This window comes from Pogoniulus pusillus, chromosome Z, assembly GCF_015220805.1.
Source record: "Pogoniulus pusillus isolate bPogPus1 chromosome Z, bPogPus1.pri, whole genome shotgun sequence".
NCBI lineage: Eukaryota > Metazoa > Chordata > Aves > Piciformes > Lybiidae > Pogoniulus > Pogoniulus pusillus.
In genome coordinates, this window is record NC_087309.1 from 86,745,156 (window position 1) to 87,033,513 (window position 288,358).

At 42.3% G+C, this 288,358-nt stretch overlaps 1 protein-coding gene across 5 annotated transcripts; it reads right to left on the bottom strand.

The window, feature by feature from the left end:
* Positions 1-97,887: 97,887 nt before the first annotated feature.
* On the bottom strand, positions 97,888-199,830 carry ZNF462 (zinc finger protein 462). Of its 5 annotated transcripts, none has more exons than XM_064176533.1 (13): positions 199,590-199,830; positions 155,671-155,922; positions 149,663-154,731; positions 148,620-148,784; positions 146,812-147,086; positions 143,456-143,574; positions 138,418-138,609; positions 123,579-123,843; positions 119,362-119,498; positions 110,615-110,838; positions 108,139-108,271; positions 102,006-102,120; positions 97,888-100,749 (listed from the first exon to the last, which is right to left on the bottom strand). In XM_064176533.1, the coding sequence occupies exons 2-13, from the start codon at positions 155,888-155,890 to the stop codon at positions 100,548-100,550; spliced, it is 7,116 nt and encodes a 2,371-aa protein (XP_064032603.1). In that variant the 5' UTR covers positions 155,891-155,922; positions 199,590-199,830; the 3' UTR covers positions 97,888-100,547. The 5 variants fall into 5 exon arrangements, with proteins under 5 accessions (XP_064032603.1, XP_064032601.1, XP_064032600.1 ...); XM_064176531.1 differs by having other exon boundaries at positions 146,812-146,915; positions 149,663-155,154; XM_064176530.1 differs by having other exon boundaries at positions 146,812-147,083; positions 149,663-155,154.
* Between the last annotated feature and the right edge of the window lie 88,528 nt (positions 199,831-288,358).

Genomic DNA, 288,358 nt, shown 5'->3' on the forward strand with positions numbered 1-288,358 from the left:
CTGTGGCTGCACGTTTATTCGTACGTGCGTACGTATTTATAGGAGTCCGGGGCCACTGAGGGTTTCAGCCTTCTGCAGGGTGGCTGTGAGTGGTGTTGGATCATTGAGGCTGTGCCTCTGTCTGTCGTTCTGCAGTGTTTGGGAGCTGCTGCTGTTCAGTGCCTCGCTGCTGCTTGTATAATTATTGTGGGGTGGATGTGCTGCTGAGTGAACCAGCTTTGTGCCTTATCCCCCTGAAGAGCACAGATTGCTCTGTTGACTCTGTATGTGCAGCGGGTGCACTTCTTCCCAGTTGCTCTCCTCACAGTGTAAAGATGGTGGGCCCATTCAAGTGTGGGCACAGTTTGTTGGCAATATTGAGTAATACATACAGTGACCCAGACTGACACATCGGGATAGGTTACCTGTCACCACAGCAAACATGGAGCACGGTGAAATACTTTCCTCTGACAAGTCAATGATGTGTTACTAAACCCAGAACTTGAATGTTCTTGAATGTTCAAGACCCAATGTCTTCAAAACCAGAATCATTCAGGCTGGAAAAGACCTTCATGATCATCTAGGCCCAACATTAACTCAGCACTGCCAAGTCGCCACTAAATGCGTGTCTTTCAGTACCACATCTGCACATCTTTGAAATTCCTTCAGGGATGATGAATCCACCACTTCTCCAAACAGCCTGGTCTAGGGCCTGACAGCCACTTCAGGGAAAAAATTGTGCCTCCTGTCTTACATAAAACTCCCCTGGCACAATTTGAGCTGATTTCATCTTATCCTGTTTCTTCTTACTTGGAAGAAGAAACCAACATCCTAAACATTTTCCCCTAAACTTCATAAAATCACTTCAGCCTCTTTTAATACAGCAAAGTGGTAATACTGCAATCTCTATATATTACCGCCGTTTGCCAGTCTGTACCTCTCTGAGGAGCAGCCCTTGATAACTCCCAAGCTGTGGCAACACTCACTGAAGGCAGAGCTCCCTCTCCCTTAGAGGGAGCTCACAGCTCTCCAATATAGTGAGGTAGGTGAGAGAGGAGCATGCCAAAACTTCATGGCTCCTCAGTGACAGTCGGCCCAAGCCAGCGGCAGAGGAAGATCGCAGAGGGGAATGCTAGGCCCTCACAAGTCCTCAGTGACCACGGGCTCAAGTCAGGGCCAAGTGAAGGAGGGAGGCAGTATCATGGCAAGCCATAAAGTGTGTATACTGCAGCTACTTAGACTATTTCTCTGCCATAGTCACCCCAAGCTTTTAAACTAACATTTATAAGCTATCTGTCTGCTTTTCCCCAAATTTGTATCTTTTCTGAATTACCATTTCCGTTTGACTTCAGTCTCATGAATACAAACAGAGAGCTCAGAAGTTACTTTTCATCACAGAAACGGGAGTATTGGATGGAACAAGGTAGTGCCTCAGTTCCACCCCTGCTGGTTTCAATAGTTAGTGTTAGCCTTTGATGAGTTGTTAACCTTTGTTTTCCCTGGTGCTCTTTAGGCAGTGAAGAGGGAGTGCTATAAATAGCATTTAAAGCTGAGCCACCTCTACCAGTAAAAGAGACTGCTGTCATCATGACGTCTTCCATCAGTAGGTGTGAAATCTCCCAGTGTATTTTCCTTGTAACCAAGGCTATCTTTCTGCAAAAGAGAACACTGAAGTTAGGCTAACAATACTGTGGCATAATTAAACCCCAGATTTCTTAGTATTTTGTAATGCATTGAGACGTTCTACTCTGCCACACTGTCAACATAGTGTTTGTAACAACAACAACAAAAAAAAAAAACCGCACAACCTTTTAACTCATTATTACAGCAAGCTTGTTTCACAATGATTTGGTACCAACAGCTCAGTGAAACAGGAGTCAGCAGGGTACATAGCAATAGAAAGGGAAAATGGGAGACGCCTCACCCTGCAGGACCATATAAATGTTGCTCACACAGTTCGTGGTGCTGCTGCTGCTGCTTCTATCATCATTTACCTCAGACTCTGACACAGCTGCTATACCGCCAAAGCCATTTAGGGCTTTCACAGCCCTACTGTTGCTAGCAGGAATTCAGCATTCTTGGCAACACAAAATGACTTGCTTGCATTGTGCAGGGAGTCTTTAAAGAAAAAAAAAAATGTGATGGTAAGGTAAAAGATAGCATAAAATATTGCTTGCTCTTTTTTGCATGAGTTGTTTCAATTTAAACTGTGCTGCTTGTTCACTTTCACTGTTGTCCAATACTCAATCGAATTCTGTGCTTTGCAGATAAAATGAAAGGGATTATTATTTCAGACTTTTTTGTTTAGCAGTCCAGGCTATTTAAATGCTGAGCTTTATATCCAGATGAAAGTACCTTATGCTAAGTAGTTGTGTCACTGCACAGTTTCACTACTCTTTTCTGCTCACAATATTAAATGCAAATTATTAATTCTCATTTTTGTGGTTGCTGGTTATAGTATGAAACCATTCATACTAGTTTGTGGTGGGGCAAGGGTTCATTTATGTAGAGGCTGTTTATCTCTGCTGTCACAGCTTGTAAAGGCCTCAGCATAAATGAAAATCAACTGAAAAGCTGTCAACTGCTAAAAATGAAGTTTCCCTCAACCATTTATTTGCACTTTAAACAAGCAGAATGAAAACAAGAAAAAAAAGAAAAAGTGATTTTTTTTTTTTGTCCCACTGAGTGTTAAAGGAACTTAGGATGACTCACTGTATAGGGCCTAAATTAAATAAATAAGTTATTGTTATCTCTTCTGACTCAGCTCTTTCAACTCCATTAGAAAAGTTATGGTAAAGCTGAACTCCAGATTGTGCTTCAGCCCACTTCCGATCAGTTACATAACTGAGGGTATTTTTTTTTTTTACCTGCAGTAGTCTTGTCCTTTAGTATCAGTTCTTCTCCTTGACATCCAGTGCATGGTTTTATTTTTTTCATTTTGTGTCTGAAGTATTTTGGGTAATTGTCCTGTGTTCAGACTGGAGTACCACACTCCATTTACAGCAGTCTGGATGATGACTCAGTGAGTGCACAGATGTCTTCTGTGCATATAGAAAAGCTTACATCAATTGGGCTAGGTGATCTTCAGAGGTCCCTTCCAACTTTTACCATTCTATGATCTGGAAGAGAAGTGTAATGAAGCACAAAAGTTAGGCAGAGGTTTGAATGTAAATGTGTACAGTCATTCCTATTTGGTCTTTCATGACTGCTGGGTTTGAATGTGCAAGTAACTTGATCTCCCTGGTGCAGTTACTCCCAAGGTCATGCCACTGTGTCTTTGTCTGGCTCAGCTCCTTTCATTTGTCTGTCACAGAGTTCCAGAATCACAAAATGGCGTTCAAAGGGGTTCAAAGGGACTTAAGGACACTGACTATTCCAGCCTGATGCCCAAACAGGATCACCTAGATCAGGTTGTACAGTGACATGGAGGCAGGGAGTTCATGCGGCTGAGTCAAGAGTATAAAAATAGAATTATTTTATTTCCCTGAAACCTTGCCCTCAAACTATACACAAAACTAGTTTAGTTTTTTTGACAAGTTCTAATTCAATCAGGAATTCTTCAAAGGATGTTATGGACACATTTAAAGATTTAAGGAGTCAGGAAATGGAAAAGGCCCAGCTACAAACGTAGCTTTACCCCACTGTCAATCAGGTTGAGCAGAGAATCTTAGGGAACAGCAGGCTTTACTCACAGAGGTGCGGCAGGTATTCAGTGATGATCTCTTGCTGGTTTTCTCTGCAGCTCAGCTGTCTTCTGATGCTGCAAGCAATAGCCAATAGTCTGGATCCACATGGCAGAAGTCTAAGGTGCCAAACTCAGAAGTGTCTCGAGACTTGACTTCCACAAGACAGAGATTCATGGAAGCAATGCTGCCTCAGCAGCAGGAGGGGAGAGCCACACTGCTAGGGTCTCCCCAGTTTGGAATACCAGTGGTCCGAGAGTAGCTGGGTCCCAGTGCTGCCAGCAGCTCTTTCAAATGGACCCCAAGACTTGCCAAGCTTGCGAGTTTTGCACAGAATGGTGCAAAAGTGAGGAGGACTATCCAAAAGCAGGGACAGTGCAAAAACCGAGAGCTGCGCAAAAAGGTAGGAGACATCCAAAAGAAGGGACAGTCCAAAGCGGGAACTCAGTCATGGCAGGACCTCTGTCAAGCCAGGGATCTGTCCTGTCAGGAGCTCTGTCAAAGTGGGAACTCTTTCAAGGCAGGAATTCTTTCAAGGCGAGAACCTCACACCTTTCCCCCTTGGTCTATTTATGCTTTTCTGGACAAACTGTCCACTTGCCATTTTATCCTGGGCATGAAAACCCAGCCAACCACCAGCCCAATTCCAGTGCAGGCTTCCACAAGGGTCAGTACACATGGCAAAGGTGCCTTTTGCTGTTGCCCCTTCAAACCTGCAGGGGGGGAAGCAGTTTTCTCATCTTCTTCTCATCCCCATTCAAACACACAGTGGAGAAAGAAGGTATTTGGAGTGCTCCAGAGCACACAGGAATGCATCCAGGTCAGGTTTGAAAGTCTCTAAGAGAAAGGAACTCCGCAGTCCCTCTGGGCAGGTTACCCCAGTGCTGTCACCCTCAAGGTAAAGAAGTTTCTATTCAGTGAAAAGTCCTGTGTTCTAGTTTGTACTCATTATTCCTTGTCCTGTCACTGGGCACCTCATAAAATAACCCAGCCCATCCTCATGAGCTCCACCATTAAGGTATTTATAAGCACTGATAAGGTTCTCAGTATTCTCAATGCTAAAAAGACAAGAGTCAGTCAGTCTCTCCTCATAAGAGAGATGCTCCAGTCCCCTAATGATCTTGGTAGCCCTCCAGTGGACTTTCTCCAGTGGCTCCTTTTCTCTCTTGAGCTGTGGAGCCCAGAGTACAATACTCCAGACAAGGCCTCAAGAGGGCAGACTAAAGGATGATCTCGGGAGGGATAATCTCTGTCAACCTCCTGGTCACACTTTCCTTAATGCACTCATGTTGCGAAATAAAGAGGGAGTAAGGTGGGGAATTAATAAAAAATGTTAATTCTTTATTAATCCAAACTCTGCCACCCATGTAACTATATACAAAATTATGAAAATTATACAGATTCTGTGTCTGATTTGGTATATATATACATCTGTATTTTAAACAGGTGTGAAACAGTTTAAGAAACAGTATTTGGAAACGATGAATCCACAAGCAGTGAATATTCTTCACAGGCATTTCCCAGAGACTCTAGGAAACATTCCAGCTTTACTCACAAGGAGGCGTTGGTGGCTGTGATAATTCCTTTAATGGTTTCCTGTTCTCAGAAATGCCTTCCAGAACTTCTGCTTATAGTCCACATACACAATGCAAAAACCAAATGAGAGAGAGCAAGAGAGCACTTTGCAGAGAGCTTTGCAGTGAGGGAGTGCACATTTTTTGGCTCACTCCTTTTTTAATATCTCCTGACTAATTGCTGTCATAATGTCACCAAAAAGTGAGAAACTCAGCTTGTAGCATTCTGGGCTTGCCCCAGCATGCGCTCCTTGCTTGTGGCTTGGGGAAGGGTCCATTTGTCCACCACCTACTTCCCTAGGAGGGTAAGGTGCCTTCCCCTGCCCACTTCCCACAAATTTTTCTTTCCTCATTCTGACTCCTCAAGGGGGAGGGAGAAAAGAAGGTTTTGGGCACACCATCTTGGGGATGCACAAGATACCAATGACATTCTCAGCCATGAGGACATGTTGCTGGCTTATGGTTAACACTGCCCACCAGGACTTCCAAAGCTGCTTTCCAGCAGGTCAGCTCCTAACCTCTTTACTGGTACATTAAGTGAATCCGGTACACTTGCTCTTGTTGAACTTCCTCTCTGCCCAACTCCCCAGCCTATCCAGGTCTCACTGAATGATAGCACAGCCTGACAGGGTGTCAGCCACTATTCCCATATCATCAGCAAACTCACTGAAGGTACACTGTTCCTTCATCCAGGTGATTGATGAATATATTGAACAAGATTGAACACAATAATGATCCTTGGGGAACACCACTAGCTACAGGCCTCCATCTAGACCCTGCATCATTGATCACAACCCTCTGTTCTCTGTCATTCAGCCAGATCTCAGTCCACCTCAGTCCACTCATCTAATCCACACTTCCCAAGCTTACCTATAAAGATGTTACTGGAAACATTGTCAGAGGTCTTGCTGAAGTTGAAGTCAACAACTCTCTACTGCTCTCCCCTCATCTACCCAGCAGGGGACACCATCATAGAAGGCTGTCAGATTGGCCAAGCATAATTTCCTTTTTGTGAATCCATGCTGACTATTCCTGATAATATTCTTTTCCTCTACATGCTTGAAGATGACCTCCAGAATGATCTATTCCATCACATTTTCAGAGGGATGGAGGTGAGCCTGCCTGGTCTGCAGCTTCATGGATCCCCCTTCCTCTTTTTGAAAGCTGGAGTAACACTGGCTTTTTTTCAGTCCCTGGACATCTCTCTAGTTCTCTGTGATCTTTCAAAAATGATAGAGTGGCTTAGCAATAACATCGGCCAACTCCCTCAGTACTCATGGGTGCATCCTATCAAGGCCCATAGATCTGTGGGTGTCCAGTTTGTCTGGATGATGTCTAACCCAGTCCTCCTTGATTTACAGAGTGTCTTCCTTTCTCCAGGCTTTCTCTTTTTACCTCCAGGGACTGGGATTCCTGAAAGCTTGTCTTGACAGTAAAGACTGAAGCAAAGAATGAATTCAGTAACTCTGCCTTCTCTTAGTTCTCTGTCACCAGGTCATCCACCTCATTTGGCAGCAGGCCCACATTTTTCCTGGTCTTCTATTTTCTGCTAATGTACTTGAAGAAGCCTTTCCTGTTATCCTCTTATATCTGTTGCCAGATTTAATTCCAAGCTTTCCTTGTTGCATCCCTATATACTCTGGCAATGTTCCTATATTTCTCCCATGGGAGAAGTCCCTTTTTCCATTTGACTTTTTCCAGAAGCTCCTTGCTCATCCATGCAGGCCTTTTGCTACCAGTTTCCCACAGTCATTTTCATTTATTGTGCAAGGCAACACTGAAACAGCTTCATACTGTGTCATGATAGTAAAGCACGGCTGCTCAGGTTAATCAAGTTGCTAGATCATAAAGTATTAGGTAGTGACCATGGGAGACATGGTAACTTAGAGTACTTTCCAACACTTTGCTTTTTGTCCTGACTGCCAGATGAAAGAGAACAATATACTATGCTCTGAACATTTTTTCATGGTGTTCATAACTTGTGCAGACCATCTGCTGTGGAGTGCTGCAGAGGATACATTGCTTTCCTAGGTTGTGCATAACCTGACAGCTGGAGAATGTGAGCCCTCTGGATTCATCAAGAATTGTCTTGTATCTGTAGCTACTCTGTTCACATAAAGTCACATGTAAAACAATACTAACTCCTAGGTCACGGAAAGCACAGAAATGTGCTTTGCAAGGACTTGGGTAGTTTCTCATCCAAACTTGTACTTGGAGTGAAGTCAAGATTGAATCCAGACAAAGCCCATGGTCAGAGCTTTGTCCAGTGAACCTTTGAAAACCTCCAAAGAATCAGATCCCACAGACTCTCTGGTTCCTGCCACACTGCTTTATTATTCTCTCTTTTATTTTTCCCTTCTAACCATAATGAACCTTTGTAGTCTCACCTGATGCCACTGTCTCTTGCTCTCTTGCTAGGCAACACTGGGAAAAGCCTGTATTCATCCCCTTGATCCCACCAGGGTGTGATGTAATGTGCCACAAACCCTTCTCTTCTCCATGCTGAACCAGCCTTAATGCTATAGACCCTCCTTTTAGGGCAAGTACTTCAGTCCCACAGTCCCAGTGGCATCTTCTAAGTTCCTCTGATTTTTTTATTCATCTCCTGTTTGGGACCCCAAAGAAGTTGTAATGCCTGGATAAGGCCTGATGAATGCTGTGCAAAGTAGATTACCCCTGCCTGCCTTCTCTCTGGATACAAAGTATGAGAAAATCCTTGAAGGCAAACCAAGTCCTGCTTGGTCACGGGAGGAAGCAGGGAGCCAGCCCACAGGGCTGGCCAGCAGTGCTGGGATGTAGGTGCAGTCTGCAGGACTTTGTCCTGCAACTTCCAGGGAAAGCATAAGGTGTTATCCAACCAACTCTCTTGTTGTATGGCCTGGATACTCCTGCCATGGCCACAGTGACCTGATGGGGCCCAAGGAAGACATGATCAAGGCCTCAGTGACTGCTGTGAAACATGCTGAGCAGAAGAGATAGGGAGATAGAGTGGTCAGTGACGCTGTGGTGACACTGCTTATACAAGTCTCATGAAGACAGTTCTTGCCAAGACTCTATAGTTTCTGGGGCCAGAGTGCTGAGCAAAGATTTGATGCCGATGTTCTGACTGGGGAGTTGTTGACTGCAGCGCTCCATGTCTGACCTCAGACACATCTGTCTCTTCCAGGATCAGGCAGTGCACATGACAGCAGTGGTCATCTAGGAGGCAGCATCTGGCCCTGGGGATTTTGGAGAATTTTCTTCCTGAGAGATCTGGGCATTCCTTCCACCCCTCCCCAGGACAGCACATAACTGTGGCCTTTCTTCCCTTTCAAGCATGACAGCCACTGCAGCTGCAGCAGTAAGAGGCAGCAGCTCATCATCCCCAGCCCTCCTCAGTCCACCATAGCAAGTGGAGAACATGGCAATGCAGCCAAACCACTGCTGTCCAGTATGTCTGGACAGCTGGGAGGAGGCCAACTGCATGATGTCATGCCTCCACGAGTTCTCCGTATGTGTAGTGTGGAGTAGACTGAGAGCAACCCTGAGTGTCCTTCTGCAAGAGGAGGGTCATCTCCACTGTGCACTCAGTGTGCTTGGGCAAGGACTTCAGGGAGCATGTTGTCACACCACCTATGGCATCATCTGTCTTTGGCTGCCAAGCAGGCAAACTTTCTGAACCATGATCACCATCACCCTGCATCCTCCCTGCCAGTAGCTCTGGGGCTAGTGCCTAGGCCTCCTGTGGGGAGCCTCTATTCTGACATCTGGGCATCCCTGTTCTGAGGTGACTGAGGTCTGCTCTGCCTGTAGTGCTCTGTTTGCAGGCAGGACTGGTGATGATCTTGGAGGGTTGTTGCTTGCAGTCAGCACCCACACAGGAGGCCATCTTATGCACTGTGTGTCTATGGCCTAAATGAAGAAATTCTATTCCGGGTGCCTTGTGGGTACACTGTCATGGACTGGGGTCGTGAGCTGGCCTAACGCTGGATGGGCCTGAGGGATACCTGTGGTGTGGAGCGACAGGAGAGCAGCCTTACAGGTGCCCCCAGCCATGCTGCCCCCTGAAAGGGTACTCCTGACCCAAATCCATCCCCTTCCAGCAGCCATTGACAGATTGTTGCAATTTAAGCTGTCCCAGAGCCCACAGCCCAACAGGCCCAACAGAACAGAATGTAGGTTGCCTCCCCTCTCCCCTGCTCCCCATATGGAAAAAAAAAAATAGGCAGGAGAAGAGTAAAGAGAGTAAACCAAGAGCAGAACCTGATAACAGGAGCAGCAGCAAGGTGCTGCAGAAAGGAAGGCAGGAGCAAGAGAAAGAGCAGAACCTGATAACAGGAGCAGCAGCAAGGTGCTGCAGAAGGGAAGGCAGGAGCAAGAGAAAGAGCAGAACCTGATAACAGGAGCAGCAGCAAGGTGCTGCAGAAGGGAAGACAGGAGCAAGAGAAAGAGCAGAACCTGATAACAGGAGCAGCAGCAAGGTGCTGCAGAAGGGAAGGCAGGAGCAAGAGAAAGAGCAGAACCTGGACTGCCCCTTAAATAGGGTAGTATCCAGGAAGTGGAATAAACTTTGCCTTGGGGACAGGGTGGAGCGGCCCCCACCAAGAGGGACCAGGTTTCCCTCCCCCAGTCTCGGATGGGCTTAACCCAGCACACACATCTGAGGCAGGAGAGCTTCCCAGCATGTCATTGTCTGCCATTTGTGGGTGTCGTGGCAGACTCCCTGCATCCCCATTCCCACCCACAGGGAGCAAGAGGAGCTGAAAGAAAACCTAGAAGAGGGTTTGCTTCGGCCTTCCACTCCCTTCATCTCATCAGCTGCCATTCTTGGGGGTCCTGACAATCCCTGCTCTGCCTTTATTCCCACCCACTGGGAGCAAGAAGGGCCTCAGGAGAACTCAGAGGAGGCTGTGTCCAGGCCTTCCACTCCCACATAGGGCAACCAACACCCCCTAGCAAGCCCAAAGGAGGAGGCTGACATCCATGGGCCCACTTCACCTGTGAACGAGTGATCACCCCTCCAGCAACTGTAGGAGAGTTCTTCCAGAGCTGGCTAAACCAGAGTACCATACCAGTAGCTGGGGTGCCTGCCAGCCCCCGGGGGTCTGGGAGACTGTAATCATTACTACATCTGAAATGATCAAGTCCTACAATAAGTGGATGAAATCTGCAGAAATATTCTTGGCATTTGTACAACATAGTTGTGTTTCTATCTCCACCCACGTTGATCTCTCATGTGGACTGTAATGGCTACCAAGAGGACTCAGTCTATACATTCCTCAGGGACAGAGGTGAGTATGACTGTCCTGATGTTCCTCACATCACCCTCCTTTTTAAAGATAGCATGGATTATTTGGTGCTTTTTAGTCTTTGGTAACTCCCCCAAGCTCCACAACCTTTTCAAGGTGATAGTGACTTTGCAGTGACATCAGACATCTCACTTAACACCCTCAGAAAAATCCCATCAGAGTTGATGTATGAGTATGTAACAAGGTTCCTTGGGAGACCCACCCATGAGTTGGACATCGTTTGGTGCTGCAGTTCTTTGTTCTTTGATCACTGTCTCTGGACTAGAATACCTGAGAACAGTGATGATGAAGACTCAAGAAGGTCAGTACCTCATCTTTGTCCTCATTTGCTATTACTGTATCACTCAATGCACTTAAGAAGCACATACTTTCCTTGTTTGTTTACTACATGCAGAGCACCAGAAGCCTATCTTGTTGCTTTTTATATCCCTTGCTCTCCTTTGCATCGCTTTGGTTTTCCTGATTGCAGTTCTGCACACCTAAGATGTGTTTCTATGTCCTCTTTTCCATCCTAACTCCCACCAGCCTGTGCACCCTTTTTGCATTGGTCTGCCAAGATTTGCCTTCCTCCTGATAAATCTGTTGTGTTTTAACTTTGAGCATCAACATGGCTTTTCATTTGGACAAGGCTGTTTTTAAAGGCCTGCTAGTCCTTTTGTTCTCTGCCCTTCAGCTGGCTCCCACTTACCATTTCCATGAATAAGCCACAGTTTTCACTCTTGAGATCTAGGGCTATGTACCACCCTAACTGCCTCTAGGGTCGTTACAGTCATGGCTCCTATTTGCTGTCACAACCCTGACCGGTTCTTTCCTCTTCTTGCTGAGTGCATCCAAAACAGCATCACTCCTGACTGGTGCATTGATCCTCTGTGACACTCTCCAGAAATCTCCCCTATAGCCTTTCTCTCGTATCACATTCAGGGAGGTTATGATGCCCATTTATAAGGAAGGCTGTAGGGAGGATACAGGAAACTTATCAACTTGTCGGTCTGATCTTGATTTCAGAGAAGATCATGGAGCAGTTCATCATGAGGGCCATCATATGGCATATCAAAGACAACCAGAGAATCAGGCCTTGTCAGCATGGGTTTATGAAAGGAGGGTCCTGCTTACTGAATCTGATCTAATTCTGTGACAAAGTCACATGTTTAATGGATGTGGGAAAACTCATGGATGTTGTGTATTTGGACTTTAGTAAGGTCTTTGACACAGTTCCCCACAGCATCCTCTTGGACAAACTATCTGACTGTGATCTGGACAGGCACACTCTTTGCCAGGTGAAAAACTGTCTCAATGTCTGGACCCAAAGAGTGGTGGTGAATGGAGTTCATCCAGCTGATGGCTGGTCACAAGTGGTGCTCCCCAGGGCTCAGTATTTGGGCCAGTTCTATTTAACATCTCTATTGATGACCTTGACAAAGGTAACAAATGTACTGTCAGTAAGTTTGCAAACACCACCAAGCTGGGTGGGAGTCTCAGACTGCTGGAGGCATGGAAGGCTCTCAGAGGAATCCTGACAGGCTGAATCAATGGGCTGATGCCAACAGTATGTCTTTCAGGAAAGCCAAATGCCAGGTCCTGTACTTGGGTCACAAAAACCTCATGCAGCACTACAGCTTGGGAAAGAGTGGCTTGAAAAGTTGCTTGGCTGAGAGGGATCTGGGAGTGATGATTGACAGACTACTGAATGTGAGCCTATGGTGTGCTCAGGCAACCAAGAGGGCCAACAGCATCCTGGCCTATATCAGGAATAGTGTGGCCAGCAGGACCAGAAAAGTGATGATGTTCCTGCACTTGGCACTGGCAAGATCACACCTTGAGTACTCTGTTCAATTTTGGCCCACTCACTGCAGGACTGTGCTGGATAATGTCCAGAAAAGGGCAACGAGGCTGGTGATCTTGAACACAAGTCCTGTGATATGTGGCTGAGGGAGCTGGGGTTGTTTATCCTAGACAAGAGGAGACTGAGGGGGGACCTCATTGCTCTCTATAGCTATGTGAAAGAAGGTTGTAGTGAGGTGGTGGATAGCCTCTTCTTTAAGGTAACATGTGATAGGATGCAAAGAAATTGCCTGCTATCCTTCTTCCTCGTCTCAGAATCACATGTTTTTCTATGCGAACAGTGCCTGTAACCTTTAAGATTATCACTAAGTCTCTGTATGGTGTTTCCACAATAATTAAAGAAAATTTCCAGTAAGATGGGTCCGAATAACAGTCCCCAAAGAATTTTTCAAAGCTTTTCTCAAATAACTTAATTCCGAAGCAATCATCTGCTGCTGTCATTACAGATCCCTCTGTACCTTCTCTTCCTATAATCAGTCTCTTGTCTGCTCTTCCACAATGGTACTAATCTTCATTTTTTGCCAATATGACTATTTCCAAGATTACATCAAGTCGAATCAATACTGTTTCTTCCAATATTTTTTGATGGCTTTTGGCATGCAAGGCTATTTTTATATGACTTTCATGGAAGATGGTACAGCCTAGACTGTGCTAGGAAGTACAGGTTTTGGAATACTTCACATTACTTATGTTGAATGATACTGTTTTATCTAGACAATCCATAACATACAGGTGGATACATGCAAACAGACACACATGTCTCTGCTCTGTGCTTCTACCTTCCCTTGTACATTGCCTTGTCGTATTTTAACAAGGCATTCACAGATGCTGAAACATGAACTGCCAGAGCAATTGTTTGAATGCTGATGGGGCAGCAAACTCACTGGGAACATGTCTTGCTACATTAGGTGACTGAGAAGCGTGCTGGGTGCTGTCTTTTAGTAGGGATCTTTGCAGATTCTTGGCTGGCAGTAGTACATATTCCAGTTGAGCACTACTTACCAACCAAATTTCAAGGTTCAGCAAGCAATTCAACTAGGACAGAAGGAATAATTACAGTGTTGTGAAAGGCTGAATTGTAAAACAGATGAACAGATTGTTCCCTCCACCTGCTGATCCTGGGAAGAAAATAATTCAGCTTCTGCAGAACAGGAAAATATCTTAGCTTGAAAGGATCTTCCCTCCCTCCCAAAGCCACACATTTCAATTCAGTGTAAGAGATTGCATTGCATGCTTCAGTGTCAAATCTTCAGTTTGTGTGTCATGCAGTTCTGATATCCAGCTTATCACCAAGATCCCTGTGCTCGTGGTAGCCAGTGCTATTACCAGCTGCCTGCAAATTGCCTTGTCCAAGTGTGCTGTTACCAAACAAAACTGCAGCATCCGTCAAGTCCATTGATGTACTTTTCTGTTCAACTAACTGGCTGTTCCACATTTAGGTCTGGATCACTGCTGAACTCTTCAGCTAAAGCATTTTCCAGTGCTAACTAAAGCTGGGGCATGCCACCGTTACTTTGTATGCCCTTTTCCATTACAGTTTTCCTAACTGTGTGCTCTATAGTGAGGGATTACTGTACATTTGAGGATACCAGGTTTGGCTCAGATTTCATATGGCTACCAGCAAAATGAAATATAGATGAAAGGTGGGGACTGATTTTCTTTGGATTTAATAGCATGCTTTTCCACCTCTACTCCTGTGGTGGGTTGGGAACTTCCCTCTCCCATAACTGAATTTTACCAGACCAGCTCAGACAGCTTGAAAGTAAGATAAAGCTATATTTACAGCAAAGCAAAATTTACAAGCATACATACACAGAATATTTACAAGTATTTACAGCTATATACAAATTGGAAAAAATACAGGAATCCAAACTCCCTCCCAGGCAAAGAAACTGCCAGAAGAGGCTCAAAGGTACCCTTTCTCTCTCCCTCTTCCTCCTCAGATGGACAAACAAAACAACCAGCAAAGCTTATGTTGTTATCTGTTAGTCAAGGGTGGTGAAGAGACACTAGACCAGAACTAAGGAGAAGCAAAAGGAAGCAGTGTCTCAGAACAAACAGGGACAAATTATTCACATTTTGGCTTTTTATCCCTTTCAGCAAACCAATGAATGATACACACTTCATCATTATTTTCTTTTTACTACCAATTTATCTCATTAAAATATCCCAGTTAGCCTCAAACCAGCAGAATCCACGCCTCTATAGCATTCATTGTGTTGCATAAAATTATTTGCCTGATCTAAACCAATATTTACAACAATGAATAGTAAAGTCCATGTTTTCAGTTTACACTTCATTCCAGCTACCTCGGATGTAGGTGATTCAAAGGCTCAGAAAACAGAAACAGTTTGTCTCTTCACAGATGAGATGAACACAGGAACTCGCAAGTGAGTTAGGGTTCGTGCTCGTGTGCCATAGATTCCTCACAGATTCTTCTCTTGGATGCCATGTGGTACCTGAAACAGAAACTCGTAAGAGCTCATATTATACAAGCTGAATTTTACACTCTCTCAGGTAAAGTTAGATTTCTCTGTGAAATGCACTGGATTTCACCATTCTCCTGCATTACGCAGCATGTATGACCAGGACCTTCAGCAGAAACCACCCCTCAAACAGGCTTGCCTTTGCCTGAAGGAGAAAATACCCAAGCAGTTTTTCCTAACAGATTCTTTTCATATATAACAGGAACTTTATCGTTGTCTACTGTTTGTAACAAATCTGATTGTGCAGGTCCTGCTGAGTTTACCCCAGCAGACTGGTTTTCCTTTTACCACTGTGTTCCTAGACTTCCAGCTACAATTTTAGGAGGCAGCTTAGAGCAGTGGGTGAGGCACTCAAAGATGAATAAAGAGAACTGCCTGCTAATTCTGGCCAGAGTAACCAATTAGCTAATGATTTTGATTTTAGCCATGTGTGGTTCTGTTCTGTCTGTGCCAAGGACTCAATATATCTGCAAGGTGCAGTAACTTTTGAATTATCTTCACAGTATTTTTTTTTATTAAAAACAAGAAGAAATTAAATTACCAGGAGTAACAACAAGAAATTAGAGTCATCTACTAATTGTTGGAAGATGGGCTCAGTGAAGGGGAAAATCAAATTAGATAGGTCTTACTGGGTTCACCTTCAGTACTTTCCTGATTAAATGGTGTTTTCTGAGATCAAGAAGAGGATCAAACAAGCAGCGAATCCATTTCAGTACTCATGCAGTGTTTACTTCTGTGTCTGTTTACAAATATTGATGGTAGCAGTACAATTTTTTCTGCTAGAATTGTCTCATACAAATAAGATTATTAGCAGCAAGAAAAGCCTGAAATAGGTTAATTTTTCTGAGGTGAGAAGGATTCTAAATCTTAAAAGCTGAGTATAAACTTATTTAAGTTGAACAGAAAGGGGAAACATTAAATCAGGCAAAGCAAGCAGATGTTAACCAATGCAACAGAGAAGTTATGCTGTCCAAGTTAATCTCCACTGAGGAGAGACATTAAGGGAGTTATTAGCAGTTGTGTTGCATGGCTGCTGGAGAAGAGACTGAAAAGATTCATCTTCCATAGATGTTCACACTTGTAAAGAGCGGCCATGGAGACGTGATAGGGACAAAGAAAGTGAATTGTTGGTGGAGCCACACTAAGAAGGAGAAGTGGGAAATAGCTGATAATCCTCAGGAGTGTGATGCTTCTTAAACAAGACAGGCCTTTCATGTTACCAGCTGAGGCACCTGAGACAGACAGTTTATGTGAATTATGCACTTTTGCATATATACACCATCCAGTGCACTCAAGATGCAGCAAATCACTTAAATTTCCTGAGAATACAGGACAGAGTGTGTGTCCTGTGCATGGAAGCCAAATAGTTTTTAGCCATAGCTCACCAGCACAGCAGCCATACATAACAGCTGTACCTGATTAACATGGCTCAGGCAATGCTGTGGTCTCATCAAAGATTCCAGCAGTGTGGAGGACACTCTTAATTTCCATCTGGCAAATGAGAGAAAACAAAGGAGCATCAAAAAGAGCTGGAAAGCTCCACTACTAGGATTTCGATAGAGATGAGCTGGCTTAGCCAGAAGATTCATGTCTGTGTTCCCCACAGGAATCAATTACAAAAAAAATCAGTTAGTCACCTCTACAGTAAGGATGTCATTTAAATATTGTAAGTGATTATTTAGTAATTTTACTATGTAAATATTGACTGTATTTGATTTGGGAAAATAGCTAAGTCATGACTCAACATTTATTCCTCAAGTATCAGATGGCTGCTTCAGGAAGAACATTCCCAAATCTTACTGCTCACTTACTACACTATCTCATTTTTCTTTCCCAAATGACTCTGAAGTGGGAGTGCCCCAGAAGACTTACTGTTTTGTATCTATTACATGTAAGCTTGTCAGCATCAAAATCCAAGCCTACAGAGCAGAAATCTGGAGTTAATTTAAGTAGACTGAAAAATCTCACTCTTTGGCACCTTCAAAGCATATTCCTTCAGGAATCTTTTATCCCTGGGGTCTCATTTGTCGGTCCTCTCTGATTTACAGCTAAGATTAAAATTTTGAACTATCTGTCCTTGTAGTTTCATTACAGTGTCTTCTTAAGTATCTCAACTTTGAAGAGTAAGTCTCTTGTATAAAAGCTAGACTCAACTGCTAAGTTTAGAGCCCAAAAAGAAAAGTTTCTGCTTTGGCAAGAGTGCTGCTAGAAAAGTTGTTCAAAAGGCATGAATCTGGTGTCCATTTTCCACTTTCTCAAAGTGGTTATTCCTTCCTTGCATGGCATCAACATGTCCATTTTCTGGTTTACATTTTCTTCAATTAATCTCTCTTCCATTCCTTGGAGAGCTGCCCAGTACCAAGAAGGATTTTTTTCCTAATTCAGTGGTTATTCTGTCAGGAGACAGTGACTCTGGGCACAGGCCAGCCTCAGATTTCCATGTGGCAGTACCATTTGTACGTGTCAGACTAATTGCATTCTTTTTACCCATCCAGCAGATGGCATCGAAGCTCTAGAAAAGTTTCTTTAGTCATACTGTTGGGTCCTGCACAGATTTATTTTTTTTTCCTGACGCTGCTGGTTGCAAAGATGATGTTGCCAACGTGATTATTTAAGTGGAGGTAAGTTTAGTTTGCTATTAAATTAGAAAACTTAAGTTGGTAGTGCATGTATGATTTGTTGGGGAGGATTTGGTTGGTTGGTTTTGGTTGGGTGGGTGTTTTTTTTTTTTTTTTTTTTTTTTGTTTGGTTTTGGTTTTTTTTTTTTTTTTTTTTTTTTTTTAAAGTTTCTCTATTTTTTTTCCCTGGAGCCTAACAATCTGAAATTTTTAATTCTGTCCTTTAATGTGCTTAGAGTAATCAGAAGAAGAATTTCTCTTAATCAGCTTTCAAGTGAAGCTTTTCCTTATTTCACAGTTTCAGTTTGATTTCTCAAGTTTATTGTTCAGGTAATGTGCTTGCTCCAAATATATGCAACATTCTGGCTATTGTGAATACCAAAATAGGCAACATCACAAATGTTGGTCGTATTTTTTGAAATAACTTTACTTCTAAATCATATTACTTCCTCATGTTTGATTTCACACTGGTGGATGAGTTGTATAGTATTCAGTAATTTAAGAATAATTAGTTCAAAAATACTGGTTATATGGATTACTTAAAAAACTTATAACAAAAGCCTGTGATGACTGTACAAGGTCAGTAAGTTCAGTTGCACAGACATAGATTTACCTAGTTGACTGCGATTTATATACTGTGTTAGGAGAAAAGAATTAAAAATTATCACTTCCATTCTTACAAGAAGTAAGATGTAATCTTTCAGTTGCAGGGTGGCAAAAGACAGATGAATATTTGTATCTAATCTCAGTCTCTTGTGCCAGTTTCTTTCCTAGGAGACACTTCTAATGGGTGCTAAGACAACCAGGAGTACAAAGTTGGTGGAGTTTGCCCTGTCATTCTTCTTTTTAGCAAAATAATGTTCGCACTGACAACCACAGGAATATTAAAGTACATACAATGTGGTCAAAATAATTCAGTTAATGGAAGTAGTGTTTGGTAGAAGACTTTTTTCTGAAACCTGAAATACGCAATTCAAATACTTAGCAAAGACATATGGAGTACACAAATATCATGTACTGGTGAAACCATCGATAGGTAACTATGGATCATCTTTACATTTCAGTTCTGAGGACTGAAAGGTACAGTATCTTCACCTTCAATTTGAGTAAATTTTAATTGCATTCAACTTAATTTGAGTCATCCGTGCTATTTAAACAAGTCCGTCCTTGGTACTTTCATATCATTTTATGTCATCTTGTTGTTAACAACTAACGTTTAAGTACATAATCAAAGTTATGAAATGAAGTCTGTTTTCTCCATAAAGCTACCTTTTCTGATGACAGAACTGAACTTGGTTTTCTTAACTAGATTGATGAAGCTGTACCTAGACATCAGATATGTAATTTTTGCCTGTTCTCTGTTTACTCATTATAAATTTGTTCACCGATGTTGATAAATCATCAGCATCTGGATCAGCAACCTTTTATATACCTCAACGGCCTGCCTTCTGATCAATGTATCATTAAGCAGTTCTTGAATTATGGCTTAGCTTTTGGACAGAGGTTACATAGCATATTCTTTAAATGTCTTCCTACATAATTGTTTTCCACGTTGTTTAGAATTACTTCTAACATTAACTCTAATTCTGTTTATTTTTAACTATTTTCTGTACCTATTCTGACTCTCTATGCTTAATTCTGTTTCAGTGGCATTATCTAAACTGCTTATTTTTTTCCCAGATATGTAGTATGGCAGATTTTATCACATTCTTAATAAAGAAATAATATGTCAGGTGTTGATAATATTCCTTTGGTGTAGATCCACATGATTACATAGTTGGATAACTTTCCCAAGAACGTGAATAATACTCATTCTTAAAATGTGTTTTTAAAATATTGTGAATTTTTCAGTTAATCATTTAAAAGATGTATTCACTGATACTGAACCATGGAGATACATAAAACTAATGACTGCAAACCATAATATGAAATGCCTCTTGCTTAATATTTAATGAGTGCTAAACCCCACCAGTTTAGGAGATCATGTGACAGATGCAGTACTTTGCTACTAGAAGACGAAGTTTATTTTCAGAGCAGCATGCAGGTCTGAAGAAGGAACAACAACCAATGGGACACTTATCAGAATCAGGGTTTGGTTGAGGCTGCTGAACCAGGTGTGCCTGCTTGCATTCACTGTGAGCAGCCCAGACCAGGGCCACTGATCAGTCCAAAACATTCTTAGAGCTCCAAGTGTCTGAGCCTCTGTGACAGGGCAGCTTCTTCCCACCATCACTCCCACAGTCTGCTTGCTTGCTTTGGATGGCAGGCCCTCTGGCTTTTACTGTCTGAGAATGAGCAGAGATTCATCTGAGCCCATAGTTGCTGCTGTAATACAAACAACAAAGCGTTTTCTGTTTTCCCATCTGAATTCCCAGTCAAATGAAAGTCATAAAGCTCACATTTTTACAAAATGGAGGACAGTAATACCCCAATTGCCAGTTCTGCTGCAGGAGAACATGTTGAGCTTGTAAGAAAATTTTAGCTGTGGGCTCTTTCTTTGCCATCATCAAAGTCGATTAAATGGTAGGGAGGGTCAAACAGAGGTGAGGCTTGCTTGCAGCCAAGTTGTACTGATGTCCCCAGCTTCTTTCTTAGTCGTGGAGGCAGAGCAATCTGGCTAGGACTAAGCTTAGAGGGCAAGATGCAGTCGGCATTCATTGTCTCCTTCACTGTCAGCTGTACAAAGTAAATGACATTTAAAAGGCCTTGCCTGTTCCTTCAACTGCTGGCTTTAGTTCAGAGTCCTTTGATTTCTGTGTTAATTGTCAGTGGAAACAATCTTTTCCTCCTGCACATTTTGAAGTCTTGTGTGTTCACCTGCAGCCATAAATCTGGATTAAGTCTATTTTATATAAGGATGATCAGCTCTTCAGTCAGCTGACTAATTTTTATCTCTCTACTTCAGCTTACTAGACAAATAGCACACAGACTCACACCAAGTCCTTCACATATGTCCAAGACAGGCTCTGTTCACATGCCTTTTGCAAGGAAACGATTCCTTTGTTGGAAGAGGCTTCATCTGATTATGAGCAGTTCACTCAAGTGGCACATGCCAGCAGCTATCCATCCTTCCGTCTACTCTGATACCTGCTGTGAAATCAACACAGTGATGTGCAAGAAATCTGCATTTCTGTGCTGAGGACACAGTTCAATTGCTTCACACCCTAGCTAGGAGTGGTGTACTTCTGGACCTACTCTTTAATAATAATGGCAGCTTTGCCTACAGTGACTGAAAGATTGTGAAGTGTAAATTCCTAAGGGGCTTGAGGAAGACAAGTAGCTGAATAAAGATGCTAAACTCAAGAAAGGTAGATGTTAGCTTCCTCAGGAAAGTGTTAGGAGATATCCTACAGGAGACTGCCTTGGAGGGGAAAGCATCTCAGGAGTAATGAGAGATTTTCAGTGACAGCCTTCTCAAAGCCTAAGAGTGGTTTACACTCTTCATAAGAAAAAAGAACAACCATAACAAAAATCCCAGCCTGGTTAGAAAACAAGCTACTGAGTGAGCTGAAATGCAGAGGCAAAAATATGAGGTGGAAAAAGTGAGAATCCCACTAAGAAATACAGAAATATTGCTACTGTCTGCATAAATGTAGTTAGGAATGCAAAAACTTTGGTGAAGGTCAAACTAGCAAAAGATGTCAAACAGAGACAAAATGTTAATGCTGTGTTACCAAGCAGAGTACAAGGAAGCTGTAGATGTGCTGCTGAGGGAGACTAAAAGGTTCATTTAAAATGGCCATAAAAAGGACAGAAGTACTCTGTGCCTTTTTGCTTCAGTTTTCACGGGTCAGAACAACCTCCTGTGCTAGTTTGAGCATCTCTAGAATGATGTAACTACCAATAGTGGAAGAAAGTTGACTTTGAAACCATCTCTACAAATTAGATACTTATTGATACCTTTCCCAGTTTCAGGGTAAAATCTGAAGGGGGAGTGGAGGGGGAATTGCAACAAGAACAATGAGATGTATGACCTAGAAAAGTGGTAGAGTTTACTTTGATGAAAGTATTCAAGACTTGGTTTGACAGAGCCTGGGTAACTTAATCTGAAGCACTGCTTTCCACAGATGGTTGGAGTTTTCTTTCAGCCTGGACCTCTGTGTCATTTTTATGATCCCCTCAGGCTTCTGGAGCAGGATTACAATGAATTGGAAAAAGTGATCTGATTACAAAACTGTCCTCCGTCTCCAGCAGCCACCTTAATAAACACACCTACATTACTTATCCCTTCAGCTTAGCCTTTATTTGACTCCCTGTTCTGTGCCCCTCCAATAAAGATTAGTAGATGCTGTAGAGGGTGAAGCTTTTCTCTCCCCCTCCAAACGTTAATGATAAAATGTTGTTGTTTCTGTTATTTGCAGCTACTCACCGTGTTATGCCTTAGAGAACAAGATGTGACAACTTTTTCATAGTTCCCACTTGAATAGTTTCTACTTTGTCACTCTGTTGTTTTGGTCTCTTCATTTTGGCAAGCTTCTGTGCTGCCACATGGAAAAAGCAAGGTGAGCATTTATACCTCTGCTCCAGGAAATTCCATCCTCAAAACTCTCCCTCAGACATTTTGGTGTGTCTCCTGACTTTCAGGTCTTAGAGAGGAGCATCTGAATTTTTACTCTGAATGAAAACAATATCCAGCTAGTGTCCATGTTTTTGGAGTAGTGAGTAATGTTTGTTTCTCTAAGGTCTACTGGAGCTGATTAGGGTTTCACCTGACAGCACTAGTGTGCTTATCTTTCACATATGAAAAGGATGTGCTGTCACTAACCTGCAGATATTTACCCAACTGCTGTGTTTTTGATTCCTAATGAGCTGAGTCAATATTACTGTGATTCCAGGCTTTGCCTTCATCTTTTGGACATGTCAGAACCTCTGTGGCATAAGTTTCACAGGCAAGCCTCCAGGACCTGCACTGAAACTCAGCATGCTAATTCCTTCCTGAGGCTACAAGCCCAGAAGCTATCTGAGCTTACCACATGGCTCCCCCAGGACTCACATGAGTTAACACGAAATCTAATTTCTTGGGGGGGGGGGGGGGGGGGAGGGAGGGGAAAGGCCAATAAAAAAAGGGCAAACTGAACACATTGGCCTGGCATTGTGCCTTTGGCGCAAAGCAACTTTAAGATTTGCATTAGGAGCTCCTATAGAGTCCATACTTCCTCCTCTCCTCTTTTCCTCCTGAAAGTAGTTTTCCTCTCCTCCCAGGAGCTGTTTTTCTGCCTCTAGTCTTTCCTCACTTTTTGACATAACTGAAGAGAAAATCCTTCCTGGTTGAATCCTCCTTGTACGAGCCTCCGAGATCAGACCCACCAGATATCCAAATTCCGTCACCAACTCATCCACAATTCACTTGTGAACCTACCAAGTTTCAGACCAGAACAGTTTCCCTTGAGCCATTGCCAATTATTTTGGACTTGTGTAAGGTGTTTAGCATTGTCCTGCATGACATTCTGTCACTAAACTGGAAAAACATGGACTTGAGGGACAGATCACTCACAGGATAAGATATTGTCTGGATGGTTACACTCAGAGAGGTGTGGTCAACAGCTCAATATCCGAATGGAAAGTAGTGACGAGTGGTGTACAGGGACCAGTGCTTTTTAACATTTGCATCAGTGGTATAGACAGTGGAACTGGGTGCACTTACAGCAGATTTGTGGGTGACACCAAGCCGTGCAGTCCCACTGACACTGTGTTGGGAAGAGATGCCATTCAGAAGGACCTGACCCATGCCATCCTCATGAAGTTCAAAAAGGCCAAGTGCAAGGTCGTGTACCTGGGTTGGAGGAATTACAAATACATATATAGTCTTGGAGGAGAATGGCTTTAGAGAAGGACTTCAGTTCATGAAAAATTCAACATGAGCCAGCAAAGGTCCAAAGCTGGCTAGGAGGCCAACTGTATGCTGGGCTGCATCCAAAGAAATGTGACCAGCAGGTCAAGGGAAGTGATTCTCCTTCTCTACTCTCTTTTCGTGAGTCTCCCACCTAGAACGCTACATCCAGCTCTGAGGACCCCAGCACAAGAAGAACATCAAACTTGGAAGAGGTCTGGAGGAGGGACAAAAAAATGACCAGAGGGATGGATCACCTCTCCTGTGAGGTCAGGCTGAGAGAGTTTGGGCTGTTCAGCCTAGAGAACAGAAGGCTCCAGAGAGACCTTACAGTGTCCTTCTAGGACCTGAAGGGGGCCTACAGGAAAGCTTAACAGGGACTTTTTAAAAGGACTTGTAGTGATTGGATGAGTGGTAATGGCTTTAAGCTGTAAGAGGGTAGAATTAAACTGGCTATTATGAGGAGATTCTTTACAGAGAGGGTGGTGAGATACTGGAACAGGTTGCCCAGGGAAGTTGTCAAAGTCATGTTCTATTGCCTGGAAGTGTTCAAGGCCAGGTTGGATAGGGCCTTGAGGAACCTAGCCAAGTGGAAGGAGCCCTTACCCACGACAGTGGTTTAGAACTAGATGATCTTTAAGGTTACTTTCAATCCAAACCATTCTATGGTTCTGTGATTCTGTGATTTTGCTTCTCTATGATTGGACTGAAACATTGTGAGCAATTAATTTGCAGGCTGGACCAGCACATCCGAGCACATGTGGAAAGGAGGTTGATGGTTCAGTTTCTTGTTCAGGAAAAGGAGTCACCACATCTCTATAGTACAGTTTGTTATGTTAAACTTTCATCGAGTGTTCGAGTATGATCAGCAATGGCACTGATGTGACGATCACAGTTTGAAGAGTGGATCTGATCTATTAAATAGATCATGTGCATGCAAACAAGTCACTTCTACATCCCCTGATAGTACAGTCAAGCAATAATTCATGAAACTGAGGTACTCTTTATAAGAAAACTGAATCACTGAAGGACTTCTATCTTCAGTATGATAAAGAATTAGGTGCTACTCTTCATTTACACTCGTCTCATGTCTGCAATATGTGGCTACTGGCCATGCATGTAGTGGCATGTTCTTTACCCTGAAACATTCCCAGTTTAGACACATTTTTCAGATTTTTCATGTTTACTCTGTGAAGATCATAGAATCGTAGAATCAACCAGGTTGGAAGAGACCTCCAACATCATCCAGTCCAACCTGTCACCCAGCCCTAGACAATCAACTAGACAACGTCACCAAGTGCCTCATCCAGTCTTTTCCTGAACACCTCTAGGGACGGTGACTCCACCACCTACCTGGGCAGCCCATTCCAATGGCAAATCACTCTCTCTGTGAAGAACTTCCTCCTAACATCCAGCCTAGACCTCCCCTGGCACAACTTGAGACTGTGTCCCCTTGCTCTATTGGTGGTTGTCTAGCAGAAGAGACCAAGCCCCACCTGGCTAAAACCTCCCTTCAGATAGTTGCAGAGAGCAATGAGGTCAGTCCTGAGCCTCCTCTTCTCCAGGCTAAACACTCCCAGCTCCCTCAGCCTCTCCTCATAGGGCTTGTGTTCCAGGCCCTTCACCAGCTTCATTGCCCTTCTCTGGACACATTCAGTATCTCAGCATCTCTCTTGAATTGAGGGGCCCAGAACTGGACACAGTACTCAAGGTGTGGCCTGACCAGTGTTGAGTGCAGGGGATGAATAACCTCCCTTGTCCTACTGGCCACACTGTTCCAGGATGCCATTGGCTCTCTTGGCCACCTGGGCACACTGCTGACTCATTTTCAGCCTACTATCTACCAGTACCCCAAAATCTCTTTCTTCCTGGCTGCTCTCCAGCCACTCTGTCCCTAGCCTGTAGCACTGCTTGGGATTGTTGTGGTCAAAGTGCAGAACCCTGCACTTGGCCTTGTTAAATCTCATCCCGTTGGCCTCTGCCCACCCATCCAGCCTGTCCAGGTCCCTCTGCAGGGCTCTCCTACCCTCCAACAGATTGACACCTACTCCTAGCTTGGTGTAATCTGCAAACTTACTGATGATGGACTCAATCTCCTCATCTAGATCATCAATAAGGATATTGAACAGGTCTTTACCTCCTTACCAGTGAGGTAAGCCCAAACAGCTATGTTTCTGTATCATTACAGACTTTTGTTGATTCAGAAATGATTTTACCAGAATTGCTAGAACTGTTTCTGGATTTGTTTTTTTTTGGTTTTTTTTTTTTTTTTCCTCAGGGATCCCTTCATGGTGTTATCGTTATGAAAAGTCTGAAATGTCTGTCCTTTGGGCTGGCAACATTTTCGGGCAAGCGACACACCATTACAAGTGTGTAATGATTAAGCAAGTTTGGATGAAAACGGCACAGAGTTTTGAAGGTCATATAGGCTGTTTTCACATAACCTTAATCCTAACAAGACCTTGTTATAGTAGGTCTGCTATACTTACAGGTACTTCTGTGTACATGCACTAATAAATTTTTAATAATTATAATTATTCAGATGCAGGTTGAAACATCCTTAGATTAAATGTAATCACTAGTTAAACCTGCATGGGAATAAGAAACTCATGTTTTGCATCTTCAGGAGTTGATTACATGCACATCCATCTGTGCCTGAGAAATATGATTCTTTCTTGCAATCTTAGCTGATAAATATCATGTCATTTCACCTCAGCTGCAGAATCCCTGGATGATCCTGTTATTTTTCTTTCACTGTTACTCTCACTAGCAACAGGAGTCCTTCAAGAGTCCCTTTCTGGGAGGTGGTATGCCAGGCACTTGGTCACAGCACATCCATGCATGTCCTCATTTCTGTTTCACCAGGGACCAGCACTGTGAATCTGAGCATTGCACTTCATTTTTGGTCTCCTGGCTTCTTCTCTCTTTTTTTTTTTTTTTTTTTTTTTTTTTTTTTTTTTTTTTTTTTTGTTTCTCTTGTCTATTCAGCCTGTAATCTTTTCAAAGGCTGGGACTGTCTCTGACTGTCTAGACACACAGTACCTATTACAATGGGACATTTATTTCTGACGGGGTCTCCATCTGCTTACTATATTGCAGATGATTACTGCTAACTTTAAAAGAGCTACCTTTCAGCATCAGAGTTCAGTTGCAGTTTATTACAAAGTTAAATAATGCCTTGTATTAATAAGCAGAGAAATAATTTATTTCAAAATCACAGAAGCCTGTAGGTTAAAGGTAAATTATGTGGCTTTCATGCTTGGCTAATGATGCATGCTCCTGCCTTTTTTTTTTTTTTTCCTGTTATCTGCTAATGCCAACTGAAATGTCTGGCAAATTTATTCATTTTTCTGTGTGGTATCTTAGCACTCTGTTGTTGTTTTTTCCATCTCTGCGTTCTCTGTCTCAAAACAGCTCAATAATTTACCCCTGGTACATAGATGTTATTGCATCCATTTTACAAACAGAAACAGCAGCATGAAGTGATCCATAGACATGTAGAAAATCTATTACTCTTCTAGGAAGGGAAATCCAGAGGCCCTGCTTTATACTTTAATCATGGGTCTAGCCTTTTTACAGTAGAGAATTTTACTGCAAAGCCTCAAGGAAGTCTCTCAAGATCTCTGATGTCTCATTGACATATGAAAAACATGAAGCATGACTCCCAATGATTTTTTTTTTTTTGACTTGCAAAACCATTGCTGCCCCAAAACATTTCTCAGAACTGTGTCCTTCTTTCTGATTTTTCACATCCTTTGCTTCTGCCTATGCAGGCAGCAAAAATATTTTCAAATATATTTTTTAAATATCCCTTCCTCCTCTTCCAATGTGGAAACCTAACAGAGCAAAAGAGAGATACAGGACAGTGAGAATGATTGGCACAGGGTAGATCAACAGCAAGAGATAGCCCTCTGTCTCTTCATAGGATAACAGCTGCAATACTGTCACAGGCTCTGAGAAGACAGAAATAATGTGTCTGCAGTCAATTGTTCAGCATTGGCAAGCGGCCCTGGAGATTCAGTGTTAGCAGCTATTGATACTAAGAGCAGCCCTCTCATCCTGCTTTTGTAAGAGAACCCTTTGGATTACCCAGGATGCTCTGCAATCTTGCTTTTTGACACATGTCCAGCTCTCTAGTCATCACAACCAAGAAGAAAAAAAAAATCAGCAAAAGACTGCTGTGCAGAGGAGCATTGAAAGAGCCAACATCCAATTTGCCAGCACAACAATTCTCCATTGACCTGGTTCCTAGATATGAATATCCCTTTCAGGGAGAGATTCCCAAACAAGGGAAATCCAGAAGCTGGCTTTTAAGAGTGAAATCCCCTGGGAATTCAGCATACAGCTTTGCCTGGCAATGTTCCCACCCAAGAACCAACCAAAAGCAACTGGCTCTAATCCTTCTCCTTGTGTATTTTGGCAGCTTTTTTCCATTAAAAAAAAAAAAAAAAAAAAAAAAAGTCTTGCTTCCATGCTTCCATGCTGGAAGAAGTCCACTGACATTTAAAGTCCTCCTGACACTTTGTGGGCTGTTTTTTTTCCAATCACACAGGAAGAAGCAGTTTATTTCTGTCTATTGTGCTCTTATGTTGCTCTTGGAAGCCATCTTTAATACAATTCAGTACTCTGCTTTTCTGATAAAACGGTTCTAAGTAGTGGTATCAAACAACAAAGACCCAAACAGTCTTACTTCTGGTCTTCCCTATTGTGCTGCTTTGAAGCCAGCTAGAATGTTTTGGTGAGAAGAAGTAGATTACAGGCTGTTAAAAGAAAACAATGGTGATGTCTACTTCACTCGTAGGCTTGCTGAGATGTATAAGAACAAGAACACAAACATAGATAACACAGTCGCTGCCTGGGCTTTGGGCTGAACCTCTCTGTAACCTAACCTTCTGTCTTTGTGATTAATCCACCTGCTTCCTAACCCCACTGGCTGACCCTCCAAACTTTCCTTGAATATAAGCCAAGATCTGGAGTAAGGTAGAGGAGTGGGAGGAAGGTGCAGGGGTGGTTGAGAGCCCCTCCTGGGGACTCAGGTTTCTGGGAGGGGAGTTGTGTTTCTGCATTACCTTTTACCTTGTATATTTCTGTATATAACTGTATATACTGTAAATATCTGCTTGTATATTGTGCCAGCTGTAAATAAATAGCTTCATTCAATTTCCAGAGCTGCTGAGTCTAGTCTGGGTGATTTACAAAGTTGGGGGGAGGGGAGGGGCAGGTAACACCCAAACCATCACACCTGTTCAGCACATCACACCTATTCTCTGCTGAACCATGAATTTTGTGAAATTCAAAAATAAAAGTGAGATCAAAACTAGGCCTTTCTTTTTGTTTTGTCCTTTGTGTGACCATTCAGCAGCCTTTCTAAGATGCACTTTTTTAGAAAGCAGCAGCATTTGGGAATTCAAGGCTAAGCATATGCTTTAGATGTCACAAGTGCTACTGCTTTTCAAGGTAAGATGAGGCCTGAGCTAAAGCTGTGAGGAAGATATAGCAAGATGATGGCAAAAGCCACATATGGCACTTCTGCCCTTCAGGCATGCTGCCTGCAAAAAGGTGTATCAGAAAATCTGCTGCACAATCTTTATAAAACTCTACTGCTGTGTATAGATCAGCTCTAAGTGATGTGTTATCTCTATCAGGCATTTCATCATGCATACTGTTAGTTCCTACTACGTGTAGAGAACTTGTGTGCACTAAAACACTTTGACCTTTATATGGAAAAAAAAACCAAGAGATTGCAGTTGTTGAAATTGTTTCTATTAAAGATGTTATGAATTGACATTTAAAATATGTATTGTTCTCATAATCAAGCCTTGCATTTAATCAGATATCACACCTTGATTCATGTTTTAAGGAAGTTGCATCTTGCCAGTATGAAATAATCTTGTTTGTCCCAAAAGTGTTTTAAAACTAAACCCAACAAATACATCTAGAAGGAAAGTATAGGCTGGATGTTAGGAGGAAGTTCTTCACAGAGAGAGTGATTTCCCATTGGAATGGGCTGCCCAGGGAGGTGGTGGAGCCACTGTCCCTGGAGGTGCTCAAGAAAAGCCTGGATGAGGCACTTAGTGCCATGGTCTAGTTGACTGGATAGGGCTGGGTGATAAGTTGGACTGGATGATCTTCAAGGTCTCTTCCAACGTGATTGATTCTATGATTAAAATGCTGAGATGATCAGCTTAAAAGGGCAGATCCTCAGAGCTTCTGATGACCTGGAATTAGTGGAAAAAAATGTTTACACCTACAGTATGCCCAGTGAGTATGGTATTTGAAAACTCCGGAATGTAACAAATTAGAACTAGAAAACACTGAAGACAAGAGTGTGTCCTACCAGATACACTAAAAAAGCATCGACAGAGCAAGCTTTGGTGGTCCTTTTAAGTGGAAACTCACAATGTAGGAAGTCAGAGATCTTGTCTAGCAGATTTTAGTACTCAGACAAGAAAGACAAAGCTTGGTAGATAAAATCTGGTCATTTCTTCCAGCATCTCTGAATAGTTTTTTTTATTATTTTTTGTGTTGGTGTGTTCTCACTGATGGAGCTGGTAGTTTGGTAGATAGGGTAAACCCACATTCTGACTTTCAGTGTGCTGCTGTGTTATTGCCCTTGTTTCTTTTGTTGTTGATGAGAGGTAATTGGGCAGATGAGATGAAAAGATGTGTGACTTCCGTTATTTCTATCAAGTAACAGAGGTAAGTTTACACAAGGATATTTTTTTCAGTATTTTGCTATGAGAATCAATGAGGAAAAGCTCAGAGCAGTCTATGGGCTGGCAAAAATCCTATGACTTGGAAGATGCTCTCCTCCTTATCAACCTGATCCACTTCTGCCCAAAAAGGGGATGGCACAAGGCTGCCTTGGGGTACACCTGGCTATAAAAGACCTCCTGGGATGCCTGGGACCAACCTCATGTTGCCGAGGCCACCATGTTCAGCATCCAATTCCTCTCAGCTGCTGAAAGCCCTGCTCTTGTCCACACGGAACAGGGAAATTGAGAAAACTGCTTTTCTACTTGTAACTCTGTATCCTTCTCTGCAATACTGACTACAGTTTCACTGAGGAAATGCATATTCAAACTCTTTCACTTGAATCCTATTATTGCATAGGAAGTAAGGTGTGTGTTTTGTCTCCCCTAACTTAAGCTACTACACGAGGATAAAGGCAAGAGAATACAATGAACTGCCTGTAAAGGTGCCACATACCTTGACTGACAGCAGCGTTTCACACCTCTAGCAGAGGTCTCCCTTAGCATGGCCTAAGAGCGCCACACAATAATTTTGCTGTTTCGCTTTTCTGGTCAGTAGAAGCAAATGTGTGTGTTGAAGGTTGCAAGAGGTGAGGAATGTTCTGGAGTGTGCTTACATCGCAAAACACAGTGTAATGTAAAGACTAACCTCAGTAACACCTCACTCTGCTCGAGGTAACCGTTAGAACTCTGCTTGAGGTAACCATTAGAGAAGCGTGAGCAAAGCCCACAAAGACTGAGCAAATACAAGTTTGCAGTCAGGAATAGGATGCAACACAGCACCCCTCTGCAGATAATCCCTGTCCTGGATGACAGAACTGGTGTGGAATACAAGTGAGACAACACTGCTGTTGAAGGATAGTCTGAGGTGGGTGGTGCCTTTCAGGGAGCAGTGTGCTATCAATACACCCAATGAAGAACTGCTCCAGAAGAAAACAAGGGGTCCTGTGTCCTACCACCTCAAATTCTAGGCATCATCCTTCATTTGCACTGTACTTCTAGGTTTTCTTTATGGTTCCCTCTTCCTCAGTAATGTCTTGCTTCCTCTAAGTTTAAATCAGTTCTTTGTGTTTTCTTTAGCCATTTCACTTGCCAAAATGCAGCTGAGAGGTGTTTGGATCCAAATGAAGCAGCAAAGAAATGGAGCTCTGAGCAAATGTGTGACATTTTGACCTGGAATTCCTTATTTCTTCTGATCTGCTGTATTAAACCTTGCTGGAAACTGATTCAAGTGTCCTAGAGGTGTAAGGCTTAAATTCTTAGAAAGCCCAGAGATCATTGCTGAAAGAGCAGTGACTCTTGTCATGCTGGTGAAGTTTAGTTGTAGTTCAGCTTCTGTCCTTAGGGCTGGAATCTTTTGTTATAAGGTAGCACTCAAAAAAGCACAGGTTGTTCTTTCATTCTCCTATTAGAAATAACTAAACAAGTAAATAAGTAAAATAATAAGGTTGTGCAAGGCAAGATAGAGCACTACTATTTATATTCCAACAGATGTCTAGGTAAGCAGATGGCAAATCAATAGTGTCATCTTAGATGTGGTTCAGTCTAGATATTACAGTATGCTGTGCAGTTTGGAGACAGCAGAATTCCCAATTTAAAAATATATGTATGTGTGTATATGTATATATATATATATGTATGTATGTATACTTCTAGCCAGTGGTACTAGTTTTTCCAAAGACCAGACTATTTTAATGGTAATTATTACCCCAAACCTGTTGACTTCTCTGTCCACTATGTATTGTTTTCTATTAAAAAAAAAACAAAACTATTTAAAATAAAACAATACTGGGAAAATAGCATACCCTGGGATCTTATCCTGCTGGCTTTCATACTCTGCAGCAATCAGAAATGTACTGAAATGCTGGTTTTGCTATAGAGCAAGTGTGAGTCAAATCGTGACTGACCTCAACCAAACTCCAGTTTGCAACTTACTGTTGTAAGTTGCATCTGTCTAGCAAAATGTAGTTGCAGATTAAGATGAAATGCACCCAAATACGTTAGGTGGTATTAGTTGCTAAACACATGTCAGAGACATTGGAATTCTGTTTCGCAATGTTTGTCAAATTAACACATTGAGCAGAACTATTCACAGGCATCAGAGAGAATAGTATATTTAGTGCAAAACATAGTGAATATTCAGCTGCTTTTTGCAAGTACAAAACCACTATGGAGGAAGTCAGTGGGCTCTTCAGGACATCAGTATGCTTTGCTTAATGTGCAGTAACTGGATAATGAAATCCAGGACCTGCAGATTCTTCTTTAGTCCTTTGCACTGTTCTTGCTTGACACTCATCTCTCACTCAGAAACTGTCCAGATTCTGATTGCTGCTATCTCTCTATCCTTGCTGGGCTGGGTTTGGGGTGTTGCTTACTTTCAGTCTCTTGCCACCAGAAATTTTCTGCTTTTGTGGAACGGGCAGCAGAAGGTGGCATGTGTCTTTGCCACTGTTGACGACCCAGCATGTTTACTGGCAGGTACCTGACCAAGCGCAGAACAGCAGAGGTGTAGACTTAAGCTCTGGTCTTCTCTTGTCATAATACGACAGTAGAGAAATCATGGTTATGAAGAAATTCACTTTCAGTTGTGAAGAAATTCCCTGATACACGGAGACATTAGTCAACACAATGCCTGATTCGCCTGGCAGAGGTCTTAAACCAGGGAAACAAGACCAATTTCTGCCTACTCAGTAGTGTAATAGCTCAGAGCTACCAGTTCCTAAAGGGTTACAATTTGCCATGTTCGATGTTGATGGCCTTTTTGAATGCTTTTACCTGCAGTGAAAGCAAGGTAATACAAAGTACCCTATGTCAGAAGTGAGCAATTTTATTTGCTCTGAAATGCGGTGGAAAGAGCACAAATACTGACATCTAGTGCAGAGTAGCAGATACAAGATATCCGTTGTATGACTAATGCTGACAATCTCATGAGCCTGCATTTAAAGAATAAATCACACACTGAAAAAAATCTCCATTATTTTAGAATCTCTGATGGATTTGGTTTGGCACCCACATAGTTGATGTAGGTTAGGAACTTTCCCCCTCACTACTGAAGTTTACCAGACCAGCTCAGAAGGTTTGGAAGTAAGGTGAAACTATATTTACAGCATGGCAAAGTTTACAAGCATATATACACAATGTATTTAAAAGTATTTACAATTATATACAAATTAGAAATGATGCAGAAGTCCAAACTCCCTCTCAGACAAAGGAAACTACCCAGAAGGGCTCAAAACTACCCCCTCGCTTTCTCTGTCTCTGTCTCCCAGACAGACAAAGCGAACAAGCAGCAAAGCTTAGGTTGCTTTCTGTTAGCCAAGATGAATGGAAAGATACTAGAGTGGAGTGAAGAGAAAGTGATGGATCCAGCGACACAGACCAGAATGAGTGAGGTTGTTTATATCTGGGCTTTTTATCCTTCTCAGCAAACCAATGAATGATAGAGACGTCATCATTATTGTCTTTTCACAACCAATGATGCAATTTCTCTCATTAAAATATTCCAATTAGCCTCAAACCAGAACAGTAGTAAAGTTGAATTATCATAGAGAAATATGTCTACTAGTTTAAAAAGCTGCCATTCTTGAAGGTCTGGATGTGAGAGTATTGCTTAGCATCCAGCCAAGCCCCATGCTATAATATATATTATTCCCTCATGTTTTTCTTTCTGGAAGACAAAGAGGAATTTAGCATTCCTTTTCTCTAGAAAGAGAGCTATAAGGAGTAGAACTATAGAAATCATGCCATGCACAGTCCTTTTTCTCTTAGAAAGAGCTTCTCTCTTCCCCTGTCTCACACACTCAGAGAAACTGTGCTTTACACCCTGGCACCTGTGATGTCTCGGAGCCAAATCAGGAGCTGCCAGGCTTCAGAGAGGCTTGAAAAGATGCCATGTGATGAAAGAGTGGATGTTCATGAGTCAGCATGGAATCACCAGACTACCCCTTTGCTTGTCATAGAATCATAGAGTGGTTTGGGTTGGAAGCAGGCTTAAAGATCTTGTAGTTCTAACTTCTCAGCCATTGTGGGAGTTGTGATAGAGCCACACTCAGTGTGGAAATGCCTGGATGAGTCTTATTCAGCTGGCATATATTTTGCAGGAATTCTACTCTTAGGTTGCTCAGTTATAGAACAGAAGCAGTCAGAACACCCAATATTGCTCCTTGGTGGGAGATGGAAGCTTCAGCCTCAGCATTGTTTACCTCAGACTACTCTTACAGCCATTACAGCTTTGTTGCATAAAAGCTTCTGATTAAATCTACACCAAGGAAAGCTATGTAAGAAAAACCACTGCACTTGTTTTATCTTACTTCCCATGTAAATCATACTTCAGTTTGCCTATTCAGCTAGCAATCAATTAGACTGCCCCACCAGTGAGGTGAGTCAGAGGCCTTCTCTAAGCCATTCCCAGCTTCATAGACACCAGTGGCTGAAACAAATGTCCTGAGATACACTTAAGCTTCTGCCTCCCAGTGCAGTGGTGTCCTGTACTTATTTTTGGTGAGTCACATAGGATATACCATGCTCACAAACAATTCATTCTAGCCCCTTGCCCAGAAATTCCTCATGATTTAGCCATGCTGTTTTTGCAGTGGATTTTTAAATTTCAGTGGTTGTAAAAAGAAAGCAGCTGAGTATAACAACTCTAGGCAAAGCTCTCTTTGTGGAGTTCCAGAAAGCTTTTTAAAGTGAGACTAACTTGATCTCTCTGCTGTCTTAATATCAGTTTTGTACTCTTTTAGATCTGCCTTCTGATGGGATTGCAACCTTGGCAGCTGTTGGTGAACTTCTCAATAGCTCCCCTTCCAGTTCAGTTGAGGTGTTTAAAAACCTGCATATCTGGCTTCTTTCTGCAGATCAACACAAGGTAAGAAACTCTTAGTGGGCAGGACAGGGCTCTGCACTGGAGTCTTACTGCATGTGTTAGTGTGGCTACAGAGTTGCTGCTCAAGACTTTGTGCCAATTGCCACACCAGGATCTGGTAAGAGACAGCTCCTGTACAGAGACCTTCACAACCCACATCAGCGTGGCTTTCCTAAGGAGGAAGTGGCTTGCAAAACCTGTGCAGAGAAGCACTGCCACTGTCAGAATGTCCCTCTGAATCCTCTGACTGTCATTTTTGCTCCAGTGCTGCTCCAAGGACAAGCCTTGTGTTTATTTTTCTATTTTTTACTCCTGTGAAAATTCCTGGAAGTTTTCTAAAAGGTTAGTAAAGTGTTACCTTGCAGAACTGCCAGCATATTAGGTAAAGAAAATCTTACAAGATCAAATAGCTCTTAGAGCTTCCTGCTAGCAGCTGCTTCTGAGGGCAGCTTGTAAAACTCAGTGCTGATCTGTGCTTTTATGGCCCCTGGTTTTGCTTTGGTCCTAGTCCAACAACAGAATCGTGAACTATACCAAATGCAGACCTACCCTGAGCAATCCAGGCTTATCATCTGAACAGTATGCTAATCAGAAAGCATATAAAGGGGCAAGAAATGATTAATGAGTTTTTGAGCAACAGTTTCCCCTGCCCATTTTTCTCTGTTGTGTTTGTTTGTGGTTGTTATTGTTTCATTTTACTCTTTGAAATTAGATTAGTAAGTCCCCTTAGGATATCAGAATGTGAAAACAGTGATCAGCTCTAACACTCACACATCATAACACATTTTATATCCTTATTGAGAATCAAACACTTATCTATGTGCTTAGTTTTGAGAAAGACTGATTATTCCTTGGCATAACTTCTCTGTTTTACAAGTACTCAGGCACAGCATCTTGTCAGCCAGACCCTGGCACTCCTGAAGGTTGGGGAGGGGAGAGAAAAATGAATTTATAATTCCAGTGCTGCAGGCAGCTAAGCAGAGGCAGCTTGGAAGAGAAGGAGCAAATGAGCAAGAGTCAGAATAGTGGCAAGAGCTAGTATGTTTTTTGACTTGGTTTGAAGTTGAGTGGTGCTGTCAATACTCCAGAGGGAAGGATGGCATCCAGAGGGACCTGGACAAGCTGGAGAGGTGGGGCCAGGTGAACCTTATGAGATTCAAGAAATGCAAGTGCAGAGTTCTGCACCTGGGCTGGAACAATCCTCACTATCAATACGACTGGAGGACAAGGAGACACAAAGCAGCCCTGTGAAAAAGGACTTGGTGGTGCTGATGGGCATGACCAGAGAGTGTAAGCTCACAGCCCAGAAGACAAATCACATCCTGGGCTGCATCAAAAAGATGCATTGCCAGCAAATTCAGAGAGGTGATTCTGCCACTTTGCTTCGCTGAGAACTCATCTGGGGTACTGCGTCCAACTCTGGTGCCCTCAATACCGGAAGGACATGGACCTGGTGTTTTGGGTCCGGAGAAGGGCCACAACAATGATCAAGGAATTGGAGCACTTCTGCTACAAAGACAGCCTGGAGAAGAGGAGGCTCTGGGAGACCTAATAGCAGTCTGCCCGTACCACAAGGGTACCTGTGAGAAGGCTAAAGAGAAACAGTTTACAAAGGCCTGCAGTGATAGGACAAGGGGCAACAGCTTCAAACTAGAGAAGAACAGTTTTAGATTGGATGTTAGGAACAGGTTCTTTACTATGAGGATGGCAAAACACTGGAACAGGTTGCCCAGGGCGGTAGTTGGGACCTTATCCCTGAAGAGACTCTACAGGGCTCTGGGCAACCTGATCTAGTTGAGGATGTCCCTGCTGACTGCAGAGGAGTTTGGACTAGTTAACCTTCATATGTCCCTTCCAACCCCAACCATTCTATGATCCTATGACTCTATGATTCTATGAAAATAAAGTAAGCTCACGATTCTAACACTCTACTCCCAGGCAGTGTAATTCAGCTTTGCTTCTTAGTGCAGTTTATTGACCACATCTTCTTCCATATGCCTGCATTTAACAATGATTGGTCATTTATTTTAATGCCTTCTCATTCCATTCACAAGCAAGACAAATACTTACTGGCAGAAATTCTGGGTTTCTCTTGATCCTCCCACTTTGTCATTGGAATTACTGGTGCAGATAAGAAGGAGTAATGCTCATAGCACTACTCCCACTGGGGAGTTCAATAAAAAGATTCACTTCGTATTTGAGGCAGTTCTCATAACTAATTCCGTTTTGCTGTATTTAGGCATTTCCTCATTTTGGTTTTACTTGCTGTGGTGTTAAGAGCTCATATTAATTTTTTTTTCTTTAAATAAAACAGAAACTATAAAGTAATGCTGTTCCCAGTTTGATGGGAACGTTGCTAAGTCTGAGAGACTTTCTCCTTTGGAATGTTTACTTTTTAGCCCTCAAAGAGGAAACGTGTCTGTCATTCTGGCCTCCAGAACAGCCAGTCTGACACCCAGAAATATACCAGAGGAAAATGTCCTTTCTACTGCTTTTTCCTCTCAGCTAGGGGAACTCATTACTGCTGGCCTTTAACTGAAGGAAATATTACTTCCTCCAGCCTGATGAGCAAATAGAAGAGTCAGAGCATTGACTTCTTCCTCTCTGCTTCCTGCAAAAAACATTGTCTTCCTTCTGAGGCCTTCAGGTCCTGTACACTTGCTCCTCTGAATAAGCCTTTGTAACACATTAAACTCTGTGAGCGGTGTTGAAATGGTGTCTCTGTTCACATTTGTCCTGCTTCTACCTACCTTTTCAGCTCTGTCCTCCTTCAGGTTTGTCTCATTTCGTTTTCCTGCACCAGGCACCCATGAAACCGAAGCAGAGAAGAACTCTCTTGTGCAGATAGGCATGGGCAGGGAGCAGCAGGTCATAACCAAGGGGAAAAAAACGGTTAGATAACACAGCAGCCTTATGGGGCTTTCCTCTTGCAAGCACTGCGTTTTTTTCAGCTGGAGTGTAGTAGGTTGTAGATTTCTTACTAAATATATTCATGGTAGTGTAAGCAATCCACAAATTCGTACCATTTTACTGCATTTCAGTGCATCTCTTGGGCATTATCCCTTTATCAGAGAAGAGCTGGCTCTCCGTATGCCTTTTTCTTTAATACTCAAAACCCAGAAATCTTGGGAGTGCTTGAAGAAATACAGCAACACTATCCGAGCGCTGGCACCGCGCCGCGCAGACCACACAGGAAGAGGAGGTCAGGGTGGGGTGAGCGCCGAATTCCTTCGCAGTGCTAGATGAGGAAGTGTATTGGCAGAGCTCGCCCCCTCGCCCTGCTCCTGGGCCCCCGAGTCCCGTGTCTATGGATTTCAAGGTGGCTCTTCCCAGCCCCCTTCGCAAACAAAGGGCTCCTCAGCCTTTCAAGTGGACGGTAATCGTCACCGAGCCATGAGGCAGGCACATAGGCGCTAGAAGCAGCTGCAGAGGTCTGGACCAGCACTCTTGTCTGGCAAGATCTGCTGGTTGGTTGTAGGTGGCCTGCCGTGAAGCTCCGTGTGTGAGGATATGAGTCAACAAATATCATGCAGTAAGACGATGAGCTACAACTGCTGGCCGTGGCAGGAGGGTACTGCGGTGGACCCCGACTAAGATCATGCCAAGCTGTTTGCTTTTGTCCTCCCATCTTTGGTGCTCTTGCAGTAGAAATTGTCAGGGAATTTTGTCGGTGTTTACCTGTTTTAAAGTATCAGAGTGATTTCTTTATAGTAGAATAGCTCTGATTTTCATCTCTAAAACAAAGGTCAAGATTAGATCTGGCCTTGCAAAGTTCTTCAAGGATTTTTGTTCATCTTTTACAACTACTGGACACTTTTTCACCTTTCTTTCCCCACCCCCGCCCCAGCTTTTAAGTATGTTGAAGTGTGTCTTCTTTGCATGTGTTGCTGTCTGACACTGGTCAAACCGAGACAGAAAACAAAGCCTTTGGCTTTATAAACCCCATAGAGCAGGAGTCTGGTAAAATTCAATTTACTTTACTGAGTTACCTTATTTATTTTTAAGAGGGTCTTTTGCTGGTGGGTGACATTTGACAGGTTGTACCATCTGCTTTAAACTGTATTAAATGGTCCTTGTCTGTTTTTAGACTAAAGGCTGCATTTTAGATTCTTAAGGCTGAAAAGAAGGTAGTGTGTTTTGGTTTGTGGTTGCTCAAACCTTTATTTAAATAGTAATAATCTAGAGGTGAAAATGATCAGACAGGACTTGGACACGACTACAAAGTACAAATCTGCTGCTTTCTGTAGGTTGTATTTTCACCGTCCTGCTACATCCAACATATCTCCCAGGAACTTTCTTCCTAAACAATGAGCAAAACAGGCGCTTTCTTGTGGCCAAAATTAATGAGATGGGAAGTTGTTAAGGCATTCAGATATAAGTTATTAAAGGTGTAGTACTGCAAAGAAACAATTTGACTTTTTTACTATAAGGCAGCTAATATTCTTGTCTTAGTGCAGAGAGTGGTAGAAAATAATTTGGGTTTGGATCTTATCCTAGATATTTGGCAAAGGGGCTGGGCTGTGGTAGCAGTCTTGCAATGTTTACCCAGCAGAAAATGGTTGTCATACCGGGGCAACTTGGCAGTTAGTGTGACACAAAATAGGCAGTGGCCAGTATGACTAATGAAACAATTAAACTTTCGTTATACAGACATGAGATAAATTGTTTTGTTCTGGGGGGGTGGGGAGGGAGGGGGTGGAAGGGGGGGGATTGTATGAACGCACAGACGAAAGGACAGTATCATGAAGTCGTGTCCCATTTAAGTGCTGTGTGAGTGAAACAGTCTAATATTAATCTGCTGAAACAATATTTTGCAATTAAAGTACAGCTCCACTGCTTATTGCTCCTGCTTCTGCCCCCCCCCCCCCCCCCCCCCCCCCTTTTTTTTTCAGTGTAACGAGGGAAATTAATTACTCTTAATCACCCAGCCCTAGGACTGGCTAAGTGTGCTGCTTCCTACCACACTTTCTTTTGTCTCTGGAGATCAGGGATTTTTATTTCAGAATGTACCTTATCAGTCCTGGTGCTGTGGAGCCCTGAGGTTACTTGTGGTTTCAGACTTGTGGTTACTGTTATACGAGTACTGCGAGTGGGTTTTTTGTTTGTTTTCATCTTTGTGCTTAAATTTGCTGGCCCACTGCAAGCAGTTGATACTTGCATCTTATCTATTGCTTATATGCTGCATCAAGATAATTTAGCTGCATTAGAGAAAGATGGGTCACATTAACACAAACTGTCAAAATAGGAGATTTAAAGTGGGTTTGAGAAAGAAGCCTCAACCCAACAACAAAATGGGTAGCAAGTGCTTACACAGTAAGTGTGTGGGGTTTATCCTGTGTTCTGGCTTTTGTTTTTCCCCCACAGACAAAGGTGAGCTATCACATTTTCCCCCATATCTGACTGTATGCTATAAGAACATAACTTTCCTGCCACTTAAACCCATAAAAGCTGGCAAATGATGAGTGCAACAAGACCACAGGAACAAGAGCACATGGATGAAGTCAACATTTCATTGCAGTAGGCTGCAGAACTGAAGCAGCCTCCTTTGCACCCCGGGGGAAGCACTCTCTTTGCTGAGGAGTATGGGCAATGGGTTTTGCAAACTGGCAGTGTGCTTTCTGAGGCTTATTTTCTGCTCAGGATGTGGACTTTCTAGTGGGGCCCTGTGAATGCTGGAAGCTTGTCCAGACTGAGACAAATGGTGTACAATCTTAGTGCACTGAAACATATGTGTCCAGACGTGTTTGAAAGATCATTCAATGTATATGACAGCTAGAAGAAAGTCTATTTATGCTAGTGTGTTTTGTAGTTCCTGAAGTATCTGCGAGTCATTTGAGTATCACTAGATACAGGAATTGTGCAAGTTTGGGAGAGATTTCAGCAAGCACTATAAAACTCCCAAAACACAGAAGGTGTACACTAGGGTCGTTTTGTTTTCCAAGCTACTTGTGGGCTCCTTGGAGACTATGGGCTGGCCTCAGGTCACAGATGCTAGATAAATCAGTATACTTCAGGCTGGGATACTAGAGATCAAGGGGTTCACCCTGTGCCAGCTCTCTTAGCTGTTCATAGTAGACTGACCATTCTATACCAGCTCCCAGTTTCTTCACTAGCTAGGCTGAGTTGGATGGGTATGTAATTTTTAACCTTGTATTAAAATAAAAAAAATCAGAGTTGCAATCTTTTGCCTGCTTTGCATGACATTCAGAAACAGAAATGCAATCGCTTATGCACTGATAACACGTTCAGTACAACTAGGTAGGCAGCTGCAAAGGCAGCTATCAACCTGCTTGATCTCATCCCTGCTGCACTTCAAAACCAGCTCTTTTGAAGAACACTGAATTTCAGATGGGTTTGCATGCAAACTGTGGAGATGGCTTTCTACCACTTGATGGTCCCAGGAAGGAAGGAAGCAACAGCTGATCAAGGTCTTTGTGAAGTAGAAGCTGAGAGGAGATAGCAGTGGCAGTGTTGCTGTGGAGAAAACGAGGGGAAAAAAGTGTCTGTAATGTGCATTCAGTGTTTTCATATGCAACACACCCAAAGCAATTCCCTTCTCCACTGGATGGCAGCAGTACCGTATCCCATTTCGGAAAACATTCCCAGTCCACAGCACAATAGTGGAAATAATGAGAAGCCTACAAAGTAACAGACTGGGAAAGGTTATCTGTTGAGACGAGGAGGTGTTCAAGATGAACATGACAGAAAGTTTCAAATGCTTAAGAAGTAAAGGGGAAGAAAGAGAATAAATCTTCACGACTGGAGGGGTGATGGGTTCAAGCTGTGACAATGAAGCTTGGATCCGACCTGAAAGGACACATTCCTTCACAATGAGGCAATAGGAGACGTGGTGGGGCCTCTTTTGGGGATGTCTTTAGGAGCAGGTTAAGCAAACCTCTGCCGGGAATAATCTAGATACAGCTGAGCCCATCTTGGGGCCCAGAAAGCAGACTTGGTGACCTCCTGCTGTCTGTCATGAAAGATTTGTGTGCCATTTAGTATAGGCGATGGCAAGAAGTGCAACACCTGGGGCATTCTAGATAGGATCAGTCACTAGGCTTAATTTGAAGGTCGATGTCGAATATTGCCTTTCCTCCCCCACTAATCCTTTCTGTTGGGTGGTGGTTGATTGTGGAGCACGCTACTGTTTTCGCACTCATAGAACAGCTTTTTGTCAATTTTCTAAGTACGGTTCACCATCCTTGAATTCATCCTTGAATTCTTGGTTCACTACTGCCACAGCGAGGTGTGGCAGCATAGCCAAGGGTACGGCCATCATCCTGACCGGGACAGAAGAGAGACTTCAATGTGCAGTGATGTCCTTATTCCAAATAAATACACTTGTACAAAAGCAGCGCTTGGGCGAGGCATTGCTGGTAATATGTCCTTCCTTCCAAGGATGCAGATGAACACTATGTCCCGGGAACAAGCAGCTGGAGAACTAGTTTCTGTGCACATAATTAAGGATGTAGTGGCAGCAGTTACATTGGGTTAGAAGTTGCTATCATAAAATGCAAGAGTCTTCTGAGCACTGAAAGGATTCACCAAGCTGAACATGTTCAGGCTCCAAACTGTGTCATTATGACAGTATTTTATGCTGACTTACTGGTATCGTGGCAGTGGTGGCAGCTGCATTAATGCCTGTGGCTATTATCACTCACTAGCACAAACATTTTTACCACTGTTATCTCAAAAACAATGTTTGAAATACTCGAGGTTTTACCAGAGAAGCTGTTCTCTCATTGCAGATCTCTGCTGCAAAAAGCATGGCAGGTTTCCACGGTTCGATATGCTGTGCCTATCAAATGGAGATAATACTGCTGACTTTCTCAGTAAGTCTTTAATGCTTGAGAAGCCTCTTGCAAGATTCATTTCTGCAAGCTCTGCAAGGAGGCACTCAGGCAATGGCAGTGACGCTTATACCAATGTGGCTGATACCTTATGAAAAGGCAGACCTTACAGAAAAGCTGTCATAGCACTTCAGTGCCTAAGTGCAGAAAGTCCTTGATGTTCTTCATCTACTCAGATCTGCAGTGTGGAGACCATGTTTCTCTTTTTTATTGTGAAAAGCCATTTCAGAAACTGCTTGCCCAGGCCAAAAATAACAGTGAATGCCTGAGTGCCTTTCACCAGTGAAGGGAATCATATGGAGCAGCCAAGTGTGACACCCTGGTAGCATCACCTCTTTGATAAACCCTCAGAGGTTATGAGCTGCTGCAGTTCTACTTGTAAAATCTTTGAGGCCCTAGATGAAGCTTTGTTATACTTCCCAAAGAAGTATGCAACCACAGCCCCGCCTTCCTCCGCAGCTCCAGCTGGGCTGAGAGTTGTCACTGAGGTGTTACAACTCACCCTCTGAACAGATCGTGGGCATGTTTCCTTAGAGGATGTGCAGGCAATACAGGTTTTATCTCCTTGGCTGGCCTTTTGCAAACCAGGGCTTAAGTTCCCTAAAACACTAGACCATCTTCTCCACTTTTACCAGCACACAGCAGGAGTACCTTACTTGCTACAGCTAATTCATTACAAATCACAGTCCCTCCTAGAAGTGACATAGATCATGCTTTACCTTTTCCAGTGAAAAGTCTTTACAACAAGACAAAAGAAAAGAAAAAAAAAAAGTGGAAGGTTCTGTTTACTTTGCTTGTTTGTTTGTTTTCTGGAAAGCAATTTAAGCAAAACAACACTATGTTTAAAAGCCCTATTTTTTTTTTTTTTTTTTTTTTGCTGATGGTTTTGGTTATCAAAATGTAAATTTTCAAGTGAAAACCTATTTCATTTTCTGTTTAAAGTAAAATTTTTTTGTCCTCATTCATACCTGTGCAAAACGTGGAGGACTTATTTTCCTGGACTATTACAGAACAACATTTAGCTCTTTTTCAAAAGTCTACAAAGGAAAAAAATGCCTATCTCCATCCGCCACATCTTTCTGGGACTGCTATAATTGCAATATCATCAGGCATTCTTCACTTGCCTGCTTACTGCATTTAGAATGTAATGAATAGCAGTCTCATTTCCCTGTGGCAATGGTGAAGTATCATTCCATTACAAAATAATTAATTTGTTATTGATTAATAATAAGCTGAGTCTAGGTCTGTGCAGCACAAATCCTGGGAGGAGCCAGAGGGGAGTGGACAGGGGCACCTACAACGGGAATAAAATGTGAGTGGTAGAGGCATGTGAAAATCAAAGTTGTGCTACTTCTGTCTGTGTTTTAGAAGAAAAAAAAACAACCCATGCTTCTTTACTTATGGAAGTTTCTTCTCGCTCTTTGAGAGGAACAACAGCACATACTGGCGATTAGGGTTGTACTGAGACAGTGTGACATACACACAACAGCTGCATCCAGTGTTTGATGGTAAGGATGAAGTCCTTACGGAGCAGACATGCACAAGGCAAGGAGTCTTGTTCAGAAATCAGCAAGTCAGTTTCAGAGTGAATCTGATTTTCACCTGTAAACCTTCCTCATCTCATTCTGGCATAGAGCTAAAGAGATCCTCAATGCTAGTGAAAGTTATATTAGCCTTGAATAAGAACCCACACATTTGAGCCTACTGTGGTAGGCTGTTCTTAGCTGGCCACCAGGTGCCCGCAAAAGTGCTCTATCACTCTAGCCCCTCAAATGGACAGAAGGAGAATAAGGTGACAAAAAGCTTGTGGGTTGAGATAAGGACAGGGAGATAACTTACTAGTTACCATCATGAGAAAAACAGACTCAGATGGGAGAAATTAATTTAATTTGTTGCCAATTAAACAGAGTAGGATAGTGAAAAATAAGAGCAAATCTAAAAACACCTTCCCTCCTTCCTTCCCATCTTCCAAAACTTTGGCACATAAGGCAAATATGTCTACTCATATTGCCTCAGATTTTTGTTATACTTATCCTGAAGTTCTTGGCAAGCATAGCCAAGAACCTTCCTACTAACACGCTTTGTCAGATGTTTCTTGGTAGGTGGTAGGGCCTCCAAATTTAACCCATAGATAATAGTTCATTTGAAAAAAAAACACAGAGTGAGAAAAAAAGCAGAATTCTAGACTTATTAATTGCAGAAGGAAAAGGACTGAAAATAAAAAAAAAATTATAGTGAAAAGAAACAAGTAGGGCTACTAATTAAGCTAGACATATTAGCTGATGAACTAAGCCAAAATATTCCATGGCCAGCTCTGTCATACCATTTTGCTTCTTATATTCCCTACATTGCCTACAAATTGCTACTAAAAGTAGTAAACTGTTAAAAAAATATGAACACAGAGGCCATAAAAGAAAGAAAAAAGTCTGAGAGTTTAAATGTCTTCATTAAGAATTATGGTCTAATTAATTCAAGATATTTCCTCAAATCACGACAATTGCACCTTTTCCTCTTAAAAACAGTAATGCCTGCAACTCACAGACTGATCAGATAGCCTAGGAAAAGACAGATGGTGTTCTCTGTCATTGCAGTTAATAATATGCTGTCAAGCCTAAAACCAGTAAACAGCTCCAGTCTCAAGGCCAGCAGGATTTCTTCTAAACCGCTGGATGCAAAACAAAGTGTGTCAGGACAAGTGCCCTGCTTTCTTTCACTGGGCTGCTTCCCAGCTGCTGCCTGTTGGGGTGCTGCAACTCACATGTAGTGAAGATGTGACCCTTTTACCATTTTATTCTTATTGAGCTTTCTTTAGAATATAAATGCAAGGAAGTTTATCATTCCAGATTGGGAAAATTGCCTGGTTTTGCCTCCACGACTCAGAAAACCTTTAAGTCTCAGATTAACGACACGGTTCAAGGCAACACAGTGGGGTGGTTGAGGTGGTCATGGCCCGTGTGGACATGCAGACAGTCAGCAGCCCAAGGCCTACACTGATATGCAAATGTGACATTTTGGTGGGGTCAAGAGCAAAGCCATTCATCACAGTGCAAACAGTGGACTTGTGGTGGTTCATCAGTGTGATCTCAAAGTGCACAACGCAGGCAACTCACGCCACGGGGTTTCACTTCAACTGACAGTGAAGCTTTGTTGTTTTGGCCGTAAGAAATACAGAAGAGTGACAAGAGAGAGGGAGAAAGTGAAGTGAAGAGAGGAAAGGGGAAGAGGGCCTATCGCTGCCAATGGTGCTCTGGTCCTATGGTCCACTCCTGCTGGTCTCTTGTTCTTCTTCTTGTGGCACCCTTCTTTCTACTTATTGTTGGAAGACATCTCTTCTGTTGTAATGAAGTGCAGAGATGAAGTTGAGAGCTCAAGCAGAAGCTCTTGATGTTCTTGGTGCTTTGAAATTCTTGCTTGAAGTCCTTGAAGCTCTTGAGCTTCTCGAGTTCTTGGCTCTTTTGAGCTCTTGCTGTTCTTGAGCTTTTGAAGCTCTCACTTGTTGCTAGGGAGACATCTTTTTATAGTCAACTTCAGATCAGCTGATGACCAAACCTCCCTCTCTCTGCCCCTTGTCCTGCCCACAATGTAGGGTTTCCAGGTGGAGGAGTGACTGAGGTCTGGGCTGAAGGAGACTAGCCCAAGGTGTGGCCTGCCCTGCAGGTGGGTAGCTTGAGGCCAGGAGGCGTGTTTTGGTATTATAATGAGCAAAGGTCACTTGAGTCCATGTTTTCCTTAGCAACACCAAAACACAGACTCTTATCATGGCAGCTGCATTCTTTGGTTCCAAGATGAAGGTTTTAAACAGTGGAACTGTCCATCATAAGTGGCAGGTTCAGACCATTGGTGCCAGGCTGATTTCTTCCCACAAAGTCTTGCATCTGTACCAGGTTCCCTAATGTGGGAACAGCAGCTTAATCAGTAACTCATTGTGGAGTAGGCCACTGTGGACTCGTGCTAAGAGTTTTAGTCAAAGTCTTTGAAGTTAAGGGTGTCCCAATTCCTGATGACAATAACGAGACAGGTAATGCTCTTCGGACCATTCCTTACACCAATGAACTTCAGTATTGAATGGGAAGGAAAAAGCTTACTTGAGGCTTATCCTTTCCACTGAGAGGCACAACCAATACACATGATCTTAAGCCTCAATGGAGACGTGGTCTTTGCATGTTCATCTCTTTATAGGCTGCGCATAATCCAGACCTGTGTTTGAATAGAGTGAAGATTTAAGAGAAGAAAAATAAATGTTGTATTCTTTTTATTTGTCTTCTGGAAATCACAGATGCATCCTTTAAACTTTACACATACTACCTGTATAAATTTACACTTCTCCAGCCATTTCCTCTGTCCAGACATGAAGACCTGTGCTATGATGAAACTGTAAAACCACTACTTGACTGTAAGGTAACACAAAGTAGGTTAACAGGAGAGAGGGAAAGGATGGGAAAAGGGAAAGAGGAAGGGAAAGGAAAGGAAGGGAGAAAATGTGAGTGTAAGAGAGGACTGTGTATAGCCTCGGAGAGGTTGTATATATTCATTGGCACTTGCCCAGGAACCTTAAATTATATCTTGAGGATCACCATTTGCCAGTGAAGGTTCAGCTGCACCTTCTCATATCAGAACAGCTTCTCTATGGTGTAAGTGGTTAACAACAGAGAGGTAATTGTGCCTCCTGCCAACCCTACTATTCAGACACCAAGGTGAATTACAAAAACATTCACCCTGAAGTGAGCTCTCTATCTGTGCCCAGCTTCATTACCAAACTTCACTGGTAGAGGGAGATGAAAATTGGAGATTAATTTGTAAAATATTCATAAGTTGTTGACTGACTTGCTCAAAGTGATGTTTTCATGAATCAGTCCAATGATTAGGACAGGAATACCTGAGGTGGAGGCTGACAGATGGCTGCTGAACCACTCCTACCATCTCCTTCCAGATGCCAGTAGACTTCAGAGGTGAGAACTAGGAAATGTAGAATGACTAACCACTATTGTTGAAAATCCATGAGCTGTCATCCAAGCAGCACAGGTTTTAAACCTGAATCGAACAGTTGCTTGGTTCTCAAAAAGAAAGTTCCTGATCCAATTGCAAGGGCACCAGGAATGCAAGGAAAAAGCAAAGAAGCAAAGGGGTAGGGGATAAAACCCAAGCGAACCAGGGATCCCTAATGCTTGAATTGTAATTTCAATATCCAGGTTGTCTTGGGTTTGGATAGAATAATGTTAGTTTTCTTCACAAGAAGTTGGGAGGAACCACACCCAGGATAGCCAGCTGAACCAGGCAAGGACTGGCACAGACAGGGCAGTGAGGTTTTGGTGCAGCAGTTTGTTTTGGCACGCAGCAAGCTTAGGCAGTGTCAGCTGAGCCGTTCACATTTTATATCATGTTCTGTTACTTCATCAGTAATGCTGTTATTCCTGTTGTTACTTTGCTCTTTGTATTGTTCTGTTAAATTCTCCTTACCTCAAGCCAATGGGTTTTGCATTTTGCTACCATTTTCCCCTTCACAGCATGACAGGGAATGGGTGGAGGCAGCTGTGTGAGCAGCTGCATGAGCTGTGGCAGCTGGGCCTGAAACCGTGACAGTCCTTTTTGGCAACCAATGTCGGGGCTCAAATGGTTGAGATAACAAAAAACACTGACCAAAACCTGTTAAAACAAACTTTTTATCCACACTTTTTATATTAAATAGTTCTTGCTCACAATGTGGGTCCATCTGTTTGCATGGCAAGATTATATAAATCCTTGCGTCCTCTGTGTATTCCCTGTGGTGATGTTCTTCATCTCAGGGAAATGCATCAGGTCTGTGACATAGTTGATATTGTTGATGTGTGATATGATTAAAGAACTGGTTGTGGGTGTTAAGATGGTATTTGGATGTGGCACTTTTATTTGTTGAAAGTCTTGCCCCGTTTATGGCTGGGAGAGGGAAGGCACTTTCTCAGCTTTTGAGAATGTTGAGTCTCCTTGGGATGTCCAACTGAGGATGCTCTTGTTGCTGTGTAGCCTGAATGTTTCCCAGGTCTTGTTCAAGGTTACATGATTTTTTTTCCCAAGAATGTCATGCAGAAATCTGCCCCAAGGCTGGATAGTTATGAGTGGTAGGTTGCATGAGAGAGTATGGGCAAGTGCTTAGGACAGTGGTCATCTCCAGTGTTATGGGATTTTGTCCCTAAAGAAAAGCAGAATTGTGATTGACTGGTAAAATATTTGGAAAAAGTATGCTGTCAACCTGGTAATTCCTGTGAGATGGAAATCTCTTCGAAGTGCTGGAGTCTTGTCCATGCATACCAAGTCCTGTTCAACACTCTCCAGTGCCATCAAGGGGGAGAAAAGGTCTCTGGGCCTACGGACAGACCAGCAGGTGCTGTAGCTACTCAGACCCCAGCAGCAGGTGCTGCAGATGCACGAGAGAACCAGCCTGTGACGGTGGCAGTCACATCTGCACAGAAGAAATACAAAGGAAAATCTGTTCACCTCACAAGGGATGATAATGAACCAGGGCCAAGAAGTGCAGGAAGAGCCAGAGGCAACCATTGATGCCTATCCCTGACTGAGCTAAAAGACTTTTGGCCACCATCCAGAGGAGCACATTATCACTAGGCCGCTCCAATGCTGGCATAATGGGGTCAGTAGTTTGGATTTAGAGGGCAGAGAATCCAAGTGGCTGAAGTCCCTCTCTAGGGCATTGGCAAGGTAGTTGCAAAACACCACAAGCCCTCAGCCTCTGGAGGCATGAAGGAAAGTTACCCCTTCAAGGAAGATGTTATACATCACCTAGGCAAGTGGACCAACATGGACAGAGGTATCCTAGGACTTGAGTGACTTAGCTGTGCGAGGTGATTTATGCCAGTCAGAATGATAAGTAGTCACCCTCAGATCCAGGTGAAGTCCAATGCACACCACCCTTGTTGCAGGAATTCCACCATCATATGCCACCCCAGTGGCAGCAGTGTTTTGGAAGGAGCCAGACACAAATGGTGTGTGACTTGGCTGGCCAGCTTGGGGAGTATGAGGGGAGTCTCTCTTCCTCTGTCTGGCCTTGCATTTCAGCTGCTGGGGAACTGTTCCAGGAGTTCTGCCAATTCAAAGAGGACACATCCTCTTCCCCACCTGAATGAAGCCATAGCTATTAGAAGTAGGCAGTTCCCTGCCCAAGAGAGAATCTGAGAGGTACACAGCACAGGGCATCCGGTGGCATTATTGATGTGACCATAGAGAGGGCCTGGGAAAGTGGGATGGAAAACCCACTTCAATCCCAGCTGCACAAGTACATGAGCTGTGAGGGGAAACAATCACAAAAGGAGATTTCTCCAGGAAAAATGACACTCCAGTTTCCACTGGGAAGTTTCCCAAACAGAACAGAAGGGCCGAACTTACTTCTGATCCTCTTGAAATAACCTCCAAATAGTTTTGTCAAGCAGTGAGCAATTCTGATCAGGATTTGAGAGGCTCTGCCTCCAGCCAGGTGGAAGAAAGGGAGTCAGATTCACTGGGCTGTGTGGATCCAGGCTTGGCATTTCAGACTCACAGGAGGATAAAGCTCTAGGAGATACTGGTGCAGTGCACCCTAATGACATCAAGCTATAGAGAGCCTGAATCCTGCATTTGTGGGGTCACAGTGGGATCTCAACAGCTAAGTGTACTGAAAGCTGAAGTGAGTCCAACTGGGAAGGAGCTGACTAAACACTGACTAGCCCAGAGGCCACTCACGTGCTTGGCACAGACTGCCTCAGAAGAGGATATTTTCAAGGACCCGAAAGGCTACAGGTGGGCTTTGGTATAGCTGCTCTGGGGATGGAGGGAATAAACAGTTGTCCATCTTGCCCTGTCTCTCCGAGGATACTTCCACGGTGAGGTTGCTGAGGGTTAAAGAACAGCAGGTGCCAACCTCAACCACAGTAGTGCACCAGTGGCAATATCGCACCAACCAAAACTCCATGATTCCCATCCATAAACTGATTCATTGGCTGGGGAGCCAAGGGCTGACCAGGAAAACCTTCTCACCCTTCAGCAGCCCCATGTGGCCAGTGACAAAGTCCAGTGAGAACGGAGACTGACAGTAGACAACCATAGACTGAATGAAGTTATACCAGTGATTGGTCCTGCCATGCCAGATGTGATGGAACTTCAATACCAGCTGGAGTCAAAGGCAGCCAAGTGGTACACCACAACTGACATCACTAAATCATTCTTCTCTATTCCTATAGCAACAGAGTGCAGGGCACAGTTTGTTTTCAAGTGGTGGGGTGTCCAGTACTTGGGCTGACTGCCCCAGGCAGTGGAAACACAGCCCCACCATCTGCCATGAACCAATGCAGAGTGTAATGGAGCAGCATGGAACTCAGTACAATCTGCAATATCTTGATGACATTATTGTGTGGGACAACAGAGAAAACAAAGTTTTTGAATAAGTAAGGAATCTAGTTCAAATCCTTCTGAGGGATGGTTTGCCACCCAGCAAAGTAAAGTCCTGGGAGATCCTGTTTCTAGGAATAAAGTGCTAAGATGGGTGTAGTCTGATCCCAATGAATGTAACAAACAAGATTGAAGCTATGTCTTCTCTCATGTTTAAAAAGGAACCTTGAGCACTGTGGATTTCTGGAGGATCCATAACCCAGACTAGAGCCTGATTGTGAGCCTTCAGTCCCAAGAGACCCGTAAGAACAGCAACAAACCTTTGAACAAATTAAACAGGAGACTGTGGATGCTGTAGCCCTTGGGCCAGTCTGGGCAGGACAAGATGTTAAAAATGTAATCTGCACCACAGCTGGAAAGAACAGTCCTACCTAGAGCCTCTGGCAGAAAGCACCCAGGGAGACCTGAGAGTGATCTCTAAAATTTTTGAGTCAGAGATATAAAGGGTCCAAGGTCAGCTGCACTACAACTGTAAAAGAGATTTTGGCAGCATATCAAGGAGTTTGAGTACTTGGTACTGAAACACAGCTGCTTCTGGCACCCTGACTACTCATGCTGGTCTGAATATTCAGTGTTTTCTCTACACACTGTGCAACTAATGCAACATGGAGTAAGTGGGTTCCACCGATAACACAATAGGCTCAAACTGGGAACCCTCACTGCCCAGGAAAGTTGGAAGTGATTGCAAACTGGCCAAAAGACAAAGATTTTCATTTGTAACCAGAGGATGGGAAAGTCTGATCTGTACTGTAAGGTGATTTAATTTTATGGGAGAGCAGCAAGCGAATTAAATGATGTGATGTTAATTGTTAAATAACTCTGCTGGTCATGGTGGGTTGGTGGATAAAGCTGAGACACAGTGAGGACAGCATGGGGTGCTAAGGGATACTGGATGGTGGGTTGGGGGTCAAATATGAAAGCCAGCACTGTACTTTTGGCACTTCTTGATTTCAGAGAGAGGCAAGGAAAAACACTTCAGGAAGGTGTCTCACATATCACAATTCCTCCTACCGTTTCTCTTGGGGTGGGACATAATCCTGTCCTGCACTAAGATTATCTACACAGATTGAAGAGGAAAGGATGAGCTTTTAAACTAACCACAGGAAAAAAAAGTGGTGGCGTTCAGTAAGTGCTTTCTAATTTTGGTCCTTTAGGAAAATGCACCCAAAGGATGCAAACAGTAGCTTTTCAAATGCTGTGAGTTTCAGCTTGACTTTGGTCTCGCTGAAGTCAGCAGAATTTTACTTCTGATTAACAATGGGAACCAAATGAAGTCAGAACTGAGCAAATCCTGCCTTTACAGAGTAATATTTTTTCCTCCCTTCAGAACCAAGAAGAGGCATGTTTCAGATAACCAGCAAGAAAGCCTGTATTTAATGTAAGCCAAACGAGGGAAAGTGTTAGAAACCTCATAGAAACCCTGGGATGTAGCACTGAAGCAGGAGGCTGTGCTGAGTGAGAGATGAAAAGATATATAGCGAGAAGGCAGTGCTCACACCGAGTCTGACAAAGAGAGATGGAAGGAGAGAAAGGGAGAGCAAGAAAGCTCGGAGAACAAAAGGACAGACTGTGCTCTTACTGGCACTGAAACAAATCTTGCTGAAGTCTGTGATAACTGTGTGTATCTCTCTGGGAGCAAATCTGGGGAGGATGGGAACATTTGCCTTTTCTTTGTTTTATCACAAGGGAATGTATTTCCATACCAATTAGGTGTAATAGATGGGCCATGCAAATGTGGGTGCAGCAAATAACTTCTCTGTACCAAAAGGGGAAAAAAAAAAAAAAAAGAGAGAGAGAAGAAAAGGATAAAACAACTGAGAAGTGTCAGTGAGAATTAATTGTACATATATTTTTTTAATAGTGGCACTTTCTGAACTAATAACAGATGTCTCTTACTATAAGGCATCCACAGCTATATTAATTTAGGTGATTACTTCGATAGTGTTCGATAGTAACACTAAGCAGAAATTAAAAGAAAACAAAAATCCAGAAAAGAAAATGCATCACTTGCCTCTTTCTTCTATATTTGTAGTAGTGAATAGACCTCTAGTGGTAACAGTAAAAATACCCTATTAAGTAAGTTATAGGTTAAGAAAATATGCTATAGATAAAAAAACACCTGAGCGAGGAGCTGGTACCTTGAGTAAAATCGAACAACATATTTTTGCTTGTGAGTGGCAGCATCATCATTCACAGTGCATGCTATCAATTGCCAAGTGGCCTGTGCTGGTTTTGCACAGCAAATAATGTTGTCATTTGTAAAATACAGCTGAATGTTTGCTCCTAATAGCAATAACTCTTTTTGTGTGTCTTATAATGTGTTTGTCGGTTTGATGCTTTTCTGCAGTGCAGTTGCATAAATATTAGCTTTTGTTCCTGAAGCTGAAACTCATACCTCTGAAATATGGAAGAGTCTGAAACAGTGCAGGAGATCTGTAAAGATCAAATCCATACAGCAGTGGGACAGCATTGAAGAACTGCCTAGCTGAAAGATTTTGCATACTTTGCAAATCCAAATGAAGAGTGGAAAAGTTAAGATAGAAATCTACACAGAGACTTTCACCTCCAGCTACATCTTCTTGACTATCATTGCAGTGACACATGAGTTTCTCATTAGGATCAGGGCTGGCCCAAGAGTTCTTCTCATTTATGGCACTGTGAAGTTTTTGTGCCCATTCAGAAAAAAAGGAACTAAAAAAAAAAAAAGGAATTCTAAATGCCATTCATTTTCAGTAAGTCATTAGGTTACTAAGAGGGTAAGTTAGAAAATTACATCGAAGCACCTGAAATCTTATGTTCAAACATCCAGTTGTCAGAAGACCTCATTTTGCAGCTAAGGTATCAAAAGAGCACCGTTGTACATCAAGGGCATGTATGCCCTGAGCAAGGGAGGCAAAGTGAAAAGCAAATACAAAGGGAAGATGGAGAAAGGTCACCTAGCAAAAATGTAAATAGGACTACGTGCGTATACACATATTCTAAATAAAGTATGTGTTTCTACTGCTTTGACTCTGTGCCAGGGGATACTGTCAATCACTAATAGGAATCACAGACATCTGTTTCTCTTTAAAAGGTGAGGGGAAAAAAAAAGAAAGAAAGAAAGAAAAATTAGGATCAAATTACAAACTGCCTCAGACATAGTCCTGAAGAGAAGCCCTCTGACATGTAGTAGGCTGGTGTCTTCAAAACTGACTTCAGCTGGTGTGCCCTCCTGCTTGCTAATGTTACCAGAGCAGGGTAGAGCAGAGGGAACTCAGGTTCTTAGGTCTTTGCAGACAACAGCTCAAGAGTGTTTTGGACAATGGAGGAGGCCTGATCACTGTTTCTTCAGCTTCTCCTCAAAGTCCTTGGTTAAGATCCAGCCACTTTCTTCTGTTTGACTACAAAATCTCTGTATGCCAGTGGGTTTATCGCTCATATTGGCCTCAAAAAAACAAAACAAAACAAAACAAAACAAAACAAAAACAAAAACAAAAACCCAGAATGCCACCCAAAATAGGGGTTATTTGAGCTACCAAAGCAGCAAAAAGCAGCCACCGATTAACAGAAGAATAGACCCAGATTGTCTCCATCAGATTAGTAACTGAGATGCTGTGAGCAGTCCTACTGCAGCAGGAACAACTCTTGAGGAAGGTATAATGATCTCCGCTCTGCATAACACTGCTGTGCTTCAACAGCGGGATTTGAGTGCCTCATGCCTTTCATTTTCCTTTCCTTTTCATTGGGATGCGGTAGTGGCAATGATCCTTCTTTTTTTTTTTTTCATGTGGGGAACTGCTGTACCAAAAGACCAAACAGCCTCCTGTGAAACATCCACAAGTGGAATAAAGAGCTGATTTAAAGTGTTGAGCCTTCCCCTATGCACCAGCACCATTGTCCTCCCCAACAAGCGCTCCAGCAGGAGACAGAGAAGCATCAGCCACCTGCCGGTGGGATTATGCAGGCACCCACAGCTCCTCAAGCGAGTGAATGGCTGCTTGGCAAAATATTTGCGTGCTTGAATTGCAGACGCAGTCCTGCACAGTATTCTTCACGGAAGAGTTGGTGGTGCTTCTGTCCGTGCCCCCAGAAAATGCATTGGTGTCTTTTGGTATGCGAAGCAAGGCTGGAATGAGACCAGTAGCTGGCTCAATGAGTGCTATTAGTTCAGTTCATCTGGCTGAGGACACAGAGACAGTCTATCCTTCGATTTTAAAGAGGTCAGGGTGTCTGTTTAGCTGAAAGAGCTACGTCTGTCTTAGTTTTACTTCTCACAGGAGAATAAATCCAGGCAGTGTAACCTTACTATTAAAAAAATCCTTCTATATTTTTTTTATCCTCTTCTTCTTCCTCCTCCTTTCCGACCTCCCCAGCCCACCTCCGTCTTACCTGCTGAAAGTTATTACCACACTTATCATCCTTGCTGGTGTCTTCTCCCAGGCAATATTTTGGTAGTAGAGCTAGCAGTACTCTAGTGCACACCCCAGCTCAGCCCCAGCTGCAGCATGTGTAATGATAGGCTGCTATTCTTTCTGGCATGCCTTTCCCATTTGGGGCCTCTTTCCACTATTCCCACTGCACAAAGGAGTGGGACTAGAGCATGGCTGCATGTTAGTGACTTCTGAGGGATAGCAAAGTCTCTCAGCAAGCATGGGACTGCCTATGTGCCAAGCCACGGAGTGTCTTCCTCCTCATTGATGAGGACCTGAGTCAGGAAGGAGTGGTCTGCCCTGACACAGTTGCTGGAGTTGGCAGTGTGGGCACATTGCAAGAGCCCAGGTCCAGGTAGTGATTAATCAGTTACCATCTACGAATATTTTCAAGGCCTTTCTGGAATGTATTAGGTGACATGAAACTGCTGTCATAGTTGTCATCATCCAAACTTGGCGAAGACATTGGAAGGGAGGGAGGGCTTAACTGAACTGCCCCCCTGGGCCCCAGAAAAGGCTCTTTGTCAGAGGAGGTGAGAAGCGCAGTCTGTGCAGATCTGAGGAAGGTCACACTCTTGTCGCTCCCACTTTGCAGGGGTGGGGTGGGGGATGGTTTTCAGTAGTTTGAAGGATGTAGTAGACATTGAATGATCTTTTCTTCCTATCACCAAGCTGTGATTAGTCAATGTTCTCTAGCTGGGTGGAGCTCATTTCTCTTACCCCATTACTGAAAATGCAACAGACTACAGCACAGAGCAGCTTAATATGTAACTTGAAAGGAGAGAATTTTCCTTTCTTTTTTCCTTTCTCTTTTCTTTTCTTTTCTTTTCTTTTCTTTTCTTTTCTTTTCTTTTCTTTTCTTTTCTTTTCTTTTCTTTTCTTTTCTTTTCTTTTCTTTTCTTTTCTTTTCTTTTCTTTTCTTTTCTTTTCTTTTCTTCCCTTCCCTTCCCTTCCCTTCCCTTCCCTTCCCTTCCCTTCCCTTCCCTTCCCTTCCCTTCCCTTCCCTTCCCTTCCCTTCCCTTCCCTTCCCTTCCCTTCCCTTCCCTTCCCTTCCCTTCCCTTCCCTTCCCTTCCCTTCCCTTCCCTTCCCTTCCCTTCCCTTCCCTTCCCTTCCCTTCCCTTCCCTTCCCTTCCCTTCCCTTCCCTTCCCTTCCCTTCCCTTCCCTTCCCTTCCCTTCCCTTCCCTTCCCTTCCCTTCCCTTCCCTTCCCTTCCCTTCCCTTCCCTTCCCTTCCCTTCCCTTCCCTTCCCTTCCCTTCCCTTCCCTTCCCTTCCCTTCCCTTCCCTTCCCTTCCCTTCCCTTCCCTTCCCTTCCCTTCCCTTCCCTTCCCTTCCCTTCCCTTCCCTTCCCTTCCCTTCCCTTCCCTTCCCTTCCCTTCCCTTCCCTTCCCTTCCCTTCCCTTCCCTTCCCTTCCCTTCCCTTCCCTTCCCTTCCCTTCCCTTCCCTTCCCTTCCCTTCCCTTCCCTTCCCTTCCCTTCCCTTCCCTTCCCTTCCCTTCCCTTCCCTTCCCTTCCCTTCCCTTCCCTTCCCTTCTTTTAATAAGAGAGGGAGACCAAATAAATTTTAGCCTACTTTTAGATCCACTGTTGCCTAAACATCACATTTTGATTTCTCATGTCAAAATGATGTGTTGCCAAAAGTAATTTTGCCTATTTGCTTTCAAAACTCAAGCCTCAACTGAAACAAAACATTTTCATTCAAGCCCAAAGATCTGCTTATCTCTAAATGATTTTTTCCCTCTACTGCTTGTTTTGTAAGGGATCAGTCAAACAAAAGACAGTTCTAAAAATGGTCCCATGGCAAGTAAAACTAAAATAAGTGCAAAGACATATTTTTTATCAAAGTTCAAGTCTTACTGAACTCATACAGATAAGCCAGTTTCAGCATCTCTTGTTCTCACCATATCTTTAACCATGTAACTTATTAGCATATGCTAAAATAGACACAGAAGAGCTGCAAATTCAACGGAGCCAAAGTGATACAGGAGAACAAGCCCCATTGAATGTCAAAGGGAACTCAGGACATGACAGTTTTCTTCAGTGTTTTTAAAGTTCCATTTAAACCTTCTGAAATCTACACCTTAATGTGGCCCTCTACACTTCAGAATGTAGTTGCAACAAAAAGATAAATCCTTTTTACTCCATGCTACCTGCAATATAATTGTTATGTATGTGCATAGTACATGTCAAACATAATTGCTGGGCTGGTAGTGTCAGACAGATCACCATATATATCTCCCATGCCCAGATCAGGCTTTTGAGACCTGTTCAAGTTTCCAGCTTCTTCAGAGATGTTATAGAAAAATAGGCAAAGAGGTTACCAACCTCCTCACAGGAAACACCCTTTTGGTGTTTGCTAAAAAAAAAAAAAAAAGAAAGAATGAGGTTACTAAACCATCTAGTATTAACAAGCTGTTGAAGTCCATGTTTGCATTGTAATAATAATTAAAATATCACCAATGGGAATCTGGCACTGTGTGAACAATTCCTTCTATGACAATTAATGCAGTAGTAAGGTTTGCTCCTAGAAACAGTTAACGTGTAATTGGATGAGGTGATCCAGAAAGCATATGATTTATTTATAAGGAGGTGAAGGGGGATGAAGCAGCCACTTTCAGCATGGTACAAATTAGAGCACAAGAATAGACTGCATTATTGCACTCCAATTAATTGAACAGTTTAACGCCTATTTTTAATTTAGTTTTTGTCACAGGGAGAATATCTCCTAATCATATGATTTCATAACCTCATTTTCACCTCCACAACTCCTTGTGCGGCCAGATGATGCCTCCCTCAAATAGACAACACAGAAACCTTTCATTTGTTGCACACAACATTGGCACCAATACCTGCCTTTTTCTTTGGCTTCATTTGTGTGGGTCTTCTTCTCCTACCACTGAAATAATTAAGAGCAGTATAGAGGTCATCACATGGAGTCATCACAGAGGTCATCACTCATAGGAGTAAGGTTTGGCAGCACACAAGACACCTACAGCTATTGAGAATAACTTAAAACATGACCTCGGGACAACCACCTGCTGAATTACCCACCTAAGCCTTCCTCCTATCTGCCCAGTCAAAAGTTGTCCTCAAAAAGCTGAAAGGAAAAATAGCCTTGGGATTAACCTGATTTTCTGGGAGGCACCGCAGTTCATCTGCTTTGCTGTGCTTCCTGACCGAGCCTGGATTCACTGATTATCTTCTGCCCTGCCTGTTGACTGTAAATTAGGATGGCCATGTTATACTATTAGAAATCCAAAGTTAGGTCAGCATCAGTTTCATCCAGGTCCACTATGTGATTTTCTTATTTTTAAAATAGAAGCCAGAAAGTGTTTCTCTCTCCCCAGCAGTTTCTAAGACTTAAAAAGTTTGCAAGAAATCTCATAAAGCACACAAACTCTACTATAACAGTGCCTTTAAAGACACAAGCAAGAAGGTAGGTACGGGCCCCAAGATGACTGTCCTGGTTTAAGACAGCCCATTCTAACCAGACTCACTCCTGTGATTGAGAGTGGGTGAAGCAGATAAAATGCACTGTGGGTAGAGATAAGGAGAGTTTAATGGCTAATACAATGTCCAGCACCATCAGGACAAGTAAAAAGCCAAGCCAGCAAAATCAATTAGCAAGCCAGCAAGTGGGAAAGGGCAGCAGCCAGCAATGAAGAAACGACCAGCACTACAAATTAGATACTGGAAGCAGCCCCCAAGCCCCCTGAATCCCTTTGCCGCAGCCAGCATGTTCATTAGAAAGATGGCATGACATCAGCATGTATTGAATACTCATCAACAGATTCAACTGGCTGAACCCGTGACAGTGACTTAGAAGATTTGCTTGATAACTCCATGCATCCTGAATAGATGAGGCAGTGAAAACACCTGTCATCTCAGTGCTGGGAACAGACTGACAATATGGGCAGACAGTACTAAAACATGTCTCCAGTGTGAAAAGTGCTGGTCTAGTAAATAACCTCTAAGACTTCCTCCCACCTATAGCTGAATCTCATTAACTTAAGAACAGTCTTCACTTTTGTGCTTGGTGGTTACCCAAAATAGGACAAGAACATCAATACTGTAAGAGTACTCCTACTTTTGCAAGGGAACCACAAATTCCACAGTAAACTATAGTCTTAAAAATTAAAGGTAACATTCACTGAGAAGAACAAGATCGACTCACAACATGTGCAGTAAGTTCATGTTTTTGATGGGCAGAAAAGAAATGGATTAAAAGAAATTCCCTTCTCCTTGACATCCTTCTCTCCATCAAAAAAATTAATGAGTGCCTTGAGAAGTTGGATCCACACCACTGCTGTGAATCAGATCAGCTGAAACCTCGTAGCCTCCATCCTGGTCAGTAGGGACTGTTTTGCATCAACAGTACACAGACTATTGAACAAGGCAAGCTAGACTGACACTGTGCAAGTTTTGGCTGCTTGTTGTCTCCTGGTAACTAACTGGGTAATGAAAGAGCAATCAGAGGGTAAACTGTGTGTGTTTTGCCATTGGACACACCAGCTACTGCTTACTGAATCTAAAGCAGGTTTTCTGTTGAAAGTATCCCATACTGTCTTAGTCCCTAGTAGCACCTGAAGAAAATTTTGAATTACAGAAGTTAAGATAGAGCCTGCTTGCCCCTCACATATTTGTAACTGCATCTGCCTGCTGCACTGGGCACAGTGAAAAGAGGTCATGAAGAGTTACCTGTGCTGACACCAATGTCATTGCAGTTTCAGTGCAGTTTTCCAGTCTGGATCATCAATCTTGCCTATATGTTTTCAAAGCATGACAGTTTACAAGTCAAAGAGACAAATTCCAGCATACATCAAAAGCAGGACTCTTGAAACACATCTGGATGTGTCGAAGATACACTTGATTGAGTCAGCATCCCTTTGGAAATCAGGTCTTAATTACCATTGCATAAAGAAAAATCCATCTTTTTCTATAATGATGTATATACTTCAGAGCTGACTCAAAAATGCATTTGCAGGCTGGCAGGGTAAACCAGATCATCTGCACCTTGTTGGCTTCTGTTAAAGGAGGTAGATAAAACATAGGCATTATTGCTTAAAAAAAGTTCTGGAGTTAAGTCTAGTTCAAGTCCTCTAAGAAAGTGCAGGTTTCTTATAAAACAAAGCATCAGCTGAAAGAATCAGTAATAAATAGTTGTCTTAGGCCATATCTTTGGCTGGCAGAACATGCAGGCACATCCATTATTGCCTTTTCTCTTTTTATATGAGCCCTTCCACCTCTGGCTGTTACAGTAAGAATAGATTTGAGAATCAACGGAATACGTAGTAGTAGTGTCGAATTTAAAGCCCTGCATTATGAATTTGGAATACTCAAGGTAATGGATAGTCTGGGGCAGTCTTTGTATTTACTGATGGGTATTATAGGAAGTTTTGAATCACTGTCAAGTAGTAAAATAAAATGAAGGAATGAGACTTGTAAAATTTTGTTCCTTTTCAGTGCCGAGTGAGTCACTGTACTCTGGCAGTTTGTGAAAGCCACATTCCTGGTTGTATTACTTGGTGTGGAAGAGATTCCTAACGTCTTTAGTGAGTTTGGTGAGACCTGCATGAAACCTCAGCTGTAAACCAGGTCTGCATCTAAACTCTGCCTCCTTTCTTTACACGAATCTTTATGATGCATGTCTGAAATCAGCATTTCATCTTTGAAATCTTTGGGTGCTCCCTTTTAGTGAGCAGTTATTCAGTGAAACAGAGACTACCTTGGCATAATAAAAAGTCAGTCTGTAACAATATTCAGATACAGCCTGTGTTTGACATTTTGCTATTCAATATTGGTATTGATTTGACGAATATAGAAGGACGGTGGGCTTCAAAAAATAGACTAAGGGTTCAAATTGATCTTCACAAAATAGAAAATGATCCTGGGGGGAAAAAAAAAAAATTAAAGTAATTTAGCTGCCTTTAAAAAACAAAAAAACAAAACAAAAAAAAAAAAAACCCCACCCAACAAACTAAAAATCAGGCAGAAACAACCAACTGTACAAATACAGGATAAAAATATCTGGGGGTTGTAGCTGATCACAAACTAAATGTAAGCCAAGAGTGAAAAGGACAATATATTCCTGGATGCGGGAATACAGTTGTTATATCAGTCTTCTGAAGTCGTCCCTCCATGTCTTCACAATGGTAAGGCTTTTCTTGTATTTACTCATTTAGGCGTTTTTTTGGGTATCAAAATTAAAGGGAAATGTGGATCCGTTGCAGTAAATGGAGAGGAGGGCACAGTGTGACTGAAAGGCTGAAATTCACGACTTGCAAAGACAGACTTCGAGACTTGTTGGTTGTTTAGCTCGGAGGAAAGCAAAGAGAGGTATGTGAGCAGTCGTCAGCTATGTCCCAGGTTGCTCTAAGGAAGAATGGAGTTACTTCTTTTGCATTTGCATTGCAGATGAGACCAAAATTACACTGTGAATTGCAGGAAAACATCTTTAGCTCCAGCTTCAGTAAACAAATATTCAAATAGCAGGAAAAGCTGAGCCCCGGAGCATACCTTCACCTGTGGAGCGATCAAAGAAGAGATTAGACAAACATCCATCTTGGATAGTTTGAGCAAGTTTTAAGCAGCCTTGAGGCACTGCGATGACTCCGTGCTTCTCCCAGACCTTTATTCTACGGTTTCCTTTTTTTTTTTTTTTTTTTTTTTTACAAATTGACTTTTTAAATAAATTGCCTTCATTAGAAGATTATTTTGCTCTCCACTGCATGAATGAGTCACTGATGCTCAGATTCACTTCCTTTGTTTTTCTCAGGCTCATTTGTGGTTTTTCTTTTACAGACAACCTGAGAGAGGGCTTGATTAACTGTCTAATCACTATGAGTATGTCACTTATTTGGAGGCTGACAAAGCTGAATGTGGTGACCGCAGAGCATGAGACACAATATGAAAGGTGGAGGTATTCTGAAGATAGATACCAGAATCCGCCACATGGTGACATTATTTCAACTTGGTGAGTTGTTTGATGACAGGGCAAGCCACACAAAACTGAGAGTGAGGGTGGAGACCTGCTGTGAGAGATCTAAGATGACTATTCTGACCCCTTCTGCTTGAAGAAGCTGAGCATGCTCAGCTGTGTGTTATGCAGGTCATCTGGTATGAAGCATCTCCTTAAGCTGTGGCTGGACATATGCTTGAGCCTCAGCTATCCTAATGTTTTCTTCCCAGCAATATTTACTCATGAAATCTTGAAAATATTAGAGCACTTGCATTTGAAACATCACACTCCTTTTGACTTTTTGGTGCTGGAGGTCTACACAGAGTCAGAAAGTTAGAACTTTCTCTTATATTTGTAAGATTTTTTTCTAACTAATGTGCCTTTATTTCCCTCCCTAAATATCCTCACATAATTCAGCTCCTACTTCCAGTTCTTTTGAGTCTAAGAACTGGGAGTGCCCAACTCGGAAATTACAGGCTTGCTTGCCAAATGCAAGGAAATCAGTGTGAAATCAACAGTCTGAAACCCTGTGGACGGTGTTTCTTCCATGGAACATTTCCTTTGCGCTGGGTGTTTGGATGCAAGATCACACACACTAATTTAGATAAGAAGGAACTTTGCAACAAGGCCATGTGATAAGAGGATCCAGAAACCAGTGCTGAGGGGATGAGAACAGAGTCAGAAGAAAGGGTCAGGAGGAATTTCCTGTTGAACACACATACACAGAATAAAAAGAAAATAGCAGCCAGAAACCTACAAAACATACAGCTTACCCCAAAGCTGGTTATCACGTTCTTACAATTCCTTAAGTGACAGAAGGGAGGGATACATTGTATGGAAGGACAACAAACCATCACCCTATTCAAAGCTGTTGCTCCTAACAGAGAGACCTCAATCCACATCACTAGTCATGGTGTTAAAAACTTGATCCGATTTATGGCAATTGTCGGATAGGAAAACTTCTATTCCATCCATCAGTCTGTGTGGATAAGGGGCCACATCCTTAGCTGCTGCCTGAAAGCAGCAAAGCTTGTGATTGCCTGTACAGATATGCTCGCCCAACACAAAGCTTAGCTGCCTGCCAGCAAAGTTTCCTTACTCTAATTTTGGACTAGAGTTAGGAGAAACATTCCCAACAGTGTTGCTGTGGCACTTGGATCAAAACGAGTGTTATCAGGGGAAGGGTGAGGGGGGATCAAATAGCTTTTTTTTCCTGGAGTGTCTTCTTTCTCCTTATCTTCTTGTCTCACAGCTCAAAAAGTTCTAGCTAGAATGTGTTTTGGGTTTGATTTTTTTAAAGAAAAAGATAAGCAGAGGGGGTGAAAAAAAAATCTAAAACATTAGTCCAAAAAGCACAGCAAACTTTCTGCTTTGGGATTTTCTTCAGAAGACAGTTTTTAGGAAACCACATTTTTCAGTTCAGAAAAGCATCAAACAACCTCTTCTTTCCCATTTCTCATGGTCAATTGTTGTCACATTTAAAGCAACTTGATAAATATAGCAGCTTTCAAGAACTACCCTAAAAGTGTTATTTCATCTTAAGAATTTCAAAGCTTTGAAGTTCTTCTTATACCATGTTTGATGCTATCACTATTACTTCATTTCTTTGGCAATAGTCCCTAGCAACCTCAATCATTTTGGCAGATGTTATGCAAACATACAGGTCCACTAACACTGTTCTTCATGTCAGCCGCTGAGCTCTCCTTTTATTGCTGGGGCTTATTTGCATAGCTGGTTAGTGTTACCAGCTACCTGCCTTTCAGATACCCTTGCCTCAGCCAGATCTCTCCCAGAGCTTATCTAAGTATAAACAAGCCAAGACTTGGTTGAATCTATCTTCAAACTGTCATACTCCCTGTGACAGCTTTTTTCTTGCCTTTGGGCTACCTCTTTTCAAAATCGTATGCACCAATGCAGATAGATCAGAAAGGCTCAATGCTTCCTAAGTGCTAGCTGGGCAGAATGTCATTTATATTCCACTCACTTTTTAAAACCCTTCTCAGGGCTTTGCTTGCTTTTCAACTGCTGCCAAACATTGTCCAGATGGTCTTAATGTCACATCACTGTAGGTCTTTTCTAGTCTGTGCTCTGTTTTGTCCTTCCTTCTAGGCTAATGTCTCTAAGACTATTTTTGGCCCCTTACTTCATTTCCTCTCCCTTCCTTACATCAAGCTGGGTGAGTCACACTCATCCGTCCAGGAAACCTCATCTATTACCTCAATTGTTTTGGACTGAAAGGAGCAGAAGAGCACTAATTTCCAGAGGACATAGTTTGCTCTACAGTAAAGTGGTTCACCAAGGGTTTAGATACTTAAAAACAGCTCCACATACACACAAAGCTTCCCTCGGGTGTGTAATAGAACCGGCTGCAACTCCAGGAATGTGCTTTGGAAATGGAGCATCTTGCCAGGATCTTGCAGTTATCACATGCTGCTATATTTTTTAACAGTACCAGGAGATCCAATTCTCACTTACACACATATGAAAAAAGCATCCTTGTGTGCAAACAGAAGACAGTATACAAATGTCCAAGTGCAAACATTCAGCTGAGATTGTCCCACATGCAGAGCAGGCAAAGAGAGATGCACAGTCTTTGGATCATAAATTCAGACATGTGGAGACTGTTCTCTAACGTTTCCCTTATCAACATGATCACTAGAAATATTCTTTTCCCTCTTTCTTCTTATCTTCTCTCCTGTACTATAAGGAACTATCAATTTGAAATGTAACTTCGTTATAAGGATCCCTTTTCCATTCTCTTGGCTCTATTCCCATTCTTAGGGAGGGAAACTTTTATGTTTTCTCCTATGTCTTTCCAAATTCTGAGATACCATTTTTCCAAGCCTATTTCTGAGATACCAGTTTTTCCCCAAGCCCATTTCTTTCATCATTGCCCTTAGTTTTGATGCTGTTCAGCTTTAAACCCAATTCCTATCTGAATGCCACATTGCTACAGAAGAGGTAGCTCATTCTCTAAAATGCTGCCTACCATAGGTATCAGCAATCATGAAATCAAATAATTTATTTAAGCCTCAGGGAACAGCAACAGGAGTGGGTAGAATAGACTTGTGAGTTTTGGAAACAGGGCTGTGAACAATAGCACACTAAAGTTGTACATCCACTTGCAACTCTCAGTTTAACTCATGAAGAGAGTGGAAAAGATTTCTGATCTCTTGCGCCTCCCTGTTGAGGAAGCACAGGGTCAGATAAATCTCTCACCCATTTGCTATCAGGTTCTGGGTAACCAGTGCCACCATCTATCCCCAGTCACTGGTAACTGCAATGTCAAATACAGTGACTGGTACTTATAATCTGAACTTGTTCCAACTCCATAAAACCATGTATTCAGGCAAAATGTCAGAAGGATAACATATCCTTTAATTCAATACAGTTAATACAGTGTGAAAAAGCACTCAGCACCTCAAGACATGGATGCCCTGCTGAATTTTGGTGGCTGGATGGGATGAACCAGTGTATCTCAGTGCAAGTCTAATGCTCTGCAGCTTTAATCACGTGAAGATGGGGCCCATTTGGGTAACTGTCTGAACCTGTCTTGCTGTTAGCTGGTCTCTTACACTGGTCCGGTTGTATAAGAGCTGCTAGCTCTGCCAAATCATACAGTTCAGTACAATTCAGAGATGGTCAAATCAGTGCCAACCAGCCTCAGTCTGGCATCAGAGTAACCCCACCAGTGGCATACCCAAGCTAGCATAAATAACGTGATGAAAACACCTTGTGAGTAGAAGAGTTAATGGACAATGCCTCTAGAGTCCCCACATTGTGTTCAATTGCCATCAAACTTTGTCGAACAGAAATTTTCACATTGCTTGCCTACCACTTCAGATAAAATCTCCTCTAATTCCAGAGAAATTACTTTGGAGCCACGTATTACTGTGCTAGACAGCTCTCAAGGTGAGAATGTGGTGTTTATGTCCTTGGCAGGTTCCAGAATTATAAAACCAGCTCAAAAGTGCTATGGATCTTTCAGTGGCAAAACAACCTTTGTGTATTCACTGGTTTAAAACATGCAGTGAGACCTGCTGTAGCCACCAAGTTAACAAGATGACAATATGCTGGAAGATCACAAACCCCTTATATAGGTTGAGGAAAGAAATGTTTTTTCCTTTTCATAAAAAAACAAAACAACCCCCACAACACCAAAAAACCTACTCCAGAGAAACCCCAGGCTGACCTAATTTTTCTGAAAGCACCCAATTCCCATAAATCAAAGGCACCTGCAATCATTCCACACCTCTGTGAAATCAGGAGAGCACCTTGTGATTTCCTTATTTCCAAAAGTAATATAATACAGCAAATGTAAACGAAAATTCTCTAGCAGCCTGCCTAGTAATCTGAGAGCCATCTCATACATCCTAGTGCAATGACATCAATCAGCTGAAGAGATCAAATACCACCCGAGTTAAAAACAATGCAATCCAGAGAAAAACTATTTCAGAGTCAGTAGATTGAGAAGTGGAAGGTTTGGCGTTCCAAGAAGTGGAAGGTTTGGTGTTCCTTTTGGGGTTTGTTTGTTTGTTTTGTATTGGTTTGCTTTTGGGGTCTTGGTTGTACACACATACACACACACACAGAGGCACACACACACTGTGACCTTAGGCATATTTTCTATGTGAAGAAGATGAGAGCAAAGCTCTCAAGGATCTCTCAGCACCCTGCCTGCCTATCAAGATGAAGATCTGGAACCTAACACTTTGAACCACAGAGATAGTCATAGGAGCTATCTGAACTATATTTAAATATCTGTACTTTACAACATTTAATTTTTTTTTAATCAAGAATTTATACTATAATAATAAAATCTCACACATGTTTCTCACCAATCTGTATGTGGTGTGGGGGATTCTGGTGATACAGACTTAGGGCTGCAGAATTTAAAATCTTCAGGCACTAAAACTGGCCTTGGATTTATTACTCACTTAGATTGGAACAAAGCTTTAATTTCTTGAAAGCAGAGACAACGATTCCAGTAACTTTGATAAAATCTTTAAACTCTAGAATAGTAGTGTGTTGTATTGCTTGGTAGCTGGAGCCTGGGTCAGAATCCTGGATGCAGTCATTCTCGATTTTTGAGCCAAGGTTGCAGAGCATTCCTCCTGCAGGAAGCACTAATTATCACTGCAGGTGATAACACAAGAAAGGCACAAATAGATGGGGAAGACTGAAGAAACAACAGTAGATTGGTCAGTGTAGACCAGGTAGTGATCTCAGCACAACAGAAACCCAAGCACTCTGGTTTTATAGGACTGAGCAGCAAAATAAAATGTTTTAAGGAGGGATTTGGAGGACAAAAGGGGGCAGGTTTACAGGCAGTTATTGTGGTTCACTGTGCAAACACTCAGTCTCCCTCTGTCACCTCCCATCCCAGTGTGATAGGAAGGAGATTTGGAGAAAAGAATTGTAAAGCCTTGTAGGTTGAGATGAGGAGAATTTAATAGCACAACACAAAGAGAGAAGAGGCAACAGTATCAACAATAATACATATGCATACATGTATGCTGCTCCCCAACAGAGAAGGGCTGGTAGGAGATGTGATAGTGGGAGGCTGCCTGGGGTGTAGCGACCACGAGTTAGTGGAGTTTTCAATATACAGGGAGGTAGGGAGGCACTTCAACAAAACCTACACCTTGGACTTTAGGAGGGCAAACTTCAATTTGCTCAAGGAACTTATTTCCAATGTCCCCTGGGCAGCAGTCCTTGAGAACAAAGGGGTCCAAGATGGTTGGACTTACTTTAAACAGGAGCTCTTGAAGGCACAGGAACTGGCAGTTCCCACGTGCCGAAAGATGAGCCGCAGGGGGAGGCGACCAGCCTGGATGAGCAAAGAGCTCCTGAAGGAAGTGGGGGAGAAAAAGAGGGTGTATCGCCTCTGGAAGGAGGGGAAGGCTTCTCCTGATGTGTTTAAGGAGGTAGCCAGACTATGTAGGAGAAAAATTAGAGAGGCTAAGGCTCAGCTAGAGCTTAGGCTGCCACTTCCGTGAAAGTTAACAAAAAACACTTTTATAAATTTATCAATGCTAAAAGGAAGGGCAAGAAGAGCCTCCACTCCTTACTGGACCAGGAGGGGAACACTATAACTGATGATGAAGCAAAGGCAGAGGTCCTGAATGCCTTCTTCACCTCAGTTTTCAACAGTAAGGAGAGAGGAGGAGGAGGCAAATGGCCTCTTAAACTGGGGGATGGGGTCGGGGAGCAGTGTGTTCCCCTGGAAATTCATGAGGAATTAGTTCAGGACCTGCTGAGCCACCTGGACACCCACAAGTCCATGGGACCAGATGGGATCCATCCCAGGGTGCTGAGAGAGCTGGCAGCTGAGCTGGCCAAGCCACTCTCCATCATTTTCCAGCAGTCCTGGCTCACTGGAGAGGTCCCAGGAGACTGGAAAATGGCCAACGTGGTCCCCATCCACAAAAAGGGTCGGATGGAGGAACCTGGGAACTACAGACCTGTCAGCCTGACCTCAGTGCCAGGGAAACTGATGGAGCAGCTTCTCTTGGGGCCAATAACTGCGCACCTGAGGGATGGCAAAGAGCTCAGGTCCAGCCAGCATGGGTTTAGGAAGGGCAGATCCTGCCTTTCTAACCTGATCTCCTTCTATGATCAGGTGACCCGCTTGGTGGATGTGGGGAGGCCTGTGGATGTGGTCTATCTGGACTTCAGCAAGGCCTTTGACACTGTCCCCCACAGCAAACTGCTGGCTAAGCTGTCAGCCCGCGGCTTGGATGGCAACACTCTGTGCTGGGTTAGGAACTGGCTGGAGGGCCGGACCCAGAGAGTGGTGGTGAATGGTGCCACATCCAGCTGGCGGCCAGTCACTAGTGGTGTCCCTCAGGGATCTGTGCTTGGCCCCATCCTCTTTAACATCTTCATAGATGATCTGGATGAGGGCATCGAGTCAGTCATCAGCAAGTTTGCAGATGACACTAAGCTGGGGGCAGATGTGACTGAGCTGGAGGGCAGAAGGGCTCTGCAGCGGGACCTTGACCGCCTGTACAGATGGGCAGAGTCCAATGGGATGGCATTCAATAGCTCCAAGTGCAGGGTGCTGCACTTTGGCCACAACAACCCCATGCAGAGATACAGGCTGGGGTCGGAGTGGCTGGAGAGCAGCCAGACAGAGAGGGATCTGGGGGTACTGATTGATACCCGCCTGAACATGAGCCAGCAGTGTGCCCAGGTGGCCAAGAGAGCCAGTGGCATCCTGGCCTGCATCAGGAGTGGTGTGGTCAGCAGGAGCAGGGAGGTCATTCTGCCCCTGTACTCTGCACTGGTCAGACCACACCTCGAGTACTGCGTTCAGTTCTGGGCCCCCCAGTTTAGGAAGGACACTGAGATGCTTGAGCGTGTCCAGAGAAGGGCGACGAGGCTGGTGAGAGGCCTTGAGCACAGCCCTACGAGGAGAGGCTTAGGGAGCTGGGGTTGTTTAGCCTGGAGAAGAGGAGGCTCAGGGGTGACCTTATTGCTGTCTACAACTACCTGAGGGGTGGTTGTGGCCAGGAGGAGGTTGCTCTCTTCTCTCAGGTGGCCAGCTCCAGAACGAGAGGACACAGCCTCAGGCTGCGCCAGGGGAAATTTCGGCTCGAGGTGAGGAGAAAGTTCTTCACTGAGAGAGTCATTAGGCACTGGAATGGGCTGCCTGGGGAGGTGGTGGAGTCGTCGTCCCTGGGGCAGTTCAAGGCAAGGTTGGATGTGGCACTTGGTGCCATGGTCTAGCCTTGGGCACTGTGGTAAAGGGTTGGACTTGATGATCTGTGAGGTCTCTTCCAACCTTGGTGATACTGTGATACTGTGATATATATATATATATATATATATATATATATATATATATATATATATATCAATCAGTGTTACACAACACAGACTATCTGTCCACCACCCAGAACCTGCCACATGTCCACTTGTCCATCCGGACTGTATGTGCTCCCTCAGGCTGTCTTTCCCCTTATATACGCTGAGCACAACATCAATAAGGTATTGAATATCCCTTTGGCTGGTTCAGTGCAGCTATCATGTCTGTGGTCTCTTCCAGCTTCTTATAAAAACTTGCCCTATCCCAGCTGAACTCAGGACAGCAGTGTGATAGCTGAGGAATGTATGGGAGAAGGCATCAAGTCTCTCAAGCTGGAGTGTGAACTCAGTGGGATGTTCAGCAGAATCGGTCTTGTCTCCGATGCTGGGGAGAAGGAACAGCTAATGAAAAGATTCTGAGACAGTTAAACAGCTAAACAGTCACTGCAGCAATGAGTAAGGACAGAAACAAGTAAAACAAAGGAGTGTTTGTTAAGGTCAGAGAACTCTTTTGGTAAAGTTGACATGCAAAAGTTTATTTGTATGGGAGCATAAAAAAGGCTGAGGTCTTATGCAGACTGGATTGGCAAAATCAGAGCATAGTCTGAATACATACCTGGTGAGAATCCCCCCCCCCCCCCCCCCCCCCCCCCCCCCCCCCCGATATTATTAATGTTTTTCTCCTCCTCCTCTTGTTGTTGATATTACTATTATTGTTATCGTTGTTACTGTTATTTTAATTGTTATTGATGTTACCATGATTTATTCAGTTCTAATGGTTACATTTTTGCTCCATCTGTCAGGCAGCTGCTGCAGAGCAGAGATCTTCTGTGTATGTGCAGCTACTTTGGTGACCCACGTAATTATAGATGTACTTCATAGATTTTTAATTCCCTAAGCACCATGGAGATGACATCCCTGAGACAGCAGGATTTGATCTTTAACTGTGGATCATCACAAAATTGTTTCCTGAGCAGCTGTTGCCACCCTGTAAAGATTAATGTGAGTGGAACAGAAAGCAGAATCTTCTTTTCAGACCCTTCAGTTCTTCTGCTTACCAGGGAAGATGAACAAATCCCACGTGATCTCAGCTCTTGAGGTATAGCATAGCCTGGCAGGTGAGAAATAACTGATGTGTCATTGCACGTTGAGGTGTAGTTGATGATGGGGAAGTCACCAGCAAACTAGGCATGCAACTTCACAGTGCACTTCTCCAGGCACTTCTGAGCACAGAGGCATACTTCATCTGGAAAAGGCCAAGCCTCGGTCAGGAACATCTCTTTGTCAAGAAGTATGTGTTTCTTGTTTTCACATCAGCTAGAAGCAGAACACAGTGCAGTTGCTACCATTGTCCTACAATGCATTGAATCCTTTATGTCAAGTAGCACTTAACTTCAGGAGGCACTGCTCAGGCACACCTGAGTCCTTACTACTCATTCCACTTCACCTACAGATGCTCAACACTATTATATGAGGTCCCTTATCTTAGTAGAAACTTCAGTGACTTTCGAAATGATGTAAGCAGTGAGTGCCTGAAAGACTCCCCAGTTTTTGCACTCCAGATACTAGAAGCAACCACTCAGACCTTTACAAACCTATGACCTGCAAATTCACTTCATTGCAATCACCACCAGAAGCATTAAAAACTTAGTCCTAGCTAGCTATTTAAAGAGCAATACCTGAGCACCTTCCAAATCACTGGAAAGACTTAAATCTGACTTCTTTTTTTTTTTTTTTTGCCACTGGAATGAAATGATGAATTTCAAAGTACCTGACCATGCAAATCTGCATACCTAACAGAGCTGCAAAGGATAGCACATGTTCTCTGAGCATAAAGAAACCTAGATTCAATATGCAGGTGTTGATTTATAGCATTGTAAGAGCCAATGCCTTGCAAGAACTTCATGAATGCTTTTTTTCATACATTCCAGTCCATCAGGAAATTTCTTATTCAGAGAGTGTGCAAAAATGTGTGTGTGTGTGTGTGTGTGTGTGTGCATGTGTGAGGCTAGCAAAGTCTTTTTTTTTTTTTAATAGGTTATCTTCTTTGTGTGGGAATAGTTTTATCCAGGTTGCTTATGGACAGTATGCCACCTATTCAAACACTGTGTCTTGCCCTACCCCCTAGTTCCATACTGTAGTGTCCCCATCTTTCCACATTCACAACCTCTGCTAGACCTGTGCTTTCTGGGCCATCACTTTTCTCATTCTTCCCTGCCCAATGTATCTTCTTAAAGTTGCATCTAGCACAACCTGCACGCCACATCTCTGTCATGCAACACTTGTCCTGACAACGTCTCAGATGTGGAAGAAAAATTTTGTGCCAAGACTGCCCACATCAAAGGTAAGCAGTTCCACTGTCACTGCTGTAGACTGTGAAAGATAATTCAGAAAGTCTACTGCCATTGCATTATATTTTCTCAAAACCCTTTTCTCAGTACTCAGGGTTTTTACTGTATTTTTTAGGTCTTCCTGGAGATGATTTGACAGAATTCATGCTTTCCTTTTTCAGCACCAGCACAAAATGTTAGAGAAGGGAAGAGATGTGAGTGAGAAGTGAGGAAGGAGTTGCTGTCACATCACAGTTAAGATCTCAATGTCTACCTATCTCAGAGTCCAGGACTCTTACTGCGACTATGTGGCAAAACTGACATTTACTTCTCTTTTTGCCAGTGGCCCAGTGAGGACTTGGTCCAACAGAGGTTCAAAAAGTTAAAACAATCAATTGTTTTAATTGTTTTAATTTATTAAAGTGACAGATGCAACAGGTTCTGGATTGTCAGTGACAAAGGCACTAACTGCAAGATGGTCTCAGGTTAATCCTGGGTAATGTCCAAAAAAGTTGGAGATTCAAACCTTTGCACTGGCCCTATTATGTAACAGAGAAGCAGCAGAAGTTCAGCCCTGTGTTGAGGGTGCAGCTCTCACCAAGATAGATGTCCCTGTCTTGGGTGGAGCAAAAGGAGCACAGTTCTTGTCTGTCTTTCTCTCCCTGTTGGCCATGCTGCACCTTTGCTACTGGCCCATGCTGGAGCTCTGTTGGTGCTGGTACCAGTGTCCCTGCACACCCACTGGTGAAGTGCCCCTGCACACATAGAGATATTCCTATCATGGGTTTTATACCCTAGCTCAGGCTGCTTTCCCTGACTTCTAGGTGATGTTTAGCATGGTCTGGGAGGAGAGTTGAGTGACAGTCATCTATGCTTAGCATATACTTTTGTTCATTAACATACTGGGCAGTAGCAACTTTAATATTAAAATTACAGATAATTAGCCAAATGTCTTTATTCAGGCATCCTGGCCCTCAAAATGTGTTTTGAAGTTGCATGTTTGTTATTTCAGCCTAGGTCATGTATGTTTGGCATGTACCCAGTTTTGCTCAGTGTTAAATTTAGTGTTAAAATTGCAGTTAATCAGGCAAAGGTATTCATTTAGACACCCTGGCCATCAAAATCTGTTTTGAAGTCGTGTGTATGTTATTTCAGCCTTGGTCCATCAGTTTTACCCAAAGCAGTGCTGTTTTGTCTTCATAAGACTCCCTCCTTCAACTGTTTGTTAGGCCAGTTTGGCAGATCTTCATTTGCCACACACACCTGCAGATGGTAAACAATCTCAGTCCCAACATGTACTAAATCAACTGACCCTCCTGTCCCACAGTTATCCCATAGATGCTGACAAAACTTTTGATTTTCTGTTGTCTCCTTCGCTGCAAGGAATGGGCCACAAGTGTGCTGTTCAGCAAGACAGGTGTCATTGTAAAGAGCTTGCAGATGACACCAAGCTGGGGGCAGATGTGGCTGGGTTGGAGAGCAGAAGGGCTCTGCAGCAGGACCTTGACCGCCTGGACAGATGGGCAGAGTCCAATGGGATGGGGTTCAATAGATCCAAGTGCAGGGTGCTGCACTTTGGCCACAACAACCCCATGCAGAGATACAGGCTGGGGTCGGAGTGGCTGGAGAGCAGCCAGACAGAGAGGGATCTGGGGGTGCTGATTGATACCTGCCTGAACATGAGCCAGCAGTGTGCCCAGGTGGCCAAGAGAGCCAGTGGCATCCTGGCCTGCATCAGGAATGGTGTGGTCAGCAGGAGCAGGGAGGTCATTCTGCCCCTGTACTCTGCACTGGTTAGACCACACCTTGAGTACTGTGTTCAGTTCTGGGCCTCCCAGTTTAGGAGGGACATTGAGATGCTTGAGGGTGTCCAGAGAAGGGCGATGAGGCTGGTGAGAGACCTCGAGCACAATCCCTATGAGGAGAGGCTGAGGGAGCTGGGATTGTTTAGCCTGGAGAAGAGGAGGCTCAGGGGTGACCTTATTGCTGTCTACAACTACCTGAGGGGTGGTTGTGGCCAGGAGGAGGTTGCTCTCTTCTCTCAGGTGGCCAGCTCCAGAACGAGAGGACACAGCCTCAGGCTGCGCCAGGGGAAATTTAGGCTGGAGGTGAGGAGAAAGTTCTTCACTGAGAGAGTCATTGGACACTGGAATGGGCTGCCCGGGGAGGTGGTGGAGTCGCTGTCCCTGGAGCTGTTCAAGGCAAGGTTGGATGTGGCACTTGGTGCCATGGTCTAGCCTTGAGCTCTGTGGTAAAGGGTTGGACTTGATGATCTGTGAGGTCTCTTCCAACCTTGATGATACTGTGTGTGATACTGTGTGATACTGTGATATTACAATTCTGGGCATCATGTGAACCTCAGCCTTTCCTGAACTAAGGAAATGTCTGTGTAATAAGAAAGAATATTGAAGAAGAACCAAACCTACTGACAGCTGAAAACTCTTGCTTGTTGCCCTTAGTTATATCTCCATCGAGACACAAAAGCAGGCAAAGATTCCACTTTTCAGGCAGAAACTGGTGGCAGGTGACAACAGGGGAAAGAGATGACTACTGTGAGATACTTACACAGAATCATAGAATCAACCAGGTTGGAAGAGACCTCCAAGATCATTCTGTCCAACCTAGCACCCAGCCCTAGCCAGTCAACTAGACCATGTCACTAAGTGCCTCATCCAGGCTTTTCTTGAACACCTCCAGGGATGACAACTCCACCACCTCCCCAGGCAGCCCATTCCAATGCCAATCACTCTCTCTGGGAAGAACTTCCTCCTAACATCCAGCCTATACCTACCCCGGCACAACTTGAGACTGTGTCCCCTTGTTCTGTTGCTGGTTGTCTGGGAGAAGAGAACAATCCCCACCTGTCTACAGCCTCCCTTTCAGGTAGTTGTAGACAGCAATGAGGTCACCCCTGAGCCTCCTCTTCTCTAAGCTAAACAACCTCAGCTCCCTCAGCCTCTCCTCATAGGGTTTGTGTTCCAGGCCCCTCACCAGCTTTGTTGCCCTTCTCTGGACATGTTTCAGCACCTCAACACCTCTCTTGAATTGAGGAGCCCAGAACTGGACACAGTACTCAAGGTGTGGCCTGACCAGTGATGAGTACAGGGCAAGGATAACCTCCCTCATCCTAGTGGCCACACTGTTCCTGATACAGGCCAGGATGCCATTGGCTCTCTTGGCCACCTGGGCACATTGCTGGCTCATCTTCAGCCTACTACCCACCAGTACCCCCAGGTCCCTTTCCTCCTGGCTGCTCTCCAGCCACTCTGTCCCCAGCCTATAGCACTGCTTGGGGTTGTTGTGGCCAAAGTGCAGAACTGGTCATTGTTAAATCTCATCCCATTGGCCTCTGCCCACCCATCCAGCCTGTCAAGGTCCCTCTGCAGGGCTCTCCTACCCTTCAACAGCTCCACACCTGCTCCTAGCTTGGTGTCATCTGCAAACATGTCTTAAGGCATGCTCCAGCTTCCTGATGCACTGGTATCCCTCAGAATGATACTGCGGAGCGCATGCACTTCAGAACCCACTGCTTGTGTGGCTCCTTGGTATCCCTCCCAAGCTTCAGAAGGTGAGAAACCAAGCCTAGTGAGATCATGGAAAAACACGTGGGAGACATTGCCTAACACACTCTGCCTTTCCTCAGCCTGTGCTGTTTCTGTAATCCTGACCTCATCCCTTTCTGTAGCCTGGATCCAGAGATGGTAACAGAAGCTTATCATCTCAGTTGACTGCCACTTTTCTGAGCTTAAGATGAGCTGGAGGTATGAACATTGACTCCCTGCCTCTTCTGCTGCTGTGGCTGAAACGCCATCAACCTTCAAAGCCCCTTTCTCCCCGTGCCTCTGCCACAAGTCCACAAGGATGAGATAACACAGCTTTAATCCTTCCTGTTCGCTTTGCTCCAATTAGACGCTCCTGCCCTCTGCACTACCTTTAATAGAAACTGGAGAACATGAATTCCTACCGCAGGGTATCAGTTTCACTTTAATTATGTCTCCAGCTGTTGGAGGGTATCAGATGTCCTCTGTGTTGAGACTGGCAGATTTCTGGGACTTGGTGAAACAGGAATGTACAAAACTAAATGGGACTGTTTGGTTTTCAGGTAACTGAGAGTACCACTGTTGAGCAGAGACTGCTGGAGGATCTGCTTTGATTAGACTACCTGCTTCCTTGGCAGGGATGCTTGCTACTTGCCCTGGTTTTGCTGGGACAGAGTCCTAGGCCAGCCATGGTCTGCAGGCAGTCAGCAGTTCGGAGCCAGCCAGGACAGCTGAACTGACATGGCTGACAGGTGGATCCCATACCATAAACAATCATGTTCATTATAAAGGGAGAACTTTGCTGAGGATGAGAGAACCTTCTGCCTGAGCTCCCCCTGACCTTGATCCTCCTCTCCTTCTTCTTGCTTTCCCTTGTCTTCCTCCTCCGGCACTCAGGGGATGCTTTCTTGTTTAGTGTGACCACAGTACATTTCTTGGGCAGAGTGTAACTTTGTATATGTTGTATCAGCATTGCTCTTAGTTTGGCTTTTTCATTTAAAGTTGTTTTTCTTCCAGATTACAGGGCTTCTCTTTTTCTCCTAGTTACCCTTTTCTCCTTGTCAGGCAGAATTGAGTGATAGAGCAACTGCTGCAGTTTAGCCCCAGACACAGCTTAAACATTTATTTGGGATCTGCCTTAAGTATTTCGCCTGAAAGAATTGCAGGCCTTTAGTTTCAGACTATCAAACAGTTGAAGTTCTGCCACATTCATTACTTTACAGGCATTCATTATGTTTGTGATGTGATATGATGGCCACTGAGCACAGTTCTCTGGCATTGTTTTTCTGGAGTTGCTTTTGCAGCTGTGGGTGCCTTTGGAGTGTGGGTTGGTGTGGTTGATCACCTCTGAGTCTGGTGTAAGATGCTGCTCTGCTAGAATCCTTGCTGTTAGGTTATGAAATCATAAATGCTTTTGTGATTATGCTGATTTCTGATTTCTGTGGAATGACAGTGGGAAAAGAGAGATTGGTATTACAGACAGGACACTTCTGTCACCTTGCACATAATTGTCAGGGCTTTTGAACATGGATGTGACATACCTGCTACGGCCCCTGCAATAGACCCTGATGCTGTCTCAGCTCCTGTAACAAGAACTGCAGCTGTCTTACTCCCCAGAAGGAACACTGCTGAAGAGTGATGTGGTTCACCTAAAGACTCAACCAGTGCCACTGTCAGTTGCCTCTGTAGAGAAAAGTAGAAAGAGCAGATCCTGCAGGAACACCAGAGAGGTGAGTACTCAATCTCTGCCTGTGAGCTGTGGTATTTACATACAACTCTCATGAAGGTGAGCATCTTTTTGCTTGGCTCCTCCTGCGTTGGGATAATGGAGCTGATAATTTGGGGTGATGGTTCAGGCTTGGAGGGTAAAGAAGCCAGTTGGCTGGGACCCATGGCTGGACAAGTGCACGTTGACAGGAATCTTGCAAAAAAGAAGACACATCTCTTTCTGGAGGTGACTCCTGCTGAACACGAGGAACGGGAATCCCTTTAGTGACATTTAATGTGTGGGAAAGTGGACAAACACTGAGAGATATGTCAAGAATATGAGGAAATATCTGCGTGGGAGCAGATTTTTGCTAACTAGGAAGACCTACAGATACTGCTAGATCCAGATGAAGTCAGAGTTACTGGGATGAGGCAATTAGTGCCATGGTTTAGTTCATTAGAAGATTTAGGTGAAAGGGTGGACTTGATGATCTTAGACGTCTTTTCCAACCTGGTTAATTCTGTGATTCTATGACTTATATGGTGCAAGTGGGCACTAAGCATGTCACAATGAGGGACTAATGGTGGGTGACACAAGTTCTCAACTGAATCAAAATGCAGGTGCTCTCTCTTCCTGCCCATAGAGTATCATCTCCACTGCTGAAAAGAATTAACTCCTTGGTAAGGTGTACAAAATATTGTGCCAGCTCAAGAATAGGTTCCACTTCACACCTATACTGGAATGAGTCTTGGTTATCAGGAGGAACTGTTCTCCTGTAAGGTCTGCTTAAGAAATGCTACACACCACAAGGTACCCTGTGGGTTTTCCTACATAACCACGGTGAAGACATAATAAAATGGGGTAGAAAACCTCCAGATACATGTGCATGAGTTGCAAGGTGAAACAATCACAAAGTGCTGCTAGCCATTACCTCAGATGACGTAAGTAGGTTTGTGATCTGTATTTAGGAGATGAGAGTGACAACAGTGGAGATATAGTCCATGTGAGACACTCAAACCTGTATGTTGACCATGGGTGCTTTGTTTGGAATTAGAAGGGCCCAGATTCCATCCTGTCGGAGGAGATGGTGTGATAGATTATGCAAAATTAATAATCTGTATTAATTTTGATTGTTAATAGCTATGAAAACAGTTTATTAATATTAAACTCACCAGAAAACTTATTCGCAGGTTCAAAAATGCACAAATTGGAAATTTACATATGCAGGGCACAGGCAAAACTAGATCATTTATCTCTTAAAGTGGTAAGCACAAATATTATACTGAAAGAGGCTTTTAAGTATTTACTCAGAAAGTATAAATCAGACAGTACCCAAAGCATGTGGAACTCTGTCTTGTTGGTTGCTGAGACTCGATTTTTCCTAGACTTCCGGGGAAATGAGGCAGACAACCTCTGACCTTGTCTTCTGGCTTCTCTGGATGATCTGTGTATCTCCAGAACTTCTAGTCTTAGCAGGAGACTTTCAGGTGCAGGCAGGATGTCTTGCTGTGTGCAGTCTCAGCAGGATGTCACTTTGGGGGCTGTGCGAGCCAATTGCCTGCAGGCATTTTAGAGACTGTTCCTGGTAACCTCTCCGGGCAAATGCAGGATGCAAAATGAGGCAGCAGCAGCCCCATGCTGCCTTATTATCCCTTTTATCAATATCCAGCCCAAGACTAATGGAGTATTGGACATAGTTGTTTAGTCTGGAGAAGAGGAGTCTCAGGGGGGTGACCTCATTGCTGTCTACAACTACCTGAAGGGAGGTTGCAGACAGGTGGGGGTTGGTCTCTTCTCCCAGACAACCAGCAACAGAACAAGTGGACACAGTCTCAAGTTAGGAGGAAGTTCTTCCCAGGGAGAGTGATCTGCCATTGGAATGGGCTGCCCAGGGGGATGTTGGAGTCACCATCCCTGCAGGTGTTCAAGAAAAGACTGGATGAGGCATTTAGTGCCATGGTCTAGTTGACTGGCTAGGGCTGGGTGCTAGGTTGGACTGGATGATCTTGGAGGTCTCTTCCAACCTGGTTGATTCCATGATTCTACAATCAGAATGGCACTTTTGCCAAGCCTCACCATGGTGGAGTTGCTTTCACCCTCCCCTCCCATGGTTGCCTCCTCGCAGCACAGAAGTAGGGGGAGCAGGGAAACATGTCTGGGCAAGCCAACATGAATAAGCCCATGCTTGCCCTACCAGGCCTGCCACCACAAAGGGACAACAAATTTTGTCTGACTGTGTGGGTTCAATGGCCTGTCTCAGAACCACAGGAATATAAGGCTTTTGTGGACACTGGTCCACGATGTACCCTAATGCCCTCAAAGTACAGAGGGACACAATACATTTGTGTTTCTGTAGTGATGAGGGGACACTGGGAACTGACCATAGTAAGAGCTTACTTGTCTTGAGTGGCAAAAGCACCATATTGTAACTGGTCCAGATATCCCATGCATTCTTGATGTGAATTATCTTGAGAGAGGATATTTCAGGGTCCAGAAGGGTACTAGTGTGCATTTGGTTTAGTAGCAGTGGAGTTAGAGGAAATTAAACAGTTGTCTGCCTTGCCTGGTTAGTCAGAGGACCCTTCTATGGTAGCAATACTGAGGGTTGAGATTAAAAAAAATATGGGATTTGCTGCTACAGAAGTTCATCTGGTCCTGCTCCTGAGGATTGCTTTCCCATTTATTGTAACCATTGTACTTTCATACTGAGATAAGTGTAATTCTATATACTTTATATTGACATTAGTATCAACAGATCTCCCTTTCCCAATTTCACTTTTCCACTGGAGAGAGGTCTTTGGATGATAGAGCAATCTCCAGATACAGCATTGCAGGGGAGTTGAGGGAGTTGCTTGAGATGCATTAATCACAGGCACAAGGTAAAAAATAATCAAACTCTGCTTCTTCTCAGTGTTTCCATGGAGAGCACTGCAGACATCTTCAACTATGTCCATGGCAAGCAGTAGAAAGGAGAAACTAGATTCCCCAGCTAAGGTGGGATTTGGTGCCAAACCCCAGAGAAAAAGCAGCACCAACTCTCCAAGTTCGAGCAGCTAGCTCTCCCCAGCCAAGGACCCTGCCAGCCCACATAGCTAGTATGCAGGCATGGAAGATGTGCCATACATCCACAGAAAGAGTCCTTAGAACTACTTTTAATCCTCTGCTACCTTCAGATGGAACTTCAACTCCTCACAGATGCTGACAAACTGCTGGAGCCAGAGAAAAGATAACGGGGTTTCTCCTGGGGAGGAGAAGGGAATCAGTGTATTTCAGTCAAAACTAAAATCTCCTATTTCAAACTGAACTTTTAGCAGCATATTGTCTCTAAACTCAGGCCATGCCTTCCAGGACTTCAGACAATTGAAACTAATTGTTCTGATTTGCAAAGAGATTCCAGCCAGAGCAATGCTCTTGCGTGGCAGGTTTTGCATTCGTTGAATCAGCACCTCCCAGTAGAAAACCTTGCTTTTGGAAAGTTTCCAACCATTTCTGCTTTGGAAACAGTGCTTAGGGCAAATTGTGCTGCCACATCAACACTGAATCATAGTTCAGATGGAGATAGAAACCTAGAGGGTTTCCAGAGCAAGTTGTTTCACCACACCCTGCATGCAAATCTTTCTTCCACCCACGGTTCTTGCAAAGGGCAAAAGCATTGCCATAAATGTTTATGATACTGCTCTCTGCCAAATTATCATGATCACTCTCACCACCACAGCATCTTCTAGATAATGCTAATTACTTGTCAGAAGAAAATGTTAGAGCCACTAAAACAAATCAGGATAAATGGTTACGTTTCACTATGAAAAAAAACCAACAAACTACTCCAACAAACAATCTTAACTTGTAAATTTTGTTATAGTGCCATTCCTGAAAATCTGATATTTCTAACCCTTGTGAAAACAAGTTGTATTGAGCATGTACTGTGCTGCTCTTTGCTCTTTCATATGTCATTCCATGGTCACTGTTGTGTCAGAAGGTAGCAAGCAGGAAGCAAAGAACCATCTGAAATATCAGTCCCTGTTGCAAGCTAGGTTCACACAGACCATTTGATGATTGCTTGCTTTTCAAAACTCACCCTTTGCTTGCCTTGAACTGCCTAAGAAGTTTACTTCCACTGTGCTCTTGCTGTATAGGGTAGTATAAAATGGGACTCATGGTGTGTGGTATAGAAGACCAAACAAAGTTTGCTTGAACCTTATCCCCAAGCCTGGCATTACAGAATGTTTTCCACTCTTCCAGTTGTATGCATCATGTCTCAAAATGTCAGCATCAAAGGGAAATATGTAGCTACACTAAAGGAAAAAAAAAAAAAAAAAAAAAAAAAAAAAGATAAATATGTGAGTAGAACAGACAAAGCAGAACTGCTAGAACCATTGCAGCTACTGAGGGCAACTTTGTGGTGTGACATTATGCACATCTAGGTAAATTACCAGTTTCATATACATTTTCCTGTGGGCACCTGAACTAGCACAAACAAAGATTTAAATAATTATTATAGTCTGGTGAAGGAGGTACGGAAAACTCCATTTCAACAGTGACTGTTTCTGGGAGAGGAATAAAACTGATGAGTTTCTCTCAAACTCTCTGGAGTGGGTTAAATGAAGACATTCCTTCAAAAATACTAAATCTATCATGGTAATACAGGGAATTACACAACCACTTAGCCTGCCAGAACCTCATTTAAATTAGCCTTTCCAGACTTTTCTAAAAACTCCCATTATCTCTCAAAAACAATAACAGGAACCTAAATATTGTAAACAAAGTATTTTTTTTCCACGATGAACAGTTTAAGGAAAAAAGAAAAAAAGAGAGAGAGAGAGAGAGAATGAGGAGAGAGACAGAATAGGGAAAGCAGTGGAGCTCCCAGGCTCTCTGTTTCTGTGCAGGCAGCTTCTAACTCTTGGTCTGGGCTTCAACAAAACTTCTAATCAAGCCCTGAACTTTGTCAAACAGATTTTTGGCTAGTCTCAGCTTGTGTACTTCATTAAGTCTTCATCACACACTAGGAGAAAGCACTTTCCCTGCCGCGTTGTGCTGAGTGACTTCCTCACAGCTTCTTTCAAGCTGGAGCAACACGGCTGCAGTGCTGCCTAAGGGGCTGAGTTTCCCAAGTCCTCTTAAAATCAATGTCCCAGTATCCTTCAGGCTGCCTGGAAAGTTTTGCCCAAGCTTCATCGGTAAGATCAATATAATATGCGAACTTGTAGTGGAAAAAATAATTAGTTACTGCTTCTGAGGTGTATTAAACAAACAAGCAAGAAATCACGTTGTTGTATCATCTCTGTCTTACCTGCGACGTGGGCTTTCTGGCCCCCCTACCTACCCCAACCAATATTTTATATAACTGTGGAGTGCAAAGCCTGTGCTGACAGCTTAGAGGATAAGCCAAGTGACTATCATTCCAATATTTATTTCACGAGAAGCTAGAACATTTTGCACTTTCCTCCACAACTCTTCCAAAAGCAGCTCGTTTCTTCTTGCTGGAACAGTGCCCGTTGTTCATTTGACGCTGAAGACAGGACTTTGCTGTTTGCTTTTAAGTCAGCGATTGGAGGTTGGAGAGCAGAGAAGGAGTTAAGCTTTATTACGCTGCCTTGTCAAAAGGATACAACATTATCCAAAAGGAGTGACATGGAACAAAACATTGAGGGTTGGTTTTTGGGGTTTGGGTTGGTTTTTTTTTTGCATGGACTCTCTCTAGCAGACATCCAGATTGAGAGCAGTGTTCTTCCTTCTTTGATTTGCCTGGATAATTGCATTTCAGGTGGCTGTATGAACTAAATGACAGGCACTTTGTACACCTTGCTGCCTCTGTCATTTATGAAGCAGCAATCAGTTTTCTGTTGCCCTCGAAAACTGGAAAATTAATGGAGCAAAAGGGTGGTGATGTTTGGCTGTATTTAAATCTGTCTTAGGTATGGATTTGTTCCCTTATTGTTGGAGTCTGTAGCCTGAAATGAACAATACTCCCTCAGAGTAAGGACAGGCAAACGCAGAGGGACTATGTGATCTGCCACGGAAAAAAAAAGAGGACAGCCAGTTCCTTTCCTCTGTGTCTTCACAGGATAAACCAGAAAACACCAAGTGATGCCCCTCCTGATTTGTTTTCCTAAAGACGTGTCTCTACCTCCCAGCTTCTCAGCTCACTGCAGCATGTTGTGCAGCGAGATCATTTTATAGCCAATAAAGTGTTTCTTTGTGTGCATTTATTATCCCTGAAAGTGGAATCTCTCATGGCTGAACGTAGCTCACACCGTGCACAGTGGGGAACGTGTGGCATACTCCCAGCAAATTCCAGTGTTGAATGTGATTAGCTTCCCCATACCTCTAAGGAACAGCACCAGGAAATTGCTAACACTGTAAATTGTCTCAAATATGCACTTACTAAAGCCTTTAAAGAGCAATTACTGTATGTTAACTGAACACCAATCAACCGTAAAAACAGCAGTTATGTGGGTTTAATAGGTATATAAAAGAGAAAATCTCACCACCCTGCAATTAATTCTAAATCACATAAAAGGTGTAACTTGTACACTTATTACTTATTAATACATAAAACATGTATAGCATGTTAAAACATTTAATTAGCACTTACATAACAGGCTAAAAGTTAAGTATCAAATTATCACTAAAATACTGTTGAGCTCTTCATTAACACCCTTCCCCCACACGTGCAGTGCTTAGGTAGTTCCAGCAATTAGGTGTGTTCAGCTACTGTTCAGTGACTTTATATTAGCTGTGTCCCATGCTCATTTGGAAGCAATGATAGATTTGTCTTCTTTTCCTGTCTCCAGCATCACCTTTCTTACAATACAGGATGTACCTGAGAAAGCCAAATGACAGAGAAGGGACAGCTGGAAGAGGTGCTTCTGAGCAAGGTCACAGAATCACAAAATGAAAGGAGTTGGAAGAGATGTCTGGAGATCATCTAGTCCAAGCCCCCTCCCAGAGCAGGTGCATGTACAAGAATGCATCCAGATGGGTTTTAAATGACTCTGGAGATGGAGACTTCACCACCTCTCTAGAGAGCCCATCCCAATGCTCTGTAACCTTCAAAGTAAAGTGTTTCCTTCATGTTTAAGTGGAGCATCCTACACCCATTGCCTCTTGTACTATCACTGGGCACCTCAGAAAACAGACTAGTCCCATCCTCCTGGCACCCACCCTTTAAGTATTTATAAGCATTGATAAGAACTCCTCTCCATCTTCCCTAGGCTAAAGACCCCCAAGTCCCTCAGCTTTTTTTCATAAGAGAGATGTTTCACTCCTCTAATCATCTTCCTGGCCCTTTGCTGTATCTTTCAAGGTAGTCCAGAACTGGGGACAATATTCCAGATGAAGCCTCACCTGGGCAGAGCAAAAGGGAAGAGACCCTCCCTTAACCTGACGGCCACACTCATCCTGATCCACCCCAGGATGCCATTGGCTTTCTTGGCCACAAAGGCATGTTGCTGGCTCGGTCATTCTGTTGTCCACTGGAACCCCTAGGTCTTTTTTACACAGAGCTGCTCTTCAGCAGGTCAGAACCCAACTTGTACTGATACGTGGGATTATTCCTCCTTTGGTGCCCTTGTTGAAGTTCATAAAGTTACTCTGCTCAACTCTTCAGCCTGTCCAGATCATGCTGGATGGCAGCAGCAAAGACTTCTGTTGTGATAGCCCACTCTCCCAGTTTTGTGTCACCTACAAACTTGCTGAAGGTACACTCTATGCCTTCATCCAGATTGTTGATGAGTGTATTGAACAGTAGTGGATCCAGTACTGAACAGTGGGGGACACCACTTGCTATGGATCTCCATCTAGACTATGCCACTGACCACAACCCTCTAAGCTCTACTCTCTAGCCAGGTTTTAACCCACATAGTTGTCCATCACCTAACCCACACTTCCTAAGCTTGCCTCTGAGGATGTTGAGGTTGATGTCCACTGCCCTTCCCTCATCAATCTATGCAGTTATGCCCACGTAGAAGATTATCAGATTAGTCAGAAGTAACTTTCCTTTGGTGAATCCATGCTGACTACTTCTGATTACCTTTTCCTCCACATCCTTTGAGATGATGCACAGAACAAAATGTTGCATCATCTTTCCAGGGATGGAAGTGAGGCTGACTGACTTGAGGTCTCTGGATCGTCCCTCTTGCAGTTTTTGAAGACTAGAATGACTTTCTCTTTCTCCAGTCCTCAGGCACTTTGATTGTTCTCCAGCGCATCCATGACTTGATCCAGCTCCCTCAACACTAGAGGGTACATTGCACCAGGATCCATGGACTTGTGTATATCTAGTTTAATTGATCTCCAGCTTGATCCTCCTCAACCAAGGAAAAGTCTTTCTTTCTCCAGACTTTCTCTGTTATCTCCAAGATCTGTGACTCTTGAGGGCTGACCTGAACAGTAAAGATCTAAGTAAAGGAGACATTCAGTATGTTCTCTGCATCCTCCATCCCCAAGGCACATGCCTCTTTCAGCAGTGGGCCTACATTTTCTCTAGTTTTCCTTTTTTGCTCCTGATGTACTTGAAGAAGCCCTTCCTGTTATCTTTCACAATCTTTGCCAGATATAACTCAGAAGGCCTTAGCTTTCCTTATTTTCACTCTGCATACTCTGACAGCATTCTTGTAATCTTTCAAAGTGATCAGTCTCTTCTTCCATCTGTTGTAAATGTCCTTTTTCCACTTGAGGTTTTTCAGAAGCTCCCTGCTCAACCACAAAGGTCTCCTGCTTCCATTTCCTGATTTCATGTTCGTAGGGACAAACTGATCCTAGGCTTGGAGGAAGTAATACTTGAATAGCAACCATCTCTCTTGAGCCTTGCTATGTCCCATAGTCCTAATCCATGGGGTTTCCCTAAGCAGTTTCTTGAAGAGGCCCAAGTTAGCTCTCCTGAAGTCCAAGGCTGCAATTGTGTTTGTTTCTCTTTGCGTGTTACCCATGATCCTGAACTCTATCTTCTCATGACTGCTACAGCCAAGGCTGCCTCCATCTTTAATGTCCTCCACTAATCCCTCTTTGTTTGTCAGTACTAGATCTAGTAGTACACCTCTCCTTTTTGGCTCCTCCTCCACCTGAGACAGAAAATTATCATCAATACACTGGTGCAACCTTCTAGACTGCACATTCCTGGCTGTGTGGTTGTCCCAGCAGATATCAGGGTGATCTAAGTCTTTTCAGCATTCATCTTAGTCAAATCATGTTTTAAAATCTAGCCAGTAAAAGATATTAGCAATTAGATACTAGCAAAAAGATATTACTTAATAGCTACTTAATCAGTAGCTCTAAGTGCATTAGGAGAGTAAATCTGCAGTGAAGGTCAGCATTTAGGAAGAGAAGCTGCCTGACTTCTGTGTAGTATGTGCTAAAGTTCATGGTCAAGATGAAGGTCCCCAGACACAGATATGAGTGGGCAGAAAGGCTTGCCTTTCCTCAGAAGCATAATTTAACAAATCTTCAAGCTATGGCCAAGGACCCAACTTACTAGAATTTATTTTCTGGTTATGACAGACTTCCACAAAAGAATGTAATTTCCTCAACTTTCTATACTCCTCCTCCATGTCGGAAACGGAGATGTTATAGCCTCCTTTGGCTCCAGCAGTATGCCATGACTTATGTGTCCCTTCAGTGGTCAGAGTTTTTGTTTTTGGTGAAGGATTTGTACTGCCTTTGTACTATAGCAAACACTAGAAAAATATTGGTGTGACATGAATTCTTTACACTGTTGCACTTTTAAACTTCTTTCTTTAAATATAAGTTGCTCTTTTACAGAGTACATTGACGACAAAGGGTAATAGCATGAATCGCTGATTTTTTTTGTTCAAATTATGAATATAGTCAGTGAAAAGAAATATGAGAATTAAAATAATAGAAATATTTCATTAACAACAGAATCTTTCCTAGCACTATCAATCCTTCACACAGGGGTGATCACGACATTGTTAAGCAACAGTTTTAAGTCCTTGTCTGTCACTAGAATATAAATGAGAATTAAGTTTGAATCTAAGTTTCTAGAACTCTCCCTTCTTTTAGAGAACTCAGTCAAAAATATTATGGATTTAATGAATATTATTCACAATATAGGAAAATTGGTCAAGAGTACTAACATTCACTTTAAGAGAAAGAAGTCACAGCCTGAGACTGGACACAACCTCCAGTAACTAAAGGTGTGCTAGAAACTTACTGTTGAAGAAGCAAACAAGACTCCTCCCATCTCACAGAAAGTTACAGAGCAGCTCATTTGTATTACTCCCCTCACTGTCTCACTTACAGCTTTTTCCAGTGGTCATATCAGATCTCTGGAATCAAATCTGAACATTTTTAGTTTAGAGATCTTGGAAGGTCATCTTGTCCAAGGTTTCACATTTGCATGACAAAGTCACCACCTCTTCCCTGCATACATTAACCATCTGTGTTGGGAACTGGCTGAAAAACAGGAGGCACAAGCCCCTGGAAGCTTGTACAATCAAGCCCTTGATGTGAGGTCTGAGTATTGGAACTGCAGTAAACCACAGCAGTGCATGTGAAGAAGCTCAAAGGAATTTGTCCTTGAGCCTTCTGATCAGCTCCTGTGGGACTGTGTCCAGATTAGGAGGGAAACAGGAGGAATAAGCAAATTCCAATATTTAGGTGCACTAAACTCTATAGCAGTGGCTGCAAGTAGGGAGGATTATGCATATTCCAATATTTAGGTGCACCAAATACTAGTGAACAATACCACATTTTATGCTGCACGTGCTCACTTTTCTCACCCTAATTGAAAAGTATGTGCTTCCTAGCTTGAATCTGATGCTCTCAATAAAGAACTGGATTGCTTGAAAGCTTAACTCATATTGAGTCGTCCCTGACTTTCCCAAGTCCTGTCACCACACCTGTGAACACAGCACTCCATTGCTGACTGATAGTGGCACCTGATCATGCCTTGATCATTCTTTTACTTGAACTGAAGAATCACAGAGTTTTCTCTCAAAGATGACACGGAAGAGGTGGCCTGTTTTATTTCCTAGACAAAGACAAAAGATCTGCAGCAGGTGAGTGAAGTCTCCACTCTGGGTGAAGAGAGACTTCTCATGAAAACCAACTTTCCTATCTCAGCAGTCAAAAAGAAGTGCCAAAAGATGCTATCGATCACCAACACACTTACAATACAAGAACTCACACCTCCTGCAATGGAAACCGTGATTTTTGGATGTTTTCAAGACCACTCAGATGCCAAAGGATGCCAAGAGGCCTCCTGAGACTTCAGAAAATCCTATACTGCCATTATGAATATGAAAGGCAAGGAGGTTGCCAAGGAATTAATGTATTTGCTTCTTTTGGTCACCATGTGTGTAGCCAACATAGCAGTTTGAAGAGCCTGATCTCTATTCCTTTTTCCTTCTCACTCTAAGGCTCTCCCAGACGGCACAATGTCCCTGGGAACAGCCTACTCACTCAGAGAAATCATCCATTTGATATAGATTAATGGGAAAAGAGCATTTAATTGTCAGTTTTCCAATTAAACTGCCTGGAAATAAGTCCATGGTACAGCACAAACCCCTGCAGAATGAGGTCCTAATTGCTGTAGATGTACATTAAATGAGTTAAATAACAACATACATTTAATCTGATTACAAGAACATAATTATACTTTCATTGCTGCAGTTAGTTGAGTTAATTACATGGGATATAGAATCATAGAATGGTTTAGGGTGGAAGGGACCTCAAAGATCATTCAGTTCCAATCCCCTGCCATGAGGGGGTGGGGATGGAATTGTGTTTACATCAGGTAAAACCATATTTACATTTGGTTGCCTGTCCTATTTTCATTTTTAGAGAATAGAACAGAAGACCAACAAGTGATTATGAGAAGGATCAATCATGTTTGAATTCATTAAACCCCCCCAAAAAGCTTTCCTCTGCTACTGAGCCAAATAAGTGCATGTCCTGTTTACACCTTTCCTCCAGAACAGAGCGTAAGGACTGATGAAGGCAAGCACAAAGACAGTCTTTAGACCACCATTTGAACTGTGTCTGGTCCCAGGAGAAGTATAGAAGATTCTGGAAAACTCACTTTTCTTTCTCTTTCATTTGGTCCTCCCTTCTGGGTAGGGACAATACCTATGTACTCTCAGACATGATGTACCTGAGGCTGGGCTTCCTCTATCATCAACAGCCATATAATCACAAAATGGTTTGGTTTGGAAGGAGCCTCCAAAGGTCATCTAGTCCAAACCCCATACAGTGAGCAGCGACCTCCCTCACTACATCAGGTTGATGAGCCTGACCTTGAATATCTCCAGGGATGGGGCCTCAATTGCCTCTCCAGGCAAGCTGTTCCAGTGTTCCACCACCTTCAAGGTAAAGAACTTCCTCCTAATGCCCAGCTTAGATCTACTCTCTTCTAATATAAAATCACTGTTTCTTGTCCTGTCACTGCAGGCCTTTGTGAACAGTTCCTCTGCAGCCTTCTTGTAGGCCCCCCTCAGGTACTGGAAGGCTGCTATTAGGTCTTCCCCAGAGCCTTCCCTTATCCACAATAATGTTTTCAGTCTTCTAAAGACCATAGCCCAATTCCTACCAGCTCTGGCATAGCCAAAGCTTGCCCTTTGGTCACCAGCAGCAGTTGTGTAAATGAAGGTGGAAATGGTCATTACAGAATCAGACAAGAAATGGGGGAAGCAAACCTTATTTTCTAACATGGTTTTGGGGCAGAGATAGTAATAATACCAAGAAATACTTTGCAGCTGCATCAAGGTGGCTCAAAGACCTTGGTTCTTTCTGTGGGCAGCATACTTTTAGTGCTGTATATTCATTTACCCATGAGAAACCAAATCCTTTCTACTTCCAAGTGACTACTGTTACTTCAGGCATGTGATTTCAAGGGTCTTGAAGACTCTAGGCAGAGGAAAACAAACACCGAAGACTCATGCCATTATAGATCATACCTTCTAATTATCTGCTGGTTCATACAGTCCAAAAGCAATGCTGTTTTGCTGCGGCATCTCTGCTAGAAGACTTGGTTGAGACTTCAGTCTAAATGACTTCATCAAAGCCTTTGACACTGTCTGCCACAAGAAGCTCCTGGCCAAGCTGGCAGCTTGTGTCTTGGACAGATTCACTCTGTGCTGGGTCAAGAACTGGCTGGAGGGCCGAGCCCAGAGAGTGGTGGTGAATGGTGCCACATCCAGTTGGCAGCCAGTCACTAGTGGTGTTCCTCAAGAATCAGTGCTGGGCCCAGTCCTGTTCAATATCTTTATTGATGATCTGGAGGAGGGGATTGAGTCCAGCATCAGTAAGTTTGCAGATGACACCAAGCTAGGAGCAGGTCTTGATCTGTTGGAGGATAGGATAGCCCTGCAGAGGGACCTGGACAGGCTGGATGGGTGGGCAGAGGCCAATGGGATGAGATTTAACAAGGCCAAGGGCAGGGTTCTGCACTTTGGCCACAACAACCCCAAGCAGTGCTACAGGCTGGGGACAGACTGGCTGGAGAGCAGCCAGGAAGAAAGGAATCTGGGGGTACTGGTAGATAGTAGGCTGAAGATGAGCCAGCAGTGTGCCCAGGTGGCCAAGACAGCTGATGGCATCCTGGCCTGTATCAGGAATAGTGTGTCCAGTAGGATGAGGGAGGTTATTCCGCTCCTGTCCTCAACACTGGTCAGGCCACACCTTGAGTACTGTGTCCAGTTCTGGGCCCCTCAGTTCAAGAGAGATGTTGAGGTGCTGGAACCTGTCCAGAGAAGGGTGACAAAGCTGGTGAGAGACCTGGAACACAAACCCTATGAGGAGAGGCTGAGGGAGCTGGGAGTGTTTAGCCTGGAGAAGAGGAGGCTCAGGGGTGACCTCCTTGCTGTCTACAACTACCTGAAGGGAGGCTGTAGCCATGTGGGGGTTGGTCTCTTCTTCCAGGCAACCAGCACTTAGTGCCATGGTCTAGTTGACTGGATAGGGCTGGGTGCTAGGTTGGACTGGATGAGCTTGGAGGTCTCTTCCAACCTGGTTGATTCTATGATTCTATGATTCTAAGTTGTGCTGGGGGAGGTCTAGGGTGGATGTTAGGAGGAAGCTGTTGTCAGAGAGAGTGATTGGCATTGGAATGAGCTGCCAGGGAGGTGTTGGAGTCACCGTCCCCGGAGGTCTTCAAGAAAAGCCTGGATGAGGCACTTAGTGCCATGGTTCAGTTGACTGGCTAGGGCTGGGTGCTAGGTTGGACTGGATGATGTTGGAGGTCTCTTCCAACCTGGTTGATTCTATGATTCTATGATTCCACAAAGATTTGAAGTATCACTGGGCCCAGTAGCTTTATAGGATTTTGTTCAGCTGCAGAGAAGAGCTGAAATTCCAGTCCAACATTTTCAACAGAAACCAAATTAATTTGAGACACAGCTGGCAAATATGTTTGTCTCTTTAAACATTACTGAGAGCACAACACAACAGCTGCAACAAGACACATTTGGAAGTCATACATGTAGAATCGGTTAAGTTGAGCTAAGTTCTTCCTTGGTGGAAGTGTAAACTCAGCAGACAATTCAGGAATTGAGCTGAGGTGAATTTGCTTTTACACCAACTATTGAAAGAGGCAAATTATTTGAGAAGAAGACAAATACTTGTCTTCTCATTCTGGCAGATGACTTCATCTTTCCTAAACATCTTAGCTGCAATGAATCAGTGGGAATTCTTGACACTCAGTTTTATGTACATGGAGAATTCATTTTATGAACAATGGGGATCACAGAGCTAATTTTTATTAAGCTTTTCTTTTTTTTTTTTTCTGGGAAAATAAAATAATAACATTTTCTTAACACAAAAACATCTTGCCTGTCAATTCCCATCAGAGAAACCAGGAGTTCAGCAACATTTAAATGGGGAATGCTAGCAAAAGTAACATTCATATTACTGTAAGCATATAACGATTGTGAAGTGGTTAGACCTCTTCTGCATCTGTGCATGACTATTGATAAAATAGATGAGACTTTAATCAGGGATAGTTTATTCCCTTTCTGGCCACCATGGGATTTTTTTTAGCTTTTTCCTTCATGAGTTGTGACATTGAACTAGACAGGGAACAGACCTGGTCTGATCAGTTCTCGTATTGTGCTAGAACAGATTTCAAATGCGGCAAAAGGGAAGCCAGTAGTGCTAGCTGACACTGAGCTACAGGCCCCATCTGTTGCTGCACATTTTGGTTATTTTTTGTGCCTTCTTCCTCATTTCTTCCCTGTTCATCCAGTTGTAGTGAGAGAGGATGCTGGCTCAATCACAAAGGCAAAGCCAAAACAAAACCGCACCACCATACTGGCACTGCTCTGTAGGGTATTTCATGTGATTTGTGGTGTATTGTGGAAGTGCTGAAGGAAAGGAATTGTAGGATTGAAGTCAGAACTGATTAAATAGTTTGGGTCAAGATGAAACACAGAAATACAGATCTGTATCTTCTCTTACATGACAGCTACATTCTGTATCTAAGAGCTGCTCAGTGCTCTCCCTTGCTAATGATGCATATAATCCCATAGAGAAAGTATGATAAAGTTTGCTTTGATCCTGCTAAGAGATCATTGCCTCAGGTACATTTAATGTTACTAAGCATAAAGACAGAAGATACTGGTCAGAACTGCTAACAGAAATGCTGGTCAGAGCCTGTGAGTCAGTGAGCACATACTTAAAGCACTTCATGCTTCACCAAGCACATGGTGTGTTTCCAAAAGGTCAGAGACAAGCTGGAGAAATCCAAAGTTACACTAAAGAAACTGAAAAACATGGAACTAAAATAGGAAATGGGAGGGAATTCTGGAGGTCTCTGGTCCAAGCTCTTGCCAAAAGCAGAATTACTGCCTACACTAAGCCAGGCAGTCATGGCTTTGTATGCATGACTCAAAAAAAACCCCATCAACAGCTAAGAGAACATACATTTTGGGTTGATGTGACCCAGTGTTGCACCGCTCTCCCAACAGGAAAGTTGCCTCATCTGAATGTCTCCTCCGTTTACATCAACATGTGTGTGTCCTGCATATCTGATTTAACAGACTGCCTCCTCTCTCTATCTTTGCAAGACACACAGATAAGTAACTGCAAATTCAGCAGGAGGGACAGCTAGGTTCTCAAAATATCTCTTGGTCCAAATAGACACCAGCCTTCCTTCCAAAGAATTTGGTCAAGATGCTTGCTCTTTGACTTACACCACTCAAGCCTACCTTTGTTTTACAGAGTGTTTGCATCCATGCTTTTAGATGATGTAAACTATGATTTTGCTGCATGGCAGATAAGAAGACAGTGTTAAGTTTACAAGCTGTATCCTGGAAGGACTGTAGCTTTTAGGGCTAAACTTTGCACTTCAGACTGCTCAAGTTGAAATCGCTGTTTCCAGCAGTGGTTCCATGTGGGAAGCATGGAACTAACCATGCTGCAAAAAAGAGAAAGGTTTCTTTAACATCTTAATTCTGGTTCAGATGGGAACATTCCTTTTTTTTTTTTTTTTTTTTTTTTTTTTTTTAATTTTAAATATTATTACCCGAAATATTTTCCTGTTCAGTGTTCTTGCTGCTTTGGAAGCAGACAGCTTACTTTTTGTGGTGGAGAAGTCCTGAGTTATTCTACGTTATTAGTGTGCTAGTTTGAAGCAGGCTAGAACGTTTTGATGAGAAGAACTAGATTACAGGCTGTGGAAAGAAAACAATGGTGATGTCTACTTCACTCACAGGCTTGCTGAGATGTATAGGAACAAGAAACAGAAACATTACATAACCACTCTTCCTCAGGCTGCTGGCTGAGCTGCATCTCTCTAATCTCACCCTTCATTTTGGGCTAACCCACTTTGCTCCTTAACCTCTGGCTGAACCTCCATTCTTCCTGGGAAATAGTAAGAGTGAGAGGGGTAGGGGGAAGGTGCAGGGGTGGTTGAGAGCCCCTCCTGGGGACTCAAGTTTCTGGGAGGGGAGTTGTGTTTCTGTATTACCTTTTACCTTGTATATTTCTGTATATCACAGTATCACAGTATCACAGTATCATCAGGGTTGGAAGAGACCTCACAGATCATCAAGTCCCACCCTTTACCACAGAGCTCAAGGCTAGACCATGGCACCAAGTGCCACGTCCAATCTTGCCTTGAACAGCCCCAGGGACGGCGACTCCACCACCTCCCCGGGCAGCCCATTCCAGTGTCCAATGACTCTCTCAGGGAAGAACTTTCTCCTCACCTTGAGCCTAAATTTCCTCTGGCGCAGTTTGAGGCTGTGTCCTCTCGTTCTGGAGCTGGCCACCTGAGAGAAGAGAGCAACCTCCTCCTGGCCACAACCACCCCTCAGGTAGTTGTAGACAGCAATAAGGTCCCCCCTGAGCCTCCTCTTCTCCAGGCTAAGCAATCCCAGCTCCCTCAGCCTCTCCTCATAGGGCTGTGCTCAAGGCCTCTCACCAGCCTTGTCGCCCTTCTCAATGTCCCTCCTAAACTGGGGGGCCAAGAACTGAACACAGTACTCAAGGTGTGGTCTAACCAGTGCAGAGTACAGGGGCAGAATGACCTCCCTGCTCCTGCTGACCACACCATTCCTGATGCAGGCCAGGATGCCACTGGCTCTCTTGGCCACCTGGGCACACTGCTGGCTCATGTAAATATCTGCCTGTATATTGTGCTAGCTGTAAATAGCTTCATTCATATTTCCAGAGCTGGCTGAGTCTAGTCTGGGTGATTTCTAAACTGTGGGGGGCCAGGGAACACCCAAACCATCACAATGAGGAAGAGTGGAGAAACTTGGGGCAGTTTTAATTGAGGTATTAGCAATTATATTTTGATATTTTCTTGGAGACTGACTTTTGCTTTTTAAGTTAACATGGAATCTTCTGTGTGGCACCATTTCCAAGATAACTGGGCCACAAGTATGAACACTTCTCATAGTCCTATCATTTTACAAAGTGGACTTTCTGTAGTAGGAAACTACAGTTTTGGACCTATATCCCTAAGCTCCTGTGGCCCTGCAAATCTTCAGTGTTGGTCCTTGAGTCGCAGGGTGATCTCCAGTGCTCCCGGGAGGTTGAGTGTTTTTAAGGAGGGGAGATAGCTGTCTACTTTCCCATAGCAACTCCTGAAAAGCCTTTTTACCAGTGTGAACAGGAGGGCAACTGGAGAGCATTCAGGCACTCTACTTCTAGACCGAAAGAAAATGGCAGCAGTCAGCTGGCAATAATGTAACAAACATTTGCTCAGACTTCTTGAGAGAAGGAAGGACAATGAGCTTGGGAATAGCATGTGTGTGGAACACCAGTTGTCTCACAGCACAAGTGCTCCCTTTGAAATCTAAGGCTCCCACGCACAAGAAAGAATTGTCTGTCATGGCACAGAAGTAATCTTGAGTAAAGGGCCTATTTCCTTTGCCTCTTCATTCCCACCCTCTTGATCATTGAGCACCCTCAAGGCAGGCGATCCAGTCGTGTTCAGCCAGATATCCAGCACTGGGATGATCAAGGGCTTTGTTTTCAACTTACGCAATCCTGCCAGGGAAGTGAATGTGGTAATGCAACTGGTAATACTCTAGAATCATCACAAGGTCTTTCATACACTGCCTATGTAACTCTTGTTAGTGACGTACCCCTGGGCAATGCTTTTTCTTTTAAAATGGTGAGAGTGCATGGGCTCTGGGCTGCAACACCAAATGTGCAAAGTATTTGTAGGTCTCCTGCATAAACAGGTATTTCCAGAGACCACTGGGGGGAAAAAAAATACATCAATGTCTACTGTCCTAAAGATCATTCTTTTATTTTTTTCCTCTGTGTACACATGATAAGGAAATATGTATTTCAGTAGCATAATATTTTTGGTGCTAAAGGTGGGAAAGCATGTTAAGCTCTCAAGTGATCAAAGCTTTCATTCTCCTTAACATCAAACACACTCAGGTGAAATCCAGTTCCAGCACCATCAAAAAGCTACTTAAAGTAGAAACAGGATCTTATAAAATCATAGAATCAACCAGGTTGGAAGAGACCTCCGAGATCTTCCAGTCCAACCTATACCCCAGCCCTATCCAGTGAACTAGACCATGGCACCACCCCAGAAAACCCCCAGACTCCCCTCTGACACCACCAGAAAGTGCACTTAGGAAAAAAAAATGAAAAAGAGCTATAAACAATGCCTCCCATTCCATCTTACTGGGTGAGCATTCAACTCCAGGTACTGATAGCCTCCCAGCTGGATCCCACAGGTTCATCAGATACTGGAGTATTCCGGTCCACAAAGACATTGAGCTGATAATTCCAGTAACAGTCAGTCTCCACCTACTTTGATCATTAAATACAGACTGCAAATTCCTTCATTTCTACATTTAAGTTCAGGAACACTCAGCAGGCCTTGGCCAAGCGCCCTTGACCTCCTAGTGAATGGCAGGTTAATGGACATCAAGGCATTCCTTGGGCATGTGGTAGGCCTGTGTAAACTGAGGGAAGTCACAGACACTCCCCTCCCCCCATCTTGTGTAAACCCCAAATTCCCACTGGAAAAAAACAAACCAAACAAACAATGGGGGGGGGGGGGGGTGGGGTGGAGGAGGAAGGAAAAAGAGTAGAGGGGAAGAAAGGTGCTTTGTATCCTCCCAGAACTGCGAACCGCCGAAGTGGTCACTGATACCGACTTTAACCACCCCCCAGAGCAGAGAAAACAAAACTACACCAACACAAGTGCACACTCTTAAAAAGTTTTTATTAATTTTCATTGTTTTGTTTTTTTTAAAAAAAACAAACCCGTCAGTGCAACAGTTCAGTATCCCCTTCCTATCCCCCATCAGTAAGCAGTAATTTTAAAATGAGGAAATACCGAGTGCTGAAGCCAATGGGTTAGCATTTTGCTATTATTTCCTTCTGTCAAACTCTGAAAAAGTCCTCTGTATAAATTAAACAATGAAAAAAAATGTTACTTTCAATTCTATGTCATTACAGTCAACAGAATCATAATGCATCTAAAATGTGTGTCCACAATATATCAGGTATACATTTTTTTTTTTTTTTTTTTTTGGGAAATGAGGGAAAAAAAAAAAAAACAACAACCAAAAAAACATGGAAAAAAAATTATGACATTCTAGGCTTGTTAAAAGGATAATGGTCCCATATTTTTTATTAACAGGTTAGCAAAACAAAATCCAATGGATTACAATATTTACATGTTATTTGAAAAATAAAGTAGTGATAAAAACATGTCACAATCATTATTTCTTTTTTTTTCTTTTTTTTTATCTTTTTTTTTTTTTTTCTTTTTCATTTTTGGTAACCATTACAAACACCCAATCCAGGTATGGAACTGTTTAAATACATTTGAAATGAGGCCAATTAAAAAAAAAAAAAAAACCCAAACCAAAACAAAAAAATCAAATACAGACACAAAATGTGTATTTATACTTGTCCCTCCAATGTGTTTTTCTATGACATTCCCTCCCTATTTAAAAAAACAACCAACAAAACAAAAAAACCAAAGGCAAAAACTAAAACGAAAGTAATGAAAAGAATCCCCCTAACACACAAGTGATGAATCCCCAAAAAGCAAAACACCATGCTTCTCAAGTAGCACTTATTCCACAAATGCAACATTTTTGCCAACAATTTTATGTGAAGCTTTCTAGGACACCGTTTCCTCAGCAGCTTCCTATCTTCCCCCCCCTCCCCCTCCCCAAGCCCCTCTAAAATAAAATAAAATAAAAATTAAAAAACCAAAACCAACAAAGAAACGAAGACACATGCATCTCTAAAACTAGGTTTCAGTCAAGTACTTTCTACTTTTTGGAAAGAAACTTTTTTTTTTCTTTTTTTTTTCTTTTTTCCTTTTTTTTCCTTTTTTTGTTGTTTATTTTTGTTTGTTTGATTGTGGTTTTTTCTCTTTTTTTTTCCCTTTTTTTTTTTCTTTTCTTTTTTTTTTCTTTTGTTCACAATCAGAACATACCGTGGGCACCAGATCTTGTATTCACTGCTCAGGCAAAATATCTGCTGAGTCAGGAGAGCTTTCCACTCGAGTAGTGGTGCAGGATCAGGCTTTAGGTATGAAGCTTCCTATTCATTCTACACTGCTCCCCTTATGCTAAAAAGCTAAGGCGGAGAGGGGAAAAACTTAGCAACTCCATCTGGAATCGAGTAAATGTAGTTCTCCAGGCTCAATGTCGTATGTAACTATTTCACCTTCACTTGCAAAAAGATGTGTTAAAACAGATACCCCTCCCTCCCACCACACTAAAACAAAAAGAAAACACACACACCACAGACAGAAGAAAAGGCAGCCAATCTTAACAAAAAGTTACTGGTGTGAGACTGATAGATGTTAATATGACAAGCAACAGAATGGTTATGAGGACCTATGTGTTTGGCCCGCGAGCTGCATAGCTGTGCTGTAAGTTTGGTTCTTTAGTTTAGTTTAGTTTGTGTTTGTTTTTTTTTTTCTTTTTTTTTTCTTTTTTTTTTTAAAAAAAAAAAGTTAAAACTTTTTTTTTGTTATTTCCATATGTTTAAAATTAACAACGACAATAACGACAACGACGACAAAAAAACAAAAGTTCTATTCACAAGATCTAGTCTCCTCTCCCTGTCCCACCCCTCATAAAGAAATACTCATCTTACATGAGAAACTTAATTGTGCTGTATTTGTAACACCTCAGGCTGATAGAAAATAAACATGTGGCAAACAAAACCGCACAATCAGTCACATGAAATCTATCAAATCCTAAAATTATAACTGAATACTAACAAACAGCTTACCTGGAATAAAGTATGACAATTCACAAACAGTTATCTAGGAATTAAAGTCTCTCTCTCTCTCAGTCTCTCTCTCTCTTTTTTTTTTGTTTTTTTTTTTACTAAAATAATTAAAAAAATCACAGTATTTTAAGAAATAAAATCCGCACTGGGATTTTAAGCACAATTTGTTTTCCTTTCTTTAAAACTCTTTTTTTTTTTTTCCCTCTCTTTCTTCCTCCACTCACCACCTTGCCCAGCAGTTTCTCTACATTTAACCACAACAACAGCAGGTAGTACTGACAAATGCAGAGATCTCCCTTGGTTAATTCTGAGGTACTAGGAAACAGGTGACTGTTTTATGCAAAGCAGTTTCTGTCTTTTGTTTGTTTGTTTGCTTGTATGTTTGTTTGTTGGTTTTTTTTCGTTTTTTTTTTCCCCTATTTTTCTCTTTTTTTTTTTCCTTTTTTTTTTCTATTTTTTTCCTTTTTTTTTTTTCCTTTTTTTTCTTTTTCTTTTCTAAAGCAGTTGCATTCGGTCTGGAAAAGCGTTATGTATTAAAACTAGAAAAACGCACGCAAATTTGTGCGTTGAAAAGTTGTCCCCCCCGCCACTTCTTCCATGCTCACGATGCTTCCATTCACAAACAATCCAAGTCTCCACTGCAAAACACGATGTGTAATGTAGGAACACGGGGAGTTGCTTCATTAGTCCAAGATGAATGTAACTCTCCATTGTCAAGATCCAGAAGAAAAGATGCAGTGATGTAATGGAGCCACTTATTCCATCACTTAAATAACTTTAATACACACACACTCACACAGGTACCAGTGCTTTGAAAATAGATCATTCAGTCCTAAAAGCAGCTTCATTTCTTTCTTCTGCCCACCCCACCCACCCATCCCACCCCGTTCATCACTGTTCAAGTAGGTTGATTAGAATCACACCAAATGCTTATTCGTTTTTGGCCTCTGAGTTGTCGTGGAGAGGTTTGTCAGCAGCTACCACACTGACTGCTGTTTCACTGCTGTGAGAGTAGTCCACCACCATTGTCTCAATGCCTCCTTTTTCTTCTGCCAGTGTGCTAACAGTTTCTTCTATGTCCTCCTTGGGATGGCTGTCTTCACTGATCCTGTGCTTGCTTTCATTCAGTGCCCTGAGAAGCCGAGAGGCAGAAAATAGAAACCTTCAGTCAATACACAGAACAGCAAAGCCAATTTGTGCACATCACAAGAGAAGGAAAATCAGACCACTCTGTAGAAAGGCCAGCATAAGTAGTCATGGGAGAGGCAGTGGAATGAAGCTACCAGTGGGACCCATGGTATTCCAGTTTTGAAAACAAACTGCTCCAAACTGGGATAGATATGAGAGGGAAGAATCCCACTTCTGACTTTTAGAAGTTTATTTCCCTTTCCCTAGTCCCTTGCAAACCAGACACACGAGGCATGAAACAAAAACGTAAGAAAAACTTTCTCAAAGAGTCAACAGTTCAATAAGATATTTTATGGGTTGCAACCATTCAAGAATTCATATTTAGGCAGACACAATTGAGAAAGAGGAGCACTTCTCATCCCTTCACAGTTAACCTACAGCACAGTATTCAAGCCAGCAGCCTTGAATGAAAATTTGTGTATTGATAATAGTGGTCAGAAAAGAGAAACAATGGTTCCAGAGATGTCTATCCCACCTGTGATGCTTATCATCTTGCAGTGTGCAAGCTGTTCTAGAAAAGCAAAGATCTGCTTGAAGATAATCTACTGAATTTCACTATGCACATTTTAGGAGAAGTGCATTCACACCCATTCTATTTCCCTAGAAGGTGTTGACATTCCTCTGCACAGAATTTCTTATACTGCTGTGCAAGTTTAGCTGCAAGCATGCAAAAGAGATGTAACAATAAAAGGTAAAGGAAACCCAGCTCCTTCCCAGAATATTCCATACAACTGTCTGCCATTTATATACTGTTATCTGCTGACAAGCAAAATCCACAAAGCATTCAGGTGAAGTTAGTCCATTTGCATTCACACAGAGACAGTCTGAAATTCTAGAATCACAAACAAATTTAAACTATATAGTCTACAGTCACCCTTAGCAATGGAGCTAAAAAAGAATGACAGGAACCTCCTATGCAGTGACATTTGATGACTACATCCACACCTGTGACAGAATTCCTCTTCATAGAACTGTTTGCCTCCATCACAAGACTTTTTGGGAGGTGAGGAGTGGGGTAGGGGAAATCACAGGATCACAGGACGTTAGGGGTTGGAAGAGACCTCCAGAGATCACTGAGTCCAACCCCTGTACCAACACAGGACTATAGTGTAGTGCAGGTCACACAAGAACGCACCCAGATAGGATAGTGATCTACTGTTAAGTTTTGACTGTTAGGTAAAGGAATGTGAGCAAACTTACATGCCATGTCTCAGCACATGTCGCTCCCACTCAGAGCCTTCTGTAAATGATCGTCCACAGAATTCACATGGGAAACGTTTCTCTGGAGCACCACTGTCAGGAAACATCATGGAATCTGGAAGAAGAACATACAGCCTGTTAATTCAGAGATGTCAGGTCAAGAATTGCCTTCTCTGGTTGCCTATGCTGCACGACTTACCAAATGAGTAACTGTGTTGGAGAAAATGCAACTTCCCCACCACAAAGTGACATTAAAAGAGACAAATCCCATCTTAAGCCTTCAAGCATCTTTTCAAAGAAGAGTAATGAGTTACTACTCCATGTTCCTGTATTTAAAAACAGGAGACTGCACAGTTTTAATTCAAAGCCAGAAGTGAGTTTAGGGATGAAATGGCTTTAAAACAAAATAAAAGAAACATACTTAGCCCATCTGTACTTTTTGCATTGGTAATAGAGATTCTAGAAGCAAAGATTTGGTATATTTATCATGTGATGCTCATAATAAATAGATGTACCTTCATAAGGAGGTTAAGTCCTGCACCTTAACTGCATAGGTGTTTCAGCCCATTCTAATCTTTTATACAAAATACTTGGGGCCTCATTTGCAGAAATGTCAAACATCTAGTAATAACAAGTGAAAGTCACTGGCAGCTCATGAAGTGGCATTTCTGAAAGCCAAGCTCCAACTGAACACAGCCAGCTTTAACAAAAGCTGAAACATTTTCTCACAAATTAAGAAGATCACCACATAAGCCATTAAAAATAATTGCATGGACTATCTCACTTGATTCTTTCACTGAAAATGAGACAGCACCATCTGCTCAGAGCATTAATTCCTTATCAGGGATGATCTTCAGCAAGAAATCAACAGAATGTCTTACTGACTCTTCCCAAATTACATAATAAAAGTGGTTTTATTTCATTTTGGTATTGATCTTTGCTCATTTAATTTCTTCAGTCTCAGATTTACTCGATTCAAAATAAGCCTACAAACTTAAAATTGCCCATACATTCCCTAATATCTTTATGTAAGTCATGTAAACACATATTTAGGACACATTTCTCACTAGTTAGCCTTTACTTCTACAGGGGATGCTTTCAGACATCAGGTTTTTGCCTCTTTTCTCAGAAAATAAAATTAATTCTAATTTCTTATGTCATCTGGATTTTAATTCCTTATTTGTGGTACAAATTTATAAAACACATTGCAGCATACAGACTAGTTACGGAACAGGAAAAAATATTTTCAGTGCCCAAAAGTTTTAGAGGCAGATTCTGCTGTTCTGTACAAGAACATACCTTCTGTACAAGAGCACACACATTATAACCCACAACAGGAAGTCTATTCTGGGCCTTGGCAGAGAGCAGATATGCAACACAGGGGATATTTTGTTCAAATAGTGAGGAGTTGGAGTTGTTCAACCCACAGAAGAGAAGGCTCTGGGGAGACCCTGTGGCCTTTGAATTCTTGAAGAGGGCTTACGAGAAAGATGGAGATAAGACTGTTTAGCAGGGCCTTAGTGACAGGACATGGGGTGACATTTTTAAATTGAGAATAGGTTTAGACTGGACACAGGGAAGAGATTTTTAAGATAAAGGCCTTGAGACACTGGAACAGCTTGTCCATAAAGCAGTTGTGCACACCCCATCCCTGGAAGTATTTGAGGTTAGGTTGGATGAGGCTTTAAGCAATGTGATAGAGTGAAAGACACCACTGCTCATGGCAGGTGAGTTGGACAGTATGATCTATAAATACCCCTTCCAAGCCAATCCAATCCATGACTTACACTTGCAACTCAGAAGATTAGCAAATGCTACTCTAATAAATCCTTCACCTCTTCAGAAAATAAGATGTTGTTCACCTTATTTCCCAAGCAGTTTTGTTTCTAGGGCTGTGAATCTGGATTACTTCCCTGGAGGACTAGCAGAAGCGGCTTCTCTCTGGGGCTTATGAAAGAAAGGTAAGAGACTGCATAGACACCTGACCTCTCTTGAGATTTTCCTTGAGATTACAAGCACCCATGGTTCTTAACCACTTGAAAAACATCCTCTAAATTCATTTTTTTACTGGGACCAACATATAGAATTCAGCACGGATACACAGTCCCTCTGGGATGTAGTCCATACCAAGGACAGACGTTCATTGCACGATGTGTACCTGACACTCTACTTCTCCCCCTTCCTTATATTCTTCCTCATCAATATCTTTTTTTCCTTTTCTTTACTAGCAGACAGTTACTTCCTTCCCATTCACGATGGCTGTTCAGCTTTACTGAGCTTGCCACCAAGCCTTGCCTCTTCATATGGCCTTTCTTTGGTCCAGTGTTCACTACCCCATTTGAAGAAGCACCACATTCTTCTTTTCAATTCCAGTACTGCACATACCAGCCTGAAGTCAACACGATGAATGAAGGCAGCTACAGATGAGAAGAAATCCTGGTTCTGCTAAAGTCACAGACTTCAACAGATGCAGGCAACATTTGCTTCCAGACACTTGGAACACACAGAGTCTCTCTCACTGGGACCTTTTTTTGGAAGTCTACCTTGCATCTTGCAACTTATATTGGTAATTCACAACTTGTCTAGAAAAATATAGGCAGTACACCTGAATCTTCTCTAAACACTCTTGCTGTAGTAGCCATAAGGGTTTTATGCATTTTCTAACTATTTTAGGATATTATAAACAGTAACAGATTAAAAAAGGAAAAAAAATAACAAGAGTGAAAAATTGACTCTACAGACCAGTCAGGAAAAAACAGCCAGAAAACAGACGTGGAAATACACATGGCTTTTTTTGACTGCTCATTTGAACAAGCAAGCAGAAGTCATTTTAGCCAGTCACAGATTAAGAACCTCCACAGGTACAGCTGAAAAAAGTATCAAATCAAAATTAGAATTATTAAGACACTATCCTTTGCTTAATTCTTGATTCTATGAGCCATGGGGATAACTGTTATCCCCATAAATGTGAATCTGAAAAACAGAAAGCAGGAGTTTTACATTTTCATGGCATAACCTAGAGACAGTTCAAACAATGAACTTTACCTTAGGTTGTCCCCCTTCTCACAGTGCATTTAAAGGTATTTATAAGGCTTGGCAGACAGCACTTTCTTCTTGGTCTAGATACCATAGCTTCCAAGGTCACTTCAGCACCTGTGCTTGTATGTAATGCCAAGGTAATCCTCAAAAGGACAGTGTGACTCTTCAGCTCCTGCTAGCCGTTGGTCTGTACAAACTATTAATCAGCCTGTTACATCTGCAACTAAGGTGAGCTGGTCCTTTAGTCAGGTCATTACATTACATAATCATTGTTCCAGCCACAAAGCTTTGAGGGTCAAAGCTGTTCTCAAGCAGACACCCAGCTGTATAGAACAAACATCTGTTTAGGTTCTTCTCTGATTTTTCTATTGCTCTGCCCAAGGTCTTGCGAAGATATTTTTCATTAAAGTGGAAGTGGTTTACCATCCAACTTGCTTCCTCATTTGAATAAAATCTATCACTAACCACACTTGAATGCCAGTGTAATTGCAGATTCAATTTCTGCCGAGGGGTCACTAAGCAAAACCCAAGACGCTGGGGTTTTGCCATTAAAACCTAAGAAACATGATCTGTGCTTCTCCTTTTCTATAAACAACCTGTGAAACCAGAAATCAAAATTTGTCAACACCTGAATAGATGCAGGGTGACACAAAGTCTTTTGTGAACGTCTTGTGATTGAGTTTGAAAGATGGAAATTCAGGAGGAAAAAGGTAAACACGGTGGTGTACCTTCACTTAAAGCATACAGAACTTGGCTAATTTCAGTTGTCAGTATCAAAAGGGTGAGTGACCCCAGGAACCCAACATTCAGGCTGCACATGGCTAAAGATACTAGAGTTGCGAATATACTGTATTTCATAGAATCATAGAATCAACCAGGTTGGAGGAGACCTCCAAGATCATCCAGTCCAACCTAGCACCCAGCCCTATCCAGTCAACTAGACCATGGCCCCGAGTGCCACATCCAGTCTTTTCTTGAAGACCTCCAGGGATGGTGACTCCACCACCTCCCTGGGCAGCCCATTCCAATGGCAAATCACTCTCTCTGGCAAGAACTTCCTCCTAACATCCAGCCTATACTTTCCCCGGCACCATTTGAGACTTGCTCTGTTGCTGGTTGTCTGGGAGAAGAGGCCACCCCCCACCTGGCTAAAATGTCCTTTCGGGTAGTTGTAGACAGCAATGAGGTCACCCCTGAGCCTCGTTTTCTCCAGGCAAACTGTGCATCAGAGCAACTAAACAACAGAGTTTACACCAGACACTGCATTAACTTGGGAAGGCTGTTGGATGGCTGTCATGTCACAGCTAAGATTCAAAGGTCTGCTTGTCTCTAAGTCCAGGACACTTAGCACAACTATTTGGCAAAATCAATATTTGACTCTCTTTCATGTGCCCACATAAGGACTTGCTCTGACACAAGTTCAGAATGTTAAAACAATCAAATGGTTTAACTTATTAAAGTGACAGGTGCAACAGGTTCTGGATTGTCAGTGACAAAGGCACTAATTGCAAGATGAACTCAGGCTAGTAAATCCTGGGTAACATCAAAAGAAGTTGTAGATGCAAACCTTCACACTAACTCCAAGGTGTAACAGAAATGCAGCAGACAGTTCTCACCAAAAAAAAGCGTCCCTGACTTGGGTGAAGCAAAAGGAGCAAAGCTTATCTATGGCACTTAGCTGCTGCTCCCCTCACTGCTCCCCTCTTGGTCATTTTGTACTCTAGCTCAGGCTGTCCCTGTCTTGTAGTGATACTTAGCATGGTCTGAGAGGAGAGTTGAATGACATAGTGATACACGTTTCGCATGCACTCAGTTTCACTCATTAGCATACTGAGCAGTGTGAACATTAATTTAAATTATTAATATTAATCAAAACTTAAGTTTGTCAGGCAAAGGTAATTGTTCAGGCACCATGGCTCTCAAAATCTGTTTTGAAGGTTTGTGTTTGTTATTTCAGCCTTGCTTCACTAGTTTTACTCAGAGCAAGGCTGTCTCTTGTCTTCATAAGACTCTCTCCTTCAGTTCTTCATCAGGCCAGCTTGGTGGATCTTCATTTAGCACACACACCTGCTAAAGGTAAATTACTTTGGCCCCAGTGTCAGAGAATCACAGAATCACAGAAGGTCAGAGGCTGGAAGGGACCTCAAAAGACCATCTAGTCAAACCCCCCTGCCAGAGCAGAACCACCTACACCAGATCACACAGGAATGTGTCTAGGCAGGTCTTGACTATCTCTAGAGGGAGACTCCACAACCCACCCCGGGCAGCCTGTTCCAGTGTTCTGTCACCTTCACAGTGAAAACATTCCTCCTCATGCTTACATGAAGCTTCCTATGCCTGTGTGTACTACATCAACTGGCCTTCCTGTCCCACAGCAAGCTAGGCAGCCATCCCACAAAAGCAAAGCCAAAAAACCTTTGGTTCAGTTTAGAGAAGTATAGAGAACTTCTTCCCTGCTGATTAACTTGGACCAAACCAAGATCATAAGCCAGCATATGGTTCTGCTTTTGCCAAAGTCTGGGGAATTAGCTTTAGATATGAAACTGGGCGCATACTTAAATACACAATGCTACATGTGGGGCATGGATCTGCTCCAGCTCCAGAGCTGTCAGCTGCAGCAACTGCAACAGGACTGATGCTGTCTAACAAGGAATGTTGTGCACACAGTTAGTAACTGCCCATGAAAAAAAGTCTGTCCACAGCCTCTTTGTCCCTCACTTAACAACACCAAGCGAAAAGCTAAAGACTGGTTACTAAAACAGAAAATCTAACAAACACTGAAATTCTTAACTCAGGTAGTTTTCCAAGACCTTATAGATATTATCTGTACGGGCAAATAAGCCACAGATCCTATCTGTGTTTTCTCATAGTACATATTTTTTCATAGAAAGAAAAACTGTATTAAGGATTAGAAACGAAAGATTCCCCCAGGAGCAGTGTCTTCACAAAAGCTCCATTCTGCTTCTGATGGCATGTTTGCATGACTCTACAGGAATGTGCTACGCAGTAAACAGCTGACCTTGCTTGGTGCACTGGTGGAGCACGTTGCACAGTGCCAGGAAAAAAACAAACAAAAAAAAAAGGCAGCACTGACCTCTCTCTTCAGCCTCAGGGCTTAATTCATCTTCTTTTTCTTCTTCATCACTGCTGGAGCTTTCTGTTTTCCCCTTCATTTGTTCCAACTGGTCCAAGTTAACCCGTCCAACCAGCTCAAAATTACGGCTCACCTTCGAAAGAAACACTTTTGTACTTTTGTCATCAATCAGCAGAATCCTCAGCTATTCAGAAGAATCATCACAGATGCAAAACAAAATCAAGTACACCCCAAAGTCTGCTCAGCTAAAGGTGACATGTGTCAACAAATCAAGTTAACACTATTTTCAATGCTATTGAGTCTTCTTCTGTTGTTTACTCCGCATTTCTTGGGTTAGGCTGTCAAAAAGTAATGTTTAGCAAACATTCCCCCTCTTTCTTACTAGTTTTGATATATTAAAAAAAAAAAAAGAAACTAAAAATCAAAGAAATGCAAAATACTATAAGTTGTATCCTCTTTTTATGAGACCATTTTTATGAGATTGTGATCAAACACTGATATTGGTCACTCACACTGACTGGCTTATTCTATTTCATTCATGAAAGGATGGTCTTTTACTAAGCACATGTCTGCTTGTGTGCCACATACACTTTCATTCATTAATAGGAGATCAATTTTCATTGCAAAGGGCTGCAAAGTACTTTGCAAACTGATACACAGACTATAATGGGAACATTTCACCCAGCAGTCAAATTCAGCTAACCCTGGGGTGAAATGCACAAGCTATTTAACAACTCATGGTAGCAGTATAAAAGAAGTAGCTTAGGGCATGTAAGTCAGGAAATCCACCACATCCAAGAGAAACAGCAGAGGAGTGGTTCAGATTTACAGCAGAGGCAAAGAGCATGGAGCATGACCAGAACACTAGGGCTAATGCTTGTTGTATGACAAGTGCCCTCTGAGTTCATTGATCCCTGTTGGGAAGATTTTGGATTCATCTTTCATTCAAAATGACAGTCCTCCAGCAGCACAGGAACTCAGCCACAGAGGCAGAGAGGATGGGGACAGAGGAATCACTACAACACCTCCTGCAAGATGCTGAACGAAATATCGACACCCACTGACTATTTGATCCCTCTATAGAACTGCAAATATGAACGAACCTAAGAAGTGAACTCAACTGTAGTATATCTTAAAATAGCAAACTATCCTAAAGGCAGTGGTATGCAGATTCCCAGAACTACTCCATATAGTCTGCTGTGACCAGGTTCTCTGACTTAATGGAGACTTGAACAAACAAGAACACATGCAAGACACTGAATTGAACGTGGCTGATGCAACGGAGCTCTTTAAGGTGCAATACCTAAGTATTTGAGCCCAGAACTCGATACAAATTACTGAAGAGAGATGGGAAAAAGATACCCTAAACTACTGGCACCATCACTGTGGGTCTGGATTGCAAGGGAGACCTAAGTAAGGGAGAAATTTTCCCAGCCTGATGCATTGTGTCACAATTATGAGGAACAATGCACTATGCATACGCCAGGTGTCTTGCTCTGGTGACTAGGAGGCATAGAGCATCTCCTGTAGCACATGAACTGCAGAAGAATTTCCAGAAATAATAATGAGGGCAGGAGAGCATAGTAGGCCAACAAAAGTTTATAGAGATTGTTTTCAGAAGACAGCCAAATATTTTTTAAGCATTATAAGTCTCATTGGGACTTCTGCTGCTAATACTGTCAACATAAAAAGAAGGCATCTTTCTGCCAGTAAAGTAGGAGTGAGTTTTCATTGAAGACCTGGATAGGTCAGCTGCAACAGGTGAAGACATAAAGCTGCCTCCTCTGGAAAAGACTAGGAAGCACTAACAAATACTCCAAAACATATCTCAGTTCTGTAATTTAAGTGTCCTTCAGCTCTCAGTTGTAGAAATTCAAAGCTATTAGACTGTGGAGGCCCTTTAATGACATCTCAAAGATTGGATCAGGTCTGCACTCAGGCACTCCACAAGAAACTCCAAAGTAAATCTTAATTTAGGACCTGGTTGTGCTTGTGCTTTATATTTCCCTTGTTAAAAGTAAATGGCAATATATTGCCCTCTTTGTTATTACAATACATACAGTATGTTATGCTGCTGAAGTTGCCAGAGCAATCTTATGTTTGGAATGTCTCCATTTTTAGAGAGGCTGAATCACAAAGCATTAATGTAATTTCACAAATCCCTCTTTGTCTCTTTAAATACATCTAGCATATACAACTGCCTTTTTCAGATAATCATACACTGCATACCACAGTTTGCCAACTCCAATGAATCTGAACATCTTCAGAAACCCTCAATTTTGAGTTTCAAAACAACAGAAAAAAGAGAGAAATCACAGAAAACAGAGGAAATGAAACCCAGCATGGGATTAATTTACAGATTTAGGGAAAGGAGAAAAAAAGGCAATTTGGCTACTCAGAGCTGACATACAAAATAAAATGACACAGCACTTGCAAAGAGTAGACTGCCACAAATAAAAAACTATTTGGATGTTACCTTGTGCTCATCTCGAAGGTGAGTGTCCAGCTCATCTGTGTGTTTGGTCTCATAGTAGCAGAGTTGACATTTGTAAGGTTTCAGTTCATTGTGCTTCTCTATGTGCTGCTGCAAGCTCTCATCGCTGGAGCAGGTAAAGGTACACTTATCACAACGGAAAACAATCCCCTGCAAGTACTTGGACAGTTTGGATCGGCAGACCTCAATGGGAACGACCCGCTCTTCTGTAGGGACAGAAGAGGGACAGTTCACTTAATAAACTTTATAAAATACCAGGCCTGCAAGTCAACAGCTTGGGCATCACCATACACATCCAGCACAGGATCTGATACATGGGTAGGCAGTTTATCTGAATGGGAATGGGAGCTAAGCGGCACCAACACAAAAAGACAGAAGACAACAATTCTTCCTGCAATGACAGGGTTAATCGTCCAAGGCTAAAAATGCAGGTGCCCTCAAAAATGTAGCTGCTTATAGGATGAAGAGCATGGGAGTGGAGAGGTTTTGGTCAAGCGAGTTTCTGTCTGTATATCAGAGTAACAGACCCTGAGAATACAAAACAAAGCCATTAAACAAGATAGACCAAAAGTTTATTTTGGTTCAGTACTTGAAAGCAGCCAGGAACAGCTGCTAGAAATGTAACAAACAGGGAAGATGCAGGATGCTTCCCAATGCATCACCCTGCTGGCTTCATAAAAATCAGAGTTGGTATCCTTACCATCACTGCTAAAGTTGCTTTCTGGAGACTGAGAGGGTAAGGCAGTATTTTTTCCTAGAAGAGGTCATGTACTTCATACAGGGATAGAAACTTCCCAACACACCCACAGCTTTCAGAAAGCTCAACTGAAAACTCTGCATGTGTGTCATGTCACATTTGCACAGGTTAGATCATGGATACAGGCATTCACTCAAACTGCTCTTGCTGAAGTTTTGAACACTGAAGCAAAGCACTCATGTTTAATAGTGCAGCAATTAATTTCAGTCATTTGACACAGCCAGAATCCAATGTGCATAACACTCAGCCAAAGTGATTCCCTGAGTTGTGTGCAGAAAGGAATCCCAAATTTTGACCCTTCAGACAAGGGTCACCAGAAGATCCTTATTATAGGCTTTTGTTTCCCAACTGGTGTTTTGAACTAGAACATTGAAACTGAGCAGTGTGACTCCTCACACACCACTGATTAAAGAAGGAGTTTGATCCTCCTCATGCAAGTTCATTTCTCATGACAGATTAAAACAAATGAACAGAAAACCCCAGGTTTGAATCACAGAAGGCAGGCATGAAGGCTAGCAGAATATGAGACGTGGAAATTCACATATGGATCTCCGCCAATGGGCCCTTTTCTGTATTCAAGAGGGTAATATCACATCCAAAGACAACTACAGAAATGCAAACTGCCTTACAATTTCTGAAAGATGGCAAAAGCTCCTCTGTTCACTAACCAACATGACACCACTGCTTACAAGACTCTTTCTACAGCCCAGCAAAATGTTTAATCCTGGTCAGGTTCTCCCTGAACACAAAAATTATTCTATCTCTGGCCACTTCAAAAAACAGAAGTTCTCCCCAAAGCTATGCCTTAAAACAAAATAATCCAACCAACAAACAAATAAAAAAAGCTCTGTGGACTTAAAACACCAACAAAAGATTTTCAAGCTATAAACACATAAAGTTGCGGCCATTCAGAACAAGGAATGGGGATAAAAGGATCCAATGGGGAAGGGAATTTCAAGCTGTTGATTCTCAGGTCATAGGAAGACTTTATATAAAGTTGTTGCAGCTGTGGGCTTTTTAATTCATAGAAATAAGTATGCAGCTGGTTTCAAGAGTGAAAAAGTCTGGTGAAATTAATAAAAAAACAGAAATACTACCTTATATACTTGAAAAATCACTCTTCTTGTGGCACTAGGCACACATCAGGAAAGCTAAAATGTGAGATGGTATGAAACTTCCTATCTGCCAGACTGGAGTAATGCAGCATTCCCTAATTCACATTAGCAAAACCTATTAAGTCACAATCACACACACACTTCCCAGAGTAACCAGAGAAAGCAAAATAAACATCAATTTTAGCCTGAAGGATATCACTTTTGGCAGAGAGTGATGTATTCATGATGCATTCATGTCAGTAATCTTCCTCCAAGCAGTGACTTTGTAATCTGCTGGGTTATCTGGATGCAGAACCTCCCATTCTGGAGGTTCAGCTTACCCCTACAAAGCTCTGTTTATTTAATTATACATTTAGAGTGCACTTATCTGGACAACTGACCCAATTACAGCAAATCATAATGGTCCATACACAAACTGAAAAAGGTAGTTTCTTCTTCTATGTGTATTACTTCAAAGCTCACCAGGGTCTAAACGAAGACTACTGCATACATGGCACAAAAAGATGTCTTGAATTGTGGAAGATGGGTAATTAAAAAAAAAAATCACCTAAAAAGCATCATCTTGGTTTAAGAAATCCAGTCCTTCCATTAGGCTGAAATATCCAGGCTAATTGTAAGGCAGATCAGAGATTAAACTGAAAGGCCATTAATGCACTAGGTATTAAACTGAAAGGCCATTCATACGCTAGGTATATGCAAGTAGAGTAACTCAAAGCAGACATACATTTTTCTGCTCAAGGCACAAAAGAGCCAGAGACTCTGTCAGTCCTTAGTGGTAAGGAAAAATCTTTACTCAGCAACACACCACAGCACATGCAAGTTACTTCCTTCCCTTAAGGGTAAATCAAGTACAAACGAAACAGTCCTACTATCTAGACAAGACCAATTATTTAGTTATTTTTTGTGTGAAAATATGCATATTTATCTACATATCCACTCTACAGTCAAAGAACATGTAGGATTTACAGTCTGGTAGCCAAAAGCTGGTACAGCGCAAGACCTCTGCATGTGTGCGCAGGGAATAATGCCAGAAACAACCAGATGCAAAGAATCAGGATATGTAGCAATGAAACTTTTGGGGAAGCAGAAGAATTTGAATACTTTACTTTTTTATCTTGAAATCAGTGGTCCAGAGAAATGTGTGTGATTTCTATTAAATCAAAGGACAAAATTTGTACTAGAAGAGAGCAACTGTTTGCTAAAAGCATAAAAATAACATCTCCTCTGTGTGTCCTCTTCCCAGGCTTGCCTGTCACAAAGGCCAGGAGGAACCAGATAGTCAAACTTCTTCACCTATCTGCATAGCAGCCTCTATCTATGCCAATCCTCTGCTACAAGCCACCTGTATTAAGTCTGTCCTCCATCTGTACCCACAGAAGGGAAGGGTGAACCACTTTTACAGAAGAATAGATGACACATGTAAGAATGCTCCTGGAAGCTTGATGTTGGCCCTCATTCTTAATTGGAAGCAAATTCCTTACCTAATTTTTTTCAACGAGGCATTTAAGCTTCTAGCTAGTAATGCTTTAAGCCTGTAAAACTCAGCTTCCACAGCCACATACTAGAGAAAAAGATACTCCATTTCAAGCACATTCTGTTTCACCAAGGATTAGGGGAGCAGCAAAATGGAAGTAATTTAAGAGTCATGCATTTATAAACACATCTTTTTTTGCACAGGATGAACTTTAACTGTGAATGGATCAAATCCCTCATTCTTGATTTTGCAGACTGCACCACTCCACCTACCTCTAAAATTATTTTTGTGGACCATGGCTGTGGGCATGCATTTCTTTTACCAATGTAATGGCTATAAAAAAAGAAGCCTATCTCAAACTACATTCACCGTCCCTCTGACTCTTTTTCAGTGAATGTTAAGCCTTGTCAAAACTGTCTGCCTCAGCTTCCGCATAAACATGGCAGCACAGTATTTTTTTTAGCTGGATAAACACATCAAAAAGAACTTTAAGGAAGGACTCTACTTCTTTTATTATCTAGATGTTTGATATCTGAGAAAACACTTGTTCTTTCCCCTGTGGTCACTGAGAATCTTTATAATTAAAAGTTCTATTTCTTTTTCACTTCTCCCATTGCTCTACTGGGTATACTGCTAATGTCTTTTGCTATCAGCTGTGTTTAGGAGCACAAAGGCTTGAGGTTAGTAGCTGAAGCAACATCTCTAAGAAAATAATCAGATAACTTACCAAGGAGGTAATAATCTCCTTGCAATTGGTCTGAAACAGCCCTGAACAGGCATTACAGTTGCTTGAGCTCATCACAGAATCACGGAATTAAACAGGTTGGAAGAGACCTCCAAGATCATCCAGTCCAACCATAACCCAGCCCTAGACAATCAACCACGGCACTAAGTGCCTCATCCAGTGTTTTCTCCAACACCTCCAGGGACGGTGCCTCCACCACCTCCCTGGGCAGCCCATTCCAATGCCAATCACTCTTTCTGGCAAGAACTTTGTCCTAACATCCAGCCTATGCCTACTCCAGCACAACTTAGAACTGTGTCCCCTTGTTCTGTTGCTGTTCGCCTGAGAGAAGAGACCAACCTCCACCTGGATACAACCTCCTTTCAGGTAGTTGTAGACAGTAATGAGGTTACCTCTGAGCCTCCTCTTCTCCTCATAGTGTTTGTGTTTCAGGCCCCTCACCAGCTTTGTTGCCCTTATCTGGACATGCTCCAGTATCCCAACATCTCTCTTGAATTGAGGAGCCCAGAACAGGACACAGTATTCAAGGTGTGGCCTGACCAGTCACGAGCACAGGAGAAGAATAACCTCTCTCATCCTAGTGGCCACACTGCTCCTGATGCAGGCCAGGATGTCTTGGCTCTCCTGGCCCCCTGGGCACACTGCTGGCTCCTCTTCAGCCTACTATCCACCAGTATCCCCAGGTCCCTTTCTGCCTGGATGCTCTTCAGCTACTCTGTCCCCAGCCTGTAGCGCTGCTTGGGGTTGTTGTGACCAAAGTGGCACTTAGCCTTGTTAAATCTCATGCCATTGGCCTCTGCCCACCCATCCAGCCTGTCCAGGTCCCTCTGCAGGGCTCCCCTACTCTCCAAAAGATCAACACCTGCTCCTAGCTTGATGTCATCTGCAAACTTACTGATGCTGGACTCAATCCCCTCCTCCAGATCATCAATAAAGATATTGAACAGGACTGGGCCCAGCACTGATCCTTGGGCTCCAAGCCAGTGACTGGATGCCAATTGGATGTGGCATCATTCACCAACACACTCTGGGCCTGGCCCTCCAGCCAGTTCTTGACACAGCACAGAGTGAATCTCTCCAAGCCACGAGCTGCCAGCTTGGCCAGGAGCTTGTTGTGGCAGACAGTGTCAAAGGCTTTGCTGAAGTCCAGGTAGACTACATCCACAGCCTTCCCCACATTCACCAGGTGGGTAACCTGATCATAAAAGGAGGTCAGGTTGGTGAGACAGGACCTGCCCTTCCTAAACCCATGCTGGCTGGGCCTGATCCCTTGGCCATCCTGTAGGTGCTCTGTGACGGCACTCAAGACAACCCGTCCCATGACCTTGCCTGGCACTGAGGTCAGGCTGACAGGTCTGTCATTTCCCAGTACTTTCCCTCCAGCCCTTCTTGTGGATGGGCATCACATTTGCAGCTTCCAGTCTTCAGGGTCCTCTCCAGTGAGCCAGGACTGTTGATAAATGATGGAGATCAGCTTGGCCAGCTCATCTGCCAGCTCTCTCAGCACCCTAGGATGGATCCCATCCGATCCCATGGACTTCTGAGGATCCAAGTGGCTAAGCAGGTCCCTTACTTCTTCCTCCTGAATTACAGGGGGACTGTACTGGTCCCTGACTCCATCTGCCAGTTCAGGAGTCCAGCTGTCCTGGAGACAACCTTTCCCACTACTGAAGACTGAGGCAAAGAAGGTGTTAAGTACTTCTGCCTTTTCCTCATCCTTTGTCACTATATTCCCCTCTCCATCTAATAAGGACTGGAGGTTGTCCTTGCCCCTTCTTTTGCCATTAACATATTTATAGAAATATTTTTTATTCTCCTTACTAGCAGTGGCAGCCTAAGTTCTAAATGGGTTTTTGCACCTCTCATTTTTTTCTTACAAGACCTAGTAACATCCTTAAACTCTTCCTGGGATATCTCCCCTTTTTCCCAAAGGGATACACCCTATTTTTTTTCCTTAATTCCTTCAGAAGCTCCTTGCCCATCCAGTCTGGCTGTCTCCCTCGTTGGCTCACCTTCCAGCACAATGGCACAGCCTGCTCCTGCACCTGCAGGAGTTCTTTCTCGAAGTAGGTCTAACCTTCCTAGACCCCTTTGTTTCTAAGGACTGTTTCCCAAGAAACTTGCAGCCTCCAGCTGCTCAAAGAATAATACATCAACCTCTTCTTCCTGGTTGGGTGGTTTATAACAGACTCTAACAAGGATGTCAGCCTTGTTGGCCTTCCTCTTAATTCTTACCCATAGGGACTCAACCTGATCATCCTTAATGTCTACCTCCTTGACATCCAGAGCAAGTCTAATATACAGGGCCACTACTCCACCTCTTCTCCCTTGCCTGTCTCTCCTGTAGAGTCTGTAGCCATTGATTACAGCACTCCACTTGTGTGAGTCATCCCACCACGTTTCTGTGGTGGCAACAAGATTGTAGTTTTCCTCTTGTACCAAGGCTTCCAGCTCCTCTTGTTTATTACCCATACTGCATGCATTAGTGTACATAAACTTCATCTGGGCTGCTGGTTTTATCCCTATCTCCAACCTACCACCCTGAGCCTTCTTTGGTTTGTCTCTAGTCCTGTCATGTTTAACCCCCTCCCCCTTCCAGCCTAGTTTAAAGCCCTTTCAACAAGCCCAGCCAGCTCATGTGCCAGGATCTTTCTCCCCCTCTAAGACAGATGTACCCCATCTGCTACTAGTAGACCTGGGGGCCATATAAAGTTCCAATACCAAAGAATCCACAATTTTTTGGTGACACGGGCCTCTGAGCCACTTGTTAATCAGGTATGATTTCCTGTTCCTCTCAGCATTCCAACCTGTGACTACAGGTACAGACAAAAAGATTACCTGTGCCCCCAATCCCTCAACTACTTTTCCCAGTGTCTTGAAGTCCCTTTTGATTGCTTTTAGATCTCTGGTATCAAACTCATAATTTCCCACCTGTATAACCAACAAGGGATAGTAATCAGAGGGCTGCACTACAGTAGGCAGCCTTCTGTTAACATCCCTGACCTGGGACCCAGAAAGGCAGCAGACTTCCCTGTGGAAGTGGTCTGGCTGGCCTATGATTCCCTCTGTTCATTTCAGAAAGGAATCACCAATAACGATTACCCTCCTCTTTTTCTTTTGGTTACAAGTTCTGATGTGAGGGGGCAACTGATTTACTTTAGTCAACTCCCCAGATAGTGATGTTTCTGTCTCTGAAACCATCTCACTCTTAACCTCTAGTGCCCTATATCTTTTGTGCAAGAGTAGCTCAGGAGGTGAGTGGGCCTGCAAGGGTTTTCCCAGGATCACACTTATGAAGTGCTCTTCCAGTTCCACAACTGGACATTCCCAGTGTCAAGTCTATTATACATGATGGAAAATACCCTAACTAAGCCCATCCATTTTTCCTGTAGCCTGTCTATCTGTGTTTTAAAGGTGTGGCATTATTCACTGATGCCTGGCAGAGCCACAAAACAAAGCACACCTCAGCAGCACTTGGAACCACATGGTCCACTGCACAAGGGTTAACTAAATCCCCACCTTTTAAGTGAGCCAATTCTGGAGTATGCCCTGAAGCTAGGAAAAATCTGACACAGCAACACCTTCATAGACAGGAAGTAAAACCTAAAGCATCTGCCAAATTCTAACAACCAAATAAGGCAGATTTGTAATGTGCCTTCTGAATCACTGACAGGTCATTTTTCCCAGATGTTCCCTCAGAACAGCCCTTCTAGCAGACAAAAATTTGTATGCACTGTGCCAACCTCACCGCTTTAGTACAAGAAGGGCTTTAAGGTATGAACACTGAAAAGTGGCATGTTACAAGGAATTGTGATAGTGCTTGTCACACCAGGATCTCCTCCAGGAAAAAGACAGCATGCAAAACTTGTGTTTGCTCACCACCATTACTCTACTGTGAAACTCTGCCCAACCTGCAGGCAGGCAGAGTGCCATTCCAACACATGGGTTTGGATTTCAGCAGCCAACAGACCATCTACAAGAATTGAGTGCAATAGCTATGGGCATGAATCCCAGCCCAGAGAGCCCAAACAGCTGTCTCTCCTGAGCTACAAAGCCCAGAGTTAATAGAATATAGAAATCCCTCAATTTTAGTTGGCAAAAGAAAGAATGAAGAGGTGCAGACAGAAAATGAGTCTTACATAAAAAAATAAAGATAACATTTGCTTTGAACTCAAGAACATTGAAGAGAACGGGAAAAAAAAGGTAAACAATCAGGGATACTGTGGGATCTCTACGGTTAGTTGATATGCCTTGTCACTGAGCGTATGACAGCAAGGCATTTACAGTAAAAATTAAAGGAGGAAACAACAAGCAAGAAACAGCTCTGGCCTAGATCAGAGCTGTAAATTAGGGCAACTCTTGCAAAACAGGTGTTTGATTATTGTTAACCCCTGTAGAGGAAAATCTTAAAAACTGTTTTAAATATGCCCAGCACTGGCTAGCTTAGCTTTGAGTTTTACAAGAAATAAATAAGATGCATCATTCAGAAATTAAACACAAGATACTTAAGGGTTGATGAGTTGAAATACTTGTCCTTATGTGCAGAGAGAGGAAAATTGAAGGAAACCAGTCTGAAAGACAAGGGCACTGCTCAGCATTCCCCTCATTGGATACAGACATATACAGGGATAATGTTACCTCTGTGCAGAACTATATGGTCAATCATGTTGCGTTTATATTTGGTGTGATATAGGCAAAGAGGACAGCGAAGGTCTTTGGGTCCTTCCTCAGGAACTGCCGAATGCCCAGCTTCCACGTGCATAGTAAAAGCAGATCTGTGAAACAGGAGGGAGAGATGGAAGCAGTCAGAGGAGGTGTGCAGGGAATGATGAAGTGTCACAGCTCTGTAAGGGACGTGTGGCATAAAATGGTACAGATAGCACTCAACCTTGTCTTCACAGTGCCACACGGCAGTTCAGTGAGGCTACTCACATGAGCAGCACATGAGCAGAGGCATTTGCAGACTTCTATCCTCAAGTAACAAACACTCTGACAAGATGCTATTTTTTTATGGATTGCTCTATAGGTAACATAGCAAAATATATGTGCCTTCTATGCTCATTATCGTGTCCTCAGCCTCAAATATCAGTGTACTTTCTCTGATAAAGATCGATTTTTACCAAGCTGAACAAAGTTTGCCAACTGTTCTGGACATTCTGGAGACAGGTTAACAATCTTAATCACCTTTGTCTTTGTAGGACAAGCTCATAACCAGCTAAAATGTTTAGATTAAAGATACAAACCAGATTTGCATTCAGTGTGTTTGGCTCAGTTTTAAAGCACTGACTTTAAGGATCTGAAAATGTAAGATGAATAATAGTCTACCTATTAATGCATGGGCTGCATGTTTAAAAGTTGTAAGAGACGTGCATATAGAGGAATCTAATCATATATCTACCCAAAACAAAGCTCGACTACTGAAATGAGAAATGTCTGCAAACTTGAGGCACTTGGTAATTTTTTCCTAAAGCAGAAGTAAAGCTTGCAAAAGCTAAGGAGCTTGCCATGTTGAACTAGAGTTAAAAGTCTCTCTCAAGTTCTTCAAGACTGTTAGCGTCAACATAAAGCAACTTACTAACATAACTGCCTTTGAGCCTGATCCAGCTATCACTGAACTCCACAGGAGTATTTCTACCAAATTCTGTGAATGTTTTCATGCATTTAAGTTTCTATGGTGAGTTGAAGAACTTTTTGACACTCTTTTCTGCTGTGTTGGTGGGGTTTTTTTGGTTTGGTCTGGTTTGTTTTTGAAGACAGAAAACATTCCGTGCTTCTAAATGAAGCAAGACTTAGTCCATAAATATTTGAGACACCACAGTGAAGAATTATACTTGTTTATGCAACTCTGACCATGTTTAAATGGTGCTTGATGTAAGACAATTTAATTTCATCCGGGTTGAAGAAAATGACACTCCCAAGACAGGAACATTATCAGACAGACTGGCAATTGCTGTCAATTTTTAAGACAGATAGTAATCAGCAGCAAGCACAAGCAGCAAACTATCATAGAAGGTGCAAGAGAATGAAGCAACAGAGGCTAGAGATAGGTAAGTAGAGGGTGATCTTGTGTGCATTCTCTCAGGTTTGCACTAAACGTTTTCTTCAAAACTCCCTTTTATCCAGTCATACTGCTTAATGTCACCAATCTCTTACCAACTTGAAAATTTTGAGACCTCAAATGTCAGCTGAGGGTGTTTAAGCCTAAGGGCAGAGTGTATCAGGAGGAAATTACATACAGCACAGGTGCACAAACTTTTTTCCCATAGAACACCACCGAAACACACACACACAGCACCACACTTTTAAACTTTGAACGTCCAATTGGATTTTCTTTAACATGTCTATATGCTATCAGATATGGTACTGAACAGTTTGCATTTTAGCCACAGATGGCTGGAGAAATAAAGTAACATAAGAGAGGCTTCTTCAGAAAGATGATACAAATTCTTCTATCTTCCTAAGTCACTTGGTTGTCCCACACCTCGTGCTGGTTGCACCAGGATATGACCTCATTTTTGTAGAGCAAATTTTCACACTAGAGGAGAAGGACAGCACTCTAATTGCCTATGCTGAGGAAAAAGTACTACCTGTACTATTTGATCCGGCAAGTAAAGTGGTGCCTGTGAACAGAAAAGGACTCATGGGCAATGTGAAAGTTGCAGGACATCTTTGGCACAGAGAATATGAAATCGTAAGAGGTTTGGATTCTTGGAGAAGGAAAAGGGTCATCAGAACTGCTACCCTGGACTTCAGGAAGACCTGCACCTTCAAAGGCACAGAAGCAAGCTGTCCCCATGTGTAAACCGGTGGTTGAACAAACAGCTTGAGCTGGAATGGAGGAAAAAAGGAGAGTTTATGACCTTTGGAAGAAGCAACAGGCCTCTTGGGAGGGCTGAAAGGATATGGTGAGGTTATGAAGGAGGAAAATTAGAAGGGTCAAAGCCCAACCAGAACCTGGCAATGCTACAGAGTCAATAAAACTGTTTCTATAAATACATCCGTAAAAAAAAAGAGGACTAAGGAGAACTCTCCTTCACTGGAGATCACTGAATATAGTGATCAAGGATGAGAACAAAGCTGAGGTACTCAATATCTTACTTGCCTCAGTTTTCAATATTACAACCAGTTGTTCTTAGGTGAAAGACCTTGAGCTGAAGGACAGGGTCAAGGATCAGAATGAAGCTCCTATAATCCGAGAGGAAATGGTTGGTGAGCTGCACTACCACTTAACACACACACACACACACAAGTCTATGAGGTCAGATAGGATCCATCCAAGGTTACTGAAGGAACTGGCAGAAGTGCTCACCAAACTACTTTCCACCATTTTTCATCAGTCTTGGCTACCAAAGGACATCCCAGTTGACTAGAGGTTAGGAAAGGTCACAACCATTTACAAGAAGGTCGGGAAAGTGGATCCAAACACTACCATAAAGCATGCACAGGACAACCATGTGATCAGGCCCAATTTGCATGGTTTTATGAAAGGTAAATATTCCTTGAATAACCTGATCTCCTTCTATAATATCTACTTAGCAGATGAGGGAAAGACTGTGAATGTTACCCACCTATATGTCAGTGAAGCCTTTTACAGGGTTTCCCACAGCACTCTCCTGGAGAAAATGGGTGCTCATGTCTTGGACAGGTATACTACTTGCTTGGTAAAAATCAGCTAGGTCCAGAGTTGTGGTCAGTGGCACTGAATCCAGTCGGTATCTAGTCACAAGTTGTGTTCCCCAGGGCTCAATGCTGTGGCCTGTTCTCTTTAAGATCTTTATCAATGATCTGGTCTAGGGGAATGAATGCATTTTTTGCAAGTTTGCAGATGATGCTACGCTGGGTCAATGGGCTGAGGCCAGTGGTATGAAATTCAACATGGTCAAGTGCAGGGCCCTGCACCTGGGTCACAACAACCCCAGGCACTATTATAGGCTTGGAGCAGAGTGGCTGGAAAGCTAACTGGCAAAAAGGATGTGGGAGTAACTGGCAGAGCATGAGTCAGAAGTGTGCTCAGGTGACCAAGAAAGTCATGGCACCCGGGCTTGTATCAGGAACAGTGTGGTCAGCAAAAGCAGCAAAGTGATCCTGTCCCTATACTTGGCACTGGGGAGGCTGCATCTTGAGTATTTTGTTCAGTTTTGGACCTCTCATTACAAGAGTGTTATTAAAGTGTTGAAGTGCATCCAAAGAAGACCAACAAAGCTGCTGAAAGGTCTAGAGTGGATGAGGGAACTGGGATTGTTAATCCTGGAGAAAAGGAGGCTGAGACCTTCTTGCTCTCTGCAAGTACCTGAAAGTTGTAGTTAGTGGGGTGATAGTCTCTTCTCACAAGTAACAAGATAGGACAACAGAAAATGTCCTCAAAGAGCACTAGGGAAGTTTAAATAGGGCATTAGGACAAATTTCTTCACTGAAAGGGTTGTCAAGCATTGAAACAGGCTCTCCCGGGAAGTGGTTGAATCACCTATCCTTGGAGGCATTCAAAACAGGTGTAGATGTGGTGCTTAGGACATGGCTTACTGGGGACTTGGTAGTGTTAGATTAATGTTTGGACTTGATCTTAAACATCTTTTCCAACCTAAGTGATTCTGTGATTCTGTAGTTCTAAAACCTACTTCAAGGACTTAACACTGCTTTCATCTGTGGCAGATGGTACTGGCTGTGTAGGAGAGAGGAAAATGGATTACATGGATGCTGCTGTGATCTGGCACAGCATTTCCCATGTTTCTCTCCCTGGTCAACAGTGGCCATTTTTGTGCTAGCTACAGCTGAGTATGTCAAAAGATCTCAAAAAATTCAGTGAAGTGCTAAAAAGATGCCTCGAGTTTAGTTCGTTCGTTTTGCATAGTACTTACTTAAAGCCTGTGTAAAAGGAACAATCTTTGCACTTGAAGAGTTTTTTCCCTCCATGCTTGTCACGGTAGTGACGCCGGATGCTCTGTATGTAACCCGAGGAGAATTCACAAAATTCACAGTTAAGGATGGCTTCTGTTTTTTCCAGTCCTGCAGCACTTCCAGAAAGTGGGATTGGACTGATGTTGCTGTTGTTCCTGGCCAAAGCTGCCGATTGGTAGTGGTTCAACTGCTGCTGAACATCAGGAGGCTCGGAGTATGAAGAGTCTGTAGAAAAACAGAGGGAAGCTGTTATTGCAGGTGGACCAACACATGTAAAAAAAGGTTGGAGGCCTGCCCAGCAACTACTGGCTTTTAGAGGGGGTTGATCAAGGTGTTGGTTATGAAATCCTTTCTGAAGGAATTACGAAAGAGAGATGTAATATCTCTTAATCTGATCCATGTGTGAAGCCTACAATTTAAAAGGTGATCAGTATAAATTATGCTTTTGATATTTGATCTGAGGGTGAATGAAGTGACCAATTTATATTAAAAGCAGTCTAAAAGGAAGTCTAAGTTTAAGACACTTTTAATTTGTGAAGGTAAAGCAAATTAATCAGATTGCCAAGTGTTTATCTGTTTGGTGCAAAAGTCAGATAAGATCCTCCCAAATGTCTTATACCAGTTTAAATCAGATAAAGATCTAACATAGATAGCCTATCTAAAAAAACCCCAACCAAACAAAAAACCCTAAAAACCCCAAATAAATTATACTCTTCCCTACTTATTAATGGAATTATTTAAGAAATCTCTATCAAAAGTAAACTTTAGCAAAATGGTATGATTCTACACTGTCACATTTGAAGCAATATTCACAAAAGCTAAATTCAAGTCTTCCTAGCTGATGATGCTTGAAATGAAGTCATTATTTGAAAAAAAAAAAAATCATAAATTCCTGTAAAGCAAACTTTGAAATCACATTTACAATGAAGCTCCCAAGTTTTGCCATATTGAGAAATATATCTCTTTTTTATAGATATGTCTATATAAGTACATCCTTTTCACAACCCATCAGCACTCAGCTACGTCATTAATGGCATGTGGAGAAACAGAGTCTAGAGGTGTCTCAGTACTGATACAGAAAGTTAAAATACTTTAGTGGAAGTCTCCATAGGATGGAGGACGCATTGTGTTGAACCTTTTCCAACATGACCTGAATGCGAAGTTTAGGAATTCATAACCCCCCCAGATGTCCATGAGTGGCACAACTGAAAGCAGGTGAATTAAGATGAATTTCAGTGTAACCTTCCTGAAAATAAGACAAAAGGCTCTTTTCTTAATCTTTCTGGAGGAAGAGGAGAAAAAAAGCAAGCTGGAGCGGGGAAGGGAGTCTGCACAAATTCAGGATACAAACTGTACTAGCTACCTCCTGCTTTGGTGAGTACTTCATTTTCCAAAGCTTAACTCTCCAATGACAGATATAAGAAACTCTCTAAAAGACATACTTGTAGGAACTTAGTATCATTCATTCTAACCAATTAATAGGGAGAAACAAAAGGCAAACAGGCCTATAGGCCACTCAGTGTGGGACTTCTTCACCTATTTTCAAGAGTAAAATTCTTGCTTTCTTTTCTCACTACAAGGACTTGTGTACCTTCAGATTCTTTAGGTGGTCTTGAATGTGATCTTAAAGTGGGTCATTTCTCAGTTTCTACCTTTACATTCTGTAACTTGAGTAGAGTGGTTAGAGCCCTTGCTGGTGACAATTAAGACAAAAAAGTCATTGAGTATCTCAAACTTCTCCTTATTCTGGATGACCAAGTTCCCTGTTTCGTTTTGGAGAGGGCCTACCTCTGCCCTAGTCTTTCTTCCATCACTGACATTCCAGTAGAAGCTTTTATTGCTGCTCTTGATGTCTCTGGCCAGGTATGACTCTATCTGCACTTTAGCTACTCTGACCTGGTCTGCGGTCAATTGGACCAATACTGTATTCCTCCCAGGACACCCATCCTTGCTTTGAAGGCCACCTAGTGCTTTTGTCCTCCTTCCTCTTTGTTAGGACATACTGGTCCTGGGCTCAGAGGAGGTAATCTTTGAATATCAAGCATTTTTCTTCTGTTCCTCTCCCCTCCAGGACTTTATCCCATGGTAATCCTCCACAGCAGATCTTCAAAGAGGTCAAAGTCTGCTCTCACGAAACCTAGGGTTGTGAGCCTACTGCTCACCATCCTTGTTGTCCTACAGATCCTGAGCTCCGCTCATGGTCACTGCAGTCAAGGCTGAGTATGTACTTCTTGTGAGATCTCGTATGTGAAAACTGCAATGTTAGCAGCTACATTTCTAATCCCATAAGAAAACAGAAAAACGAACACACAGAGTAGCTTTTCTTGACATCAAGAATTTGTGCTGGTCATCTTACAAGTTTCAGTATATTGCTGCATTACAATGTATCAAGAGTTATGATATTTACAGTTAAAAAAAAAGGCAGAAGAGCTTATACAGAGAATCTTATGCTTAATGGTAGCATGCATGTTCCTAATTTTGCCTGCGTATTCCTCCCATTTTCCTTTACCAAATGCTTTTAGTATTTTTCAATCATTCTGGAGTGCAAGATTTAGCACTTTCTGGAAAAAAAAAAACAAAACCAAAAACAAAAAAACCCAGCCCCCACCCCAGATTAACACACGTATACAGGCCTTCTGCTGGTTTCTGAGAATCAACTTGCTGGACAGCTATCCTAGCATGCAGGAGCATTTAAGACAAGGGTGTAAAGCCAACTAAAGGTATGAGAGGTTTTCCACCAATTTAAATAAATCACACTTTTTAATTCCCACTGGTTTTGGAACCAATGAAGGAAGTAGAAAGATAGCAACTGACTTGAGTTTTTCTCCAGAAGTGTTTTAGCACACAGGACATAACGAACACTCACAGCAAGTAAAAAACAGCTTTGAGGGAAGAACTACGGAGGCATAACCACAAAAAAGGCGCAACAAAGTTGCCCTAACCGGCACATGCGTTCTACACAGGCACCCTCTCTACCGCTGAAAGAAGAGGCAGATGTTTCAAAGAGCTCTGAATACACTTCGGTGCTGGGCCTATGTAAGATGTTGACTAGGTATTAAATGAACCTCAGTGTGTACACAAGCCTTGAGCTACTGCGCACCAAAATGACAGGCAGCTTTTGGTGGTGTTCCTGCAACAACACGATGTCCGGATGCAAGACTGGAGAATGATGGAGGAACAGAAAGTAGCACAAGAAAGTAAAGCATGTTTGCATGTGCAATGAAAGGGAGGAAAACTGAATGCTTAGCCCTGACAAATTAAAAATAATGAAATAAACTAAAACAAACAAACAAATAAAAACAAATGAAAAACACTGATACCCATTTTTACAAGTAATTTTACCCAAAAAGAATGGAAGGACTTCACTGTGCAACTCCAAAAGGCAGGTAAAAGCTTGGGTTTGATCTGATGTAAAAGGGAAGGCACCTACAGTTATGTCAAGATGCAAAAATTAACAGTAACTGATGCAAAATGTGCATGAAGAGCAATGATGTTGCAAATTTCATTTCTGAGATTTCACGTATTACATGTACCCACAGATTACATGAACAGGAAGAATAACAAGGTTACCAAGTAGTGTAACCCCTGACAGCATCTATGAATCGAAAAGGCTACAGAATCTATTTTTGGTATACAACACCATTTTCAAATCCAAATGTGGAAATTACTTGTTGAAAGGAAAGCAGCAGAAATGACTGTCCACATGGTGACTCATCAACACAGCCATATCTAAATTAGTACTGTCTGCTTGCATACAGCATACACACAAAGAGGACTGCCTAAAACACTTAGATGCCCATTGAGTGATGTTGCTACCCTGAATTTTTTATTCAGAGTTACATGCATGAAGACTGGCTACCCAATGAGTCTGCCAACAACACCAGAAGTTACTACCTCTTCCAAAAGAGCATTCAGAGTTTCTACTACAACGCACTGCAACACAATCATGAAAATGTAGCCGGATACACAACTACACATCTGGGATCATAGAATCATACTATTTTGTTTGGAAAAGACCTTTATGATCATCAAGTCCAAACATTATCTAATTCAACCAAGTCTGATGCTAAACCTTCAGCACCCCATCTGTATGTCTTTTAAACACCTCCAGGGACATTGATGGAATCACCTCCCTGAGGAGCCTATTCCAGTGTTTGATAACCCTTTCAATGAAAATGTTGATTCTTTGATTCGATCCAAACCTACTACGATGCTATCTGAGGCCATTTCCTCTTGTCCTATCATTTATTACTAGGGAGAAGAGACCAACAACCACCTCATTACAGGCAGTTGCAGAGTGAAGTCTCTTAGTCTCCCCTTAGCCTCCCTTTCTCCAGGCTAAATAACCCTAGTTTCCTTAGCTGCTCTTCATAATACTTGTTCTCAAGGCCCTTTACTATCTTTGTTGCCCTTCTCTGTACATGCTCCACAACCTCAATGTCTTTGTCACAGGAGAGCTCCAAAAATGAACACAGTGCTCAAGTGTATAGGGTTAACACTCCTGGGGGAGTGACCCTGAACCTGACCCTGGGGGTCTTGGCCCCTACCCAGGGGTGGGCCACACTCCAGGTGATGGTTAGCCCACTCCCCCCACTTCCTGTGGTATAAAAGACAGGAGTTCTCCTGTCTCTTTCTCTTTTCCTGCGTTCACTCATGACCACACACCCATACTGCATACCAGCACAACACGTGGCAGCCACGAGGCAGAGACACCATCACACTACTCGGGTTGTATCCATCCCTGTTTGTATTTTGCTGTTTTCCCTTCCTCATCCTTTGTAAACTCCCCTACCTCCAATCCCTTTTTCTAAGTTATTGTTAAACTGTTCCTTTTTTACTTCCAAATCGAGTGAGATTGATTTATTTGGGTGTCCCTACCTTTATCTCTCTCCCTGTCTTTTGGGGAAAGGAGGGGGAAGAGGGGAGGGCACTCTATAAATTCTATAAATTGTCATTGGGTCTACTAAATTTATAAGAGTCTCTGGGAACCTGCATTTGAACCCAAGACATCAAGGCATTGCCTCACCAGGGCTGAGGGGCGTGATCACTGCCTTATTCGTGCTGGCCACATTATTTCTCATTCAGGCCAGGATGCTGGCCACCTGAGCACACTGGTGGCTCACATTCAGCTGGCTGCTGATCAACACCTCCACGTCATTCTCCGATGGGAAGCTTTTCAGATGCTCCTACCCAAACCTGTAGTGTTGCATGGGGGTGTTGTGAACCCAGTGCTTGATGAACCTCATACCATTGTCCCCCAGCCCATCAATCCAGCCTGTCCAGGTTCTTCTGTAAAGCCTTGATACCCTCATGCAGATCAACACTGTCTCCAAGCTTAGTATCATCATACACTGGGGAAAAATTTTATACTATGAAAACCCACCACAGAAGCAAAATGAAAATCCAGCTTTTCATGAATCTTCTGCAGTGTGCAACATTTCAGATATGTAAAAGAAGAAAAATAAAAGATTCTAGTCTAGATACACAATTTTAGTCAGAAATTAAATTACTTGTAGGTATTTTCAGAGTTATAGATTAACACATACGTATGGCGACACACAGTAAACAAAACACCTAAACCAAACAGCAGACCAGAAATACACCTGGACATGACTAAATGACAGATACTCAGCAACAGCTGAGAAACCAGAGGAAGAAGTACCCATTAAAGGAATGAAATCAAGTCATTGCTTCATCCTTTCAGTGTGAACAGAGCAAAACACATCTAATACAAGCATCTGTCTTCCTGCACAGTGAGGGTGAGTTGTAGAGGGAAAAACATTGTTCAGGAACAGCATCTGTTTGAGTTTGTTGGAAAGCAAGCTTATTGCATTTGCAAACCGCTAACAACTGAGTAACTGAATGACCAGGAGACAGTGGGAGATAAAAATGAAGACATCATGCTTGTCTGGTATATCCATGCAGAAAAAACAACCAAAGACAAAAGAGATCAGCATTTGTACAGTAAATCAAACTGGAAAGGTGATGTTTGACTTTTAAGATAAGAACTATACCAGGAGTGTATAGTATGCTGTAGTATGAATAGCAAAAAAAAACTTCAGAACTATTTGGGAGGGAGAAAGGGAATGTAGTAACAATACCAACCTATGTTTTTATGGATCTTTGAGAAAAAAAATCCTAAAGAGCCTAAAAAGAAAGTATTTGGAATACTATTTATTTTTCTCTGAATTCATTCATACAGAAGACTTCTATGAACAATGAAACCAAAATGCCAACAAATTATGCATCAGATAGCTGGTTTCCTCTGGACAGAAACTTATTCATGAAAGCAAATCAAGGCGGAACATTATACAAAAATATACCAATAAGCACAAAATATACAGCCAAACGCATAGATTATTGAACTGCTACTACTGCTAGTTTAAAAAGGCAGATTATAATTCTAAGAGTGGAATTTATAAGATTTAGGAGCATAATCCCTTCTGAAACTCAGTGAGACTCACTGAGTGGTAGGATAGCATACAGACATGAATGGCAACAGCTTGCAAAGTGGGAAGGTGGCAAAGCAGAGTGTCATACAAAGATTGTCAAGACTACACACATTTGTTCACTTTATGCCATGCAGCATTGACCTGGAAGGAAGTATATGTGGGAGGGTGAAATGTTCTGGCAGTAAATTAAGCTGAAGGAAGGGATGCAACAAAATGCTCATAAAGAATCTTAGGGAATCACACAGCACAAGGAAGTTTTACTCACTGCATGTTTAAAAGCACAATATGAACCTATCTTTCCATCTAAACTCTCATTTCTATTAAAGAATCTTTACATTGCTAGAATGTTGTGAACAAGATGTAACAAACCACTGAATCCCCAAATAACTTCTTGGAGGAATTTCTGTGAGCATTATTTATAAACATGATTCTTTGCCTCTTTTTGGACCATCTTTTGTGAGAAAGGTACTAAGGCTCAGAAGAAGGCAGCCAGAAAGACATATGACCTATGCAATTTTGTTTATTCAAAAGAGGCAAGAAACTACATCCATGTTTCTTTCTAATTTTTAATTCCCTTTTATGTGCACAGCTATCTCTTAGACAGGACACATGCTATGCAGCTTCTTGTACTGGTATCAAAATAATTTTAAAGGTACATAAATTTAATCGAACAATATAATAATTTTATCATCTGCATTTGTTTTCACAAAGTCTCATACTACTGCCTGTTGAAGAATCTTGGAGCTTCATACTTGGGATCAGGTGGCTAGAACACTCTCTATGAGATATTGCAAAGGAAAACAGTAGGAATTTTCTAAGAAAGAGATATGGTATAACTTATTTTGTCAGTTACATATATTAAAACCATCAAAAGAGAAGGATCAGTCCAAGAGTCTCCCATGCCCTCTCAGTTTTGGTATCCCACACTACCAGGAACTGCTATTAGCAGTAGCTTTCGAGGAAGGCACAACGCGATTATGAACACTGAATCATTACCCTAATAATGCTGGAAAGATCAGTTTTAGGGGTCAGACTATTTAATTTCTACTTATCCCTTCTTTTCATCTCTCCTCCCCACAGCAAAATTTCCTTCCTGGCTTCAACTTAATTTAACTTGTCTGCAGTTGTTTAGGTAACTTGGCCATTTACTAGTTACATTTAGGCTGCACACAACCGTCTCATGAACCAGGCTCTTTCAGTAACTACTCTACCACTTGCTACCCTTGAAACATCAATGCCAAGCCACTACAGCTTTCTAATCCCACCAGTTACCTTCTTATTGCTGTTTTCACTTGCAACACAGAGATGATGCACAGGGAATGTGTCATGTTTCCCTTGCTCTGAGATTTGTGTTGTTTCACCTCTGTTTACCTACTACCTTCTGCTTAATGAGCATTGCAGGATTACAATCTGCTGCCACTGGCTTGGACTGGGTTCATTGTTGGTCACATTCAACTCTATATTCCTATCACTTGTTATTCAAGGAAAGAAATTCCATTTTCTAAATACAGGGTGACACTTAAAACTAAGATTTCTCCCCCATGTCAAAACTGGGACCTCCGTGCATGCACCTATTTCCATAAAATGCATAAACCAGAAATTGCATAGCCATTCCTTATTCCACTAAGCCAAACTCAAATTTCATAACTGGAAGTGCACTTTAAAGAAGAACAGAACACAAACAGATATGGAAACAGCTTTAGCAAGATGCTGATCTAACCAGTCTGCCAAAAAGACTTATTGGTAATGCATTCCTCTTTGAATTTACAAATATTTCCAACTTTGTTTGACCCCTCACTCAGACAATAACTACCAAGCAATTTCCACACCCTCCTCATTTGTAACCAAGTCATTCTGATGCTATTATGCCCCATGACTTTATTCTCAGTTTGAAGGGCAATTAATTCTATGTTTTTCAGGTGTACTCCAGATTTCCTTCTGTATTGCTCTGTTCCTCTAAGTATTTGCATAAATACAAGCACACAGACACAAATACATATGCCACCTAAAAGCTCACTTGCCTCTGAGCTTGAAATTAAGAGGTGAACGAAATCCAGATTTATCAAGTTCTACATTTTTTGCCTTCTGCTTTAAAACTAGCCCTAAAATTATAGTGACAATATATGAACACTGAGGATCCATTCTAGCCAGAGCTTTCTGGCTAGAATGTTTTGGTGCCTTTGGCAATATTTTCAAGCACTGGTTCTGAAATGTAGTAATGTCCCTTAAAGAAGAAATAATACCAGCTACATAAACATCAAACTTTGGGCCATCAACTATGATGATGACATATATCCATCTCAACAAACCTAAAGTGAGGACAGGATTCTTACCTTTCTGTTAAAGGTCAAATCCCTCTAGTTGGTTATAGATCAGTAGAAAGTCCCAGAGTATCAGCCAGCATACACAAGTCAGATACTACCATGTCAGAATGATAGCCTACTGAAATGCTGTCTTGCATAGCATTTGTCAAGGCATACCTCACAGCAACAGCATCCTTTTACTCTGTATAGAGTGATTATGAATTCCAAGGACAGCAGGGTGATGTGGCAGCTAAGAGAGCATCACCTCCATGTTTGAGTCATAAAAACCAGAGCCAAAAGTAAACAAATATCTCAAGTGAAAAATCTAATACAAATCTAGATAGGCTTCATTCTTTACCTTGTGGGTATAGTCAGGTCATTTCTGTCTGCCTGGAAGGAATTCAGAAGATATTTTTCCTTCATTTTTCACTTGATCCACCCAAACAACTTATTTTGTCTTCTTCCTACCCGAGGCCAATCTTTCAGTATCACAGCGATCTCATTGCAGCAGACCGGACAAATCCATGCAAAGACTGACAGCAACCTTCTCCCAGCTGCATAAGCTCCTGTCTCCACCCTGCTGAATCTCAGTTTTGACTCTACCCATTCAGTTCAAGCACAAAAATGTGTGTACCAGAAAAATGCACAATGAACACCAAGTTGACACCCCTCTGAGCACTGCCAGTGACAGAATAAACATTTCCCTCTATTTCCCTAGCCACAAAACTGTTCTCATCACACTGTAGGAAAAGGCCAAGAGCCAAACAACTACAGATCAGTGGAAGACAGCTGCAGAGAACAAGGTAGTCTCCAGGGCCCTAGGTCCCTGAAACAGTGACAAGTTCGTTCGGTAAACTTGGAGGCGAGCACTATCTGCACTTATTCCACCTGTCTGCCAATTTGATGGAGGAGAGAAAGTTCTTATCTGATCCAATGTCTAATAATTAGTTTAACATTGACCACAAGAAGAAGGATGCACCAACAAGCACGGAAGAGTTTTAACAAGTACTGCCAGGCAGCGTGATAGCACCTCCAGGAATGAAAAACAGGTGAAGTTTGAGGTGAAAGCAGAAACTTGGTCTAGGTCAGAGAAACAATGAACACAGACAGGGGGTAAAAAAACCCCAAACAACCAAAAAAATTCAAACTAAAAACAGTCTGCAAGGAAGAAGAATTAATCTGATGCTAAAGAGCAAGCATGCATCATCACTCCCAAGGGGCACAACAGCAGTGAAATAGGCAGGACAAGCAGACAGCTCTTTGCAAGGAGCAAGCTATTCTGCTCCAATAGTGTTTCAGGGCTGTGAAGACTGACCCATGTGGTATTCCTGCAGCAGCAGCAGTCATAAAACACTAAGATACAGCAGCACAATGAGATAAACAGTAGTGACAATGAGAGAATCAGCATAAAAGGTGAAGAGGGCAGGTCTTGAAACTTCGTGCTCTGATTATAAGGTTAGAAAAATATCCCTTATCAAGAGCAACAGTGCATGTGAAGAGAGACAAGCAAGTCGGCCACAAACTATGATATGGATTTAAAAACAAATAAAAATCAGAGATAGTATGTATGAACATATGGAAAGCCTGTCACTTTTCTGAAAGGTGGAAGGAAGAGCGAGATGCATGGCTGTTCCACTTCTGACCCTGTGTGAGTTTTGTGATGTGTGCTGGTATTAGCGATAAACCACATCTGGTTAGCACAACACTGAAAAGCATGATTACTCAACTTCAAAGGCACACATAAAGTTTGTTGCATTCCTCATCTCAAAAATTAGACACTACTAAAAAGGAATGCTACAACAGTGGTATGACTGAGCAGATGTTAGAAGCCACATCCAGGTCTCTCTAGTCTATCACTCTTACTCTGCTGTTTTAATTTGGCAATTCAATATTCTTAATCAGTAAAATGAAAAACAAATTACTTTGAATTACTGCACACAGTCACCATATAAGCAAATTTATGAAACTCCAAATCTGCCAGACATATGAATAAGGAGTAGTACTTTGCTCTACAATGCAGGTGGGCCAAAGAGGTTATTTTCACAAAAGAAAGAACTACTAAAAAAAAGCAGTAGTACTAGTCAGAGCAATTCAGAGCAAGCATTTCACATGTTTGCAAGAGCATTCGCTGAGGGTGAAGTCATAACACATATCTGGTTAACAAATTTAATGTCATTCTACTTCATGGGTTCTATACCAACAGGTTGCACTCATTAATTTCTGCAGTTTATAGAAGGAAGGCAGTTCACCATCTCCACAGCTCTTGAATACCAGGAAATGTCTAACACCAGTGCTTATACAAGCAGCATGTGTTGCCACATGCTTTCCCCTTAGGTGACAATCACTTCGCAGATACCACCTGCTCCTATTGCCCCTATTGCCATTTTCTAGTGTTCAGTCACACAACTTTTGTGCTTGTGCCTTGCTTCCAGCTCTTCCATACCAAAAAAGACAGTAGTCTTCTAATGTTATACCTTGACAATACAGAATGTGGGATTTTATTGCCTTACATTCAGCTGAACAGGAAGTGTTGGTCCTGCTGACCCTGCACACCGGAAACCCTTGTCTGTGTTGCATATTGCCCCATACGATTAACAGTATGATTTGTAAATCCATACAACCCTCCTGGGCAGAAATGAACATGAATGTAAGTTCTGATTCTCAAGAAGATCATGAAAGAACATGGAAATAAGTCTTGCTAGGAGGTTCATCCAATCCTCGTAGCAGTTTGCAATATTTCAGTTTACACTGAGTTTTTGTTGTAGAAGTTCTTAAAACTGTTAAGCTGCATTTCAGCATAAAGGGAAAATAAGTGAATCCAAACAAACAAAAAAAGCCAGCTACACAAATAGAAACAAATAGCCAAACACTATCATTAAAAAAATAAAAACATGTGAGAGGAAAAATACTTGTAAACCACCATGAGAGCAAAAGAATATTTTATCATAATAGCAACTTCATTATTTCAAGAAGGGTTGGACACCACAAATAATTCAGTGCCCTCATTCTATGTAAAACAGAGATAATTTGCAGTGGTGAACAACCTTTGCCTTTCCCCCTCACTTCTAAATACTCTACCTCTATTTAGATTAGGATACAGCAAAAACAGGTTCCCAGTGTATCAAAGTATTGCCCAACAAGCAGAGAGGTAAGATGCAAAAAGTGGTGTCTTCAAGCCATGTGACTGTAAGCAACCTTCTCTGCTTATGCTACCAGCCTGAGAGGCACACCAGCAATGAAGTGGTATTTAGTATTTCTAATGACAATGTAGTTACCAGGGATGAGTTTACCTAAACTGTTCAGCACCTACTTCATTTTAACTTCACTTCCATGAAAAATGTAACAAGCACCCAAAACATCTACAGGATATAAAGTTGAACATTTCAGATATGCTTGCTGCTACCAACAGAGCTAAGAGATGAGTCACAGAAATGTAAATACATTCACATCTATTAATGAATAGATCCGTTTAAAAGAACAAAAGAAATGTTCTAAGAAAAGTCCCAAAGGGAGTAATTTCTGCAGGAAAATCAGTCTAAGTTCCACTGGGCTGTTGTCCCAGAACAGCTCTATTCAGACATGCACTCTGCTATTACAATTTAGTATCTTTTTTCCCTCTTCTTCATTTTTACAGGGTTCAACAACTGGCAAGATGAGTTCTGCTAACTTCTGAAATCTCCCCAAGTCCTTTGGCTCTATTTTTTGTTCCAGTCACAATATTCATCCACAGACAAGAGCAGACCCTGTCACCATTTCAATTATGCTTGCCTCTTCTATACCTACCAGTCTATAAAACAAGTTCACAACAGTGTGGGACAATCTTTAGTTTTGCTTTTCACCCCAGCCCTAACTCAGTTTTGCACCCTCAGTGAACTAACTTGGTCACAGCTTGCATTGCACATTATTTATGCACACCAACACAGTCAAAATCCAACAGCATCACACCATGTGAACCACACTTAGTATTTGCCTCAGCTGGCCATAATAGTGCCTGTCACAGAGACTTGCATTTCCTCTTATTGGGAAAAGTGTTTTATCAAGTCCTATGTATCACCTGCAAATTGCAGGCTTAAGCCACAGAGACTTTGATTTATTCTCTTCTAAAAAAAAACCAACCAAAACCATAAATTATATTGCAAGAATAATCACCACTAACCTGAACTGCAGCAAACTTCCTAAGGCAAAAAAAAAAAACCTACTTAAAACAGGTCATTCCATCCTCAAGCAATGCTGAAAATCTTAACATGATTATTGTAACAACTGTACTCATATGATTAGGCTCTCCAGTGGGAGGCTTCTATTATTGTCAGTGACTTAACCATTAACCTTATTTAAAGATGACCAAGCTAAGTGGGGCAAACACTGGCTTGGTTTCAGGCTACAATACAGATCCAGGTACCAGTCAAACTCATGAAATGATACCCATCATTTCATGTGTTTGCAAGAGTAGCGCCTAAGAGTTGCTAAATTATCTCCAGCAGAGATCTGTACACAAATTTTAACTTCACTGACCCTGACTTTTAGCTCCTAATTAAAAAAACAACCTTCCTTTCCAAATTTAGGTATGTCCTTCTGCATCTCTCAACACACTAGCACTACCAAAAGACTGCTAATACACAGAAAAGTCTAGGAAAGCCTCTTCAAGTTTTTCTCCACTTCTTAATCAATAATGGAACATTTTTTTCTTTAAAAACAGTAAAAAGGCAGAATAATACAGCACAAGATGTATTCTGTTTGTTGGATTGGTTTAAGTTAGTATTATAAAAAATAAAAGTTAAAGTAGCAAGTCCTTGTTGTGCTGTTCCAGACAACAGATAGTCTGAAAGCAGCTGGTCAAAACCTTTCAGTATTACTGCAAGAGTGACTTGCTGAACTACAGAAATACTATTCATATGTATGTTTTTCTTCAATAAAGTATTTTTATACTGATTGGCTTTTTCTTTCCGCCATGCTTTGAACTTACTTCTTATATTTCACTCATTCTCATTTCATACTTTTTTTTTGGTTTTGTTTTGCAAGAAAGCAAGGAAGAGAAGATGTGAGATCAGAAATACTAGAAAGTGATTTCTAATAATATTTAACTCACATCCTTAGTTCAACAGTAATTCAAGTAAAATAGCAACAACAGAAAACCCTAAGAAACTCTCTGACCTCTAGAAAGAGGGCAGCTTCTTCCCTCTTCTAACACACCCTTCATCCATTCCAGTTTCTTGAACATCTACAAGTCTGATCCTTTTATTTATAGGCACCTACTTCTCCTCTCATATGAATGCAACTCATCCAGGAATTAAGATCAATCCAGGAATTAAGATAATTTTCTCCCCAAAGACCAGATATTTTCTTAACTGGCAGGCAGTGACAGCCAAAACATGCCTCAGGAGCTATCACTTAAAAAGCCTTAATGCTTCCTATGATACCACACAACACTTCTTCAAAGAGTCTGCATTTTCTCTGTTAACAGTTTTCCTTCTTCTACTGCTTTACAAACATCTTTTGCATACTCCTGCAGCAAAAGGTGGTTAACAGTTTTCAACAAAAGCATGGAAAGGAAGTTGGTTCTCAAATTCTCCTTCATGCAAATAACAACTTAGTATCTAAATGTACTTTTGATGTCCTCTACAGCAAGGAGAAAAATAATAAATTACTTTTACTACAGGTTCACATTTCAAGCTTAACCATGTGATTTCAGTGATGTGCTTCACTAACACTCCATTTTTCAGGAGCACAGATAAAATTAGATGATTCCCTTTCCCACTATCAACAGAAGTTCTGCCTTTGAAAATTTTCTAAAATTAAAATCTCTGCTAAGAAGTAAACCCAGCACTGACAAATTCCAGAGTCAACTGGTGGCAGGACAAGTTAATGCAGTATGAACTGGTGAGGATCGAAAACAGGTCACACCATGTTTACTCTTGGTTTTGATGCAACTTCAAATATTTTTTTTTAAAATGATCAAATGAAGCTGCTTTTCTTTTTTTTTATATATGAGAAAACACTAAGTGGCACCTTAGACAATTAAATTCTTGCTTTAAGGCACCTCTTACCATTAGAGTCCTCCACTTCTTCAGCAGGAGTGTGGTTCTTGGAGGTGTGGTGGGCGTGTGAGGCTGCAAGGTTGACAATGCGGGGTCTTGGTAGTGTCAGTGCTTTCCCATGCACTTTCAAGGAGTGCTCTTTCAGCTGGCTGATTGTCATGGTGGAAAATGAGCAGGAGGAACATTTGTAGGCATGTTCACCTGGGTGAGCGAAATACAGGCAAGTCATCAGCTCACAAAAGAAACAATATGGGATCCCCATACTTCTCTTATTGATGATGGCTGTAAAATTGCCATTAACTCTTCAGTGAGACTGATCCCAAAGAAAACAAGCTATGTGAATCTCCTTGTTGGAGCAGTCAGGAGTCCGCTGGTACAGACACCTGCTTCAGACTAAAGTACTGCATTCTGACAACTGCAGATTATTGCAAAGTGACCAATGTGGAAAAAAAATGAAAAAAAAAAAACAAAAACCCAGAGACCAGACTCTTTGCATGCCTGTGTTGCATGGTATGAGAAGAAAACAGATTCTGGAATGAAAATGGAGTCACTTAACTATAGTACTTCTGAATTTCTTTGGGAGCTCAGCAACTTAGAGGGGGTGAAGTAATTTGCTTCTGCATGCAGCATATCCAGCATCATTACCAATGAAGCAAGAGGGACACTACGAAATGCTAACAGAGATCCCTCCAAAAAAAAACCACAACAACCCAAACCAAATCAAACAAGCAAAACAAGCCAAGAAAAAAATCAAATCAAAACAAAACGAAAAGAAAAATGAGGGTTGTAATTCACATTTAAGGAAGGTCGGATTTTTCCTATGAAAAGCCTGCCATTTTGCAGGAGTAACCTTCACTGAACTGTTAACCAAGTCAAAATTGGTTTACTGCAAGAAGTGAACACAGCAATACCAAGAACAGCAAGTATCTGTAAGGCCACATGAAAGTGTGTTATGAAAAAGCACTAATGAACAGTAGTCAAATTAATTTTGAATACATTCTGAGTGATAGAGACAGCGAACAAGGAGAAACAAATCCTGAGATAAGATTTGTTTTGCATTAAGCATGGAGGCAATTGGAACACAAAGTGAAACTGTCGCAACACAAACAATGTGATAGGTGCCAAGTTACTGTTTTGGAAGTGCCACTTCCATGTAGAAGAGTAACACTGGCCACATATGAGTTGTATATAAAGTGCCAAAACTCATATAGGAGTAAAATATGAATGAACAATAATAGAGAAACAAGAGTTCTGGTAATGAACAAAGACGAGCATATTTTCCATCTACCAACAAATTTAGCATAAAAGTTTCTCAAACAGCATTGTTTCCAACACCAGAAATAAGCAAATCAAAAGAGGATGTGAAAACACATGTATTGCAGCAAGTCAGAGTAAGTACACCTGAAAAGATCAGCAACTAACTTACATAAAAATAACTCCCGCCCCTCTCTTCCAGAAAAAAATATGTTAATCATGGGGACAAAATACAAACTCCTAAAAAGCCTCTTTAGTTACATCTGAAAAAGAATAGATCACTTAAGAGTCTGAAATGGTGAAACAAAAAATTGTCTCACATCTTTTTCAAATGGCATTTCTTACCTACATAGCATATCAGTTAAATATTACCTTTTTATAAATAGAGAGAAAATATTTTTTGCACGGCACATAAAACAGATTACTCAACAGAACAAGATAATTCAGGCAAAGGAGAAACTCCAAGTTGCAAGATATCGGTGAGATAAAGATACAGGCCCTCATGATTTGTCAGTAGAAGAGATTCATGGACAACAGTGGGCATCAACCATTAACTTAAAAGCACCACAAGATTTTAAATCAAATAGAGAACGATTGCATATTAAGCACTGTAGAAACAACTAATAAATACACTCACAACTCAGCCCCAACAATGTAGCTGGACATTAGTACGAAAGGATGTTTGACTGCAGAGGAAAGGCTACAGCTTGTATTAACAGAAGTTCTCTGCAGTTTCTACTGCTAGTTTTGTATTTCCTAAAATTATTATACTAATATACATATAAGCAAATAAATGCTGAAAAGGATGTAATGTGTCTTAATACCTGACGGGTACTCAAAATGTTATGTTCCAGACTACACAGCATCTGAGCATAGTCAACGCCCTTACAATTATCCATTTGGGCATGCAGTGATATTACCAACGAGGCAAAGGCACTAGAAAACTCAAAGAAAGGGACTTCAAAATATATAAACAAAAACAAGTGAAAAAGTTGACATTAAAACAGAGAGCCCATTTAGAAATACTGGAAACTATTCTGCTTGATGCCAAAGGAGATGGCACATACTGGATGAAAAGCAAATGCCAGAAACACTGACTCGTACCAGCTGTTAGGTAAGAACACATTTTATAGTCCGCTGAATTTTGATCCATCCCCAGGAAATGAGGGAGAGAGGCAGACTGAATAAAAGACTCGGGGATTCAAGTTTCCAATTCTAAATAAACTGGCAATGAGATATTGATAAGAGACAAAGAAAACAGAAAAAGAGAGATGCAGAGAACCGCTGCCTTATTGAAAAACTGGGGAGTTTGAGCAAAAGTCTTTGTAACATGTTTGTTCAGTAGTATATTTCTCTGAAAGACTAACTCAAAGCAAAGCTCTGACTGAAAACCATACAAGCAATTTTTCTATTATGTAAATATCCATTTAGTAGAAATGGACTGAGGCAGAAACAGATCATAAGACTTTAGAAGCTCTATTACACAAGTCATTGTTAAAGCAGTATCTAGGCTACCATGAAACTGTATGATGCAAAACATGGTCATTCAAAGAGTATCTACTAATCAAGTTCAAGAGCCTGAATTCAGAATACATAAATCAATGATGAGTGTGAAGTAAATACTACTTAGCTGCATGCTAACTTTGGCTCTATATACCTGGTAGATTCAAACAAGGTAACACAAAGTAGCCCAACTGCATAATAATATAAGGAAAACATTATTTATAGTTGGCAAACATAAAGAGCCATGTCACTGCTGTACTGGATGTAAGACTCTGTAAACTGGAACTGCTGCACACAGTTGGATTTCCTAGAAAGAACAGAATGCTATAGTCCCATACAACAGGAGGCTGGCAAAACTTAAGCTGATCTCCAATACCCACCTAAATACAGAAAACAGTGGCACGAATTCTGTGAAATCCAAAATCAGTAAAAGAAACAAAGTATGATCAACCATCAGTCCCTCCTACATTTTTTGTAGATGAAAACCACATGAAGTTCAATAAGGACAGGCGCTGGGTCCTGCATGTGGAGAAGAACAACAGGCACCAGTACAGGTTGGGGGCTGCCCTGCTGGAAAAGCAGCTTCATGGAGACATGCACTGGAGTCCTGGTGGACAGCAAGTTCATCATAGGACAACAATGTGCCTTTGTAGCCAAGAAAGCCAATGGCATCCTGGGGTGCACCAAAAAACAGTGTGTCCAGCAGGTCTAGGGAGGTTCTTCTCCCCCTCTACTCTGCCCTAGTGAGACCACACCTGGAATACTATGTCAAATTTTGGGCTCCCCAGTTCAAGAGAGACAGGGATCTGCTAGAAAGAGTCCGGTGGAAAGCCACAAGGATGACTGGGGGATTTAAGCATCTCCCATGTGAAGACAGACTGAGAAGCCTGGGGTTGTTTAGTCTGCAGAAGAGAAGACTGAGAGGAGATCTGATCAATGTACACAAATATCTCAGGGGTGGGTGTCAGGTGGACGAGGCCAACCTCTTTTTAGTGGTTAGCAGCAATGAGACAAGGAGCAACAGCTACAAACTGGAACATAGAAAGTTTCACCTCAACATGAGGAGAAACTTCCCGTGCAAACTACCCTAGGTGATCCTGCCTTGGCAGGGTGGTTAGACTCAATCTCTGGAGGTTGCTTCCAACCTCTAAAGTTCTGTGATTCTGTGAAAAGTGTCCTTGGTGACAGTTATGGGGTTTGGTTTTTTTTCTCTTACCATCAGACAGCTATAAATCCTCCTGCCTTTTCTTCCCATCTTTCTTATCCACCCCAACCTGATTATATTACACAGTGTAAACAAATAATAAAGGAAGGAATGCACTTCTAGCCTTTTTGTTATCTGTTCCAGGAATTTCTACTTCAAAATTTCTAACAACTGGGCCAGTTTGCAGGTTTTTAGATTAGTCAATATTCCATTATTTGCATCAGAGTGTATGTTTGGACTGTGGTTTGAGGTTGATTTTTTTTGTCCTTTTAACCACAAAGATGCAACTGGAACCAAGGAAGCCAGTGGTTTTTAAATCCAATCTTTTGATAACCTTTCAACACACGACACATGGTGGTCCCAGAATCTCAGGCCAAGGATTAAGAGAAGGAAATTCTGAGTACTGCACTTTTCAATAATTAAAGTTGCACCACTTTGAAGTGGCCTATCCTCTATGACACATCACCTTCCCAATTTCTGTTCATCTGAAGCATGTCTGTTTGCTTGCTTGTATGAATTTCACTATACAGTAAAGATATCTGCAAGACAAATTTCCATGCACAATAAAGGAATTGCGTCATTCACAGTCTGCTGCACACAGACCTGACTCCCAGAGTATGCAGTGTTTGGTTGTAACATCAAAGTCAGCATAACATTCTACCAAAACTAAAGTGCAATCCACAATCCTTTTCCCAAAGTCACCTAAAGCAGAAACATGAATACAAACATAGAAGAGCAAATCTCACTAATGATCTGTTAAGATATTGATGGTATAAGTGGATTCATTAAATTCTTGTGAAAAACAAAGAAGCAGAAATAATGATTTTTAAAAGATCACTCATAGAAGAAAATGATAAAGTTCTTTAAGCACTCATCATTGTTCTTAAATTTTTATCCTTAAAAAACATTACCCAAACTCCTGTTGAGTCCAGCAGGCACACAGCCTGGTCAGTTCTGACTTACCATTGAAAACCTTACCCAAATTTGCTGAGAAGGCATGTAGCTCAAACAAGTATCTCTGATCAGCAACAAGAACACATGTGCCATTTCAGCTGCTGCAATGCAAAAGTGAGTGAGAAAACTTACCAGCATGAGCCTTGAGCATATGGGTTTTTAGGCGGCTATTATAAGAGGACTTGAATGGGCACAGTTTGCAACGGAACGGCTTATGGTGTCCATGATGGGTCTGCATATGACGATCCAGACTTGAAAAGAGGAAGACAGAATAGGGAAAGATAAAAGAGAAAATAATTTCAATGATTTCTTCAGATGCAAAGCAAAACACTTAAAAGCAGTAACAAATTAAACAAAACTGTATTCAACTATATTTTCTTACGCTCTTAAAATTCACTATGTCTGCTTACAGAATAAAGTAGAATCTGATTTGAGGAAAAGAAGCAGAACTGACACCAACTGTGTTATGAGAAAACAAGCCATTTAAATAAACTCATATGGCAAGATTAGCATAAACCAAATTACACCTGATCCAGACTTCAAAGACCAGTTGAAGAAACAAGAAACAGACAAAAACAGTGACATTATCATTATATATTTTTTCTCCTGGCTAACGTTTTGGTGAAAATATGTCCCCTTTTGCCCTGTTGATGAAGTTAAAAAAAAAAAAAAACCAAAAAACAAAAAACACACACACAAAAAAAAAAAAACAAACCCAAAAACAACAACAACAACAAAAAACCACAACCAACCCAAACCCAAAAAAACCCCAGCTGTATTGAGGAAGCCTTCCTTTGGTTACAGCAACAAAAGCAGATTAGAGATCCTCCTTGGGGGAGGGTGTGAGCAGGCTGCAGTTTATGAGTTCCAGGATTAAAAGGCAGCAGTTTCAGAAGTAACAGTGTGGAAGATTCTGCATGAAGCTTAACAATAGAAGAAGGAGTGGCAAAGACCAGCCTTTACTTTCTTCAGGGAAACTGGAAGCTACTGACTCAGTACTGTGGGATGATCAGAACCCGCTCTCTCTCCAGTTTCTTCTAACAGCTTAGTATAAGTTTGGAATGGAAAAAAAGGATGTTTTCCACATTTTCTACTAAAAGAGCAAATCAATTCTATCTAAGTGAATATTGCAGAGCTCTGCAGCTCCTACAATGTGGCTGACATCCATGAATTCACAGTCTCCAGGTGGCAGGCAGGTAATTTCAGCTCGGGTTGTAAACATTTCCAGTACATTTCCAGTCCTTGGGCACATTTATTATTTTTGATCTAGTTTTACATTGAGTTGTCTTATGCAAACTGATGGAACAATGACAGGGCAGGCAACAGCACACTGGAGGACTACTAATATATTGTACCTATCACCCAGCTACCATCTTAACTCTAGATGTATGTCAGGTGTATTTTCTTTTATTTTCCTTTTTTTTTTTTAACTGAGTATCAACACATAGATGAAGTGGCAGTTGTTCCAGCTCTCTTACACCACACAACTGGGAAAAAAAATCCTGTTTATGAGAGGTAACACCGAAGTCTTTGTATATGAAGACTTGATAACACACAAAAAAAAAAAAACCCAAACCCAAATCAACCCAACCAGCAACAAAAAAAAATGAACCAAAACCCAAACCCCAAAACATGTCTAACATGTACAGCTTTCCCAGAGAAACAGGGGGGGAAAGTCTCCTAAATGTGTGAGATATCAAAGAACTGCAGTGAATTCTTCATAGAACTGAACTTAGTTTAAATAGCTTCCAGGGAATAAGCATATTCAACAGTTAGAGCAGACTGCCAAAGATGTATGTAACACATATCAAGCTGCTCTAAATACATATACATATGTATATATATTTAAGGTGTTTTGCACAGTAATAATTAAAACTGTATTCACAAGCACACACTTTGCAAGTGAAACTCTTCATAATGCAGGTTACTAAGTTTTGGTCAGTTTGGGAGAACTGTGGGTTGTTTAAAGAGCCAGCTTGGTTTGTTTCTGAGGCATTATCTCCCAAGAGAAAAATTTCAGTAGAAACAAAAAACTGTACAGTTATTTCCTGCCATTTTCTGACTTACCTGTCCTTCTACCAGTAGGATACAGCTTTTGTTCACATTATAGGCAGGAAAAAATGACTAGAAACCAAACCCAGCATGAACTTGATTCTGGAAACTAGTTTGCTAGGCAAAAAACAGGTTCTGCATACTAGATGAGGTAGTGGCTTCAACCACTGTCAGCCTTGTCAAATGAGGGTGTAATACAACCTGTAGTACTCCACATTTCCCTTGTCCCTTTATTACTGTTTGTTGGTCAATCCCATGGACCTTTTCAATAAGGCAGCTCAAACTGCAGCATCATCTTTCAACACCATGACACCAGCAGAAATGCTGATTTTTAACATAAGGAGTTTAAGAAAGCTTATTATCATGCTTTTTCTCCCATATGCATTTGACTGCAAAATAGTGACTTCACCAGATTAAAGAGCACTACTGACAGTGCTATGAAAGCCTAAATTGAACACACACCTGGATTTCTCTTCTTTCCTTAAGAGCACACAAGTGTGACACTCCCCAGAAATCAGAGAAAATATGTATCTGAGAGTCAGTCCAAGATGTCAGACACAGAATCACAGAATGTTAAGAGGCTGGAAGGGACCTCAAAAGATCATCTACTTCAATATTCCTGCCAGAACAGGAAGTCATACAGGAAATATCCCAACCCCCTCAGATTTGGAGTCAGGCCATATGTGTGTGTATGTACATATATATATATATATTAATCACAACCATAATTATATTTTTATTTTTATATCTATACAATCATAATTATTTGCTTGTTTTTATATATATTAAAAAAGATTAATTTTTAGAAAGGCTGCAGCTCAAGCTATAGTCAACCTCTGGCAAACAAATCATAAGAAACGTGGCTACTAATGATGACTATGTATTTTTCACATACTACAGTAGACAAAAAGAGCAGACTTAGGTAAGCACTAATATACATGTGCCTACATATGTATAGTGCCTATACACTATATATGAATTTGAAATGTTTGTTGACTGAAATTGCATACAGTTATAAAAAAAAAAAAAAGGTGATTTTAATATAAGCTTATGACAGTTATTTAATATTATAAATGAAAACTCCATCAACAGAAAGATGTAGTAATTATAAACGAGGTAGTTATATGCAGCAGGAGTTCCTTATATATGAAAAAACTAACAAGGAGAACACTTTTTTCTCCTTTTTCTGAGTCTCACACATTTGACAAAGCTGCACAAGTGGTGAGAATCACTGTTTGTGTACTGAAAGAAGTATTATTCCTTTGCTTGCACACTTTTCCTCTATATCCAAAAAAATAGCCATTCATAACGGTCAAAGACTTTGCAGCACGAAAAATGCTGAGAAATGCATAGCTCATTATCCTCCATTTCAACCTATTAAACATTAGTGCCAGTTTGTGCTTCTTTTGAAAACAAAAGTAAAAGCTACAACTTACTTGTGCCTGAAAGCAGAGACAAAGGAGCAATACTGGCAGCTGTACTTGTCTTCCCGGGCAAACATGGCCAAAGCCAAGTGACTCCTCTCGTGGGATCGCAGACCCTGCATAGACATCAAAACCCGGTCACACTGGCTGCAGTAGTAGCCCCCAGGCCTGGTTTCATCTTCCAAGGATGCTCCAAATTCAGCTTCTGTAAATTCCATAATGCCAGGGTCTTTGGCTCCCTCAAAACCCTCCATCAAAGTTGTGTCTGAAGAATCTTCAGCTTCCTGCTAAAAAACACATACCCCCCCAAAGCCATCAATTCTCTCTCCCTTCTGCCCCTCAGACTTTCCCATGTGTTTATTATAATGGCTGCATATTTTTTTCTAAATATATCCTTATACAAACTCCACACCAATGGCTTTCTGAAAAATAAGCCTACTCTTAGGATAGAAAAAATATCTACTGTACACAGAAGACACATATGGGAAAAAGAACCTCACTTTTTGATCCAATTTGAGTCAAATCATGCAAAAAGACAAGAAACTGAATCAACTATCCCTCAATAGTCTTGATATGAATCTTCTATAGTTTCAGATAAATATTAGTAAGATACAGAGTCAGTTAGTTTTAATTTGTTTTGCTGTGGCTTACAGGGCAGCTACTCTAAAGAATATTACAGCAGTCCCATCTACAGCAGACTTTGTTAATCAGTGTCAGATTCACAAGAAACTGACATCCTAAAACCTTAGAATCCTCTTTAAAAATTAAATAGTTTATATATATTTCCTAACTTTCCTTTCTCTGCATGATGCAGCATGCATTATGCATTTTTGCAGCAACTTTAATAACCTTTAAGAGTATTTCCATCACAACTTTTTGGCCAAGGATTTCAGATATTGTTCCCTGCTGAAACACTTTAAAAAGTGTAACACCCTTCATAAACTTCACTGGAGAAAAAAAGCAGAAGAGGAAATGGCCTACAAGGAGGGAAGTATCTAAATCTGTCAGCAGTAGCAAGAAAGGTGAAAGCTCTCTCAGGTAGCATGAATGAGGCTAAGAAGGACTTGGCTTCCTCACAACAAGCAGATGATGTCAGAAAAGGAGCACCCTTAGGCAACAAGTCTTTGCCAAGAACTTGATGCAGCAGGAGGTGGAACACACAGCTAGTTCCCACAGCCTTATTGCACTTTGCTACTCCTGCTGATACTCTGGAAATAGGGCTGTGAAGCATGGCCTCTCCTTGGAAATATCCCAGAAGAAATCCCTTTTTACCAAGAGAAAGCAACAACACAGTTATACCTAACCACCTGAATGGGACCATTGTCTCAGTTGGCTACTGAATGCTTTGTTTGGAGCCAGTGTGCGAATTTCATATGGAAAGGTGTACCACAAGCAACTCTGCACATTTTCATGTGTACACTTCCTCTTTTTAAGAAAAATTTAAAAATAAAATAATAAAGAAAACAAAACCCAAGTAGCTCTTTTAGGGTTTAACTAAGCAGAAAAGTAGCCCAAAATAGCTGAGGGAAAGCTTCCTGCTCAAAACTCAAGTTTTTCGGACACCAACGACATCAAGTCCTTTGTGGCTGAGAAGAAATAACATTATATAGTCTTCGTGCTCCTGGATCAAGAGTGAAAAAGAGTTAAAACATTGTAACATAAACAAAGCACACTTCAGACACTCAGATTAAAATATCATGCTGAACTGGAAAACCCAGTCTAAAACTCATTCACTTCACAATAGGTTTTTCAAGGAGCCCTTTATTTTGAACAAAGCAAAAAGTTTCAGTCGACTTCAGCCATCATTTAAAAATTCTTACCTTTACTGCTGCTGACACAGAAGACACATTTCCATATTGGACATGCTTGCGGAGGTGATTACAGATGGCTCGAAGAGTTGGATGGACTTCCACGCAGAATTTGCATTTGTAGCCAATCACCTTCCTCTCCTTAAGTTTGGAAATATCTTCCAAGTGTCCAAATGCCTGTTGAGTACACAAGCACAAATCACTGAAGTATACTTTGCTATCTAATTTTTAGGAACATAGACCAGATTTTACACCTGGAGGGAAACTAAATTGTGCTTGATGTACACTTGTCCTGTTATTGCAGAACTGTAAGGCTGATTTTTACTGGTCTATTATTGATGCCTCCATAGTAAGAGATGGGCATCTGTGCAGGAGAAACATACAGTTTCTGCATAACAGAGGTCCTCTAGAAGATTATTCAGTTTGGCTTCAAACTGTGCTCTTCCATGGCACCAAGACTTCCACAATAGCTGTGCAAATCTTTTCCACAGTGACTATATTTCAGATTGAAGCAGAAGGAAGATAGTAATCAGGAAAGAAAATGAGCTGGAATTTGGCTTTCTGCTTGTGAGGCAATTGTCCAAAGCAACAGTCACCAGATAGATTCATGTCATGCTAATACAGAGGGCTTAACCAGAAAACATACTGAGAAAGAAGGTTGAAATGGAAACTGACATGTTATTCAGAGTTGCACTGAAGAGGGGGATGGCACATCTTGTAAATTATCTTCAACAAAGTACATGTCTGCCTTGCAAGAAAAGATCAAGTAGCTCTCAGATACAGATGGCCTTCCAGAAGGGTGGGAGGAAGGAAAGAAGATAAAGAAAATACTGCAGGAACCAGTAGGGAGCAGGGATTCCTACAGGACCCAGAGAGATGTGGAGGATGAATGAGGAAATGAAAGCAGAATGTGTGACTGACTTATGGAGCTCAGTGGCACTCTGAGTCACTCATTAGCCTGTTGGCTTTCAGAAAAGAACATGCAAGTGGGCATTAGTGAACTCCCTGGCAAGGAGTGGGAAGCAGGGAAAGAAACCAGACACACAAATCCTTACCCTCTCTTGTTTGAAATCCACAAAAGCACCATCTGCATATTTCTGCTTGCTCAAAAGCTGTTTCCTCCTCTCCTGACGTTTGGCACGCTTCTGGAATTCCTCGTTGTGACCATTCAAGTGTGTAGTCAGCTCTGCCGTGCTATGCAATTTCATATCACAGTGCTTGCACTGGTAGACAGGGTTCTGAGTACGGGTGCCACTTGCCAGTATGGTAAAGTCCCTCTTCAAATCCTTGCTGTGGTGATCAGTGTAATGCATGCACAGCAACTCTGCTGTGCTGAAGGACAGCTTGAAACATTTTATGCACCTGAAGGGAAGCCACTCGATTTCCTGAGCCTCGGCCTCCACCTCAGGCTTTTCAAAATCATTCCTCTCCTCAACCGGAGTTGGCTTTTCATGCTCATCAGCATACACGGCAGTGAAGTAACCCCCGAGCTTGCTCGCATGTTGCTTCTTAGGGAAAACACCTGGGTGACGCTTCATATAGTGTGACACAATCCCCTTTTTGCTGAAAGACTGGAAGGAACATAGTGAACATTTCTTCTTCTCTACAGCTCTCCTCAGCTCCTCACTTAACTGAGGAGTGTCATCCTTGGGAGGAGATGGAATGATCACTTTATTGGGTTTGTCGCTTACTGTCCTGGAGGCTGCTAAGCAGTGAGTGTAGTAAGCATCAATGTCATGTCTTTTCTGGTAGTGCGCCGCAAGCCCTTTGCGGATAGGGTTGGTGTAAGTACATAAGGCACATTTGAAGAGGTTGTTCTTGCCTTCTGGCTGTGCCCGGACATTGTTATGTTTGATACGGTAGTGTCTAGCTATCCCCTTCCGGGTCGAGCAGAAGTATTTGCAGAGCTGACACCGGAAAACTGTGTGAGACACTAAATGAGAACTGGAGAAATGAGGTCCTGCCATAGAGACTTCTCCAATATCATCAACAGTAATTTCTGGGGAGATCTTTATTTCAGTCACCATGTCTGGCTCCACTGAGGCAGACATCTTTGGTGGTGACTGGGCAAAAACATCAAATTCAGGTTGATTGTGGTATTTCTCATAGTGGATTTTCAGCTTCTCAAGTGTTCCATGGGTATAAGGGCACAGTTTGCATCGATAAGCACCATAGCCTTGCTTGAAAATCCTACTTGTCTCCTCCACATCATTCTGAGCAATATCATTTGACTGTTCCACATCGTGCACGAAGTCTTCAGCAGTGACCTTTACTGATGGGTGCCGTTTCTGGTAGTGCGTGAGAACGCCATGAATACGTGTATTAATGTATGGGCAGTGCCTGCACTTATATACAGCACCTGGATTAATGTCTATATCCTGAGCAAAGTCCGCAGCTTTTACTTTCATGCCAGGATGCTTTTTGCCATAATGTGTCAGGAGGCCATGCAAGTTGTTGTACTCAGACTGGCAAACTGTACACTGATAAGGAGTGGAGGAAATGGCAGGGTTTGCAGATGCCAGCTGAATAGCTTTGTCCTGGGAAAGGCTGGGATCCTCTACACACTCTGCATCCTGATCCATCTGTGACGTTGTCACCTGGTCTTCAGAATCCATCCTGACTCCAGTTTCATCAGTCTGCGGGATGGATTGATCAACAATATCTTTCTCCTTAATGATATCTAACAACACAGATTCATCTCCATTCATGGCCCATGGGTGAAATGCTTGGTAATGATTGGTAATATCCCAAATGGAAGATGCTTCAAAAATGCAGTCTCTACATCTGTAGGTTTTTATTTCTGTTGGCATCACAAGGGCGGGAGGGGAAGGATCAGGACCTGCCCAAAGTTTAGTTGCCATATATGTATAGTCAACATAATGCTCAGGATGTCTCCTTTGGTAATGCACAAGCAAACCACTTGGCTCTGTGTGTGAATAAATGCACCATTCACAGTGATAACCAGCTTCTATCAAGCCATCCAAAAATGCCCATCTCAGAATAGATGTGACTGTGGCCTTCAGGTTTGGGTGGTCTTTCTTAATGTGTTTCCTCAATGCATAGAAGTAAGGTGATGTGTAGCTACACTGCCTGCATTTGAGGGCTCTCAGCTTTGACTTCTCCCGTTCAGTACTGGAGGTGTGAGCAGGCATGCTGCCAGTCAGTTTCTTCTGGCTGCGATCACAAAGGCTTCTAATGGTGGCTGTATGCTGCCTAATCACATCTGCGTTAGCCTTGAAGTCACGATGCTTCTTTTGATAATGAATGAGCACGCCTTTCACAGTCCGATTTCCATAATCACAGTGTTGGCAGAAGAACATTTCATTCTCGGAAGGATTCACAGAGGTCTCAGATCCACCCCGGCTCAAATGCTGCATTGACACTGGTGTCCTCTGAATACCAGGTGGCAACTCACCAGCTCTCATCATTGCTGCAGTAGGAGGTGCCTGTCTGATATATTTGGCAGTGACCTTTATCTCTGGGTGCCTTTTCTGGTAGTGGACAAGCACGCCCACAACTGAACGATTGCTGTATGAACAGTGTTTGCAATAGTAGAGCTCAGTAATGAGGTCTGGGGGTGCAAGGGGTGAAGGTTGAGAAGATAAGCTGGACAGTTTTGGGGATATGGGTGTCCCCAGCTCAAAAGCCATCTGAGCCAGCGCAGAGCCCCTGTCAACAGAGACTACACGCATGGTCTTCTGAATTCTGAAATAGGACGCTTTTTCTTCGGGGTGCTTTTTCTGGTAATGCACAAGGACTGAATGCATATTAGGGCTTGCAAATGAACACACATCACAGTCATAAACAACCACAGTGTTGACTGTAGGTTCCTTCTGATTTTCACATTCAGGACTAAAACTCTTGGCGGCACTTTTGTTAAAACCAGCTGGCACACCAGGCCCGCGAGCCATGGGGGTGGAGGTTGCCATAGTTTTTGGAGCAGAATTCAAGATCTCTCTCAGTGTCTGAGACTCTGTGTTCAGCCCTTCTTGCTGCTCAACAACGTAGCTTGAAAATATCATTGCATTGTTAATTTTCACTGTAGGATGCATTCTTTGGTAATGTGGCATCAGGCTTCTAACATTTGGGCTTGTATAAGAGCAGAAGCGGCAGCGGTAGATGAGATCAGAATGATCAAAGTTCAGTACATTCATAGCTTCAGGATGATGCTCTCCATAATGCTGCTGCAGGTCTTCAAAATTTGTGTAGTCAATGTAGCACTCAAGACACCGGTACACTGCACTGTGATCGTTTGGATCCAGAATATACCTAAAGCTGAATTTAATGTAGGGATGCATTCGCTGGTAGTGGGTGCTAACACTTCTGGCAGATTTGTTGCTGAAATCACAGTGTTTGCAATAGTAAAGCCTGCCAGAGTCACCAAACTCTGAGTTCTCATTGTTCTGATCAGTACCATACATGTTTGACTGGCTCCCTAGAACAGAGGCGTTAGGGCTCTGATGGTCCTTCATACTGACAGAAGAGTAATAGTCCTCCTCATCCTCAGATAAAGTGAGCTCAATCTCTGCTCCATTGGTAGAATTGTACTCATGTTGCATGCTTCTAAAGTTTGTCTCCTTCTGGGAATCATTAGCCTCTCTGCCCCACATTTGCTGAGGTGCATAAGAACTGGAAACTTCTATCATTGGTTCTGTTTGCTCTTCTTCTCTATCTAACTCAACTTCTATCTCCACCTCATTATCCTCCTCCTCTTCCTCATCATCCTCTACATTTATCACAGCATCCTCTTGCTGTTTATTTTGGCTGATCTTGCTCTGCAGGTTGCTTGCTATTTCATCAATTCTAGTTCTCTTTTTCACTGGAGACAGATCTAAAGGGAAGTCATTTGACACCTTCCGAGGCGCTTTTGCAACAAAGTTATTTTTAGATGAGAGCCCAAGTATGGAGGTCTGGCTCTTCTTCACTGTGCTGGCAGAGAGGTGTGCATCTGCCTCATTCTCTTGTGGTGCACTTACTGGTGGTCCATCATATTTTGGCAAGTTGTCACAGAATGAATGCTTGTGCTGCTGATGAACTCTGAGGCCTTTCAAAGTTGTGGTGGAGTAGTTGCACATTGTGCACTTGTATGGATGCTGTAAATGGGGTTGAGGTGACTGCTGTTGTTGCTGTTGCTGCTGTGACTGCACTGGTTCCATCATCCCACCTGACTTCCTGCCATTTATATTTCCACTCTCATAAGAAACTGTGCTATCATTCAAAGAAGAGGCAATGCTTTCAGTCTGAGAGTTCATGGTGTCCCAGTCTGATGTTGTGCCTGTGTGACACTGCTTGTGAGCACCAAGCTTTAAAGAACTTTTGCAGGTGAAAGGGCATTCGTCGCACTTGTACACAGCTGTCTTCCCAGACAGGTGAATGTTCTCAATGTGACGGGAAATGCTTCGGCGGTGCATCGTCAAGAAAGGGCAAAAAGGACACTGGAACCTGTTCATATACCTTCTAAAGGGAATTCCCTTTGTTTCCAATAGTTTGTTGCCATCAGATCCCATCAGCTGCTCTGCAGACATTCCTGAGGTCTGGTGATCCATGGAGTTCAAGCCATTCTCGCTGTCCATTTCATTTAGCTCTTCATCTGAGCTGGAGTCATTTAGCATACTGCTTGTTTCCAGGTCAGCAGAAGAATTCGTCATATCAGCAATTCCATAGCGAGATCTGTCAGACAAATTCACCATGCTTGAGTTGTGAGGTGACTTAGGCTTCATTTGAGGGTAAGACACAGAAGAAAACTTGGAAGATGTAGAAGAGTTGGGCCTGATAAGGGAATTGCCCACAGAGCTCCTGAAGTTTGAGACATTAGCATTTGACATCTCACGTCCTGTTGTATTCATGGAGATATAATTAGAGTTTGGAGAGGCGCTCTGGGCACTCTTAGTCTGTACATCAGGTGCACTGGTTCCATCTTGTTGCTGCCTTAGGCTTGATAGTATCTTTACCATGCTCCGGTGCTTCTTCATCATGTGGTCACACCAACGCTCCCTTCGAGGTGTCTGGTAGCTGCACCATTCACAGCAAAAGTTGCCCCTAGACTTTGTCAGGGGCTTGACCATGGATTCCAAAATGCTCCGCTCCACCACCTCTGCAGGCAGCTCCTTGCAGGGGTCCTGCACTGGCACAGAAGCAGATGTTGATTCAGACATAGCAGTGGCAGCAGTTGGAGTAGGAGGAGTTGAACTCTCTTTCAGGTTGCTTTTGTGATACATTTTCTGATGCTTAATAATCCTTGCACGCCTGGGTGATTTGTAGGTGCAGAACTGGCAACTGAAAACTTTGCCAAACCCTTCATACATCATGATGTTGTAATTTAGGGAACTAGCAGTTGGTGGCCCCACTGAGCTCCCCCCAGCCTGTGCTCCATGAACCTTTCGTGTGTGCTCAATGAGGAGGTTTTTGGAACGGAAGTAACGCACACAGAACTTGCATTGGAAAAACTTGTTGGTTGGTTTAGGATTTGGAGCCAAGTGCTGACCATAGAAAGTCTGGCTCTGGCTATAGTAACTTCCAGTCCCCATCTGACTTGTTGCATTTTGCCCTAAAATGAGAATTAAGGTGTATATGTAAATAAAGAAAATCAAATAAATAGGTGATTTTTTTTATCCTCCACTCACCCTGTTTGCATAAGAATGCAACCACATCCTGAATGGATGATAATCACTCACGTATGGTGAGCTGAACATATCTGGCAATGGCTGGGAAAAATGATCATTATGCATAATTTTTACATACGTGTGACTGTGGTGTACGGTTTGAGATAGAGAACTTCCAAAATAATCTTGGAGGGAAAAGGAATGCTAGCACACTAATAAAGTGAACATTTTGAGGTGGTTCATGGTAGCAAAGAACAACCATGAAAAGTTGGAGAAAAAAAAAAAGAAGTATGATGAACTACATGAACATCAGCTGGAGAAATAAAACAATAACAACAATGCAAGTTATTAAAATCACATAGAAAGTAGGAGCTAAAATACATTGAAATTAGCTACATGTAAAATAGGGTGTTAGGAGTAAGATCTTGAGACTTGAAATCAGTCTTAGAGTTGATATTTACCTGCTAATTCATCTGCAATTCCAAATTCATCCTTTACTGAAGAAAATTCAACCTCAGTCTGGTTGCCAGCATTCATGGAACCAGACCGTGGCTGGCTAGGACTTTCCTCAGATACATCTGTTGGCTGCAAAAATGCAGTGTGAACATCCTGAATGTGGGCTTTCAGATCTTCGTAGGATGGAGCTCGAAAATCACAGCCATCACACTGCAGCACCTCCATGGTTCAGGTATGATCTCTTACATTAGCAAATTCTGGAAGAACAAAGGAGAGACCAAAGAGATATGTTTTACAGCAATGCCACTGAAACAAAGTCTGAACATAAGAAATACCAAGCTTATGATGACTCTGTAATTTTCAGAGATTCTGCAAATAGTGCAGCACAAAATTCAGCCTTTGCTTACTATATTAAGAGGCATAATTTCAGATTCACGTAAAGTCCCACCTAGGAAGCTCACAAGTTGCTGACTCAACTCTACAAAGTCAGCTTTCTGACAAGTGACAATTGATTCGAAGGACTTTGTCCCCTTAGCTCTTCCATTACACGGGACAGGGCTGCTGTTTAGAAGTTTATCTTGTTCAAAGACCACAGGTACGACAGAGAAACAACACATTACTCTCAGTCATATACAGAAATTTACAACTGGAAGACAGCACCTTCTGCCTTTATGAGACCAAGTGCAACCTTCCTGGAAGTTATCAAGTCTTTCCTGATTCATTATAATATATAAAAGCCTTCTTAAGAAAAAAAGTCGCCTTTCTTCTCAGCATCCTAATTACTCTTACGTTCATGGAAAACCTAGAAAGTACTGAAAGGTGACTGGCAACTACACGGAGCCAAGGTAGAATGCTTCACTCTGCCCTACTTCCACCAAGCTTTTTAAGGACATCTCCATTCTTTGCTAAAATACTTACAGTTTCATTTTAGTCTATTCTGGGGACATGACCTCTGTGCCTTTTCAATTTAGGGAATGGACAGGGACAGAAAAAGCAGGCAGCAATGGAAATGAGAATATGAAAAATAGTAAAAAACACAATGGAAATAGGGAGTTACAGAGGCTCTGACACATCATTACTTACTTGAATTATTCAAAAGCTCTGCATACCTTCAAGTACAAAGCAATGTAAGGGATGGCAACATAAAGTATGGTGGTTCTGTTGGAGACCAATTAATCCAGCAACAGAGACTTCTATTTTTATGCACCACCATGACAGAGAGCAGACACAAAGCACAAACAAGACAAAAGACTCAGACCCTCCTACCCTGTGCAGTACTTAGGAAAAGGAACCGCATTTCTTCCTATGTTAATACAGGAATTACTTCTTCAAGTTTTTGTGTGCTGCACTGGAAAAGGATGATAAACTGGAGTTTCAGAGGTCCAAGGTACAAGGACAGCTCAAAGCACTGAAAATTCCATGTCTTTATTGTATGTAGAGTACAAAGCTACTTCCACGGCAAGAAGGAAGCTCCAAAACATTAGGGCAGTCAAACAAGCCTGGGAATGGCATCAGGATTGTATATCACAGAATGCTTCTTCTCACAGACTGCTAAAATAAACTTCTAGGAAGTCAAACTTTGGACAATCAGAGCAGAGGCCCTCCACATATTTACCTACTTTACTTTGCAGGCTCCACTGTGTCCTTTCTCTCCCCCTACTCCCTCCCACCACCAATAAAGAAAATGAGCGCTGCAGCAGCTTCTTTTCAGCTAACTAAGTTACAATAATCGAAATGCTCAAGCTTTTGTGTGCAAGCACCAGACCAAATTGTGTGGAAGAGGTTGCTATCTGCTCTGGATCAAATTACAGCAGTGAGTGAAGCCCCACCCCACGTCTCCTTTAGCACAGTCCATTAGACCTGAAAACAAATTTTTCCATGGAGCAGACGACTCCTGCATTTAGAGCACTTCACAGAAAAGCAGATCATCCAGTTTTCACTACCCATCCCCCAAGCTTAGTCCTTTCATCTCAGCCAAACGAGCCACAGCTCTGCTGAATGTGTTTATCACACTTTCAAGAGATATGAGTCCCTGCGTCACTGAAGCTTTAAGACTCACTAAGCTGCCCTAGTCCTCTGAGCTATGGAGCAGCCATTTTAGCTCCTGCAGCTCCTGCACTGAGGCTCAGAGCTCCTCGCCTGAGCACAACATGGCTTCACTTATCTCAGAGCCATCTCCAGCACACCAGCCTTTTTTTTTTTTTCCCCCCTTCCTTCTCCCCTTTTTAAACTCCTCCTCCTTGGGTGATGCTTAAAACAATCTACATCCCCGGAACACATCCCACCCTCTAGCATGACGTGCCTCCCAAACTGTGTCACTTGTGTCCCCCTGCACTGTCCAAGCAGCATGCTCTCTCCCCAAGCAGAGCGTCTGCAAGCATCTCCTAGGGTTGGTTCCCCTGGTCTCTTGGATGACAAATATTCGTTCCAGAAACATAGTGTTACAGTATCAACACACTGACCAAACTGTCCTACAGGCAGAGGCAACACACGACTGAACCTCGCAGAAGGACAAAAAAGGTGGCGGGGGTGGGGCGGGAGGGGGAGGCGGACGGGGGACCTCCAGCCTGCTCCGTCCCCGGGGAGCCCTCCTGCTTGGCGCAGAAGACACACCACCCCACTCCCCTTCCAGATTCCAAAGTCTAATGACCTTTGTTAATCACCAGCCAGCCTGTCTGCATCAGCAAACCCTGCCAGCAGACACACCCTTCACACAAAGGCTGTAGCTATGCCTTTTAAGAGAGGTTCTCTGAAACCTCCATTGTGTAGGAGGGAGGAAAAACAAAACACACACACACATACACACACTCACACACTCACAAATCTCGGCTCTTCCCCCCTCTCTCTCCCTCCCCCCCCCACTTTAGAAACACCACCGCAAAACGCTCTCAGTTCTCCTTTGGAAACTTCATGCCACCTTACAAAAAGGATAAGTAAGGGCGAGCAAACCTGGCGTTGTTAAAAATAAAAAGATGAATCCTGGCAGCTTCAAGAGGTAAACCCCAGCACCATTCCCCATCTCCAGCTACCACGATACACTGATGCTTGGAAAAGGTGTCCTCAAAGCCGCTCGTTGCTGTCTAGACACTCTTAAACCTGCAGTACCCTTCTACAATCAGAAGAGTTAATAACCGCCGATTAAAAAAAAATGATGGAGACTTTCTAATGGGTTCCAGCTTGAATCTTACTCAGCAAGACTTATATCACAAAGGCAGCACCAAGTCTGAGAAGAGGTTAATCTTACTGCAGCTTGAGGAACAAGCATCAGGTACAGCTCAACAGACTTCAGTTTGATGTTTTCAGCATGCGTCACACTGAAAGCAAGGCGAAGCATTTTGTAAGGGATTCTGCTCTACCATTTTCACATTTTTCTTTAAATTCAGGCATTGCACAAAGGCAAAGAAAACCACAAACTACTCGGCTGAGCTCACATGTCAGAATGAAACATAACGTAGATCTTTCTCTCTTGTTTCTTTTTTGTCTGCATGGGATAAGAAACTGAGAGGTCCACCTACCCACCAGCAAAAAGTATTTTCAAGTGCAGATGTTAATGCACTGGCAAGACACACACCTCAAGCAAAGGAAACGATACAAGATCTCCATGTTTCTGTCATGACCAGCTAAGGCTATGTTTTCCATAATCCTTTCAGTCTTCAAAAAGCACAGTAATAAAATTTAGAGGGGAATGGAGGAGGAGTGACAGAGATTACCAAATCTACTATCTCAACAGCAGAACAGGAAGTCCGGGGGAAAACCAAAACCAAAACCAAAACCAAACCACAAAAGAAAAACCCAACCCAACCCAAAACAAAACAAAACCCCATCACCACCATCAAAAAAACCCCCAAACCCAAACCAATCTCTTGAGACCACACTGCTTACAGATAACATCACTTCTAAAGTAGTCTTACTAATATGTTGCTCAACAAACAGATTATTAAAATGCTACTGTCTGGCTTTTTACAACCTCTTAATATGGCTTTAATGTTTAATATGGAGGTATTCTCATTTTCCCCAGGAGCGGAAAGGCTACAAAACATTGGGCAAGAGGCTTTCAAACCCACAGTTTTAAAGAGCCAAGGTGAAGTCTCAGATAATATCTGGCATATTTCTCTACACTTCTAATTGTACGTAAAGATCAGAAAGAGAGTTGCATTAGATTTCCAGGGTTTTAAAAATCCAAAACAAAAGATAATTGTGCTTGTTGAACAAGCCATTACAGAATTTGGCAGCAGCCAAAGTAGTACAAATCATTATATTTAAGTTTGGTTTTAAAGCTTCAAAATACTAAATTAATTGTGAAGCCCAAGGCACTGACCTCAAAATTGAGCGTCTGTGGTTTGCCTACCCATCCGTTATATTTTGAGATGGAGTCAGCAGTGCTTCCAGAAGTGAAGAGTATGCACATGCACAACCACAACTGAAAAGGTCAGACAGACCACACACACAATGTGAACTTTCAGCTCAGAATTAGTAACACTGTAAGTCAAACAAAGTAATCTCAATTTCTCCAAGCCTTCCTATCGCCACACGGTCAGAGGCATCACCATCCCTTTATCTCAGACAGTCCAACTGCACATACAGCTTTCATTTTACCCTGTGCCCAGGTGGAGCCAAACAAAAAGATCCTTTAACAAAAGCACTACCAAGCATTAAAACAGGCTTCCCTGGGACATGCCACTCAGAGATATGGTTTAGTAGTGGAGCTGGCAGTACTTGGACACAATTTTGAAGATCTTTGCCAACCCTAATGATTCCATAACGTCATACACTTTATCACACTGGCAGAAACTGATGAACCCCTTTCAACTGAAGAGTCCTACAGCATGCGTCAGAGCCCTGAGTGCACCCATAGGCCCTGAGGGTGCCCACTGGCCTCACTCCTCCTGAAGACTGCTCCCACAGCACAGGATCCCATTTCCTCCCCTAGACTCTGCCCCAGAAATGCCACTCTGCCCTTGGTCCTGCTGAGCCATGCCTAACTACAGGTCCTTGGCCAGGCTGGTCTCCAGGGACATTCCTGGTGTGGCCCTGACCTGCTGCTTCAAGGGAGCCCTAGCAGCTCTCACATGGCATTGTTGGGTGAAAGCAGCATGAACAGAATCTATTAGCAGAGACTGGAATCGCACACCAAAGTAATCTTTTTTCCTTCAAAACATGCATGAAGATTCAGTATTGGCCTATTCTGCCTGACAGCTATTTACTGCTATTAGAGACCATCCTATCACAAAGAAACGACCAAGCACGACGGCAATGTGATTCACAAGCAAATAACTGCAGACACGACAAGTTTTCACAGTTCCCATGAGTAATACCACCAGCATTTTTTCCCTATGAGAGAAGCCAGGGTTTTATCAGGCACCAGTGCCTACAACTTTGGTGAGGGATTGAGAGCCATGCCACTTAGTCTTCTGGCCAGGTTCATCTCATTTATAACCAAACTGCTGCTCTGATGTCCATGTGTTCAAGGCTGGTTTGCCTTTTTGTTTGGTTGGTTTTTTTTTTTTTCCTTAAATCCTTTTTAGAACATGAGATCACAACAAGGAAAATAGGGGATAAACAAATAAAATCATAGGAGCAATGTAAAAATCTATATATTTGAGAAACTGGAAACCTGAAGGCTATTCTGGAGGAAGCCAGCCTCATCTTTAATTTTTTTTTTGGGGGGGGAAACCAACCAACAAACCAACCAAAAAGAAGCCCTGGAAACCCACAATTAATACAGATTTCAGAGAATAAATTAAATTCTCACCTACAACTGGGCAAACTTACTCAACTAATGGGTCTTTTTCAATGACCAAATTCCAGTGATGCTGCTGGGGTTCTTGGCCTTCTAAGGGTGATTTTTGGAGTTACTCATCCAAACTGGTATATATATTAAATTGAAATACAATTTCTTTTTTTATTCTTTAAAAAAATACCGAATTGTTAAAACTGGATCTTGATAGAACTCCATCCATTGGTTGCAACTGTTCACTTCCATATACTTACTTCATAGTTTGTATTTGCATGTAAAAGCCTTGTGGTAAAATTTTATTAAGGTACTGCTTTTATTATCCAGATGTCCAATTTTAGGTAACTTATAACATTTTGAAATTCAAACTATGAGACAACTACTTTGTCTGATGATTGTACCTGTGATCCTGTCACCCATTTATGTCAGGAAAAACTTCTGCTTAGCTACATGGAAATAATGTACTACAATATAAGATATTTTCAGGAAATACATTGGATTCATTGCAACTCATTGGTTAAAAACAATGATCTAAACTGACTGGAGACAGACTTCTTTTTCCTAAAATGTATGTTTGCAGCCACCTCAAAGTCTGATCCAGAAGTGGCCTCCAGGTTCCATTCCACAAAAGGAGATCTTCCTACTATACATTCTTTGCACACAGCATTCCAAACTTTTTAGAAATATCCCAGTCATGGAAAGCACAACAACCAAATTTGCTGATCACTCTGCAGTTACTGTTTACTTAAGTTCCTAAATACAAGTATTCATGTAACATACCTGATACCATACTATGCATCACTGTACAGCTGCCATGTAACTTGCAAAATATTCTACATTTTAAAGAAAGCACAAACCACATTACTCTTAAAGCTGGTGGAAGAGAGGCTATACAGTGCTAGGAGCTGCCAGAAGCATAGATGGGTTTTTCATTTCAAGAAGACAACAGGGATTCACAGAACCTCACATTATTTTTGTTTTGGGGAACGTACAATGTAAACACATAGATAACCTGAAATGAGTCCAAATGATGGAAACATTGCTATCACTTAGAATCACAGAATCATAGAATCAGCCAGGTTGGAAGAGACCTCCAAGATCATCCAGTCTAACCTAGCACCCAGCCCTATCCAGTCAACTAGACCATGGCACTAAGTGCCTCATCCAGGCCTTCTTGAACACCTCCAGGGACAGTGACTCCACCACCTCCCTGGGCAGCCCATTCCAATGGCAAATCACTCTCACTTCAACTGGTTCCTCACAGCTATGAATTTTAAATAAATGGAAACAAACAAAAAAAAGGAAGCTATAGTTACTGAACACTGATGTGTATTAGCAATCTCACTGTGAGATCCTAGCAGAAAAAAAAGCCACATGAATGAATTTATAAGGAGGTATGAAGGAATCATAGATAGCAGCACAACATCAGCTTCTGTGAGGTATGTTGATGAAGACTGCAGTCCCAGGCTTAAGCAGACAAAGCATACAGGTGATTGTCTCACTGCAGAAAACACGAACTTCTTCAACAAGACCAAAAGTCCAATACTTGATCTTCCACCCAACTGTTACTCGCAAGGAAATCAATCCAAGAAAGGCAATTCAAATGTAAGTAACCAAACTACAAAGAGGATCAGACCAACGCTCTTCATTGAATCAAGCTACCTAAATTGTGATTGCTCCTTTCCCATTTCTCACAAATCATGTCTTTTCTTTCTTTAGGGTCCTGGTGTCTTCTCCATATATATATATATATACAAATATGGGAAAAATACATATATATATAGAGAAAAAAAAAGTATGTTTGCATTGTTTTTAATGTATAGATGAAGACAGCATCTAAGTAGATTTCAAACAGAATGCCACAACTCAATTGAAAGATGAATTGAGAATGTTAGACAAAGTATAAGTCTGACTTTTTTTTGGTCTTTTCTTCCTGAAGGTTAACTGTGAAGTACTACGTGCCACAGAGCACATGGATCTGAGTCTCAGGATGGAGAACATCACCCATGAGTACTTCTGCAAATATTTAATGTTTGCTGCAAGCAAGACTAGGGTAGAGTTTTTCTGATCTTCTGAATTACCTTTATGCTAAGTTATTCCCTTGCAAAAATCAGAAAGACTGTAAATATATGTGCAAATATGAACAACTAAATGGTCAGAGTAGGACTTTACTAAGTATGAGAGGTACTTAGCTTGCTGCAGAAAAGTAACTTGTGGAGATGAAAATTTAGACACACAGACAGTTCTGTCAAGTTTTCCTGTGGTACACCAAAGTCAACCGAATCCTTTTACTTTTTTTCCCCACAATAAACTTAGTTTTCTTTCCTACCAGAAAAAGAAAATGAAAACACACAAACACAAAATAGCATTAAACCATTTTCCCAGTCAGAGCCTTTAAAGAAAGCATCGGTTTAAATATTTCCAGGATTTAAAAGGTAGATGGAAGAGTATAGGGCAGGACTGTATGAGTAGAACATTTGTTTCCTGTACTAAATGAATGCTCACAGGAAAACAGTCAGGTCATCCACCTCACAACCCAAACTCTGAACGCCCTTCAGCACAGAAGTTGTTGTTCAAGAGGTAAGCAGGATGGCCAATCTAGGAAAACAGATACCAGGGCCAAGTTTTTGGCTTTTGTACCCTGCTCCTTGGTGCTCCCTATACAGCATAATGCAGCTGAAAACAGTGGGTCTGGGGTTTCCAGTTTCCAGCCAAGAATGTATCTGTTAATTGCCTCAGGAAATCCAGTTCCTGTGAGTTAAGTGATGTGCACTCCCCCATGTACATGGACTTAGGAGAACATGATGTCAGTAGGTGGTGCTGAAGAACACGGCAGCACTCTGCCTTGGTACTCCAGAAAGAACTTAATTCCTTCTCTTGCATTGTAGATAACATCTTCTAAGAGCTCTTTGCACAAAGAGCCAGCCTCACCCTGGAAGGAGCAGGGAGGAGGAGCACCCTCTTCAACCTGGCACAACCCCAGCAAAGATCTCTTTCTTGCCAAGAAAAATCAGAGCTGTTATAAAGGAGGCCCTGGCAGTAGCAAATCAAATATGATAAATTCAGCCCCTGATAGATCACAAGCTGAGTTGGGAAAAAGCAAAGCTGTGACTGAAGACAAGAGATTATCTTCTGATGGTCATCTGTCCTTAAGTAAACCGCGCCTTTAAAAGTAATCTTGTAATTTACCCTGAACTACATGCTGCATTCCATGGGCATTTAATATTACCATTGCTGGTGAGTTTCAAGCATGCTTTCAACAGCACCAACGAGAGTTTCAGGGAGCATGGTGTTTTTACAGAGGCTAAATACAGTTTATAAACTGGTAACAGCTAAACCATGGGAACACATGAACTGGTAGGTTATTTTAGGGGTCACAGCATTTTAATCTTGGAGATCTGAGATTAGACCGGCCAACACAGCTGGTATAAAACACTAGCAGGCACTCTCAGTATAGTTACAGAGGTAGAAATCAAGTCACTAGCTCTCAGAAACCACAAATGCCAAGGGCAAGGCTCTGCTTTGGGACTGAAAAATATCTTCAGGAAGTCAAAATGAAGAGAGATTATCACTACCTTGAAAAACAGATGTGAAAAGACACTCCGCTAGACCCATATTCCTTCTTTAAGTGCAGAGTCTGGACCTATGTCCTAGCCGAGTTGACAGACTGAACTCGGCTGGTGAGAGGAGTAATCTTTCAGCTAGAGATCACTTCCATAACGCAACACCTAGTTTGTTAGACATTCAAGACTCTCAAAGTAAGAGAAATTCAGAGGACTGTTTGAAACCAAAGAAATGTTATGTGGATCAGATCCAAGTGAGGCAGAGCTCACTGCCTGCCTTTCATCACCAAAAAGAGCTCAGCTTACTAAGGACCTGGGAAATGATGCAGCCTCAATCCTGAGATGAGATCCAACATGTTCCAGAGGTCCTCCTTTAAAGGGTTAATCCTGTGTAGAAAGCTTGAGGAAAGGACGAAAAAGGTCATTTCGAGGAATGCAATAAACCCAAAGGACCAGAAGTCATGTTCCATACCAGCAAACAAAACCAAGTAGAACAGCACAATCACCTCATGCAGACCCATGCTGGTTCCCTGAACAACTCTAATTATAAAGCAGAATCTGTGACACAAACCTTACTGGAGGACTAGAAAATGCTGATTAACAAAGTCTAAACATTGTTCTGCTTTTGCAGTCTACTCTTCAGAAACACAGTTTGTTTGAGGAACTCCAGTGACATTCTAGCTATTTTAACACCGCCTTTGTCTCTAGCTATCTCTCCCCTTCCCCCAACCTTCCTGCTATATTTGACATTTACTGGGCAGCCAGCAGAAGCCTCTCTGTCAGGCAGTTCATTTCCTCAGGTAATACAAATCCATCATTGACCCATTTATGCCAGACAGTATACACAATTTTCCTTGCCCACTGACTCATTTGCAGTATGGCAGCCAGCATCTCTGCCCCAGGTAGAAGAATATATACTTTGCCAGCATTTGACAGATCTCAGACCAGTGACTACCAGTAGGCTGCCACCCTTCTCCCTGCCACCCCTCACAAAAGATCTTTTCCATCTGTGCAAGTGAAGATCCTCTCCTTTTTTGGGATGATGGCACTAAGATGTGTATCCTATCACTGATAGCTGAAAAGTGATACTGCTGGGAAGGAGGCACACTTAGGTTGTCCAAAATACTTTGTCCCAAATAAATTTTATTTATACAGAGAGCGAGCTGTATGGTGTGAGGTTGTTTGTTTGTTTGGTTTTTTTTTTTTTTTTGGTTTTTTTTTTTTTTTTTGGGGGGGGGGGGTGTTGGTGCTTGGTGTTTTGCTGTTGTTGGTTGGGGTTTTTTTTTTTTTTTTTTTTTTTTTTTTTTTAATGTATGCACTGGAGTGCAATATCCTGGGTCCAGTGTCCTGGGTCCAGTGTTGTTTCTTTAATTCCCCCCCTCTCTACCCACTTGATTCCAGGAGGCAAATTTTTGCAGATGATGTAGTCATCTGAAGCCCAAGTACAAAACATAGGACATAGCACAGTGGCTCAATCATTATCATTTATACCCTGGTGAGACCACATCTGAAGTACTGTGTACAGTTCTGGGCTGTCCAGTTCAAAAGGGACAAGGATATATGGATATACTAGAGAGAGTCCAACAAAGGGCTAGAAGTACAATTAAGGGACTGAAGCATCTCTCTCATGAGGAAAGACTAGAGACCTTGGGCTGTTTAATCTGGAGAAGATGATGATCCCTAGAGGTCCTTTCCAAGCCCTAGCATTTGTGGATTCTATGAAAGGCTGAGAGACCTGGGGCTACTTAATCCAGAAAAGAGAAGACTTAATAATATAAATATCTGAAGGGTAGGTAACAAGAAGGTGTCAATCACTTTTCAATGGTGTCCTGTGATAGGACAAGGGGTGACAGATACAAACTGGAAGGTAAGTTCCACCTCAACATGATGAACTCTACTGCAAGGGTGACAGAGCACTGAAATGGGCTGTCCAGAGAAGTTGTGAAGTCTCCTTGTCTAGAGACTTTCAAGACCTGTCTGGATGCCTTCCTGTGTGACTTACCCTAGATAAGCCTGCTTTGGCAGGGGGGTGAATTGGTGATTTCAGGACTTCCCTTCCAATCTCTATCATTCTATGGTTCTGTGGTTTACATGATACACTAATAGCAGACATTCCCTAGAAGAAACTAAGTGGAATATTTACAATGCACTTCAAGGAGGTGTTGCAGGGGAAAGGAATTCAGAGTGATCCTAGGATTGTGGATCGCAGTATCTATGAATTGAACAAGCTTAATGGAAGTTTCTTCATCTAGAAAATGTTTGAATCAGAGAGACATTAGGAATTATTGCAATGACAGCAAAAAGCTACTATTCCCTGTTTATTAAATAAAGATAATTCATTATGCAGGTAATAATTAAGAGCAACCTCCCTCACAAAAAGAAAAAAACTTAAAACTCTTGTTAGCCTTATTTCTTATCTTTTCAGTAATAAACAGCCCTGTCCCCTGACTACTCTGGACATGTTCAAATTAAGGAGAAAGCTATTATTAAAGCTGAGTTGTTATCAAAATTGGTGTGATGTTGAAGCTACTAATAGAGTTCTCTGTCCTAGTTTTATCCTTTTGGCTTTAAATATGTTGTCTGAGGGCCAGCCATGAAGATACAATTTCTTTTTCTTCCTCCTAGGAAATACCTAAAAAGGAAATAGACTACAAAGAAGAAAAAAATAACTTTCTTTGTAATAAGACCCATGGCTAAGAGGGACTGAGATTATAACCAACTGCATCCTTACGAAGCTACAATCTCTGCAAATATGTAGAAGTCACAGAATGAGTGTGGCTTTATTATCTTCTGCAAGTCTGTTACATAACATCTTGTTTTTTTTTTTTTTTTCTGCTGTTGTAAATGTTTTATATTTAACCACTTAAAACAGAAAAAAAATCAAGTGTTTTAAGTAACTAGTAAGGTAACAACACCCAATTTTAGAACAAAATAATCAGTTCAAATTGTTCTTAAGTTGCTCTCATACTGAAGAAAGTGGAACTGTTCTTACTTTACCCTAAAGATAGAGGATGAAGGATTGTAAAAGAGAGAATACTTTCCACAACTTTATCCCAGAACACCTAAACTATTACCAAACTACATATAAAGAAAACAATGTCACTGGAAATGTCATAAGGAAAGTTCCATTAAAGAGAAGTTCATCAACAGAAAAAGTAGCTTTATGAAAAAGAAAAAAAAAATAGAGGAAGACCATGAACATTCTGTTGTACTTTCTGGCCAGCTACTCCCTCTCTTCAATCCAGAGAATTAAACTAACAACTTCTCACAATTTACAAACAGTTCATTAAAGATTTTAGCTACCTTAAAGCATCAGCACTTGTTTTATTCAAGCACTCTGAAAGAAGATGGTACCTCTTCGCTGTGAAAAAAAACCATAGGACCATCCACTTCAGAGAAGAACTCTGAATAAATAAGGTTCCCTAACCACTGGATCTGTGTAACCTAGAAACTGAACCCAAATGCTTGATTTTTGGAAGAGCATTAGAAGACTTGACCGTTTACCGGAGAGCACTCTGTCTGTCTAAAGCATAGTGAAGACTGGAAGAGATTTTCCATTTTCCTGCCCTAAGAGAAGAAATTTACTGAGAAATTTCAGTGTGGAAGGACTTTTATAAGAAAGTGCTCATATTGAAGCCTAGTTAGGAAAAAAAAAAAAAGGAACCTTCTCCAAACAGGGGGGGAGTGCCAAAAACCCCATCAAGATTCTTATGACATTCAAGGAAAGGCACCCTCAGTGGCACTTAGAGAAGCCTGAAAAGAAGTATTAGATGAAGTTACTCCACAGGTCAACAAATCCTGATGTTTACTCTTCATGCAAAAGAGATGGAAATGGATAAAATCTATTTTAAGCTTAAAAAAATGGCAAAATCATTTAAAAAATACCCCCAAAGAAACCAGAAAATTCAAGCCCTGTGATGCTTTAAAACACCCAACAGAACTTTCAACCCAGTGATATACAGACAAGATTATGCAACGTAACATGACTTTTAATTAATCTAAAAACTTCAGAAGTAATGTTCTGCAAAGAAAGGAAGGGTAGTCTGTCTCACAAGGTTTACTGTATTCAGTTATGATAATGACAAAGAGATATATGTTGTGTTTCACAGTTCCAAAGCAAAGTGGTACATACTTGAAGTTGATTTTTATTGATTATTATAGAACCACTTAATAAAAGGAACCAAAGAGTGACTTAAAGGGAAGAAACTTACAAACTTCCCAACTTACTGCTTTTCCAAGAGGTACACATTAACACTTTAGGTAGATCAAGTGTCATTCAATCTTCCAGCTCAAGAGATTTTAAAATAAAACAGGATTACATCAAAGTAGAACCATGTAAAGAAATTATTATTCTTACTAAGGGGACCAAGATGGAAACAAGCAAGGAAAAAAAACCAAACCACCAACCAAAACCAAAACCAAACCAAACAAACCCAAAGCCTAAACCATGAAGCCTTAACTGTTACAAAATTTTATGTCCTCAGACTTAACGCTGGTTGAAAGAGACAGGATGCATCTTTTCACATACACATGGAAAGGAGACCAATTACAAAGATAAACACGTCTGTTTTGAATAAGAGTCCAGTTAAGTGGACAGCCCATCAGACACAGCACTCAGCAACACCACAGGCCAGTCACCTGAATCACCTTCCCTGTGTTTTCATCCAAAAACAGCCACACATTTTGAGGCACATTATTTGTGTTGCATCCTTTAACGCTATTGAAGAGAAAAAGCAAGAATGTAATGTTTTGTAGTCCATTCTAGACATTTTTCCTCTAGAAATTGATTTGAATAAAAGGCATTTCTACTTTTTTGTTTGTTTGTTTCTTGCAACAAGCATTCATTCAAGCGTGGGTTCTTGTTTAACGGAGTGTATGCAGAGTGAACATTTCACATTAATTTAAGACTACATTGACAGAAGAGTCTGTGCCAAAAGTATACAATCAGTCCTGCAGAACTTAACTTTTCTTTCTGCTGTTTGTGGAATGCCAAAGAAAGAGAAATGACAGTATCATATGCTTCAGGTTTCCATTCATAAGCCATTCAAGTCATCAGAAGTTACTTGCTCTCAGAGAGAGAAAAGACAAAAGTATTCCCCTGGTTTTCAAACAGCTTCAAATTACTAAACAAAATCTGAAGACTCACAACCTGGAGGTAGTATGAAAGGGACAAAACACAAAGTAAATATATCAAGTAGCAATACTGGCACTATTCCATGCAGCTTCAGGCCGCAATGTTGTAGGATGGCTGTGAGAAAAGCAAGTTGAGTGGGTTTGTGCCAGGGTGAACCTTCTTCCTTTACCTGGTAATGGAGAAGCACAGAGAAGTGAAGTAGCCTGGCTCCAGGTCACACAGCCAGTAGCAGGAAGCAGTTTTCCAGAACCCAGCCCTTCCCTATTACACCACAGTAACTTTCCGTGCCACTGGTTCTGAAATCCAAGGGCTAGCTTCCCACAACTACTACAAGTGAAAGACTCTCCAGCACAGCAGAAGTTAAAATTTCAATAGCAGAGGTAAATAATACGCCACACACAAGGATGTAACTGATGCTCTTTATTTTTGTTTATACTTCTTAACTGGAGTTGCCATTTCCAGCTTTCTACACAGAATCCAGGCCTTCTACTGAAGAATTTAGGTCAACTCAGCAAAATGTCTGCAGAGCTGAGATGAATACCAGGGGAGACAGAGTTTAAGGATGGTGAACAGGGACTAACACTCATATTGCATGAGATCACAGTGAGAAGGACATTAAAAAAAAGGCTGGCCATCCAGAAAGGGAGCTTTATATGAGGGTGAGGAAGAATATTTGTCGTGAAGGACTGACAGGAAGAAAACCTGAAATTCTTATGTGGACTGGGAGAATTTTCTCTTGATATATTTTTGCCCTAATTGCTGAATCCTTCTACTCTCTTCCCAATCTCATCCAAATAGTGTGCAGAACTATTAACGACTGTTCTGCAAGCACCTGGACAAAAACCCAAGCAAACAAACAAGTAAACAAACAAACAAACAAGTAAACAAACAAACAAACAGAACTTACTGGAAGTAACTAAAAGGAATGTTCATTATAACGTCTTTACAAGAATATTTGTATGATGAACACTGTAAGTCTCCCTCAGTATTTTTTGTAAGCAGGAGACATTCATGACCAAAGAAGAGGAAGCTCGACATAATCAGACCTTTGTTTCACACATTCTAAGTGGAGCCACAAAGCATGTGCACACTTTCACTCGACCTTGGCTAACAAAATCTACGAGAAACCAAGTAGGTAGTTTTTCATATCCACCTACTCTTGTTAGATCATCACCACAATCGAGGCCCAAATATTTTACACATTAAAAAGGAGAACAAAAAGAACCCCAAACAAATAAAAAACTCAAAACCAACCAACCAGCGAAATTCCAGACTGTAGGAGGATCACGTCCCACTGAATCTTCAGGCTACAGCATCACCTTCAGCATACATTCAACTACTATGTAAAACTAGTATGGGTTTTCTGAAAAACTTCACTGAAGTAAGTATTCCAGCTTCAGAGTTTGGATGTCTAAGAAAGCACAACTTTCCAACAGAGGTGATTAGCTTGTGCTGAGAGCCATGCATAGCCTTCCAAGGACTCCTGATCTTGTTTAATATGAACCCAAACTGTACAAAGGAACTCACAGACAGAAAGGAACCTCTGTAGCAACCCAAGACACTGCTGGAATTCCTTCTGAAAGAAGCATACTGAGCATGCTTCATCCTATGTCTGCAGTGCAGAATCAGCCTGAGCTCTGCCAAAAGCCACTATTACTTTGCCTGGGCAGAGGTACAAAGTGATAACACCTCTTCTTTGTTGGGCTTTTTTCCCCCCTGTAGCTGTCAGCTGAGATATGCAAAGATGTTTACTGGAGCTGAAAGAAGCTTAGTTAAATATCTAGTCTGTATTTAATATAAGGTGCATCCAAGGATCAGGGCTCTTTCTGGAAACTACCTGCTCCATGCAGTCAAAAGCATATGCTCTGGTCTTCTTGTGTATGAACTTGAGGCGGTATACAAGCAGACTGTGCACAGCTGCTACCTGCATGCAGTATCTGTCATGTCATGAGAGAAGCTGCTTCACATCAAGTCACTGGAGGAACTATGACTTCCCAACTTTGTCATCCCAGCTCACAATTATTAAGCAAAGTCTGGAAGTTGATACGACGTCAGCGTTTTGGGGAAGCACACAAAAAATGGTTAAATCTTTCATCTTCTTCATCCCTGTCTACCTTCATCAGTGATCAAGAACTGTATTTTCCAATTTGCTTAGGCCGTTTGTCCAAATGATCTTTCAAAAGATTATTCCTTTCTAACATAACTTACCTTACCTTCCAAGCTGTATTCCTGGCATTAAACCTTAATTTTCTGCTTTTCTGCAATAAATGATTCTTCCTGATATATTACCCCCTTTGCAGGGCAGTTGTTCTCCAGGTCTTCTGGAAAGAACCAAAATGATCATCTGCTATTTCCACATTTTAAGAGAGAATGATGCTGTTGATGTGTATCTTTGAGGTAGTTCTGAAGTCCATGTTGTTGGTCTTTCATTTCTTCTGAAGATGCTTGGCATGCTGGTCACTCAGCACTCAATAAGAAATAAAAGCCACTGGTTTTAGCTCTTATGAAAGGAGCACATTTTCATGTAGAAGCTGCTCTGCCAGAACCATGCTCAATAGAGCACAGAAAATGAGGGAGAGAAAAGGAGGACTGGGAAGGGACTGTAGCAGACAGCACCAGAAATGACTGACAGTCATCTGGTCTTACTAATCTCTCAACCCTGCTGTTGGTGAGGGACCTCCCATGCACTCTAGAAACAAGTATCTGAGGCTGCAGAAGTCTTACATTTCTTCCTCTTTTTTTTTTTTTTTTTTTTTTTTTGAGAATCAAGACTCCCTTTTTCCTTCTCTTTGTTGCTTTGAATTCAGTAACTGATATAACTGCGGTCAGTCAAGACTTTGCATGTGTGTGTATGTGTATGCTATGTCTGGATCTTCAGGAAGGCTGCCTGGTATTTTATTTTTAAACTTTGGCTTCTGTTGCACAGCCCCACATATAATGGCTCCACTCCTGAAGGTTGGATAGTCTTCTGCTATCAGTTTTCAAAGGAAAACAAAGCCATGCAAGCCAACACCACCAAGAGAACAGAAGCAAAGTTGTCTCCTAAAGATTTTCTTTCCCTCATGAAAAAACCAAGAGATCACAGAAATATTAAGCCATCAGTGTCATTCAAACTTACTGCTGCTGTATTCTTACAAGCTGCAGAATACTGTGCATGTTCCAGTAACTGTTGTGCTTTTAGAGATTTTTCTAGGTTTTTATTTCTAGAAATTCATTGGATTTCTGCCAGTTTTTCCCAGATGAAGACCAGACCTTTATGTGAATCAGTACGTACTGCAGCCTTTTATTATGAAGTGTAGAGTCAAGATAAGAATAAATTTCTCCTTACCTGAAGGCTGAATGTGCAATGGATCTTCAAGGTCTCAGAAACTGAAGGAGGCAGAACCAGACTCACTAATCATAGGACTGGTGCTACAGTTCACCCTGCCTGAAGAGCCTGCCCTTCAGATGTGTTCGAAAGCTGACAAACTAACTTGTATCATATACCTCTAGCCACCTGCAGTACAAGATCACTTTGGCAGTGGAGCTTCACTGTCAAAAAAAAAAAAAAAAGTGGTTTCCTTTTCAGCTGAGCACACAAGGGCTATATCTGTAGGCTTGGTTACTAGAAGAAAGGAAATGCTCAAGTTGAAGACAAGAACGTTCCTTTGCACCCATGTCTAGAAGAAAATACTTTATACAGAAGACAGAAATGGAGAGGGAACAGTTTGCCAAGAGGAGGTTAGTTACTAATCTGATCTTTACCTGCATTTCATGATGGAAGACAGACACTAGTATTAGCATTATTTACAGGCTAAACTAATCACTTATTCCAAAATCAAGAAGCATGGAGGACAGCTCAGACCTATTTCTCTTTCATCATTCCTGAGTTCTTTTGTTTGACTATTGTCTCCTAAATCCTCCAGTTAGACCACTGCAATACAGACTTCTGAATCTTGAAAACAGACTTCAAAAACTGTCACTATGAACTAAGAACTGAAAATAATTTGTCAGTTAGGGAAACTAAACTATCCTTCATGTTGCTGTAGTAGTTAGTTTATAAAGTTGAAAAGCATGAACAGTGAAGTCTCCTGCTGCAGCATGACCTCTGAAGCCAAGGTGATGTACCATTTTCCACAGAAATTTAGTTTGTGCATCAGCCAAAAAAGTCTTATTATTGTTACTGTTAAAGACAAAAAGTAGTTAATTAATCTCTACATCTTCGTCCTTAACAGACCAACGTCTAAGATTTTTGAGAAGTGTCTAACAGAAATCTGTAACAGACTACTACTTCTAAGCTACTGAAATCCTTTAATAATGCCAATTGGTGGGCTGTCTTTAATGGACAGTTAGGCACCTCTATGAAATTGACATGTTGACAAATTGTGATTACATTTTTATGCCACACCCACCTCTACGGTAACTGCAAGACCAAAGCCTGTGAAACTAGGACTAAGAAATACCAAATTGCTGAGTTATAGAGTCCAGAGCAAGGCAAAGGTGTTCTCTCTGGTGGATTCACTGATCCTTCTGAAACCACACTGTCAAAGCTTATAGTAGGTCTGTGAGAATGACAAAACCACTTTCTTCTCCTCTACTGAGACCAACAGGAAAAAACACTATTTTTTAACAGGAAGGCAGCTTCCACCAGCCCTTGCTTAGACTCCACTTTAAGAACAAAATTCAAATAATTTGTCCATAGTATGAAAACCAAGACTGGGAAATGGAGGAAAACCCTCTACAATAAACTGTTAACTACAAACCTGTAGTCAGTCTTATAATTTAATTAAATTTTGTTATTTGCTTCCTTTTTCTTTGCCAGATGAGACTTCCTGCATGTTCTGGTGAAAATGGAACACTTTCTCCCTATGCCTCTAAGTTACAATATTCCCGTCAGCTGTTCTTTAAGACAACTAATCCCTTACCTGACATAAGGTAATAGCAGTAGGAGTCATCTAACTGAAAGTTTACCTTCTACAACTAGAGATCTGTTCACGCCCAACTGAGTGGTTAACAGTTTAAAGCCTGTGTCCCACCACAGAATCTGAAGAGAAACTACACACAGGCTTAACACCTTTGGACTTCCTGCAGAGTAGATTAATAATTCCAATAGCTCTTAATCTTTTTCCACTATTAAATCATAAAGAAAGAACTATTTATACAGCAAATATTTTCTAGTCTTAAATTCCAGCCACTGCATCTTGTTACGGCTTCACAGAGATTCTGGATTCCTGCAATGATGGACACAGCTTGGCAAATTGAGTGATTTTAGTCTTCTGAATGTCACTTTTGAAAACTTCTGAAATAGAATGGACTATCTGAAAGCTCTAACTGTTAAAAAAAAAACCCACCATTTTCCAGAACTAGAATCATAGATGGTCTTTTTTGTTGGAAAAAAAAGTTAATCAACTCCAACCATTATCTAACTCTACCGAGTCTGATGCTAAGCAAACCATGTCCCTCATCACCACATCTATGTGTCTTTTAAAACAACTCCACTAATGGGCATTCAACCATGCCCCCGTGGAGCTTATTTCAGTATCTGGTAACTCTTGTAGTGAAAAAGTTTCTTCTACTATCCAATCTAAACCTACCCTAGTGCAACCTGATGCCATTTCCTCTCATTCTGTTACCTGTTACTAGGCAGAAGAGATGAACACCCACCTTGCTACTACCTACTTTCAGGCAGTTGTAGAGAGCAATGAGGTCTCCACTCAGCCTTCTCTTCTTCAAGCTAAACAACCCCTTCAAATCACCACTCTCCCTAGAATTTCCACTGCAGGCAGTGACCTTCAGTATCTCATACTCTAAGAGCAGTACTTGCACACATCAGCAGAGGAATGACAGTATGTCCTGTATCAGTTGAGTGTGGTGCTTGGGGATATGGCTTAGCATGAACCTTGTAGAGTAGGATTATCGGTTGGACTTGGTGCTCCTGAGGGTCTTTTCCAACCTAAATCTTTCTATGATTCTGTGTTTATACATCTAAATGATGTACTCATCTACTGAGTGATTCTAACAATTTTGAATAATATCTGAACCTTGGCATAATCTATTTTCTAATTTAAAGGGGAGACACAAGTCTTGAAGTCCACATATACTACGAAGCCAACACATTTCGTCAGTGAGTCACAGAACATTTTCTGTTCCACATTTTCTGTATGTTACAGATAGAAATGGAATGAGGAGCTTTTTAGGTCTGATCACAGAATTACTGAAAGTTTTAGGTTGGAAGGGGTCTTTTAAGGTCATCTAGTCTAACCCCTCTGCAATAAACAGCAACATCTTTAGCTAGATCAGGTTGCCCAGAGCCCTATCCAACCTGACCTGGAATATTTCCAGGGCTGGGGCATCTACATCCTCTTTGCACAATCTGTTTCGGTGTTTCATCACTCTTACTGACAATATTTTTTTCCTTATACTGAGTCTAAATCTAACTTATTTTAGTTTAAAACCATTATCTCATTATCACAACAGGCCTTGCTAAAAAGATTGTCCTCAGCTTTTTTATAGGAATCCTTTAAATGCTAAAACGTCACAGTAAAGCCTAGCAGAGCTTTATTCCAAGCTGAACAGCCCGAACTCTCTCAGCCTTTTTCTGTAGAAGTGTTTCATCCTTCTGATCATTTTTCTGTCTCTCCTCTGAACCTACTTCAACAGATCCTTGTCTTTCTGAAAGGACTCCAGAACTGGGTACAGTATTCCATGGTCTCACCAGCACAAAGTAGAAGGGCAAGGTCATCACCCTCAACCTCTTGGGCACACTACTTTTTGTGAAGTCCAGAATATGATAGACCTTCCTGGGAGGTGAGCATGCATTGCCAGCTTTTCATCAACCAGTATTCTCAAGTCCTTCACCCTGTACTGATATCCAAAACTGCCCTGACTTGGGTGCAGGTCCTTGTACTTGGCACTGTTGAATACTATAGGGCTCACACAGACCTATTTCTTAAGCTTGTCAAGCTCTCTCTTGATGACACCCCATTCCTCAGGCACATCAGCCACACCACTCAGCTTATGCCATTGATAAAGATACTAAATGCTACTGGTCTCAGTACAGACAGGTGAGAGATACTACTGGTCACCAATCTCTACGTGGACATAAAGCTACTACTGTATTTTTAAATATAATTTACTGTTGTAGAGAACAGAGGGGAAAAAGGAGAGGCTTCTTTAAATCTTGACAGCTGCCCTTCTTTTCTGGGATGCTGGTTTTTTGGGGTTTGGTTTTTGGGTTTTATTTAATTGAAAAAAAAAAAAAAAAAAAAGAAAACCTGTGTTTTTCTCTTTGACTCCAGGGGCTCTAAAGGCACAACACTTTGTCTGATTTATCAAAGCAAGGTCATTATTTACTTTGATCAAGGAAAGCCCCAGAAGACTTTTCTGATACGTTACAAAAGCCAACAGCAAGTGAGATCTATGACTCCTCGGGACTATCTGCATAATGTTTTCTTATCTCACAGTACTCTTCTTCTGGAGCTACAGAACCAGGTATCTCCCTGTGGATGATCCTTGAGGAACTGACTCAACCCTCAGACCCTTTCACTTGGGAAAAATAAAGCACAAAAGGTGTTAGAATGGGATCTAAAGATTGTACATATTTTTAATTATTTCTCTTCTTCAGCTCTACTCCTTTATGAACATCTGATGACAGCTCCAGGTCTTTTAAGCATAATGGGCAAATACCAAAATTCAACACTTGGCAATAAGAATTTCAGACTTGCTTGACCTGATGGATGGCTGAGAAACCAGGTGCACTGCTCTTGTTCACAGTTTCACTCAATAGGAACTCTTCAGGGTTCCTATTTTTATCTAGGCTGTGATACAGCTGCTTGGTTTTTTTGTTGTTGGTTTTGGTTTGTTTGTTGGTTTTTGTTGTTTGTTTTGGTTTGGTTTTTTCTCTCCTGTGTGTGAAGTCATGAGCTTTTTGCACAGTACAGTCCTTTGACTTTTCAGAAAACAATAAGTGGTCCAACTGTCTTATATCTTAAGGAGTCTATTATAAAGAAAATAATAAAAACATCCCACAGAACAAAGATAAGATCTGCTTAATACAAAGTTGGGAAATAGAACGACTTCAAAGGATGTATTTCTGCAGACCTCAAAAACTAGCCAAGATCTTTTGCTGTGCCTCCTGTTTCCTGAAGAAGTCAGTGAGCAGAAGGTAATAAGAAATTCAGTTGCAGCTGTCACAGTTAAACAATTGACTTACTATCTCTGCTTAATTTCAGGCTTATACTAGTATTACAAAAGTGCTTGCTTTAAGACCCAAATATTCATTGGTTGGGAGAATGCTCCTTGAGGTATTTAACATAAATAAATAAAACCATAAAATTGTTTTTGTTGGAAAATACCTTTAAAATCATCAAGTCAAATCATTCTTTAACTCTGCCAAGGCTGGTGCTAAGCTGTGTCGCTCAGCACCACATCTCTGTGTCTTTTAAACATCAGCAGGGATGGGGATTCAACCATCTCCCTGGGGAGCCTGTTCCAAGGTTTGAGAACCCTTCCAGGGAAGATATGTCTTCTAATGCCCAACTATTTGTGAGATATATGTCCCCTCTGGAGATTTTCCTCTGTGTGCCTCATATCCAGGCATTGTTTGAAAACAGTTCTGGAATATAGGTGTTTTTTATCACTCTGTCCACATAACGTTATTTTAGCTCAGACACAGTGTAACTGTGTTTGAATAAAGAAAGCAAAGCAGCTGGCACCATTACTTTCTCTCCCCAACAGTGATTTCTCTAAGTTAAAGCAGGTGAAACCCCATACTGGCCACAGGTTCTGTTGGGTCAAATCCACTCAAGGCATTTCATGACTTTCTGATATGCTCCTATATGCAGCCTGCTAAAGCTGCGTTTTCATCAGCACTGCACACCAATAATAGACTTTTCCAGCTTTCTGTGAAACTAGTTTCTTCTGTTTTGATTTGACATAACCTTCTAGACAGTATGTAGGGGAACAAAGGATGAAAGGGATCTCAAGGATCACCAAGGCTTGTTCTGTTATCGGAGACAGAAATCTAATCACCATTAACTTAAAGAAAGTACAATAGCATACTTGCTAAAGAAATTACAACTAGGGTCCCTGTGCCAAGAAAATATTCATTTTAAAGAATAGCAGTTCCATATGAAAATCTCTTGATCAGAAGAAATCCAACTGCTAGCTATTTCTAGTCCCAGTGTCCATCTAAACAAGTAATACTCAAGAGATACAGCCACCTATGATGCTGAAAGAATTTCTATATCCATCTCTCTAAAGGATTCATTTTTCAGCCAAAATCCCCCTTGAGGCTGGAAGTCAAATACTATAGCTCTGGAATGTGAAGTATCTCTCAATTCTGCCCAGTTTATCAGATATTCCTGTCCTGCCCCTTTCTTCTCAATTTTCTTAAACTCATGCCTTTAAAAAGGGATCTTGCTACTAAAACCCTACATGAGTTCATTTGGCTATGACAATGTGACAGCTGGACTAAGAGAAAGATTCTCACAACAAGATTCTGACTGTCCCAGAATTTGATCATTCAGGCCCTCCCTATGTAAAAATCCCATCAAAACCACAACTGAGACAATACAAGGACAAATTATTCAGGGAAGATAGCAAGAGAAAAGGAAAAAGAGGAAAGAAAAAAAGGAAACCCACTGACTTTCCACATGTTTAGAGTCTTGAGTAATTTCTTACTAGGATGTCAGAGTTAACTGGATTTCTGTACTTGCTGAGGTCCTTCAAGGTAGGCTATGTTCCGTATCCCAGGCCTGGAACATTTCATCGCTTCTTAATACAGGTATGGTTGCCTAGGCAGGCTACAGTATAGAAAGTACTCATTCAATACCAGTAGACCATTGCCATACTTTCCCATTACCAGCTTGTCAGCCTGCCAACGATGAAAGCTTACTGTTCTCTTTCCACAAAACACCATATTCCTTAGGAAGATCTGTTCAACTTCCCTTTCTCCTCTATGAGCATGCATGGATAAGAAGAAGCAGATCACTTCTACCATCTAACTCAGCCTGCTGAGATGTCAGATCTGTCTCATCTTGCAGCAGAAGCTTATGTGTTTTTCTGATCAGCTTTGCACAAATAGCCGTGCTTGTGTCAGTCCCCAGACTAGAGATTTTTTTCATGATCAAAATGGTTACAGCTCAGGAAGCATGGAGTATCCTACTAAAAATGTTGCAGATTGTCTTCCCTCCGATCCAGGAATCCTACAAAATAGCATTCAGTGTTACATACTAAGCAAAAAGGGGAAACTCTAATGACGCCACAGCATGTATCATAGCCAAGTAAGCCAAAATATTTGTAGCCTCACCAATTGAATCCAGTCCTAGGAAGCATATAAAGGGCCTTGAGTTGTAAGAGTGACAGGGATACAAGGTGATGATGATGCCCAAGACGTCCCACCACTTCTCTGCAGGTTAACTATGTCCCATACTGCTCAACAACAGCTGCCTTTACAGGTCCTGACAGCTTACTTCTTCCCACACAGACAAATTGGGCTGGCCTCAGCCACCCCCACTGCTGTGGTGACATACCTTTGCCCAGAATTCACACCTGGACTGCTTGCAAACCATCTGCAACTGAAGAGACACAGGTTAGCCACTGCCAGGTTATATGAATATTCAGAGCAGTGCGTCTGGTAAGCAGTTTGGTTTCCCACACTGACATGAGAGTAATAAATCACCGTATCTACTGATAGAGTTATGAGCTCACAAAAGGTTACAAAGCATGGCTTTAATTTTCTCCTCTCCCTACTCTACCATAACGGATGCTACTTATGAAAACAGTCAACACTCTTCCTTGTTCTACGGCAGAAAACCAAATTAACTAGAAAACAGAGCCTGTACATTCTGTAGAACTTCAGCTTGTCAGACAATACTCATTCAGACTGGAGGTGGAATTCTGTCTACTACCTCCAAATTTCTTCCATTTTTTGCCTAAGTAGGTATGTTGTGACATCTCATACTGGATACACCTTATTTCTAGCTTCTAGCTAGCATTCACAGAGGACAAAAAGGTTGCTAATCCATTGTTTGAAATAAAAAAACACCTACAACAGGGGAGAATCCTCCTCCCTTTAGCCAAATCTAATCTAATCTTTCCTCACAGCTATAATGTCAGTCAGAGTGACTCTAACTTTAGTTTCGTATATGAAGCACAGGGAATTACTGATACAAACCTTTTGTACAAAGCTATTCTGAAAAATACACATAATTTTGTCTTATTAACACTCCTGAGTTTGCAATAGGAATCAATACAGTTTCATGAAGATACTGTCATTTTTAGTAACTGCAATACTGTCCAAAGTGCAACAGCATTACGTGATTTCTGTTTCATAAAGGCTTTGACTTCCCTTCTATTATCCTAGTCTTCCTCTAGCACATATTTTATACTAGAATGTGTTCCAGGAGGCATATGGCAAGAGAACTAGGTCAACCATTAACCAAATAACAGGAATCTGCTCTGCAGAGCACACACCCTTCAAAGCTCGCTTAATGAACTAGCTCTTCAGAATGTGTCCTTCAGTAAGGTTGAAACTAACACTTCCACAGGATTTTCTTTAAGGCCACAAGGTCATCCCAGTTAGGCAGCTTCTGGACATGTCAGGCTTTGAACAGCCTTCCCAAAGTGTGAAGGAATGTTGGTCAGATGTTAAGAGCTGAGGAGCACTCCCAGTCATGCATTGGTAATTGAACCCTTGCAAACAGTTCCAATGATTTTGTAGTCTTATCTGTGAGCATGATTAATCTACTTCCACAACTTCAGTAAAGAACACAGGAATTTGCCTTGATACATCTTGTGGGAAAGGTTACCATCACTAGACAAAGAGTTGCCATCTCTCTGCTTCCTTACATGCTTTCCTTTCAGGGGATGGCAAATTACTCCCACAGAAGATTCAACTCAAACATGTGTGAGGTTTGGGTGAGGGGAAGACTCAAAATTAAGGTTTGCAATTCAACGTCTAACTAAACTCTTCATGTCCTGTTTTCCCTTTGATCTTATTGAGATACATATAGGATTTAACAAAATCTGTCAAATAGTGAGAAAAAAAAATCCAACATAATTGTTAAATGTTGGGATTCATTTGTTCCATCTTGATCTTACCAATTGTTTCAAAGAAATACCACATTCCATACTGCTAAGCAAACATTGCTGCCCAGGCTTAGAAACTTAAGTTGTTAAGGTCTCTGAAAAAACATCTAGTGCCAAGGAACAGAATCTGTGAGTAAAATGGGTGGTTAGAAAAAGTTCTAATTCAAGTTATAATGTTAACAAAGCCCTAGACATGAAGTGATCAAATTGTTTTCTAAACAAATAAAACACAGTTTCCATCCCTTTACTTGAAGTTTGCATACAACAGCCACTGATAACAATCACACAACTGCTGCAATAACATGAACTCAACAGCCACATACAACAAATGAGCATCAAATTTTCAAAATCAAAAAGCATCACCCAGCTATGTGACTGCAGTCAAACCCTGATACTAAGCATGCAGACTCAGTGAATCACAAGATCATAGAATGGTCTAGGTTGGAATGGGCCTCCAAAGGTCATCTAGTCCACCCCCCTGCAGTCAGCAGAGACATCCTAACTAGAGCAAGATGCCCAGAGCCCTGCTGACCCTCACTTTGAATACATCCACGAATAGATCCCCAACCACTTCCCCACACAACCTGCTGCAGTGTTGCATTACCCTCATGGTAAAGAACCTGTTCCTAACATCCAATCTAGATCTGTTCTTCTCTAGTTTGAAGACATAGCCCCTTGTCCTACCACTACAGTATCCACAAGTATTAATATTAGTTTACCAGTACCCTCAAAAAATTATACACCCTCTTTTCTCTTTAGTTTTTTGTGTCTTACTTTTGGACAACATTTCTACAAAATGAAACACTGAAAGACACTGAAGTAATTATTTACCACAACAGCCTTTATATGCCATTGTCAGTGGTACACTTACATTTCTACACTATTTTTTTGGGGAATATATGCTATGAACATGATATATATAGGTCAAGAGTTTCAAGAGTTTATGCTGTGAACATATATATATATATATAAACATGTACTGCTATATATGAAGAGTTTCTCCACTATCTCCATCTATTCTTGTGACACCAAAAATAAAACAAAGACAAAAATCTCCAAAACCTCCACAACCATGTCCAACAGACATTGTTCTACTGGTGATTCCATAACGGAGAACGTCTCTGTAATCTGATGTTTATGAGAGGGACATTCAAGTGCTAGATCCTGTGGATCTAGGCTAGATCCTACTGGTCTACTAGATAACAACTCCAAGTTCCTAGTTATCAGATACAGGAAACTATGAGGTATCCATAATGACAGAGAAAACAGTCAATGTGTATGATCATATGTCCCTACAGATTGCTTTGTATCTTAAGAGACAGCTCCTTGCTGAAACAGGCTAATTCAGTGGAAGACTGCCAAGCATGCTGTGGTGAGATTATCATCTTAGTAGTTATTTATAATAAACTATCTTCAGCAAGTAGCACCTTTTTTTTTTGCATGAAAAAGTCAAGGACAATGTATTTTCTTTGCAGTGTAGAGATATTTTATGAGAAAAGGTGTAAAGAAAGTCTAGAAGCATTATTTATGTGCATACCAAAAAACACTTCTGATGAATGTTATCCAATGTGTTCTAAAAGCTGTCCAACACCACCAGAAAAACCACAAAATTACCATCTACTTTAAAAATAAACCCTGCAAGGGAAATAACATGGACAGACATGACAGAGCTGCCATACCTTAGAAGACTCTTGGTTTGCCTGCATCCTTAATAATTCTGACACTGAAACAGCTACAAGATGGAGTTATCTGTGGAACCAAGAGTAAGTGCTGCCCTGAGAGATGGTGCTTGAGTTTCACATAATTCTTCAGTGCCATTTCTTGAAAGTGTCCTACCTATGCAGAAGTGCTAGACTTATGTAACTTCAAGCAAAAAAATCTCCTAAAGGAGGCAAATGAAGCAAGGAAGACTGTGCAAAGATGAAGTTAAAGAAGAACAGGACAAATCATCTTCAGACACAAGCCATGTTTTATACACATCCTCCTGCTGTCACCAAACTACAACTGGAAAAACATACCTGTGGCTTGACTACTACCACAATCTCACTTTGCAGGCATGCCACAGAACAGCTCCTAAGACAAGGATTCATTCAAGGGAAGATGTAATATTATTCTTTGAAAATCCTGCTGAACAGGCAATGGAAAATATGAGAGCTCTGATTATGAAATTTATCTCTGCCACGACAATCAGGAAGCCAGCTCTGGAACCCTAAAGTTTCCAAGTCTGTAGCTACAGGAAGATGTCTCCACATGTTTCGGGGAAAGCAACTCATCAACAAAAAACCCCAAACCAATTGACCAGTCTTTCACTGAGCTGACAGGAGGTGTATCACTACATTTTACAAGTCCACAGAATGTTTAACAAACTTGGTTATAAATTATTTTTTCTGCAAATGTTTGGCCCTTAAAAAAAAATTAAAAAGTAAGAAGGAAAAAAAAAAAGTGTCACAGTAATCACAGTAATTTGCCACTAGTTTTAAGAAAAATAAACATAAAAAGAAATTCTAATAGGACACTCCTGCTGAAGGGAAAGCAGAAACATTACAAAAGGTTTCTATAGTTTCCTAGCAATTTACAGAATTTAACATAGTCTACATGATATGACACTTGCAGCATTTCACATCCTTCTGGAGTTTGCAGCTGCAGTACATTGTTCTTAAATGGTTACAACTTTTGAACAAACTGTCTCTGCACTGAAGCCAAAAGGATCTACAATGAAACTTCATCTGAAGCTCAGGATATTCACATGACTGAACCCTTCTCTTTCTTCAGATCTGCTTAGCCCTTCAGCCTCCCCACAGTCTCTTTTATAATCCATCAGTCATGCTTTTGGAGCGCACTTGCTTTTAAAACAAAACAAAAAAACACCCACCAAAGAACACAACTGAAAAACCCAAACAGATTCAAAAAGAAAGAGAAATTAAACCCTGCTGGACTGAAGTTTTCAGATAACAAAGCAGAAGGTAACTGTTTAATACTGAGTATAAAAGTAGCATAACAGGACAAGATGCTGAGAGGAAAAAATCTGTTTAGGCTTCCTCCACCGGCATGAAATGGCTGCTTTCCTTCTTACTGCCAGCTCCCATGCTTCATGTTGACATTACACATCCTGTACTGTAGATCCACCCCCATGCTGGTGCTTGCCCAACAGAATTATCTCCTGCGTCACAGCAGTGGTAACAGAACTGCTGGCTCTGCAGATCTGAAAGCACCATTTCAAAGCTTAATACATGCATCAACTGGACACACTACTAGATATTCTGGGTTGGTTTGTGGCAATCTCAGCACTGTATTACTTGGCCTAACCTTCTATTAATCAGATATTCTGTTCTCCCCTTGAGACCAAACCTTACTAATTTCTACAAACATGCAGGGACAGTTTATAGCACTTATGCCTGCTTTTCCCCAACAAGATTGCTGAGATGAAAATGACATAAAAATAACTGGAAATGCTTTTTCACACCAAAGAACAAGATCTTTTGGAGTAAATATTTAAGTGATCTGCCAGATGCTCTACCACAGCAGTAAGAAGCACAAAGACAGCAACTTGTATTATGTACACATATACAAAAGTACACACTCTTGTAATCGCATAAGTTGCATTTTCCCTGATATGAAGCACCTCTGTCTCAGACAGCTGAGTATTACTAAGAATTCAAACCAATACTTTAATATATATTAAAAAAAAAAAAAAAAAAAAAAAAAAAAAAAAAAAAAAGTAAGAAAGCTCATGGCTTCCAATGCCACTGCAGTCAGTGATGGAACTCCAGAATGCATGCACATCATCCACCAGCAGCCCAACAACATGAATGCTCTTACTAGAACACCCACGAACTCATCTGGAATCACATTTCAGGGACATGCCAGCATTAATTGAAGTCAAAGTTGAATATAGCATAAATGCTCCCCCTGTCAAAATACAAAGAGGGAGAATGAAAGGAGTACATGAATGAAAGTGAAAGAATTATCTAATACATAAGCTCCCACTGACTTGCAAATCAGCTACTACCATGCCCTCACACGCAACCACAAATGAGCAGCTCATGTATTTAGGTGGTAGTTCTTGAAAGCTAAGGGCATCTTCTACTGAAAATGCAATTTCCGATCATCTCCCTTAAGACTTCAAAAGAATTAGCCCACACAGCTAAAGATCTGGTCTTCAAATGTTTACTCACAGGAGTAGTTATAGTGAAATTCAAAATCAGATCACAGCGACTATTCAGGTGAATAAGCACTTACAGCACGCAGGTTTTAGTCCCCATCTTCTATTATCTGCCAAATGTTCTACAGTTACAAGAAAATGCAATGGTAGGTGGTATCTGACCTATTAAAAAAAAAAATCTTCCTTCATGTTCCTAACAGTGGCAAGAAGAGTTTTTAAATAAATATATAAAGCATGCATGCCTGCACACAAAACAAAATCCCAGGAATGTAAGAATGCTCTTGTAAAAGTTGCAGTTTTACTGCCTTCCTAGGAAAATAGGAAGCCAATCCACATAAAATCTGACCATAAAAAACTATTAAAATCAGTTCTTCATAGCTACCACTACAGTGCTCCCAAAGCAAGACTGGGTTCACTCTTCAGACTGCTGCATGCATGCATTTGTCTGAGGCAGTCTTCTCAACATACACCTCCAAATCTCTGCAGGCTGGAGTGTCAAATATGTTTAAATAGAACAGCACTGCTATTATCCAGCTTTCCACATGTGACTAACTTCTGATGTGGAAGGGGATCACAAACCATTTTTTGTCACACCACTTGAACAACTAAACCACTTCTTTTTTTTTTTTTTTTTTTTTTGGTCTCCCATTACTAAAATTCTTACTCAGACATGAATAACTCTCAAATCTGGATGTCAACAGATCAGCAGGCTTTGCCTTCAGCTCATAAGCAGACTGCTTATTTCACCTGTAAAGAGGATTAGATGTCTTCAGCACATCAAGGAAACAAGCATGAGAACAGTCTGCATGGCATTTTAGCTCCATCTATCTTTAAAATTTCCCTAAAGAGCAGGAATTTTTTTAATGTCCCATTTAAGTTACTAACTCATCATCATATGACTCGCCTCCACTGCCATGACATACAAAACTTCAGTATATGGTGACAGGCCCCCTAGAAAGTCATTCCACAACCTGAAACATCATCTACCCTTCAAACACACTAAAAATAGATTCATCACCCCCTTGAGGTCTCAGCAGCCCATCTGATATTACAGTACAGTATTAACAAACTTATGTAGACATGAATTCTTAAAATAAGTATCTTCAGAGATAGGACCAGAATATCAACAAGCAACTATATTCCTGTACACTACTGAAGTAACATGGGTGAACCTGTGGAAGCAGTGAAGAGCCATAGAGGGCAACGAGTACTTCAGGTTCACTTTGGAAGAGCACATCACATGCAAACTTTGGTCAACCTGTCTGTCATTTTGCCAAGCAACTTCTGACTCAAGGCTTCTGCTCTGAAAGACATTTTATGAGTGCAACCTCAGGTTCTATGTGGTTCCCTGAGAGAACACCACACTGAAAGTTTTGTACTCCCCTCCCTTCTCCACAGTGGAAGGAGAACAACACATGTCTCGAGGGCGTGGAATGGAAAATTCACTGGAGTATGTTATCACCTCTGTAATCTGATCACTCTAAAATAAATCGGGTTTACTCATTTATTCTTGCAGCTGGGAGACCCAAATATATTGACTCGCTCCTTCAGTAACTCCAGTGAGCAAGAGTTATGCCGTCGGAGCCAGCGATTTCAGCAGGTCTTACATCCAGATAACCTGGCAGGAGAAATTTGCATTCTCTTGAGAAACAACTGCTGTTTCTCAGCCTACCAGGAGCCAGCACCACCAAGGGGTTAAATACCTGAATCCTACAAGCCCCTGCTAGCTGAGAGACATCATATATGCTGATTCACAACATGGACATCAGTCACATTTACCCCCAGAAGGCCTGATAAATGTCCTCCTCTGCCTAAATCCTGGTGCTAACCCACACTGGGCTGTTTTACACCACATACTTGATCACAGACAAGAGAACTTGACCTCTATACGACCTGACATAGCTGAAAGCTGATATGCTTTCTCCTCACTGCCCTCCCCCAACGAAGATAAAAGGTCATTTAGACCAAAAGGAACTGATCCACACTGACTTCAAATTACATGAATTCAAGTTTTGGGATGCACTTCTGGCCAGTAACCCAAACTCTTTCTCATAGGGCTACAAGCCTCAGGCATTAGAGAAGGCAGGAACTATTTGAATAGTTAGGAATTTAGTTAGCCAGGTTGAGAGCTGTTTGGGTGCTCTCAATTTTCCATCAGCCATTTGTTAACATTTTTACACTTGCAGAAGATTTATTCAGCTGAGTGGAGTTTCAGAGCCTACCAGTGCTGGCGATTCTGTATCTGCAGTCAGGGTCATCCAGATGTAGACAAGAAAGGGGGAAACTTAAACACAAGAGCTTCCAATTAAATAAGTAAAGAAATCATTGCAAATTTGTTCACATGGCATTTATTTATTTTTCTCACAGCACCATAAAACTGAAGAAAGTGAGATGACTCCTTGTGGCCACTGCCTTCCAAACTTTGCTCCATTGCCAACTGAACTTAAGTAGATACTGTATGTACATATTGTTGCTGGGGTGTGTCCAGAGAAGGGCAACAAATCTGCTGAAGGGTCTAGAAAACAATGAGGAGTTGCTGAGGGAATGGGGTTTGTTTAATCTGGAGAAGAGGAGGCTGAGGGGAGACACGAAAGGAGGTTGAAGTAATGTGGGAGTCAATCTCATCTCTAGTATCAGGTGGACAGAATGAGAGGAAACGGCCTGAAATTGTGCTGGGGTGGTTTAGACTGGATATGAGGAAAAGTTTCTCTACAGGAAGAGTGGTTAGGCATTGGAATAGGTTTCTCAGGAAGGTGGTGGAGTCACCGTCCCTGGAGGTGTTCAAGAAATGTGTGGATATGGTGCTTCAGGACATGGTTTAATGGCCATGGTGCCAGTTGGACTCAATGGTCTTAGAGGTCTTTTCCAACCAAAACAATTCTATGGATTCTATATAGTTAGTCTCTTCTTCCATACTCACCATAAGCAGCAACATACCTGAGAACACGTGATCAGTCAGAATGACAGCAGTGACAAAGAAACAAAGTGGCAGGTAACTCTAGTTCCCATCTCTCAAGTGCTTGCAAGCAAAAAGGCAGGTCTGCTCCAGCCTCACCAGAACCACGCCTGAAAGATTTTTCTTTTCCTATCTACATACTGGTGGTGAATGGTGCCACATCCAGTTGGCAGCCAGTCACAAGTGGTGTTCCCCAAGGATCAGTGCTGGGCCCAGTCCTGTTCAATATCTTTATTGATGATCTGGACGAGGGCATTGAGTCCAGCATCAGTAAGTTTGCAGATGACACCAAGCTAGGAGCAGGTGTTGATCTGTTGGAAGGTAGGAGAGCCCTGCAGAGGGACCTGGACAGGCTGGATGGGTGGGCAGAGGCCAATGGGATGAGATTTAACAAGGCCAAGTGCAGGGTTCTGCACTTTGGCCACAATAACCCCAAGCAGTGCTACAGGCTGGGGACTGAGTGGCTGGAGAGCAGCCAGGAGGAAAGGGACCTGGGGGTACTGATAGATAGTAAGCTGAAGATGAGCCAGCAGTGTGCCCAGGTGGCCAAGAGAGCCAATGGCATCCTGGCCTGCATCAGGAACAGTGTGGCCAGTAGGACAAGGGAGGTTATTCTTCCCCTGTACTCAGCACTGGTCAGGCCACACCTTGAGTACTGTGTCCAGTTCTGGGCCCCTCAATTCAAGAAAGATGTTGAGGTGCTGGAGCATGTCCAGAGAAGGGCAACGAAGCTGGTGAGGGGCCTGGAACACAAATCCTATGAGGAGAGGTTGAGGGAACTGGGCCTGTTTAGCCTGGAGAAGAGGAGGCTCAGGGGTGATCTTATTACTGTCTACAACTACCTGAAGGGGCATTGTAGCCAGGTGGGGGTTGGCCTCTTCTCCCAGGTAACCAGCAATAAAACAAGGGGACACAGTCTCAAGTTGTGCCAGGGTAGGTATAGGCTGGATGTTAGGAGGAAGTTCTTCACAGAGAGAGTGATTTCCCATTGGAATGGGCTGCCCAGGGAGGTGGTGGAGGCACCGTCCCTGGGGGTCTTCAAGAAAAGACTGGATGAGGCACTTAGTGCCATGGTCTAGTTGACTGGCTAGGGCTGGGTGATAGGTTGGACTCGATGATCTTGGAGGTCTCTTCCAACCTGGTTGATTCTATGATTCTATGATTCTATGATTCTATTTCATACACAGAGCAACAGAAACCAGCACTAATGTCTTAATTTCCAATATCCCTGTTAAATCCTAATTATCCCTATTTTTTGGTTGAAGGAATTTAAAAAAAAAAAAAAAAAAGAGCAAAATTTCAAGGTCGGACACCAATTTTTTGGTCTCCTCAGCATCTGGTCGGAGAGACCTAAAACCCCATTATAAAGAGTCACATGCCTACAAATATAACTGATTCTGGCTGAAACTGAAGAATAAAGGTCTGATTTAAAATAAATACCCAGGTCCCTCTCTCAAGTTTTTTGCAGAAGCAGTTTGCTCCCTTAGAGATTGAACAGTTCAGCCTAACTCATTCCATCCACCTGAATACCAGCATTCCTCCAAGCTGTCACACAAGTTTAGCCCAAACTGGAGTGTCCATTTTATTTAAATAAAATGTAGAAACTGAAGCAAAACAAACAAAAAACCCCCAAACAATAACAACAAAAGCCCAAACAAAACCCAGACCAAACAAACACCAACACACAGAGATAACCAAACAAAAAAGAAAACCACCACCAAGACACCCAAACAAACAGAACCACAAACAGCTCTCCCCCCGCCAACCCCCGCTAAAAAAAAACCAACCCGCAGACAAGAATCCCCCAAACCAGGAAAAGGACAAAGAAATTGTCACAAGAACTACTACTGACATAATCCACTTTCACCAATGCCCCTAGAACTTCTGACCAAGGATCTATTCAAGCTATCAATTGATGATGAACAAAAGGGAGGCAGACAAGAGGGGGGCGAAGGGAACAAACAAAACACACACACCACCAATAAAATCACATTTTAGCATCATCAGAGAGCTGAGTTCTGGCATTCAGACCACAGCAAGGCCTTTTTTAAAGATCTGTTTCCTACCCAGACACTAAGTTGAAGTTTTGAGCAAGTCAATGTCATTAGAAACTACATATACCACACTGCATGTCACTCATGATGAACCAAAATCTTCCAGAACATGTTGTCATCCCTTAGCTACCCTGCTTATTTGATAATAACAGGATTAAACTCAAACTATGGGCTGCTAGAGCACAGATTCTGTATGTCAAATTCTCCACTCTGCTCATTTCCAGAAACAAGAAGTCTAGGGGACAATGTGTGGGAGGAAATGTGTTTGCCTGAGTCCTGTGATAAATACCTATTGTATTTGAAATCCGTTTGCATGACAACAGTTCAATCCAGTATGACCCATCTTCTTCCCAAAAGGAATATCCTGTGATGCCTTCTTTCCACAAGGACTGATAACACACTGAAGCAGCACCATCTGAACCTTAAGAGCTGCAAGCGGGAAGGAAGGGTTTGCTCATTCGGGTCAGTGCAAAGAGGCTCCTATTGTCCTGCAATGCCACGGAAACACTGACCACATGTACATCAGAAGATTCCAGTTTCAGCGTCTTTCAAAACAGTCTTCTCTTTCCAATTATCATGAGTACACTGAATCCTCAGTCTTCCTATATCATTCTCTGCAATGTCTGCTTTGTTTTGTCTTATAAAATCATTCTCCTGCCTCTCTACCCCATGCAACAGCTCTATTAGCAGCAAGTTTCCACTACACATAATTATGGCATGCCTTAGCCTACTTTTCTGTTTGCTGAATAGCTCTGCCTATTTTCTACTTGTGCTGATGCTACCATTTACTTTTCCTGACACTCTAATCCTTGTATCCTTTGAAGGCCTGACTTCCTCCACCACAACAGCAGCTGGGCTTCTCAGGCCCCTTTCCAGAGCTTTTTAATAGCAACAGTAATGCCATCACTGAACATCCCACTTCTTAATCTTCAGGTCAACAAAGTCTGTACCTGTAACAAGCACTGTAAATACACTGTCCGGTGCTGCTGACCACTCATTATCTAAATGACTAGCAGGGTATTAATTGCATACTCCTGGGATTGAAAGGAGGAGAAATAGAGACACACAATGAAAGCACTTAGCTCCTTCTCCAAAAGGCATGAAAAATTTCTCCAGTTTTGTGTACAATCCCAATTAGACTATTCTATCTTCCACCATGAAGTAATATGAGACGTACTTCAGCGACTGAATTCTTAACTAGGTAAAAACTAACATAAGTAGGTCAGTGAATCAAGTGCCTTCTCAGAATTATTTGTCCTCAATACACAGGCCTTGCATGATTGCTACCTTGATAAGCTCTCAGTAAGTCTTTCCTAATCACTCATGACATTGATGCTGTGCCTACAGCTCTTTATGTTGATATTATAAAACATATATCCTTGAAGAGACTTTAATTCTGCTCTACTCAAGAACAATGACTACACATCTCAAGATGTCTAATATCCATCTTTAAATAAGAAAACAAACACAAACTGATGCCTTTTCTTAAGGGATCTTTACATCTTCTACCTCAGAAGCTCCTTTTAGTCCAAGCCAAACCTACTGTATTCCCCCCAGGCAGCAGCCATGGAGGTCTGTAATTACATCACAAAGACTAGCCAAAACCAAAAACTTTTAGTTCAAGGGGAAATAAAAAAAAAAAAAAAACATAGAGCTGTTTCTAGGCTTGAAACTGATGTTCTGACAACCAATGTGTTTTGAAAATGACCTCAAAGGAATCACAACCAATGATGAGGGATGGCTCTTTTCCAAACACTGCTTAAAGAAATTCTCCTTCAAGTAGTGATTAGGCAAAGATATTTGGAGTTACTGCAGTAAAGCAGATGAAAAAAAAACAAGCAACCATACCAAGATCTTCAACTCCTGAAGAGCTGAAAACACGGGAAAATACAAAACTGTACACGACTTTGCATTTAATTTCAAACCCTGTTTTCAAAGGCCCTTCAGAAGTGTGTTCATACTGCAACATGTGGCACAGCTTCATGAAACACCAGAGATGAGGGGCAGGCTTTAGATCTTCAGTATTGTTTTCAAAGTAAAAGGAACAAAATAGAACAAACCCCAAAACAATCTCATGTGACATTTTATTTACCTATGTGTCCAACTTCCTAATCACAAGCTGAAAGCAGAATAATACTTCCAAAACTCAGTACACAAACAAAACCTGAATACTATTAAATCTAGTCTCCTCATTTGGAAACTTCTACTAAAGCCTTTTCACTACAACCAACAAGATAATTATCGTAAGTTGAGTTATCTCCCTTCCTCTCTGCTTTTCTCCTTTCAGCACTGGCATACAAACCATGCTATTTTAACTTCTTTCCTGTTCTCCCAGTTCTTCTGGAACATTTTATTTTCAACAGTCAACTCATTTGGAGAAGTGCCATGCTGAAGTTCAACCCTTGACAATGTTAACTGTGTCTCTGCCAGCTGCTGAAGACTTGCATCACACCACCTTCTCCAGCACTTCTTGATTAAACAGTTTGAGCTCCTCTAAGAGGTTAGCAGATGTTTAGGTAGCCTTCATAAAACTTCTAGGTTTTTTTATTTTCAAAATTATTCTCACTCTCTGAAGAGTATCATCCCCTTCTTAATCAACAATTCACAGACCTCCTGCTCACTTCCTATGGGTCCACATATTTTAACAATACCAAAAAGGGTCTCGTTTAACATACCATTTTTGGACAGATTGTGTAATATTTAGTACTCTAGAACAAAGATACTGTTTGAAAAGCAAGCATTTATGCTGGTATTCAACACTTTTACTAAGGTCAGAAATTAGAAGTTCATACTTGATCAAGTATGCCAAGTTAAGCAAATTGTACAGTTCTTGCACTAACAATAGACCATTTTTTATCCAGAACAAGTTCACAAATACATTATTTAATTTCAAAATAGAGAAATAACTATAAAGAAAGCATTTACAATATTTTTCTACTACAATGGATTGGAGGGATAATAATGGATAAGGAAACAAAATGCATTAAAAGACACAAAGACTTATTGGCCTTTGTAGACCTTTCCTGATCTGTCAAAATAGGATCTCCTTCCTCTACCATTATGCTTCTTCAAATCACTCTTTACAACCTTTCACTGAGGGGTCTTGGATACTACAGATTTTGTCCATAAGTTTGCTTATTGATAATTTAATTATAATGTTAGCTAATGCATATTACACAGCTATTTACCAGATTCACACCTTGAAGTCTATTTTCTGCAGTTCATTACTACAAAGCAGTGCTCTTCTCCTCAGTTTAGAAAATTATCCACAGTGCCACACAGAGAAACTCTTATGGCAAACAAAAGGATCTCAACTTACAATTGTAACTCTAAACATGTTACTTTAAATCATGGGAAGACTCTACTGGAAAAGCTCTTTTACACTTGTTTATGGGACTTCCAGATTCAATACACATCTTTGGGCATTTCTTAACTAACCTTCCTCAAACTGTTAAGTTGTACTATTATAAGACTTTAGTTCTTCCCATTTCCTTTTTAAGTCTAAAATTAAACTTGTCCATTCCTTGGGGCCCAGGGTAACATCTGCCAGATGTCCAGACATCTATGTTGAACACAGTTCTTCTCCAGTACTTATGTATTTGCTTTTTAATCACTTGTGTCTGCATAAAAGTCAATTCTTCTTTAAGTCAAAGTTCACAACACTAAAAATACTGTTATAGATTTTACTAAATTGAAATTATCATATGGATTTTTCCCGCTCCACTTTCACTTGCAGTTGGTCTACTTTCCATTTCCAGCATCCACTTATGTATGGTATTCTTCACAGTCTCAGCATACACAACATGTTTTTAGTATTCCTTTTGTAACTTTTTTTTAATTATGGGAAAAAAATTGTAAACATGACTTTTTAAAAACTTCTCCACAATGTAATCCATTATGAACCTGGTAAAAATATATAATACACTGATTGTTTCAGAAATTTTAAAGCAATGGTCCATAGGCTATGTCTAGTGGGGTTGGGAGATGCGATTAATAAAGTTTGTATACTGAATAAGCTATGAATTAAGTTTTTGTTAGATCTTGCATCACAAAAAGTTTTGAATGCCCACAAAGAAAGTGAAAGCCACTGTCCAAATGAAAAAAAAAAAGTCTCTGATTACAAGAAACATTCAAGTAACCACCATCTCATGAATGAGAGCTATCATTCTAGACCTCCTCTGAAACTCACTGATTGGGATTTTGTTTGGGTTAGTTTTTGTTTGTTTGTTGTTTTATTTTTTTAAAAATATTTGTTTTGTTTTGGTACCAAGAATAAAAGTCCTCCAGAAAGTACTTTAACAAGGTGAACCTGAGTCTGTCAGACATCACGAACATCACTAATATAATCTCTAAGGGGGTTTCAATCTTATAATGAAGAAATCCCTTCATAGATGTAACACCGTGGTTACTCCAATTCAAAATATTGCAATGGCAGGTGGTTTTCTAGAGTACCTGCCAGCCACAGTAGAGGGGTAAGAGGCCTTCTCAAAAAGATCCTCATCCTAAACTTCATGTCCATTCTTGGACAGCACATGCAACGTTCAAGAGCAATGTATCTGTAGCGCACGCTATAGCGCAAGCACTGAGTTGGCCTCACGGAAGAGGTTCACAGTTCTGAACTATGAAAACCAGGCAGATATCTAATAAGATTACAAGCAGTCATTATACAGGGGATGGATGTTTAGGATCTGACTCAAACAAGAAAAGGTCAGTGGGGACTTTGTCAGCTTCTTCAGTGGCTGCTGATTTTGACCTGTGCAGAGATCACAAAGTGCATCACAGAGCATCTCCTTGGGGGATAGGGGAGAGGGGTGGGGGGAGGAAAAAAAAAAGTTAACCTCCTTCTTTACTTTGTCAAAATGTAAGATTAAAATTACCTGAAATGGTATGTTCCATGGCCCACTTCTGTAAGACGGAGACAACCACGGTACCTCAGTAATTTGGGTGACATATCAGCAATCAGAACTTAAGAAATGCACAGTTGATAATGCAATGTCCTTCCCAAGTATACCAGATTAGCAAAAATGAAGCAAGGGCATTGATTTTAACCTTGCAGCAGATGGATCTCAAGTTCATCAATAGTTATTGCAATCCTCAAATCTTTGTAATTTTTTGCACATCTGGGAGCATGTTCCAATGCAGATTCACTGTTTCCCTACTTTGTCACATCTTCCCTATGTAACACATTCCTTTCTATAGTCTTCAAAGTAACCTATGCACAAATATTACTGATACTTTTGTATGAACCTGTGCCTTAGAGCTCAGTAGCATTGCACTCTGGTAGTCCCCATATGCATTTCAGCATGTAGTTTGAATTTTTTGAGGAACTGCATCTACCATGCAATTAATGTGCAAATTTTGGTTGGTGGGAAAAGAGTGGGGCCTGTTTTGACTCTGCTCAAAATTATTTCAGATGAAAAGGTGGGTTAAAAAAATGCACAGAAATTTCTATTCAATTGCTATGCCACTTAAAAGATCTTAGGTCTCCATAATGACATTAAAATCATACAAGAGTGTCCTCATAAGTTTTAAAGAAAAAAATAGATTAAGACACCAAAAAGACAGTTTTGGAAACTGCTTTGTTTCTTCCAAGAGAAATTATATGTGTTATGATGCTCTGAGGAACCCACTAAAAGCTTGATAGTTTAATTTTAATGAAACCTGCTGAGTAGGGAGAAATATTCCATCTTAATTTAAAATACATCCAAAAGAAGGAATGCTCTTGAAAATCAGATGTTAAAAATCCCAAAAATCAGGCATCACCATCATCACCTAGAAAAAAAAAGACATTTCATGACGTTCTCTGGAAGAACCTGAGCAGCCTCAAGCTGCGTGCACTTACCTCCAAAAGCTTTCAAAAATCTCTAAATATATGCATCTATACCCTATTTCTTTGGCCAACTGATCAACCTCCTAAATTCTGTGGTCTTTAACCAAAGAAATTTATCTAGAAAGGTGACCTCCACAAGAAAGCATAAGAGCAAAAAAGCCTGAGGATATGTTTCCCTGTGTGAAGGAGAATCTGAGCAATTTCCTCCAATCCTCATTTCCTGATAGCATGAAGTCAGAGTGAAGACCCATCACAATGTTGTACATTGAAAAAACTGAAGAAACCGTAGGGGGAAAAATCATGATTAAGCCAGCAAAGCTTCAAAACATGGAGAGACGTCCACGATGTTAGGAGCACTTCCCATCTCAGCTTTGTCTACTCTCTCTCTCTCCTCCATTTTCTGGTGGAGCTAGAGAACATGACATGGCTTACCTGACTCAGATCACAGCTCCCTGCCAAACTAGTCACTTCCTCTTAGACATGCAAGCAGCTCCATGAGACAAACAGACTCTCACAGACACACACACAAAAGCAGCAGTAGCAAGCACTCAAACTTGAAGGTCTTTCTCCTTCCAAACACCAGAAAAACAAATGAAACTTTTCCTTTTTCTCCCCCAAAAGAGGGAGGTGAATGGGGGGAGAAATCCTATCAGATCTCACAACTACATGAAGCTCCAGAAGGATCTTTCTGTATGGAGAATAGAAGCCACACTGCTAAGAGGAGCAAAGGAGGGGGAGAAGGTTTCTCCAGAAGATATAAAGAGCCTGTAGACTGCGTGTGTGTATGCATGTGTGCGAGAGTGAGGAGAAGCTTTGTGTTGTGGAGCCTGGACTGGAACCAAAGCAGACAGCTTGCAAATGGAGGACAGGGAGATAAAGAAAGGGAAAGAGGGGGAGAGACAGGGAGAAAGCTGCTTCGGGTGATTGAGAAGGGGGCAAGGAAGAAAGAGTCTTCTCCCTCGCCTGGTATAAAGACAGGGACATGGGGGAACTGAGCAAGAAGAAGTGGGCTCCTTCCCCTTCCTTTCTTCCCTTCTCGCTCTCTTTCTCTCAAAGGAGAGCACAAGCATGTGTAATGGCTCCTGCTCTCCAGCTGAACGCTGTCCTCCTCCAGGCAACCTCCTGCGAGCACCACCAGCCCCCTAGCCCCGATGCCGCCAGGGACCCCCGCATCCCAACTCCAGGAGAGCCACGGTGGGGGCACCACTACAGGGGTGAGGGACCAGCCTCGCCAGAGGCGAGGAGAAGGGAAGCTTGAGGGGACGAGGAGAAGACACAAGAAGAAGACGTGGGATAAAGAAAAGGAAGGAAGAAAGAAAGAGAAGAAAGAAGCAAAGAAAGAGAGGAGACGGAAGAAAAGGAAAGAAAGAAAGAAAGAAAGAAAGAAAGAAAGAAAGAAAGAAAGAAAGAAAGAAAGAAAGAAAGAAAGAAAGAAAGAAAGAAAGAAAGAAAGAAAGAAAGAAAGAAAGAAAGAAAGAAAGAAAGAAAGAAAGAAAGAAAGAAAGAAAGAAAGAAAGAAAGAAAGAAAGAAAGAGGAAGGAAGGAATGAGAGGAAGGAAGGAAAGAAAGAGGAAGGAAGGAAAGAAAGGAAGAAAGGAAAGAAAGAGGAAGAAAGGAAAGAAAGAGGAAAAAAGGAAAGAAAGAGAGGAAGAAAGCAAAGAGAAAGAAAAGGAAGACGGAGAAGAAAGAAAAGAGAGGAAGAATAGAAAGAAAGAAAGAAAGAAAGAAAGAAAGAAAGAAAGAAAGAAAGAAAGAAAGAAAGAAAGAAAGAAAGAAAGAAAGAAAGAAAAGAAAGAAGGAAAGAAAGAAAGAAAGAAAGAAAAGAAAGAAAGAAAAGAAAGAAAGACAAGAAGAAAGACAAGAAAGGAAGAAAGAGGTCACCCGATTGCCTGAGTCGTGCCAGCACGGAGCCTTGCTCTCCTCCTTGTCTCTCGTCTCTGATCCAAGTCCACACGCACAGCACCATCCAGACCTCGCGCACACACACACACACACACACACACATATCCTCTCGGGCACCCCCCCCACCCCGAAAGCTCGGCTGATATCTCACTTATCTCCCCATATATTCCCCCCACCCCCCCTTTAATGCAACAACAAAAAATTAATTAACTGCCTTCCTCCTCCTCCCACCATCACCACCACCACCAGCACCTCCTCCTCTTCTCCTCCTCCATGCAAGAGACTTCTCTCTCAAACAAAACACCCCACTCTCGCTCCCGTCTCTTCTCTTTTTTTTTTTCCCCTTCCTTTCTTTCTTCCTCCTTCCTCCGTTGACCGAATGAATGGATTTCAGGGGAAGGTGGTGGAAAGAAAGAAAAACAGAAAAGACCAAACCAAAACCAAATATATATACACACACACAAGAGAGATGATCTCTCCAATGCCAAACCGGAGATGGGTTTTAATTGCAAGAACTTACAGGAGCGTCCCGGCACTGCTGCTTTTGCTTCTGCCTCCTCTCCTCTTCCTCTCTGCCTAGCTCTTCTTGTTGTTATTGTTGTGGAAGTTGTTTTGTGAGCCTCATGTGCTCCTTGCCAGGTCTCAGCAATGGAGGATCGCCATCTTTCCCTGCTTTTCCCCCCCTCTCTCTCTCCCTCTCCCTCTCTCTCTCTCCTTCACTGGTTTGCTGCAGCTGCAGATGACCTGAGATATCCGTCTCTCTCTCTCTCTCACTCACCCTCTGTGTCTCTCTCTGAATAATGAGCAACCAGAGGGAGAGAGAGAAAGAAGACAATCTCCTCTCCTACCACACAAAACGCAAGAGCACCAGGGGGTGCAAGAATCCTTTCTAACAACAACAACAACGTGTAGGGGAAGAGGAGGAAAAAGGGAAAGAAAGGAGAAGAAAAGAGAGGAGGAAAGGCTAGAAGAAAGAGAGGGAGGGAAGTGGAAGAGGAGGGGGGAAAGCAAAGAATGCAAGAGTGATCCAGGAGGCAGACAGATGGAGGAGGAGATGGTAGCGATAGGGGAGGAAGAGTTTGAGATGAAGAGGAGGAAGGTGGTTACAAAAAGTTAAGGTTTGGGACACTGAATCACTCACAGGCCAGGGAGGTGGAGAAGAAGGGGGAAAGATCTGAAGAGCTTCCCCCTCCAAGCTGTTGCCCTCACAAAGCCTCCCGTCCAGGAGCGCTCAGCAGCTCCTGCGATGCTCAGAGAGACGCTCGTATGGAGCGCTTAGCTAGGTCATAGCTCTCTTCCAGCCATGGCAAAAACCGGTTTCTGCATGCAGATCTGCCCCTGAGGTGATCCCTCAGACACATCCATCTAGAGGCTAATCTTCCCTGAGCAGGGTAAAGAACATAAATGGAGCTGGAGGTTGCAAAGTATAAAACCAGATCTACCACGTGGTTGGTTTTTAATCCCCCATCCAGCTCGCATTTGATGTGGAGAAAGGACACTCGAATTGTCCATTTCTGGCACGTATTTTGAAGTCTACTCCCAGAAATAAAGACAGTCAACTCCAGGTTTTTTATTTCTCACAAGCATTTAAGAGAAAAGAGAGCTTGTACTACTGAACACCAAAATCACTTCTGCACCGGTGAAACGTTTTTTTTGGCTGAGAAAAAAAAATTACAAAATTCGTACTTAAAATAACTTTTATGCCTTCCAACACCTAATTGTCTGCTTCCTTGTGACTGATTATTTAAAACCTTGGAGGCTAACGATCAAAGCTCACACAGAATGGTATCTTGGTGATGAAGGCAAGCAGGCAAAGACAAAGCAGCTGTAGCCTGCATTTTTATTTAGTCTCTATTCTGTTAAGTGTTGTGCTGAGCTACTTCTTTTGCTTGACACACATACACCCCCTCCCCCTTCCATCTTCCTACAGCACCAGGTCAGATTCTTTCTAGGGTTATGTCTAGCACTGAGGGGGTGTGTATTAGGGGTTACGTGTAGACTCAGAAAATCCATACATGGGAGTGAGGCAAAATCAATTTGAGCGCAAGGGCATGGCTGGTATAGGAACATCACTGAGGCTTCTCAAGCCCTCAAGCGTTACAGTTTGCTTGGGTGAAAGAGGGACTAGAACCACAAAGCTTTGGTTTGAGTGGAGTGGAAGATCCCTCCCCTGCTCCAAAGAAGTTTTATGTGAGTGGTGAAGCTGAGATAATCCTAAGGGTCCAGATTTTGCTGGTACTGGGAGAGGTCAAACATGTTTGAACTTCGTTGTCTGAACTCTCCCAGCTCAGCTGAAGACCAAATGCAGAAATGCTAACAAAAGCAAAAACAAAACAAACAAAAACCCCAAACAAAAAACTACCCACAACACGAAACCTGAACAACAAAACAACAACAAAAACTTCAAAAACCCTGCACCCCCCAACAACAAAACAAAACAAAACAAAACAAAAAAGTCGGTTGTCCAAGTACTAGTCAAATATTAAACCCGTGATCTTCTCATCCACAAGACGCAGTGAGTACAAAGCACACAGGCAGGATTTCTCCCATCAAATCTTCTCTTTCTTTCAGCCGTGCAAGTTAATCACTAAACAGGAGAAAGATCTTCTCCCTCCTCCTCTCTTTCCGTTCCACCCCTCCTCACCACAAACAAGTGCTGTGAGAAAGAGAAGGAAAGATAATATCTGGACAGAAGAAGCACTGCTGGATTCAGAAATTCCTTCATAAGGAAAAGCAGAAAAAACATCAAAACTGGGGATTCCTACTAGGACTACTGTTTCCATGCAGACAAATAAAGCGGACACCTCCTAAGAAGCTGATAAAAGAACATTAAGGAAAAGGGAGGGACTGTCTTTATGACTGCCAGAATGTGCATGTGTTCTGACTGCAATTTTCTATAAATCATCCTCTTCACAGGAAGAGAGTCTCCGGGCTTTGCAATCTTTGACGTACCATCAACACTGAGGCAGATAATTCACCTCTTTGTCTCTCAGCATTACAAATAAAAAAAAAAAAAAAAAAAAAAAAAAGTGAAAAAGTGAAAAAAAAAAAAGTACAGCAACCCTACAACCACAAACCCCAAAACACCTGACTTCTGACTAGCCACCCTCCAAGGAAATGGCATTCCCATTTCGCAGTGAAGGCTCTTGGAAGGAGTGGGCATCAAACCTCAAGGGAGGGGACAAATTAAAAAAAAAAAAAAAAAAAAAAAAGAAGAAAAGAATGGGGGGGTGGGGGGGAGGGAAGTAAAAAAGGAAGAAAAAGATAAAAGAAAAAGTAAAACAAGGTGAAAAGTGATAGCATAAAGAAAATAAAATTAAGAAAAAGAACAGAAGGAAAAGAAAAGAAAAGGGGGGGAAAAAAAGAAAATATGAGAAAAGAAAAGAATAAAAGGAAAAGAAAAAAAAAAGATATTTTCATGGAGATAGCCTTGGAAATGTTTTCCCACTGTATTTCCTAGTCCTTTGGTGGAGTAGAGTGTTCCTCCTTCGCTGGTTCCATGAGGGACCCCTGCTCTCTGTCAGGGAGTGCAGGTGTCTGGACACTTACGATCCCAGGCGGTCAGAGGTACCCTGGCACTAGAGCGCAGTGCTGGGGGCCACGGGGAGGGAGGTTTCTCTCTAGAGTTTGTGTGGTCCATAATTTCTTTCCTCAGGCTTTCTTGCCATCCCCACCATGCTTGGGGCACCGCCAGGGAAAGCCAACAGCAAAGTGAACACGTTGAGCTGGGAAAGTCCTACCAAGAAGCAAAAGAGATGGGAAACACTCCAGAGCCCACCGTTTCAGTGGGCTGCTGGTTTTGCATGGAAACTGGCACTTCTGCCTGCTGAGTCCAGGGGAACAAGACTGGGAGGTGCAGGACCCCCCCATGGGTGGTGGGTGGGCAGGAGGGATAGGACTTTAGCTGCCACCCTTGTTCACTCCGGTGCTGTGCAAACATAATTGACACCTCTGGGTACTGGCTTTTGGGTTGCCAGGGTATATCAGCATCTGGATAAAGGCTCCGGCACTTCCTGTGCCAGGCTGTCTAGCTGCAGGGTGGGACTGAGCCGATAGTGGAGCTTGGCACCTCCACTCCTTGCCTGTGGTTGGGAGGTCAAGGGGTGCGGCAAGATGGGATTTCAGTTTCTGTCTTTCCAGCAGCAATTGTGTCTTGGCTGAAGCCCTAGGAGGAGCATGTTCTTGGTTTTAAATGAAAGATTAAATCCTCCTCCATTGACCTAGGGTTGACAGTTGAAGTACAACCATGGACCCAAGGAAATAAGGGCCTGAAGTGGGGGAAAAATATTTTCCAGCCTCCTGAACTGGCTACAGTCTTTCCTCATCCATAAAATCTGACCAACCCAGGCCTAAGCACTTGATCCTCAAGCCAGATCTTTGCTGATGTGCAGTGGTTCAGTTTTGTATTGCCCTGAATGACATCTATATTCCACTCCTGATGACACCTATATCTCACTTCCAGAGCCACTGGAAGCCCGTGTGGGTTGCACAGTGATCCTCATGATGACAAGGGAATAGGCACAAGAGAGTGGGCAGGCTGCAGAAAGCTCAAGATGGTGTAGTTTTTCCTTCATGTATTTTGTTTTTGTACTTTTCAACCAAACATTTACCAAAGACTGAGCTCCATGGGCTCTAATTAACTTTTCAGAGTGAGATGCGCTGGAACATTTAGCATGGAGAGTGAACGTAGTTTTAGGAAAGCAATGTAGAAAATAAGAATCTGAAAGTGTATGGCTTTATGTGCAGCCAGTAGTCATGCAGTGTTGTTAATGTCCCCTCACAGAACTGGAAGTGGCTTCTTTTCTTCCTCCCTATGTTTGGAAGAGTTTTCTTCCTTTTCCTGCAACAAGTCTGTGTGAACTTTCTGTTTACTCTCTAACTTCTTTATGGTTATTATATCTTTACACAGCAAGGTCCCACTGTCCTTATGCAAGAGGAGAGCATTGTATCTGCTGACTGAAGAACTGAGTATCACTCTCTAGAATATTATGTTCTGCAGCTGTTAAGAGAATTTCACTTTCCTATCTAAGAAGATTAGAAATGTGCTGTTCTAACCTTGACCCTGACAACACACTTATTTCTTTAACCTCCCAGGCTTTCCTTATTGTGAAGGACTGTGAAGAAAAAGTTATTGGTTGGAAGGAGAGAATCCCATACCAATCCATGAAAGACAAGGGATATCTAATGAGACTAATTTTCTTTTAGCAAATACTCTTATAGACTACAGTGGGTTCAAGATGTTTACATGTAAATAATCCAAATCTGAGCTCTTAAGAACCCTTCAGAAAATTCTTCTATTAAAACCTAAAACTTTCATCCTACTAATAAAATTTCAAATGTTTTCTTGTTGGCAGAACTCATACTGAAATCTCCAAGTGCAAGCTCTTCACTATGAGATGGACTTTGTTATCAACAAGGACACCTCATAATGGAGAACACATGTTGCAGACCCATATAAAGATACCTTCTAGTATTGCTGAAAAAGCTTAAGAGAAGTATAACTCTGAGGAACAGATTGGGTATTAGGCAGTTACGTCCTCATCTGACAGGTGTATATATGGAAACTGGTAACAGTTAGAGATACGGTTTTGGTCCTTTGACAAAACTGAATCTTCAGCAGTCAGATGTTTGGATAAACTCATGGTTATGTTTTACACCTGTCTCCAAACTCAGATACTCTACACCAGGAACAGGAGCCTAGGAGTCACTTTACAAACAGAACCAGTCTCTCTCCAAACCCATTTAAATTAGGCTTGAGTCAGGAAAAATGGGTATATGGTGTTGGAGGGCTATGGTAGGCTTTCAGGTGAATTTGGTGTGCACCAGAGATTACCACTTCTCCAACCTAAGAGCAGACAAGTGGCAGAAAACCTTGTGTTTAGAGCCCTACCAAACTCCTAGTAGAGTTAATTGGAAAAAAAAAAGAAAAAGTCCTGTAGTGTTAACGGTGCACATCCTGAGTAACTGAAACATGAATCAGAAATGACCCTAGATATTTCAGATGTCATTGGTATTTATCATGTTGTCAATGGTCAGTTTGATCTAATGGAAGAATGTAATGCAGTCTAGTCAATGGCTGTTTATCACCAGAAGACAGCAACAAGATGGTTTTGAGGAAATCCGTAATTACCATGACAAGTTTGCTAAGCAACTAAAGGCAGACTTCACTTTTTACTGTTAAAAAACAGTGACCATGAAGCTTAATTAAACTCACTTCTCACTTTTGAAATCTTTAGAAGCAAAATATTCTTTGTTGTAAGTGTAAATGAAGTTTTACAAAATCCAAAGACACAGTTGGATTTCATTTACCTTCTACTTTGAGATGGAGTCAGTGAAATTGAAACTGCAGTCACATTACAGCATCTGACCTTCTGGATCATGACAATTGTTTGCTGGCTAGTATAGGAACACTTGTATCCTATCATCATATTACACCCACTACTAAGAAGGCTTCAATAGAGAAACAGTTTGGGTTTGTCTTCAGAAGAGACACAAACTAAAGAATTTGCGACATGATTTTTACTTTATTGGACAGATACAAAATGTATCACAGTATCACACCATCACCAAAGTTGGAAAAGACCTCACAGATCATCAAGTCCAACCCTTTACCACAGAGCTCAAGGCTAGACCATGGCACCAAGTGCCACATCCAATCCTGCCTTGAACAGCCCCAGGGACGGCGACTCCACCACCTCCCCGGGCAGCCCATTCCAGTGTCCAATGACTCTCTCAGTGAAGAACTTTCTCCTCACCTCCAGCCTAAATTTCCCCTGGCGCAGCCTGAGGCTGTGTCCTCTCGTTCTGGTGCTGGCCACCCGAGAGAAGAGAGCAACCTCCTCCTGGCCACAACCACCCCTCAGGTAGTTGTAGACAGCAATAAGGTCACCCCTGAGCCTCCTCTTCTCCAGGCTAAACAATCCCAGCTCCCTCAGCCTCTCCTCGTAGGGCTGTGCTCAAGGCCTCTCACCAGCCTCATCGCCCTTCTCTGGACATGCTCAAGCATCTCAATGTCCCTCCTAAACTGGGGGGCCCAGAACTGAACACAGTACTCAAGGTGTATGTATTTACTGGTCGTTTTTTCTCATTTTTTTTCAGTCCCCTCACCCTATATATTTTACTAGATTTATGCAACTCAACACAGAGGTGTTCTTACTTGCACACCCCTTTTCCTTTTTTAAAAACATAAGTGCAACCTTCACATCTCTTGTCTGCTTCTCTAGCACTCCAATGATTTTAAAACTTAAGCTTTCAAATGCCAGTCAAATAATTGTTATTCTATATATCCTATTCAACCTCTTTAGTAGACAGCCTCTGGTAGATTTGAGTTCCATTTCCTAGCCAGTATTTCTGATACTTAATTTTTCTAGATTCGCCATAAAAACGAACAAGCCATCTCTGGCTTTGTAGAGAAGTACCTGGTACTTTTGAATAATCTCTCTGGTGTGTGCAGATTGATGACATTTTTATTAATACTTTGCAAATTTAGACCAAGTTGGTTTTTTTTTTTTTAAAAAAAAGCAACTCCAGTAGGTGCTTTCATTTACCATGGGAACATTTCAGGCATAGTTGATTTCACATGTTGCATGTCTTTGGAGATATGAAAAGGAAACAATGCACTTCATCTCTCACATTTGAATTACTTTAGCTTACAGTTTATATCCTAATGAAGTTGTTTCTTCTTCAGCTTTTGCTGAAGTCCCAGCTGTACATGTGGCTCAGTTCCAGTTAATTTTCCCCGTGAGCATAGGGATACACACTACAGAAAGCTGGACACTACTGAAGTGCATGCCAGTACACTGTTCTTCTAATAATGTCACACACCTGGGCACACCTTTAATCTGGAGATGTTTCAACAAGTACTGTTGAAGAGTTTTCTTATGATCTTAAGTTTATGACCTGCACAAAATGAAAATCTTCTTCATCTGTCTGCTGTCATTTATCTCTGCTAAAAGACTGTTTTTTTTCCTACTTCCATGAGCCATGCCTGGCTCATTCTTGCATCTGATTGGGTTAAACTGGAAGAGGGGAGATTCAAATTACATGTTAGGAAAGAGTTCTTTACTGTCAGGGTGGTGAGACACTGGAACAGGTTGCCCAGAGAGGTTCTGGATGCTCTCTCCCTGAAAGTGTTCAAGGCTAGGTGGATGAGGTCTTGAGGAACCTGTTTTAGTGGGAAGTGTTCCTTCCTATGGTGGGGAGTTGGAACTGGATGATCTTTGAGGTCACTTCCAACCTAAACCATTCTATGACTTTATGATTCTATAATCTTTACCAAATGCTTTCAACACTTTGGGTATTTCTCTTTTCACTTATAGGTGTTATGTATTGAAATTGTAAGTTTTTCTCCATTACTGTTTTCACTGTGTAACACTGATATCTCATAAGATGTTACTCTGTTTTAAAAATGCACATTTCTTTTCTGCCACCCTTTCTGATCTATCCAGTGTTACTCAGTTTCCTAATGCCCATCTTGGCTTCCTACATTTTTAACTGTGGCATTTTGCTGAGTTTCTCTCTGCATTAATTTAGTTTAACTTCCTGTATTTCAAAATAGATTTTCTTCTTATTTTTTTCTTCTATTTTTTACTGATTTCATCTTATTTATGAAGACACTGTTTCTAGTATTCATCTTTGCAGCTAGCTGTTGTGTTCCCTGGAATTTGAAAGGACACCATTTGTAGTATGGATTACTATTTACAATGCCTATTCAATAATGATCTAGTCAGAGGTGGGCAGTCATATTGTCACAAAAGATAACACCATGTGTAAGGATACAGGTGTTACAGTGTAGATTTCAAAATACAGTTAATACCTTCTGGCAGATCTCATCTGTCTTGAGATGGCCCATACTTGTGTTTCTATGCTAATACATGGAAGTGGCTTGGTGTGTTTTGCTTCTTTTTTGGCAACGCCATTTCAGTATCAGAATTTTCAAGCACTGTATGGAAATGCAGGCTACATTTCAGCCTTCAAAAGTAACTGGGTGGATCGCATTAACGGGGAGAAAGTAGGACCAAAAAAAAAGACACAAAGAAGAACACAAAAAGAAGTCCCTAAATAGTGCCAGTACAGTTGGAAAAAAACCCTCACCTATAATTAAAAAATATTTCAGCATCCCATGCTGTATTCAAAAAAGTAACTATTATTTATACATATCAGTCTCTATGTAAGTACCACCTGTCCAATCAATATATTAATATTTGAATTAATTTCAATAGAAGATCACAGGAAAAAAGCCATCATTTCCTCAGTAATGAACTAATTTATCTGAAAATCTGACAACTGCAAGTGGGCGGAACTCTTTTCTGTGTAGTTTTACAAAAGATACTGCTGCAATCAAGCTGGTACTTACTATTCTAGTAGTAAAACATGCTGAGCATCAAAACTTGGTGTGGAATGCAATGAGAAGTGATATGATTGAGCAGAGATTTAGCAAATATATTACTTATGTTAGGATGATGTCCCCAGTTAGGGCAAATCCCTCCCCTGGTAGAGTAAACTCACTACAACGCGGATTTTTTGAAAAGTCAGGGAAAATGAAATGGTATTTCTTATAGTTTAAATAAAGCAGTACGAGTATTACAGAAATATAATGACCTTAAGGAAGATGGGGGAGGAGTCAAGCTGTGGCGAAGCAGAAAAAGCATCAGCAGCCAAAATAGCAGTAGGGGAAGATAGCAGTGGGTGCAGCAGAAGCAGCAGAAGCAGCAAGAGGAAGGTACAAGCTGTGATCCCAGACATAAAACTCTTGATGCTCCAGTGAAATTATATTGGCCTGGAACACAAATCCTATCAGGAGAGGCTGAGGGAGCTGGAGTTGTTTAGCCTAGAGAAGAGGAGGCTCCAGGGTGACCTCATTGCTGTCTACGACTACCCGAAGGGAGGCTGTAGCCAGGTGGGAGTTGGTCTCTTCTCTCAGGCAACCAGCAATAGAACAAGGGGACACAGTCTCAAGCTGTGCCAGGGGAAGTACAGGCTGGATGTTAGGAGGAAGTTCTTCCCAGAGAGAGTGATTTCCCATTGGAATGGGCTCCCCAGGGAGGTGGTGGAGTCACCATCCCTGGAGGTGTTGCAGAAAAGCCTAGACGAGGCACTTGGTGCCATGGTCTAGTTGGATAGGGCTGGGTGCTGGGTTGGACTGGATGATTTTGAAGGTCTCTTCCAACCTGGTTGATTCTATGATTCTATGATTGTTGCCATTATATGGCCTATCCCTAGAATGTTCAACTCTCCACTCAGAGATTACGCTTCTAAGTTTCTCTGTTCTGAGTTTGTTTAATGACTGAGCTAGAAATCTAGGTAAAATAGCCACAATCCACTGCTTTAATATAACTCCATTGAAGCAACAAGTCATTTAATTTAATTAGGTATCACATCAATGTCATGGACAGTAGTTGTCCAAGCATCAGTCATTTTCTCCAATTCCTGGTCATCCATCTCCTCATTTCTCTCTGTCTCAGGCATTGCCTAGCTCAGAGGTTTCAGGAAACAGGTATTTTCTTCAGTAAATGGGATGGAGCAGGACTCTTTGCACTCACAGGGTTCATGCTCATGTATGATGGGTTTTTCATGGGTTTTATGGGCACCACAATTACCTGCAGAAGAAGTCTTAACAACTTATATCTACATTCTCTTTGCTAATGTTAAGTTCTTTTGTAGTATACATTTCACCATTCTTTTGCACAACCCAATGTGTATGATGAGGTCCCTGGGCAGAAACCACCTCTAGAACAGGCATAGCCTCCCTTGAACGGGAGAATACCCAAACAGACTTCCCCAACAAATTCTTTTCATGAATGACAGGAACCTTGTCACCTTCTACCTTTTGTTACACATCAGAATGAGATGGACCTGCTCGATTGGCAGAACCTTTACCATTCACTACCAAGGTAGCTTGGGCTAGATGTTTCTCCCAGTTGTTTAATGTTTCTCCCCCCATTGCTTTAAAAATTGTTTCCAACAAACCATTGTAGTGTTCAGTTTTGCCTGAGGCAGGTGCATAATAGGGGATGTGGTGCATCCACTCAATGCTGTGCTCTTTGGCCCAAGTTTTTATGAGGTTACTGTTAAAATGAGTGCCGTTATCTGGTTCAGTTTGCTCTATAATACCATGTCGCCACATGATTTGTCTTTCCAAGCTAAGAATGGTATAATGTGCAGTAGCGTGGGAAACTGGATAGGTTTCCAGCCATCTGGTGCTTGCTTCTACCATGGTCAGCACATATTGCTTTCCAGTCCGAGAACGAGGTGGAGTGATGTAATCAATCTGCTATGCTTCACCATATTTGTACTTTGCCCATCGCTTACCATACCACAAGGGCTTCAGATGCTTGGCTTGTTTAATAGCAGCCAAATCTGCCTGATGGTTGTGTTGATGTTCCTCAGTAGCTTTACTCTTGGGCATGTGAGCATCTATGTGTCATACTCTTACAGGAGCTTTATCTAGACGGGTAGCAATGTCCTGCCATAAGTCAGCAGCCCAAACTGTCTTTCCTTTCTGTTGCCAATTATTTCTTTTCCAGTCCTTGAGCCAACCCCATAAGGCATTGGCCACCATCCACAAATGAGTATAGAGGTAAAGCATGGGCCAATTCTCATGCTCAGCCACATCAAGAGCAAGTTGGATAGCTTTTACCTCTGCAAACTGGCATGATTCACCTTCTCCAGCTTTTGCTTCAGCCATTGCTCGCACAGGACTCCAAACTGCAGCTCTTCATTTTCACTTGTTTCCAACAAGGCGACAGGAACCATCTGTAAGTGAAACAAAGTTCCTTTTTTCATTAGACAAATTACTGTAAGGAGGAGCTTCCTCAGCCCAAGCTTATTGCTCCTCTGGAGGATTTATGCAGTTTGTGCCTTCCGGCCAGTTGGTGATCATCTCCCCTGTGCCAGGTCATTCATAACTCTACAGGCATGCTTGCTGCATTATGAGAGACACTGAGATCCAGGTAACATTGTTTGTGTGATGTGATGATGACCCCTTTAAACATCCAGTTCAAAACTGGTAATCTGGGAGCCAAAAGAAGTTGAGAGACTATTCTGATTACTTCAGAAGCAGCTTTTACTCCTTCATAAGCAGCAAGGATCTCTTGCTCTGTTGGCATATAGTTTGCTTCTGACACTCTACGCAAGCAGCCAGGTGGTCGGCTGAGTTTTTCTCCTGAGGCTCTTTGCCATAGGGACCAGGTTGGACCATTATCACTTGCAGACATGTACAGAATGTTCTTAATGTCTGGACCAATTCAAACAGGTTCCAAACCATGTTCCCTGTATGAACTACTTCTTGTTTTATCTGATCAAAAGCTGCTTGTTGTTCAGGTCCCCACCTAAAGTTGGGGAGGGGCGGGGGGCTTTCAAACCATAAAAAGGTTTTACAATGTGACTGTATCCAGGCATGTGCAGCCTCCAAAATCCAACTGTTCCTAAGAAAGATGATGTATCCTTCTTATTCATGGGATTTGCCATGGAGGAAACTTACTTTATCACATCCATCAGAATGTGACAGTGACCATCTCGCCAACGAATTCCTAGAAACTGGATTTCTCTATCAGGTCCTTTCACCTTGTCTTGGTTTATGGCAAAACCTGCCTTCAGCATAATGTCAATTATTTGGTTGCCTTTCTTGAAAACTTCTTGTGCTGTGTTCCCCCAGACAATGATGTCATCAATGAGCTGCAGATGCTCTGGAGCTCCACCTTTCTCCAACGCAGATGGATCACTGCATGACAAATTGTAGAGCTGTGCTTCCACCCCTGGGGTAAATGATTAAATGTATACTGAATCCCCCTCCACATGAAAGCAAACTGAGGCTTGCATTCCTACACTACTGGAATAGAGAAGAAAGCATTAGCAACATCTATGTTTGCATACCATTTGACCTCCTTGGATTCCAGCTCATTCACAGCAGAACTCATGGGTGGAGTTAATTCATTTAAGCCATGGAAGTCAACTGTCAGTCGCGATTCTCCATTTGTCTTTTGTAAAGGCCATATTAGACTGCTGAAAGGTGAATGTTTTTTTTTAATGACATCTTGGCACTCCAGATGATGAATCGGATCATGTATGGGCACCAGAGTCACGGTTAGTTCTATATTGCCTATGATGTGCAGTTTGAGTGGCAATTGGCAACTTCACATCCTCTATATTATGCTGTCCAGCAAATGCAGAATCATCTGAGAGTTCAGGCCTAATGGACAACTTCAGTCTGTCTCCAGCAGCTTCTGCAGTTGCTATTCCAGAGGTCCATCTATAACCCTTGGGATCTTTGAAGCACCCTTCTCTCAGAAAGTCAATTCCCAAGGTGCAAGGTGCATTTGGACCTGTTAAAATGGCATGTCTTTGCCAATCATTCCCAGTTAAATTTATCTCTGCCTCCAACCTCATCAATTCTTGACACCCTCCTGTAATTCCAGAAATAGTAATAGATTCCATTCCTTTCTGATTTGAAGGCATCAACATATATTGAGCACCTGTATCCACTAGAGCTCTTTATTTCTGAATCTTCAAGGTACCAGGCCATCTAATACATACATTCCAGTATATCCTGTTATCTTCCTAGTCCCTGGCCTCTGCCTGGTAAGCAGCATGGCCCCCCAAATGTTGACCATTGCAAGTACAACTGGCACAGTATTATCTGAATCATTGCCAGAACTGGTTGAATCATTTGGGGAAACTGAGGCGACTACTCTTTTAGTCTTGTAATTTTGCACCTCTCTCTTTTCAGGAGAGGTGAGGTAGGTTTCCCATCGCACTTATCCATGTTTTCACCAAACTTGTCATGTAAGATTACCCAGAGACACCCACGTGACTGTTGCTGTCTATTTTTAAGTAAGTTAGTTTGAATTGATCTTCCGGGAGGACACCTATCTCTGATGGCTGAGACATGTACCTACTCAGATGATGAAGAGGAAAGGTCATTGTCTTTCACCAACTGGGACATGGAGGATTTAAATTCCTCCTTTATTTCACAGTATCACAGTATCATCAGGGTTGGAAGAGACCTCACAGATCATCAAGTCCAACCCTTTACCACAGAGCTCAAGGCTAGACCATGGCACCAAGTGCCACGTCCAATCTTGCCTTGAACAGCTCCAGGGACGGCGACTCCACCACCTCCCCGGGCAGCCCATTCCAGTGTCCAATGACTCTCTCAGTGAAGAACTTTCCCCTCACCTCGAGCCTAAATTTCCCCTGGCGCAGCCTGAGGCTGTGTCCTCTCGTTCTGGTGCTGGCCACCTGAGAGAAGAGAGCAACCTCCTCCTGGCCACAACCACCCCTCAGGTAATTGTAGACAGCAATAAGGTCACCCCTGAGCCTCCTCTTCTCCAGGCTAAACAATCCCAGCTCCCTCAGCCTCTCCTCATAGGGCTGTGCTCGAGGTCTCTCACCAGCCTCGTCACCCTTCTCTGGACACGCTCAAGCATCTCAATGTCCCTCCTAAACTGGGAGGCCCAGAACTGAACACAGTACTCAAGGTGTGGTCTAAGCAGTGCAGAGTACAGGGGCAGAATGACCTCCCTGTTCCTGCTGACCACACCATTCCTGATGCAGGCCAGGATGCCACTGGCTCTCTTGGCCACCTGGGCACACTGCTGGCTCCTGTTCAGGCGGGTATCAATCAGCACCTCCAGATCCCTCTCTGTTTGGCTGCTCTCCAGCCACTCCGACCCCAGCCTGTATCTCTGCATGGGGTTGTTGTGGCCAAAGTACAGCACTGGCACTTGGAGCTATTGAATGCCATCCCATTGGACTCTGCCCATCTGTCCAGGCGGTCAAGGTCCTGCTGCAGAGCCCTTCTGCCCTCCAACCCAGTCACATCTGCCCCCAGCTTGGTGTCATCTGCAAACTTGCTGATGACTGACTCCGTGCCCTCATCCAGATCATCTATGAAGATGTTAAAGAGGATGGGGCCCAGCACAGATCCCTGAGGGACACCACTAGTGACTGGCCGCCAGCTGGATGTGGCACCATTCACCACCACTCTCTGGGCTCGTCCCTCCAGCCAGTTCCTAACCCAGCACAGAGTGTTGCCATCCAAGCCATGGGCTGACAGCTTAGCCAGCAGTTTGCTGTGGGGGACAGTGTCAAAGGCCTTGCTGAAGTCCAGATAGACCACATCCACAGGCCTCCCCACATCCACCAAGTGGGTCACCTGATCATAGAAGGAGATGAGGTTGGAGAGGCAGGATCTACCCTTCCTAAACCCATGCTGGCTGGACCTGAGCTCTTTGCCATCCCTCAGGTGCGCTCTTATCACCCCCAAGATAACCTGCTCCATCACTTTCCCTGGCACTGAGGTCAGGCTGACAGGTCTGTAGTTCCTGGGTTCTTCCATCCGACCCTTCTTGTGGATGGGGACCACGTTGGCCATTTTCCAGTCTCCTGGGACCCCTCCGGTGAGCCAGGACTGCTGGAAAATGATGGAGAGCAGCTTGGCCAGCTCAGCTGCCAGCTCTCTCAGCACCCTGGGATGGATCCCATCTGGTCCCATGGACTTGTGGGTGTCCAGTTGTCTCAGCAGGTCCTGAACTAATTCTTCATGAATTCCCAGGGGAACACACCGCTCCCCAACCCCATCCCCCAGTTAAAGAGGCCACTTGCCTCCTCCTCTCTCCTTGCTGTTAAAAACTGAGGTGAAGAAGGCATTCAGGACCTCAGCCTTTTCTTCATCATCAGTTATAGCGTTCCCCTCCTGGTCCAGTAAGGAGTGGAGGCTCTTCTTGCCCTTCTTTTTAACATTGATAAATTTATAAGAGTGCTTTTTATTGTCCTTCACAGAGGTGGCAGCCTAAGTTCTAGCTGGGCCTTAGCCTCTCTAATTTTTCTCCTGCATAATCTGGCTACCTCCTTAAACACATCAGGAGAAGCCTTCCCTTCCTTCCAAAGGCGATACACCCTCTTTTTCTCCCCCAATTCCTTCAGGAGCTGTTTACTCATCCAGGCTGGTCGCCTTCCCCGCCGGCTCATCTTTCGGCACATGTCATGTTTCATGACACCTTTTATCTCTTTGGCCGTAGTATTTATAGCTGACACCATAGCATTAAATGTAAGGCTGTCCTCCATCTGCCTCATCTGAGCAGCAACCTCACCAGCAGTCAGAGGTGTTGTTTCATCATCTTTCCCCACCATTTTACTTGCCAGTGTATGGGCATAACTGGGGAGAGCAAGCTGAATAAGTTTCTTCAGGAGAGCACAGCTCACAGGTATCTCATCAGGGTCCTCTGTTGCATAATCTCTGTAGATTAACTCTCTTGCGGCCATCTCTCACAAACACTTAACACCTTATTCAACCATATTCCAGCATGAAGGTCTCAGGGTAGATCATCCCTGTTGGGGTACTGTAGTACCACAGCTGTCAATATGCATGACCAGATTTAGAATTGCCGCCAAGATGTCCTAAGTGCTTACCTATGCCAGCATCTCTTGAAAAAACTCCCAAGTGCTTCACTGTCTGAGAGTTTATTTCTACAGTATCCATACCTCTATGCCAACATCTGTTTAACCAACTCATGAACAGTTCTCACTCTTTCTGGGCATAATCTTGCCTAATATGCCTGAACTCCTTCCTTGTTAATGGCGCTTTCTCTTCATCATCACTATCATCCATTTTCTAAATATATTTTGCCTTAGCAATAGATTTTCCCATTCGTTTTACCCACAGGGGTATCAGCCTTCACACCAGCAGATGTACTCTCTCCTGGATCCTCTTCCTTTTGCTTCATGAGCTGATCAAACTTCTGAAACTTGTCAACAGCAGCAAAAGGGTTCCTAACAGTTCCCTCCTTGGGATTACCATGCTCTGGTTTGTCCCCATCATCATTTGAGCTATCTTGACCCTCAGTACTAGCTGCCATTTTTTCCCTTGTTTTAATTGGAGCAAGGGAGGCCTTAACTCTTCCATTCAAATCTTCCTGCTCACTGCCGTCTGTCTGAACTTCTTTGCTTAGAGTAAACTGTGTCCTAATCTGGGAGGTGCCTTTCACAGAATCATTTAAATCTGGTTTGTCTCTCTAGCTCTGTTCTTTACATGGTGGTGGAACTGATGCTGAGGGAGAGGGTCTCTTTTCCACAGCAGCAGCAGCAGCAACCGGTTTGGCAGAAGAAAGCAGGGCTAAAGCAGGAGCAGCAGAATTAGCAAGCTCAATGGTATTAATGGGCTCACCCTCCAAGGACCTTGCCATCTCATCTGGTACTGCTTCCAGTCCCCTGGTTGCAGATGAAAGAACCTTTGCCTCAGCGGCCCCTCCAATGGCAGATGCTCCAGTCTCAGGTACTCTCTTACTGATCAAAACATTCCAGCCACAATTTCCACAAACAAGCTCCTCAACTTTATCCATCCAAGAGACCATATCCCACACCATCTGCAGCCAAATCTGGCACCGCTGCTGCAGCCCTCTGTGACTGCTCCCCAGCAGGTGTTCCACTGCTTCTACCCTTTGCTTCCCTCCATTCTATTCGGTGCTAATGGGAACCAGATAGTTTCTGACTCCATGCTTCACGGTCAGTGGAGTACTGGGTGTGTCCACCTACTTTTTCCTCTTTCAGAGGTTCTGAGGCAGGATATTTTGCTGCTCTGTGAGCAATCCTTCCTCCTAGTGCCTGGTGCCATGGCCTTCCCTACCCTGCTTTGGTTGCAGACTGTGTCTTTAACCCTTATCTACCTGCTACTGCCTCCAGAGAAAGTAAAGACCTCACTCATAGCATGTTTATTCCTGCATTTCTCTCTTCTCCAAACTACAATTGGACCTACAAGAGCAGCCAGAAATATCAAATTCAAACATAATAGGCAAGGCATTGGATAACACAGGTCTCTCAAATAACTCTTAGCCTCTGACACAAGCATAACAGATGGCATACCCTCAGCTACATTCCTAAACCTTAGAACATCCATAACAAAATTTCTAACCCTTGTTAACACACCCTTTGCCCAGTTCCAAACCATCTCAGCAAAAAAGGAGCACACATGATATTGCATCATGGTAGTAAAGCACTGCTGAACCAATTACATCAAAATCAAAGCCATAACGGGCCAGACAATGCCAAACAAATTTGTTTTTCCTTGACTTACTTATCCTGATTGTCAATCAAAAAAAAAAAACCAAAAAACCACCAAACCAAGATCATGCCTCACGTTGGGTGCCAAAATTAATGTCCCAGGTTAGGGCAAATCCCTTCCCCTAGTAGAGTAAACTCACTACAATGTGGATTTTTGAAAAAGTCAGGAAAAATGAAATGGTATTTCTTATAGTTTAAACTAAATGTAACAGTACAAGGAGAATAAACTATTACAGAAATGTATCTCTAAGGAAGATGGGGAAGGGGTCGAGCAGCAGTGAAGCAGCAAAAGCAGCAGCAGCCAAAACAGCAGTGGGAGAAGATAGCAGCAGTGCAGCAGAAGCAGCAGCAAGGGAAAGGTACAAGCTGAGCTTCCAGACATAAAGCTCTTGATGCTCTAATGAAATTATATTAACTTATCCATTGTTGCCATTTTATGGCCTGTCTCTAGAATGTTCACCTCTCCATTCAGAGCTTCCACTTCTAAGTTTCTCTGTTCTGAATTTGTGTAATGTCTGAGCTAGAAATCTAACTCAAATGGCCACACGTGATTTCTGCTCTCGGTCTTGAAATCTTTGCACACACACACACACACACACACACACACACACACACACTTGATGAGTGAGGCAGTTTCTTGTGGAAATTGCCTTACAGGAAAGGCTTGGGAGATAAACTGAATGTGGCCAGTGTAGGGTAAATGCTGTCTTAGCCAGATGGAAGATGTTATTATGGCATATGTAAAATGACTATTTCAATGAGATCCAATGCCCCTTTTTTTCATCCTGCTGATAATGTACTACAAGCAACAGGGAGAAGTTCAAACATGTCCTTTCCTTAAAAATAAGGGAGACACAAGGAGAAGGCATGCAAATAACAAAGGAAAGCAAAGTACTCTTCAAAGGCAAGGCAAGACAGGCTGCTGTTTTGTGGTAGTATTTGGGACAGATTGAAGGGGATTTAGTGAGTATCAAAAAATCCATCACAGCAATGACTGTAGCACAGTTAATCAATCCAGAAGTTTGCATAATAGCTACAAAGACATTAATAATTTCAGGGAAAGTAGATTTCATGTTTCAGATGAGAAAGGTGAGGGCAACAGCAAGCGTGCAGCTCTTCAGAGATAAAAGTTACACATGTATAGGACATAGTCAGGTTTATGCTGTAGCCAGTTAGATCCAGTTTAGTTGAACTTGCACTGAATATTGCTCCATGACTCTAGACTGCATTATCACAGTTGCCACTGCTTGCCTCTTCTGTTCTTGGATTGTGATGTTTTGCTGCAGGTGTTGTTACCTGTGGAAGCTCTTCCTGATACCCAGTTGTTCTCCAGAGTCCAAGTATGCATGTTGAATAATGTGTTTCCAGTCATTGTGACTGCAAAGGAAATTCTAATAGATGCACCTCAAACACCAGCTGGTGCAGGTACTTCTGAGTCTGAAGAGAGCCTAGAGCAATAGCTCCAAGAGGTTTGAAGCTTCTCATTCATCTTGTTCTTAAATTGTCATTCTTCACCTTCTAACTTAATCATCAGCTTTAGAGCCGGCCCCACATTTTTAACTTTCTCTTTTGATCATTTCACAGAAGCCCTCTGAAGTTTTTATTCCCTAATTTCAAAGTATTTCTTATGCCCCCAGGTGAGAAAGTCTAGAGCTGAAATGATATCTGTTTTCCCTCTTGACAACTTTCAAGCTGCGGATGGGAATTGCCAGTGCAAGAACCCATGGCATACTTAAAAAAACATAGGGACTCCAATAAATTAATTGGTTTGCCTACCTACTTAATTGTCCTTGGGATTAATGTACTGAATGATTAATTGCCTTTATAGCTAGTTAATCATGATTTCAGTATATTTGGTGTAAAATCAAGCTGCCATGTAATTTCACAGCAAGAGGACTCCTTTGGTATGCTATCTCAGATGTGGTTTGCTGGTGAGGAGGCATGGAGCTCTAAACATCTCTATCACTCTTAATTTTACATTTTTTGGGTTAAACTAGTTTTATTTCATCAAATGCTGCCTATTGCACTGACCAAGTGTCAGTTCACGATACTTTAGTATTCTACAAGTTTATTCAAATAGCCATCCTCTTCTTCCCTTAAGTTTTCCTTGGGTATGAGAATGAGGGAACACAAGCAGAGGAAGTATGAGACATAAGGACATCATTGACATTCCTGTGAAACGTGCAGTTGTTGTCTCAGTCTCAGGTGTTCACAAGCCAGAAGGACTCCAGTTTTCTAGCTAACATGTCCACCTGTCAGAAGTTGTTTTCCTTGGTCTTTCCCAAGAAGCAAGACTCAAAGATCTTTGGTCTAACCAGCTCTGAGATGGCCACTGTTTAGCCTGATGAATATGGCTGCCAACCATGCAACTTTGTAAGGATTTCTTTGCCTTGCTAAGGATTTGTTTACACTGATAAACTGACCATCTAAACTATAGCAGTATCATCTTTTTCAGTATAATAAACCAACCCATTGCTTATGTAGACAAGCCCTTAGGCTAAGCTTCTTGCCTGACCCAAGCCCCAGTTGCAGAAACCTTGGAATGATTTGGACTCTTACTCCATTCCTAAATGATGAAGTCCGCCAGACCTTTTCATTTTGTTCAATGTTTTCTGTCAATTCAGCCCTGGAACAAATGTGATGCCAGATCTCTTGCCCATCAGCCAAACCTCTTCAGCCAAGCTACATACATTCTCCTACCAGGATGCTTCTGGCTTTAACGAGGTCAAATCCTTCTCTGTTTTTCTCTCTGTGGCTGTCTAACTTTGTTCAAATATGAATGAAGTGAGCAATGGACAGCTGGGCACCAGAATACATGTTTGAAGTTAAACAGATCTATTGCTTTTCCTCATTGCTAATTTTCCAAATAGATGGATGTAGATGTCTCTACTTCTAAAAGCTGTGTAATAGAAAGACATCAATACACTCCACCATCTCTAATTAGTTACCTGATGAAATCAAGAATTTCCACCATTCCTCTTCAATACTTTTCATAGTTTAAACACCAAACATTGATTTAATGAACTTACCTCTGTAAAAAACAGTGGACATAGATGATGTTCTTCTGCTCTCTTTATATCATGGCTTCTACATTCCAGTAATTTTACTTTAGGTTATTTTACTTAGGTTATTTAGGTTATTTACTTAAGTTATTTTATATATTACAATTCAAATTACACGAAGAAAGCACAGATTTGCAGTGATGCTGATGTACATCATGACGACATCTACATGCAGGTCCATGTTGGAGACTGGGTAGATTGTTTTGATTGGTTTCCTTTCTTTTATATGTGCTTAGTGTAATTCTCAGTTTTAATTAGTCTCACACAGTATCCCTATTTTTTTTTTGTATTAAAGTCCCAGTTAGACCAAAAAGAGGAAGCTTTATGGAGATTTTGGCATTGTGGACGTGTTATAATAAGATTGAAACAGGCAAACAAAATCCACTGTGTAGAAGTAATTATTCTTCTTACTGTTTGAAATTAGCAGTACAAAAGAAACCCACTGCTCAAATCCTTTCAGGTAGTAAGTGTGGTAACTCCTGCAGACTGCCAGATTGTTCCTTTATTGAAGAAAAAAAAAATATTGCCATTCCTGTATCCCTGTCCAGGCTGTTTTCCTCATGATTTCAACCTTATTTCTACTAAGTAATGCAAAACTGTAGTATTATCAGAGCCTTCCACTGCATCCCCAATTCCTTCTACATCTGACTTCACCAGGCTTAGGCCTGCTAACCATTTCTTTCCTCTCGCATTTGCCCAAGACCTTGGGAACCACACCAGTGTGTAGCCTTCACTTGTACTTCATGAGGATCTGCTCTCAAACAGGGCTGGCGAGACCCATGGCTTAGAAGGACCCAGTTACTCTCTATTTGAAGTCAGGGAAGGGATGTTTTCCTACTTCCAGACATATCTTTAATCTCACTCTAGCAACCATCCTTTGGCAGTTCATTTTTCTCCACTGAGTACTTCAAATTGAAATCAGGGCTGGAAAGGGCCTTGAAGAGCAAAGAACTGACCTGGAACATAAGTGTTGGAACCAGATGCTATGAAGATGAGGAACTGTGTACCTAGAGATAAATTTGACCTTTTCCTACCTCAACAACAAACAAACAAACAAACAAACAAAAAACCCCAAACTTATGAAAAGGTGAAAACAAACTTGGAAATTTTTACACTTGAGTATTGTTGGTGACTGGTGTCACCAACAGAATTTTCAATTTTTTTATCTTGGGGAACTTTATATGGCACCAGGTCTGCTAGCAGCAGATGGACTACATCTGTCTCAGAGCAGGGAAATATCCTGGCAGATGATTTAACAGAGCTCATTGAAAGGGCTTTAAACTAGGCTCATAGGGGGAGGGGGTTAAAATCAGGAGCACTAGAGATGAGCCTCAGGACAGCCTTCAGTGGGAGATGGTGACTGTATCAAAATTATCTGCGACAAGTGGCAGAAGGATGTATCAGGGTTGGAAGGATGGGGTGATAGTAAGGGCCTTCAACCTGTTGCCCTGAAGCATGCTGTGAACACTGCAGGAAAGGCAAGATCTTACAGAGCTGAACCAGGGACAGCTGAGGTAATGGGAGACAGGAGGGTAGCTCCCATGAAACACCTTGGGGGAACAAATGGGTGCCCCTCTAAAAAAGTGACATGGCCAACAGTCCAGCTGAAGTGTCTCTACACCAATGCATGCAGCATGGGCAGCAAACAGGAGGAGCTGGAAGCTACCCTGCTACAGAAAAACTATGACATAGTGGCTATTACAGAAACTTGGTATGATTAATCTTACTGGAGTGTGGCTATCGATGGCTACAGGCTGTTCAGAAGGGGCAGGAGAGGAAGTAGGGGTGGAGGTGTTGCCCTCCATGTAAAGAAGTGAATAGAGTGCAAAGAGTTGTCACTGAAGAACAGCCATGACCAGGCTGAAAGCTAATGAGTAGCTATTAGACATCAGGAAAACAAAGGGAGCCTTGTGGTAGGTGTCTACTACAGGTTGCCTAGTTGAGCAGAGCCTATTGATGAAGCCTTTTTACTCCAGCTTGAGGAGACATCATGATCATAGGCTTTCATTCTTCTAGGTTATTTTAACCACCCTGACATCTGTTGGAAAAGTAGCATGGCTAGATGTAGGCAGTCTAGGAGGCTCCTGGTGTGCCTATGAAACAACTTCTTAAGAAAGTAACAGCTCTACACAAGGGGACGCATTATTAGACCTGCTAGTCACAGATGCACGTGAAGCCATCAGGGATGTCAAAGTTGAACGCAGCCTGGGCTGCAGCAGTCATGTGCCAGTGCAAGTCGCCATCCTAAGTGGTATGAAGCCTACTAGAAGTATAGTTAAGACTCTGAATTTTATGAAAGCGAATACCCAGATCTTCAAGAAGTTAGTAAATAGGACCCAATGGGAAACAACTCTCAGGGACAAAGAAGCAGAATAGAGCTGGCAGATCTTTAAGGATGCTTTCTATAGAGCACAAGAGATCTCAATCCCCACATGTAAGAAACTGGGCAAGGAAGGCAAGAGAAGTGTGTGGACAAGTAGCCTGGGAAGAGTGCAGGGACATTGCCTGGTTGTGTGGGGATTGTGTCAGGAAGGCCAAGGCACAGCTGGAACTGAACTGGGTAAGAGATGGAAAGGAAAATAAGAAAGGCTTCTATATGTACATAAACCAGAAAAGGAAGGTTAAAGAAAATGTAACCCTCTGACAAGCAACAGTGGGGAACTTGTATCAATGGATGGGGAGAAGGCTGAAATGCTCAAACATTTTTGCCTCAGTCTTCACTGACAACCCCTCTCCTCGTGGCTCTCATGTTGATGGCCTACAGTGAGACAAATTCCCCCCCACTGTAAGTGAAGACCAAATGTGTGATCATCTGAGGAACCTGAAGATATACAAGTCCATGGGACCTGATGAAATGCATACCAGAGTCCTGAGGGAATTAGCTGATGCAGTTGCCAAGCCACTCTCCATGATATGTGAAAAGTCCTGGCAGTGAGGTGCAGTCCCTGGGGACTGGAAGAAAGCAAACATCACACTCACTGGTAAAAATGGTAGAAAGAAGGACCCTGGGAACTACCAACCTGTCAGCTTCACCTCCATGCCTGAGAAGATCATGGAACAGATGCTCTTAAATGCAATGCTAAGGCACATGAAGGACAGAGAGGTGATTCAAGACAGCCAGCATGCTTTGGTAGGGGCAAATCCTGCCTGACCAACCAAGTGGCTTTCTGTGGCAGTGACTATGTCAGTAGATAAGGGATGACCTATGGATGTGATCTACCTGGACTTCTGCAAGTCTTTGACACAGTCCCCCACAACATCCTACTCAAAAAGTTGGAGAGATATGGATTTGATGGATGGACTGTTCACTGGATAAGGAATTGGCTGGGTAATCACATCCATAGAGTGGTGCTTAATGGCCTGAAGTCCAGATGGTGAGCAGTGATATCCCTCAGGGGTCTGTACTGGGACCTGTGCTGTTTAATGTTTTTATCAATGCTACACACAGTGGGATTGAGGGCACCATCAGCAAGTGTGCAGAAGACACCAAGCTGAGAGTGCTGTCTGTATGCCAAAGGGACAGGATGGCATCCAGAGGGACCTGGGCAAGCTGGAGAGGTGGGGCTAGATGAACCTTATGAGGTTCAACAAGAGCCAAGTGCAGAGTTCTGCACCTGGCTAGAACAATCCTCACTATCAATACAGACTGAGGGATGAGGAGATAGAAAGCAGCTCTGTGGAAAAGGACTTGCGGGTGCTGATGGATGAGAAGCTGGACATCCAGAAATCCAGAAGGCAAATCACATCCTAGGCTGCATCAAAGGATGTATTGCCAGCAGATTCAGAGAGGTGATTCTGCCACTTTGCTCTGCTCTAGTGAGACCTCACTTGGAGTACTGTGTCCAGCTCTGGAGCTCTCAGTATAGGAAGGACATGGACCTGATGGAGTGGGTCCAGAGGAGGGCCACAAATATAATCAGGGGATTGGAGCACCTCTGCTATGAAAACAGGCTGAGGGAGCTGGGGTTGTTCAGCCTGGAGAAGAGGAGGTGTTGGGGAGACCTAATAATGACCTTCCAGTACCTGACAGGGGCCTACAAGAAGGGTGGAGAGAGACTGCTTACAAAGGCCTGCAGTGATAGAACAAGGGGCAGTGGCTTCAAACTGGAGAAGAGCAGATGTAGATTGGATGCTAAGAACAGGTTCTTTACTATGAGGGTGGTGGAACACTGGGACAGGTTGGCCAGGGAGGTGGTTCAGGTCCCATCCTTGGAGATATGCAAGGTGAGGCTCTGGACAACCTGCTGTACTTGAGGATGTGCCTGCTGACTTCAGGGGGTGTTGGACTGGATGACCTTTGGAGGTCCCTTCCAACCCAGATCATTCTATGATTCCATTATTTTATTTGATTTATCAAGAAATACTATTGCAGATGAGGACAGAAATTTAGTTAATCCCATTATGTGCCACTGGCAGAATGATTCTCTTCATTGTGGTCTTGTGAACAGAAATAAGTTTCTATTCTCTCATTTCACCTGAAATACAAGAGAAGACATAATGGCTTTCAGTTGATTTTCATGAAAAGAAGAATATTTGATATATTGAATAACTTCTGCCATGTAATGAAACCCCATTAAACATATTGCAAAGGCTTAAAAACTCACATCATGAAAGGCCACCAATGAATTTTGGCACTTCTTATCTTGGGTATATTGTGTTTAATAAACATTAAATAAAGTTGGCTGGAAGACTTGAATTCATGAGAGCCTGGAAATCTGGGATGGGTTTTTGTTTTATTTGGAAATGGAACTAAAAAAAAAAATCTTATTAATATTTCAACATATTTCAGTGATTAATATCCAAATTAAAAATAACCAAAATAATAAACCAGCTTTTTGATAAAACTATAGTTTGCAAAGAAAACTGTTAACTCAAAAGTGATTAAAATAATTCTGTGTGTATCGATGTGTATGTCTAGCAGCAAGTGATAAAATAATTCCAGTGATCAGATTTTTAAAGGGATTCATGGGCAACATACATATGTAATCCCAATAACTGATAGCCACATGGTTGGTGTCTTCTCCTCCAGCTGAGACTCTTAACAGAAGAATAACTGTACTGAAATGTCTTAATTTTTATAATTTTTTGTAGGTAAAGAGTTGTCAATTTGAAGGGTTTTAAAACATGGATCAGAGATGTTTTCACACTGCCCTTAGCACAACACTTTAGATGCTATTGACATCTCAGTTTATTTAACAGGTTCGTCCCCTAGCACATGAATTTGGGAAAATCATAACCACAGTAACTGTGATCTACAGAATAATGTAAGTGGAATTTGTATTTCACTGATAATGGCAAATTTGGTTGAAATGTTGTACTACAGTTATGTAAACAACCTCACTCCTGAAGCAGTAAAGCTCTTAAAAAAACAGGTAGACATGGCAGATACCAAAGACTGATATTCACTGAACTAAAGTTTCTTTGGTAATTGTTGTCAATGAGCTTGCTTGCCAATGTAGTCAAAATAATGAGAGGAGTCAGACAGCAAGATGAACAAACTAAAGTTTGAATGACTGCCATTAAGCAGAGTTGTAATAAGGGTGAAACAACACAAAAGCTAAACTCTGCCTTTCAACATCAGCGTTGCCTAAACATGCAGTTAGCAAGAAAAGAGTGTCTGTACTAAAATTAAGGCATAGGTGGATTTGGGTAAGGGAATAAGGAAAGAAAGGAATAATCAGTAATTATTCTATCTCTGGCATCTATAAAGACTTTGCTTTTACTATGTGTGCCAAGAAATGTACTCATAATGCAGCTGCATTGCTTTCTGTACAAGTTTTCAAAGCATCAGTGATTGTTGCTACCTCCAACACTTTAATGGTCTTGATGAAGCCCAGGCCCGTGAATATCTGCAGGTCCTTTGGATTGGGTGCAGGATGCTTATTGGATTATCAAATATAGAAAGCAATCTGTGAGAAAATTAGTCCTAGTCCAACCTGATCAAACTGGAAGACATGTTTTGTAAGTAGAAAATTGTTTTGACCTGCACTTCTGTACTTCTTCCACACCACTTCTTTCAGCCCTGCAATTTTGTCACTTACATTGTGTTGCAGAAGCAAAGTCAGTGCCACAACATAAACTGTGGCTATGCAGGGTATGTTATCTGCTGCATTGTGTGTGTACTTCAAGTTGCTGAGGGCAAAGTAAGATTTTTCTTGAACATCAAAGGCTTTCCGTAGTGGAATCTGTACCCAAAAGACTTCATACAGTTCATGAGCTTGCACCTTTCTGATTCATCCCTGTCTTCAGGAACTTCTCGCTCACTAGCATCTAAACAATATGTGTCATGAATCATTCATTTATTCTACTCAAATGAATGGAAAGCTTTCCATCAACCACAATGGGATTTGACTCAAACCTTGAGGGACATTCTTGCATTGACTGGTGCTTCCCTTCAGATGTAGTCCCACCATCCTCACCAGCAGCCTCTGCCTACTCTTCCGCAGTTTAGTCACCGGTTTGTTTTCTTTTCAAACACATGGGCTGAAGCATAGCTCCTTTCAGGAGCAGAGTAGGGAGGGTGGAACACCCTTGCAGGTTTTTGGTATGGCACTATTTGGCCTTAACTTTACACACAAGGTTAGGATGCTTCCCCTCTCTCTTTCTCCATGACCTTGTTTCCTAACTCAGCTAGCAAGGCAAGCAGCCAAACACTTCAGCACACAAAGCAGCAGGATGAGCAGAGCTTTTGAGCTGCCTGTCGCACTCGATTGCTGGGGCTTTGTTTGCCTATGTAGATGTTTTTTCCCAAAAGATTAGATTCTTCCTGCCACACATCTAGACCACTTCACAAACAAAAGTTTTATTCTAGGTGTGCTTGCGTTTTTCTCTCTTATAGAAGAATCCATCAATCGCTTCTGTTCAGAAAGAATTTTAATCGGGGAAGCAATGTTCCACAAAGCTCCAATCAAATTTTCCTCTATTTTCCAAGGTAACAAGTGCCCTTCTTGCCTGTGGCAGAGTGGATCCCCACATCTGCAAAGGTAAAACTTGCTGAACAGAACAGAGCACCTTATCGTGCCTTGAGCCGACAGCCTTATAAGGACAATTCCAGGCTGCATCACTGTTTAAAAAAGAATGGGTATTTCTTTGAAATTGCTTTGTCTCGTGCAAATATACAGCACATATATATGTATATGTGAAGGCTATATGCCTGAAAATACATTTAACTGTGTAAGCAGTATATCTGCAGCCCAAACAACCTGTTGAAAACCAATAAGAAAACAGATGTGCAGCAGACCTCAGCTGTTTTGCTTAATGTCCTAGTGGAAATACTCAGCGACCCAAGTGATGCATGCACTACATGAACCCCAAGCAGAAAAGAACAGAAGTCTCTTCAACCAGTCAAAGTAAGTTGATTTTGGCTGACCTACTAAAGAATATTTTATAAAGTCAGTGTTTTGCCAAGCTCCAAGCTCCTCAATCCAAGCTTAATAAAGTGTGGATTGTTCTACAGAAATTAAGGGATTGCTTATTCTGTTTTAGTCAAAGAGTTCACAGGGTTGAGTATTACCAGCACTTGATTTTAAGAGTGACAGCCCTAGAGGCCCTCATGTTCTTCTGTGTTTAGATCTTCCCGTGCACACTAAGTAGCCTGATCCCATGTGGAGTTTGCTTCTATTGTTTAGATGCATGTTTTGTCTCACTTCCAATTGAATCTATCTTGACAGGAGCTCTGAGGGAGGTAGTGCTGTTCCAGCTTCCTGAGCTGAATATAACAGGTTTGGGCAGAGCAGAAAACTTGAGCTATGTTCAGGTAAAGGTGAGTGACTTGACAAGGCACTATCCTCTGATACCACATTAAAAAACTTCATTTTTAAAGTTCAGTTCTGAGGTACATCAGGTCAGATACTTTTTATTGTATTTACTGCCCTCTAAGACAGCTGTTGTTCAAAGTGTAAGGCTGAAGTAAATTGACTGGAGCCCCTTTTAGTCAATCATACATTGCACCAAGTATATTGGACACACACGAGTACACAGCTTCGTTCTTACACCATGTAGTAACACACTAAGGTTTGTAGAAGCTTCAGGTGTTTTTTTTTGTTTTTTTTTTTTTTTTGTTTTGTTTTTTTTCAGAATCTGGAAGACTGTAACAGTAGCTGAGGTTATTCTGAGCTCGTATTCCTTCCTCAAAAAGTTTCAATTGGTCGTTGTCAGACATGGGATCAATCTGACCTAACATGACAAATCTTGTGTACCTTAGGTAATTGCATATTTCCTTGTTTTCACTTGACAGTTCTGATGAATGGTTGAGCAAGATAGAGTCCTGATCTTGCCTGGTGCAAGTAAAGCAAAAGAGGAACAAACTAAATTCCAAGTCTTGGCACTACAACTTCTCTACAGCATGATTTTCTGCATTAGGAACACAACTGGAATCCAGACTAATCTACATGCTAACCTAAGCCAAAGTAGACCTCAACATTTCAGTGGAAGTCACATCAGGAGTGCTTGCTTACATTTCAGATTAAATTCCTTGTTCTTTAATCTTAAAACTGAAGAACAGGTCCTTTTCTAACTCTAGGTTAAAGCTGAGATGTGGGATTGTAAGAGAAGTTTTATGCTTTTATTTTACTAAGCAGCTCATAAGCCAGGCATCTTTTCAGAGAAGGAATCTAAGGCATCCTTGTGATGGAAATCTGAGCCACCTGTGTTTGTTGTGGACATACTGGCAGTGCTGCACAGAACAATGGTGCACTGCATTTATGTTTCCATACCCATGGCCAGTATGTGAAAATGTGGAGATTTTGGCTTCAAAAGAGATGGGTTAATAGCAGTGGCTATCAACATGTCCATTCCACTGCAAGAATCCAGATGTGCACAAGGAGTCAAGCCAGCAATGCAAGATCATTCCTGGAGTTAGGGTTGTGTTTGCATGTTTTTCCTATTCATTAGGCAAGAAGCTCTACAAGTTTAAGACTGAAGGTTCTACTACTTTTCTTCTCTCATGGAAGTCCTCAGATCAACTGCCCTACTTTAGGTTTGATACATTTATGGTATCAGATATTAAGTACTAGATCGTAATTTTCCCTTGTGTCCTTTTAATTAAAAAAATTGAGATGCTACAAGATGAAGTAATTCACATGAAGTAAGCACTAAAATCTATAATTTTCAGGTCTTGTTAAAGATGTTCCAAACTTCTCTGTTTTTAATAAGAAGTTAGGATTTTGTAAAACAAGCCAAACATATTGTCTGCGATTGCTTTTTTTTGTTAATGAAAGAGAAAAAAAAATGAGCAGTTATACTATAGACATGTTTAAAATTTTGGAATGTAAACATTCAAAAAAGAAAAGACACCCCTTATTTCAGCTTTTCATTAGCATGACTACCAGAGAGCTAAACCAGAATATCCTTGTGTTTCCCACTTGGTTTAACCCATTACGTAATTTGATAGTGGAATGTAAAAAATGTGAAACATATTTTGCATATAACCTATAAGCAAAGACATCTGATGTATCATATAAAAATCCTGTGTACCTTTAAAAGAACCATTCCTGAGGTGGATTGGTGAGAGGGAGAATGGAAAGACCAAAAAATGAATTTCAAGTGCTGTTGAGTAAAGAAATAGTTGGATGGAGAAGCAAAAGAATATGACAACAGAAGTCTGAACCAGAGGAAAAAGATTTTAAAGCTCTCTTGTGCCCGCAAGATACTTCACTTAATGAAGAAAAAAGTCCTCCATGAATGGCAGAAATAATGAATTTTGGATTTCAGCATCTCTTCCCTATTTGTTTCTTTTCCATCTCTAATAAAGGGTGAGGTATTAGCCACTTCAAGGAGAGAGGAGGGAAATAATCATACACTCCATTATATGTAAGGCTTCTTACTTGAAAAAAGGGCTCAAGCACAGTAAAGACTGTGGAAGCACAGCAGAGCCAAAGCTAAGAGCACCTAGGAAACAAATAAAACATCCCAGGTAAAATTATGGCCTGCTGATGTGAATGGCAGAGGCTGGTGAGAATGTCTGGGCTTTCATCCCTATTTTCAATTGTCTGGTTAAGGTAAACAGCTCTTTCTCTTTTCCATCAGGGTAAGACAGGAAATATTTAATAGCCTTTTGGTTCTTGATTAGTCAAGATCTCTCAGCTATCTGATGATGAGTTAAAGTAATCTAACATTAAAAAATGCCCCAGCTATGGGGCTGATCCAAGACACTGGCATTAATCTCAGGGTGAAATATCAGAAGGTTGCAGTGCTGGAGAAGAAGCCTAGCACATCGCCTTACTGTTAAAAAAAGCATAGTACTTCTGATGATGCAGTGATAAAGCTAACATGGTTATGAAGGCAAGTGACTAGAGACTTTCCAAGCTTAAGGATTAAGGTTTTAGGTTAAGCAGTCCTTCTGGACAGAAAGGGGGAAGGATTAAAAATCAGAGGGAAGATCAACCATTTCTCTTCATAATATAGGTGGATAGGTAAATTGGAAAAAGCACTGTTAAAATATTTTGCAGTTGGAACATCAGAATGAATAGACATGCAGGGCCACACAGCAAAGAGTGAGTCCTCATATGTTAAGTCCCAGCTGCGTGATAAGAAATTTTCACATGACATGAGGCTAATCTGTTTACAGCGATGATACAGATGATCTCATGGCTTGCTTGCTTTTGCTTTTGTTTTTCTTTGGGGTGATAAACTGGCATAATCCATAGATCTGAATCTACAGAACAAAAATTAAAAATCTCCTTCTGCTCCTCAGTCCCACAGGCATATTCAGAGTGCTCTCTCAGCTTTCAGAAGAGGAAGTGAAGGAAGTCTCCCTCTTTATTTGTGCATCCAGTTTTTTTCAAGGACCAGAAAGTCGACAATACAAGAAACTTTGTGGTGTGGCTGATCAACCGTTCTTTTAGGTTCTGCTGCAGACATAAATGCAGCTTACATCTTTTCCCTCTTATGCTTACTATTCAGAAACTTGGAATTTTTACAAGAACTTGTTTTAGTTTGGGGTGTTTTTTTTCCTATCTTCCCCCCCCCCCCCCCCCCCCCCCCCCCCCCCGGAACTTTAAAAACATGCAAAGTATTTTTATACTCCACATGCATTCTTGGTGTATAAAAGGTGTTACAGAATTGGGAGGGTAGGGAGGAACATAGGAAACCTTTCCTATCATCTTAAATATTTACAGAGCTAGAAAAATAAATATAATTTGCATAATTTTATATGAAAAAAAAAAAAAAAGCAGGACCACTTAAATTTCTGTAACATGACACAGTGAATAAGCAATGACTTTTTGGGAAAAATAGAGTGCTACAAAGGCTGAGTTATAATCAGCTCAGCAGAGGTCATAGCAGGTTGATCCAACAGCCATCCTCATTGAGGTCCCGGTTCCACACAGCATTTAAATGCATGCTTAATTTTAATCACATACATAAGTCCTGAATGACCTTAATGTTAAGCACGTGCTTGAGTGCATTGCTGAAGTGAAAACGGAGAAATGGTTTTGTGAGCACAAGAAGAAAGAGCTCCTTACTGAAGGTCTCGTTTAGTGCAAGATCAAAGGATGCAGCATTAGTTCTAAAGCAGCAAATGTCCCCATAATGCTGTGAAGCAGAGAACAAGGTAAACAATTTGTAAGGAGCGGTGTACTAGTGACTGGCAAAACATGCCCCACTCAGGTTGGCTGTGCACTTTGCTTTTCTCTGGGCTGCAGTGAGTCCTGTGACCCTCATTCTGCAAATGCTCGTGGTCAGTATCTGGTGACTTCAGTGGGAAAGCAAGTCACAGGTTAAAACTGGAGTCATGCTCTGCTTTTACAGAATATCATGATTCAGGATAAAAGATGGGGAAAGTTTTCCTCCCAAGTATCCTGATGGTAGTCAGGTTTCTGAATTATAGTCACTTGCTGGTGGTGCTAAAACAATAAAAGTATCTTGATACTTATACCTGGATTTTTTTCAGCTCTGCTGCTCCAAACAAAACTATGTTCCAGAATAGGAATAGTTACTTCCCCTTATTTACTTTAATTGTTCAGACGATTAAAGTAAACTCTGGGCAGACAATGGAAGCATGTATAATGAAATCCTAACATAAGTATTGTATCCACTAGGACAAATTCTCTCCTAGATGTATCATTATCTTGTCTATCAAGCTTTGGTAGAGTTTACTCACACTGTTTTTAATTAGGAAATAACAACAATCAGTTAAAAAAAGAGAAAATATGAAAGAGCCACCCTAGACAATGATGTCTGCTGCCCTAGTGCAGTGCCTACACTGGCAACGGCAACTATACCACTTTTGCTCTCTGAGCAAAACGTGAGCCTCCTGCACAAAAAAACCCAAAACAATCAAAGAAAAACACTCTCCTTGCCTTACCGATAAAAGCCAGCATGGCAAGGACTATGGTGAGCCCTGTGAAACTACTTCTTATCTAGTGATGTGTTGCGGGTTAAGAAGGAGCTAAGTGTGGGGCTCCCTGTTCACCACTATGACTATGACTCTGGCCATTGGATCTGTCAGCATGTGGACTTACTTAGTCATCCTGCTGTTTGGCCTCAGTCAGAAAGTGTGTTCATGACTTGAGCAGATGTTTCTGCTTTTAGGAATCAGTCGTTTCCTCTTTTCCAGAAGCACATGCCAGCACAGTCAATATCTGGAAACCTGCTGCTTCACAGTAGGTCCAGAGTCTAAACTGGTACTTTACTAGAAAATGGTAATAAAGCAGTCTGAATTACTTTTCATCCTTCATGCTCTTAATGGCTTGCAGGTTCATATGAGACCAATCAATGAATCCTGCTTCAGACCAAGAGGAATGGGATGTTTCGTACCCTCTGAACAAGGAAAAAAGCCCATAACGAAGATTACCAATCAACTTATTAAGACTTATGTCAGCAGTGTAGTCTAACAGAGCCTCCAGCTGGGGTTGGGACTACAGATTTGCAATCTTGTATATGCCTAATGTTCAGTAGTCATATGCTAATTAATTGCTAAATCACAAAAGGCAAATCATAATTATTGTTTCAGGTTAGCAATTTTCCCTGACCTGATTACGTTCTTGCTGTTTTGAGGAATTAAGAAATGAGGCTCATTTATGAACATTTACTTGTATAACTTATGATTACAGTTCCATTTTTTGTTGTTTGAGGGTTTCAAAAAATTCTTCGTTTTGAACAAATCTTGGACAGATCCTGTTACACTTCATTATCCTGGAAGATAAATCAAGAACTAGGACAAAAAAATAGAGTCAGATATCATAGAATCATAGAATCAATCAGGTTGGAAGCGACCTCCAAGATCTTCCAGTCCAACCTATCTGAACTATCCATCCAGTCCTACCCATCCAATCTAGATTATCCAGTTCAGCTTTATCCAGTCAACTAGACCATGGCACTAAGTGCCCCATCCAGTCTTTTCTGGAACACCTCCAGGGACAGCAACTCCACCACCTCCCTGGGCAGCCCATTCCAATGTGGGATGTTTTGGGTGTTACCCCCCCCCCACCCACCCACACACACACACTTTAGAAATCACCCAGACTAGACTCAGCTGGCTCTGGAAAGTGAATGAAGCTTATATTTACAGCTTAGCACAAATACACAAGCAGATATTTACAGTATATACAGTTATAGACAGAAATATACAAGGTAAAAGGTAATACAGAAATACAACTCCCCTCCCAGAAACTGGAGTCCCCAGGAGGGGCTCCTAACCGACCTTCTACCTTCCCCCACCTTTCTCTACCTTACAGCAGACGTTGCCTTGTGCCCAACGAAGAATGGAGGGTTGGCCAGGGAGGTTAGGAAGCAGGTGGATTAATCAGGTTAGATTAGAGATAGAGAAATGCAGCCCAAAGCCCAGGCAGTGACTGAATGTCTTACTTATATTTGGATTCTTGCTCTTATACCTCTCAGCAAGCCTATGAGTGAAGTAGACAGCACCGTGGTTTCCCTTTCACAGGCTGTAATCTAATTCTTTTCACCAAAACATTCTAGCTAGCTTCAAACTAGCACACATTGGCAGTCACCCTCTCTGTGAAGAACTTCCTCCTAATATCAAGACCATACCACCCTTGGCACAGCTTGAGGCTGTGTCCCCTTGTTCTGTTGCTGGTTGCCTCAGATGAGAGACTGAACCCTGCCTGGCTACAGTCTCCCTCAGGTAGTTGTAGACAGCAATGAGGTCACCCCTGAGCCTCCTCTTCTCTGGGCTAAATAACTCCAGCTTCCTCAGCCTCTCCTCATAGGGTTTGTGTTCCAGGCCCCTCACCAGCTTCATTGTCCTCCTCTGGACATGTTCCAGTATCTCAATATCTCTCTTGAATTGAGGAGCCCAGAACTGAACACAGTACTCAAGGTGTGGCCTGACCAGTATTGAGTACAGAGGAAGAATAACCTCCCTTGTCCTACTGGCCAGGATGCCATTGCCATTGGCTCTCTTGGCCACCTGGGCACACTGCTGGCTCATCTTCAGCCTCCTATCTACCAGTACCCCCAGGTCCCTTTCTGCCTGGCTGCTCTCCAGCCACTCTGTCTCCAGCCTGTAGCGCTGCTTGGGGTTGTTGTGGCCAAAGTGTAGAACTTTAGGCACCTGGCCTTGTTATATCTTATCTCATTGTCCTCTGCCCACCCATCCAGCCTGGCTAGGTCCCTCTGAAGGGCTCTTCTACCCTCCAACAGATCGATAACTTCTCCTAGCTTGGTGTCATCTGCAAACTTACTGATGCTGGACTCATCTCCTGATCCAGATTATCAGTAAAGATACTGAACAGGACTGGGCCCAGCAGTGATCCCTGGGATAAACCACTAGTGACAGCTGCCAACTGGATGTGGCACCATTCACCACCACTCTCTGGGCTTGGCCTTCCAGCCAGTTCTTGACCCATATCACAGTGACTCTGTCCAAGCCATGAGCTGCCAGCTTTGCCAGGAGCTTGTTGTGGCAGACAGTGTCAAAGGCTTTGCTGAAGTCCAGGTAGACTACATCCACAGCCTTCCCCGTATTCACCAGATGGGTAACCTGATCATAAAAGGAGATCAGGTTGGTCAAGAAGGACCTGCCCTTCCTAAAGCTGTGCTGGCTGGGCCTGATCCCTTGGCCATCCTGTAGGTGCTTTGTGACGGCACTCAACGTGACCTGTTCCATGACCTTGCCTGGCACTGAGGTCAGGCTGACAGGTCTGTAATCTCCTGGTCCTCCTTCCGGCTCTTGTTGTGGTTGGGCATCACATTGGCCATCTTCCAGTCTTTGGGGACCTCTCCAGTGAGCCAAGACTGCTGATAAATGAACATAAAGTTGAAGCTGATTATGTCTGTGGTTCTGCCAAGATTTTCAGTAGACTGAATATATCACACTGTGGCCAGCCACACTCAGCTAAGTTTTTGCAGGCTAGAGTATTTGCTGTTTCCCATTTCAGAGCTTCTTTCTGCAGGCAACTGCACCATTTGCACAGTAAACCCTTGCTTTTATAACTTCTCTCTTTATTTGCCCAGTGTAGTGCTAGCACTTGATAAAATGTTTGTACTGTGCTTGTAACTGGTGGACTGGATCTCAGAATTTATTAAGTGTTGTTCCAAAAGGCCCATTGAGATAAAAAGCAAAGCTCCTATTGATCTCAGACATTTGGTAGTGGCATATTTGAAACTTCTTGATCAAGAAAAGTTCTTTTATCACCTGAATGTGCACACCCAAAACTCCCGGTGAGGTCAACAGGACATTAGGAAGCCTTCTGGTGCACGCTTAGACATACGCACACATTAGGACTGGCTTACATGGGGCTGAAGTAATGAGAACTCAGCGAAGACTGCTTTGGCTTGGAAAGCTCTTTCTGAGCTCTCTTTCTGAAACTGTCCAAGTCTATCAAGCCTGACGTGTAGCTCTCTTCCAATAATTGTCTGTTAGTTGTGTTGTAAGAGGGTTGACTTGGCAGCTTTGAAGTGACAGTCAAATCTCAGGGCTGTAGCTCACTGCTGTTCTGTGTTTTCTAGTTTTACACTGGACTGCAGAGGAACAACTCCAGCACAGGACAGGTGCATGGGTTCTTGAAGGCAAAAAGAAAATTCAGAGAAAATGAGAGCTGCAGCTTCTTGGCAGTAGTTAATTCAGAAATGCTGAGGAAATTTTCTAGCAAGTGAGAAGCTGCTGCAGATGAAGAGACATTTGTGTTTGGTTCCTTCCACCCTGTTGTAACTCTAGTCAGCCAGCTAATCAACACTGCAGACATTCAGTGGTACTGGCCCCAGCCCAAGTCTCCGTGCCAGACTCCTAGCACACCTGTTAAGCAGATTCCTTTCACCCAGCTTTCAGCTAATATTTCAGCAGTAACTGGTGATATGCCTGGCCTGCTGCAGTCCTATAGCAGCTAGCTACAGTCGTCACTCCTCATACTTCAGTGCTCACCATGGCATTGGGATGTCAAGACCAGGCAAAGAACTCTATCACACTCAACCATATGGGATAATCTACCTAACTGTTGTAACATGAAGTGTACAGAGAATATGTAGTTGAGTTGCTTTTGGCCAGCACTAAGGAAGGGTGATGGCAAGTCCCTCAGCATGCTGAAATAAAGGCTCTTTACAGGTCTTGCCTTATTTCTTGGACTCTGTCCATCCAGGAGCATGCACTCATAGCTCTCTGCCCAAGCACCACATTGTGCCGTGCTGTCCCACCTGATGATGAGAGCTCCATGGCCTGGGTGACAGCTGCAGGCAAGGATGCTGAGTGGTGTTGGCACTGATCTGCTCTTCCCTTTTAGATGCTTAGAAAGGGCACAATGAAGTCTGCTCTCCTAAAGGATTACCAGCAGCATTAGAGGAACATCTCCCAAGAAGATGCAGGACTGAGATAATAGGGAGTTGAAATGCAAAGAGTAAGGCTTCAAAGCAAAAATGCAGCTTACCTACCCTCTTTTTCTGCTAAGCTGAACTGCTTTGAAGTTTAAACTTAGAGTCTGAAAACAGGCTTTGATTTAAGATTGTGATGAATGTCTTTAGAAAGGAGGAGAAGAAAGCTACAAGGACAGTAGGAGGAGCAGCAACAGGTGCTTGAAAGGACAGCATAGTCTTCAGCTACCTTTTGAGCAAGTGGTAACATTTTAAAAGGCATGTCTTCCACCACATAATGAATGTAGGGGTTAAGGTGAGTAGATCATGATATGGTACACTTCCTTCTCTCTTTTAGCTTGTCTTGGGTTTGATGAGTAAGTTCCAGATTTTACTTAATTACTTTCGGTCCACTGTTGTGATACCAAGAGGTTTAAACTGGCTTCTCAGCCTCTGGAGGGTGACTGTCCACTGCTGAAATGTTCACTGGGGAGTTCCAGCAGAAAGTTCTCGAGGACTGTGGGGCTGGAAGGCCAGTTGATTTAGTACATACTGGGATGGAGGTAATTCACCATCATCAGGTGTTTGTCTTAAATGAAGATCCACCAGGCTGGCCTGACAAAGAGCTGGAGGAAGGCATCTTATGAAGACAAGACATCCCTGCTTTGGGTAAAACTGATGGAGCAAGGCTGAAATAACAAATATATAACTTCAAAACAGATTTTGATGACCAGGGTGTCTACATGAAGAACTTTGCCTGATTAACTGCAATTTTAGTATTAAATTTAACACTGAGCAAAACGGGGTGCATGTTAAATGTATATGACTATATCACTTAACTCTCCTCCGAAACCATGCTAAATATCACCTAGAAGGCAGGGACAGCCTGAGTTAGGGCATAAAACCCACAAGAGGGGTGCAGTAGGTGCAAGAGATGTGTGCAGAGGCACCCATACCAGGATAGTCAAGGACCATTGATAAGCTGTGCTCCTGTTGTTCCATGCAAGATAGGGGCACCTTTCTTGGTGAGAACTGCACCTTCAATACATGGCTGAACTTTTGCTGCATTTGATTAGGGCTGGGTGCTAGGTTGGACTGGATGATCTTGGAGGTCTTTTCCAACCTGGTTGATTCTATGATTTTATGGTATTAGAGCTAGTGCAAAAGTTTGAATCTCCAACTTTGTTGGACATTACCAGGATTTATTAAACTGAGATCATCTTGCAGTTAGCGCCTTTTTCACTGGCAATCCAGAACCTATTGTATCTGTTGTTTTAATAAATTAAGCCATTTGATTGGTTTAACAGTCTAAACTCATGTCAGAGCAAGTTCCTTATTGAGGCACTTGGAAGAGAGGCAAACACTAATTTTGACAGATAGCTGCGCTGAGAGTCCTGAGCTCTGAGACAATGAGACACTGGGACCTTACCCATAACACAACACAGATACAGTAATGAACAAATTCGTCTCAACTTCAAATCTGATCTTAGAATGAGGACTTCTGGAAACCTTTTGGAACTTAGAATCTGATGTTAGAATCAGGACTTTTGTAAACCTTAAGGAGAAAGAAAAAGTGCAGACAGGAGGACTCCACACAGAAAGATAGGATGATTTATTATATATTCCATCTCAATGTGCAGTGTTTGTAAGAAATCTTTTCAAGTACCATTCCTGAAGCTAAAGTTGGTGTTGTTTTTACAGACACAGAGATAAAGCCACAATACCTGCAATGTAAGACTATTCACACACAGTGATGGGTAAGAGTCACTTCTTCATTTCAGCCATGCCCACCTGACAACATACTGGGGACAGACAGAATTTCAGAGGTTCAGTCTCTCCCCAAGAAGCTACAGAAAAGGCATTATTCATAGCAATTGTGAAGGAGCCTAAGACTTTTCTCCTAATCACGGCCGAGCTCTCCTTGATCCTGCTCCAAGTTAACAAGCCTGGAACTGGCTCTAAAATAATTGATTTGAATGCTCCTTGCTTACATTAGGACCTTTTCTGTCTCTGTGGTTGGTTAGCACAGTGACTCTCCTCTCACATGGGGTATGCATTTGCTTATGTAGGCTTCACTGTGGTGAAAGGGAGGTCTTATTCTTTTAGTTAGCAAAGTCATGTGTGAGATGTTTACTTTTAGCAGTGCTCAAGGGCAATGCTAATTTATTTTTGTAACAGCCTTTTTTAGAGAGAGAAGTTGGTGACAGCCATAATTTATTCATGGTGTTATGCAGCTTTGCCTAGCATGTCATACTGGCCTGCAGCAACTGGAAGTAGTTATTTTCTTAGGAAAGTGTAGAAACTAAAACTGATAACACACAGTGGCGTACGGGAATCTGCTTGTGTTTAAGGAAGATAATGCACATCAACAATGAGAATTGCAGGTGGATATGAATTCTCATTTTGCTCATGGCTATTAATCTTTCACAGATCTCCTGATGTAGGTGTGTTTGACTTCATAAAGCGATGTTTACAGCAAGTAGAAGTTATTTGCATACATTCATAGTGGTGTTCACAATTAATATAATCATTGAAAGTTGTGTATAAGAGCTTTCTTCATGATTCCTGAGAAAAAATGTGATGGTATAACCAGATCTGCTCTTGAGGGATGAAAGCTCCAAGTCACATCTGCTCTCGTTAGGTTCAAATTTGGCTATGCTGAACACATTCCATCATCACTATGATTTCCATGGTAACACATTGCAACATTATACTATTCAAGTCATGTGACAGAAGGTCAGGCTGAAAAGAAACCTGGGCTGGGAGAAATGAAGCACTTGTGTCTTCAGTGGTATTAATAAACAAAACAGCCACTAGCAACCTAAATTGGCTTTTGTATAAATAGTCCCTTCCTCTAGCTTGCCTGAATGAAAAAGCTGTTCTCTAGGGATTTGTCTGTTGGTTTGGTCTGACTCGGGCTATAGGCTGCTTATTCTTCTCCTACAATATCTTTATGGCTGGCTGGAGTGCTGGGTTTCCACAGAATTGTTGAGGGGGATCTAGTTTCATTTTGAACGGTTTCTATTAAATTAAAAAAAAAAAGGGGGGGGGGGGGGGGGAAGGAGACAAAAAAAAAAAGAGAGATCTCTTGGGGAGACAGGCAGTCAGATTCCTCCAATTTATGAGAGTCAACCTCTCTGTTCAGCTGATGGAATGCCATAATTACGTGAGGTTGGTTTTTTTTTTTTTTTAAGTTGCCTTTTTTTCCTTTTTTTTTTTTTTTTAATTCAAAGAGAGGGGAAAAATACACATCTTCAAGCCCGAAGGAACACAAGAATAGTTTGAGTTCATATTGTTTTGGTTTTTTTTAAGAACACCTAGACTAAACAAAAATTAAACAGAAAGATGAGAAATTAAAAAGAAAAATAAAAATAGAGCTGTTGCTCTTGCTCACATAGTCTTTAGGTCAGTAAGTATCCGTCCTCTGATTTAAATGGAGTTAATAGCTAGAACTCCACCAGCCATGTTGTCCTTCTCTCCCATTAGAGGCAGGAGAACCAACATGAATATCACCATTCATTAAATTTAAACAATTTCTCAGTGTATGCAGCTAAGGGTTTAATTTACTGTGTGGTGATTTACAACTAGTTTTGGAAAGCTTGCCTAGCAACATTATCTTACTAGTTTCACCGTGCAAATCTAACCCATCACTGAGTGTTTTGTTGCTGTAACTAAAGGGAGAATCCTAGAACCATAGAACTGTTGATGCTGGAAGGGACTTTTGAGATCATAAAGTACAACCACCCACAGCTTGCAATCCTGCCACTGCTGCTAAGCCTCTACCACTAAGACATGTTTATAAATCACTCTCAAAGACAATTCTGGCTCGTTTCCTACTTCAAGAATTAAATCAAAAGTTAATTAGTTAGCATATTTTGTATCTTTGAAGTACAGGTTATATTAAAATTAGCCAGAGAGAACAAAACCTGCAATAAATTTACGGCAGCCATTTCCACTCCATATGCATTTTTAAAAAGCCAGTTTAAAAAAACAAACAAAAAAAACCCAAAAAACCAAAAAACCCCACACCCAACAGAACAGCCGAACAGCCACAGAGAAACAACATTCAACAAGATCTGATTTGCAAACCACAAATGTCAAGAAAATGGGCTCCCTTTGATTTTAATGGTTAGACTGGTTTCATGGTGTGCCATTATGAAACGTGATGCCCATCGAGATAAGCAGTGTTAATGCTTCTGCATTTCTGATGGGAAAAAGTGAAACTGCAGATCTTTTCTAAGTATGTTGGTGTAGAAGCCACACTTACTCTTTTATCAGACTGCATCTTTTTATAAAACAGAATTGAGGGCACTCAGCCTTAAAGAAAACTTTACTAATGCCAAGACAGGAGAAAAGTCTGGTTTTTTATTCGTTTGTGCATTCTGTTCTGGTTTAAAAAGGATCATTATCTTGACTAACAGCCTTAACATGTAAAACAATAATTAGACACAGAATGAAAGAATAAATGGCTCGGAATAGACCTCTGGAGGTCTTCTGATGGTTCAGTATCCTACTTAGATCATGGCCAGGTATTGACAAGCTGAATTTTTAACATCAAAGGCAGAGGTCTCAAACAGCTCTGGGCCTCTCATCCACTGTTTCACTGTAATTATTTCTCTTTTTTCTTAATATGCAATCAGAACTTAGCTTGCTGCAGTTCATATACATTGCTTCTCACCCTGTTGCTGTACCAGCCTCAAGGAAAAATCTGTCTTCATCTTCTCCTGAAGGACTGAAGACTGAAATAAGATGACTCCTTCACCCTCTCATCCTGAGGCTCTGCAAACATAAGTAATGACATGAAGTCCAACGGTGATTAAAAGAGACTTCGGGGCCTTAGGACTACTGGTTAAAAAAACAGGAGCACAAGTAGTGTTCTCCTTTGTCCCTGCAGTTGCAGGGTGTGAGGAAGGAATAAGCAGGAAGAGCCAGTAGATCAATGCCTGTCTCCAAGCTTGGTGTCTCCAGCAAGACTTTGGGTTCTTTAATCACGGTTTGATTTACAGGACCAGGTCTGCTGGCAAACAGACAGGATACACCTGTCTCACAGTGGGAAAAGTGTCCTAGCACAGCAACTAGCAGGGCTTACTGAAAGATCTTTAAACTAGGTATGAAAGGGGAGGGGCACAAAACAGGGCTGGCTAGAAATAAGTGTAAGGACTGTATAGGAGCACCTGAGAGAAGAAGCCAGGCAGAAATTTGGACTTGTCACTATGAAACAGTGGCAAGATCTTTAGACCTACATGAATGCATGCAGCATGGGAAACACAGAGGAGGAGCAGGAAGCCATTGTCTGTCAGAAAAAAAAAAAGTAATATAGTAGCCATCACAGAAATGTGGTGGGATGTCTCACACCACTGGAGTTCCAGAATTGATGCCTATAAACTCTTCAGGTAGGCAAGGAAGGAGAGGCTGTGGTGTGGCCCTGTATGTCAGAGAGTGGTTTGATTGTATTGAAGTCAATGATGGTGATGATGGAGCTGGGTGTTATGTGTAAGAATCAAGAGGGAAGCAAATAAAGCAGATAATCCTGGTGGTAGTGCTATAGACCAGCCAAGCAGGATGAAGAGACAAAAAGTATTCTGCAGACATCTAGGAGTAGTCTTGTGGTCGCTGGCCCTTGCTCTTGTGTGCAATTTCAGCTTGCCTGATGTCTGTGGCAACATGACACAACAGAGAGAGAGCAGTCCTGGAGGTTCCTAGAGTGTGTGGATAATCTATGGACACGTATGGTGACGTAGTAAGCTGTTTGTGAATAGAGAAGGACTTCCAGGTGATGTAATGTTTGGGGGCAATCTTGGGCATATAAATCAAGAAATGATAGAGTTCTGAGTTGGAGAAGTTAAAAGAAGGGACAGCAGAACTGCCATCTTGGACTTCTGGCAGCCAGACTTTGGCCTGTTTCAGAGACTGGTGAACAGAGTCCCTTGTGAGGCAGTCCTGAGGGATCAAGTAGTCCAGAAAGGATGGACTCTGTTCAAGAGGGAAGTCTTAAAAGCATATGAACAGGCTGTGCCTATGTGACAAAAGATAAGTCAGCAGGGAAGAAGGCTGGCCCAGCCAAATAGAGAGCTTTGTTGCTGCTTAGGGAGAAAGGGAAAGTTTATGGTCTTTGGAAAAAGGAGCAGTCCTCAGGACTACAAAGATGTCCTGTCCTATTAGGCTATGCTAGGAAAAAAAATGAATGGCCAAAAGGAAGTTAATATGGCCTCACCTGTCACACAGAACAAGCAGTGCTTCCACAAATGTAGCAGCAACAAAAGGAGGACTACAGAGAATCTTTGTCCTCTGTTGTATTGAGGGGCAACCACAGTGGTCAAGGATGAGGAAAAGGCTGAGGTACTCAGTACCTTCTTTGCCTCAGTCTTTAGTAGCAAGACCAATTGTGTGCTAGGTACGTAGCCCTTTGAGATAGAAGGTAGGGATGGGGAGCAGAACAAAGTCTCCACAGTCCAAGAGGAAATGGCTGGTGACCTTTTGCACCACTGAGACGTACGTAAGTCGGTGGCACCAGCTGGCATACACCCAAGTGTAATGAGGGAGCTGGCAGAAGTGCTCACCAAGCCAGTGTCCATCCTTTCCCAGGAGTGCTGGCCAAGCAGGGAGGTCCCAGCTGACTGAAGATTGGCAAATGTGATACCTATCTACAAGAACCACCAGAAGCAGGATCTGGAGAGCTGCAGAGCTGTCACTCTCACCCCAGTGCCAGGGAAGGTTAGGGTCATTCTAAGTGCTATGGCACATTCAGGGCAATGAAGTGATCAGGCTATGTCAGCACGGTTTCATGAAGTGTAGGTCCTGCTGGACAAACCTGACCTCCTTCTATGAGAATGTGACCCACTTAGCAGGTGAGGGAAAGACTGTGAATGTTGTTTACATGGGCTGTAGTAAAGCATTTTACCCTGTGTCCCTCTGGATGCTCCTGGAGAAAGTGGCTGCTCATGGTTTGGATTGGCTGGGTTAAGAACTGGCTGGCTGGTGAGGCCCAGAGTGGTGGTGAAAGGAGTTACATCCAGTTGGTGGGCAGTCACACGTGGTGTGCCCAGGGCTCAGTACTGGGGCCAGTCCTGCTTAATGTCTGTATCAGTGATATGAATGAGGGAATTGAGTTTGCAGGTAACACCGAGCTGGTTGGGAGTGCTGATCTGCTTGAGGATAGGAAGGCTCTACAGAAGGATCTGGGCAGGCTAGATTGATGAACCGAAGTCAGTTGTATGAGGTTTAGCAAAGCCAAGTGTCAGGTCCTGCACCAGAGTCACAACAACCTTGTGCAATGCCACAGGCTTGGGGAAGAGTAGCTGGAAAGCTCCAGCAGAGAAGAACTTGGGAATGTTGCTTGACAGCCATGTGAACAAGAGCCAGCAGATGGGATATCAGGGGGAAAATATTCTATGTAAAGAGTAATCAGGCATTGGAATAGTTTGCATGTGGAGGTGGCAGACTCACCATCTCTGGAGGTTTTCAAGAAACGTGTGGACATGGCCCTTCAGAATGTGGTTTAATGGGCATGATGGTGTTAGATCCCTGTCAGGAGTTGATGATCTTAGAGGTCTTTTTCAACCAAAACCATTCTATGATTCTGTAAGACTGAGAGTAGTAGCTCATAGGAGAGTCCTGAGAGGAAAAGTTTATGCAAAAAATACCTGATATGACATCTACTCTGCATTATTTTGATGGGAGAAGAGCCTAGAAACACCAGCTAGGAACAGTGGACACTCAGGAGGAACTGTAGCTGCCTGCACTTAAGCATTTTGCAGCAACTGACAGACAATGAACAGATTAGAGGGGAAATGAGGAACAAGAGAGTAAAGCAGTGACTCCATTGGCACATTGTGAATTCACTGAGAGGAACAAGATGGCTGCAGAAGATTTTGCAAGTCACTGGAGTTTTCCTTCTGAAATATTGAATCAGGTTGACAAGGGTATAAATACTGTATCCAAGGGGAAAATATATGGACCCTATACACAAACAGATTATCAGCTGACCCTTCTACCTATATGCCAAAGGTATTACTCATAGAATACATTACTGATAGATCTTGGCTAAAGGGCAACTAAACATCTCTGAACAGCTCTCCACTCTCAGAACACTTGTAAGCAAATCTGGGTAGCCTCATGCTTGAATTGGGCTGCCTGCAGTAAGAAGTCTTGTAATAAACTGTCAGTGTACCCAGAATTGCTAAAACTGTCAGTTGTTTGTTTGGTTTGGTTTGTTCTTTAGCTTCTCACGTTAGGAAGAATCACAGAGAATGAGTGTCCTGTATCCACAATCAAACACATCAGAAAATTAAACCTCCATGGGAGATGAAGGAGAATTCCCTGATCTGAGATCATGAGGGGAGAGCCTGTGTCAGACCTTGGGTTCTATTTGGTCTAGCAGCCTTTGTCATAATTCAAGAAATGTCTTTTGTCAGCAGTATGAAGGAGGAGGGCTGCTGTCAGCCTAACCTGTGGTATCATACGTTCAGTAGTTATGTGCCTCGTTGCCAGCTACAGAGAGAACTGAGTTCATTAGTGCCAAATCAGAGTTCTCTACTTGAATTGCAGTTTCTGCCTGTGTGCAAATTCTCTCTCTCCTTTTTTTTTTTTTTTCTTTTAACAGAGTTCAAATGGGAGATGAAAATATATGCATGTGAGGCTAACAAACAAAATCCTGTTAGCTAAAGGGCAGACAGTACAGGTGAGAATAAGTTCTTCTTCCTCCAGATATGTTTGCACTTGACTTTCTTTTTGCAACATTAAATACCAAGAGAAGTTGCACTGACAGAAAGTGCTGAGCCTAGGTTCTAAGAATCTCTTGGAAGAGTTTTTAGTTACTGTATTTCTTATCATGTGGAATCAAGGAAAGGAAAAGTGTAAAATCAGATCTTATTCTCATGACTTTCAACGAAAATGTTTTTCCTCCTTCATCTCAAAGTTCCTTCTTTTAGCTAATTCTCTCTTTTTTTTTTTCTTTTTCTTTTTTTCCCCTGGAGAACCTTGTTTGCTATTTATACTTACTTCCTCTTTTTTTTTTTTTTTTAGCATATTTGCTGGAGCAACCCAAACATTTCCCTGTGAATTAAACTTGATTTTGCCCACTACAAAGAAGAGGAATTTCCACATATGCTAAAAGCAGATTATTTCCTGCTTCAGTCCTGCTTCCAAGTGATACTAGTAACATAAACTGAATCTGTTGATAGAGCTAGGGCTATAGTCTGCTGAGGTAATGCACTGAAAAAATTGAGCACAATAACTTCTGAACACAACTTGTGAAGAAATAGACAATGGAAGACACTGCATGAGCCTCACAGTTCATATTTATGCTATTCACAACTTATACAGAGAAAGTAATTAATGTAGGAGAGTTTGTTTCAACATTAGAGATGAAGTTCACTTTCTGACCGTCTCCAGGACGGTCACTCAGCTGCTTTTCTAGGGCTCACAGAAACACTGCACTTCTGCCCTTATAAAATTCTGATGGTCTATGCTACAACAGCCTCCTTTGGTCCTTTTGCTTGGCACCACGCTGAAACTCTTCCTAAGTCATCTTTCCATAAAAATGGGAGACACCAGCCAGCCAGCCAGCCCGGAGCCCTGGAGCAATGCTAGCCATCTTGACTTCCCAGCATGTGGCATTGTTTAGAACCAGAGATAACTGAAAACAATGAGATACACCTCCTTTCTGGGAGTTAAGTGCCACTGCTCCAGTGCTTTGTCTCGTATGAAGGAAATACAGATTTAGACCAAATCAGATGCTCTTCTGCCTGGTTGCTTCGTTTTTCTTGTTCCTTTTTCCCTCTGAGCATCCATTAAGAAGTTCAAGATGTTTCCTCTTCCATGTAATTCCATCTTCTGTGCAGCCCTGAGAGCCTCCTCGTCCCGTGGCTGATCCTGCAAGTAAGCTAAAAACACCAACCGAGTAAACAGACGCTGCTCTAAAGTCCTCATGTTGGAGCTTTCTCTCCTGCATCTCATGCCTTTCAGATTTTTTTAAGGGCTGCATAGACACCTGGCTCATTTCATCTGGCTCCAGGAAAATTCCAATGCCTAAAGCCTGTCCTCAGCATAAACTATCCCATCTCATTACTGATGCTCTTGCATAAATGAAAGATGTTTAAGTCAATGGCCTCCCTTTGTTAACCATTGTTAACCACTTGTGTGCGGTTCTGTGCCCCTCAGTTCAAAAAGGACAGTGCAGAGCCACAAAGGTGATTAAGGAAGTGGAACATCTCCCTTATGAGGAAAGGCTGAGGCAGCTGGGCCTCTTTAGGGTGAGGGGCGAGCTCATTAGTGTTCATAGATATATGAAGGGTAACTGTCAGGAGGAAAAAAGCCAGGCTCTTTTCAGTGATGTCCAATGATAAGACAAGGGGGATTGAGTGCAAGCTGGAGCTCAGGAGGTTCCAGTTAACATTAGAAAAACTTTTTTCACTGGATGGGTGACAGAGGCTGACCATAGAGGTTGTGAAGCCTCCTTTTCTGGAGAAAAGCCCACCTGGATGCATTCTTGTGTGACCTACTCTAGGTGAGCCTGTTCTGGCAAGGGGGTAGGACTAGATGATCTTTCAAGATACCTCCCTGTCCTTAACATTGGATGATTCTGTGACCTATGTATTAGCCCCAGTTCAAAATGATGGCAAAAATATGGCCAGTAGGGATAAATGCTTACTTTCAAAGAAGCTTTTCCAATCTTCCAAAGAAAGTCCTACATTATCAAGCAGAATTAATAAGAAATTCGTGGTATTCCCAAGTAGGCAAATGTACCAGTAGATTCACATTTGATTTCAGAGGAGGTTTTATGAATTGACCAAAAGCCACAACATTAGATTAATAGCTAATAATCTATATATGTAGTTTAAACGAGTTTTAAACAAATACCTAGATGAAGCTGACAAAGCATCTTTAAGAAAGTTAATTAGGCCTCTGTTTTCAAAGCTGTTTTTTTTTTTAGTATACTGGTATGCCATAGCTCTAAAGTTTCTTGGAAAACCCTTCATACATTCCACAGTTAAATAAATATTAGTGTTTTCAAGACAAATCGAGACTTAGATTCCTGAAATGCGTTTGGAGGGCACCTTGGAATTTACTTATTAAATTTCATTACATTTGCTTCTCTCCACCTTGCTTGATTCCACCCTCCACTTTGTTTTGGATTTTTTTTTTCTTTATTTCCTGAATGAATCTTTTGGATAAACTTTTAGGTCAAAACTTTAAAAGCAAGTCATCGAGAATCTCCAGCATCACTTTTTCAAGATTACAGAGCACTATCCAAGAGATGCTAGATACTTACAGAGCACTAGCCAAGAGATGCTAGATGCAGGAGTAAAATGTCCAGAAACTTCAAAAGAATCAACACTAAACCAACACAGAATCCTCACTAAAACCGCACCTTGATTACTTTAAAAAGAAGGGGAAGTTTAAAAAGACAGGAAATTCAGTGCCCAAATCCCATTGTAATTCAGCAGGAATGGAGTGCCAGATTTCCTTAGGCTGCTTTGCAATTCTCTCTCACAATGGATGCCAAACTGACTCCCATAATGAGCCAGCCATTCTGCAATGTCAGAGGGTCAAAGTGATTGCTGGGTGGTAATACCTGGCTATAGCTGAAGTAAAGCATTACTACGGAAGTACTGTGTTTTCATCCCCGTGAGTCTGTGAAAAAAAAAAAATAATCTGGATGAGGTTAGAATGCATTAAGAAAGACCCACCTCCAGGCAGCAGAGGATGAGGCTGGCTGTTTAGTTTAAAAGGACCAGGATGCTTCACCTCCACCTCTAGCGCCCTCTGAGCCCTGGAGAAAAAAAGCAAACTTACCGGAAAGATCACAAAGACTTGAAGAATTTGTTTAAGAAATGACCCAAAAGATCAATTGCTGGTATTTATGGTTGTCTCTTCAGATCAGGCAAAACAAAGCTGTAATTCCTTCCTCTGCTATCCAGCCCTTGAGGACAGAGGCCAAAAGATGTCAAATCTTCCTCCCCACTTGCAGTAGGGCTAGAAAATGCACTCCTGCCCCACCAGAGATTTGGAGAGCTACAACCAGGAATGACAAAGCATCAATCACATGCTGAGAGCTTCTATACCACCACCTGCCCTGCTTTCGGTCCTGCATGGTTTGTCATTGGCAGCCTGGTGTTCCAGCTCCCTCTAATGCCCTGTTCATTTTAAAGAATATTCACCTGGAATAGCAGAAGGTTATAGAGCTACTCTGGGCAAAACAAATCCGCCTGACTTTGTATACAAAGTTTTAATTTCTCCAAAGAAAAGGTCTGCAGTGTTTCCCACGCTAACATAATTTAAGAATTTCACTTTTACTGAGGTTTATTAATGCTTCCTTTCTCTTCAAAGAATTATCTCCCAAAAATGAAAATGACACCATCCTCCACCATTTGCCCCTACCGTTAGTACCAGTCAGCTTCTTGCGTTGAACCAACATTTCATATACTTTCTTTCATTGAGTTTGATTAACTCCACATGGGCTTGGATTCACAGAGACTGTTTAATACACAAGATGTTGTTTTGATAAACTCACATTTTAAACAGATCAATCTTTTCCATTAAATGAACATTCCTCTTACTAGCTCGAAACCACTTACTAAAGAGAGGAAGAATCCAACAGTGCTTTGAGAGATCATTTGCTTCAAGTGGATTGATTAGGGATCCCTTCAGAGCTGTGATCTTTGTGCTGTTGGTTTTAGCAGGAAAATTCTTAGATTATTCATTATTTGAGTTTGCTCATGAACAATTCCAAGCAACAGAAATTTCCAATATGTTGATGTTATTTATAAAAGAATTGGTTAATATCACATATAAGAAGGACAGCATTGTGCATGACAGGGATATGTCCTCCCTTAGCAATGAGGCTTAGAGCAAAACCCATGAAAAGTCCACAGAAACAATCCAGCAGACATGACTGGACAAAGAACATACATTTAATATCAAGGAAAAACTCATTGAGTTAACAGCCCATTGAGTTAACAGCTCTCATCCTGAGTGCAGAATCATTATTTCTGCATTTCTGTTCAAATTTTCTGAAGGTAAAGATGAGAATTTGATCTGCTAAGATACTGGAATTACCTTCTCTCCTTATCATAGAATCAACTTCCAAGATCATCCAATCCAACCTAGCACCCAGCCCTAGAGCCAGTCAACTAGACTATGGCACTAAGTGCCTCATCCAGGCTTTTCTTCAACACCTCCAGGGATGGTGACTCCACCACCTCCCTGGGCAGCCCATTCCAATGCCAATCACTCTCTCTGGGAAGAACTTCCTCCTAACATCCAGCCTAGACCTCCCCCAGCACAACTTGAGACTGTGTCCCCTTGTTCTGTTGCTGGTTGCTTGGGAGAAGAGACCAACCCCCACCTGCCTACAACCTCCTTTCAGGTAGTTGTAGACAGCAAGGAGGTCCCCCCTGAGCCTCCTCTTCTGCAGGCTAAACAACCCAAGCTCGCTCAGCCTTTCCTCAGAGGGTTTGTGTTCCAGGCCCCTCACCAGCTTTGTCACCCTTCTCTGCACATGTTCCAGCACCTCAGCATCATTCTTGAATTGAGGAGTCCAAAACTGGACACAATACTCAAGGTGTGGCCTGACCAATGTTGAGTACAGGGGAAGTATAACCTCCCTCATCCTACTGGCCACACTGTTCCTGATGCAGGCCAGGATGCCATCAGCTGTCTTGGCCACCTGGGCACACTGCTGGCTCATCTTCAGCCCGCTCTCTACCAGAACCCCAAGGTCCCTTTCTTCCTGGCTGCTCTCCAGCCACTCAGTCCCCAGCCTGTAGTGCTGTTTAGGGTTGTTATGGCCAAAGTGTAGAACCCTGTACATGGCCTTGTTAAATCTCATCCCTTTGGCCTCTGCCCACCTATCCAGCCTATCAAGGTCTCTCCTACTCTCCAGCAGATCGATACCTGCTCCTAGCTTGGTGTCATCTGCAAACTTAATGGTCCAGATCATCAATAAAGATATTGAACAGGACTGGGTCCAGCAGTGATCCCTGGGGAACACCACTAGTGACAGCTGCCAACTGGATGCGGCACCATTCACCATCACTCTCTGGGCTTGGCCTTCCAGCCAGTTCTTGACCCATATCACAGTGACTCTGTCCAAGCCATGAGCTGCCAGCTTTGCCAGGAGCCTCTTGTGGCAGACAGTGTCAAAGGCTTTGCTGAAGTCCAGGTAGACTACATCCACAGCCTTCCTCGTATTCACCAGGCTGGTAACCTGATCATAAAGGGAGATCGGGTTGGTCAGGCAGGACCTGCCCTTCCTAAACCCATGCTGGCTGGGCCTGATCCCTTGGCCATCCTGTAGGTGCTCTGTGACGGCACTCAAGACAACCCGTCCCATGACCTTGCCTGGCACTGAGGTCAGGCTCACAGGTCTGTCATTTCCTGGTTCCTCCTTCTGGCCCTTCTTGTGGATGGGCATCACATTGGCAGCTTCCAGTCTTCAGGAACCTCTCCAGTGAGCCAGGACTGTTGATAAATGATGGAGAGTGGCTTGGTCAGCTCATTTGCCAGCTCTAACAGCACCCTAGGATGGATCCCATCTGGTCCCATGGACTTTCGAGGATCCAAGTGGCTCAGCAGGTCCCTTACTTCTTCCTCCTGGATTACAGAGGGACTATACTGGTCCCTGACTCCATCTGCCAGCTCATGAGTCCAGTTGTCCTAGAGACAACCTGTCCCACTACTGATGATTGAGGCAAAGAAGGTGTTAAGTACCTCTGCCAATACCCATACTGCATGCATGAGGATTGAGCATCCACAGCTTCTGTGGACAACATGTTCCAGTGTCTCACCACCCTCACTGTAAATAATTTCTTTCTAATATCTAGTCTGATTCTACTCTCTTCCAAGTTAAAGTTATTCTTCCTCATCCTATGACTACAAACCCTTGGAAAATATCCCCCTTCAGGAACTATGCTGTAAGGTCTCCCTGGAGCCTTCTGCTCTCCAGCTGCAACTCTTGTAGCCTGTCCCCCTGTCCTAAGAGAGGTGCTCCAGCCATCTATTATTTTCAGGTCCCTCCTCTGGGCCTGCTCCAACAATTTGATGTGCTTTTTGTGTTGGGGGCCCCAGCAGTGGACACAGTAGTCCAGGTGGGTTCTCATGAAAGCAGAGTAGCAGGGGAGAATCACTTCACTCATTCTGCGGGTCACACTTCTTTTGATGGGGGCTGCAAGTGTACATTTCCAGCTCCTGTTGCATTTTTCTTTAACTGACACTCCGAAATCCTTCTCCTCAAGAACAATCTGAAGCCATTCTCTGCCTGGTCTATATTTGTACTTGGGATTTTCCCAACTCCAGTGCAGGACTTTACACTTGGCCTTGCTGAATTTCATAAGGTTGGCATGGGCTCACTTTTCAAGTCTGTGCAGGTCCCTCCTGGTGGCATCCCTTCCCTCTAGCACATCAACAGGACCATGCAGTTTGGTGTCATCCACAAACTTCCTGAGGGTGCACTCAATTCCACTGTCTGTATCACTGACAGAGATGTTAAACAGTACCAGTCCCTGTACTGACTCCCGAAGGATGCCACTTGGCACTGGTCCTCATTTGGACACTGAGCTGCTGGCCACAACTCTCAGAGCAGGCAGTTCCTTATCCAGTTAGTAGTCCATTCCTCAAGTCCATGCTTTTCCAGTCTGGTGACCAGAATGTCCTGGAAAACAATGTCAAACACTTTACATAAGTCTCGGTAGACAACATCAGTTGCTCTTCCCTTATCCACTGATGCTGTAACTCCATCATAAAGGTCAGGCAAGATTTGCTCTTAGTGAAGCTATCTTGGTTCTTCATTTCTCATATGCCTTTAGCAAAGCCTTCAGGAGGATCTGCTCCATGCTCTTGCCAGGTGTGGAGGTCAGACTGGTTGGCCTATAGATTCTGGGGTCTCCCTTTTTTCCCCTTTTTGAAGATGGGGGTAGTGTTTCCCCTTTTCAAGTCAGCAGGGACTTTGGCAGACTGCCATGACCTTTTAAATATGATGGATGGTGCTTTGGCAACTTCACCTGTCAGTTCCCTCAGGATTCAGGAGTGTATCTCATCTGGTCCCATAGACACACACTTTCAGGCTCCTTAGATGGTCTCAAACCTGATCTTTGCTCGTAGTGGGCAGATCCTCCTTTTCCCAGTTCCTGTCTTTGTCTTCCAAACTTGGGTGGTGCAGGTAGAGCCCTTGCTGGTGAAGACTGGGGCAACATAGTCATTCAGTACCTCAGCCTCCTCCATATCCCTTGTGACTAGGTCTCCATATTGCTTCTGGAGAGGCCCCACATCTCTAGCCTTCTTTTTGTCACTGATGTACCTGAATAAATTCTTCTTCCCCTTTATGTCTGTTGCCAAATTTAATTGTGCTTTATCTTCCCCAACCTGATCTCTGGCTGCTTGGACAACTTCTTTATAATCCTCCCATGTGGCCTGTTCTTACTTCCACTCCTATAAACTCTCTGTGTGCAAGTAAGCCCAGGGGCACCTAGTTCATCTTTGCCAGCCTCCTGGCACTCTTGCCTGCCTTCTTTCTTCTTGAGATGCATTGCTTCTGGCTTTGGACTAGATGGTCCTTGAATAGTGACCAGTTTTCTTTGGCCCCTCTTCCCTCTGGGATTTTATCCCATGACATCCTGCCAAGCAAATCCCTGAATAGGATGAAGGTCCAGAGTGTTTTTCACCCTCTTTAATGCCTTGAGGATCTTAATCTGTATCATCTCATGGTCACAGCAGATGAGGGTGCCCTTTAGTTTAACATACAGCAGATAAATCATGCTATACTAACTACAGCAGGTTTTATGGGGTACCATACCTGAAGTCTTAGTCATGCTAACTGTGAAGTTAGTGGTATGAAAGAAATGGCAGATGAAGCTGGCTAGAGAGGTAGCTTTAAGGTTGTTTTTTGGGGATAAGATATATTTTTGACTATAGTCAACTGTATGTTTTCAGGTGGGCACATCATGGTTCAAAGGAGTCCCCATATATGTAGTAATCCACTCTCAGACAAAGGGACAACCATGGACAGTCTGTAAAAACTGTGTTCAGCCAATTATTTGAGATGCACTGCTCCTGAGGGTGGTGAGGGCTAGAAGTTAGCAGGTGGACAGGAATTCAGGATACTTCAATTCTTCTCTTCTCTTGTTTTCTTGATAAAGACCAGGGTTTCTAAGTGAATAAGACCACCTCCCAGTGGTTGTTTTCCTTTTTGTTCTCAAGCTATTAAGAACTTCTGTGAATGCAACTATTCAAAATCGAGTCCATGCAGGAATGTTTTTATTCACAATAAACACTCATTTTCGTCATTAAACCCACTTTGAGAGGAGCAAGTTATGCCTAACAGTGAAAGCGAAGACACCAGTGATCCTTCTTCACCTCATTCCACAATGCATAGAGGCAGATCCCTCATCCTCTGCTTTCTGCGTGGGGAAAGCAAACAGCCACTGCCAGTGAACAACTTCTCTTCTAAGGAGTACTCTTTTCCATAGCCCCACAACACTGAAGACTACAGGTGATAAAAACAAACAAACAAACACAAAACCCACAAAAACTACCAACCAACTGAAAAACAAACCAGTCAAAATTCTGGTCTAAAGCTTTGGTCATAGTGCATTAGGACCTTGACAAATGACACCAAGCAACTCCTTCCCCTTCAGGTGCTTGGCAAAGGTGCATTCTTCTCAAAGGGTGCAGGTAGCAGTGGACACAAGGCAAAAAAGATGTCATGGAATGGGTGGCTTCTCCCCACAGCTTTCAAGTAAACTTCCCTGAAAAATGTGTGATCATTCAAAAGTATTCTAATAGAAAGATATTCTCAGTTTTGCAGGTACCAGAAACAAAGTATCTCACATGGACAGGCCTTGTAGTTGGTCTGTGCTTCTCCTTATGTGTTCCACCAGCTCTTCCAGGTGCTATTGACATCCTTCGAAGTTACTGTACTCACTGAGCCACAGAGCCTCAGTGACATGATCATGCAACTAATAATTAATTATAATTATATACTCTTTATCAGTCAATTTGAATTTTCCAGTACACTGCCATCTGCATACAAAACTGTTATATTATGCTTTGTATGTATGTTATTCACAGAAATATCAAAGACAATATAAAAATATGCTTGAAATAATTCAAAACTGAAACTAGGGCTCTCAATTCATCTAGGTCAGTTGAGGACAAGCAAGCAAATTCATAAATGAGAGTGAAATGTACACTTGTCAATGTATTTTTTTTGGGGGGAGGGAGGGGGAAATGTAGGGTTTTTTTTGTAACTTGATCCCCGATGATGCACAAAGGCAGCTTCTTTGGTTTTGAATTTGATACTCTGTGGGTGCTAAAAAACATTATCCTGGTAATGTTGCATTCTGGGCAAGGACCACTGAAATTTCCTATCAGCAATACCACCAGACATTTCCTAGCAGCAGTATCACTCAAATTTATTCCATTTTTGGTATGTTTTAAAATATAACTCGCCCACATTGGCCTTGCTTAGTTTGGTTTTCCAGTATCAGTAGTCTCCTCTGAAGGCCTATTCATGCTGTTGCAATCCATTAAGTAGCCAGACCCAGCAATTTTCCTCTAAAAAGACTAAGTAACTCACCTTTCATGAGTACACCCTGACAAGACTTTCTTGTCCTCCTCCATCCTCCGCAGCCACTCAAACATCCAGACAGCGTGTGTATGTTTCAGCAGTATGAGCTAATGTAGTGTAGCTCAGAGGAAGGAACTGAAATGCACATGGGAACAAGAAGGTGCATAAGCTTGTCTGGGAGTTTCCACTGTTGTTATCAAGTGTAAGCAGAAAACATGATCAAAGGTCTATGCAAAAGTATTGGCAAAACTGAACAACTTTCTTAATAACCTTTTGTTCTTGGCCACTTGGGTTTTTTTTGTACTTTGCACAGATGTTACAGCACACAGGGACAACACAGTCACTTACTTTGTTCCTTTCTCCCAAAAGAGAAAGTTCAGAGGAGTCTACCCCAATGATTTCTCCATGAAACCTATAACCTGAAGTGTAGCTTACCCTTATGGAGAGAAAACACCCTTCTAAAACAGTCATTCCACTGATGCTTTCTTCATATTTCTCCTTTAATTTTGGCAAGCTTCATGTCCCAGACACTCAGGGCTGCTTTTTGCCTTCCCTGCCACATGAAAGAAAGTAACAGAAACCAGTGGATGGTGAAAGGTTTGCAGGTTTGCCTACCTGCTTTCGCATGTGACTGAAACTGTCATGCTGCTGCCCTTCTTCTGCGTATCTGTGCCTCCATACACTTGTTTTTATCAGTGTATTTATTTTGATACTCATGGCACATTGTCATCTTTATTGGGCACAGTGAAGAAAGGCAGGAGTCCCAGATGCAGTTCCCCTACTTCCTCAGAAATAGACCACAACACACAGGAGCCTGTTTTACTGGTTTGCCAAATAAGGGCTTAAATGCACCTCTTTTCTGTTCACCAGCTTGCAAAGCCCTTCCTTTTCTTCATGTGCCCATGCACAGTGAGCTACTTGCAGAAAGCTGAACACCACCAAGAGAATAAAATCAAGGTCTTGGTTTGATTAACACTCCCTTCTATCACAAACGACAGCCTGGTCATGTTTTGTCCTTTACCTTTCACTCCTGTCCATTCAGATGTACCAGTTCAAGTCTGTTGCATCTGGAAAGAATGGGGACAACTGTTTCATTACCTCTCTCTCTCTCTCTCTCTCTCTCTCTCTCTCTTTTTTTTTTTTTCTCCTTTCTTTCTTTCTTTCTTTCTTTCTTTCTTTCTTTCTTTCTTTCTTTCTTTCTTTCTTTCTTTCTTTCTTTCTTTCTTTCTTTCTTTCTTTCTTTCTTTCTTTCCTTCTTTCTTTCCTTCTTTCTTTCCTTCTTTCTTTCCTTCTTTCTTTCTTTTTTGAAAAAAAAATCCTTAACTCCACAAGCAATTTAAGCAACTGTAACAGCACAACTGGGAAAGCGGGTAGAAGTGAGAGAAGGGCAGCAGAAAGGGGGGCATGTGAGTTATGCCAGCATTACCATTGAAAGAAAAGATCATTGCATTGAGCTGTGCCTTCAGATATCTCCACCTTAAACACCCTGCAGCTCTGTGCATAGACCACTCTCCCAGAGATTTGTAGGAGAGATTAAAGGCATCAGTTTCTCCATTTGGTCTCCTGATTCTAAGCACCCTACTAAAGAAAAAGCCCCAAAGTGTAAACTAACAAACAACCCTTTCTTAGTTTGGAAAATGTGACAGGAACTCTGAAATGTCAGGTAACATGTTTTAGATTGAACAGACTGTTTCATTCAACATGGAGAGGGATTTTTTCTTTCTTCCTCTTGAATTACTGAAAGGCAGCTGTGTTATCAAACAGATACACTACTCTACACTCAGCAAGCCTGCCTGCCCTGAACTCCTCCAGGTCCAGTCAAATGGAGTGCAGGCACAGAATGAAAATTATTGGCTCAGTGAACATCACTCAGGTCAGATTTGACATCCACCTGTGTCAGAGAAGTCTAACATTACAAAGATGAAGCAGAATCCTGGCAGTCTGTGGATCTGAACTAACCAAAATGCATCTGGAATGACCAGCCTGCAGAGCTAGCTCACAAACATAACAAAATCTTTTACTTTCCAAAGGAACTCTGCTGTGATTAGAAAAATAATGCCATTCTATCAGTTATTCACCTGAATCAACAGGCATTCCCTCCACTGCTTCCCAGAGCAAGAGCATCCCTTTAGCCCAACCAATGCTTCATAATTTTACCCTGAATGCAGCCAGTCAGGAAGGACGCTCTACTTTTTCACTAGATGTAGAAAAAGGCATTTGATCATGCTAGGTCATCCCTTACTTCTTGTAAAGTTGTTTATCTCAGGGGTGGATCGGGGTTTGCATTTGTCTTTTTGCAAAGAGAGGAGCCATAGCAATGAAGAAGCCTCTCTCTTTTTCTTTTTTTTTTTTTTCTTTTTCTTTTTTTTTTTTTTACTCTACAAACAAAGCTAGAACACATTCTCTGAACACCACTGTGTTACAGGCTTCCAAGAACTTTGCACATGGCTTTTCTGAGGAAGGCTTTGGCAACATCCCTGAATCAGAGGCAAACTGTATTTTTTCAATGCAGAGCTGTCTCCTGAGTGAAAACAGCATGCTTTTTCTGTCTGTCAAAGTGAACAGTTTCAGTGCCTCTCTTGACACTGCTGGCAGAGTTCAGTCTACTCACTCCTTCTCTCCCAGCCTAGTGGATCCAAAGTGGGCTGCAGATGCCACAATATGGCTTTAATAAATGAATCTGTAGAGGCCACAGTCAGCCACTGGACAACTGTTTTAGATGTTTAAGACACATGTTCCTGAGTGTTGTCCTACTGTGAATTAGGAAGTAGTTTAAGAGACATTGTTCTGTGACATAGCACACTTGGCAGTGATGATGCATTGGTTGAAGAGGTGATGGTACCTATGAAACAATATCTTCTATTACATCCAATAAATGTCCCAGACGATTGGTTGTCTAGTCTCTCTGTGCTGTCATCAGCACTGAAACATGACTAGAAATTATTGCTGCGTAAGTAATACGAAAAAGCAAATTCAGATGAAAACAGAATTCACTGAAGAACAGTTTCCCTGATACAAGCTGCTCGTTGGCAGTTATTTTTAGGCAAGGATATCCCAAGCCCAGTCCATTTGACTCTTGGCAGAAGCTTCCCATGGATACAGCTCATATTAGTGGCAATGAAACCTCCCACCAGCACCCCTCCAAACTGTCACATTGCCTCCTCTTCCACATGGTTCTTTAATTCAGACTTGACAGACTAGGATGCAGATTTAAATCCAGCTCCAGGTCAACTATTAATAAGCCACCAAATGCTGAGGATGAGAATTCTCAGTGAGTTTAAAGCTGAGGGATGACTGCCAAGAAAATTTGGCTCCTGTCCTCTGTTGCTTTGATGCCCTTGCTTTCCATTGTCACAGCCTAAGGAAACACTAATATCCTCAGGTACAAACAGTGGAGAAGATGGAGTCCTCTTTCAACAGCTGCCCAAGTCTGCCTCTCCCCGCTTGTCAACCAACTCTTCCTGCCTTTCAGTGGTTATACTCAACAGCTCGTTTCCCATCAGTGCTGTCAGTACCTGGGACCCAGGATGGCAACAAAACATGCAGCACTGGACCCAAGACTTAAAGGTCCAGATCATGCATCAGAAGTGCTCTTGATGGATGGGCAAGGTGGTGCAGCACCATTTCAAATGCCACCACATAGCACCTATTCTTGAGAGGCAGTATCCACCTTGCCTTTAAAATTCACATAATGGGCAGAGGGAAAATAATAAAGCAGAAGCAGGAGAGCTCTAAACTGGCAGCAACTTTGCTTCCAGTCCAGTTTATGAATTTTCAACTGACCATAAATATTTATAGCTTGTGTCATAAGAACATAAATTCACTAATTTTGGCTGAGGAAGGTTGTAAGAGATTATTTATTTTGCTTTCTTTGGGGTGTTCTGTGCTGTTGTACTGTGTTCCAGCAATTTTTGGATTCTGACTGGATTTGGGTTGTTTGTTTTTTGTTGTGTTTTTTTTTTTTTTCCTCCAGAAAAGCTGAAAAGATTTGTCTTAACAGCCCAGTAAGAAGTTGGTCAAACTTTTGTTTTGAAGAAATGAATGTAATTTAAAACACTGATGTAAATTAAGGAAGAGAAAGCCACACCAACGATTTCTAAGGTCCTAAAAGTTAAGCAAAACCTTTCTTTTCAAGGGCTCAGGCAGTCTAGATCTTTTCTATTTGCTGTCTAGTAGGGAAAAAAAAAAAAAAAAAAAGAAAAAAGAAACCCTCTTAGAAAAAGCTATTGGATCTAAACCAGAGTTTTTCCCCATCAGTTTTTCACCCATTATTTGATGAGCTTTAGTAGCCCGTATGGTTTCCCATAGATTTTGGGCATCTTGCTGTGAGCTAAAGACTTTCAATCTTCTGATGTCTGTACACCCATGGGTTCAGTGAACAGCAAGAGCTCTCGTTTACAGAAGCCAATCCCCACGTAAAGACTAGCCTGGGGGTGGCAGAGGACAGCCTTGCATCCTCTGTAAAACATATCTAAGTTATGACTATTCTCTTCCTTCCCATGCCTATGGCAAAACTCTCTTCATTCTCAATGGGAGCAGGGTTATCCTGCCAACATTTCCGGGCCAGCCTGGAGTTGGTTTTCTGGCACTGGAGGGAGCGTTTCATAATCATGCATCACTGTAAGCTATACCAAGGAGGATCCTCCTTCCTGCTTTCCCCTTCTTTGTCTGTTTCCTCAAGCAACATTGCTGCTGACAGGCACACCAGGGACATGGCTGGCAAGCAGTGGGAGATGCTGTTTCACTGGCAATCAGTGACTAGACGAGTGTGTATTTGTTTCTGCTTGCTTCCCATGAAATATTATTGATCTGAGTGTGCCATCAAAGAGCTGAAACTGTCAGCTGTGAAACAAAAAAACCTACTGCAGGAAATGAAAGGCCATTTGAAGAATTCGCCTTTTCTGTCCCTGTGAAATGCGACACCAGGCCAATTGTTCAACAATATGGATCAGCCCTCCCTCCTTCCCTGAGGGAGAAAGGCTCATTGGCAGGACTTTTGCTGGCATTGCTGAAAGCAGCAGTTTGACTGGTGCAAGCTGATGAGTCTTCCTGTCCGCTGTTCTTCTGTAGCTGACCTCTGATCCTGCTCAATCTCCTTCTGCTTCTTACTGGAGAGTAATTCCTTCACATACCTCCCACAGTACAGACCAAACAGACCACCATAAGCCAGCAAACTGATGAAAAAAAAAACTAACTCAGATGAAAAGCTCCAGGACTAACCTATCTCTACACTAAAAACATACACTACACCAGCTTCATGTCCTCTCACGTACAACGACTCAGATCCAGCAAATCACTTCAGCTCCTGAGAATTTGCCTTCACCTATGCATTGAATTGTTTCAAGTGATTTAGGATTAGGGCCTATTTCACCTTAGCTATCTCTGCTCTCAGACCCCTTATTTATTAGGTGAATTTTCTGTGCTAATATAATTTTTTTTTTAAATTTTTTTTTTTGCCTGCCTTGAGTCATGACATTGCCATTAGCACTTCAGACCTTAATTCCAGTGATTTCCAGGACAGCCCGAGGAAGGGCTTGACTGTGTGCAGCCCTTTCACTGTGTGCTGCACCTGTTGATGTGAAAGGATGGAGTGCAACAAACCCCATACTACCTCTTCTCTAGCAATAAATTCACACTTATTCTAAAAAATATACAAGATTAGGCTTTGCAACCTTTGCAGACAGATAAGGGTCAGCAAATAAGGGTGCCGATGATGGAGAAAATGGATTAGGGAAGAAACTAGGAATGATCTACAAAAGTGCTTCAAATGTTAGGGCTGGCTTTGAGTAACACAGGCTTGACCTATTGATCCAACTCCTCCTGCAGTGGGCTTATACATATGATAAAAATGAGGCACACTGGAAGCAAGTTGTGAAAGTGGGCAAAGCATGTGCATGCTGCCTTTGTCACACTCTCACACATGCACCTTCTGCAGCCTGCTGGTGTTACACCTCTAGAGGGTAGAATGTCCAGCCTTGTTTCCAGCTTCATTTAGGAAACAGCAGCCCTGTCTCCAGTGTCCAGCTAAAATAAAGGAGGAACATGGAAAGTTGAAATGAGTTGTGAAAGGTCATATGGCAGTCTGTCCCAGTTGTCTGTGCGTCATGGGTTTAGCTAGCTGAATCTGCTGATGAGGATTCAGTACCATGCTGACAGCATGCCTGCTTTAAAACAAAAGTGCTGGCTGGAGCAAAGTATCATGGAGCTCGTAGTTTGGGTTCTAACATGAGAGACTTCCTGTTTCTGGATGATGCCTTTTTGTTTCCAAGTTTTGGGGCGCTGATCTTTTCTGCTGGTATTGGGGGTGGGGCAGCTGCTTTGTCACTGGCCGCTGCTGCTTCTGCTTTTCTTTGAAATAGGCTAAGGTAACTCTACTTTGTGTCATCTCCTTAAACCCCTTCTCTCAGCCCAGGGGGGGGTTTGTGTTACTTTCCCTCCTGTCTGAGAAGCAAGATAATGAGAGGATTCAGTTTATGTTTATGAAAGAAAGTTGTGTGCCTTTTGCTTCCCATTGCATTTGCTTTTGGGGAATGGCTGGAGCTGATGTGCTGGGGCCGGGCACTGGTTACCTTGCTTAAAATTTTATGCACTCAGTGTGGGCTTTTCGTTGGTCCTTATCATAACCTCAAGAAAAAGGCTTAAAGCTATTGTGTTACTGTGCTGATTACTGGCATGTTACTCCACTAGCCACTTGGTTTAGATGTAATCTCACCCAGCTGATGAGACAGGTCTTGTCTGGAGTGGGTTAAGTAGTGGGTTAAGTACAGGTATCAGGTCATAGAGCAGGTCATAGAATCAACCAGGTTGGAAGAGACCTCCAAGATCATCCAGTCCAACCTATCACCCAGCCCTATCCAATCAACTAGACCATGGCACTAAGTGCCTCATCCAGGCTTTTCTTGAAGACCCCCAGGGACAGTGACTCCACCACCTCCCTGGGCAGCCCATTCCAATGGGAAATCACTCTCTCTGTGAAGAACGTCTTCCTAATATCCAGCCTATACCTACCCTGGCACAACTTGAGACTGTGTCCCCTTGTTCTATTGCTGGTTGCCTGGGAGAAGAGGCCACCCCCCACCTGGCTACAATGCCCCTTCAGGTAGTTGTAGACAGTAATAAGATCACCCCTGAGCCTCCTCTTCTCCAGGCTAAACAGGCCCAGCTCCCTCAGCCTCTCCTCATAGGATTTGTTCTCCAGACCCCTCACCAGCTGGACATTTCCCAGGAATACTACCTGGAGATCTGCCCTGAGGCTAAATGAGTGGCAGTGTGTGTAGGAGAGTTTGGGCAAGTGCCTGGGTCAGTATTCAACTCCAATTTCTTGGAATTTCATCCCTGAACAAGCACAAAATCCTGTGAAACTGGTGGTATATTTGGGATTTTTCAAGAGACAGAAATCGCTGGGATGTGTTAGGCCCTGGCTCTTGGTTACTGTGCTCTTCTCATCACTGTTCAGAGTACTCAGGCTCAAAAGAATGTCTCTGGACCTACACACAGACCAGCAGGGCACTGTGGCTACTCAGAGCTCAACAGCAGGCATGGCAGATTCACCAGAGAACCAGCCTGTGCAGAATCAGTCACCCCTCTCCAGCAGAAGAAACAGGAAAGGAGCTTGACTGGTAAAGGATGAGGATGAAACAGGCTTACCACAGGAACAAGAGGAAGAGCCAGCAGTGGCCACTTGGTCTTTATCCCTGGTCTTGAAAGAGGGCTAAGGGCAAATGGGGAATTAAAGGAGTAGCAAGCACCAGCAATGTGAAGGAAGTCTCTCCTCCTTCATGTGGGCTTGTGTGTCAGCTGCACAGGAACTGTCCTGAGAGGTTCATAAACTCAAAAAGACCTGTAGGGTGCTGTGTTTCACCTGTTATGAGCAGGCACTTTCCTGTCCATGACAGAGTACCTGGGGAGCACACACCATGATGTGCACTGTGGTTTTATTTACATGACCATGGGGAGGACATGAAGGAAGTAGGATGGAAAATGCACTTTAGTCCTAGCTGTGTGAGCCTGGAATTACAAGGAAATTCTTTCTGTAAGAATGCTTCCTCAGTTTCCAGTGGAAAACTGCCAAGAACCTGCAGAAGAACTGATACTGCTGAAGGGACTACCAAAGCATCTTCACAGGATGCAAGTGATTCTGGACAGAATTATAAGGGCCCTTCCTCCAACCAAATTGAAGAGAGGGACAATTGGATTTATTAGACTGTATAAATCCCATGGCTTGGCAAATTGACCACACACAAGAGTATAAGACTTCAGTAGATATGGGTGCACAGTGTACACTGATGCCATCAAACTATGACTGGTGTAGCTCATCTTTATTTCTGGCGTGACAGGTCCTGACAGCTGGGTATGTTGGAAGCACTGGAATGAAGGACACAATTTTCTTTCAGTTGGAGAGATGGAAGAAGTCACTGGAATTGACTGTCATGGGGGTGGAAACACAGTCCCACCTTTTGGACTGATCAAGGCTTTATCTAGACTGTACTGGAACAAAGCAGAGTCCTGGAACATCTGCATTAAGGTTGTTGTGTACAGTAAGGTGATCTCATTTTGAGTAAGAATGGTCAGTGAATGATGTAAGATGTATGCTGTATGATGTTAATTGTTGCTGGGCATGACATAGGGTATAGAAAAAGGAGGGGCTAAGGTCATAAGTCTGGCCAGTTGAATCTACTGGTGAGTATTCAATACTATGATGATGTCATGCCAGCTTTAAAAAGAAAATGTTGTCTGGAGAAAAGTATCATCACAGTATCACAGTATCACAGCATCATCAGTGTTGGAAGAGACCTCACAGATCATCAAGTCCAACCCTTTACCACAGAGCTCAAGGCTAGACCATGGCACCAAGTGCCACATCCAATCTTGCCTTGAACAGCCCCAAGGACGGCGACTCCACCACCTCCCCGGGCAGCCCATTCCAGTGTCCAATGACTCTCTCAGTGAAGAACTTTCTCCTCACCTCAAGCCTAAATTTCCCCTGGCGCAGCCTGAGGCTGTGTCCTCTTGTTCTGGCGCTGGCCACCTGAGAGAAGAGAGCAACCTCCCCCTGACCACAACCACCCCTCAGGTAGTTGTAGACAGCAATGAGGTCACCCCTGAGCCTCCTCTTCTCCAGGCTAAACAATCCCAGCTCCCTCAGCCTCTCCTCATAGGGCTGTGCTCAAGGTCTCTCACCAGCCTTGTCGCCCTTCTCTGGACACGCTCAAGTATCTCAGTGTCCTTCCTAAACTGAGGGGCCCAGAACTGAACGCAGTACTCGAGGTGTGGTCTGACCAGTGCAGAGTACAGGGGCAGAATGACCTCCCTGCTCCTGCTGACCACACCATTCCTGATGCAGGCCAGGATGCCACTGGCTCTCTTGGCCACCTGGGCACACTGCTGGCTCATGTTCAGGCGGGTATCAATCAGCACCCCCAGATCCCTCTCTGTTTGGCTGCTCTCCAGCCACTCCGACCCCAGCCTGTATCTCTGCATGGGGTTGTTGTGGCCAAAGTGCAGCACCCTGCACTTGGAGCTATTGAACCCCATCCCATTGGACTCTGCCCATCTGTGCAGGCGGTCAAGGTCCCGCTGCAGAGCCCTTCTGCCCTCCAACTCAGTCACATCTGCCCCCAGCTTGGTGTCATCTGCAAACTTGCTGATGACTGACTCCGTGCCCTCATCCAGATCATCTATGAAGATGTTAAAGAGGATGGGGCCCAGCACTGATCCCTGCGGGACACCGCTAGTCAGGAGGCTTGAAGTTCAGATTGTAACAGGAGAGGTTTCCTTTCCTGGTTGCTGCATCTGGTTTCTGGGTTTCAGGTGTTAGCTTTTTCTTCTGAACTGGCTTCAGGCTTCAGGAGTGGGTAAGTCATTTTATCAGTGGCTTCTGCTGGTGCTCCTGCTTTTCCTGTGTTTTTCCTGCAAATAGGCTAAGGTGATTGCACACTGTGTCATCTCACTAAACTCCTAACCTCAACCCAGACATTTTTTGTGTTACTTTTCCTCCTGTCTGTGTGTGTGGGGCTGTCTTGTGACATCTGGCTGTCTTAAACCAGAACTCTGAATAAAGGGGCATATGTCTATGTATGTGCTCCCCGGGAAGTTTTATTGCCTGACTTTTCCCTCTCTCCATGTCTTTTCTGTTCTGTCCCCTCAGAGGATCGTCTCTTACTCTAGTTGCTCACTCATTTTCTCCCTTTTCCCTTCTATTCAATAGCCTTTTGCAAAGCATTGCTTATGTACAGAAAGGCCATGAATCAGCAAGAATCTTATGATATAGGGCATGAGGAAGCAAGGCAATTTATTCAGCATCACACATGACAATCAAATGCTGCTGCTGATCCACCTCAGAGAGTGTTATTGGTCCCTGTGAAGGTCTGGGTTATAATCTGATGGACCTAAAGCATGTAAAGAAGGGAAGACGGAAAAAAAACAAGCCCAACAAAACAACAACAAAAACCCACCAAAAGAAACAAAAAAAACCCAAACCCCAAAACCAAACAAACAAACCAACCCCATGTCTTCATCTTTTTTTTCTTGATTCACTCCTCCTTTTCTTGCTTTGATAGTCAATCTTGTAGCAGAACTCTATAATTTGTATTTGTTATATTTGTCAAAGAGAAATGTCACTAGGGAAGGTGATACTCCAGCACCAAATACACTGCCAAAGCAACAGTCCATAAAGTAAAATCTGTAATGGAGTTTAACCAGGCAAGATCTTCATAGTGCTCTGTGTTTGGTAAGATTGAAGGAAACAGGCAAAAGAATTAATGAGTTATTTTCACAAGACCCTGTCCTCTTGGACCATGGTATCAGGTTAACTCAAGCAAGAACTGAAAAAGAACCTACAAAAGGGGTAAGGAGTTTATACTGCAGTCAGATAGGTGCATCCTTCATGGATTGTCCCTGATTTATGTCTGCCCAAGATATCATCCATAGCAAAGCATTCGTGGTGTAACATCACAATATTTTCACACAAAACAGCAGTCCCTATCCTCTGTTTACCAAGCAGGTCAAATAGGCCAATCTGGGAAAAAGAAACCACTTTGGTTGCTGATAAATGAGGTGCTGGAACTCTACCTAATAAGCTGTCTCATGACCCAAGCTGGAAAGTGATTTTATTCTGCAAATTTTTCCATTTCCCTTAGGAGCATACAAGGCTCTTCATAATGGAGGCCACAGTTCCATTTCCTACCTATTACACCTTCCTTTAAATGATCCCAGCTACATGAAAATAACAGAGTCTAGGGCTGGGAAGCAATCTTTTTAAAATATCATTCATGACTAATAAAACTGCAGATTTTTGCAAACCAAGGAGGAAAAGTAAGCCAAAAGCAAATAGAAACAATGCAAAATTTAAGAACCATAACAAATATATACATATATATTTATGTCCCTGTTTGTTTTTCTAGGTGCTAAATAGATTCTACTACTGTATAGCTCTATAAAATACCATACAGACCTTATCACTATTCAGAGCTTTGTGAGTTTTGGTACAAATACTCAGATAGAAGCATAGAATCAGACAGGTTGGAAGAGACTTCCAAGATCATCCAGTCCAACCTAGCACTCAGCCCTAGCCAGTCAACTAGACCATGGCACTAAGTGCCTCATCCAGGCTTTTCTTGAACACCTCCAGGGACGGTGACTCCACCACCTCCCTGGGCAGCCCATTCCAATGCCAATCACTCTCTCTGGCAAGAACTTCCTCCTAACATCCAGCCTGTACTTTCCCCAGCACAGCTTGAGACTGTGTCCCCTTGTTCTGTTGCTGGTTGTCTGGGAGAAGAGACCATTCCCCACCTGGCTACAATGATACTTCAGGTAGTTGTAGACAGCAATGAGGTCACCCCTGAGCCTCCTTTTTTCCAGGCTAAACAACCCCAGCTCCCTCAGCCTCTCCTCATAGGGTTTGTGTTCCAGGCACCTCACCAGCTTTGTCACCCTTCTTTGGACACATTCCAGCACCTCAACATCTGTCTTGAGATATTCAGCTTTGTAGTTTCGCTTATGCTGCATCTGTATTTCCACTAAGAATTTTGCAAGCAGCTTCAAACTGTCATGTTTTTACTAACTTTCTTTTTTTTTTTTTTTTTCCCCTCTAAATGTGGAAATTTTGAAAGTAGATCTCAGTTTGAATTTTTCTCAGGATCCACCACAGGGCCAATGAGGTTTTAAAAGTGCGAGCATACACAACACAGTGCTACACACATTTACGCTCTAAAGTGGTGCAGTTTTTCATAACATGCTTTTGGGTTTGGTTTTTTTTTTTTTTTTTTTGCATATTATAGTAGCAGACGGTCGTGAATATTAAAGTGGGCAGTTCTGGAACCCAATCAGGCTGAGAAATTTCTAAAAATATTATTTCTGAAAATATTTCTGTAAACTCTTTCCAAGCTCCTTAAGATTTTAATTTTTTCTCTCCAATGCCTAGTATCAGAAGTTCTGAAAAATGTCTTCGTTGCTAACTTGATTTTCTTTTTTTTTTTTTTTTAGGAAACAGCATAATTTGGATCTCAGGCATCCAAAAATTCACCAAAAAAACTTAATGTTTGGGATTCATAGGATCGTAGGATGTTATGGGTTGGAAGGGACCCAAAGAGATTATCGAGTCCAATCCCCCTGCCAGAGGAGGACAAGACTATCTAACACAGATCACAGAGGAACGCATCCAGACAGGCCTTGCAAGCTCCTGACTCAATGCAAATTGCTTTTTAAATTATAATATGGCACCAGTCTAAACATTCAAATTTAAAAAAAAAAAAAAGAGGATATATATATATATATATATATATATATATATATATATATATATATGTCTTTGCAAAAAAAAAATCTTCTGATTACTTTCTGATCTGCTTTTCCTTGTACATGATGTAGGCCTTTCATAATTAGATGTCAGGACTTGCCTACTTTGTAGTGCAGAAAGGATCCCAGGATCAACTACTTGGTTTTCAATGTATCATGCAGTGAGGTCTCACCCTGTCTCAGGCCTTCATTATCTGCTAAAATAGGGATCACATAAATGTAATATTGTGCTAGTGATTTTTTTGTTGTTTGTTTGTTCTTGGAGTTAGAGGTCAGGCTTACCAGATGCTGAGCTTTCCTATTAATGTAGCTGTCCATTATCCATGCTAAAGGTCTTTACATTTGCTAGCTTTTCTACTTCTGTAGACACTTCTGTGTAAAGAGGATAGGGACAGAAAACAATATCCACATTGCTAGTACACTAGTCAAACATCAGGATTCCAGTATTGTAATCACTGCCCTGATCCAAAGATCCTCCAGTCCTTGAGTACTGGCACTGAAGGTGCTCACATGTAATTTGGATGCTGAAGACAAACAATCTCACACTTTCTTAGTGGCAGACAGTCTGGTTCACAGACAGAGTCCTGGCCAGAGCGGCCAACTGATGCTGGTGCTGCTCTCACCTGCCTTGTCCACCAACCAGCAATACTCCAGTAAGCTCCCCCACATCCATGTCGTCCGTCATCCATTTTATGTCAACACAATAAGCAGAGATCATAGAATCATAGAATCAACCAGGTTGGAAGAGACCTCCAAGATCATCCAGTCCAACCTAGCACCCAGCCCTAGCCAGTCAACTGAACCATGGCACTAAGTGCCTCATCCAGGCTTTGCTTGAAGACCTCTAGGGATGGTGACTCCACCACCTCCCTGGGCAGCCCATTCCAATGCCAATCACTCTCTCTGGCAAGAACTTCCTCCTACCATCCAGCCTATACCTACCCCGGCACAACTTGAGACTGTGTCCCCTTGTTCTATTGCTGCTTGCCTGGGACCAGATGGGATCCACCCTAGGGTGCTGAGAGAGCTGGCAGCTGAGCTGGCCAAGCCACTCTCCATCATTTATCAGCAGTCCTGGCTCACTGGAGAGGTCCCTGAAGACTGGAAGCTGGCCAATGTGATACCCATTCACAAGAAGGGTTGTAAGGAGGAGCCAGAAAACTACAGACCTGTGAGCCTGACCTCAGTGCCAGGCAAGGTCATAGAACAGGTCATCTTGAGTGCCATCACAAAGCACCTACAGGATATCCAAGGGATCAGGCCCAGCCAGCATGGGTTTAGGAAGGGCAGGTCCTGTCTCACCAACCTGATCTCCTTTTATGAGCAGGTTACCTGCCTGGTGAATATGGGGAAGGCTGTGGATGTAGTCTACCTGGACTTCAGCAAAGCCTTTGACACTGTCTGCCACAACAAGCTCCTAGCCAAGCTGGCAGCTCATGGTTTGGACAGATTCACTCTGTGCTGGATCAAGAACTGGCTGGAGGTCTGGGCCCAGAGAATGGTGGTGAATGGTGCCACATCCAGTTGGCAGCTGTCACTAGTGGTGTTCCCCAAGGATCAGTGCTGGGCCCAGTCCTGTTCAATATCTTTATTGTGATGGTTTGGGCTCTTACCCGCCCCCCCCCCCAGACTTTGTATTTGCCCCAGCTAACTCAGACGGACCCTGGGAATATAGATGAAGCAATTTATTTACAGCTAGCAGAATTTACAAGCAGCTATTTACAATATATACAGTTATATACAATTATATACAGAAATATACAAAGGATAAACAATACAAAAGCACAACTCCCCTCCCAGAAACCTGAGTCCCCAGGAGGGGCTTTCAAACCACCCCAACACCTCCCCCGGCCCTCTCAACCTTACCCCAGTTCTCAGGAAGAAGAGAGGTGCAGCCAAGAGGTTAGGGAGCAAGGTTAGTAAGAGCAGGGTTAATGAGATGTGACTAGGTCTGAAGGCAAAGGCAGAAGAGAGACAAAATGGAGAAAGTTTTTTTCTTCTTCCCAGAGCGCTCAGCGAGACTGTGAGAGAAGTTGACATCAATTGTTTTCATTTCACTGCCTGTTATCTAGTTCTTTTACCAAAACATTCCAGCTTGCTTCAAACTAGCACACTTTATTGATGACCTAGACGAGGGGATTGAGTCCAGCATCAGTAAGTTTGCAGATGACACCAAGCTGGGAGCAGGTGTTGATCTGTTGGAAGGTAGGAGAGCCCTGCAGAGGGACCTGGCCAGGCTGGATGGGTGGGCAGAGGCCAACAGGATGAGATTTAACAAGACCAAGTGCAGGGTTCTGCACTTTGGCCACAACAACCCCAAGCAATGCTACAGGCTGGGGACTGAGTGGCTGGAGAGCATCCAGGAAGAAAGGGACCTGGGGGTACTGGTAGGTAGTAGGCTGAAGATGAACCAGCAGTGTGCCCAGGTGGCCAATACAGCCAATGGCATCCTGGCCTGCATCAGGAACAGTGTGGCCAGTAGGACGAGGGAGGTTATTCTTCCCCTGTACTCAGCACTGGTCAGGCCACACCTTGAGTACTGTGTCCAGTTCTGGGCTCCCCAATTCAAGAGAGATGTTGAGGTGCTGGAACATGTCCAGAGAAGGGTGACAAAGCTGGTGAGGTGCCTGGAACACAAACCCTATGAGGAGAGGCTGAGGGAGCTGGAGTTGTTTAGCCTGCAGAAGAGGAGGCTCAGGGAGGACCTCCTTGCTGTCTACAACTACCTGAAGTATCATTGTAGCCAGGTGGGGAATGGCCTATTCTCCCAGGTAACCAGCAATACAACAAGGGGACACAGTCTCAAGTTGTGCCAGGGTAGGTATAGGCTGGATGTTAGGAGGAAGTTCTTGCCAGAGAGAGTGATTGGCATTGGAGTGGGCTGCCCAGGGAGGCACCATCCCTGGAGGTCTTCAGGAGAAGACTGGATGAGGCACTTAGTGCCATGGTCTAGTTGACTGGCTAGGGCTGGGTGCTAGGTTGGACTGGATGATTTTGGAGGTCTCTTCCAACCTGGTTGATTCTATGATTCTATGATGTTGTACTCAATCCCCTCGTCCAGATCATCAATAAAGATGTTTCCCAAATGGACAGAGTCTGTAAATACTTTGCCTCACCTGCATTTTTCAGTCAGATCTAACTGTGGCTACATTAGCACATCAAGTCTCTCCTGCTCTTTTGTAATTTGACAAGCAGATGTTTTGGAAGAAACCATGAAATTGGTGTTAAGTTTTATTAATTACCAGTCATTCCACCACACGTAATGGCCTTGCTCCACTGCATATAGAGTGGCACACAGTCCTGCAACAGGTCCACCTCTTTACAGGTTAGAGCTTTCATGTAGTGCAGTGATGACTCAGCTAAATAATGCTTTATAGAATCACAGAGCCACAGAATTATTTCAGTTGGAAAAGGCCGCTAAGCTTATCAAGACCAGCCATTACCTAACATAGCCATGGCTATTAAACCATGTTCTGAAGTGCTACGTCCTCACATTTATTGAATACCTCCAAGGACAGTGACTCCATTGTTTCCTTGGACAACCTAGTCCAATGCTTGACCACTCTTTCATAGAATCATAGAATGGTTTATGTTAGAAGGGACCTCAATGATCATTCATTTCCAACCTCCCAACATAGGCAAGGACACCTCCCAGTAGAACAGGTTGCTGAAGGCCTCATCCAACCTGGCCTTGAGCACCTCCAGGGAGGGAGCATCCACAACCTTCCTGGACAACCTGTACCAGTGTCTCACCACCCTCACTGTACTAGATGTTTCCTAACATCTAGTTCAAATTTCCCCTCTGCCAGTTTAAACTCCTCATCCTGTCATTACAGGACCTTGTCAATAGTCCCTCCTCAGCCTTCCTGTAGGCCCCCTTCAGATACTGGAAGGCCACTATAAGGTCTACTGGAAGTCTTCTCTTCTCCAGGCTGAAGAGCACCAACTATTGTAACCTGTCCTCATAATAAAGATGCTGCAGCCCTCTGAGCATCTTCATGCCCCTCCTCTGGACTTGCTCTAACAGTTTGATGGCCTACTGCACACAGTACTCCAAGTGGGGTCTGATGAGAGCAAAGTAAAGAGAGAGAATCACCTCCCTTGCTCTGCTGACCACACTTCTCTTGATGCAGCCCAGGACATGGTTGCTGTCTGGGCTGCACGTGCATACTGCTGGCTCATTGTTGAGCTTTTTGTCAACCCTGACCCCTTAGAGATGCTCTCCAGCTATTCACCACCCAGCCTGTATTTGTGCTTGGGATTGCACTGACCCAGGTGCAGGACCTTACATTGGCCTTATTGAATGTCATGAGGTTGGCCTGGGCCCACCTCTCCAGCCTGTTCAGGTCCTACTGTATGGCATCCCTGCCCTGTAGCAAGTTGATTGTGCCACACAGCTTGGTGTCATTTGCAGCCTTGCTGAGGGAGCACTCAACTCCTCTGTCCATACCACTGACAAAAAGTTAAGCAGCACTGGTCCCAGCACTGACCTCTGAGGAGTGCCACTTATCACTGGTCTCCAGGTGGACATTGTGATGTTGATCACCACTCTCCATGTGTAACCATTCAGTCAATTCCTTATCCAGCAGTGCTCCACCCATCGAGTCTGTGTTTTTCCAGTTTGGTGACCAGGATGTCATGCAGGACAAAGTCAAATGCCTTACTCAGGTCCAGGTAGATGACATCAGTTGCCCTTCCCTTGTCTGCTGTTGCTTCTTCCATAAAGAAGTTTTTCCTAATTGCCAACATAAACCTCCCCTGGTACATTTTCAGGCCATTTCTTCTTGTTCCATTACTAGGGAGAAGAGACCAACCCTCACCTCACTACACTCTCTTTGAGGTAGTTGTAGAAACCAACGGGGTCTCCCCTCAGCCTCCTCCAGATTAAGCAATCCCAGTTCCCTCAGCTGCTCCTCATAAGACTTGTTCTCTAAATCCTTCACCATCTCTGTTGCCCTCATCTGGACACGCTTCAGCACAGAAATACAGTATCTGAGGTGTGGCCTTAACAGTGCTGAGCTGCCCAACACCCTTTTGTTTAGGAACTGATCTACTCATTGAGTTGGTTGCATTCACCTCTGGCCTTTCTTTACATTGAAGCAATCCAATTGCCTGATTAGATACACATGAAGAAGTAAAAGTGGGGTTGTTGTTTTCACATGATGTCCCAGGTGGAAAATAGAGCTGGCTGAAAGGATGTTAAGGGATGTTCAAGATTATCTCCTATAGTGTACTGTGCTAGTAATATATTACTTTGCATGTTCATCTTGAGGCTTCAGATGTTCTTTTAAAAATATGAAAGTGTAGTCAATATAATGTTTTCCATGCTTGCATTCCTTCCTAGCCTTAGGTTTTCCAAGAAAATGAGATGTGACATTTCATGATACATGTATTAATTTTAACTTGGGAAAGAAAACCATATTTTCAAACAAAGAAGCAAATAAATGCAAAATAATATCTTCAGGTTTCATGAAAAGTCATATGTTTTTGTTGAACTTATGTTGTCTTTTCAGAGGTTTCACTGGAAACTGCTTGATATATTACAACGTTCAGAGGGAAATATTTAGGGGGGAAAAAAAACACCAGAACTAATAAACTACAACCCTAGACTCTGTCTTTGTATTTGTGAAATAGTCTGATGATAGAGATTTCTCCACAGTAGCCCTTAATAAAGGTTTTGGGACTGAAAACTTTCATATGCATACTATGCATTTCACCATATGAAGGGGAGAACCTGACAAAACTATTCTGTTTTATCTCTGTTCCAGGAAAATGGACTAGTTCTCAGCTGCAATACTTTGCAGAATTTCCTGTCAAGTAGTTCAGAAGCTGCCAAAAGCAGGGCAGAGAAGCCAGAAAGTTCACTGCTGTCATTGGCCCAAACAAAGAAGCAAAGATCCCAAACAGAAAATAACCTTCTCCCAAATAAAAATAGTTCTAAAAGATCAACAAACCCCAAAATGGACCAGATCTTAAGTGAGAGCTTGTGTTTTGCATATCATGTGGCTAGACATAGCTTTTGGAAGCAATCCAGCTCAGCCCACTTTTCCCCACCATCTGTCAGCAGTAGGTTTGCTGACTGTAAGAGCTTAGAGGCAATGCATAAAAGGCGAGTGTTAGACAATCAAGCTTAAACATGACAAGAGCAGGGAAATTCAAAGGCTTCATGAAGTAATGTGCTAACACTTGGCTGCTGTGAGAAAAAGAGGAGGAGGAGGGTAACACCTTACAGAGAACAGGCTGAATTCTCTGGTTCTTATCAGTTTGTACCAAGAACCTGAGATTATTTAAACATGTGGTTGGAAGCGTTTATTTTAGAGGTAGGCCAAAGAGATTTGGGATGGTGATTTAGATGTAGGCTATGGTCCTGGGTTTGTATCTCCTGAGAAGCCTAAGCAGATTTTAGAGAACTAAAAATTTCTTAGATCGTGAGACTGTTCGCAAACCTAGGCACCACCAGAAGATGAGCAGTCTGTGAGTTCTATGCCCTTTGGCCATATTGCAAGCAGAACTGGAGCAGAGGTTTCCATCATCCTTGTGTCAGACCCATTTGTAGACAAGCACCTCTACCAAATCATTGCACTTTTGCTGTGGGTTTACAGCAAAGACCACAATGATAGTCATCTTCTCACCTTTAGATTCCTTTGACTTAAATGGGCATACCAACTCATGAGAATGAAGTAGAATAAGAAAGAAGCATCATTTGGAGCCAAAACTCTGACCAGTACTTGGAAGATTCTCATTTGTTCCAAATAGAACTTGGGGAAATGGATCCACTGCGCAGGCAAACCAAGATTGTAGTGTAAAATTAAGCTCTTTCCAAAATGGGGGAGTGTTTGTATCTCATAGCACAATCTTGACTGAAGATTAATTTATTTCCTAGAAATTCCCTCCTGAAACTTGAAACTGCTGCATGCATGATATAAAGGCCTATCTCAGATACAGGAGATTAGGAGGTTGGGAAAATGCATGCTATGAACAGAAGGATACCTACTGAGCTTGTGAGGGTAATTATAGTATTGGGTCTCATTTGTGTTATTGTAAAAGAAATGTGTTTCTCATCTGGTTTTAAACAGCAGGCAAAGAGATTTCTTAAGCTCTCTTTGAAGAGGGTTATGTTGGAAAGAGCTCAGTCCACTCTAAACTGGCTGCTAAAATTACAGCCAGTTTGGGAACTGGCTATTAAAAATTCTTGAATGAGCTGCTTTTCCTTCTGATACTCATTGCTTGTCTGCTGGGGAAGTCTGTGCTTGGCCCAGCAGACAGTCCTAATTTTTTTTCTCCTTTCTCACTCACACTTCTCTAGCTTGATCCCAAAGCTGCCAATGTCTTGCAAGCATCAGTACTCAGACCTGGATCCACCACGTCTGCCAGCCTTGCCTCTGGTATTCAGCAAAAGGTGAAGCCCTGATTTCAAAGCCTAGTTTCTTCTTTTTCCCCTGAAGAGATGCACAACATGTGACTCCTTGTGTCCACTTTACCACCAGAGTCTTTTCCACTGAGAGACAGTATATGAGGGACAGCAAGGACAGTGGCTCTGCATGCTTTTGTTTCTTGGACGAAGAAACTACCTGTAGATTTTACTTAAACTGTCAGTGGATTTGCACCATTTGGCATAACAGCACAGCCCATGCTTGGAAGACACAGACTAATAGAAGTTTTCTCAGTGTAGTGGGAACAGGGAAATGGATCAGTACCTGTCGACTGATTACAGATTTTAATGTGATGCTACGCCTGGGATCTGTGCCAGTAAAAATTCTTATTACAAGTGTAGACAAAATTTACTGTATGCCTGCCATAATCAGTTTTAAATTCACAACATTTTTCTTGGGTTTGCTTCAGATTTTTTTTGTTCTAAAAGGACAGGAGGAGAGCAATTTCATCGTTAGATAAAAAGCCTCAAGACACCATCTGAAACTTGTAAAATTTTCATTTTGTTTTACATTTGGATAATTAAAAAACATGAACCTATACATATTCTTTTAATTGGGATTTAAGAAACAACTTCCAGTCACAAACCTTGTAAACTGAGTTTCATTGAGCAGTTAAGTTTATAAAGCTCACTTAAGGCAACTTTTGGAAAAGTTGTTTTTGTTTTTTTTTTTTTTTTACTAAACGAAATACTGACAAAGTAGTGAATATTGTAATGAGGTAGGAACTACTGCCTGAAGAAAAAAAAAACCAAATTATTAAAAAAAAAAAGTTAAAGTTCTTTGTTGCAATTAAATTCTGCTCCTATTTTGCCATAACCTACAAAAGTCACCATGGCAGGCGACTAAAACACAGAAAAGTGATTTCACTGTTGAATTCTAACATTTAAGAATCCCAAAATAGCCATGCCTCATTGCCTCTTGGCATGTTCATACAGCAGGTAAGATGACTCTGCTGGGCAAACTTTGCTCTGGAATCTTCTATTCAGCATTTTGAGGGACATGAAATGGCTCTGTCTCTTCTGTCATCCAGCAGAACACACTTAGCACAATCTTAGAGGAAGTTAAGAAACACTGAGGGAAACAAGCATGAACCTACATATGTCCCTATTTACCTTTGAATTCAGCCCAAAAGCATGGAGTACACCACCAGCACACTGCTGAAGCTTGCCAACAAGCACTAATGTGTCTGGCCCCAACCTGAGCACTGCAAGCATCGTTGGTTGAGACTCTTGGTAGGCTTTACTGCATTGTTCCTGAGGTCATAAAGTCATAGAATTGTTTCAGTTGGAAAAGACCTTTAAGATCATTGAGTCCAACCATCAGCTCAATACCACCATGGCCATTAAATTGTGTCTCGTAGTGCCATGTCTACATGATTTTTGATCACCTCCAAGGATGGTGACCCTAGCACTTACCTGGGCAGCCTATTCCAATGCCTGATGACTCATTATGTCAAGATTGTTTTCTTAATATCCAAGCTATACCTCACCTGGCTCAACAAATTCAAGAGATGCTCAACAACTTTTGTCTCTCTTCCCATATACCTTTTAGACCATAAGGAATTTCTTTTAACTTGACATATCCTACACAAAATTGCTGAGCTCTCTGGGATCTGGAATATGACTAAATATCATTTTGTTGTAAAGTGAGAGACAGATACATGTAAGATTCATACCCAAATTTCTAAACTGCATGCTGCCTAAATGGCACGAGGAAAACCTAAGTGCTTGGTTTAAGTTGAGTGAGAATATGAATTGTTTTTCTTACTTATTTTATGCATTTTCAACATTTTAAATTATTATTTTTCAAGCCATAACTGCAGTTTGCATTAGTAATCACAAATCCTGTTAAATCTGTAGGACTACCCAAAAAGCCAGCAGAGAAATATCACCTTCTATCTCTCAAGAACTCTTATGTGGCTTGCAAGACATGGTCTTCCATTGTAATATGACCAGCTGAGGCATGCTTAAAACTGGTGGATAAAAGTGCCTGACTGGTGGATTAATCTAAACTAATAAAAGAATTAGCATGTATTCATTAATGTCTGTGTGAAAGAAATCATCATTGTCTCTTCGGTCATGAAAAACTGAGTAAATGAACGGAAAGTCTTACTTTGTTCTAAAAGAGTGCGTAAGGGTAAAATGAGGTGCAAGGGTCAGTAAACATTGAAATAAAATGACAAAAATTGCTCAAAAACACAAACGAATTACTGTTGTAATGCACAGAAATGTGAAGGATAAATGTGGGTTTGTCCTTCTAGAGCTTTCAGACTTTCTGTAGGTAGACTTTTGAACCAATGTTAGTATGATCACAAAGAGAAACATAACCAATCACCAGCATTAAAGTGTGCAGTGCTCATCTGCCTCTATATGACTTTTACCAGCTTCTTATTTTGAGGACTAGCCCAATTCTGACCACTGGGATTTGAAACAACAAGAACTCGTACATGCTACAGATTCTGTGCTGTTGTCACTTCCAAGCACAGATAGCCACAGGAAGAGTTTTCCCATTAATGTTGTTACATCATTTCTTCAAAGCACATAGACTAAGCATAAAAAAACCCCATGTTCACTGTCCACATGACTGTCCATTTGTGAAGTTTCCTGGAATAGTTGTAGGGAAGAAAGGGTGAGACTTTATCTGCTGAAATACTGCAGAGGAGATGAGATGTATGTAGAAGTGTGGGGAAAGAGAATAAGCTGAATGAGAACTATTGAGTTATTTTAAATGGCTTGAATTATGCAGCTCACAATCCTGTTCTCTGTTATAGTCCTTCTGTATCTCAAGACAGATTATAGTAACCTCCATGACTCTTACTCTCTTCTTAAGTAGTATCCTTGAGCAAAATGTTGACCTCAATCAAGTAAAAAGCTGTATGGCCAGGATGATTTCCTTCTCTTGACATAGCAAATCTTTTTGAGAGCAAAGTATAACAAGAACTGAGTCAGGCTTTCTGTACCTGGCTGAGGGAAGAACCACACAGATATTTTCCAAAGTAACTGCAAACAGTGTCATCTTCCCTTTTGGATTATTGCATCCCAACAGTTTTAATTTACTGCCAAAAATGTGGAAGGACATGCTCAAATTGTGAACTGTGACTGCACTGTTACTCTGCATTATTTTAATCCCAGCAGCGCTATCCTCTGGGAAAGCACTGATCTACAAGGCTGCAAAGAATGACCATGGTTGCAATGACTGATAACTTAAAAGCATCCTCAGATGAGTCAAAGGGACAGATAGAAGGAAATCCAACTACTCCACTATGATGAAACTTACATAAACTAAAGATTAAAGAGAAATAATTAGAAATGGGAAAGTGTCTCTTCTGTATTCGGGAGGAAGTTTATCCATAGATTCATAGATTCATAGAATACTAGGTTGGAAGGGATCTTGAGGGTCATCTTGTCCAAACTTTCAGAGTAAGAATATAATTTAATTGAGAAGGCTTGTTTCAAGATGGGCCTTGAAACTGTTTTAATGGAGGTGAATCCACCACCTCCCTTGGGAGTTTATTCCAATGTTTAATAGTTTGAATGGTGATTTTTTTTCCCCTGGCATCCAGTTCGAATCTCCCCAGTAGCAACTTGTGCCCTTTACCCCTTGTCCTGTGACTCTTCATCAAAAGGAAGTCTACCTCCTCATGGTAGATGCCCTTTATGTACTTGTACGTGGCTATGAGGTCTCCCCTCAGCCTTCTCTTCTCAAGGCTGAATAAAACCAGCCTTCTCTCAGTCTTCCTTCATATGACAAGTCTTCCAGTCCTCTGATCATTCTTGTGGCCCTTGTCTGGACCCTTTCCAGCCTGTCGCCATTGTTCTTGTATGGCAGGGACCAAAACTGTACACAGTACTCAAGGTGCAGCCTGAGCAGCACTGAGTAGAGTGGGAGAATGACATCTTCAACCCTGCTTGTGACACCCTTATTAATGCAACTCAGCATCCTGTTGGTTTTCTTTGCCACCACAGCACACTGTTCACTCATATTGAGCCTTCTGTCCACCAAGACCCCAAAGTCCCTTGCCACAATGCTGCTCTCAAGCCAAGCTGGTTCCTATCCCGAGCTGCATTCCCAGGTGCAAGATCCTACACTTGGCCTCATTAAACTTCATAAAGTTCTTTCTTGCCCCCTCAACCAGCCTGTCAAGATCTTCCTCTGAGCTGTCAATTTCCCTACATGCTTTTGTTTCATCAGCAAACTTCATCAGAGTGCTCTTAATTCCAATACCTAAATCATTAATGAAGATATTAAACAGCATTGGGACCAATATTGATCCCTGGGGGACCCCACTAGTGACACATTGCCAGTCTGAGAATGAGCTGTTTATTACCACCTTTCAGATACAGCCTGTCAGCCAGTTCCCTATCCACGACACTGACCACTTGTCTAGATCACAGCATGTCAGTTTCTCAAAGAGGAGGATGTGGGAGATCATGTTGAAAGCCCTGGAGAGATCTAGGCTCACCCCACATCAACTAAGCCTGTAACCTTGTCATAGAAGGCAATCAGGGTTGTCAAGCATGACTTATCTCAGTGAATACATGTTGGCTTTTCCCTCCACTTTGATGCTCCATGGCCAACATTAAATAGCAAGTTAAGGGCAAGAAGTATCTCAGCAGCTCTCCTAGCTGCATCCTTAGACAAAGGGGTCTTGGTGTCGAACTGGCCCTTACAGTAAAACCAGGGTTGAATTCAGTGGGAATTAACTGTGGTTGGGGTCTTCTAGTGACAAACAATCACACAGAGAGCGATTCTGATGTACTGAGATACCAATATCAGCAAAGGGATACATTGCCAAGCTACAGCATATATCAAGACATTTAGGCAGTCATAATTATGTATTTGAAAAGACCATAAGCTGAAATTATCAAGGATCCCACTCTGCTGGCTGTGTAACCATGTATAAATGCCACAGATGCATGCTGGTGTTTACTCCTTCAGTCATTAATTGTGGAGATGGCAAATGCTGTGAAAAAGTTGCATATAATTTATAACTGATCAAAAAAATACTTAGATTCATAGAACAATAGAATTGATTCAGTTGAAAAAGATCCTTAAGATCGTCAAGTCCATCCACGAACCCAACACCATCATGGCCATTAAACCATGTCCCAAAGTGCCATGTCTACATGTTTTTTTAAAACACCTCCAGAGATGGCAACTCTGTCGCCTTGCTGGGCAAACTATTCCAATAGTGGCTGGGCAGCTTTCCAGTCACTCTTCTCCAAGCATGTAGCATTGTGTGGGGTGGTTGTGACTCAAGTGCAGGACCTGGCACTTGGCTTTGCTAAACCTCATATAACTGACCTTGGCCCATCAATCCAACCTGTCCACATCCCTCTGTAGAGCCTTCCTACTCTTAAGCAGATGAATATTCACACTGTTTGCTGTCATATACAAACTTACTGAGGGTGTCCTCAATCCCCTCATAATTGATAAAGATACTAAACAGGACTGGATCAAATACTGAGGCCTGTGAAACACCAATTGTGACAGACTTCTAGCTGGATTTAACTCCATTAACCACCTTTTGGGTACCACATTCTGGGCCTGGCCAGTCAGCCAGTTCTTAAACCCAGCAAATTGTTCAATCCATGAGCAGCCACTTTCTCCAGGAGCATCCAGAGGGACACAGGGTAAAATGCTTTACTACAGCCCATGTAAACAACATTCACAGTCTTTCCCTCACCTGCTAAGTGGGTCACATTCTCATAGAAGGAGGTCAGGTTTGTCCAGCAGGACCTACACTTCATGAAACCATGCTGACATAGCCTGATCACTTCATTGCCCTGAATGTGCCGTGGCATAGCACTTAGAATGACCCTAACCTTCCCTGGCACTGGGGTGAGAGTGACAGCTCTGCAGCTCTCCAGATCCTGCTTCTGGTGGTTCTTGTAGATAGGTATCACATTTGCCAATCTTCAGTCAGCTGGGACCTCCCTGCTTGGCCAGCACTCCTGGGAAAGGATGGAGACTGGCTTGGTGAGCACTTCTGCCAGCTCCCTCATTACACTTGGGTGTATGCCAGCTGGTGCCACAGACTTATGTATGTCTCAGTGGTGCAAAAGGTCACCACCCATTTCCTCTTGGACTGCTGAGACTTTGTTCTGCTCCCCATCCCTACCTTCCATCTCAAAGGGCTGCGTATCTAGCACACAATTGGTCTTGCTACTAAAGACTGAGGCAAAGAAGGCACTGAGTACCTCAGCCTTTTCCTCATCCTTGACCACTGTGGTTGCCCCTCAATACAACAGAGGACAAAGATTCTCTGTAGTCCTCCTTTTGTTGCTGCTACATTTGTGGAAGCACTGCTTGTTCTGTGTGACAGGTGAGGCCATATTAACTTCCTTTTGGCCATTCATTTTTTTTCCTAGCATAGCCTAATAGGACAGGACATCTTTGTAGTCCTGAGGACTGCTCCTTTTTCCAAAGACCATAAACTTTCCCTTTCTCCCTAAGCAGCAACAAAGCTCTCTATTTGGCTGGGCCAGCCTTCTTCCCTGCTGACTTATCTTTTGTCACATAGGCACAGCCTGTTCATATGCTTTTATGACTTCCCTCTTGAACAGAGTCCATCCTTTCTGGACTACTTGATCCCTCAGGACTGCCTCACAAGGGACTCTGTCAAGCAGTTTCCAAAACAGAATAACTTAGAGAAACTTGTTGACCAATCTGTTCTTCTAGCTGTGGCATTTGGATGTACTTTCCTGGTTGCATTACAATGTCAAATGTAGCTTTGTGAATGCATTTTCAATGCCCTGTTGAAGAGGGGGAGCCATGAAGACCTCTCTGATTTCCTGCAGCAGCAGGACAATATATTTAATTTTCAGGTGGTTCTAACAGTCTGAATGAGATGACAATCTCATGCTGTCTCAGACGGATTGTTTACATTCATACTGTAAATAACCCTGGGGATACGAGGTATAGTTTGGCCTCCTCTGGCTGGTGTTTTCTGATTGCTCTTAAACTTTGTTAATCAAAGATGACACTCATAAAGCTGGTGTCATCACACTGGGGTAACTAGGGCTGGAATATATAGCAAACACATACTAAATATAAAATACATTTCCATGCAGAATATGAAACGTAATCAGTATATAATATGTGCTACACTATACATATGCCTAATTCACTGTGGTATGTAAATATCCTCCATATTCACTGTATCCCTAATGGTATTAGAATAAATTGAGTTTTCCCCTGTTTCAAATTTATCAGCAAAAGAATTCCCAGTTGCCAGAAGTGACCATCCAGTGGTGAGGTGGAGGACAAACAGAGAAGGCTAGATGGAGAAATAAAGGCAGTAACATGTCATTAATCACACACACTCTGCATTCCCTGCCCCTGCCTCCCATCTGCATTCATTCTTCTCAGACAGTCATTCTTGGTCTGTGGGTGTGACTTGGCGCCCTTCTGGTCATCTGAACAACTTCAAGATTTCCACCATGCTAAACAACTTGGGAAGAATTTTGAAGGCACATGGGCAACTGGGGTCTGGATACCTACCAAACCTATGCACCCTTCTGATCCTTGCCTGGATAAAGACATCAGTTTGAGGATATCCACAAAGAATACTGCAAGCAGCCACGGGCTTGCACTTCCCATGTTCTTTGTGAGGTGGTGAGGCATTAAGAAAGTATGCACACAGCACTGTGCCCAAACTAATGGGCACTGTTTGGGTCACAATGCCAGACGAAACTGACACCATGATGATGAGTGCCTTGTGGTGGGCTTATGCTCTGCTAATTTACAGTATTGGCAGAGCAAGCTAGGGTCTGCCAGCCATTCACTGACCATACAGCTGTCATCTCATGTGGCTTGGGGTAGACTGAATGAACAATAAAGGTGGCTGAAAGTGCAGCAGGGAGACTACAGCCATGTGCAGAGCCTGGCTGCAATGCCCTATCCGATTTTCACCGCTCTGTTGCCTCGTTTCTGTTTCTGTCAACACAGAAGCAAGAATGGAGCCTTTCATTCCAGAAATTTTTAAACTTGAAGAAAGATCAGCAGAGGAAGGAAAAGAAGAAAGATTCTGGATGAGGAAGGAAGGGGAGGAAAGCTGTGAATGTAGAGAAACCTTGTGAGAAGCAGCAGGGCATGGTCAAAGGGAAAGCTAGCCACACAGTTCCTCTTGAAGCTGCGGTGAAGGGAGCTCAGCTGCACTTGCTGCTCCAGTTAAACGTCAACAAAGTAACTTCTACCAAAAGAATGCCTCCTGAGGGAGGGAGAAAACAAGCGGAGTGTCAGGGCTAGCTGGCAGCTTGAGAAAAACAACCGTGCAATTAAACAGCACCACTGGGAACACTGGGCGGCTGCCCCTGCCTCCTTACCGTCACTATTCAAGGCCTGTCAAAAGAATAATAAGAGGTGCTATAAAGAGAAGACAAATCTCAGGCAACTGGAGCACCAGTGGGACTGGGCAGAAGGGACAGTGGTCAGAGCTGGATTCCTAAAGCTGTGTGAGTATTTGAGGGCTTGCAGAAGCAGTTGGCTTTGGAGATGCATTTTCTGTCTCCAAAGGTGGCAGGACAGAGGAAAGGTCTGCTCATGGCCTCGCACCGTGCAGGGGTCAGGCCCTTCTGCTGATCAAAAATGTATGAGGATTGAGATGTTACTTTGCTTTCTTTGTTTTATATCCTCAGAGTGTTAAAGAAATGCTGCAGGACAGGATCTGTGCCTGTCAGGTCCCTAGTCTGGACCTTCACATAGCAGCCTCAGCTTCGTGATCATTTCTGTCCATCTCCAAACCTTCTTCCTAGTGCTGATGCTGCAGCTCTGTCTTGCCATATCAGCGGTGTGTGCCTCCATGAGAGGGACCTCACAAGTGTCACTCACCACTGCCCTTCATTTTAAATTATCTGATCTATATAGAAAGTACTGCAGTATCTAGAGAGAAGCTGGGGATGAAATTTCGCCCAGGCATAGAGGGAATTTTCACTGTCTCCAAAACAGGAATCCTTGAGAAGGACAGATTCCTCCAAGCAATAAAGGCTAGGAAGGAAATTGTTTTTGAAGGCCAGAATCCTATTCTTTCCAGATTTAGGCATAGTGATAAACATCAAAAGGAAACAATGGATACCCACTTCTGCAGGTGTTTCCTTCGTACTTAACTACTCCCCTCCAGCCTGTTGGGAATACTGTTCTTACCTATTGTTTGGTAAATTCCAAGAATCATATTTATATCCATTATGTGAAGGACCGTGTGTTGGGTACAAATTCCCTTGTGGGTGACTACAGTATTGTGCCAACTGGAACACTGGGGAAGACAAATCCCACCGAGGTTCCCCATACCAAAGCTCTTGAATTGAAAGCTGCACTGCACAGTTCAAGACACTGTCATGTTCCTCTGGTGATAAAATTGAAACCAGCAAGCGTTTGCCTTCAGAAACATTTTGTTTTCTAGCAGTAGAAAACATTTCTTCATAACCTTCTCCACCAGGCCAGTAACAAGACTTGTTCCTCATTGCTGCAGCTGACCTGAAATAACATCCCAGTAATAAAAACACAGACATGAAAAGGCTACCCAAGGAGAGGTGACATTCTTATTACAGCTTAGAAATTTTCCTAACCAAAAGATGATGGAAAAATCAAAACATTGGATAAAGTTTTTTGTTTGGGACACCATTTGATCTTGTTGAAATACCATTTCCCACAGCATTCTTCTGGAAAGCCTGGCTGCTCATGGCTTGAATCAGCATACTGTTTGCTGAGTAAAAAGCTGGCTGGATGGCCAAGCACAAAGAATGGTGATAAATGGAGTTCAGCCTATCACAAACAGTGTTCCTCAGGGCTCAGTATTTGTGCCAGTTGCTTAATACCTAACGTTCTGGAGAAGGGTGTTGAGTACACCTTCAGTAACTTTGTAGATGACACCAAGTTGGGCAGGAGTAATGATCTGCTTGAGAGTAGAAAACCTCTGCAGAGAGATCTGGACAGACTGGAATTGCTGGTCCAAGGCCAGTGGTATAAGCCTAAACTGGGCCAAGCGTCAAGTCCTGCACTTGGGTCACAATAACCACACGCAATGTTAAAGGCTTTCAGGAGTGTGACTGGAGAGCTGCCTGGTAGAAAAAGATCTGAATATATGAGCCAGCAGTATACCCAGACGGCCAAGAAGGCCAACAACATCCTAGTTTCTATCAGAAATGCCATGGCCAGCAAGAGAGCGATGTGATCATGCACCTGTACTGGTGAGGATACACTTCAAATAGTGTGCAGTTTTGGGACCCTCACTACAAGAAAGACATTGAAGTACTGGAGCACGTCCAAAGGAAAGCAATGAAGCTGGAGAGTGGTCTAGAGTACAAATCTTCTGAGGCATGTCTGAAAGAACTGGAGGCCAGGAGAAAAGGAGGCTGAGGGAAGAACTAACAGCTTTCTACAACTACCTGAAAGGAGGCTGCATCAAGGGGGATGTCAGTCTCTTCTCCCAAGTATCAAGCCATAGGATAAGATGAAATAGCCTCAGACTCTGCCAAGAGAGGTTTAGTTTAGGTCTTGAAAGAAAATTAATCACTGAAGGAGGTGTTAAGCATTGAAACAGGTTGTGCAGGGAAGTGGTTGAGTCACCATCCCTGAAAGTATGCAAAAGACACACAGATGTGGTGCTTAGGGGCATAGTTTAGCAGTGCACTTGGCAGTGCTGGGTTAATAGTTGGGCTTGGTGACCTTGAAGGTCTTTTCCAAACAAAACAATTCTATGATTTTATAAACACCTCAGGAAGAGGACCTTAACCACCTGTGAGCCTTGTTTCCAGAATTTTCTGTCTCCAGCTTTACGTGCAGAGGTAAATGAGTCAGAAGTACAATTTCTGGAAACAAAAGTCAGATGAGCAAATGTTTAAGGGACATCAAACTTTGCCTATTGATGGATACAGGCCAGTAGATTAAGAAACATCTTGAAGCATCTTTATGTGTTACATATAATAGCTATTGAAGTAGTTTTTCTGTCGCATCTCTTTAAACTCTCCACAGTGGAAGAAAGACATAAGCATTGTAATTTCCAGATAGGGAAATTGAGTCACTGAGAGATAACAGATGTTTCCTAAGTAGCATGGCATGACAGCACCACAAATGGAAAAATGAAGTCCTCAAGTTTCTCGGTGAAGCATTTTCTCCCCACAAGTAAACTGCCTTTATGTGTGCGTGGATACTAGTATGCATACTCAGAATACAAAGTCCTGTAGCCCTAATGAAAGGAGTAATTTCACAATACAGTTTGATTCTACCTGTTAAGACACCACAGAACCGAATCCAAGACTTGACATTTCCAGTTTCCTTCTGAGATCTGTAAAGCACAGCTTGGATGAACCACGTTGTATTAAATTGACAAAGGAACTAACCATGAACAGATAGGAAACTAAATTCTAACACCACAAATTCCAATCAAAGATCTAAACTCACATCTCCAAATCTAGCAAACCTTGTGAACATTCAGCAGCAGCAGCAATCTCAGTTCAAGCATTACTTGCCCTCTAAGAGAGTAAAACAGTCACCTGTAAGATGAAACCAGTGTGCACCTTTGCAGATGTAGTACAGCTCATCAAATCACAATCAGTGTTGCTTATTCACTCTCACAATAGAGCACCTTTTATCACAAAACATTTTTAGTGTGTGGAAGATGAAGGCATTCAGCATCATGCCAGCTGACACACAGGAAGTCAGAGGCAGAAGAGAGATTCTTGAAGATATGGTCTCTCATAGTCTAAAACTATTTCTGTTCCTGTGATGGACACAAATCAGCCTTCTAAGGATATTCCTCTGGGAGAAAGCAAAATGCAAACTCAACGTCCCTACTACTTGCCACTTGCCCTGGGAGACACTTTTTACAGAAACAATCAAACAAACAAATCCCAAATCCCTCCCAAAACTCATCCCCAACTGAAAAAAGAAAAAAGCAAGACCAAGTCTTTTCTGCAGAAAACAGACTTGCTAGGTAAAAAGTGCTTTCAGGTTTTTCTGTCTTTTTTGTTTGTTTGTTTTGTTTTACCTGGCAGGGGAGACACCGTGAACAAGCAGGTGGTTTTCTCAGAGTGAGGCTCATCCTTTGCACTCTGGGTGTGCTGAAAAAATTTTTTTTACAGCCCTTAAAAACAAAGGGGTCCAGGAAGGTTGGACCTACTTCAAGAAAGAACTCCTGAAGACACAAGAGCAGCTGTGCTATTGTACCAGAAGACGAGCCGACAAGGGAGGCAGCCAGACTGGATGGGCAAGTAGCTACTAAAGGAATTAAAGATAAAAAAGAGGGTGTATTGCCTTTGGAAAAAAGGGGAGGTATCCCAGGAAGAGTTCAAGGATGTTGCTAAGTCTTGTAGGAAAAAAATGAGAGAAGCAAAAGCCCATTTAGAACTCAGGCTGGCCAGTGCTGTTAAGGAGAATAAAAAATGTTTCTGTAAATATATTAATGGCAAGAGAAGGGGCAAGGACAAAATCAAGTCCTTATTAGATAGAGAGAGGAATATAGTGACAAAGGATGAGGAAAAGGCAGAGGTACTTAACACCTTCTTTGCTTCAATCTTCAATAGTGGGACAGGTTGTGTCCGGAACAACTGGGCTCCTGAGCTGGCAGATGAAGTCAGAGACCAGTATAGTCCCTCTGTAATCCAGGAGGAAGAAGTAAGGGACCCGCTGA

Coding starts and splice junctions, on each gene's coding strand:
- ZNF462 (XM_064176529.1), bottom strand. CDS start 155,890: ATGGAGGTGCTGCAGTGTGATGGCTGTGATTTTCGAGCTCCATCCTAC. Junction 147,087..148,619: donor CTGTGTCAGCAGCAGTAAAG/GTAAGAATTTTT, acceptor TGTGTTTTTTAG/CAGGAAGCTGAAGATTCTTC. Junction 110,839..119,361: donor CCATATAGTTCTGCACAGAG/GTAACATTATCC, acceptor CTGTCCCTACAG/AAGAGCGGGTCGTTCCCATT.